The sequence below is a fragment of the Lepisosteus oculatus genome, chromosome 7 (assembly GCF_040954835.1).
Source record: "Lepisosteus oculatus isolate fLepOcu1 chromosome 7, fLepOcu1.hap2, whole genome shotgun sequence".
NCBI lineage: Eukaryota > Metazoa > Chordata > Actinopteri > Semionotiformes > Lepisosteidae > Lepisosteus > Lepisosteus oculatus.
The window spans coordinates 35,804,273-36,092,630 of record NC_090702.1 but is presented as its reverse complement, the minus strand read 5'-3'; the positions used below and the strand labels follow the sequence as shown (position 1 = coordinate 36,092,630).

The window sequence follows — 288,358 nt, the reverse complement described above, 5'->3', positions numbered from 1 at the left end:
ATTGTCACCCTTCTCACGTCAACTCCTGATAGCATTGCCTTCAAACCTAGATCTGACTGATGTCCTATGTGCCATTTCTTCTGTATTTTCTTGCTGTTAATGACTAGACTGTAGTCAAAGTCCAAAAGACCCTCCATTAACACATCTCTTTTAAAAATAAAGTTCCAAATAATTTGATCTACCGTTATCAGTGGTAGCTGTTCGATAACATGATTGTAGTACTCTTCAAGACTCATCAAAACAAAACTTGAAAAAAGTTAGAAAATTCACAGTTTCTTGGTCCACATTTCCAAAGTTCCTGGTCAGTCCTTCTCCCTCTGGTGGATAGTTCACACAGAGTATCAGAATTCTGGCTCCACATAGCAGATTCATCAACTGAGTGACTTTTTAACTGTCATCTGTCCAGTTGTCTTCCCACAACTGGCCAGACAACTGGGGCTGTAGCAACTCATCTATCAAAGGCTTTTGGGAAATGATACAAAATCACTCAGTATTACTCAGTTACCTTAACAGAGTACTGAACTGTCAAAATAATTACAGTATTGCATGCTTATGATTATTGGCCCATTTAAATTAGTACAGTATGTAATTCTATGAAGCATGGGAATGTAGGGGGAGCAAAGCTTCTCAGCAATGAAGCCTGTGTTGCTATGTGACCACAGCTGAAGGAAGTCTCTGTTCTAACAAGTCACAGCTGGGGGTGGTTCTATGAGAGCAGGTTGGATATTTCCCTTCTATGAGAGCGAGCCAGGCAGTGGGTTCTGAGCTTCCCTCAGTATTGAGAAGGAATAAGATTGAGAGTCTCCCAATTAACATGCACAGTAGTGAGCATTAGGCTTGTAACAGCAGGGTGAGGCAGAAGAGCTAGTGAATGGGTGTCAGCGTGCAGACATACCTATCCATCCAACTCATGTTTAGGCATAGTAGTGAGAGTGATCATGCCACAATTGAGAGAAAAAAAACTATAGGAGAAATAAGTCACTGTCTACCTGTACATTAGGAGTGGCCTTGAGATCTTGCTGTTGTCTTTACTGAGAGTGCAGGTTCGGTGCTGATAGGGAACCCAGAGAGACTGTGTGTCTGAATACAACAGTTGTTTGTGCATCAGTGGGCTGATGACTGTATATTGCAAGCCAGCTAATATATGCTGAAAGAAGTTAGCCTGTTCTAAAGGGCTGAATGAGAAATTGTGTTAGTGATATCTGCTGTATGAGAGATTTGCTTATGTGAGTTAAATATTTCAGTGTGTATGATCAGAGTACACTACATAGTGGAGAGATTTCACTTTATGTGTGGAGTATAGAGTGACTGAAAGGGATAGGGTCTGACTATTGGTCTCTGGTCTGACTCAAAGGAGGTAGCATCGTCCTATAGAGGGTGTGATAGGGTGCTACCACTGCTTGTGACATCTTGTGAGAAGTGTGAGATAGTGAGGCACACTCAAGAGAGAGATGTGCCAGGAGCTGTAAATGAAAAAGTGAGTGGAGGTTCTAGTGGCTGGACGCAAGAGGGAGGTATTCCAGCGCTAAAAAGAGAACAGTTTGAGCCATGAGGTTAAGATGGAAGAGATATGTGTTTTTGTTTTGAGTCTGAGTCATGAGGTGGAGTGTGAGACCCAGCCAGGTGGTGCAGGTGGAAATGTCAGCCTTGGACACAAAGTCTACGAACTGACTAACAGAAGAGTGAGCAGGCTAGTAGCTGTTGTTGAGAGTGAGAGAAATCAGGGAGCAGACGGCTCTAGGAGTAAGGGTTCGTGGGGGAGCTTGTTGACTGGGGCGTGGGACATCTGGAGCATGAGCAGGTTCCATATGTGAGAACCTTTAGCAGAACAGGCTCCAAATAAGAGAGAACTGGTAGGAGACTTCAGGAGCAAAGGGTTCCAAGGTGATCAGGACTGTATTGCATGTGTGTGGTGTTTGGGAGCAGGGAGGATCCCAGATGGGAAAAAAAGACATCAAGGTGCAGGGAAGACTCACAAAGAGTGTCAGCTTTGGTCATTTCTGTGTCAGCCCACTGGTAAGGTAAAAAAGGTGGTAGAGTGGGTTCAGCTAAACAGGAATGTTCAAGTCAAGGGTCTTACACTGCTACTTCCTGAAAGGGACTGATGAGAGAGGTGGCTGTTCGTGTTCCAACATATCTGAGTCTACAAGAGAGGACTAGAGACATCAACAAGCCTGTCATCAACAAGGAGTCTACTTGGTTCTTAAAGTGATCTCAGAAGAGTTCATAGAAGCATCAAGGTGCGCATGTGTAAAAAAGAAACAATTAACAATATGAGATGACACTGAGGGTGCTGGGTCAGGAGTACGAAACTCTGGGCCTGTGAGTCTGCAAGCCGAAGGCTCAGGAGTAATATAGAATGAGATAGTTCAAACAAGATGAGAAACAAACAAAATTATGGCTTGTGTGCTAGCTGTCCTGACAAGGGAGCCATCTAAGAACAAAAATCCTGGAAGAGATGCAAGTGAGAGGGGAAACGTTTTGCACTGTTTTACATTTCCCCAGCAAACTCTAAGAGCTTGTCAGCTTCTGTGGACATGCCTGTTCCATGCTCACAAGCAGTAGCCACACCCCTGTGACATCAAAAGTGGTTAACTTGAAAAATAAAATTTGAAAAAGCATCAGCAGCATGCACCTAAGCTTATGGTAATGGAAATGTCTTCTGACCTCCTTCCTATCCAATCCTCTCTATATCTCAGGGGGAATAATTTCATTATTTTCCTTGCTTTACTAACACATGAAGTACTTGCTATACAGTAGGTATTGCCAACATAATTTTCAACAATAACAATCACTAAGTAAACAAGATCATAAGGGAAGTGGCTGCAAAGGGAAGGTAGCATCATACAGTAAAATTTAATAAATTCCAGTGTTTATGTAGCAAGAAGTGGGTGTAAATTGCTGCATATTTTTTTCAGTAGCTGTTGAACAAGATGTCATGACAATATCCTTTTAACAAAATAGAGATTCATGTAGTGTACCCTAATTATAGTTAGTAATATAACAACCCAGGTTTTGTTAAATTAGCACATAGTGAAAACATGACTGCTAATTTCCCTTAAAAGGAGGTATGCTTTTGTAAAAATAAGTACAAAAAATCAAAACACTACTAATAAATAATACTGTGTGTATTATGCAATAGTATATTTATTGCAATAATACAGATAATATAATTAAAACAAATTATACTAGATAATGGTCATGTCTAGTATTTTGATCATTATGGTATGTTGGCCCACTTGAAGTATAGCACAACTCTCCTCTGATTACTGGAAGACATACTAGGATTACCACGGCAACGAACACAAACTCAACTACACCACTTACCGTGATTACACAATCTGGCAGAAGATCAATTCCACCTGCATGTAATTAACATCAGATACCTCATTTACCACATTATATCAGCATTCATGTCATGTAGTTTTAGAGCTTTTTTCTAGGGTCTTGGCATTCTCAGTGTTTTGGTCCTGCTCAGTTTTCTTTCAGCTTTTGACTATGCTTCATTTGACTTTGCTCTTTGGAATTCCCCTTTGCATCCTACAGTAATCTCTGACTACAAACTTTGGTTTTGACTGTACAGTTTTCCTTTCCTCTGTTACTGACATGTCCTCCTGGTTTTGATCTCACCTGGCTTTTGACTTTGCTTTCTGAAATTTCCTTAACTGTTTGCTGCTGCTATTCCTGGCTGATTGTCTGTCTTTGCTAGCTTCACCTTGCACCTAGAATCACCTCACAGTCACAGATCACTACTCCGAATCTGGTAAGGGCAGTGTCATCACAAAATACCATAAAAGCTCGGCCACTACAGCAAACTAATTTGACACCCCCAACCTAGATTATTAAAAACATACTGTAACATGGAATACAATTTCGAATTGATGTGCATGTTCATTTGTCTAATCTAATTCTTTTTAATATACATTAAGGTAGCAAAACTAAGAAAAAGAACAACCCCTGATTTATACTTTATTACTGATTGTACAGAGGATAAGCCATTTAAGTAAGAAAACCTCAGTTTAAGATTACTTTTCAAAGATACAGATAAATCCTTTTGCAGCCTCTGGTTTATTTTATGTTCTGCTATTGTGTTCCACTGTGTCTTATTATAAAATGTTTAAAATTTAAGGAGCATCTAACTTTTTAATCTGCATAAAAAAATACTCTTAAATAGTTTATTTAATTTTAAAAGAATATAAAATTTGAGAGATCAATACTATTTTCTCATTGGTAACAGTTAATGCTTTTCAAATTTGAGAAAGGTTTAATGCAATTTAAAAGTATTGGAATTTGTGATTTGTCTTTCGGAGAGTTGTATCATATGCTAATTGGCTAGTAATCGCATGCCTTCCTACAATTGAAATGCTACATTAATATGAATTGCTGCATTGTAAGCAAACACTTTTTTTTGATGTTGTGAATTAATGTTACAGTGTGAATAAGATATAATCAGTTTAATCTAAAATATACATTACATTAAAACTGATTTTACATAAAACTGATAACACTAAAATTAGAGTTATACCATATGGTCATTATGAAGAAGGCTAATAGGTATAAGTTGCACATTTGTAAGATTTGGAATTAAAGTAAACTTGCCTTGTTTTAAATGATATTGTTTACATTTTGCAACACTCTTCCAATACACAGTAAAAAACTGTTTTAAAATGTATATGAGAAGCAAGAATGGGTGAAACTCTAGGGGAAAAAGACTTAAAGGAAGAATTTCCCCAAAAGATAAGCCAAGAATATATCCGAGTGGTTGGTGTAATTAGGGATCTTAGTTCTCAGGTACAGTTTAGGGTTAGGGTTAGGGTAGCTAGATACTGAATACCAACCAACTACCCGAAGCTGTAACAGCTGTTTTTACATTTTATTTGCATCTTGTATGTTTGTTGTAAAAATGTCATTATTACATAAATACACACATTAAATGTTTGTTTTTTTATTTGGTAGTAGTGCCCCTTTTGTGCAAGTCTTTGTTATCAGTAGAATATAGTCTTCACAGATTACCAAACACCAGACAGGAAGTGTGCCTACTGTAGGTTTGTGAGTTTGGCGTTATCAACTTGGTGCTGTCCAGCTGCTGATAGGCAGTAGTTCCTTTTCTGTACACTGATAAATGTAGAGGAAAATGCTCAGTCTTTAAAACTGATTATAAATGTGGTTTACTCTTCACTGACTTATGTTGGAATGACAAGGGAGTATATAAAGGACCAGAATTTCACAATTCTACCTTGGGTTTCCCACAGATCAATATAATAAACTGAATGTCTCACACACTGTATGAATCCTAACTCAATCCGGATCCCCTTTATTAAAAATCGACAATAAAAGAGAAGTGAAACGTTTGTAGGATAAGAGTACAAAAAGCCTTAAAACAAGTTACTAGAAGTCAAAGTCCACTTAAAATGAATAAATGGGAAATATCCTAAAGTATGTCCTAACTGGTAGTACATAGAGCTACAGCTACAGAGTAAATATAATATCTATAGTTTTTTATTATAGGTCTTTTAGGACAGAATTTAAAAAAAAATAATGGCTTAATGCCCATTCACTTTAAACATGTCATGCTGATCAACTGTTCATAATATTTCTGCCTGTACCTGAAAGAGAGCAGAAACCAAGGCAGTGAGGATAATCCAGGCACAGGTGACACAGACAGGTGTAGCGAACAGAAGGGCAAACACAGTGCAGAGTTGTAACACAAGCAAGATTCGTAACCACAAGGACACATGGGCATAACACACAAAGAAATCCAAAAGTGAAGTCAAATATGCAAGCCAAGCTATAGGCAGAAGCAAAGCACAAGGGACAAAGGTCAAAGTTCACAAGAAAAACCAAACCATTAACACAGAGACTAGACAACTCCAAGACTGAGCAAGGATGTGCCACAAACATTGGTCTAAAACAGGGGTGTCAAACTCATTTTGAAGGGGCGCCAAACCAAAAACATGTAATCATGTTGCAGGCCACACATGCAGAGATAAATACTGATTACTTTTATCATAATTTTGCCCAATGCTTTTTAGTCTATACAAACAAACCATTGCTTCAGTATTCCTCTATTTAAGATTATGGTTGAGCATTTCATAAAAGAAAATGTATTCAAGATAAAAATAAGATCACACATTTTAGGTATTTTTTGGCAATGTACAGTAACTATATTGCACAAAATGAATTGAAATAAATACATGATTTGAAATAAAAACAAACAAAAACAAATAAGGATAGGTCTACATCACTAACTGTTAGCCTACTGTTGCTTTACCAAGCCAGAAACCTAGCTCTTTTCTTTGATGCAAATAAATGTCTAATCATGGCATAAAATCCTGGACTTTGGCTACTCGCAAGATAGAGTGGAGGTGTAAATCTGTCAGGCGGGACCTGTGGGATAACTTGTTAATCTTCATGATAGAGAATAGCTGCTCACACAGGTATGTGCTTCAAAGCATGCAGAGAACCAGTGCAACTTGTAGTTGGACTCTGGAATAAAGGGAGGAAAACTGCTCGCGCCAACAGTGTCAAATTTATGTTTCAGCACACTATTACACTGGAATTACTAATGGAATTAGTTCCATTTGTAAGTTCACTGGCACACTCTCCACACCAACACCAAATGGATTTTTAAAAAGGCTGAACTTAAATTCCTGGGACCAGAAGTCTGCAAAACCTGAGTTTCCCCTCTGCGCTGAGATGCACTTCCCCTACTGGCACTACAGCCTGGGAACCACAGGAATGTGCTCCGAAGCAAAAGAAACCAACACCAAAGTGGGCCTAGCTCCCAGGCTATGGTCGGCAGAATTTAGTGGACAGTTTCACTTTGGCCTGATGCTGTACTGTGAGGTGAAGTCAGCCTCTCGACTGTCACGCCTTTGCAGTTGGGCCTGTAACACCTAGAGCACAACCTTAATACCTGGGCAGAGGGCAGCACTGGTTATGACAAAATGTTTGCCAGTGAATCCAGAGAAATATGACAAGTATTTGACAAATATGTGTTCTGTACATAACATTAATTATGGCAGAATATGGTACTGCTCATATCAGGAAAGTTTATTTTGTGATGTAAATTGGTGGTTTTACACGTGACTGTGCACATTGTGCTTTGAAGTGTACTCATCAATGCCGATTCTTTCTAATCCCAAATTATAAAAATAGCTTTCCCCTTTAAGAAGCTTGAACCACCTGAGATGGGCGTGGTAGTAAGTTGTGTCCAGGTGGTACAAGACTTTCTGTCAGATTAGTATACACGACAACTGGTGCTGAATTACAGACGCTGTGTAAATTCAGCTGTTGCACTGCAGGGGGTAGCTAGTGACGAGCACGAAAATGACACTTTGAAGTAGCAATTAGTCTTTGTTCTATACACAACCTACTTGACATGTTCAAAGCAAAAGCAAATCAGCTAATAAATAAAAATGACTGCAGCTATTGGAAGTGGAAATTTAGGTCACAAGCTTTAAAGCAAATACTGTAAGTGGTTTTAGAGATAAGGTTTATCGTTCTTGTTAGTCCATTAGGGATTTTTAAGGATTTTGAATACTTGGTAGCAGCTTGTTTTTTTTGGTCACAATGAAGAGTAACCTATATGTTTTATGTTGTATTGTTTACTGTGTGATTATTGTCATTATTAATATTTGTCTATCTCAGTGTGTCTGATTTATTACTCTTTCACCAAAACTTTCAGTAAAACTGCACCACAGAACAAAGATCTCAAGTGCCTCTAATTATACCAACGGCTCGGGTATATTCTTGGCATACTGTATCTTTACAATTTGGGAGTTAAATTATTTATTTTACTTATTGATTATCCTGCTCAGTATTTTTGTTTAGTTTTTTTTTCTATTTTCTTAACCCCTATATAACACCTTCTTCCAGATGTTATTTTCCCACTTTTTTCCACTATTTATGCCACATTTAATAAACTCAGTTCTATTTGCTTGAGTTAATGAATGTGTTTTGAGCCTTTAAAATTGTTTTTGAGTTATAGCCATCTTTTTTATTTTGACTCTGAATCTGTACTTAGTTCTCCAGGCATCATTACTTTATAATCTAAATTATAAAGTTTGCATTTAGGTTCAAGGTTCAAAGTACAGTATAGGTGAATTGTTGACATATTGTTACATCCCACATGGTTGATAGGATTGTTTAGTGTATAGCCACTGAACAGACTGGTCACCACTAAGTATAGGTCTGTTTTTAATTAGGTCTGGACAAAAACTTTTAATTTTCAATGTATTCTAAAAATGTTCACTTTAAACTAAAAATATCCTTATTTTGCCTCATATCTCAAGGAAAACTAAAGACAAATGGTGTATTAAGGACACTCTGACCTTATTTTCACTTACAATTTCATGTTGAAGAAAATATTTCACCTTCAAATATTTCAGTATACTTTTTCATATAACAGCTATGAAACTCAATATTTTATCCAATTTATCTTTACTCTTATCAATCACTCAGACGATACCCTTCACAAAGAACTTGCACAGAAAGTGAAACTTGACTCAGAGATACTGATACTCACACAAACTATGCAACCAATGATGTCTATGGTCACAAGACTACCGGTCAGTGTTGTGACTGGCAATTCACTTTTGATTGATATGCAGACACATAGACACAACTGCTGGGATGAAAAGTAAAGGAAGAGTGAATGTGAACAATTTTTTTTAATTTTTTTTTTATTAAATCTGAAATGACAAGGTGATTCTAACTGAAAATAATTCCATAAAAATGTGTGGTACAGTCAACATTAAATTTTCTCCTGAATTTGTTTTTCAACTGAGTAGTATCCTATTCTTTTCAGATAATTGAAGTTTTAACAGAAACATGGATTGTTTCTAATTGTTTAAAACTCACTAGAAAGCTAAAATCAATAAAAATACTCACAGAGAACTAGATACCAATGCTAAACAGTGAGATGTTTTACGAAATGCTGACATTAATCTGCACTATACTGATAGGGGATGTTTATTCTCCCAAGCATCACTCAATAAGTCTCTCAGTAACAGATCTTTCCTTTAGCTGAATGTGATTAAAGTGGAATCTGCATTTTTTCTGTTACATTTGTTACAACTGAAAAGGCAATTCAAGGAACTTATCTTTGACCAAGTAAAACTGTTTTTTTCAAACCTAATAGAATTTGCCTAAGAAAGCATTTTTCTTTTCAGGATCAGTATGCCATTAAATGATTTTTTATTTGTAGCCTTCCTGGCTCCACACATTGCTAATTTCTGGTGGCATCCTGTGAAACGTATGGGACTATTTTGGTATTTACAAATTTAAATTACAATTAAACTATCAATAAGTCCTTATATGATCAATCTATTTTATTGTAGCGCAATTATGTCTTCATGCATTCTTAACTTTCATTACTACATTTTCACTAACCTTTTGTATCTGTTCAGAAAGAATATATGAGTTCTTCACCTCTAATTACCCTTAAGAATGAAGGGAAGAGAAGAATGGCTTGTATATCAATCCTACAGTCATGTAACCTAATGCATCGCTAATGATTCTTCTAGAGGAACACAAAAACATTTCCAGTGTGTCTCAAACATACAAACCCTCAAACCACATACTTTAACTTCAAGGATTAGTTAATATTTACAGGCATCTATAAAAAAATTTAGGGAGATATATAGATATGTTTATTTTTCCAAAGGCTTACATCTATTTATTCCCTTGTAATTGAATCAAATATCAGGGTTTGAGATTGTCACCACAGCACTGGCAAAACACAAAATATGCCAATAACTGCATTCAAAATATTAGTATAGCTGTCAGCTGTCCTCTAGTTGCCCATTTATCACTGCAACAGCTCCAGGCAGAAGAAAGCTATAAGAAGCAGGTTAGGCCATGGAATGAACTCTATTGAAAAATCATAGTTTTGAAAGTAATTTACTTTTCTGAAAATACTATCTAGTTTCCTCAGAATCTAAAAATAAAATATTTTGAATAGCAGTGTAAAATGTAATATAAAATATAGAGATGTCTAGTAGGTTTTTAATATGTCAGATGGAAGACCATCTGTACACTTAAGGTTATTACCAGGTGCTTAAGATGATTAGTCAAAATTCAAATAAGAGAAAAAGGAGACTCCTGCACACCATCACAATGTAATTCAATGCAAAAATCACATTTACAGTCATAGCTATGCTAACATTTCAGCTGAAGACCTTCAGGGCACTGAGTTTACAATAAACTAGTTTATTTTCATACATTAACACATATTACAGATTTGCTGTAAGCTTTATAAAGATATGAAGATTAATATTAGCAAATTATTTACTATTTCACTTAGTCAAATCAACCAAGTATTGAATGAAGGAATTTGGGTAGTGTTTAAAGAATGAAGCACATTTCAGTTTCCATAAAAAGTAATAGAATTATTCTTCATCAGATGGAGTAAATATTTACAGTAAAGGAACAAGTAATAGGTTTATTCCATGCTGAAAAGAGAAGAAAGAAAACACAACGTTTAGTCTGTGTAGCCTTCATAAGGTGTCAAACCATGTTTTGGTATATTTTGGCAGAGTACACCCCGACTGGACTCCAGTCCATTGCAGGGCAGACACAATGACATAGACAAACACATACACAATCACACCTAGGGACAATTTTCCAATTTCCAACTTTGCTCCAGAAACATACTGGTAAGTTAATTGACTTCTGTGAAAACTGGGCCTGGTGTAAGGGTGTGTGTGTGTGTGTGTGTGTGTGCGTGTGTGTGTGTGTGTGTGTGTGTGTGTGTGTGTATTTTTTCCAGGGAATATCCAGCTCCACGACCCTGTATTAGATAAAGCACTTAAAAAATAGATGGATGTAAGGAGTAAATCATGTTTTCTATATAAACTAGAACTTTAGAAAACCAGTAATTATTGAAATTGTAATATAATGTAATGATTTGGATAAAATGTTACCATTAGTAACCAAAAGAAGAAATCAGAATTTCCCAAAAACTTGCAGCTGCAGAATGAGGTAAACAAAGTTGCAAATACATTCATTGTTGATCAATTTTAATGATTGTTAAAATGTATAGGTGTAACATGCCTTACTTGAGACTGTTACAATGATGTAATCTCCTACAAACCTGGACAGCACTACATTTTCCCAAACTCTTTCATGCTATCCCCTTCATCAGGGCACTGAGTTTACAATAAACAATTTCTATTTATATACAGTATTACCACATATTACCACAGGGGACTCACTATATTGGCATAGAGCAATTCTCTGCTGTCTACTGTCTCTGAGTGGTGTGGTGTAGTTGTGAAGACAGAGTGCCCGTGGCCCCACTGGTCAAATATCAGCAGTGCCTCACCTATCACCATAAATCTTTCTTGTTGTGCCACGCACGTGATATCAATTTAAGCCTGCAATAGATTCATAATTTTTTTTCAACACATTTTAAAAATAAAGATTTCAGTGACTATGAAATAATAAAAATTAGTGCTGTCTGTTATTGTATTAGAAGTAAAACAAAATGATGCCACTGTTTCTCTAATTTCTTGTAACTATTTCTAAGTTACAAACAATATTATCACTTTAACAATAGCAACAGTTTATGTGCAATGTAGACTTTAGTTCCTTTATGTTAAAAACATACTGTAGGCAGCAACCTGTTATTTGACTTTGGTAGTGACTGAAGAAACTGTGACATTTGCAGACGCATGGACATCAGAATATTTATTCTGTTGGTGTTTTAAATATCCTTATACCATGTATGCCCTTTTACATTCTGAGTTTAGTAAATGTCCTGTCCAATGATGACATTTATGGTAACACAAGAGGTTTGCTAGGGTTGTGCTTTGATTATAAAAAGCACTTGAACATGATAGTATTTTAGAGCAGAGTGGACAATGAGTTTATTCTTCTCTCCAGATGGATGTCCAAATAATATTACTTCAAAACTACACTGAACTGCTCTGTGATTTCTACAGCAGTATTCTTTAGTGTTCTTACAAAAAGTGTAGGTACACTGACCTAACTAAATGGAATGCTCCCCAGAGCAGGTTGATCTGTCTCCAGCACCAAGTAATGTTAAAAAACCTAATAGCATAATTCCCACTAGGTGTTCTCAGATGTCCACAGAGAAATGGAACCACTAAATTGCTTATAAACTGTTTTAAAACTGCCTTAAAGTACCGTATATACTGTATTTATCCTCCCAACATTATAGTTTTTTTATGTAAAAATACAGCATTAAGGCAACCAATTACTAAATACTAAGTGCAAAGAAAATAAAAGGGCAACTCAAAAAGAACTAAAAAGAACTATGCACTAAAAAGAACAATAGCCCATAGAATATATATCATAGGCTGCTTTGCAGTGTTCTTAATACCTTAGCTTTTCAGATCTATTATATGGTTCTGAAACAGACAAAATGTTGTAACCTTATAAAATGGCCTTTTCTATTGTAGTGTCTTCTGTACTCTCCTTTGATGCTTAACATTCTCTTAACAACAGCTTTATCCATAGCTGCTGCCTTGGCCTTTTCTGTGGCACTTGTAATTGGATATATCACATGCTGGTGAAGACAGATAAACTTAAAGGTGAGTGAAAAAATAAAACAGCTATAATCAGCTTAGGGTTTCAGTGAGTTAAGTCTTATATTATACACAAGGAATGCATTTGTTTTCAAGCCTGAATTACAGGGATGTTGCTTTTAACTAATTTGTTTTTAACTGACTAACTTTAACTGATTTGATTTCTTGTTGTGGAATAATTAAGCTGATGTTTATTGAATTTCTTTAAAAAATAACAAATAGGGTGGGCAATTCTTGATCTTCCTGCATTACAACTGCGCCAGCTCCTGTAGCACTAGCATCTACCTTTAACTTAAACAGTAGTGCAAAGTCTGGAGCAGCAAACACGGGAGAATTAAACAGCAGATTAACTGTCCCAAAAATTTGCTGACACTCAGAAGTCTAGAGGAATGCTTGAGAGGGACTAAGCAGACTGATTAGAGGCGATACTACTGTAGATAATTTTTTACAAAAACTACAATAGTACCCAGCCATTCCCAGAAAACAAAGTTCACGTTTTGTGGTAGGCACAGGGAAGTCTGCTACTGCAGCAACTTTAGCATCAACAGGGCGAACTTCTACTCCCTTGCATTCCAGTTAAAATATTTCGAATTTCTCTGTAGAACCTTTCCAATACCCAGCTAGTGTCACTAGTTTTCCATACCCAGCTAGTGTTTCGACATTCAAATTTGATCTATCATACAGTATCTGCCACAAATATCCTTTTACAATAGAAAGCTTCATGTTGACAGCCATATGTTATTTTTATTTATTACCATTTTCAATTCTTAACTTTTTCCTGCTGTTGGTAGGATCCCAGATAAGATTACTTATTGAGTTCTCCACCTCATTTTGTTTCCTAGGTCTTTGAACGTATTTACACTATTATGGAAAGTGTGCTGAAACAGACAGCAAAAACTGTGTCTTCACTTCCCTTCACATTTTGTGATCCAGTTTCAAGAAAGGAAACTCCCATTTGTTTTTACTGTTGTCTATTTTTATAAACCTTTAAAGCAAATAATACATATATATATAATATAATAAAACATACAAAAATATATTTTAAACAAAAAATATATAAATCAATAATTGATCAATAATAAGTCAAATGCTAAGATCCAAATATGCAGTATGTACTGTGTATATATAATTCCCATAATTCCTATTAAACTATATACTGTATATATAAAATACAATTCTTAGAATAAGTCCCAGTGACTATTGAAATTGTATAGTTGCCAAACAAATGACTACTTCCACTTTCTCTTTAGCCTCAAAACATCTTCTTACCCACTATTAAAGTTCAATATTATTAGATTTAATTTTAAATTGCTCTTAGAACCTGTGATAGACCCTCATTTTAACTAAGAGGCTGCATACATAAAAACTCCATAATGGATATAAGGTCTTTATTTTATATATCTTTATAAAAAACACAACACACACGGGCACTGTGCACATCATCTGTGCACCTCTAATTACAGCCATGAAAGAATGTGTCTTTCTCCAACTTTCATCAGAACTTTAATAACAAATCCAGTCTGTATATTAGTAATAATCATAAGCCTAATTTAGGTATTTTGATATTAATAATGTCAATGAATATTGGAATTCATATTACAGCCAATACTTAATATTTCTATATACTGATGCAGCCATCCAGAATGTACGAGGTGACAAGCAGTAAACCGCAGTAAGTGAAGCATCACAGTGTTTTTTAATAATCTGATGCAAGACTGCACTACTCTGTAAAACTGTCAGGTGGTGCAGTGAATTTGTAAAGTACTGTAGCTACTTGTGGTTGTCAGACAAATTGTCACAGTATTAAATCTAGAACCTTAGTGCTTTTCTGTGCTAATGATACTGCAAGCACACTGTACAACAACAAACAATTTAATCAAATACAATGATTACATTGTTGAGATAGGATGTTGCTACCACGTTGTCATCACAACTCTATATATGATAATGTACTGTATACACTGTAATAGGTTTATTCCATGCTGAAAAGAGAAGAAAGAAAACACAGTGTTTCGGCCATGGAGCCTTCTTCAGGTGTGAGAGAGACAGGGCAGTAAGCAAAGGTAATGTAGCGGGAGAACAAAAGCTGGAAGAGAGGAGGAGCGGGAGGCGGGAGCAGGGGACACAAAGAGAGGCCAGTCAAGAGGTGTGAAGTCAGAATAGGTGTAGAGAGGTGAGAAATGAAACCTCCAATGAATAGAGTGAATTTAGAAGAAAATTAGTCTGTAGTTGAGAAAAGGGGTAAGGTGTGATCCTAGCTGCAGGATCATTTTAGTTTCTGTAGTCTTTCTCGTGTAGGAAATAGGAAAACCATCTTTGAGAACACAGACGGGCAATGTACTTCAGAATAAGGTTCTTGGGAAATTGTGACTATAATATAAAATGGCTGCTGCACATCACTGAGGTGCTGTAATTCAGTGGTGAATCAAGTGAGACTCCCTTAGAAATATAAATAATCTGTGACCTTTTGAGATGAAAAGCATACTAAAATTGCAATGAATTGTTAATTTACTATTCTTTATATTAGATACCATAAAGCCATACCCACAAAATTATTAAAAACAACTCAGCATTTTGCATTTCTCTTGTCTTACAGTATGTTTATGGTTGGCTCTGCATTAACTTGCAAGCACTCACACAAACCAAAAATTAATCTTTCAAACATTCAGAATCCAACACCCCAAGTAGAACAACACTCCACAACAAATTACTCACATCCTGGGCTCCTAACATGCTTGGATAGTACTTGTCTATAAGATCCCAGGAAGCAATCTTACCTTTTGCCTTGAGGAGCCAGTGGGCATTATAAGATACAGTAGTTATCCATTAGCAGCAGGCTATTTACTACTGTAGCCAATCTCACTAACATAAAACAAAACAGAAATACACCCTGGATAGGATGCAAGGCTCACATATAAAGACTCTTAATTAAGTTAGTCAGCAGGATTTTGGAAGCTGGTAGGAAACAAAAAGCACCACAAAAAAAAATCTATATGAATGGGAGTGGGAGGTTCACAGACTTCATACAGAAGCTGAACTTGTTTGAAATCGAATTGCTCCAGCCATAATTCCCCTGTTTCATCCATGTGTTCATGCGTCTGTGCTAATATTGCCTTTCAGCAATTCACCCACTCAAATGAATTCTGTTCACAGTTTCCATCACTGCATCACTTTTTTGATATCCTTCATTAATGCCAGCTTGGTACATTCTATGACACAGCAGGTTCACATTACTGCAATTGATGAAGAGTGTTTCTTTTTCATCTTCTACAGTCTGAGCAACTCATCTGCAAGCCAAGGCATCTGCCTTAGAGGAAGACTTACCAAAGTCTCACTTTAAAAGTATTATCTTGTTAGGTACATAAGAGTCAGGTTTATGTATTTTTAAAAGTAGTGAGAACAGATAAGCATGGTAAATATGACATTTTTTCCTATTGCCGTGGAGAAAACAATGGCTAGGGAGAAGGTTCATTACCTCAGGACATGCATAAAACAGATATGTACATTTATATCAATTGAGTTGTGTACCTACTATAGACATCAGGTTGGTTATATAAACAATTTCGGGTCATGTCTTTACAAGAGCACCCAGTAGAAAATATAATGCCAAATGCAGCCTTGTAGTAATCTTCACATTACAAAGTACCCCAGCAATCTAATTTTAATTACTTCCCATACCTGTTTTAAGGACTTACAAATCAATCTTTATATTCTTCTGATGCAATCTCATCCATACAATCCTGGATAGATGAAGACTACTACTGTAATATTGTAACTACTAAAAACATCACATTTATCAGATCATTTGGAACATTACAACAAACGGCCAATTAGATCACACAGTAGTGAGCCTAAGTGTGTGTGTGTGTGTGTGTGTGTGTGTGTGTGTGTGTGTGTTGCAGTTCTCCGGAGCTTCAGAACAAGAAAGGAACCAAGGTTTTTGTTGAGTGTAAGGGGGTCTGATACACATTGATCAAATGAATCATCTAGTACATCTTGGTTAGGTTCTTGGTAAAAGATTAAGAGTGATAAATAGTCAAGGAACAGAGGATAAAATAGGCAGGTAGACAGAAATAGAAGGAATACATGAGAAGAGACAGAAAGACACATAGAGAGAAGAAAAGGTTAGAGAGATCTTGTACAACTAATTGCAGAAGGATTATAGTGGGGTAATATTGGTAGTAGCCTCAGTTCTTTTCCGGGTCAGGACACCAATAAATAAGAAGGCGGTTAATGAGCGCACCTGCCCAACCAGAATTGACCAAGTGAAGTCCATGCCACGGCTATACAGGGAATATTATATACAGTGCCTTGCGAAAGTATTCGTCCCCCTTGAACTTTTCAACCTTTTGCCACATTTCAGGCTTCAAACATAAAGATATAAATTTTTTATTTTATGTGAAGAATCACCAACAAGTGGGACACAATTGTGAAGTGGAACGAAATCTATTGGATTTTTGAAACTTTTTTAACTAATAAAAAAATGAAAAGTGGGGCGTGCAAAATTATTCGGCCCCTTTACTTTCAGTTCAGCAAACTCACTCCAGAAGTTCAGCGAGGATCTCTGAATGATCCAATGTTGTCCTAAATGACTGATGGTGATAAATAGAATCCACCTGTGTGTAATCAAGTCTCTGTATAAATGCACCTGCTCTGTGATAGTCTCAAGGTTCTGTTGAAAGCGCAGAGAGCATCATGAAGACCAAGGAACACACCAGGCAGGTCCGTAATACTGTTGTGGAGAAGTTTAAAGCCGGATTTGGATACAAAAAGATTTCCCAAGCTTCAAACATCCCAAGGAGCACTGTGCAAGCGATCATCTTGAAATGGAAGGAGTATCAGACCACTGCAAATCTACCAAGACCTGGCCGTCCCTCTAAACTTTCAGCTCAGACAAGGAGAAGACTGATCAGAGATGCAGCCAAGAGGCCCATGATCACTCTGGATGAACTGCAGAGAACTACAGCTGAGGTGGGAGAGTCTGTCCATAGGACAACAATCAGTCTTACACTGCACAAATCTGGCCTTTATGGAAGAGTGGCAAGAAGAAAGCCATTTCTCAAAGATATCCATAAAAAGTCTCGTCTAAAGTTTGCCACAAGCCACCTGGGAGACACCCCAAACATGTGGAAGAAGGTGCTCTGGTCAGATGAAACCAAAATCGAACTTTTTGGCCACAATGCAAAACGATATGTTTGGCGTAAAAGCAACACAGCTCATCACCCTCAACACACCATCCCCACTGTCAAACATGGTGGTGGCAGCATCATGGTTTGGGCCTGCTTTTCTTCAGCAGGGACAGGGAAGATGGTTAAAATTGAGGGGAAGATGGATGCAGCCAAATACAGGACCATTCTGGATGAAAACCTGTTGGAGTCTGCAAAAGACCTGAAACTGGGACGGAGATTTATCTTCCAACAAGACAATGATCCCAAACATACAGCAAAATCTACAAAGGAATGGTTCACAAATAAACGTATCCAGGTGTTTGAATGGCCAAGTCAAAGTCCAGACCTGAATCCAATCGAGAATCTGTGGAAAGAGCTGAAAACTGCTGTTCACAAACGCTCTCCATCCAACCTCACTGAGCTCGAGCTGTTTTGCAAGGAAGAATGGGCAAGAATTTCAGTCTCTCGATGTGCAAAACTGATAGAGACATACCCCAAGCGACTTGCAGCTGTAATCGCAGCAAAAGGTGGCTCTACAAAGTATTAACAAAAGGGGGCCGAATAATTTTGCACGCCCCACTTTTCATTTTTTTATTAGTTAAAAAAGTTTCAAAAATCCAATAGATTTCGTTCCACTTCACAATTGTGTCCCACTTGTTGGTGATTCTTCACATAAAATAAAAAATTTATATCTTTATGTTTGAAGCCTGAAATGTGGCAAAAGGTTGAAAAGTTCAAGGGGGCCGAATACTTTCGCAAGGCACTGTAGTTACAGTTCATGTGTAAAACCCCATGCCATGCTATCAAAAAGGGGATTTCTCACAGTCTCCCACACACGAAATCCCACACATAAATTCCCACAGACCTCTGGGATGCCTTGTTTGTAAATAGAGAAACTTGTATGTTGTTTAGCATGTATCATTTTCTTTGTTAATATTTCTGAACTCACTGTGCCTGATGTAAATTATTTATTACTTTTTTCAGTTGAGCCACAGAATAAAGAACTCAGGTGTCTTTTATTTATACTGTTCCAATCATTCAGGGGTCTTCTTGACATTACTTTCTTGGGGTTATGATTATTTAATTTACTTATTTATTCATCTTATCAGTAATTCTCTTTATTTTAACCCCTTATGGGTAATAATATTATTCATATCTTTAATGGACAGTATTAAACCTGAGTTATTGCAGTTATACAGTATATTGAACTGGATTATGAATCAGAAGATTACTGTTATTATCTGCTGATATATATTTATTTATACAACTCTCTTTTTGATGCATATTCAAATATGACAGAAATTAGAAATTATGACTGGCATTTACAGTTGCAATACATTACTCTTTAAAAAAACCTTTTCACCAGAAATTGTTTCTGAGAACATGTAACCTGGATGTACTGGTTCTGGATTGCACATAAGTGTATATAGTTATATCACTACGCATAATTTGCACACAAGCTCACACACGCCTCAGAAATCTGACAATTTTATAGTTTTATAAAAAGCAATTAAATTACTTTGCCTATTGGAAGTACAATACATGGTGATGGCTAAAGGAAGATTTGCTAGATGAAAATGTTTTGAGGTGCATTTTGCATCTGGACAGCTTCTCAGCAAAAATAATTTCCCTTGGGGAACATTGCAATGAAAGGGGCACTGTAGCATCAGCCTAGTCAACTGCAGATGATGCACCAGTTGGTGGAACAATCAGAAGATTAAATTCTATAATGTATAAACAGGAAATGAGCACACAAGCTTACATCCAAACTGGCAGATAAGCTTGTAACCATCATTTATGTCAAAGATAACATTTAAAATGTCTAAATGAATTATTATAAGATCTGTGAGACTAATCAATATTTCACAAGTGGACATAGCAATGCATATTGCCAGAAGAAAAGGTAAGCTAATAGTTTCACAGAATATTTGAGGCTATTCTTTCATATTTATATATAATATATAAAGTATGCAAAAGTGGGTTGATCCTGGAATACGAAATAATTCCCTGTTCTTCCACTCATCTCGCAATTCTAATTCTTTAAGTGGCTAAGTGAGTGTTGGAAATGAAATCAAAATAAAGTGAAATACTATAACTACAAATTGAAAAAATATAAAACAATTATCTTTATTGATGAATGTATTAGAAATATAAAAATAGTGTACAGTGCAATATGGTTTCTTTATCTACAGAAGTGCATAGAGACCATGTTACCATTTAGAGTTTTGCCCATCTGGATTGGTATTTCAGACTCAGCAGTTAGTTTTCACCTAAGATTTAGGCACTTCAAATGGAGGATTCAAAGGATTCCCACTGTACTGTACTCAGTTATTTGAACTTGTGTGTTGTATGTTTTGTTGTGTGTAGTGTAGTCTCACACCAACGATTAGCATGGTAATGGAGGGGTAACAATTTGGGTCTGCTTTGAAGACAGCTAGATCTGAGTGCCTCACAATCAAGTCCACCAATGATGTCTCTCTATAGCAAAACATTCTAGGAGAAAATATGAGACCATCTGTCCAACAGCTAAAGCTTAGCCAAAATGGATAATGTAACAGAATAATGAACCAAAACATACCAGTAAATCTATTACTGAATGGTTGAAAAATCTGAATCAGTATTTTGGAATGGCTAACTCATACTCCACACCTCAATCTCATTGTGGTGGGACCTTAAGAGAGCTGTACATAAACAAATCCCTTAAAACATCACTGAGCTGAAGCTCAGCTCAGTTTACTAAGGAATAGAGGGACAGAATTCACCCCCAGATGATGTGAGAGACCAATAAACTCTTACAAGAAACATTTACTTTAAGTTATGTTCCACACATTACTGAATCACTGGGTGCACTTAATTTTCACACAAGGCTAATACATATTTTTATTAATAATGACAAAAGTGAAATTTGTATGTGTTATCTGTCATATGTCATAAAAAACCACAGAAATGTAAGGGGGTGTATGTTCTTTTTTACATACTGTATGTACAGTATGAGGGACAATTTGATTTGACAGAGACCAAACTCCAGAGACCATACTGTACATACAGACCATACATCCATGCCCTATCAACACCCAGCTGCCTACAGGGATTTCTTTTACATTTTCCTATAGTTGAACAAACGACATACTGTACAGTATACAGCAGGTAAAGATATTAGTTGAATTTTTAAAGTTTTTTTTTAAACAAAGATATTTTCCACATACTGTATAATTAAACAAATTGATTCAGGAGTGTTTAGAGGGCTCAATGTTAATCAGTCATTGATTGTAGTCAAATACTGTAAATGTGCAGTTTGGCAAGGTAATACTTAAAAACAGATTATACCATGATAACTATATTTTCATTAAACAGTGAAGATAAATGCCTGTCAGAAAATTCTAAAGCTGTGGTCCAGCATGTTGTTCAAAATAATTAAAGTAACAACATTTTAAAAATGTCTAATAATCTAAAATTGAGAAATATTAAGAAATTTCAGCTCCTCTGACTTGAAAGTCAAGAGTCTGTAATCAGGACATGGTACATTTAAAACCTTAATATCGCAACCTTATTGTAAAGTGCTACCAAACATTTTTTACAAAGCAGCCATGCATTACATGTAACTACTAAGTTTGGCCGAGTCTAGACATCCCTGTATAACCTTCAAGTCTCTAGAGTTATTTATTGGTCACTTTGTAAAATCTGTTTTGACAATTAGATTTATAGTGGGCATCATTATTCTTGAAAGGCTTCTGGTGTCTTTGGATTAATTGGTATTATTCAGAAGTGATCATGAAGCTGGAAGGCAAGGAGCTGAAAAGGGTGAGGCTGTATTGCTAACAGGCTGTGGAGACGAATCCTGGGAACAGTAAAGTCGAAGACCAGCAATACACAGCAGGACTGGTATCTCTCACAGTACTACTAACCATTGTCCAGGAAGCCACTTTCTTGTAAGGTCAAACAGGAACAGATTTCACAAGAACACGTGAAGATTAGGTGATCTGCCTAAATAAACAGAACAATTACTTTATTGACAAAATATTGTCATTGTCATAGCATGCAAATGGAATTATCTATTATTGCTAGTTTTGTACATAAGCTGCTTACAGTAATACTGATATATTTTAAAATAATTATTTTTTTTATTATGCCATGTTATAAAGTAATAAAAGCACTGGCTGTTTGATGTATCCGATAGAAATGAAGAACAAAAGTCCAGCAAGTCAGAAAAAAAAGATTGTGGGCCATTTGTATTGTCACTAAACAAGCTTTCCTTGTATTTACTTTGTCAAATATTATTATACATTATATAGATACACATTTACAAGTTTAGGGTTTCTGGCATATGCCATGCAATATTATCAGTGAAATTTACAGTGCAATCAGTATAATTAATCATCTTAAACTTGAAAGGAACCATCTGGAGTCTTAACGTCTTTAGGTCACACCCTGTTAATAAACTATCTGTGCTCAAATTTCTCACATAAAATACATATCTTAAATAGCTTTATTATTTCTGTCTCTTTACTGGTCTGATTGAAATACAACCTTGTAGCCCTAGAATATGCAATGGCACAGTCATCCGTGAAGAGGTGTATCAATGTTATTAAAAATCAAGTATCTGTACTGACTGTATTTTGTGATCATTTACTTAACATGAAATATCTAGACTCACCATTATAATGAGATAATCCATCATGAATCAGTGCTGACAGCAGTAGAAATTTAAATTACCAAAGAGAAAGACAGCATGCAAAATCAATTTGTCTGAAACCTATAATATTGTTACCCATGTAGTATAAATGATTTTATGTACAGTGCACACAAGAAAGGTATGTACATAATCCATTATTTGCTCCCATTTGTCTATAAACAGATATCAACATTGTATTCATCTTCATAAACATTTTCATATCAGTCACGTCAGAGTGGTGCTTCATTGTCTTGTGTGCTGGAAAACAATATCTATAGATGTACTGTATATAGCATACATGTATAATACTACATATTGTACATTCCTAGATACACTAAATGTTTTGTGCCTTTTATTTTATTCTTTTAGCTGTGTAACAGTGCAGTCAGATCTGGAGTGTCAAAACTGGGTTAAGTTGCCAAAGGGTGACATTAGGACACTCCAGAAACGGAGAGAAAAGGTCATTTTTGAATATGCAGGTTAGTAGGGGATTGATATCACCTGTTGGAAGACAGTTTTCTCTATATAAGTGTTTAATAAGTCTGCTCAGGTTTGGGTTAGACCCTGTCTGTCAATTTTGGCAGTGAGACACTCAGTATCACTCAGTAGGCACTCAGTCTCACAGAGAGTCTTTAGATTTAGAGTCTTGCAGTGATGTACTGTACAGTCTCATGTGAGACCGTGGATACTAGAGGCTTGTGGTGAATCTCTGGGTTCATGCTGGTTTTGCAATGAGCCTGCAGGTTACAAGTCTCTAGAAGAGATCTCAGGTTAAAGGTTTTTAGACTCTGTCATTGCCGTGTCTGGAGGCCAGTAAGTAATGAAGATGGTAGAGTGGACTGGCAAAACAGGAACAATTAGAGATGAGGAAGGTTTATACTCCCATTACTTGTAGGGACAAGAAAGTTATAGTCATACAAGCGATGGAGCAATTTCAGGTTACAAAGTTTATACAGAAACATTAGTCCAGGTCACCTCATAATTTAGGTTATACAAAGGGGGTTAATGCATATAGATCAATTTCCCTTCGGGATCAATAAAGTCTTATCTACAGTATGTATCTAGATTGCTCGTGCTCAACTACCAAATAAAGTAGATCTGTCACAAGCAGTATATCCTTAAAAAAACAATTTATGGTGGTATTTTCATATTCTGGTTTACTAACATATTTCATTTAGAGCACACTGGAACATATTTGTAACCCTCGGGTATTTGTATTCACTGAATAAAGTTTGAAATTGGACTTTGAAAACTTTTAAACTTTTCACCCTTAAGATCCATGTACCGTACAGTACTTTTTAATAGCATATTTATGTATTTATGATTTTTTTTCTTGGAATCAGAACACTGTACAGTTTACCGGATGTTCCCTTATTAACAATTCTAAGATATGAATGTGAAAGATCAAAAGGATAAACTGATATTTAATATTTTTATTCCAAACCTGAGCAAATTTAAACTATTGCTTAGGAGACAGAACCTGTGGCGAACCCAGCTGGGGCCATCACAAGTACTCCTGAAACACATTTCTCTCCCAATGGTGTACAAGCTAATTACATTACAGTGGGTCATTGTTACATTAGTAATAGACATCATTAATTGTGAACAGACTCAAAATAATGCCCTTGGGCCTCTGACACGAGTAAATCCAGTTATTGCTAGTAAGCGCATGCAGCCACAAGCTGTTGATTAATACTATTCACTTCATTTGGACACAATTCCACTTGTTGACAGATAAGACAATTTCAGACCCAATGACTTAGAATATTTTATTAATACAGCACTCCATACCTAGAATCCAAAAGAAAAACAATTCCATCCCATGTACTGTAGACGTTGAAATTATTTTATTTCAGTTTTACATGTCAGAATGTTGTGGAATGGATCATCAAAACAGAAAAATACCATTTACATTTTGTGAAGGGTACGGCAGAGGTTGAGGAGCACAGCCAGATCATAAAAATTAATTTGCACTGGCACATGTATTTGAATTAGTCCATTGAAATACATATGAAGTTCAATTTTCTAGGAGTCTGATCGTTTCTAGATGGTGTTTAAGTCTCTTTGTGCCTTGTCTGCTGCATCTAAATTGTTTTAAATCCATTTTTGTGTCATTGATGCATATAACATGTCTACTAACTACACCAGAATCTTAAGCAGTTATGTAAAGCAGAAAAACCATTGAGCTAAATCAGATCCCACTGGGTCTCCTCTAATCAGCTATTAGAGTTCTTTCTCTAATGTGACTGTTTTCTCATCATTAAAAACTTCCCATTCCATATGGACACTGTCTTGAATTCCTACATCTTTCCCTTTGAAAATTATTTTTAAATACAATCTTATCAATATTTTGATGAAGTTATTGTTATGTATCTTGAGTACTTGTGGAATTTGATCATTCTATAATATTCTATGATATTCAATGATATTCAATCATTGTGGAAACATGAATTGCTTGAGGAGGATGTTGGGATGTTTGCACAGCTTAAGTATCTGACTACTGTAGATAAGCATCCCACAATTCAGGAAAATCTCACTAGAATGCAGCCCTACAGTACTTCATGGACTAGATGGATCAATAAAAATTGGAAACAGAATATCCCAGAGATGACTAATCAGCTCGTACAATCTACAGTACATAAAAAGGAGATAAAAAGAGGCAGGAGAAAAGAAAAGATGACAGGAAAATCTACTTTTAGCACTGCACACATTATTTGCGATAATTTGGATTCATCATTGATGAACAAAGTTTGTGCAGGGACATAAATGTGTGTCCTTTTAGCATCAGTTTAGAGTATTGGTTAACTGTGAAGAATTATATATTTTAACAAAACCTGTATAAAGATTTTTGTTAACTTATAAGTGAATCTGTCACGCCCTCTGTAACCAGAGGGCACTCCTTTTCTGCCCTGTCCCTAGTTTCTGGTCTGCTGTCCTTCCGGTCACTCTCTTTCCCTTGGGCTATATATTTCTGGGTCTTGCACTCTGTCTTGGCTCAGCATTGACGTTCGGATGTCCTGAGACCCGCCTAGCACCAGGTCGCCCCACGTCCGCTACCTGAGGGCATAGGTTTCTATACGGCATTCCTGAACTCTTTGCACTACGAGCCCGGGCCTTTTTCCCGTCTCGCCGCTATGCATATGGGTCTTTTTCCGCTCTCCTGCTGCACTCCAGTAGTCCCTTTGGACGTCCGTGACAGAATCAATGCAAAGTGAATGTTGGAAGTTAAATGAGAGAGATAGTTTGGACACTGGAACACACTGCATTTATAGTGTGTAAATATAGCTTTTGTGTTTTGTGTCGTGTATGGATGCAGATGAATAAATCTGAACATCACAAATCACCAAAATGTTTTTAAAATAAACAACGCCATGTGACTTTGCTCAGCTTTACATGGTGTCTTGCAAAACTTTTCAATAATTTCCAATAATATCCCATTCTGATTAATGCATACATACTAAAATGTGTATGCATTATTTGTAAATAATTTATATATCTTTTTAAAGTGGCTCTTTTTTATTAAAACTGAACCCTTTTTTTCTGGGTGAAAGGCTTAACGATGTCAGAAAAAAATAAAAAAGTAAGCAAAACCTAAAATCTGTTGACTGCATAAGTATTCAATCCCCTGAGTTAATCCTGTACTTGTGGAAACACCTTTGGCAGCTGTGAATCTTTCACACTGGGATGGTTGAACTGGAGGGTAACTTCACACAAATTGATGTCTTACTGCTCCTGAGGCAACATTTTAGGAACTGTACCTACAGCAATGGCCTTTCTAAGATCTCATCGTCTTTCATGTAGAGAACATTCTTAATGTCACCTCTGTTGAACTTTTGCTTTGACAGCTTCTTATTAATTAATACTAGTTTCACATTCCACTATTGAAACATGGAGTCGGGCTACAATCTGTCACATGCAGTAGCTTTCACTAAATAAAATCTTGATTTCTACTCATTTTGATTTCTATAATTTTCAATATTCATTCAGCCTTTACAATAATATCAGTGTTTATATTTTCATAGTTTTTGCAAAACTTTCTAATTGCCTGCATGGCTAATCAACACTTATACTACGACTATATTAGTTTTACAACTAAGGTTAAATTTAATTCTAATTAATTATTATTATTCTAATTGTATTTTCTACTCAGTCATTTCTCTATTTCCACAATTACATCCCATACCATGTTGCAGGAAAACTATATCTGCTGTGCACCAGTTATATCTTATAGATTAAATATGGATCACAGGGTGTGTTAATAAATATTTGAGGTGTACATGATCCCATGTGGAAAGGAGTTCTATGGTCACTGAAGGATATTACAGTTCTAATGTGGTAAAGATTATTCTGCAGACAATAAAATCACTTCAATAGCATATTACTGCATACAAAACCAATAAAGCATGCCTATCACCAAATAACAAGCATAATTTGGAAATATGTAACTGAAATAGCACATACATTTCCCAGCTCACATTGCAGGAAGCAAACTTGTGTTTATCATAACTGCCTAGTTATAAACTGTTGGCAGCGAACACCTCAAAATGGCGAGAGTGTGTAGATTAATCCATATAAACAAGATAAACAAGAGCTGCAGTAGAAAGTTAAACTATGGTAATGGAGGAGAAACTGAATATCCAGACAACTATTTAAAAATATGTTTCAAATTTGCACAATGGCTCTGGTAAGCAGGAAACTGAAAAAAAAAACATATGCTGTTTGTAAAAATTACATTGTCCAATTAACACAATTGCACCTGACACAAAAACATTTTTAGAATTAATACATTACATTAAAATAGGAATGTAGATATTTATAACTTCCACTAAAATCTACAAGAAGATTTGTAGATTTTATTATTAATTTGTGTTGTTCGGGGAATGGTGATTTTTATTTGTGCAGTGCATTTAGATATGTTCAGAAAAATAAAAAAAATAAGTTGCTCACTATTAAAAAAGTGACCAACTAATCCCATAAAAGTAAATTTTAAATCAACCTAAAACACACTTAGAGTAAACATAGAGTGCCAAGTTTCTTTTGATGCTTAGTGTACTTTGTGGAAGTCCATTTCTACATCAACATCACCCTAGGCACTTAAGGTGCAGGTGTTGGTCAGGAACGCACTCCTCCCTTTTATTGATGCTGAACCTCCTGCAGGAGGTAACATGAGACCACATGGCCTGTCACATATTAAAAAGGGAGTGGCTTTCAATAACTGCTTATCCAATTTAGGGTCACAGACAAGACGCCAGTCCGACACAGGGAGCACACAGACACAAACGCACATACTCTCAGACCAGGGCCAATTTTCTCTGATGCCAATTAACCCACCAGTATGTCTTTCGACTTTGAAAGGATACCAGAGCACCTGCAAGAAACTGACACGAACACAGGGAGAAAATCTATGCATTCACTCTATGCAGATAGCACCCCAGTAATTGGATATAGGACCCTAGTATTGTGAGGCAACAATGCTTACCAAGTGTCACCAAGTCACTCTATCGTCATCATGATAATCAAATTTCAAAAAAAGGTTTCACACATGGTGAAAACTGGACAGATAATCAGTCCAGAGTAGATAATATATAGTAACATATTGGCCGATGACAGAATTCAGATAAATCTGGAGAATTATTAAAGAAACATGTCTTTAATGATGACATTTATAGTATGTGGGGGGAATCGCTATAGGAAATCTGGAGAGATGTTTATTTGAATGTGGCAGGGCTCTGTAAAAGCAAGAACCATTTAATGAAAAAAAAACAGAATACGATATACACATAGTGATTGTTTTATTCATCTTACCATTAAAATCATTTAAAAAGTCCCTAAGGATGAGGGAATAGATTATTTGGTGAGGTAAAATATGTTGAAATTATATCTTTCAAAGAATCCAGAATTACTGCATACAGAAGATTTGTATCTTAATTAAATTGTTTTGATGATTGAGAACAAAAATATCCAAACCATATACAGTATAAATGGCCAGATAAAAAGCACTGTGCATAACTTTTTCACACTACTCAAAGACTTAGGCTAGCTAATGTGAAGCATCATAATTATTCTAAGTTCAACCTGCAATGGATTGACACTAATCTAAATTACATCTAAATTCCTGTAAAATATGCCTAAAAGAAAGTTCCAGAAGAATATTGACAGCATAACATTCTAAAAAATGAACATTATTCTTAATGTCAGTTTCTATATAATGAACTATTTTTCAGGTCTTAACTTCACAAGCTATCAAGACTGCTGCTGGTTACTTTTCCATGAACTGACAGGCAGAGGTTGTGGAGTTGAGTTTAAATTGAACAACATAATTTACAGTATATACAGTATATGTATGAAACCGCAGGTCAATTGACTTTAATCATACTTTTTTAACTGAGGTTTCAGAGCTGTGAAGGGGCATTTGCAATAGCTCATTTTTAATTTTCATTTCATACCTTTTCTCTTCTCAATTTATAATTTTAAAAATATAAAAATAATTGTTTTCTATTAAAAAACATTAAATGGAATTTAAATAATTAATTAATAAAATAATTTAAATCAGTTTGAACAAGAAAACAATCAAACTCACCCTTATCTTGCATTTTTCACTTGTTAAAGGCTTTTTTTTCTTTTAATTTGGTGTCTACAGCAAGTGAACATCTCATAACTCTAAACTAGATACACTCAAACTTTCAACCCACCTGTCAATTTCATGTTATAAATATTAGATGGCAGAATTTCATTCATTAAAGAAGAGGCCCATGAGAAATTAAAAATGCCATTAAGTAACAGTTTTGTAACTAAGTAACAGGTCTGTAATTTGCAATTAGCAGGCTGGTCGAAGTCTTGATTCAGTTTGTGCATAAGTCCACATGTCAAAACATTCAAAAATCATACCTCATTAACCAAACTGCAGTGAATAACTGTAGGTTACTTTTCTATCTTCCAAGAGTCTAATTAAGATTAAATGTAATACTGTATAAATAGCAGAAAAAAATAAAAACAAACCCATACAAATACTGATAATTTGATCTGAATTTCACAAAATAAAATGAAATATCTTGAATGCCTCATCTAAATCTAAGATACTTAATGAACCAACCTACATTTTAACAAATAATGTAATTAGGCCTGGATTAAAACATTGATCTCTGGGCAGATGGTTCCTTGGTTGGTAACACATCTAAGAGAAGGAAAACACTGACTTCAAACCTCCACTGCGGCATACCCACTTATGGGAAAAAATCTGGAGTTAAGAGTCCCTACGGCAGACTGATGTTGACTTTAACGTCTTTCTGGCAACTCCTGTAATGCTTCTGGTGTCAAGTTGTATAGTGTCCTCTCACGAGGCACCAGTAATGTAGGGGTTGTGTTTAACTGGGACAATTATTAATTGTGGCAGTGAGTCACAAAGTGATTCTTTTGATGATATTAGCTCTCCAACCTTGAGGGATAATTCAAACAACGCACACACACAGGTACTAATATACAATAATACATTTATTAATACATAAAATGTGCATATAAACATAACAGATCTTATCGTGAGGGTTAGCAGAATACAACAGGTATATTTATTCAGTTACGAAGAGTTACAAATACCAAGAGAGACATACGTTCAGTATATCATTCATTTAGACCCTTTCGTAAATGAACTTGGTTACAACTTCTACACTAGATACTCAAAAGCAAGAACATCACTCTTAGAAATTAAATTGATATCAACTCTGGTTGAGGTAACAATTGAATTCTCGAGTGGTAATGCAGAAAGTTGAATACTCATCTAATCTGTGTGGGTTCAGATTTCCCGCGGACAAAGAAGCAGTGGCAGGCTTGTTGTTGTCCAATCGGCGCTCTCTGGCTTGGTGCAAAGCAGTGCTCTGTGCGGCTTGAGAGAAATTCCTGCGATGCGCTGCTGATGCTCTCTGAAGACTGGCTAGTTTGGATGAAACTAGGAAGAGTTTGTGCACAGGAGAAAAATGACTTCGGGTCCCAGCAGGTCAGGAAGAAGACTGGTTCGTTCCTGATGAAGCGCTAGTCCTGAATACTGATTCAGCTGTCCACAGTTCCGACCTGTTCACGAGGCTTGCTGCTGATGCTAACCTCGGGTGGATCCTTTGGTTACACGCTGGCAATCTCCGTCCTCAACTCTTAGAACAAGGGAAAGTTCTGCACTCGGACACACTGGCCGTTACGTGATGGTCTGGACTGAGTCTAAGGATGTTCAGGAGGAGCCCTGAGGCTGAATGTCCAGCATGCGCTCTGCGGGAATGTCCTGCTCCTGGGAACTGTTCTGCCCTTCGGAACTGTTCTACAGGCTCCCTGTGTTGCCTGTTTTTCCTGCAGGAAATGCAGGTCCTTCATTGGTTGAAAGTTTCATGGGCATCACAGACCCATGTGGGGTTAACCTGCCCTACCAGTTCCTGATTGGCTGATGATGAATAACCATGCCCTCTGACCTTAGAGTTGTAAACCAACTTTGAATAAGACTCTCCCTTGGAATCCCAGACTTTAAGGCGCCAGATAACCATTTGTTAGGGTTGCTGGCATTGGGGAGTTGTTCCTTATCAGGACACTCTATCAGCTAGAAAAACACCTTAATTGTGATCCAAATGGAATGGCCTCTCTGTATCAAGCACCACTGAGATGAAAGAGAAATGGATTGGCAAGGGAGCAGAAAACTTAATTCCTGTATTTTAATAAGCCTCGCCGCTACAGTTGTATCGGGTATTGCCAATCCTTTGGATCCATCGGTTGCTTGGAAAGAGGGGTCGTGCTGCGTGGGAAACGGCTGGTCCCCCACATCACCCTGCCCAGGCTTTGCATCCTGAAGAGGACACTTGAGCTTTGCCTTACAGCATCAAAACAACACGAGAAGCAGCAGTTTACTGGTTATAAGCCACACTGCTTGACTGGCGTAGACCACGGCACCAGGGGTTGCTTCCGACGGTGGGAGGGATCCTCAGATCCTACAGGACAGCTACCGCCTACCTTAAACTGGGCAGTCCCCAGTCAATAAAGTGGTGTCCCGCCACAGTCTGTTTTCCTCATTGGTTGCATGGAGATTAGGGATTACCCCAGTAGGCAGACTGTTAACACTGCACCAGGCAAGAAAAGTACCAATAGAAATCGAAAGAGACCAGCTCTAAAATTGGGATGTTGGAATGTCTGGACAGTGACGACTGGCCTCTCTGAAAATCTCTGCAACATCTGTGACATCCAGAAAACAGCCATGATCAATGATGAGCTGAAGAGACTCCATGTGGACATAGAGAAGCTTCAGGAAAGGTGTCTTTTAGGCTCTGGCAAGTTGAGAGAGAAGGACTACACCTTCTTCTGATAAAGAAAAGGCCCAGACAAACCCAGGGAATATGGAGTGGGTTTTGCAGTGAAGAACTCACTGCTGAAGATGTTTATATCAGGTGACAATGGTTCTGAACGATTGCTGACACTCCGTCTCCACACCACCGAAGGCCCAGTTACCCTTGTCAGCATGCCCCTACTCTGTGCTCCAAACCTGAGACCAAGAATGAGTTCTACGATAACCATGACACGCTCATCAGGAATATCCCCATTAAGGAACAGCTAATTCTCCTGGGAGACTTCAATGTCAGAGTGGGTGCAGATCATGACTCATGGTCTTGCTGTTTAGGTCATTATTGAATTGGTAAGATAAACAAGAATGGTCAGAGGCTATTGGAGCTCTGTTCCTATCATGACCTCTGCTTGACCAATTCCTATTTCCAGAGTAAACCCCAGCAAAAGGTTCATGGAGACATCCTCAATCAAAGCACTGGCACCAGCTGGACTTGATCATCATCAGAAGCAGATCCCTCAGGTTTGTGCTCCTTACTCGCACATACCATAGTGCTGACTGTGACACTGATCATTGGCTAGTATGCTGCAAGTTCAGGATGCACCCTAAGAAGATCCACCACTCCAAACTGGAGGGAAAACCATGCCTCGACATCAACAAAATGCAAGATCCTGAAAAAGTAGCCCAGTTTGCAAAATCTATGGATGAAGCTCTAAAACTCCCTCAAAACAGCGATTCTGTCACTGACACATGGGAAAAACTGTGAGAATCTACAGTATATACAGCATTGCTTTTGGTACATATGGGAAAAGGACCTCCAAGAACAGATACTGTTTTGAAGTGAAGTCTGACGAGATGAATCCCGTTATTGAAGCAAATGCTGAGAGCTGCCAGGAGGAATGTCCAGTAGACAGCCAGGTGGTGCTCAAATGAGTACTGGCAAGAACTCTGTGAAGACATCAAAACAGTAGCTGCAACAGGTAACATCAGAGGGATGTATGATCGCATTAATAAAGTCCATGGTCCTACTCAGAACAAAACAGTACCCCTCAAGTCCTCCAATGGGTAAATGATTACTGACAGAGGAAAACATATGGAGAGATGAGTAGAACACTACTCTGAGCTTTACTCTAGAGAGAATACTGCTGTCGGTTAGGGATTTGATGCCAGAGTGTCTGCCCATTATGAATGAACTAGATAGAGAGCCAAAGCTATAAGAACTCAGCAAGTCCGTTGACAGCTAGGCTTTTGGTAAAGCTCCAGGCAACGACAAGATTCTCCTAGATCTCATCAAGCACTGCAAAGGCACACTACTGCATCCCTTATATGATGTCCTATGTCAGTGCTAGAGTGTAGGACTGTACCTCAGGACAAGAGAGATGCAAAGATCATCACCCTTTACAAAAACAAGGAAGACAGTTGTTGTAAGCAACAATTACAGGGGCATCTTCCTCCTGAGAGTTGTTGGCAAGTTCTTTGCACGTGTCATCCTTGTCCGACTCCAAAAGCTGGCTGAGTGTGTCCACCTAGAGTCGCAATGTGGCTTTCGTGCTAAAATATCCACAGTGGACATGATCTTCTCCCTCCGTAAGCTTCAAGAGACGTGCAGGGAACAACACAAGCCCCTGTATGTCACCTTCATTGACCTTAACAAAGCATTTGATCTAGAAAGAGGAGACGGCTTCTTTCATTTCCTTTTGAAAGGATGCCCTCCGAAGCTACATAGCATGATTAAATCTTTCCATAAGAACATGAAGGGCACAGTCCAGTATGACGGCAGTTCATCTAAAAGCTTTGATACCCACAGCGGAGTCAAGGGTGCATTCTGGCCCCAGCACTCTTTGGGATCTTCCTTTCTGTGCTCTGGGCAAAAGCATGTGTTTAGGTCGTCAACTGAGGGCATACACCTCCACACCAGATCAGATGGTTGGCTATTTAATTTGGTACATCTCAGAGCGAGAACCAAAGTCCGTGAGACTCTCATTAGAGATATGCCCTATGCTGATGATGCTGCAGTTACCACCCATACAGAGCAACAACCCCAGAATCTTATGGTCCACTTCTCTCAGGCTTCTCTCGGGCCTGCACAGACTTCAGACTGACTATTAGCATAAAAAAGATGAAGGTGCTGTGTCAGGACATGGAAACATCTCCTGCCATCATAATAGACAACTACGAAGTGGAAGCTGTCCATCAGTTTATATACCTGGGATCCACCATCAGTGACAAACTCTCCTTGGATGCTAAAATCAGGAAATGCATCGGAAAAGCTGCCACCACTCTTACTCAACTTAGTACTTGTGTCTGGGAGAACACGAAGCTCATTGTCAAGACCAAGACATCAGTGTACAATGCATGCATCAACACGCTTCTCTATGGCAGCGAGACCTTGACAATATATGCAAAGCAAGAGAACAAACTGAATAGCTTCCATCTGCATTGCCTTTGCCGCATCTTAAGGATCTCTTGGAGGGACAATGTTCCACACAATGACGCCTTTTTGTGTGCTGACCTCCTCACCATGTAGACACTGCTCAGACATAGGAGACTACGCCGGCTCGGCCATGTGCACCAGATGGAGGATGGGCAAATACCAAAAGATATCCTTTATGCCGAAATTGCATCTGGTAAGAGGACTGTTGGGACCTGCAACTGTGCTTCAAGGATGTCTGCAAGCGAGACATGAGAGCGCTAGACACTGACATTACACTCTGGGAGGACATTGCAGGTGACCTCCTCAGCTGGAGAGGTGTTCTTCGGCATCAGCTCAAGACAGGAGAAGAAGAGATACTCAGGCAGTCCCATAAATGAAGTAATTGAAAGGAGTGCCGTACCACCAGGCACACGGAGACTGCCCACAGATCGGCCACTGCAACAGAGACTGAGGCATTGGCCTCATCAGCCACTCCCGATGCTGTTCCAGTCTCAGAGTGACCAATAACTAGGGTGCAACACCCACAATCGACCTCGACCAACAGAGGCCTGAAAATGTTGAGTCTTTCAGCAAACAAGACCATAAATTGGGAGATTTTTTGCATCTATACAATACTTCTATTGAATGAAAATTAACCATTAAGTACAATAATTTGTGGTGGACACACAGGTCAACGTTTGGATTTACTCTGGACTTAATACATACCACATCTTGTTAACTTCATTAAATTTGAATTTTTAAATTCAAATGTCTTTGTTTTATACTTTACCACCTTTATGTCTAATATGAAATTAATGTATTTACTTTATATTTAGAGATATTTCCAACACTACATCTTATGTGCTCAGAAAGAATAGATTTGAATACAATTATATGAGGAAATTTCAGCTTCAGTTCAGAACTGGTATCATCATTTGACAGAGCTCTATTTAAAATAACCTAGTTCTAACAGTTTGATTATTAAGCAATTTTACAGGTGGGTCCGAATGCCTCTGATGTGAGGTTTTGAAGGAACTGTGTCCAATTTGCCAAGGGTGAACTGCAACCCTCCCAACAGCACAGTTTTAGGGCTCCCTTGCACACTTGGTTAATGTAACTAGGAGGAGTGCCCATTATTTCTGTTATTTAGAAACACACTTATTTGGTTTTCATTAATAAATTCATGTGAATAAAAGCCTTAAAAAAACCATACCTATTTCTTCTACTTAAGTGTCACATTTTACACCATCTTAGATACTTAATATTAACATGCATATTTCCATAGTAGTTAAGATAGTTCTTGCAATGTTTCAGATCTTGGCAAAATTTATTAATTTATTCTTTTACAGGTTCTTAAAAACACCAGTCATTAAGAATACTGAATTACATTGCTGTTACAATCAAACCATCCACGCACACTCAATTTTAAATACATTAATTATAAAAGATCTACAGTACACACAAAAATCTAGACACATAATATCCAATTGCTTCAACCTCATGTATAGTGACCCAAGTCTAGATCCATTATCATTTTATAATCTACACATATAGGGGATTGGTGATTGCCTATATATCTCTGTCTGACATCTTGGGATAACCAATTTATTTGAGTTCCTCATATGGTGACCAGTAATCTTGTCCCTAAAAGGGGGGTAGCCAATCCCTAAAGTAAGATTTAATCAGTTTTCTAGCAAAATCCAAACAAAACCAAATGTGTCTCTCTGATAAAGTACACAATCCAAGAACACAAAGTGTGTCTGGATATACTGAATACTTCTGACCAAGTATGATTTTATAAACCCATTTCTGTATACATTCCAGCCTTTTAGTTTGATCATTAGTCAGAGAGCTGTGCCAAAAAGCATATTCCAACATAGGACGTACATAGGTTTTGAAAAAAGACACCAATTCAGAGTCACAGACACCAAATTTCTATTAGGTGAAGTTTGCATCTTAGGATATACAGTATTGCTTACACATCAGGGAAAGATTAAGAATTGATACTCTGCTCTGTCACCCTTCACAAATGTACAGACAAGCATTGTGACATATTAATTCTTAACTCAAATTCTTAACAAATTAACTCAAAGTTACCATCATAATTATCTTGAAGCATGTGCTAATTCAACTTTTTACAACATTAACAACAACACATCTTTAATTTAACTCAGTGGATAGAAGTTTTGCCTTGCTTTCAAATTTAGATAAAATGGAGATTCATTAATATCAAGAAAAAGATCACCTACACTTTGTCAAGTGTACTATAAATACTGAAAATTATATGAAAAATCTAATATTCTTTAAACACTTATAAGCACTCTAAATTACTGAAGTGAAAAACTTGTACTGTGATAAATCTGTAAATTAATGTAAGATTTCTAAATAATTCTTATTGTGAACTGCATTTTAGGTATGTCACCGGCCAAGTGACCAGGCTTGGCTCAATTTCTTCTTTTTTCCTCGTTTTAGGACTCCATTTCCAAAGTTTTGTTTAATGCATCCTATGTACCCGCAGAATTTCTTCTCAAGCCAAAATCCCACTCTGACACCATGTCACTGGCCAAGTGACCAGGCTTAGCTCAAAAGAAAAGAAACTCCCACAAGCAGTCTTCAAATGCAAATAAAACTAGATTTATTGCCAAAAAAAATATAGGTACACAAAAACACAAAAACACAAAAACACACAAAAAACACACAAAAAAGGAGTACTCTCCACACCTTTCCTCCAAGGCACCTTCCTCCATACTGAGCTCTCCCAGTCCCTTTTATAGCCCCTCCTCTTCTAAGGACCATCCTCTTAAAGGAACTCGCTCACATTTTCTTAACAGAGATGAGCAGTTTGCTCAAAATAAAGTATTCAACCATCCAAAAAAACCTTATTAATTTTAACAGAGTCATGCAACCGTGATATATTCGCTTAAACAAAACACCTAACCTTATATCGGTTATTTATAGATGGCTCACCAGTAACCTTTCCTTTTAAGATCATTTGTGTGATACTACAAACAGGAAAGGTGACTGGTAGCCATCTTGATCAACTCAAAACAATACAATACAATACTCCAAATGGGGAAAACACTGCAGTGCTTTTAGGGAAACAACAAAAAGGGTAAGTATCATTCAAACTTCATTCGTATCACATATACTCTCTCAAACATACCAGAAGGGTAGAGGGAAGTATTGTAGTATTTTACATTCAGAAAGAAAAAATAACAAGCACTCTGTCACAAGGTAATATTTTGATTTTTTTGGAATATACTAAAGACATGTATTACAATGTTAAACAATTTATATAGCATTTATATTTCAAAATATGAATTGCTTCATAATTAAATAATAATCATATACATAATGTAAACAGAAAACTAAACCATAAATGACATTATTTCTCATCTCATTTTCTAACCACTTATTCCTGGTGAGTATCAAGGTGGTAACAGACTGGAATCTGGATCTCCCCAGTGATCTCTTCCCAGTGTGTCATATCCAATATAATTCCAGTGAGAGGCACCTGGGAGGCACCGTCACCAGATGCCTGAACCACCTCAACTGGCTCCTTTGAAAGCATAGAACTGAAACTCTAATTAGTCCTTCCAGATTGCTAAACTCCCTACCATGTCATAGAGAGAAAGCCAAGCAGCTTAAAGAGAAACCTCAGTTCTGCCACTTGTACCCTCAATCTCGCTCTGTCGGTCATTACCCAAAGCTCATGACCATGGGTGTGAATAGGGACATACAGTAGATCAACCAAAAAGCCTGGCGCTTTTTCTGAAAACCCAGCTCCTACTTCGCCACTACGGTTTGATACAGCATCCAGATTACTGCAGCTGCTGCACCAATTCGCAGGTCAACCCCATGAACCCCTCTACTCTCACTCATAAAGAAGACCCTGGGGTTCTTAAATTCCTCTTCTTGAGGCAGTTGTTTCCCCCTCACTTGGAGAGCGCAATTGACTCTTTTCCAGCAGAGAATAATGACTTCAGATAGGTCAGAGTCAGAGTCAGAGTATAATGAGTCAGAGACCATAAACATATGAGGCAAAGAGGACAACATAGTCCATAAACAGCAGAGATGCAAACACCAGGTCCCCAAAAGAAGATACATTCCAAACCTTGGCTGTGCCTTTATATCCTTCCCAAGAATGTTACAAACAGGAGAGGAGATGAGATGCACTGTTGGTGTAGTACAGCATCCACCCTGAAAACAGGCTCGACTTAACGCCAAGAATGCAGACAACTGACCCCCATTTTTTGCAGGAACTGTGTCCAATTTGCCAAGGGTGAACTGCAACACTCCCAACAGCACAGGTTTAGGGCTCCCTTGGACACTTGGTTAATGTAACTAGGAGGAGTGCCCATTATTTCTGATATTTAGAACCACATTTATTTGGTTTTCATTAATAACTTATAAAAAAGAACACATGAGAGAGATCACTGCCTTGTATGGTTTAATGTAAAATCATGTGGATAAAAGCCTAAAAAAGCCATAGTTATTTCTTCTACTTAAGTGTCACATTTTACACCATCTTAGATACATAATATTAACATGCATATTTCCATAGTAGTTAACATAGTTCTTGCAGTGTTTCAGATCTTGGCAAAATGTATTCATTACCATGCAAATTGGTTTGGAAATCAGAGACTAAAGCATTGGACATACTTCATTTAAAGTCTATAAATGCAATTAATGGGACCATATTCACAAGAAAGTTAATTGCCTGCAGCAAATCTGGAGGCATTATCATTGTTTGGGTCCTATTAAAAGTTTCAAAATAAGGAATCTTTGGCTCAACTATACTAAATAGTACTTTTCTACGATTAGATCAAAATCACTTTTCTTGACTTCTTAAAATAAGCTAGTGTGTACTACAAAGCAGTAATAAATGTTTCTAAGATAAGGAAACTGATAATAAATTGTATTGTATTATTTTTAATGACTCTATGGGATGGTTAAAATATGTCAGTGAAAAACAAGAATAAAAATGCTTTTCTGTCTGCGAGTGCCATGAAGCACTAAACCAAGACTGCTTTTATTTACAGTTTGCTTCAGCATAAATGGCAAGTAAATGAAAATGTACCTGCAATAAAATATGGTAAGATTACTTATTTTCCTAGGTGTGCCCAGTCACGAGTTCCAGTTTAAAGTACTCTATATCTCATTTCACCCTTTAACCTTCAATAATGCTGCAATTTTGCTATCCGAAATCCAAGATGCACAGGTAGAATATGCTTTTCTGAGTCTTACCACAACAATCTTCTTCCAGCCCCATGTCAACCACGATAACAGATAACATGGTTCGCCAACACATACTGTACACTTAGCTTAAAATGGAACTAAGTACAATCATACTTTTGCAGCATCTCCACAACATTTTAGTGAACATACATTTTCACACATATATGTTCAAATAACTTTATAGAGACAATACTGTATGTCAAATGATATGATAAAACTGCACTATCAATTGCAATGATACTTCTGCATTATTAGTGTAGATTTACTTGTTACTGTGTTTCAGCAGTACAGAGTGTACAACACATACTGTATGATACATAGAATCCTTAAAAGATATCTTCCTTCTCCTACTGGTTTAAATAAATCATTTTCAGTGGAATTATCTGGTTAAATAATGCTCCATTCTAAACCATGTGAAATGGAAGAAAATATAATTTCATATTAGATGTCTATCATGTTATTCTCAATTATATCAAGTCATTTAAAATGATAAAAAGTAAATTCCAGTGTTATTTTCTTTTATTAATTTGAAGCTTTTGTAATACAATAATACACATTATTACATATTAGTGTACATTCTATTTACATTATTATATTTTTACAGTACTTCCATTCTGAATTATTTTAACTTAATGCAGCATTGTCACAAGTTAAAGATAATGTTCAAGTTTTTGTATTTTAACTGAACCTTAATTATTTGTCTTCTGATTGCTTTGTGAATTTAAAATTTGAGGGCAGATTTTTCTGCTGAAAATTCACCCCACTAACTTAAAATCCATCCTGGATTGTTATACAACTACAAATTTTGTATACTGTACATAATTAAAAAATAACTTTAGATTAATTAAGATACTGGAGACAGATTTAGTTTTACTATTCACTCAAATGCACAGAAAATACTGGTTTACCAATGCAAAATATCCACCACCTCACAAACACTGAGACAGCAAATTGGCAGCATTGTTATCCTTATTATTATCCTTATAATATACAGTTATTATATACATTAAGTATTCAGAGTGTGTTACAAACAGCAAAGTTTTTTTGTAAATAGTCATGTTTTGATTACTCAAAAAATAATGAGCCACCCACCTGAACTACAAAAAATGATGAGCTTATTTCTCAGGAACGAAAGCAGCTTGAAAACTACTTTCAGTGGCACAAACTGGCACTAATGAAGCACTAACCAATAAGATAATTCTGGTGATCCTGAGCTGCTCTTGGAGGGCTGAGTGAGGTCACGACCCCTCCTCCCCAAAAAGTATTTCTTTCAAAGAAAAAACTGTATTTATGTTCTAAAATGTCAGCCACGGGAACAAAAACACTAAAATTCCTGATGTTTATCACAAGAAGCATGTGAAATTATATCCACAGACATTCAAACAATACAGCACAACAACTACAGAATAGTACTGAGTGTTGTTCTTGCAGACTGGCTTCATCTAGATGTTATTACTGGCACCACTGGTTACACAGCAACCACTGTTTTGCAAGAGATCATTACAATTATATTGCATAACTGTTTTCAAGCATAGCATACTGTCCTATACCTGAAAAGCAATTGTGATATAAACAATTTAAATATATTGATCTAAATACAGTATAGTACAGACTTGTATGCACTATATGCAACTTACTGTATTGTACATTATTGACAAAGTCAAAGTCACATCAAAACTTATTTTAATCTGGCTTCTGTTTTGTTTTTTTGCTGTACATGTTTATTTGCTTTTAAATACATTATGATACTGTATGGTTTCAAGTCACAATGGTATGTGTAAAATATATTTTTAGAATCAAAATCTAAAACACACTTATGTTTCTAATTCATATTTATATGCAGTTACTAATAATTATGTATACTGTGTGTAATTATAAAAATAAGAGCTCTAGAAAAAAGAGAAGTGTGATATTAGTGTTTCATATGATATTGTGACATACTGTACAGTAGATTATCGCATTTAAAGTTGTGGTGAAATAGGGTAACAATATCCTGCCTCTACAATGCAATAAACATTTAATATTGTAATGATTGCCATGACACTCACACGAAGCTGTGGATTTTAAGGATTTAGGTAGTTGGTAGTTTTACAGAGTAAAACTGTATCAGATGTGGTGCTGTTCGTCATGAGGCAATGCTTACTGCAATATGCCACCTGACATCTCGCATATTCTGGATAGCTGCATCTGTAGCCTTGAAAGCTTTGATGGTGAGGGTTGCCATGAGCTAACAGCAGATACAAGCAGCAAGGTTAATATGTGACAAACATTTAATAAATGATACAAACCACCAGCAACAATGTACAAGCAGACTTGTGCCATGATAGAAAATTAGCTTAATCTCTACTCTCAACTCAAACTCACAACTTTCCTGTATTGGACAGACTGGCAAAAATCTATTCGCAAAAGCAGGCATGAATTTCATTCAGTGCCAGGCTAACCTGAAAATAGACTGATTAGAACATCTCATCTGTCTCTTTGACTCTCACTAATTGTAATGTGTCAGCAAATTCTGTATATTTTTTGGAGTATAATGTAGCTGCCTCTGCATACTATACATGTTTTTTCAGAGAAATAATGGAAGACACCTGACTTATTGATTACTTTATCTTTTGTTATTTAATGCTGTACATGAATACTTTTTTCAATTATAAAGTGTAGTATTTGTGGATCGGTTTTATTATATCCATTAAAATATTATTTATTGTTAACAGCATTGGTATTTCTATCAAAAACTGCACATCCCTACTGCAAACCCATTTCCTGCCTTTTAAATTATAGAACTTAACTGTATTTGTCCCTTAACTCTGCAGGTGTTTAAATGTCCGTTGCTTCACCCCACTGTTAAGGAAGCTAGAATACTTCATACTCAACAAAGAAAATAAATCTCTTTATTCCTTCCAGCAATGCATATCTCTTGCAATGAAGAATGCACTGTCATCAGGCCACTCACATTGCTCTTTATACACCATGTTCATGTCAGGTTTGCTGTGTAAAAAGTGAGCAGAGGATGCAAATTATATAAAAGTATTATATATAAAAATGGAAAATGTGGCTCTGTAAATAATAAATCCTTATTGTTTACATCTATAAGCCTGTCAGGGGATACATCCAGTTAAATAGAGAGAGCTCCAGAAACTCTTCATATTTTTCCTTTCCTCTACACTCATGTAGCACTTTTCCTCTTAACATAATTTGTGAACTATGCATATTCTAGGTGAAATTCTGATGATTTCACTTTACAAGCGGGGAAACACTTCCATTGACAAGCACACTGAAAATGTACAGTATGGATAGATGGATTATACTGTAAAGAAAAAATGTAAGATTTTTAATATAGCAATACATATAACAAGTTGGAAAATTAAGAGAAACAGAACACATTCTTATCCTTTTCATTAAAAAACAAGACAAAATATTTTCTGTACTATTTTATTCTCTTTATATCGCTTTCCTTTTGTTGTTTCTCTGGGGAGTTACAGAATATTTTAAATATTTGAAAGACTGACTGCCGTATTATATCATCTCAGTTGCAGTAGTTCCTCCACTGGAATTTCCCTACCTTTGTGAAAAATGTATCCTAAATCAAACATACTGTATCAAATTCAAACATCAAAGAATAAAGTGAGTTATTAAATGCTAACTGTTTAATGTCAAATGGTTAATGGTTGAACATATCACAGGTTACTAGCAAGAAACAATCAACCAATCATTGTAGTTCATTTGTTATTCTAAAAACATGGGCAGTTTGTTTCATAATGCCACAATTCTCTGTGTAAAGTAGGGATTCATTTTCGACAGTAACTTTTAGATGCACTCCCCATGCACTTCCCCATAGTTTTTACTTGTGTCCTACAGTTCATGGGTTGCTAGTGATTCTGAAGAAGGATTGACTATGTCAATGCCTTTGAGGACTTTGAATACCTATATTGAGTCCCTTTGTATTCTTCTCCATTTAACACTAACAAGATCTTTCTAATGTTCAGTCTATTAGTTTTGGACATTCCCATAAGCCTATGAATATATCTGGTTGCATTTCTCTTGATTGATTCCAGACAATTGTATACAAAAAAAAACTTTAAAAGTCTTTCTGAATTCTTTTGGAACATCCATGGTGTTTGCTAATCAACAAAATATGAGTATGTGAGAGGTAAAACTAATGAATGTGAGACCGTTTTGTGTGTGTATGTGACAGGAAAATGGTAATTGTGAGAGCATTTTATATGTGAGAGGTGAATTATGGCCCAATGTAGTCAGTCCGTCTAAATGGCACAATGTGATTGGCTGAGAAAATGTATCAACAAGCTTTCTCATTTTCACATTTTGAAATTAACCTCAACTGCAACAAGCACTAAGCCAAGTCGTAGCTTTAATTAATAACATCTTAGCCACACCAGAAGTATTGGCTTCATTGTCATCAGGTACTACGCCCACAATGAGTGTTCTTCCATCAACGCAGCATGCACATGGTGGGTACCAAGGGAAAAAGCTGTAGGGGGCAGTGAAGGGGGCAGTGATATTTCGGTTGAAACAGAGCTGTTGCAACTACCCAAGTAAAACTCACAACCACACCACTGATTAATGCTTCATGATAGAAGATAACGACGAGCATTCTGGTATTTAATGATGAAGTAGTTTCACATTCTTCAGAACTCTTGCAATTATAATTGCCTGGAGTGACAAAATACCATATGCCCTCATTTTTGCAGCTACATTGATGGTAATGAGGTTCTGAATCGTTAAGAAAAAAATAGTTGTAAAACCAACAGAAAGCACAAACTTCTATAACTAAAGTCTAAGTTATGTGGTAACGATTGTAAGTATAAGGATAAATGACTGCAAGGAATCAATCCACCTGAGCAAACTAGTAATAATTTTGACACCCAATAACGTAGATACTATGTAATATGTGCCGTTTCTGAATGGATAGCCCTCCTGCACATCAAACAGTTCAATGTACTGTGAATTCGGAGTTAGTGTAGTTATCTGACCATTGAAAAAGTACAACTATTTTTAGGGCGCAAGTAAGCGAAAGTGTTCAAAAATCCTTTTGTCCAAAACTGAGTTCAGTTCAGGGGGCGACACCCCCTTTTGCTCCCCCGTGGAGCCGGCTCTGACCATTCAACTACCGAAGCCAAAATAAGTACTTTATGACAATGAAGCTATTGCTTCTGGCGTGGCTAAGAGGTTATTAATTAAAGCTAAGACGGCTTAGTGCTTGTTGAAGTTGAGGTTGATTTCTTTCCTCCGTCTTAGAGTGCAGCAGAAAATGAGAAAGCTTGTTGATAAATTTTCTCTGCCAATCACATTGTGCCATTTAGATGGACTGCCTACAATTACAGTTACAATTTGTCAACCTTTCACCACAAGATTACTCTTTTATTAACCAAAACCAGGTAGCTGTTACTGAAATAACTGAAGCATTCACATTTTTCAAAATCTTAAAGTTTCCTTTTTAAAAAATAGAGTTTGTCCTCTTTGGTTATTTAGGTGTAAGTTACCACATCTATTTCCCTTCAGTTAAAGGTACAGTCACCTCTAAGGCCTTTATTTACTTTACAAAAGCTGTAATAATTTCTCCTATTAAAAATTGTATGCACGTCTGAGTACATTAGGGTGGTCAATGTTAAATATAGCAAGGACCATTTAAATGTAAGGTGTTAAACTCCATCCTTTAGTAAATTGTAGTTTGCAAATGCTACTTCTTTGTGCTTTGTGTTTTGGCTGTTAATTGTGAAATAAATAATTGTCTTTTAAGCTATTCCCATCAAATTCTTCACCACCAGATTGCTACGAGACTTCACTTGGTGTACCCTAACCAGTGGCAATGTTTTATTTAACTTTCATAAATTGCTTGGATTCAAGTAGGTGTCAGGATTGACTAAATATTTGAATCTCTATTATCCACTTTTATTTATACCACCTACATTTTATTACAGTATTGATTTCTCAAACAATGTAGATGCAGTAAGGAGAAAAGAGGTGAGAGGTGCTAAAGTCTATAATTTTAGAGAAGCTGACTATGGGGGAATGAGAATTCATAGTCAGCAGATTTGGACCAGACAGATTAGGAATCAGTTGAGAATTCAGTTATACTTTAAAAAAGTAATGCAAGAACTACAAGGCAAATAATCTCTCTAAAATGTAATCCTGTGGTTTATCTCTTTCAGATTAAGAAAGAACCTGTTTGGTCTAGGCAGTTTTTTTTCTATTTTCCCTAATAGAATTGACATGTAATACGCATAAACCCTTAACCTGGTTATTTTAACAGGCCTGTAAAACAGATCTTGGCCCTATTGAGTGTAAAATTGCAAATTCTATACTTATCTACAGTATAAGAAAAAGTAAATCAAGCAAATGCAAGCCAATTTGCTTTATTTCTGAAAAGTTACAGTGCCTCTCCAAAGTATTAAAAAGTAGATTGATCCATTTTGTTGAATTATAAATGACGGATACAGGGTGACAGAAATCAATATGACAGCAAAAGCTGCAAAGAAAATAAAAAAAATAAAAAATATATATTATTTGCATAACTATTCATCCCCCTACTGTACGTCAAAACTTTGTGGAAGCAAAATATGCCTGTAAGTCTTTTTTGAATAAATCTTATTTTTTGGATACATTTCCAACTTTGCATACTTGGAAGATGATACAATTTTTGCCCATTCCTCTTTACTAACTTGTTCAATCTCTGTTAAACTTGTTGAGAATGGCTTTTCCACACCTATACTGTATATATCATATATTCATATAATATATATTGAAATATGGCTTTCTCACTGTTATATACTGTCCAGCTTTATGGTGGAAATATTCTCCCAATTAAGCCATAAAACTCTTTAGCTCTTCCAGTCTCCCTATGCCTCCCTCAGTTTGTTCTCCTTGCCATACTGCTCATTTTGGAGGGAAAGCCTGATCTAGGCGGTGTCTAGGTGGTACGATACATATTTCACTTCCTAAAGACTGACTTCATTATGCTCTGATTTTTTGTACCCTTCTCCTCATCTATCCCTTTCTACACTTTTACCCCTGAGTTGGTCTCCATGGATGAATCTATGCTCAACATTCACTACCCATCGAGCATTCCGTTTGTGATTAAAATATTCACGTTAAGAAAACGTGTTAACAGTTTATAATTCAACAGAATGGAACACCTTTGAAAGGGGTACTGTCACAAACCGCATTCCTATGAGCAACTCTCACCGCCAACACCTGCGCACTAATCAATCAATTGTCATTCCTCACGCTCTTGCCTATTTATACCCTCTAACTGCACTCAGTCCCTGCTCACTACTGAGAATTACCCTTGGTTTTCTCTGGTGTGCGCTACTACTCTCGACCTGATTGTTGGCTACCAACCTTGTTTCCTCCTGCTTCGACTTCTTGTTTTGGATTTGTATACACTCGACCTGACTCTTTTGGCTACTGACCTAGTTCTTTCGCCTTGACTACGACTTTTGCCTTTTGCCTTTGGGATTTGGATGCCAATAAGTAACAATAACCTTCAGTCTCAGCACCGCACAGGGTCCAACCAGGTGCTCTTAACGCTTTCACTGACAGGTACGTTTGCAAGGCACAGTATAAATGGACTATTTATGCAATCATGCAATATCTTCATAGAAAAGCATTAAAAGGTAAATTACAAGACCAATGTAAAAGTGACATTAACAAAATAAGTCAACAAGGATTGAGAAAGTTTATATCTAATTTAAGAGACCTACTAGATTTCTCTGAACACAAAATTTTAGAAAGCTTTTGAAAAAGCTCCACATGAAAAGTTCATTCTCAGCTTGAAAACTTGAATTTGAGGTTCAAAAATTAGATTTAGGGACATAAATACAATTAGAGTAAAGAAATTGCAATAGTGGAAGTTACAATAACTGGATACAGTTCTGATTAGGTTGAAGTAATTAGTGGAACACCACAGGAATCCATTTTAGGCCCACTGACTTTCTGTGATTTACATAATCTTTCTTCAGGTATAGTGAATGAACTTCTCAAATTTGTCGAGAACAGAAAACTAGAGTATCAGACATATTAAATCAGCAAAGAACAAGTCTTAGACTCCCTCCCATGCTGGCAAGACACCTGGCACATGAAACACAATGTAGATATAACACATCAGCTAGAAAAAACAGAAATTATTCTGAGGAAATCACTTATTCTTAAGAAGTTCATTATTACCCAACAGCTGCATCTTGGCATTTTGTTGAAGCACAAGGAAAATAAAATACATTGTGAAAACTGAAGAATTGAAATTGACAGAATTTACCACAGACAGGGTAATGGAACTGAGTTTAGAACAGAAAAAAAATACAAGAGAACCTAATATATTATTTTAAAAAATACTGAACAAGTATTGACAACTCAAAATATCAGGTCCAAAAAGTGAAAAAAAGTGAAACTTTGTCTTAAAAGACAAATATCTATAGCAAAAACAAATAAGACATAAACCTTAAAAACTAATATTTGCATATTATTATTTACCATAGGAGTGAGGTCTAAGAATCTATACCACACATTCAAACATTCCAATGTTTCTTAAAACTGACGACCTATATGTGCTCAGTAATTTGTAGTATTTTGATTTCTTTATAGGATTTCTGTGTGTAAGATTTGCCCTATGTGCAAGACTTTCTTGTGTGAAGGACATGGTGTACAAACACCTGTTGTTACAACAAAAGAACCTGAACAAACATACTGTTGTGTTCCATATATGGAGGGCTGTAGGAAGGATCAAAGGTTAACCCCAAGTATATTGATCCTAAAATATGTGCTTCTCCAATACCATGTTAGGTACAGTACATAGAGGAGGTGTTCTAAGTATAAAAGGATGCTTGTGAACAATAGCAACCAGATCAGATAGGTAGATGATTACTCTGTCAGTCTGATCTCCGGGAGGCCTTTGTTATAAATAAACCTCTTTCAATCCTTCACTGAACTTCACATGACTCATTTCTCTACAAATTGAAATAATTCTCTGCATACACAGTAAGAAGGCTTTCATATAATAAAAGCAAACAGGCAGACATTAACCTATTGTATTTTGTCTGAGTTGAGAAGGATATTTGGCGGAGTGCCTGAGAGAAAATGTGTAATGACCACAGGAATGACACTAGAGGACACCCTGCAGAAAACCTGAAGGACTAAATTTTAAGTAGTTGCACATGTCTTTAATTGTTATACTTGTGTTGGAATGCCTGCATTTTCAAAGGGAGTTAACAGGATCTCTGCATATGAGGGGCTTTAGCATCAGTGAAAGGTAGCATAACTCAGAAGAATTAAGTTTACCACTTGGATCTTCAGAATTTAACGTGTGAATGTCATCTTAGCCACACTTTCACCAGACCCTTTTAAATATGGTGAAAGCTGTGGAATTATCACTGCCCGCCATTAACAGAAGAGCTGCTGCTCCCCATCCAAAAATGATTAATTATAAAAAATGAACAGTACCAGCCTGGATTCTTTTGGGATACCAGTTTAGGACCTGCAAGCGAATATCATCAGTCTGCAGGCTGCTTGTTCTCAACCCTTGCCAGTCCCAGAGCTGAGGGTCCCCAATGCTCTCATCCTGCCTATGGTGGCAACCAACTTGTGCAATATTGGCTCTAGAATCTATCCACAGAAAAAAAGCTTCGACGTGTGGCCTTTCAAGTGCACCAGTTCCCTGTTTGTCCTATGAGTCTTTAGTGATACTTAAAGAAACTACTATTACCCAAATAACTGTTGCAGAAGCAGAAGAGATGATCACAAAATAGTATTTAAATCTGGTCTTTTTTAATGCACAATTTAAAATTTTTTCAGCCACCTTCAATAACATAAGCTTGATATTACTCACAAATTCAATTTTTTCTCACTTTGTTTTTTAAACTCAAAATTAAATATTTACTAGCTTTAATCCCAAGTTGTGTGAAAGCACATACAGAATTTGTATTGTGGTGTCCAGGTACAGTATGAAATTTATAAATGGTGTTTAGTAAAACATAAGTTCAGGAGGAGGTCAAATTCTAATCTCACACTTCTCTAAGCATATGCACTTCCTGGCTGAACACAGAGCTCCATGCATATTTATCTCTGACCAGCACTGTCATTTCCTCAACCAGGAAAATTAAAGTATTAAGTACAGTACTCTAACCCTTCATATTCGCCGGCTCATTTCATCATTACAAATTGACCAGACTACTAAAGTGAATAATGGAAAAGCAAGAGAAGAACTGCTAATTAAATAAACCAAAAAGCAAAAAAGAGAAATAAAACAAAAGCCACACATCAGCATTGGCACTGAAGCAGCACTCCTACTGACATGTAAGTTGCTTCATGGTAGTTTTATTAAAGATGTGATTTTATTTTTTCCAGAAGGAAATTGAAAAAGCTTTCTAAATGCTTTTGTAAATGGACATTGATAGCATGATAACTCAATACAGCATATTGTGATAACCTATGCACTAATGTCATGAAATCTAAAATTGCTTATTATAGCCATTCCCTTACTCACTTTAGGCAAATAACCATCAGAAATCTAAATTCACATATACATGATATGAGCATATAATGCTCACTCTGATATGTACTGTAAGAAGTACAAAGGAGAAACTAAGCTCACATGCAAATTTTTATTACTGAAAAGAGATGAAATAGCAAGTATTTTAAATACATTTATCTGTATGTGACATTCAGCTAAATCTCTAAGTTTTATTGTCCTTTTTTTATTGTGTGACTAATACTTTTGTGACAAGAAAAAAAAATCAGAAAATGGTAAAACCAGGATTTACAGCAAAGGCTTAAAGCATTTCTCAACACAGCATATTATGCACTTTATTGAAACAAGCTCTCTGTTAAAAATGCAGTCATGACCCATGGATATTTGCTTTCAATTGTTTTTGGTCTTATACATGAACTTTCAGGATTATATTGAAAAAATAAATGTATACTCTCTTGGGTCTTATTTTGGCAAACACAGATATATTGAATTTCACAGCCTCTACTGCCTATGCAGATGAAATGCTATGGTATTTGACATTCATCCAACACATCTGGATAGTTTCCTAATTGATTCTGATCTTGCTTTCATCCTTTATTCTTTGGTTAGTGCAACCTACATTTCTTTTTATTGCATATGAAAAGTATTGTCCTTAGCACTCAATCTTTAAAAAGGAAATGCAACTCCTTTTCTACAAATGTATGTGCAGTGATAAGGTTAGTTACAATAAAAGCACTTCTGATCATTACATAATCATTTACAGGTAAAGTCTGTCATTGACATACACAACTAGATTTATTCACACTACAGTATTATTATTTTACATTTTTACATAGCAGTTTTAACCTTGATTGCCAATTTAAACATTTATTGAGCCGTTTGTTAAAAATCACTGATCAACAATAGTAGTCTTTAACACAAATCCATGTGGGACTTCTCTAATCTCAGTATTATATGTCACCTCGGTTTGACCTTTTACCGTTAGCAACATCCCAATCCATTTCTTTGACCCTCATACCAATATACAGTAGGAGGCATGCTTGATCTGATTTCAAAGCTCAAGTCTCAAGAACCATTTGAAAATGAATACACCATAAAATATTCTCTGTTCTTATCCTTTACTGTTAATGCTTGAGAAAACATCTAATACAATCCAAAGAATAAAAAGAAAGCTTCAAAAGAAATATATCTCCTATATCTGGCACACATGCTAATTACCATGAAATTATAAAATATTTTTTTATGTACCAGATACTGTGACATTTTATTTAAAAAAACATGACATACAGTCATTCAAAACTATTCACCCCCTGCAAAGTTTCCACATATTGTTGCTGCAAGAAAAATGCAATCATGACACTTTCAAACATGACTTTCTATACAAAACCTTCAAATGTTCACCCAATTAATAAAGTAAAAACATTGGTACAGGTACCTTTCTAATTTACGTACATAAATTATAAAAAGTTCGAGGAAAACTAGATTTTCATTTTCAGTTACAGAAGTATTCAGACTCTTTGCTGTGTCAACACTAAATCAATTTAGGTGCAAAAACATACCTTGAAAGGTCGCAAAATTAGTAATGATCTTGTGTCTGTGTGCAATCAGTGGTTTAATTGCATTTGTTTTTGTTAATGTGTCAGATTAAATCTGAGATATACTGCAGGTATGTGTCTTAAAAGTTAAGGATAAAATTTGAAAAAATTGAAAACCTTTCTTTAAATGTATAGCACTACATCTGGTGCAAGCACAACACAGTACTTTCACTTAGTCAGTATCATCCCAACTGAGAAGCACAATAGTATTAGTAGCATGTTATGAGGAAGCGTTTTATTAACATAAACTAGAAAGGTTGTCAGGATTGAGGAAAAATAGAAACCTAGAGGAAAATTTGCTCCATCAATGTCCTGACATAAATCCAATAGACTTTTTGGTTAGACTAAATGAGAGTAATCCATCAGCTAAAACAAATACACCATCCTTCTGTGCAAAACTGGTAGAAATCTTTCCAGAAATATTGACAGCAATATTTGCTGAAAAACGTGATTCCAGTAAGCATTGCTATGAGGCTGGACACTTATGCAATTAAATAATTTCACTTTGTATACAGTTTCAGATTCATATGTAGTTGTGTTCAATTTGATAATCACATTTTTAGAAAAAAACATCTTCATTTGAAAAATACTGTTTACATGAATTACATGTAATTCATCAAAATGTGTCATTATTGGTAAGGGGTGAATACATTTGCAAGGCCCTATGAGTAAATTAATTATGCTGACATACTGTAATAGATACAGTAGCTTAATATTTTTCATTGACAGAACTGTTCAATGGGAAGCCTAATATTACTGTCAGATGGCAGACGTTAACAATGCTGGTCCAGTACTCATTAGTACAGGGGAGATCTCCAAGGAACACAAAGTTGATACTTACAGAGGTGCTAGTGGACCAATAGGTGGCTTTCTTCCTTCTCAGCCAGAATTTTCAATATAATGCCGTGTATGGGGACAAGGTATGCTGGACAGTGTTTTATGACATGCTATTCATTGGAGACTCTAAACCATAACCTTGAGTGTTAATCTCAACATCCTGCATAGTTCCATTCTAGTCTTGAAAAAATGGTAACAAATAAGAGCAGAGAATTCTGCCCATCTAGCCTATTTGGTTGCTAGTAACATATTTATCTAAGGACCTAATCCAACAGTTTCTTGAAAGAAGCCAATTTATAAGCTTCAACAGTATGGCTTGGAAACATATTCGAGAACCCCACATCTTTGAGTAAAACAAACCACCTGTTTTCAGTTTAAAATGAACTTTCACATAGTTCATTTTTCAATTGTATACTGTAGCCTGGGTTTCATTATAGGTTCTGAATATGTCCTCTGGATTTACAGTATACTGTCAATGTCATGGAGAACTTTGAATATTTATAATCAGATACCCTCGTAGCTTTCTCTGTTCAAGATTACATACAGTAGAACATGTGAGTGAACAAGGAATAGATTTATTACATGCTGAAAAGAGAAGAAAGAAAACAACGTTTCGGCAGTGGAGCCTTCTTCAGGTGTGAGAAAGACAGGGCAGTAAGCAAAGGTAATGTAGCGGGAGAACAAAAGCTGGGAGAGAGGAGGAGCAGGAGGCAGGAGCAGGGGATAGAGAGTGGCCAGTCAGGTAGTGTGAAGTCAGGATAGGTGAAGAGGGGTGTGAAATGAAACCTGCAATGAATAGAGAAAATTTAGAAGAAAATCAGTCTGTTGTTGAGAGAAGGGGAAAGGTGTGATCCTAGATGCAGGATCATTTTAGTTTCTGTATTCTGATTTGGGAGTTAGGAAAGAGAACACAGACGGAGAGATTAATGTTATCATGGCAGTCAGAGGTGAAATGAAAAACAATAGGCTTGGAGAAATCTTTAATCTTCACAGCCCTGACGTGTTCTCTGAAGCGGTCTCCGAGCCTCCTTCCTGTTTCCCCAATGTAAATGGCTGGGCATTTACTGCAAGAGATACAGTAAATAAGGTTCCTGGAGGTACAGTACAAGATGTAATCTAAGTTATCCAGAATTGTCCTGAGGGGCCTTGAAAGAGTGTGGTGTTAGATGTGTACTTGCAGGTGATACAGTGAGCTCTGTTGCAAGGGAAAGTGCCTGGTGTGAATGGTTGCTGAGGGCTGTCAAGGGAGCTGTGAACAAGAAGGTTATGCAGATTAGGTGGTCAGCGATATGAGATGATGGGTGGTCATAAAAAAAGGGCCCCAATGGAGGGATCATCCTGTAGGATGGAAAAGTTGTTGTTAATAGATCTGCGGACAGAAAGTGTGTTGGGGTGGTGGGGAAGTACCAAAGGAATGTGCTATTATGGCGGGAGTTCCTGCTCGAGTTGATGGTCTGAGGGTGCATTTGAGTGCAACTGTGAGTTAACATATCTGTAGTGTCTAAATAAGTATTTATTTTTTGTTTATACATTATTTTCTTTACAATAAATGGGAATAGGAATATACAACAGATTGAAACTCATGAAACTAGATGGAAATCATACCTTTCTCACTTTAGTGATCTTTAAAGTAATAACTGAGCAGCTGCACTGTTTTTATGTTTGTGAGACATTCCTTGTCTCTCTTTCACTTCTGTGTGGCTAGTGAAGGTGGTACACTGGACTTATTTTTCTTTGTTTAGAACACACTTTAAAAATAACTCCCAAGAAAAAAAACAGTTTATTCTAATCATTTATGTTACAGTATTTTTTTATTTATTCTCACATATAAAGGGACTACTGTAGTTAGGCTAAATAAATTCCATAATTGTATTTCTTTGTTCATTACATTTTTCAAAAAATAATTCTACTGGAGTTGGAATTTAAATAAACAAAATATGATTGGACCTGGATTTTATACTGCATTATTTTGTATTGTTGCAAAGAACAAAAGAAGGATAATTTAAAGAATGTTCTTTTTGAGAAACATAAAATCTACAGTGTTGTGTGTTAACTGTATTTGGATATTTTTTCCTTCTGTTGCTCTCTCCTTCTCTCATAATACAGTGGTTAAGTAATTTAAGTGTCTACTGGTATCTCTATTCTGGTGGTAAGAGTTGGTGTGTTAATTTCAAATTACACTTATAGTACTTCTTTTTTTATTTCTATGTGGTTATACTAACTCTCTGTCTATATTACACCTCAGTTTAAACTATCTGAACAACTGTTTAGTTCACATACTTCATTACAACATAAAGGGAGAAAACTGAAGAACTTTAGTTTCCAACTCTTGTGTGTTAGAATAAACCTGTACAATCCCACAGGGGACTGTTACAAATCATCTACAGTACTTTAGCTCTCATTATTGTGTCCATTATAATGTTACACGTAACAGAGGTAAGAATTACTGTTGTGGAAATGTAAGGCTCAGATTTGTATCCCTTTTTGCAATTTCCCAATCAACAGGTACTACAGTATGTCACTCAACAGAGGGAGCTGAAAGAGTTATCACCTTCCCTTCAGTACAACTGGAAAAATAATTTATCATCAGGCAATGGCAATGCCTATGTGCTTCAGCCTCAGTTATGTTTAGTTTGCTTAATACTGGAGGTTTTTCCCTGAAGACCATGTTAGGTCCTTAGTGATCACCTCTGTATAAAGTTTATTAATTACAGTATATCTGCCATTTCCTTTTCATTTCTTCTCTTTAATGTAGTGATGGTACAGCAGGTTCAGTCAAGATGACAATTCTTGTCTGGACCACATTCCCCAGAAAAAGTGCTGAGTCTGAGGAGTCTGAGTGAGACAGTCTGGGGAACTGGTTAGCAGCTTAGCTGCAGAATTGCACGATATACAGTAGATACACTTTGGGAAGAAGTCTAGATATCAGGTAAAAAGGGGCAAGGTGTTTTCCTTCACATTGCACACATTTTTATCTTACAGCTGTGATTGTATTTTCCTCAGACTGTCTATTTTGAAAACCTACCCCTGGTGTCACTCGATATTTAAGTGCACTATATAATCTACCAGACAGTTTAGGTGAGCATTCGCTGCTACTGAAAAAAAATGTTTGCACAGTTTTCTAAGCTACATGAGTTACTGATGAGCTTGTCAAACAAAATGAGCACAAATAGAACCTGTAGTGTTACAATTTTTCCTGATATTTATTTTCATTAGTTTTCAGTTTTTGCTTAGCAGTTCAAAATACAGATCTTCATACTGAAAATATATTTATTTCCAGCCCAGCATGAGCCACATACAGTAGATTAGAGATCACTGAATGAGTCTCAAACATGTGCTTAACTTAATGTGACCAGGAATCCCCAGATAACAGTGTATACTGTAACTGGCAAGGCGTCACCAGATATGGGTGACTAACTCAATCAAAAGAAGATGTGCACTGTTTAAAAATGATCATTCTAAATAGGAAAGCTGGAAAATTATATATATATATTTACTAGATTAATGACATAAGAAAGGTTATAAATGAGAGGAGGCCGTTCATTTGATCTTACTGAATCAACATAAGATCAACTGATACGCCAGCAGCCATATCACCCTGCAACTCACAACTGGCAACCCACTAAAGCTAAGCAGGTATGAGCCTGGTCAGTACCTGGATGGGAGACTTCCTGGGAAAAACCAAGGTTGCTGCTGGAAGAGGTGTTAGTAGGGCCAGCAGGGGGTGCTCACCCTGTGGTCTGTGTGGGTCCTAATGCCCCAGTATAGTGATGGGAACACTATACTGTAAACAGGCGCCATCCTTCGGATGAGACATATAACTGAGGTCCTGACTCTCTGTGGTCATTAAAAATCCCAGGGTGTTTCTCGAAAAGAGTAGGGGTGTAACCCCGGCGTCCTGGCCAAGTTTCCCATTAGCCCTCATAATAATCCCCCTCTATGAATTGGCTACATTACTCTGCTCTCCTCCCCACTGAGCGTTCTGGTGCACTATGGCTGCCGTCGCATCATTCAGATGGATGCTGCACATTGGTGGTGGTAGAGGGGAGTCCCTATTACCTGTAAAGCGCTTTGAGTGGAGTGTCCAGAAAAAGCGCTTTTATTATTATTATTATTACCAGTTTAGTAGTTAGTAGCAGTTTTTTGAAAGATGCCAGGTTTTCAGCTTCAACAATGTGGCTGGATAGCTTGTCCTATACAGCCACAACTAGATAAGACCCACTGACAAGATGGAAACTTAAATCCTTAGCCCTGAAACCCTTAAACTGCCACAGGCCAGCAAAACTAGCCTGGAACACATACTTTTAATTTTGTCACTACTCCCTTGCTTGTAGGGAAAAGGCGGGTCTACAATCAAATCGAACCAAAGAAACTGGTTAAACTCCTCACCAAAAGGTCCAGATGTGTCCACTTAATGAAATGTTTACTTGTAAAACACAAATACTGCAATTCTCCACAATGCCATGGCCTTCTTTACTTTTTTTGGACATGATTTTCCTTAGTCTCTTGGGTCCTAAAGGCATATTTTTTTGACCATTTTATTACTTTTCAAAATATTTATGGTACCTGAAATTATTAAAGCAAAATCTATACATAATGCAAGGTACTGATTATACACTATGTGTAAAAACATTTTACTGATATGCTACAGGGTCATTATCAGGGAGTGCTATACCCCCTCAAAATCTACTGTATATGAGTATAGGAAACAGAATCATTCTAGAGTTTTAAATATACAGTAAATACTAAAGCTCCTGGGAAGGACATACCACATAATAAGTATTTGATTTCTTTCAAATAATAAAAGCAATTACATTTCAGCTGACCTAAACAGTAGTCAGAGAAGCTGAAAATTACTGAATATGTGCCTCTTCCCTTATCTATCCTAAGCAATGTAACTTTATGATGTAAACTGCTGAAAACTTGCCTTCTGTAGTTATCTCCTGCAGTGGCTCCAATGCGCTGTAAAATCCTTAAGTTTAAAGACAATTATTCTGGTTTTAATCTCTCCAATTGAAGCCTGGAGGACAAAATTCAGTTGAACTGTCTCTGAAACAGATGCTGTAAATAAAACTGAACATGTTCTATATTCCTGTTGTCCCGAGTCCTTTTTACCACTATGGTGGTATGGTGAATGAGTACATTTAAGAGGATCTAGAAGTGAAACTAAAAAACAAAATCAACTGCCTATCAATTCAGAACAGTTGAAGAACACAGTCCTCCATGCAGTATGTGGCAGAACATGGACCAATGTCTGCATGTAGCGATACAAATAAATACTAGTACAATTTATTTGTATTCAAAATCTAGCATTTAATTTAAAAAAATCATTTATACTGTCAATACTTCAGAGGCGTTCGTTTTATTCTGCCAGCACACTGAATATGCAGAATATGTGTTTTTCTAAGCCTTTTAGCTAAGGTGACAGGCTTCAGAAAATGATGTAAAAGAGAGAGCCATGCATCAATTTAGGAACTTAGGACAAGAAAAGGTGCTGTGTAATCAGCTGCTGATTCATTTACATGGAGAGCATGAAAGAAAGTAGAGGAGAAGTCTAGGGCGTGAAATACGTTGGCTGCAGAGAATAAAATGAAATATAATTATTGTATGCCCATAATTATCTTTTAAGGAGCAGTGTTCAGTGAGGAGCTGTGGAAGAAGTATTCGACTCGCATAAAGGAGTATAAAGAACACAATCAACAGATATGAGAATGTTGCCATTATGTTTTTATAACTATATACAGTGCATAACATTTTTTCTAGCAAAAACTATGTCGGCGTTTCATGATTTTTTAATTCAATAAAGCTTTACAAAGGTCAGTTATATGGAAGAAGAATATTAACAAACGAAGCCACCGTAGTTTTTGAAACGGTCACATACAGTATGATCTATGATTAGTTTCCCTTTGTAAAACACTATTATACTGGCTACATACATATCATGCATTGTTAAATCATTTGAACCAAACAATCAACCTTTTTATTATACATAATAACTGGTTTAATAATCGTCGTTTATGGCAATCCATTTAATCTGATTTTGGAAGCATCAGTGCTGTAAACGTCTCGTTTGAACACTGAGGCAATTATTCTTATAATAGTCTAACCTCTGCCCACTTGTATGTTGCAGAATGAGAAGAAAGGTGGTAACATCCGCTAGATAATTCGGTATTCTTAGTCTTCTGTGTAAATACCTTTTTTCCAATTCCCTGTTGTTTACTTGTGCTTTACAGGGTTCGCCAGCTGTCCCAATAAATGAAGAAACTCATAAGAGTTTGCAACGCAATCACAGTGACATAATTCTAAAATAGATTGCACTCTTGCCTCACTATGAAATGACTCAATAAAAACTACGATTTTTTTATTCCTTTTATGAAAAATTAAAAAGATTTCATAAAAACTAAGAAGATGCTCAAATGTAACGACAAAAACAAGACGGCTTAAAATGCATAGCACAATTAATCAACAAGTAGGAAAAAACAAATTTTGTCTATAACTCATGACAGCCCTTATTCCTAAATGGAACCTAAATTTACAAATGGTGTTACAGGGTTCTACAGATCTGTTATAGACATGAACATTAAATTGAAGCAAAACAACCATTCGCTTAACAAATACGGTATATGCAGAGACACACAAAACATATACGCGCCCACTCACCAGCTTTCTGTTTTACCTGTGGGCGTGATTAACTTTCCCTGCTTGTTGCCCAGTGAAGAAGCTGCGTCAGAGGACTCTAGAAAGCAGTTTTTATTTAGCGAGCCGTGCAATGTAGCAAAGAGAGAAGGATGCCGAAAACAAACTGAAAAGAACTTTTTTAATCACTGAATCCTTAAAGGAATGGTTTAGCGAATCCGAACCTAACTACTTGTTTATTTATTTTTTCAGCCTTAGTCTGATACAGTATCTACTACCAGTTCCTTTTCCACATTAGAAGGGATCTCACGTTGCTTAAGATCTCCATTTCGACTCTTTGTGTTTAAAGTCTGTCGCCATCCTCAGGCACTTCTTTGTCGATTTCCTACCGTCTATGGTTGGATTTTACAAGAACTCTCTGCTTGCTTTGCCCTTTTTTTTCAAGGAGTAACTATCCACTGTCATTCGCAGATCATCCATAGCCCCAGGTGTGATGGGGTGTTGCACGAGGTTGCGGTAAAAACGGTTTCATCCTAAAGCTGTACGAACACAGCTTTTTTTTTCATGGCTGGAAAACAGGAGCACAGTTTTGCATCTACTTTAGAAATCTCTAAGGAATCAGATGCATAGTTTTTTTTTTTTTACTTTTATTGATATATCCTCTGTGGAATTATTTCTTCTTTTAAAACATCTAGGATTCCATTGTATAAATACCTAAATAATTCCTGCTCTCATTCCATCACGGACATCCAAATTCCCAGTGCTAAAGAGGAATCTATTGTAGAGCTATGAGAAATATTTGCTTTTTTCTATTAAATATGACAATCCAATATTGAAAGGTTGCTGATGGACGACACATTTTCAAGATGTCTTTTTTAGGGATTACACGTGGAGGACGGCGATCTGTCAGGGGGAGAGTTGGCTGGTGAAATTGACTATATTTTTTCGTACAGGAAACTGGCTTCAATGGCTCCATCTCCCAGGCTAAGTAATCGAAAGGATGCCAACGCCTGGGCAAGCATGTCCTCAACTTTCTGGGCAATCATGATACTGACAAGCCTTCTGATAGTCTACTGCAGTAAGTATACATCATAAGACCTGAATTGATCCAACTGCCTTAGAAGTTGCTTTGTTTCATTCTAATGCTTTGCTTCTTAAAATGTATTTGACTGCAAGGAGTAATTTTTCTTTGAATTGAGCAATTTTCAATCTGAATTGTGTAAAGGGATGTTAGCACGTTTAAAAAGTGATAAAAGGCGATTCTCCATTACATTATTTCACAATTTCATATCTGATATAGCCTTTAGGTTGTTTATATGCGTTATTTACATTTTTCGACCAAATGTTTAAACATCTTGTTCAGAAGTTATAAAAGCTCATGTGAAAGCACTGCAAAGTGTATTGTAAAGAGTAATGAATGTGGAATTGTTTTAGACCCAACTGCACATTCACTTAAACACACTTTTCTTATGCCTTTCATGTTGTTAAGGGTCTTTTTGTAGAATGTATACAGTACTTCCTTTCTAGTTTGAATAATACTAAGATGCCAAGACTACTTTTTTAAAAACAAAAAAATACCTATTTTAGTGCTCTTTTGATTTCAACTTTAGTTAAATTACTGGTTTGACACAAAATTAATCCTTCATTTTGGCTAAAAGACTATCACTATCACTATCACTATCAAAAATCTTTAGAACGCCGGAAAAGCGGTGTTTTACTTTTCAATATAGCTTCTCAATATGACAAGTATGGTAAATGTTTTACCTGAAATATGCAGAATGCTACGTTTTTTTTTTAAATCTAAAATATGAGGTTTCTGTAGTCTAAAGTCTAATAGAAAATACCTTTTGTGAAATGTGGTATAAAGTAGGATGTTTGCAAAACCTTTCAACGTTCAGTGAAATCTGGGTGAATTCTTTAATAGTATACTCTTTTTTGAGAGCCTACAGCATTATTATACAACTAATTTTTTCTGAGTTATTTTTTCAATCCCATACTCAATCAGCATTCATTCAATTAAGATTGCAGTGGTCAGATGTTGAAGTCAATGTTAATGTACAGGTCCTTTATCTTTTGTTTACATTGCCCAGATGTTATGCAAAAGTTTGGTTGATCTTGTTATTTGTTTACTGAAATAAAGGTTTCTATAGAATTGGAATGATCACATGAAATTGGTTAAATCTGCTTTATCGTTAAGCAAAAGACACATTTTCATAATTCAGGTATTGATAGAACTGAAATGTAACAGTAAAAATTATGTACTTACAGTAAACTTTGGCACATGAATATTAATACCATATTCCAACATTTATCAAATTTTATGTCCAGTATTATTTCACGTTTTTTTGCACATAAAGCCTTATGCTTATTGCCATGTAGCTCTTCCATCAGCATGCACGAACGTTTTGTCATTGTAAAGTCTAATCAAGCAATTGTCTCTTTCTAAGCATTGATCTGTAAGGTCAGAAAGTAAATGTTGATTTGATTTATTATGTAATTTAGTGCTGTGTATGAAAATGCACTTAACTTTTCTGTGAAGCAAGGGAATACGTGCTAAAAATATGAAATATCTGATGCAACACTAGTTGCTGGATGATCCAAACATTTGTCAGTCTTTCAGTTTCCACAACATCCATTTCTTTCTATGTATAAAGTCCATAATACATATAATATTTGTTTTTATAGTTTATTTCTGTCTGATGGGCAGGGCTTACATATTTTGATTTTCCAACAGGTAAAATGCCTCTTACACAAAAGATAGCTGAAAATAATTAATTAGATTATACTCAAATCTCACAATATTATACTGTATTCAAGGTTTTAGCTGTAACATAATCACTTACAACTCAAAGTACATGAAATACATTGTACATGGACTACTAGCTTACAGAATTCATCCATTCACTCCCATGTTTCTAGTGTCAACTGTTATGCCTGAGGCATTGCTGAGTGCTCATGTTCCACAAAATATGAATTACAAAGGAATGACATGCTCTCAAAGAGACATGGAACATGACTTGACCATTTCCATGTACAAGGTATCAACAAATTTTGGGTTGTCACAGTTTCATAAAGCCACCAGCAAAATGTGTACAGAGAACTGAAGCATGACAACAACATTTGTTATAATTCTGTAGTCCTGCATAGGAATATCTGCAAAATGTTCAAATAACAGTGAACCACAAATCACTGCAAAATCAGATGAGAATTCAAATGTCATTGCTTTTGTAGAACCCTTACTTTGTCTGTGAATGTTTCCTTAGATGTTTTTGTAATGCTTGCTAAAACTGTACTCTTACCAGATAAAGAGTAAACTCCAGAGCTTTTCATGGAACATTCTCTCTCAGTAGTTAGAGATGTACCACTAATGCATCTCAATGTGCAATGGATCTCCCTTTTGGTCAGCAAATTAAGCAAAAAAGGAACTGTTTTTGCTGCTCTTTGCTAGTTATGTACAGTATGTAGCACCTGCACTGTTCAAAAAGCACAACTACAGTTATAATTGTAATAGTTAAAATACTCAATTTAAATAGAAAATACCAAGTATGATTACATTTGTTTTACTTTTAAAAGCCATATGTATTTGTATGATTACAGGGAGATGAGCACAAACACTTAAATGATCAGTTTTATAGTAGCAATACACCAGCATGTTTAGAACCTGTTTGCATCTGTTTTTGTATCCTGAGTTTCAGTATACACTATTCTACTTTTCATGTAATTTTATCATAGCAGACAGTTACTGCCCATATATGAAAAGAAACTAAATAAACATATATTTTGAAAACCAGGCTTGTACTTACCTTTCAACGCCCTCTTTTGTGACCCTATTACATTTGAATAGGGTCCTGTCAGGTAGGCATTCTCTGTTGAGTGCAAGATGCAGCTGCTTATTTGAATGAGCAGAGAATCTATTCTAGTGACTCATGGTATAATGCAACCTATTTGTACTTAATTTCAGACAGCTGTATATTTTTTCTGTGCCTCAGTCTTCAATATAACCCCTGAGTGAGCTAAGCATTGTTTAATTTATATCATTATTGTTTTCTTAAGTTGGTAAGTCCTTTCTGTGACTGGTCCATTTGTAATAATTGTAAGGGTGAAGTACTTGATATCTTTTTATTCCTTTTCATCATAATGACTATTGTTTAATGATATAAAATAATGATTCTGTGCTGCTTGCATCTGGGTTTTATTTTGTATGCTGGCTCCCTCCTCTGGATAAATGCAGGTCTACACTATTGTAGTAAGTGCTAAAGAAATACGAATAATCTTAAAAAGACTGCATACATGCAATACAATTTCACATTCCATGAATTATCTCAAATTTAAACTTTTTGGAAAATATACATAAAATGTAAAATTTTGTAGTTTGATTATACCTACTATAAAGTTCTAGACAAGACAATATATCTAGCTCATTTATGAATCACTATAGTTTTTTTTTAATTTATCATTAAGCCTTTTTAGTTTTAAAATGTATTTTATTACATAAGGCTTGTCATCTTTGTGTTCATGTGCATCATATTATTATCCATATGCAGTACATGTATAAATTCTATTTGGAATGTACAGTATGTTCATGTCCTTTGCTTGCTGATAGAAATTAAGCCTATCAGTGATTACATTCATTTATAAAATTAATAACTAACTTTAGTTTAGTTAGTTTAGTTTAGCTAACTTCTTGTTCAACTCTCCATTCACCAATGCATCTTCAATGCGTTTTCTGTATTCTAACCTCAGCTTCCTGAACTCTGAAAAAATATATAAAATTGGAGATGAGTTGCAATGCCCACTTTGTATCCTTTTTTTCTTTCCATATTCTGAAAGATGTTGTAATACAGTTGCAAGCAGAAGAAATGGCTTTTACAGCATGCTGTTTAAATTTTGGAGGATCAAAATTCAAAACATTGATAGTCAATTCACGTCTGTTGTACAGAAAATAAGTCACAGTATCACTGACTGCATCAAAATAGACTTTTTAATGTTCAGACCAACTAAATTTTATGTGGAAATCAACTCCGTAGTGCTTTTATGTAGATCCAATAGCTTAAACTTCCTTATATCAGGTTTTGGCATTTATAACACTTAATATAAAAGAGAAATGTCTTCCACACCAATGGGATATCCACAAGAGTTCCCAAGGCACAATGATCTGTCTAATCCACTGATGTGCCCAACATAAATGACAAAATTGAAAAAGACACAATAGAGCCGTTAAACATGTAGAGTTTTGTAACAGATACAATATTAATCCCTAGATTCACATGCAGAGGTCCTTAGTCAATAATCCATATACCAAGGACATATGATGTACAGTATGTTTTTTTTTTATTAATGACATAGTGTAGTTTCTGTTTAGTTTCGTGTTGATAGAAACATAACCCATTCATACACATAGGAGTTCAGTAGATGATAACATGATAAGTGAGTGTTCTTTCTGGTTATTTTCAACCCTGCCTTATAAACATGTAGCACCATCTTAGAATGTTATTGAACATCAAAGTCTGTCTCACAATCATGTGATTCAGATCAAGCATTAGCAGTTACATTGTTATTAGTGTACTCTTGAAAGGCCTTCTGATGTTGCTTTCATATATATTGCCTGTCATAATAATTTTCAAAGTTTCCATATTTAAAAAAATGAAATAATGATCTTTTTGTCTTTTTGTAACCACTTCATTCATACTATTGTGCAAATATGTATTAGAAAATTCAGCAACTACCATTCCTGTTGTAAAGTAATTGAGATCACTAAAATTTATGCTGAACAGTTGTATTTACTAATCATTCTGCTTCCAGACATTTTACAGATTACATGGTATTTTATGCTGCCTTGCTTGTTATGTACTGATGCAACACCACACTAAGGTTTAATGAGCCTAAACACGTTTTAAACATATTTATCAAAGTCACTGAAAGTTTAAACCAGCTGAAGATCAAATAATCAGAGAAGTGATCAATATGAAATGTGACAATGTCAAAAGTAAACATTTCAAAGTTATTTAGATTTAGCTAGTTTAGCTCCCTAAGTATTAAATTCTGAAGTATCCAGAATTCTGTTGATACTTGATGAGGCTGGAGAAAGCGTGCTGTGGGATGTTTGACCAGTCTTTCTGGCTCTACAGCTGCAGCCAATTGGTGAAGGTTGGTTGGATGTGGTTGTCTCTGGCTGACAGCACTTTGAATTATTTCCATAGTTGTCCACGTGACCCAGGTTTGAAGAAAAACCTGGCCGTGGTAAGACTTGTATTACAGTCATTCGACTGTAATCTAGCTCTGTGTGGTCTTGCACTCTCCTGTCGATTGTTGGAGAATCTGACTGGCTTTCTGGAAGAGAAAAAACATATCTCAAGGACTTTACCAATATACTGCTGATGAATAAAGATGCCTTCAGACTGGAGCGAGACTGCTGTGTTTCAGGATGTTGCTCCCCATGTCATCCTACTTCCATCTTCTTCCTGGCCAATGTAAGTAATGCTGCAATCAGCATAATGCTCAGTGTTCACATGCAGTTTGACAGACTTTTACTGCATCTTGATGGATAAAACACTATCCTACCCACATTGCCACCATCTCAGATGTTCTACTGGCCCACAGAAAACAGAAACCTCATTATCAAATGTCAGTATTATACAATACTCCTTACTCTAACCAGGCAGTTCATTTTCATGGAGACATTTAGGTACAGTCATTTGGCTGATGAGTAGGTTATTTCTCATTCTGTAGCCACTGTAGTCTGAAAACAAATTAGCAGATAGATCAAGCAAATGTGATGGTTCTAGGCCCATATGTTGAACCTTTACCTTCTATGACATAACCTATCCCTCACAGACATTTTCCTAGTTTCTCTGAAGTGGAAGATCTCATTCTATGTGGAAGTTGTCTCACAGAAAGACTGCCTTCAATCATGCTGATGACAGCTAGGTGTTAATCATTATTTAAAAGTGCATGGTTGTATTGTATCTTGCTATTCTGCCTTCTTTTTGAATGAGCTCATTCTGATAATTTTAACTTTATAACATCATGGGACTGAAGCTCAATACTTTGTTATCCTAAGAAACAATGCAAATCAAGCAAGATATATAATGTAAGTGCTCAATTGTTTATAAAACATTTAGTAAAACTTGCCTTATTTGTATTGTGTATGAGAAACCTAGTCTCTTTTATCATTATATCGGTTACCAGTCAGCTATACTGGCTGTGATATTTTAATGATATAATTTGTTGCCATTGTAGAGGTAGAAAAAAGGAAAACTACATTTGTTTTTGTAAAAATGATAAAAAAAATATTTAACGTTTTAAATTCACAGCATCTTGCTCTTTTTCTTTTTTCAAATAATCTGATGCAGGACGGCACTGCTCTGTGAAACTGCCAGGTGGTGCAGTAAATCCTTAAAGTAAAGTGTGGCTCTCACAGAAATTCTTACAATATTAAATGTTTATTATATTATTGATACAGGATGTTGTTACCATGTTGCCACCACAAACCTAAATGTGGTAATGTATTGTACAGTATGTCACAATACCACATAACACTAATATCCTCACAATCCCATTTGAAAAAAAAATATCATTTTTTAGTTACACAGAGTATAAAGAATTATAAGTCATTGTGTATAAATAGTAAGTAGAAAGTACCTTCCGGGTACTGGGGTGATCATGTGACTGTCTATAAGGAACTTTTGCATTTAGAACACATTCTGAATATTTAATGTACCTAATTACCGGATGTGAGGATAACTACTGTACATCTGCAATTTGCTTTCTCAGTTTGTCTGGGGGAGGGGTTGTATATCTTAAGAGTTATCATTTTCACCTTTATGAGGGCACAAAAATAGTATTATCTGTCTTTTTAAATTACATATAGTATACAGAAATACAGGGTTGAATCCAGTACTCACCCAAGATGCATTGTAAAATAGATTGTAGAATATTTTGAGTTTGTGGCATTCTTGTTTATACAGTATGGTCATATGTGGGTTTTTTGTATAAATACAGTACCTGTTGAACAGTAATTCTTACAGTATGAACTGATGATTGCGCATGAACAAAAAGCTACTGTAAGTACAGTAGGTTTGAATAGGTTTAAATCGAGAGAGGTGTGGTTTGTTGTAATTTTACATCCCAGAAATAACACTGGGGGAGGTTTCCTCTACTGCAAGACCACCTTAAAACTCTGATCTGGAAAAAACAGTCTACTTCTTCAATTTGATTCTATTTGGTTGAACTCATTTCTAGTGCCGGAGTCGACTCTTGGGATGTTGAGTTGGACAATTTCAGTTAATATTTTATGCATTAATAGTCCCTTTCTTTCCTTGTCTCCAACAGCATCAGACATACACTGTAGTCTTTCAACCAGCTAACATTTTATAGCCCTAGTTCTACTGACAGGAGCACAGTTTGTACTTGTTAAATTTTTAAATGCATCAAGTGGACTATTAAACTGCTTTCTATTGAAGCAACATGACTCTGATTCAAGTGACCCTCTGAGAGAGTGTAAGCTTCATAGTGTATAATTGATATTAGAATTTTTGGTTTGTTACAATTATTTATCCGCATTTCTGCCTTTTGCTGTCTAAATGACATTGTGATAATGTCTTGATTTTAAATGGAAACTTCCCTGAACATTTCAATATTACTGGGACACAGGAAATATACCGTATAGTTTACTAATGTATGTGTCATTAATTTTGACATTTTTAGGCACTCATAAATTTACTAATTACTACTTATGTCTGTCACATTATAAATAGAAAATCAATATACAGTAATTATTGATAGATGATAAATAATAGATAATTATTAATAATCAACAAAGTCCTAATTTATTTGTTGTATGAAGACTTTGTTAAACATAAGAGGATTATTGAATTAAGAACTTTATATAAGCTATAAATGCATGGATGGTGTTAATTGTCCACAGACAAATTGCATTCAAAATGGAGGATGAAGTATATACAAATATAAAATACATATTTTTCATTGCTTGGTTTCTATATACATACAGGATAGATTCAAATAGTTTATGTATATGCACGTCAATATTTGTTTCTTAATTGTATTGAAGCAAACATGTGATACAGCAGAATTTGTAGTATGCAAAGACATGTTAGAATCTGACGTGATGATGATTTTTCCTAGCAATAATATTTTCATGTTAAATTAACAAGATGGTTTATATCATAATGTTCTGATCTAAATGTCAAATAAAATACTTCAGACAATATGATGAGTATACTCAAACACTAGGTATGTGCTCTTCGAGTAGTCCATAATAATAAAGTAACATATTGTTATTAGATCTTAATGGCAGAGAGCACTTTACAGTTTCAGATTACAAATGTTGAAAGTGTACACCCCAGAAGAACAACAGCTTAAAAGTAGTGCAGTAAAACTCTTGAAGAAGACCCTTGTTTGAGATGTGAACGAGGGCAATGCAGAATTGCAGGGTAAGAGTTACAGAGGAGTCATTTGTGTGGTGTCAGTAGAAAAAAACATCTTGATAATCATTTGGGAATGAATTAGTTCTGATGAAGTTGCATGAAACCTTTACGAAGGCAGGCTGTGACATGTTTATGAAACTAATTATTACCCACAATAGGACTGAGATTTACTTTTGCAATTTCACAATTGCACTCAGCCAGCAATTTCATCATCAAAAAATAACAAGTCAGAGTGCTTTACTGGCAAGATCTTGTTCATAAGTTTTAGTGAAGCTAAAAGTATTGTACATACTCAATTCACACAGAATAATGAAGGTTCAGTGTGTTTTACAGATTCAGTTCATTATTATTGATGTAATTATTGAATTCTGTAAAAAAATGTGTCCTTGCTCGGTTTAATATGAGAGTGGCCCAGCACGTTCTGCAAGAATTGCAAAATCCCTCTCAAGAAAAGCTTCCTCAAGGAACGTCTGCATCTAGTCTACTCCCAGACATAGTCATTTAACTTTCACTTGTTTCCCATTTTTAGTCAGCCTTTGTCTAGAAAGCTTTCTGTGCAAGATAATAAGATGAAGGAGGTATAGTGGAATGTGGATCAACTAAAATAAAGTCTTTCTGGAGTTAATCAGAAGCATTCAGAAAAGAAGGTGGATACAGTATCTTTGAAAATATTTAGATTCTTGTTAATGTCTGTTTTATATATTTTAGTTTACTTTATGTACAGTATATATTATTTTCAGTACTGTTTGTTTTGTACCACCAATTAATTACTTATGAATGTCTTAAAACTGGTGGATAATTGACTTCACTGTGCAATTGCGCAAAGCCTGATGTGTTAAAACACCAAGTTGCCCACACTATATAGAGGACGAACAAACATTCAACATTCAGGAAGCACAAAGGGCAAAGTAAGAGCAGACTAGGCAGACATAGTCTAATCTGAACGCCTGCACCAGTAAGGTAAACTGTGCTCCATGTCCTGTCATGACCCCCTTAAGATTACAGTAATGAGAGGTACTTCCACATAGTGTTTCCTGGAAATGTCTCTGATAGCTAAGGGCTCTTAAAAATCAACAAAACCTGCAGAGAAAGGTTATAGTGACTGCTAGTAATATTAGTATGATACAATAGTACATTCAAGTAGTATTAAGAATCCAATAAATAGGTACTAGAAGCAATAGTATTTAGTAAGTTTTTTTTAAATATTTGTATTGTTTTTAGTTTGTGAGTGGTGAAGAGAAATTTGATTTTGACCATTTTATCATCACCCAGTTCTGTTATCGGTAATTACATTTAATGTGTGTCAATTACATTTATAAACAGACTTTACTTTTAGTACTAAATTCTGGCAATTTTCTAAAGTTAATGCACATGATTCTGATTATTCTTATTAAACTTGTTTGATATTAGAGTAAGGATGATTATTCATATCTTTCAAAAATGCTTAGAATCATGTATTATTACTTTATATTTTAATATATATATATATAATTTTATTTTTTATAATAATACAAATAGTAATTTGGAAGTGCATACTTATTTCTCCAATTTATGCTATTCAGATCAGACATGGATTTAAAATGAATAGTGTATATTGTTTTTTGTAGATTCAGATTATTGGCATTTGTCAGCAACATCATGAACATGGGTTTTTGTGTTCTGTTTTGGTATTACTCTGTTCCAAAGAGAGTTGTAGTCAGAAAGTTTTTTTTCTTAAATGTATTGGGAGAATATAAAATGTTTTATAGTAGCAGAATTCTTTGGATAGTGTGTGTCAGTCTGTTCTTTTTATATTATTTTTATTTGAAACATAGCTTTCAGCTTTCATTTAATGTGTGGTTTCCGTTGTTCACCATTTAAGTGTTACTTTTGATAATCTTTTCTTCATGTGCAAAAGTAGCTTGCATTCCATTTTAAGTAATCCTATTGTTTCATTCACATTACACAGTAATGCCAGCAATACATCCTTTTAATTCTGTGATTTTATCTTGGTGTTTCTGAGAAACAAAACTCTTGAGTTTTAATCTCTAAATACACTATTTATAGCTTTAATTCTGGCTATTGGCTGTCTGTGACATTTTACATAGTATTGAGGTTCTGCAAAGTGTACTCAGGCAGTTCATAAAAAAGCTACTTCATTTGATTAGAACAGGAGTTTTATTCTTACAGAAAATAGTGAAATTTGCTAGTGAAGGAAATGAAGGATACCAAATATCTGTAGAAAGAAAAACAATTTTTTATACACAAATTGTTAAACAACATTTTTAGATCAAGAAGATGAGGAGCTGGGTTGCGTTGCTGCAGTGGACCTCTAGAAGTTTGGATTCAGTTCTGGCCTTAGGCAGCTGATTGAGTAACACCTTCAGGTTCTTCCTTTTGTGAGATTTACTGGGTGCATCAGGTTCCTACCATCCCCCAAAGACATTCACTATTCTATATTTCATTCTAAATTGTCACTTGTCGCATGCCAGGATTAGTGACTTATAAGTAGTGGATGGGCTGATTTTTAGATAATAATTGACTGATTGAAAAGAAGGTGAAATTAATTCTGAACATTCAATTAAAAAATCCTTATGACGTGCAGGTTGATGCATCTGCCACAAGTCTACCATATATTTAGTGACCCCTCCAGACAGACTCCATCCTGCATTCTCTTTAAATGCTTTAACAAGCAGCAGAAACCAATACAGAACAAATAGATGCAGCTTTTGCAAGAATTGTAAGCATATTAATTTCAGCAAAGTGTATGCATGCATAATCATCATTACACAAAACATTCAAGGAAGGAATGAGAATAAAAGGACAATGATTTTGAGAACTTTTGCATGAAGATTAATTTGAAAGCTGCTAGAATTTCTGAACTTCTGAATGGAAAAATAAAATTGAAAACATTATTGTGTTAAAAACACAAACTTAAGTTCCTCAGCTTCTCAGGTTGCACTTGGATAAGTGAGGGTTTTTCATAAACCCTACCTTCTGTATTACCGTGGTGATAAAAGGCTGTTATCACATTCTGCCTTTTTCCTATTCATAAATAGGGTCTACTGGCACTGTAGTTACATTACCATGACACAAAGCAATGCCATAAAAACACCCCTTTTCACATTTGTATACACTGATTCAGAAAACGTTTATTAAGCATAAATAGATTTGACTAATATGGGCTTGTCATTTGGAATTTGGAATTTCATTTTAGCATTCTTGGGTTATTAAAGTATTCCAGTAAAATCTGTGAGCAATGTTTTATTTCTGATGGTCAAATAGGTGCAAGGCAACATAACTGAGTTAATGTTGTTGTCAGGAGGAAGGGGATTTATGAAGTTATTCAGCTTGATTTTTGTCTATACATTTAAACTACAGAATGAGGGCTTATCTGTTTTTAATCACAAGACAAAGACTTCCAAAGCAGACCAGCAGACCAAAGTATTTGTAATCTCAAAATTATAAATTTGTCTGCAGCCTGACAGAGCAACAAAGAGCCAAGCTGGAAAACCAACTCGCAGTCTGATCTTGTCAGCTACCAGTAACTAAGTACTGTAAATACTGGGTCTTACTTGTGACTTCTGTGATGAAATGTTTCAAAAGAAACCAGTTTGTTGCTGCAAATGGTATTGGTGGAAATATAGATGGCACGCTTCCCTCTTGACCAAAATTTTCAAAGAGTAAGAGTCCAATATAGTCATCTGGGACAGTTTTCTGTAGGACATCCTAATCAAAGATGATATCTTAAATTGAGGTCCAGATTATTTGTTCATTAAAGAGCCTGTGACTTTGAAAGAGAAGGGGTCTCCTGCCTAAATTATCTTTTGAGTTTCTAGAATTTTGCCTTTCTAACATTTTTAATAATTACTCACTTCTCCAGCTGATTTGCTTTCAGTTGATGCTGGTGATATACAGTATGAAGGTTGCAGTGCATCACTTAAATATGTGCCAACCTTCAGTGCAGATTAAGTGGGTTCCATTCACTATATATATTTAAGGAATTTGTATTAAGCCCAGTGGAATTGTGCAGCTCTTGTGCTAGAAAAATTGTTTTATATTTCTTTGCTATTAAATCATTACAGTAAAGTTCAGGATTACATTGGAACCTGGAATCTGAACCGCAAAAGGAAGTGGGGTAAGAGAAGCAGCACTTTAGCACGGCTCCAGCAGAGTGCCTGCTGGCCCCTGCTCCCCAATATGCAATCGCTGGATAGTAAGATTGACGAGCTTCACTGTTGCATCAACACTCAGTGCGACATGAGAGACTGCTGCATCTTCTGTTTCACTGAAACCTGACTGAAACCCAAAGTTCCCGAATCCATTGTAGAACCTGCTGGATTCAAGCTGTATAGAGGGGACTGCACAGCTGATTCTACCGGCAAGCCAAAAGGAGGTAGAGTGTGTTTGATGATTAATAATCTTTGGTACACTGATGTAGAAATTCTCTACAGATCTTCCTCATCTATTCTGGAATACCTCACTATTAAATGTCGCCCTTTCTACCTACCGAGGGAATGTATGGCTGTTAGTATGAGCGCTGTGTACGTTCACCCGCATGATAATTCTGAATTGGTACACAGTGAGCTCTAGAGCGTCATCAACAAATATAAAAACACGCACCCGGAAGCTGTTCCTATTGTGGCGGGGGACTGTAACCTTAAAAAAGTACTACCAAAGTACTTTCAGCACGTCTCTGTTCCCACTAGAAGGAATAACACACTGGATCACTGCTATACCACCATTAAAGGAGCATACCGCTCCATTTTACGACCGCATTTTGGGAACTCTGACCACGCGTCTGTGCTCCTTCTTCCTGTTTACAAGCAGAAGCTAAAGAGCGCGCCACCTGCAGTAAAGACCGTGCAGTGCTGGTCAGATGCTGCTGAGCAAGAACTCGCAGACTGTTTTATATATTCATACTGTAGATTCATCCACTGATCTAAATGAGGATACAGAGGTGGTCAAATCCTATGTCAACTACTTTGTGGATAGATGTTTTCCTACCAAGAAGATCTGGATATATCCAAATCAGAAGCCCTGGATGAACAAAGATGTTCGCTCTAAATTTAAAGCACGGTCTGCTGCCTTCCAATCGGGTGACAGAGAATCGTATAAAAACTCAAGGTAGGACCTGGAGAAAACAAATTGGAAGACAAATTAGAAAAACAGCTTGGTGGCGACTCAAGGCACATGTGGCAGGGGTTTCAGGCTATCATGAACTACAAAAGCAACACCATCAGTATTTCCTCAACTGAAGCATCTCTACCAGTTGAGCTGAACACCTTCTACTCCTGTTTTGAGGCTCAGAACACCAAGTCTGCTATCAAGGCTCCCAGTAAACCAGGGGACTTTGTCTTACAGCTCTCTAAACATGAGGTGCGTAGAGCCTTTAAGAGACTGAAAACCAACAAAGCAGCCAACCCAGATGGTGTCTCCTCTTGTGTCCTTAATAGCTGTGCAGACCAGCTATCTCCAGTGTATACAGACGTTTTTAACCTCTCTCTGTCCCTGTCAATTGTACCAGAGTGTTTTAAGAAAACCAGAGTGGTTTTTAAGAAAACCACAATTGTGCCACTGTCCAAGAAGACCAAGGTACTGTAACTTGCTTGAACAATTACCACCCAGTGGCACTCACTTCAGTTGCCATTAAGTGCCTGGAGAGACAAGTACTGTCCTACATAAATTGCTCTATCCTGGACTCCCTTGACCCAGTTCAGTTTGCTTACCACTCAAATAGGTAATTAGCACTTCACACTGCCCTAGAACATTTAGACAGACGAGGTACCTCTGCTAAGATGCTGTTTATTGATTGCAGTTTGTCCTTCAACACAATTGTTCCCGCCAAGCTGGTTCCAAAGCTCAGGAATCTGGGCTTATGCAACTATATCTGCAGCTCTATCTTTCTTGACAGGCAGACCTCAGGTGGTAAAAAATTGGCAACAATATCTCCCCTCCAGTAATCCTAAACACTGGAGCCACACAAGGATGCTGTCTCAGTCCTAGTTTATAACATTGTTCACCTATGGCTGTACAGCCATCTACAGCAGTAACCACTTCATTAAGTTTGCAGATGACACCACTATTGGGATGGTCAACAACATCGATGAGTCCACATACACGAGAGAGGTGGAGCATCTTACAAGATGGAGCCTTGACAACAATCTGGCCCTGAATGTCAACAAGACAAAAAAAAACTCATTGTGGACTTCAGGAGACCCAGAGGGGGCAACGCCCCAATCAACATGAATGGGAGACTCTGTCTCCCTCTTTTCCACAATATTTTTCCTGTTGTTTACATTGTGTAGAGTTGTCTGTTCTACTGTGTATGTCCCAAGAGATCAGCGCTATTAAGAATTCCAATGGACGTGTATATATGGCAATAAACTACTCTACTTTTCTCTCTGCTACCTAGATATAAGCAATATAGTGTTCTAGAGTAGATGTCTTGACCTGCAGAAGATATCTGATTATCCTGCTCATTTTAACATTTATTTGCTGTTTATGAATGTAATATTGAGTATTTACAAAAGGTTATTAAAAACACAATTTTAACTTCTTAATAATTAATTCAAATGGGTGTCCAGTGTTTCTATACCTTTCTTCTGATATTTTTTTATTTTCTTCAACTTTATCTCTGAGTTGTAATAAATGGCTCTTGGTCTTCACAATAAAATCTGAAGGGGATGAAAAACAGCTATTGAGAATTTCCATCCTGGGTCTAAAATGTTTTCCGTCGTACCTGCAGACACCATAGAATATCACTGTGTTCCCCAGGTGTCTCTGCACTCCATTTTAGAAACCTCTATCTCTTGCTTACCTCAATGGGCACATGTCCAGAAAGATTAACATTGTGCCCACAAATAATAGACAATTAAAACTCAATTTCTTTTTACTGATGTAAATTACAAAAGACTAAAAGGAATACCTAAACGTGCCAATTATTTTCATAAATGCAATATATACGTTATACTCATTTTCTTTCATAAAATATAAATTGTTATTATGTACTATATAATGACTGGAGAAGCTTAGTCTGTGCTATTTTACACATTAGAAATGACCGTCTACATATTTGAGAAGTGACCAAATATTTTTCTTACGCACAAAATTTAAAATGTAAGTTTACAGCTACTTACTTTATATCTATTTAATACTTTTATTTGATGGGTTTCTTCATTCCCTGCATATCTGTTGAATTCTGTGGGATTTGTTACATGTGCAAAGCCATATATTCATTGTATTTTCAAATGAATTTCTAGCAAAGAGATAAGGTTTTACTGCAGATCTATCTTCAATCTGTTTTTTAAGTGTTTTATGGTTCTTATTTCCACCGGTTCCGTATAAATATTTACAACCCTTAAATTCTTATTAAATATTACTCTATTGTATTGACACTTCATTTCAGACTGTCAGATAGGGAGGTCCTTTTTCTCTCAGCAGGGCAGGATTAGAATGTTGACCCCTCTGGACTAGTCTCATTTAGATTTCCAGACTTCTAAAATGGAATTATTTTGTGGCATTTGCAGATAAGACAGTTTTTGAAATAGGGCCTTAGAGATGAAATGCTTCTCTTCTTATCATACATTAAACCCCTACCCAACTGTGCAGGGTGTTAGGACTGAACATGGCACTTATACACTGAGATGAATCAAGGAGAAAACCTAATAAACACTTATTTTGATGGACCCAGTGGGAAATGAACACTAAAGATATTTCTTCAGCTCCAGATGTGTAATTCTAGCTGATAAATTTGTATATATGAAACATGGCTTCCTTAAGCTTACTTGGCAGCTTCAAGAAAGCTAAAGCCTCTTTTCACAAAAGCGGTGATAAAGTATTTTATTGTTACAATGACAGGCGAGTGTGAATTATCAGAAGGGCACTTCAGGGTTGAAATATTCATTACTACAGTACAACAAAACCCCCGTTAATACCCATTTTTTTAGTTTAACAAGAAAATTAATGCAATTTTAGGATATTAATGTAATTCATCTGGGGTGTTGCCAAACATTTGGCTTTGTGTTCCAACTTATTTAAAATTACCTGAAGCTCTGAGTCTTTGTGACTGAAAAGATGCATTATTTATAATTTAATCAAAATCAGGCATATTTTAAGATATCATAATATACAAAACAGAATTGATTTCTCACAGATTAAATAAATTAGGAAGACTACACTTTCTTGTTTCATTTAATGTTTCCATTATAATACATATACATAGCATTTTCTAAGACTGTTCTATTAGATTGTTTAATTGCATTGACACATTTTTTAATTGTCTTTGTATCTTTTTTTAGAAAGATGTTAAAGTTAACACTGTATATACAGTACATATCATATATCTCCTTAAAGCATAGCAGAGAGGTTTTCAAGAATGATGCTATTTATGAAGTGCAGAAACTGTGGAAAGTGAGTTGTTTGCTGTGGGAGTTGTTAGGGTGAGTGAAGGTATTGAACAGTAATGTGTCTGAGTGCTTGTGAAAACGGCACTAAAGTCTTTCTGCATACAGTAAATAAAAGTCAAGGGTCCCATCATGCTTAAGAGTATGGATTCTTTCTACCATGGTAAAAACTTCAATCCTAAATTCTCATTCTTATTCAGGTATTTCTAAGTTACAAAGTGTTATACATTTATTCAAATCCATAACACAAAAATGGACCTTGTAATTTATATATATTTTTTCTCAGTACATTTGCTTTTTTGCATCTCAGTGATTTTAGATAGGTGAAAAAAAGTAGCTGTAGCTGTTTAATTTTTACAGTCAGTGTAAATTTGTAAAACAAACTGAGATGCTATGTTACTGATTTTTCCGGAATTATATTTTCCCAAAACATACCTAACATTTTAACTCATTTTAATTACTTTTGTCAGATCCCCCAAGCTTTCAAATGCCATAGCAGCGATAATATGGAAAAAATCTAAAGTAGTATTAGTGATATTTCTGATATTTTTTAATGAAATTGTTATCTAAATTATCATCTCGAGGCAAAATAAAAGAATAGGAAAGTTAGCCAATTACATTTTGACAGTTGACAAGCATTTTGCTTCCTTTAAATTCTAGCATTTCAGGTCATGTCTGCATACAGTATAGTTAACTATATAGAAGTATGAAAATACTAGGTAATACAAAATATAGCGTACTATCTTTCTGCGGATACTGTATATTTTGTTTGTTATTATGTTAGTGTCGTTTTATCTAGTTACATTTCAGGTAAGATTAAGTTCCAAGAAGAGAAAGGAATTTTCCTTAATGTTGCACATTTTTTCTCTGGTTAAAAACACATCACTTTCAACCAAATTATTTGTTCAGATGTGCTGTCCTATTTCCCCAGTATGTAAAGAGAAGAATATATCAAAGATTCTATTGCTGTCATGCACTTTAAACACTGCTAGATAAGCAAAGGGTAGTTCAAAACATGTGATTAAGTATCTGCTGGGAATCAGAGTAGCATGTGATGTTAGATAAAATGCTTTGTAGCATCAGATGCAGGTTAGCAGTAAACATTATGCTTTCATGAAATGAACATGCCAACATTTAACATACCATAACACTTTCTATAAATGAGTGAACATAAAATGGCCTGTGTCAAAATATGAAAGCAAGATAAGATGTAAAAAAATATCTATGGCAGAATATTGTAAATCACTGACATTTTATCTGTGTAAGCATGCATTAGGACTTAAGATGAAAGTGTTTTATGTTACTCCTTTTAAATTTAATTGTGAACAAGCCAAACCTATTGTTACCCTATAATTAGTTGTTATTATAATGTTTATTTTATGATCAGTAAAGCAAACAATGAATTTGCACATTAATAAAATTGAAAGTCTAGTTGCTAAAATATTAGGAATTCTAAGTAATTTGGGCAAATAAAATAGTTTTGAGATATTAAACCATAATCCATGATTCTACAATCCTAAAATTGTGATTTGTATTGTAAACGCCAACATTTTCATTAGGTGGAAACAGAAAACCTCTGCCAAACAGAAAGGTGTCATCAATTCTTCAGGAGTATATACAGTAACAGTATGTTATTCAATCTAGACTTTTGGTTAGTATTTCCTCTAAACACTTTTGGATTACTTTTCCAAAGCTCTGGGAGGGGTACACCAATAAAACATATTTCAAATCCATCAGTAAATCCAGAACTTGGTCCTGCATACATCTGTTTTATAAAGACAAAAACTTAGCAAAACTGTTTTATGTTTTGTTCCTGTTTTCCAAGATGTGGTAAATATGCACAGTATTTATGTAGATTCAACACAGTTCTACAGTTACAATACATATTTACTTAGGTGGGTAGCTGTGTGTCAGCATGCATAGGCTGCAAAGGAACAGGTAGGTTTATTCCATGCTGAAAACAGAAGAAAGAAAACACGTTTCGGCTGTGGAGCCTTCTTCGGGTATAAGCATATTTTCTTAGTTTGCCAAAACTAAAACTATAGTTTTGCCAGGGTTTTCAGTAATTTGTTATCATGCTTTTTTAATTCTGAATGTTTCATACAGTATGTACACAGTAGATATGTTGAATAATATGTGTTGAGTTCTTTATTTAACTTTATACAAAGATAAATCAACTTGTACAGTATATAGGCTTGCTTTTAGGGAAAATAAACTGGCCTTTAGTTTGATAAACCCCAATAGTTTTCAGTGCTTAAATTACAGTACATGTGTTTTACTCTTGCATGTGCTATGTATCCTTAGTTGTTCCCAAAACTTATTAAATGTTTCATAGCAATCCCGGGACACATTCCAGGAAATTGCATTTTAAATCATAGAGAGTTCTGTTTTTGCAACATATGCAAGCATTTGAGTTGGTCAAGTCTCTGTACTAAATTGATCTAAAGAACATTACTTTTTATAACTAGCAATCATACAACATTCATTGCATGAGCAAGTACAGCTGCAAATATTTTAACATTATTTTATTTAAGGAAAACAGATTGGCAATCACAGCAATTATTCTTCCATTAAAAATGTAAGAAAAGAAAATTGGCATGAAGTCCTTAAGCTCAGAAACACTGTACAATTCACCCTAATTGCTGGAAAAAATCACTCACAACTTCATGTGAACAAAAGAACACAGGAAGTTTGCTAAGCCAGATATTCAGTTGTTAATGGCTACTCCACAATCATTATGGCCCTCATTCACAAAACATTTTTAAAAGTCATTGTACCATGCATGTAAACACTATACTTTAAGATGCACCTAATAAACATTAGTAAAGTTGTGTTCAAAAGAGTGACTGCTACTTATTAAGAAGCATTATTCAGAAATCATTAGCATACCAAGACGCACCTTATCAGAAAGCTGCATGTCAAAACGAAGCGCAGCTCTTACGATACAGAGTGTCTTAACACCAGGTGTACTTGAAGATAAAGCACGTCTCAGGAGGATAATGTTATACACAGGGGATCACTGACTATTAAAGAAGGACCAGCAACTGAGAAATGGTAGGAGAGATGTTAGGAAACACTTGTTTTTTTTAAACAATATATACAGTATGGAATGGTGAGTAGGTAGAATTTAAAGTCCCATACTACTATAATGAAAATAAATTATAGTGGTGCCAATGCTAATCAGCTAAGAATAATCTCTGTTGTTTTCCTTTCTGAATAGTGTTACAAGTTGTATACTATTACATTATATGGACAAAAACTCCATACAGAATCCTAATGTTCTATGATCTACAAAATATACAGTACAAGCGACATATTTTGAATATTGTCCATATTGTAGTGAGATTCCTTAACTAAAGAACTGAGTTGTAAGTAATAAAACTGGTCTGTAGGGTGAAAGCCAGCATATCTCTGATTCTCCCAGAGCAGAATAAATAAACCTACATTTTTGCTCAGTATAGTGTCCTCTGTAGACATTTCCCATTACCCATTAAAAAACATTTATAAGTAAAGTTTTTGCTAATATTGAGACTTATGAATGACACAGTCATTCATAAAAGAGTATGTTGTACATTTAAAGAAAGTAAACCAGCATTTATTGTATTTTTTGTGGCAAAAACATACCTTGAAGCCCATAATGAAATAACGAACCTCAAAAATTCCTGTTTTACTGTACTCTGAAATGTCAGAATCTTTTAAGTCTTCATAGAATAAAAGCACAAAGATCCAGTACACAAAGCTAATCCTGTATTTGTTCTCAATCGGTATCTATGATTCCATCTTGTGACAAACCCAATAAGATTTTACTTCTCCTTTAATTCCATGGTAACAATATCCTTTGGAGTCTGGAGTGTTCTTTGTTTCATTAACAGCTACACCTCTCCCTATTAGTAAGGAGAGAATTAATGATAAGATAAAACACCTGTGCTTGCTGGCTTTTTTTCTAAAAATTTTCTCCACTCATTACACCTGTTTTTCTTCAGTGAAAACATGCATGTGGGTTAAGGAGTGCTGTATGGTTAAGGAAATTTTGTGAACATCATGTGCATATCATTATCCTCATTTGTACTCTATTTCTGCATAATTTGAATACATTAGCATGCATTTGGCATAGTTAGCAGGTGTACATTTACACATAGTTTGGTTTTTAGATGGTCATATTCCTTTAAGTCTTATTCTTTGAGATGTTTCTTATCATGGCTTGTGATAGAATATGGTGTTTTATTGTGTGCTCCAAATACACTTCTTATTGCATTAGAACCTCTTGTGAATGACACCCTAACTTATGTTTCATGTTTAATTTTTATTTTATAGGACAGAAAATTGAGAAGACTACAACTACTTCACAATTTTCAAATTTATTTCACTTCAAATTACTGTATGTGAAGGTTGAAATTTTGGATCAAATGGCATCTACAGCCTATCAAATCTCTATCAGGACACTTTCAGACTTTTCCCTTTAAGCTCATAACATCAGTCCTTCAGATGTGAAATTAGTTGATGGAAAAAATCATTGTTTTGTATTTAAATACATAACTTTATTTAAATTAAATTCATTATATAATATTTTATTAAATAATAATAGCTTACACTTATATAGCCCTTTTCTGGAGACTGGAGACAGGTAATGGGGACTCCAATCCACCACCACCCCAATGTGCAGCACCCACCTGGCTGATGCGACTGCAGCCATAGTGCACCAGTATGCTCACCACACATCAGCTATCAGTGGGGAGGAGAACATAGAGTGATGAAGCCAATTCATAGATGGGAATTATTAGGCGGCCAGTGGGAAATTTGGCCAGGACACCAGGGTAACACCACTACTCTTTTTTTAGATTTTTAATGACCACAGAGAGTCAGGACCTCGGTTTTATGTCTCATCTAAAAGATAGTGCCTTTGTACAGTTTAGTGTCCCCGTCACTATTCTGTGGCATTAGGACCCACACAGACTGCAGAGTGAGCTCCCCCTACTGGCCCCACTAACAGTAACCATTCTACTAGATGTTCTAGCTGCAACCTTAGTTTTATCAGGAGGTTTCCCATCTAGGTACTGACCAGACTCACACCTGCTTAGCTTCAGTGGTATCTTAGTTGTGAACTATCGGATGATATGTCTGCTGGCTTTTCAATTTCATTTAAATTAAAATAATTTTAAATTTAGATGAAAAACTTTCATCTTTTTTTAGAAAAAAAAAGTTAAACTATAAAACCTTTATAAAGCACATTTTTTATTTCTTAAAAGGAAAGGTGTCAAAAATATTGGCACCCCTCAATATTTCTACAAATCAAATCAAACAAAATTAAATCTGCATGAACATTCCACTTTTTTATGTTGATCTCAGATTAAGGAACTACTGTATACTTGGCTGCCCATGGTTCTTGTTTCATTGGGATGTAAAAATAAGGTGATGCCTGTAAAATTCATTTGTCATCCATCATGATGGGGAAAGGCAAATAACTTCAATGGCTGTAGACAAATGGTTGTTGACCTTTATAAGTCAGGCAGTGGGTCCAAAAAAGTACCTCAAAATTAAATATTCCACTTACTAATATAAATGCAATAATTTAAAAGTCTAAATAACTCGACCAGTGGTAAACTTGCCTGGTAGTAGACTGAAGAGTATCTTGCACCCATCCACAATGAACAAGTTCAGGAGGCAAATAAAAACCCAAGGGCTACAGTTTGAGATTTACTGAACCTGTTTGCATCTTGGGGATATGAAGTTTCCAAATCTACTATTAGACACAACTGGCTGTTTGGAAGGGCTGTCAGAAAAAAAAACTTCATTGAGAGCGACCAACAAACTAAGCTCTTAGTGTTTCCTAAATTACATTGGCACTTGTACTAGAACCAGGTGCTATTGTCAGATGAGACAAAAATAGAGATCTTTAGACATGCTCACCAGTGATGGGTTTGGCATCAAAAGAAGAGTATGTGTGCAGAAAAGATCATTATTGCTACAGTAAAATATAGTAGTAGATCTTTCAAATTTGAACTGGCTCTTTTACTTCTATTTGTCCTGGGGCCCTTTGTTAAGGTCCTCAGTACCATGGCATTTTAGCCAAAAACCTGGTTGCTTCTACCAGGAGGCCAAAATGTGACAGCAAGTGGATCTTCTAGCAACATTTTGACCCAAAGCACACATCAAAATCCACAAAGAAATGGTTAACTGACCACAAAATCAACATTTTGCAATGGCCAACTCAGTCTCTGGACCCGTACCCCTTTGAGAACCTGTGGTCTGAATTGAGCACAGCAGTCCATAAGCATAGACATAGATATTAGGGATCTGGGAACATTCTGTATGGAAGAATAGTTAAATGTTCCTCCCAATGTTTTGTATTCTCCAATCTCATAAAACACAGCAGAGGATAGAGCAGAGGACTTTGGGCTATCGTATTTGCAAGGGGGTACACAACATATAGAAAACATGGGTGCCACTAACTGTGCCACTTAATATTTTTGGACATTTTATAAATTGAGAAATGTGTAATTTGGGTTGATTATATTGCATCCTTTTATAAAGTAAAATGTAATTTTTGGAGAATTACAGTATAGCTCATTACCTGTGTGGTTTAGTTTAGACAGCCTTTTGTTCATCCTTATGAATTGCCAACAATTTTGTAGGTGACTTTGTTTCTGAAGGAAATCCCTTTAATTTGCTGTTTGTATGATTAGTGTTTACAGTTATGGAGAACTTTAAATAGAAACATGTAACATGAGGAGAAATATATGTAGGAAACTCACAAGAATTAATTTGAAAAAAATCAGCCTGTTTAATTTAACAATCAATTAAATAAATAAGATGCAGTATATTCCACAGCAACATATTCATGATATTGCTCATATAATAATATAATAATAATAAACTTTATTTTATATAGCGCCTTTAAAGGTGGCTTCTCAAAGCGCTTTACAGGATGACAATAACAATAAATAAGAAAATTTCACAAGACAGGACACAATTATAATTACAACAATACAACAATAACAATAGAGGAGACCGTGGAAGATGGTATTAAGAAGAGCAGAGGGGTGAAGAATGGAACCAGTTAAGTAAAGGCTTTTCTGAAAAGGAGGGTTTTGAGTCTGGATTTGAAGGAGTTTAGAGAAGGTGACTCTCTAATATCCTTGGGCAAGGAGTTCCAGAGCTTGGGGGCATAGCAGGAGAAGGCCCTGTCGCCCATACAATGTAGACGGGCTTGGGGGACAGTAAGGAGGGCAGAATTTGAAGAGCGGAGGTTGCGAGGTGGGGAGTAGGGCGATAAAAGTTCAGACAGGTATTGAGGTGCCAAGCCATGTAAAGCCTTGTAGGTGAGCATGAGGATTTTAAAGTCTACGCGGAATTTGACCGGAAGCCAGTGCAAGGACTCCAGGATAGGAGTAATGTGAACACTTGCACTAGATCTGGTCAGGATTCTGGCTGCTGAATTTTGGACATACTGATCAAAACACACAATAGAAAAATTGAGTTAATGCATTCTAACCAGTGCTTTGAAACCATGATCTTATGCACATACAATAGGTCTAATAAAACCAGCTCACTGCAGTTATAAGATGAAGTGGCAAGAAAACTAGGTGGCAATAGTTGTTAACCAATAAATATGTGTACTGGACAGACTAAGAGGTTTGGTAAAATAAAAAGAAAGTCTTCAACATTTTTGGAGAGTGTAACAGATACAGTTTTCTCACTGCATTATGAAGAGATAAAAAAAGAAGTCTGCACACTTCGATTTTAAATGCTGTTTTGCACAGCTATATTTATCAAATAAATATTTGCTACTGTATATAGAGCAATTAAGTGCATACCATTTGTATATCTCAAAACTGCAAATTTTCATCTGTCATTTCATAGTCTGGAGTCTACAGTATGACAATGTGGTCATTGAGATAACAGTACGTGTTTAGTATTTTCTAGGTGTATCACTAAGGAGAAATAAATGCTGTGGTCTCTTGAGTGTCTAACCTGCTAAATGTGCATGCCTGAGTGCAGATTTAGCTCTGTGATCTGGAGATTGAGTCTGGTTCCTGTCTTTAGCTCACTGTGACTGGGATTCCCCTAGCAGCAGTGCAAAATTGGATGAACACCTCAGAGCATTTAGTTGTCAAGGACTATTTAGGCTCTTAGTGAGTTTGATATAGTCTTATACTAAATTGTAAACTTTAATTTCTATTTTTAAATCTGCTTTAATCAGGGTAGGGCAATTATTTTGTATATGTATATATTCCTTTCATCCAGCACAAAAAGTGAAATACTGGAAATGCTTTTACAAATCACCTCTCCTTTAAGCTGACTGATCCATAGGATGTGGTTATGTCTGGCCTTGTGTTGATAAATTAAATGTGGATCTCCCATGTCAAATAGCCAAAACAGAAAGGAGATGGTACTGAACAGGGAACATGTACTCACCTGGCCTTAACGAAGACTGTCATATCTAAAATACTTTATCATTAAACTTTGTAATGTTAGGAATGCATATATTTCCACAGTCAAAAACATTAATCTATTTCCAACTGCTTCATCCAGTTCAGGGTCACAAGAGAGCCATAGGCTATTCCAGAAAGCAAAAAGCACAAGGCAGGATGCACCCTGTACAGCACACACACACACACCCACACCAGGGACAATTTTACCAGTTTACCAGCCAATTAACCTGCCAATAAGTCTTTGGACTATGGGAGGAAACTGGAGCTCATGGAGAAAACCCACTCAAACACATTTCTGGAACTGAACCTACCACCCCAGCACTATGAGGCAGCTGTACAGTGTAAACTGTGTACTAATGAAAATTTCCCAGTCTTACAGTGAACGTCTAGGCCAATGCAGCAATATGAACATAAAACAAAAATGTGTTTATTGTTTTATGTATATAATATTTTAAAATATATTATTTGTGCAAGTTGTTGTATAACTTTTAAGCTCTAAACCTATACTGGATAAGCACACATTCATGCTCGTATTCTGCTAGGTTGATGCTTAATCAGACGCTGAGCATAATGACCTTTGTGTCCGTGAGGTACTACAAACAACCATGTCATTCAGCTAGCTAGTAGAACCCAAGCATTTTAAACAAATTGCATTTATAGTATATACAGTACATAACACTTAAACTGTATTTTCATCTTGGAAGTGGACAAGAGAGGTTTGTTTGCCACTCCACTTTAATGTAATGTCAGCATATTGAATGTCTTCCTAGTGACTTCTTGCACTTTGCTTCATGCATTATTTGCTAAATTTAGTACACTAAGTAGAGATGAAATTCATGAATCGTACCTTCTAATTTTCACTTTATTTTAATCAACCATTGATATGGATGTACACTATATTAACTTGAGCTCCAGATATTTGATATACATTTTAAAATTATACCTTTAAATTTGTTTTACAAAGAATATGTGTGCTTGCCCTGTAGTACCCTGAAGCAGAGCGAAGTCTTTTGATCAGTTGGAAATAGTCATGGTTCACTAGAGCTACACAGTCTCTGATTGAGTGGGGAATAAACAGTTGACTGGACTGGGATTCTTTTCCTGGACTCAATCCCCTGGGGCGCAGGAAACAATATGTTGATCATATTCAAATTCAACACGAAACACTAGACTCTATATAAATAATAGCACCTACTCAGTCTGAGTAGATGCATAAAAATGCCTTTAATAAAATTATTTTCTGCATTTATTTTGACTGATTTTCAAAGATATCAGTTAGAGATCTGGTTTTGAGCTTAGGTGCTTGTGGCTGAAACAGTATGCAGTAGGTTAGTACAAAGTTTTTTTTTTTATTCCTCAAGGCACTGCATAATTAATTTGAAGAAGTCTCAAATTCCTCTTGACTAATGGTATGTAATTGGCATAAGATTTCCACCAGGAGGCAAGGCTGCAGCACCCACCTGTCAGAGTCCATTGTCTACTGCACTGTGCCTTGACAGCACATGTTCTACTTGATGGTGCACTGATGGCACTGAGATGCTTGTGTTTTGTGTCCCGAGGTTGTGAGCCTTACTGTAAGTGATGTATTGTTAGCTCAGATGACAGTCATGGAGCATTGCCACACTTCCACTTTTCAAATTAGATTTTCCAGGATGAAGAGGCTTAGCGTGCTTGTCTAAAGTTGCTGCCAAACAACTGTGTTTAAACCACAGATGGAAGCTCTGCCATGTTTTTCCTGCAGTGCTCTCTGTTACTGGCAGCCAGTACAAGAAAATTACAGGGAGAAATCTGCATATAAATGTGATATTAAAAAGCCAATTTACACATTACTGTGATTTAATTTTTATGATATTTTATGTTAGTATAAATAATTAAACATAATATACAGCACACAATATACTATATACAGTTTTTAAGACAAAAAGTTCTGTGTGTAAAGATTTCAATATGTAAATTAATGGCGCTTTCTAAAAAACAAAACAGTAATCCAGACCTTTCTTCTTATGTTGTACAGTAATTGTGAAAACTTTAGTACAGTGTTTTAAGTGTTTTATTATTTGAAACATACACTACTGTGCTTCTCAAATGTTGCATACTTTTATATTGAGTAGTTTTATAATATAAAGTTAAAAATGAAAATATAAATAATCAAGAAATACATATTTAAGCTTTGACTTTATTCTTATGCTCATGTGTTTCATTCTCACCTGACACATCTTTTGGGTGTCCTACCATTTGTCTTAGAAGGTAGCAAATCTTCATTTGACTTTAATTTGACCCATCCTGTAGGCCAATCAACATATTTAAATCCTGAAGCCACTTTAGTCTCAGTTCAATCAGGTGTGTCATGTTGAAAAACCAGAATCAGTTATGCATCTTTGGAAGATAAAGTAACTCGAACAACTCAAGTGTCTATAATGCAGGGAAGAGATTTGGCTGGTAGGGAAAGAAACATGAATAAATAAATAAAACATATTTAACTAGTGAATTGTCTGTATAGATTAAAATGCTTATTGCACTAGAAGACTCAGTATTCTATTAAAGTTTGGTCATCCCCTTTACAAGCATCTTCTAAGAAAAACAGACAGCATCATACAATGCATTACCATTATACACATTGGAGCAGGAAAGGTATGTGACAAACTAATCTATAATATTTTCATACTACAGCATTATAATGTTACAGTACATTGTGTGATACTCCGATATCAATTACTAATATTAGTGTATAACTCAAGTGCTAGCGTTGGTATTAATTCTTTTGATGAATCTATGAAATGGAAATGGATTAGACGAATACCTGTCTACTGCAATAACTTGTGCTTGCTGGATATTTTAATCAAAAAAGGTACACTACTCTTATACTTTGCTTGAATACCCAGAGACCTTTAAAAGGTAAGATTTTCTAACATGGTACTCCTATGCCTTTCTTGTTGATATTTATTTCATTGCAATTTTCCAAGCCAGAGGAAGTTGTACAGCCCAGCTAGCTCATATGCTTATCTGTCATCCTGGGAATTCATCCAATTTTTGGGGGGATGAAGCCAGGTTATCAGATTTTAAAAAATGGCTGAGTACCTTGTTCCAGATTCTTACAACCTTAAGTGCTCTTCTCTGTAATTTTCACTTGTGTCCTCTGATTAGTATTTTACTGTAGATACTGAAAACATATACTGAGGTTTATTTTCCTTTGAGAATTTAAAAAAACTTTTGTTGATTCCCTTTCTAGTCTTCTCTGTTCAAGATTAAAAAGCTTTCGTTCCTTTATTCTTTTATGCGTAGAGAATGTATTTGGCTGCTCTTCTCTGTACAAATTCCAGAGTTGCAATTTCTTTTTGTAAGGCAGTGTCCAATATTGCATGCAATGTTTCACATGAAGATAACATTACAATTTAATAAAATGTTCATTTTTTAACTACTGCACACAGTGCTTTTCAAAAGTAACCAGTACTTCCTATGGTGTCCCATTTTGTGAAATAACCAAATGATGCAATAAAAGGTCTTTTAAACTTAATATTTCATTCAAAACTTTAATGCTGTAACTTCAACATGTAAGAGAAACACTTAAGGGTTACAGTAAATATCAATGAATAAATCAGTATTTTGGTATGAACATCTTTCGCAGCAATTACAGCCATGAGTCATTTTTTGGGTAAGTTTAAAGTCTTCAACTTTGTGGCTTGGTCCAATTATTTCCATTCTTCTTGGCAGATTATCTCAGTCTTTCTCAACCTGCTCACAGATCTATTTAGGACAGCAGTGATTAAATCGTTCCATAGATTCTCAATAAGATTCAAGTCTGTACTCTGTCTGCTAAATTAAAGTATTAGCCTCTAGTATTAGCCTTTACTTTGCTGTGTCCACATTCCCCTTAAGAAGCTTCCCAGCCCCTGCTGATGAGAACCAGCTCCATAACATAATGTTGCCACCACCATGTTTGATAGCAGGGATGTTCATAGGGTGATGCACTGTGTTTAGGTGTTTTGCAGACATAACACTTCACATATAGACCAGAATATTCCAATATTGTATCATCTGACCAGAAATCCTTTTTCTGCGTATTTGCTGTATCAACTGTGGTCTCATCATATTTGCAGTTTCATTAAATACTTTGATGCAATTGTTTTCAGTAGTAACTTCCTTTCTGCCATACAGGCTAGTTTTCTGAGGTGTGATTCCAGATCACTTTAACAAATGTAATGCAACTATTTGAATCTACATAACTTCTAGAAATTGAGAAGGGGCAGTGGTCGTATTACAGATCCCTGTGATACTCTACTAAATCCATTACCTTAATTTGAGTATTATCTGTTTGCTATCCATCAGTCAAAGACATGCATTACTTTGAATAGCTAATGCTTGCAATTTAAGAAATAATCTGTTTTCAAAATATAAAGTATACCATTGTACGTCCAGTATTTGTATGCATTACTACTGGTGCTTCTTCAAAAAACTCTAAAAAGTTAAGCAAGACACATCTTTTCTGAAATCTTAATAGTAGTTATTCCTATAATCCTGTTTTCATGCAGATGATGCTCTGCATTCTTTCTGGAACCATGCATTTAAGAGAAGTATAATTTATGAGTATATAATGGCTTAATTTTGCTTTGTTGACTTTTTATGGATGGGTGCTATACTGGCAATTTTCCATTTGTTGGTCATTAAGTGCAATTTGCAGAATACCATCAGGCCTTAGAGATTACTCTTAGAGATGCTTCTGGTATATGTAACACCCCTTTTTATTACTATTTAATATAGAACTTTGTTTTTGCTCAGTCTAAGACATGTTGTGAATTACTTCCTTGGTATACACCTACTGGAAATATTACTTTAATACATGAGCCATTTCCCATTCGTCATGTAATTCATCATGTAATTACTAGACCCAGAATAATTAACATCCTATTGTTCTCTGGCAGTTGTAATACTATTTATTCTAGCCTTCATTGCAATGTTCTTTTTATCTCTCTCTTGGCCTTTCTAATATTCATTTTTGCAAACTTATTGTACTTTCCTTATCTATATACAGTTATATTCTATTTCTGTCATAAAGTACTTTTTAAAATTGACTTAATCGATTTATTAACTCTTTAGGATCACTTTCTCCTAGAATTTCATTTATTTACTTTTGGGCTAAATCTGTTCTACATTTCAAGGTACTGAGTCAAGATATATTATGTCCTATTCTCTTTCTCTTAAACTCCATCTCATGCCTTCCATGGATTGTAAATTTAATTTTGGACTCTGTATGTACAGTTTCAAACTTTATTTTAAGCATGCCATATAAAATGTTTCCTAATAAGTCTGTTTGACTATTTAAAAAGACTGGATACACTCAGTACATCATTACAATAACCCTTAACAGGATAATCATCTTCCTAATAATGAATGAGTGATAGATATAAAATATTCTGTAGTAATATTTAAATATAATTTTATAGGTTTCTCTGGTGTGCTTCTCTTACTTTTTTATTTCTGCAAACATCAATGTGTTATCTCAAGAAATTATATTCTAGCACTTTATTACATTTTTAATGTGTATAATTTGATCTATAAAACTTAAAAATATGTAACATTATAATGTTAAATATAAAATGTTACTTAATAACAAACTGGTATTAAGTAAATATCACATTTTAAATAATTACTACAGAATAAAAAATATGTATCTATATAGAATTTTTTTTTACTATCTCAAAACTATACATTTAGGGACAAGGTAAAAAACACTGCATGATAAAGTGAGCAGATGCTGCATTAGATGAACAACATTATTCGTAACAAGTCTATTGCCCTCAGCTAGGAAGAACTGTACTGCAGTGCCTGATACATCTACAGTACAAAGAACAAGTGACTGAGCCTTTTCTTAGCCTGGGGATACAAATGAATCGGTCATCGTGTATAATGATAGTGTTGGACAGGTATACCTACGATAAATCTTTTCCTACACAATTCATATTTTCAAGCTTTTGCTTTGAGCTGACTAGTGGAATAGTTCCGATAGATTACTGATGAGTAGAATATGATGTACTGCAATTTCATCTACTTATCAGATGCCTTCAAATGCATCATCCTTTTTGCCCATATTATCACTAAAACTGTTTAAAACCTTGATTAAATCTAAACCTTAAATATAAAGCAGGTCATATAAGGCAACTTCTAAAACATTTGCTCATGGAGCAAGAGAGGTTCCAAATTCGAAAATGACAGAATATGGTCTTTTGAAGATAAACTCAGAAAAAGCTCAACAAATCAAGGTTTCCCTAGGTCATAAGTGTCATATGCCTGGTCATGTATTCTGCAACATTTAGACAGTCATTATCACTCTCGCACATATGCTGCCTGAGATTACATTTTTATCTGATCTATTTTAGGTGTGTTTTCAGTTTATTCTAAAAAGGCAACCAGACTTAGGAAGATATAGTTCACACGATTGCTTATCATTTTCAGTAAACGTGAAACAGGTTAAATTGTTTGCTATGTGTATATTAAGAAATTGAAACTGAAAGTTCCAATTAAAACTTCCATGCAGACTGACAGTCAAAGTATTGCAGTGATATACAGTATTCCCCAACACTATTATCATTAACTCAGAATAAATGAGTCGTAAACTAATTCTTTAAATTTGGATCTGAAATCCACTTATATTTTAACCAAAAAATTAAAACAGTACATGCTATCATATTTCTTTATCACATGTTGTGAGATATGTTAGTGTAATGTTTTGTTTGTATAAGAGAAAATTGAAAATTACTTGAAAATTGTCTGACTTGTTTTTCTGACTGTGTCCATATTCAAAATACTATAAATCCATGAGAAGGGCAATGAAGATTAATGAATCTAAGTATTTTCAATATAAGATTCAGTGTGTGTGATAACTGTTTCAAAGCAAACTTAGAAAAAAAAAACAGTTATTCCCTGCCCTGGTATTTGTAATCATTATAACATGACTCGATTTCTGTTGGTTTCATTTGATATGAATATTAAGGTGTTTAAGAAGTAAATGCAGCTACATGATATGAATTAAAATGGAATTATTTAGAAAAAACACAAGTAAAAATGATATTGTGTTAGCTTTATTATGATTTTGAAATGAATTAATGTAAATTAATGTTCAATATCAGTCTCAGTCCTGTTCCTAAAATTCTTTGCGTGTTTATATCACAAAAAAGTGTCTGAGGGTTATCATACTGTATGACTAGCTTTTTGTTTGGATAAGTTGCACATGTGAAGTTGCTGCAGAACAAATACAGGGAGTTAATGAACATTAGGAAGAAAGATAGGCCCACCTTTCCACTCGCCTCGTACCACATCACTATAAACCTGATTAAATCTTTGCGTTATTCCTCTACCTTTCTCATGGTAGAGTTATTGCAGCATAATCTTCAGGTATTGCAGCAGAACCTTGGTTCACCTGATTCATGGAGGACACCTCCTGGATTCAAGAATCGAGGTATCACCTTCTGGCCAAATTGGATAAAGCTCTCAGACAAGACCTAGGTTTGGGTCGTTCCTGTCGTTGCCTTTGTGCATTTTAAATTGATAGGCACCTATGTACTGCGTGTAACATTTTGGGAATAACTGAAAGGTGGGGATAACTTCAGTTATGTCATGTGTGGAAATAATTTGGAAAATAGTTCTAATGCATTTGCAATGATCACTTCTAAACACCCATTTATGGTAATAAAAGAGACTGAAGTGAGCTGTATTTAGACTGTAAATGGAGGATACAGTACGTTTTGAGTGTCTTCTTCGATGTTCTATGAAATATAGGCTTTTTCATAACAAATTAAAACTCATTTCAAACCTTCACTGAACTGCACTGTGACTTGTTACAGTACATCCTCCATATTGCCAAAGACATTGGAGTTGGGTTAACTTAATATAGGACTTGACTGTGCTACTGACGTTCTAATACTGTTTGAGGTATCTTTATTTTTCAACTTCTGTGTAGTTCAGTCAGCCTACTAAATTACAATAAGGACTGAATTACTAAATTCAAACCCACAGTTTATCTTATAAGAAAGTGTAAATAAAATTATATTGTGTAAGTTGTCCAATATAGCAATTTCTATCTATACAGTACCATTATAAAATATAGCTTAACAAAAACCATGCTATTGTACAATTGTGTGAATTTCTCTCATGGGCCCACCAAATATTTTTAGAGATAATATTAAGGCCTGTCAAATTTCAGTTTAATGTATTTTTTATGATCAGCTGAATTATTTGCTAGAGTAATTTGTGCTGTTCATGAAAATGTATTACTTTTTGCATTGCTGTATATGTGGTGGTGACATTTAATAAAACAAGATTTAGAGAATAATAGTATGTCAAAGCAATCTGATTTACTGAAGTAGTGATGATTAAAAGTGATTTTCTAATGATCAAAACGTTATTTCTTATTAGAAGACAATAAAAGAGGATGACTTACAATTTTTGAGGATAACTGTATTCAGTTGTGGCAGATTTCAGAAACTTACATGTAGCTATCTAAAATCATTAATGCTGTAGTGATTATGATGTTAAAATCTTTAAAAAATTGGGAATTGGCCATTCATCCCACTACTGTTTTTACTTTTGTACTAGCTAGGTCATTTGGTACTGAATTGGCAAGTAGTTCTGGGATCCTATAAGCCAGACAGACTCACAGTTCCCTAGAAACTAAATTTATCCCCTAAGCTCATGGGGTTAGACCCATCAGCTATGTTAGTACTGTAGTTACAGTATGAATGGTGAATATTATTGTCTTTTGCTTGAAGTAATTTGAAAAGTACTGCAGTTCCACACAAATTGTTTGAAACTTTGTTTGGGTTACATGGACAATGGTCATGCTAGAAGTGTAAGTGCAGTTGGAGACATTCAGAATGTATGGTAACAGTCTTTCCCCCTGGTAACCTCACCGCTGCTAAATGCAATATCATTCGGTAGACTGAACTCAAATTTTCATTGTCCAAAGATCAGAACCATTCCGGCCATTTTCACACCCTCAGAGACAATCATGTGCTGGGCAGTGTTGTCTGTATATTGACTGGAACCTTGATTCAGCAAAGTGTTGGCCTGGAGAATGCCCTAGTAAATCGCTAGCCAATGCCAACATGAACACTTCTCTTGATCACCAGAGTATATGTTTGGATTCTTGTAAACAATCTGAATAAGTTTTATTCAGCAGTAGTGCTACTCCAGAAGCAAACCAAGTTTCTTCCCCGAAAGAGTGACTTGCTCGGACCCACGGTCACCCTCTGTGCATAGAGACTCTCTACTAGCCACACAGAAGATATTCATGCAGTTTCTCCAATAAGGAGAAGCTCCCAAATGGGGATGCGCCCAGCCATTCTTGGTTATCATGATTAATGGCCATTCCTGGCACCTGTCTGTCTGTGAGATTCTGGGAACATCTGGACTGCAGTCCTAGATGTCAGAGGTCATTGTTACTCATCCCTAGAAGTGACCAACCAATCAGGAACCTGCAGGGTGTGGTAACCCCACGTGGGTCTAGCTAAATCGCAAGCCAGCGCCAATGTAGACACTTTGCTTGATCACCGGATAATACGTTTGGATTCTTGTCGACAATCTGAATAAGTTTTATTCAGCAATAGTGCTACGTTGGAAGCAAACCAAGTTTCCTCCCCTAAAGAGTGACTTGATCGGATCCGTGGTCACACTCAGTGCATAGAGACTCTCTACTAGTCAGCCAGACTGCTAGTAGGTCCCTGAGAGTAGGTCCCTGAGACTGTCTAGCTCGTTGCTGACAGCAGAAATCTATCCTCCTAATTTCTCTAACTCGGAACAGGACTCACACCAATTGGACAGAGCCTGCCTGCTGGTCTTTGGTGTACGTGCCGGGAAATATGAATCCATATCTGGATAAGTAAACCCCATTTTTTACATCGCATCTTGAGAATTCAGTTGTTACCTCAACAAAAGTTTATATCAATTTAATTCATATGAGTAAAGTATTTACTTTTGAGTATCTAATGTAGAAATGGTGTTAATGAGACTGATTAACAAACCGGTATAGTCGAATGGTATACTGAAGTACATTCTTTGTATCTTTGTGTTTTGCTTCTCTTCATGATCATATACCTTGCATTTTGATAACCCTCACAGTAAGATCTGCCATCTGTGTCCAGGCAGACTGTTATATGTTTTATATGCACAATGTATGTATTAATAAATGTATCTTGTGTATTGAATCTGTGTGTTTTTGATTTCTGAATAATAAATAATGAAAAATTATATATATAGCAGTTGTGGTAGATAAAAAATATATCATACACAACAGTATTCCACCTTCTTTATAAACATTTTCTACATCAACGTCTTTAACTCGACCACTTGCTGTGGTTATTTTGGAAAAGTGTTGAATGTACTCTATTAAAACACTCCCATTGGAGGCTCAGCGGTAGAATTCTGCACAATTGGGTCTGGGTCTGATCCCAGCCAAAACCAAACTTTTAACATTGAGCATAATAAAGACTTTTTCTAATAATAAAATATGTAAACTATATTCACATATTTCTGTTAATTGTATATATCACAGTCACAATGCATCTAATATTAAAATAATATTTATAATAAAGTAATAACATCCAGACCAACAATCTCAAAGTAGCTCGGAAAGAGAAAGGGAATTTAAAGATGCCCTTCAACAGAAATTGCAACTGTGGTTCTCTCGTGTATACAGTATTTAGTTTAAAAAACTAAATGTCAAAGTCATAGTCTTTATTTTTACATTTCAAACTGAAAAAATGTTCAATCTAAATTTTAGTTTTTTATGCATATGTTTTTTGCTGCCCTTAGTAATTTACATAATTATAGTTTTTATAATCATTTGGTTTACTCAAAGTTGTTAGAAATGCGCAAGACCAACAAAGTTGGAAGGAATGTTTCATCCCTTCATGGTGCATTACACCTTATAGTAGGGGGGAGAAAAAATGAGTTTGGGCTTCTTATTTTAACCTCCCCTTCTTGAAATTCACATTCTCAATAATCACTGACAGTGCTTAAGCTTAGGAACCCTAATTCCCATAACTTCCTGGCAGCATCTAAATCTCCTTAGACTAATGCACTTTAATCTTAGGCAAGTTATAGAATGCAACAAATTAATTAAAATAACTACTCAAACGTTCTAAAGGTTTTAAAGCTATTATGTCTAATATATTTGTTATAATTAAAATAATAACATCAAATTAATATGTATACTCTATTGACATTTTTTAGTAATTTTATATCTAACAGTATGTTAAATATTCACTTTACATTCACAATCTATCATACCCTTAGCAGCCACTAGGTTGTCGGGATATTTCATATATTAAACCAAGAAAACCAGTCATATTAAACCAGTCATCGCAAAGGTTGTAGTGTCGAAAAGATGCAAGGTTACAAACAGTTCGGAAGGCTTTTAGGCTGTGCAGCCACCAATTTTAGTGCAAAAAGGGAAAAACAATTTTCCTAATAAGAACATAGGAATAATTACTTTGATTAAAAATAATAACAGTAAAAAATTATTTCAAGTTTCATTGTCTCATGTAACTGTCATGATGTTTCCTAAAAATTAAGCTTCTTAATTTTTGAAGTGATCAATTTTACATTAAAATAAATTAGTTTTATTATATAATTGCGAGGCCGGCAATATATTCGATTTAAAGATCAAATCATAATTATAATATAGCATTCATAATATAATATAGCAATGTCATAGAGCAATATTTTTAACTACTTATGTAAACTTAATACATAGTACCTCTTTAAAGTCATGCCTCGACAGATGGGTTGAAACTTTAAGCATTCTTTGAATTACCTAGTTATTTAAAAACTATTCAATGAGAAACTGATTCGACTATGTCTTTGGTTTAGACTTTGGTGACTATTTTCTGGGAGTGGATGGTAAATTCCTCCATTTTCTACAGATTTCTTTATTTGTGGTTATGCTCATTCCATTAATTGTTATTGGTGAAATTCTTATGGATTATGCATATTTACTTGTACAGTAAAAACTGGACAGATTTATTATCATCAGGAATTTTTAAAAATGTCCATGTTGTAATACACACCACAGACATTTAATTTAGAAATTTAATGTTTACAATCAATAGGTTTATCTGCCCACAGAGGGTTTCTTTACTTAAATATAAAGCAATGATAACATTTGTTTGTGATGTATGACACTTTTCTGCATTTAATCCAATTATGTACAGTTTGGTTTTGTTATCTATGGCTTAAAGCTCCTACATCATATCTTTATCGTCTTTTTCACATGATATGATCTGTATTATATTATGATCACTTGCCCTAACTGCCCTGTTCCCACCACATAGACAGAATCATTCTTGCTTAGATATTAGTTAGAACCAAACTGAGAGAAGCTGAATGTATTCAGTTGTTATGGAAGCCACTTTTAATTTATATTGAGATTTAAGTGGCCTCAGTTCATTTTAGGAAATTTGAAGTTTCCCACAATTTTATTATATCAATCCTTTTACATTGTTTTTATAGAGCAATATGACTATAAACTAGTTATGAAATACAGTACATATTAGCTATATATGCCTTTGATATTTTTTTTGACTGTAACTTTTGCTGTTCTCTCCTGGATCTTTGTCATATGGTTCAATCTTATGACGTTGCAACAGGCAGCCAAATTTGGTATGTGAAAAGAGGGTGGAGCCAATGGAGGGCAGCAATGAGACATTCCAAATGCAGCATTCTCATGAGTAAATTAAGGGTGCACTGATGGACACCAAATACTATAAAAGACATGCAGTGTAGAAAGAGGGTTGTCTGAAATCAGTTGCAACAATGTGGAAAATGATTTAAAACTTATACAGTAGGTTAGGTTAAAACAATTATCTCTATGTATGTATTTGGAATAAAAGACTCGATCGTAGCCATGTCTGCCAGCGGAATGGAGAAACAGGTTAGGCTGATTGGGGAGATTTCCACTATTTGTTTAAAGGGGAAATTCCTTCCTTAGGAAGGGAATCTCTTCATTAGGACTAGCATTGGGTTGGAAAGGCATCTTCCCATCAGATGGTCCATTTTCCATCTAAACTAAAGTGATGACTTCTTGCTACAGTAGACTTCTTGCTACACTATGCTACCAATTAGAGGGGATCTGTTACAAAAACAGAACATAGATTTTTATCCTGTCTTGACTTCTTTTTGATATTTTGCTTTTTTTGTCTTTTAGGTCTTAAAGGCTTTTGTTTAGAAAAATACTCAGTGTGGTATTCTTTTAAGAAATAGTATTAAGTAGTTTTGCAATCTTGTTTCCACTACAAGTACAACTAGCAGTGCAATAAAAATATCTGACAGTATACAAAAGAAATATACAGTTTATACTTGAACAAAGTCAAATTTTCCTCTCATTATTCTCTGATTATATTTAAAGATTCAAATGATACCATCACATGAAAAACACATTATAAATTTTGGAATTTGTGCTTCAAGCAAAAATGCACAAGGTCTGTCATGCCTTGCTGGTTGCTAATATGCTGTACTTTGATACTATAATATACAAAAAAAATCTGTAATAACTACATCAGAATGGAAATAGATGCTCCGAAGATCTAAGAAACATATAGCACATGATCAAACATAAAGCAAAGTAAATCTAAAACACCTGCTGCTCAGGATAGAGCAAAAGTTGCCTTTGATCTCAAATGTATATCCTTTTTTTCTTTCTGGAGATCATTTTCTTTTATGGCTTTTCTCATGCTTAACTATATTTACCAGGTGTGTTCCTAAGTATAAATACATTTGCTGGATGTTTTTGAAGCAGCACCAGATTTTTAATAATCCTGCTCTAATGCTTAGTATGTATCTTTAATTTTCACATCCTCTGTGGTACAATGTTCATTCCTCAAAGCAATGTTTAAAATTCATATGAGTGTCATAGCCATATTTACTGGTCAGCATAAACATATTGCCATCATTATATGAATTGCCAATATCATATGCATAATGCTTTGTAGTGCCAAATTAGGATTATAATACAAAACTGGCATTGAAGAAGATTAAATATTTACAACCTTGGCAATAAATGTTTTGAACAGCGTTATACGTTTCTGCACAGTATTCTTTAAAAATATGTTTCATTATCTTTAGGGTAGGATTGTTTATTAAATCATATAACAATCCTAACCTCTCTGCAACAATAATTCTATCTATACTTAAACAAAATGTGCAAGAATTGTAGTAAAGTAATTGGTGCAGCAATTTCTTGTATTTCCATTTGCATTCCTGTATTTCCATTTGCATTCCTTAGAAATACAACTTTCCTTAAAATAAGGAAAATAGTTATATTCTGATAATAAAATATTATTATTATTATTATTATTATTATTATTTTAATATTATGTAAAAATGAAGTAGTAGGTTAAATGTTTTGTTAATTCACTTTTTTACAATTCACAATTATTGATTATAATAATCGACTGATTTTTTTGCAAACAAATGTGTGTTCTGTGTTGGCAATTGTTACAGCCTTCATGTTGAGATTTACTTCCTAAATATGAATAATTAGGGAATCAGGCTATAAAACATTTTCAGTACTCGAGAACACATATCTGTGTGTAGGAAAGACAACTCTGATGAACATGCAAATAGGTTTCATAACTCATACAGCTAAAAACAAAAGGCCTAACAAAAAGATGAAAAACCCATTTCAGTTTTTCAACAAACTTTATCCATAACCTAGGACAACCTAGAAAAGACCACCTGTTTCACAGAGTTTGCTAAAAAACATTACTTTAAATCAACTTTATTGCACTTATTAACTTATCTTTTATGAGCATTTGATTTTCTCATAAACATTCCTTAGAAATTATAAGAAGTAGTTAGGTAAATGATAAGCTGCTCTGAGCTCAGAACAACTTTAGAGCATGAGGCCTTGTGTCCTACTCCATTTTTTCACTTTAAGTCTAATTGGATGCATGTACATGTGTTAAGTGGAGCGTAAAAACACATACATTAATTACATAGTGCAATGCAGATTTTATTTTTTGCTTATAGCGTCCCAATACCATGTCTTATTGACCTGCTACCAACCAAAAATTATGGAATGCTTACAAATGTCCACACAAAACCAACTGCTACTAGTTTCCCTGAGCTGTGAGTTGAAACCCTATGGCTGAAGTGCTTGATCTGTTGATAAGGTTATGGACCAACTAAACAATGTGGTGTCAAATCCTGGATCCTGTTTACTTTCAGTGAAACGTTTACAGTAATTCAAATATAAATACAAAGATGGACCAAAAAATGTACTGCTGAAATGAAGAATCACAAAGAGCTCAATAACCTTAGCGGCTGTTGCAAAAAGATACAGTATGGTCTGGAATGTAATTTCATTAGCTGCAGTTGTATTTAATAAACTATGTGACAGTAAAATTATTAAAATAAAGAATTTGTTGCACATACGCTAAGGACATAAGTAACCCAGCTTTATATGATAATTAAGGTACTAAGGCCTTGACTTGGAGTTAATTTAAATAACACTGGTCAATAAAAAAACAATAGTAATTACAAACCTATAGTAATCAGCTGAAATATCCATGAATCGCCACTCTGCATCCAGCCTGCACTTTCTCTCTCTGCTTCAGCACTGTAATGAATCAGGGATCCTGTAAAATCATCTCAATCCTGTAATTCCCAATTCTGCCAACACAGAACTTGGAGCCGTTCATTACAATATAAAAATAAGACCCAGTTAAAATATAGATACTGAGTAGTCAGTACTTGGGCAGGTGTCACGGAGAGGCTCACTCACTAGCTTAAATTTGTCTCACAATACTAGTCTGTTGTGCTACTTATATTTGTGTTGAATATAGTGTTTAGAAAATAAATGTATAGATGGAAATTAAGTTGCCAAAAGGGTCACATGTTCCATGTCCTTGAACTTGATTTAAGGGTGGACTATGGATATTCAGGACTAGGGCTAGTCACCTCTGGTCTGTGATATATAATGGATTCTTCTATCCCATATGTATTTTATTCATGTTGCTTTGTTTTTAGATTGTTAGTTTCAGGCCTTTTCCAGCTAAGTTAATCTAAATGATTAAAATGACTCATTGAACATTTCAAAATGCTCATTTTAACCTTCTGTAAACCAGTACACCTAAGGGATACTCAAGGATTTATATTTCATATAAGTTTCTGCATATCGTATAACCTTGTGTAATCAAATCTCGGAAGCTAAATAAGGCTGGATCTGGCCATTACTGTGCCAGGAGACGCTTGCTTTTTTCAAATAGATGCAATATTTCCAGCCTTTATAAAGAGGTAAAAGGGAACCTCTAAGTGCCTAAAGAAGTGTTCAGAGTTTTATTTACAAACAAAAATCCAAAAAAAGTCAGGCTGCTACTTCTTGTGGTGTGTGTATTTTCCTCTTGAACAAAATTTACAAACTAATGTCGCAGTATGGTGACAGGGGACATAGTACACTCAATTTTATGGCATATGACAAAATAGCTGTATTAACCCTAACTTTCTGGTAAATTCTGCTCTGGATTTGTATAGTCTGGCCTTCCTAAATTTCCCTTTAAAGTCAATTGCTAAAGCAATTACAGTATTTGTGTTCCTGAAATGCTGTGCAGTTAGGCTAGTAACACATAGTGAATCAAGCACTTCAGAATCCTTCAGGATGAAACATATTATATAAATACAAGTATTTGATACAAGCTATAAATCATTAAAAAGTATTCTTAGGTTATTGTAATACAGTAATAAATATAAAACTTGGTTATCTTATCTTAATGGGAACTGTAATGCCTACAGTGAGAATACAAATGATCAAAGTTAAAGCTAATAGATGTAAACAAGAGTGAAACCTCCTCAGACATGTATGGCATCCTCCAAATTCATTTATACCTTGATCAGCTGTATCTACAATTCGATCTATTATGAGCATCCAGATGTACATTCAATGTTTTTCAATACTAATAAAGGAAAATCTAATAACTCAGATGACTTTCAATAAATGTGTGCATAAATAGAGCATCTGTCGAAATTAGTTTAATATATTTCTAAAAGCATGATGTTTATTGTTGGTGTATGAAAATAATTAAATCATTTCCAAGCCTCTGTTGGCTTTGATAACCAGGAGAAGGTGCTTCTTGTAGTTTTATAACAAGTCCTGGAATATTTAATGGATGATATTTGACCGCTTCTCCATGTTTCCAAAGACTGCACAGTTTGAGATTGTGACTTGCTTCCTACAGCTCATACAATCAGTGATTTAATGGAGTCTGTGATGGCCAATAAAGTGTAAGGTTTCTTTTTATTGGAAAGCAGTTGCCCAAGTTCTTATTTAGGGAAGTGGTAAAATTAATAACAAAATAAGGATTCTGACACCATCTTGTTATGCAAGCAAATGATAATGATATATAATTTTACCCCCAGAAGTCAGGAATTACCAAAAGTCACGTGGCAGGCTGTTCTTTTGTTTATCATGACACTCTGATGGAGTAATAATAAGGTCCAAACTTACATTAATGAACAATAAATATCACAACTATAGGACATACAGTACACAACAGTTACACTATAGATAGTTACAATTGTATATACAGTTGTCTTTATGTACAATTAGTAGGTTACAGGGTCCTACTAACAATTTACTAGCAAATTCCAGATTTCTATCCTTAGAAATGGAATGCCACAAGTAAAACACCTTAACAGGCCAAATAAAGAAAGAAAAAGTCTAAGAAACATGGACTTTACCCAGGACTATATACTGTATATACTCTTTAAAAGGATGTCCACAAAAGAAAGAAAACTAAGTTCCCTATCCTAACAATGCATTGCTAGTATTGAAAACATTTTTAGCCTAAGGATACCGAAATAGAGGATTTTTTTCCTATTTCCTAAAATACATAATACAGCAACCTCTGTTATGTTAATACTCAGAGTCTGGTACCGTTTTTAGGCCTCATATTACCTGAAGAGAATCAGGTTCTCAGTATGGTTATACAAAGGAACTCTCCCATAGTGCTACTTTGAAGGTGATGACAGTGTGTTCACTCTTCCTCTCTTCTTCCATTATATTTCTTGTATGTTTGCTTCCATATTTAAGAAGTCCATGCCTTTGGAAGATGGCGTAATGCTGTCCATAGAAATGGCCTTGTCAGTGTTTAATGTTGATTCTTGCATAGAGTGGACCTATGATTATAAATAATAATTTGCAGTAGTTTAACTGAGGTGTCGCTACATGTTGAAAAACATTATTGGAAAATTCTGTAGAACTGAAATGTGTTTCACACATTGTATTTTATACAAGGGCGATTCTTGAAAAGGGGAGGGGTGTTACCCCGGCGTCGTGTCCAAATTTCCCATTGGCATTTACCAATGCTGTGATTTGGCTTCATCACTCAGTTCTCTTCCCCATTGATTTCTGATGTGTGGTGAGCGCACTATGGCCACCGTTGCATAAAGCAAGTGGGTGCTGCACATAAATGACGGTGGAGGGGAGCCCCTATTATCTGTAAAGTGCTTTGATTGGAGTGTCATGAAAATTGCTGTAAAGATGTAAGGAATTATTATTATGATTATTATTGTTGTTGTTATTATTATTATAACTCATAAATACATGAGACAGCAGTTACCAAACTGGGCAATTGTTATAATCACAGAAACACGGGTAACCAAAATTGATGGAGATGAATGTAACGTTGGATGATACACACACTTCTGATAGGAAGGAGGGAATTTATTTAATAGTAAAATTAAATAAAATAGATATGGAATCAGAGAATGAACAGTTGAAACAGATTCTGCTTGAAGGACAAAACACATTTATCCTAAGAGTAAGTAAATATAAATCAAAAGCTAAAAACACCATCGCAATTTGTTCAACAAATCAATTAAGAAAAATATAAGGGAAAAGAAAGCAATTTATTTTAAGCAAAGTAGAATGAATTGCAAACAGTTAAAAAGGATGTTAGTAAGGCAAAAAATGAAAGCAATATTGCAGTGGATACTAAAATAAATAATAAAAAAGTTATTTCAGTACTATAACAAAAGAACCTTTAAGGGTGAAGTAAAATGTGGTATAACAATTGGAATGATCTTGACAGTGAAAGGAAAATGGTTGATATATTTAATGAGTATTTCACTCATTTAGTAATGAGTGTTCACCAAGAACAATTCGGAGGAAATAAATTGTGGTATAATTTGTGGTATACCACAGAGACCCATACTGGCACCACTATTCTTACTAATTTATATCAATGATTTGGACTTTGGTATAATTAGTAAACTGGTCAGGTTTGCAGATAGTACCAAAATGGTAGGATTAGCAGACACTGTAGATGCAGCATGTACCATTTTAAAGGATTTAAGATCAGGTACACATCCCAAATGTCTCTTGTTTATAATTGTCTGTCTCTTAAGTGTTTTTATGTAGTGAGTTCTCAAACCATAATATAGCAGCACTTCATATGACAATACACAAGGGGTTTCAAAGACATAGGTGCATTTGTGTACATGTGTGTCGTTCTAAAATATATTACATAAGAGGAACTGCAGAGTTAGTTTCTTATATCCAGATCTAGCACCAAGAGGCTCATGATTATCACCCATTACAATGTAAGGACATTTTCTGTAATATCACATTATGATTTCACATGTAAACATTTTAATTGTTATTATTCTATTTGTTTGATTAGTGCATGTTAGCATTTTATCTGACAACCTTTATTGACTTTTAAACCTTTATTAGGCTATTTCACTCCTGAGGTACAAGTCAACATTAGTCAACTAATACTGAGGTGCTGAAATGCATCTGTATGAAGCCTCTTTTGAAATACAACTTCTCTTTGCTCAGGAGAGGGGAATTGATTTGAGAACATTCAGGAAAAGAAAACAAAAACAAGATAAATTAATCTTGGTTCCTTTTCCATATATTGCTTTGTCAGAGCCCATGGGTGAAGATTTGGTATTAAAACAAATGTGGGGGTGGACACTGTCATAACTGCTTAAATTAAAGGCACTAATACCTTAGTATTTTTAACAGTTTTTCAATTTAAGATGTGGCAAAGAGAAAAATAAGTCACAATTGCTGCTAAATGTATTATTTTAAATATTACATTAAATACTCACAGCTTCAATTCCTCATGTCTTAAGTATATTTATAATACCCTGTAATAAACGTATCATAAATCCATAACATAAACAGTGATTCCGTAAAAGAAACTTATACAATCTGGACTAGGCAAAAAGAGTTATTTATTCATTAATTCTTTAATTAAATATACTATAACTATATTATTATCCTCCAAATCCTATTTTTAGCAACATGCAGCTCTTAAATTTTATTTTAGTACAATAATACATATTGGATTGTTCTTGGCATCATTTTAGTATTGCCAGTGAATGAAAAGCAGCAGTCAAAGGGCTTTTTCTTCAAAGCTTTGCTGCTTTTCATTTAATGCATTGTAACATTTCCCCTTGATATTTAAAGTCCACTTTGTTCTTGTTCCAAATGACTTTAAAAGTCTGCAGAAATCTACATGTGATTGGAGCCAAATACTAAATGTTCTTCAACCTGAGCATATTTAAAGTCACTAAGTAAATGTCAATTGATTAAACGACAACCCAAGGCTGGTATGTGGTATATTTATACTGTTATCTCAGTACTTTTCTAAGCAACTTCTACAGATTAATGAACAATTCACTGTGTAAGCAGAAAATTTTGTTTGATCTGACTGTTGTAAAGGGAAAAGAAACAAAGGCCGATATTGTGCATCTTTCTGCTGTCATTTACTATTAACAGTACAGACTTTTAAAAAACTTTTTTTACATACTGTATGTACAATACTGTATCTCCAAAACTAGTAAAATAATGCTTTTGACCAGTACATGAATTATGATGCCTGCATCAGGCTGGTTAATTAATGCATAAGCTACAAGAAATTACAAGTATAATTGAAATATAAATACCATAACAATATGGCACTCAAACAACAAAGATAAAATAATTTCAAAACAAAAATCAATTAATGTGTCTATAATGCTATGTGCTTCTTAACAGTTATATGGTATTTTTTTCTGGTACAGAAAAGCACAGTTAGAAAGTGTGCTGATTTTAATGTATATTAAAACATAAAATGTTTTTATTTTAAAAAATGAAATATGAAACTTGTTTCCAGATGTTTTTCCATATTGTTTTTCTCATTTAACATACAGTAGGATAGAAATCAACATGCTATAACAGTCAACAAATGATATCTTCATAAAGGGCTACTGCAAAAGCATGTTCATTTTAGGCATGAATGCAATGAGATGATAAGACATTGATGTACTTCAAGAAGTGCCTCAAGAAGGGGTTAGTATCCATGGACTGGAGAATAGCTAGTACCCCTTTCATAAGAAGGGCAACAAAACTGACCCAAGTAATTCTAGACCAATAAATCTGTCATCTATTTTATGTACAGTTATAGAAACACTTATGACAACTACTGTAAATTAGAAGATCACGGACATAAGGTTCTAGAGAATAGTCCAACTTGCTAGAGATTTTCAAACAGGTAACTATAGCATGGTGTATTTATATTTTCACAAGGCTTTAAAGTTCCTCATCAAGAGATTTATTCTCAAATTACAGGCAGGAGGCATTCAGGGATTCACTTGGATTGAGAATTAGTTAATTGAAACATAGAGTATTAAATAAGGGATGAATGTTCAAATTGGGATGATTTGATCAGTGGAGTAACACAGAGATCTGTGCTAGGAGCAGTGTTCTTCCTTATTTATATCAATATTATAGCTTCTGGTATAGTAAGTACTGTAAATGTATGATGTTTGCAGCTGATAAATAATAGGAGGATCAGCAAACTATAGACAAGTAAGTGAAATTCAAAAGTTTTTTTTAAAATCGAGACTGGGCAAACAGATGGCAGATTATGTGTATTGTAGACAAGTTCAGAATTTGCATGCAGGTAACAAAAACTATAAATGCAAATGGGAAACTCAGAAATAGAAGATGCAATGACAAAGATGTTTATGTGAATACATATTTTAAATCTACTAGACAAATTCTGAAAGCAACAAAAAAGGCAAACAAAATAGATATGTAGTCAGATGCAAAGAATTTAAATTGAAGAATGTTGTGTTAAATCTGTGTATTGCATTAGTAAGGCCACATTTAGAGTATTGTGTACAAATTGGTCACTACGTTACAGCACAGATATTGCTGCACTTGAATCATTCCAGAGAAGAGCATGCAGATACATTCTTAAAGGCTTATGGGATAGTCTGACACTGACAGGCTTAAGTAACTGCACATTTGTAGTGTTGAACAGAGAAGATTACAAGTGGACCTGATACAGTTATTCAGTCTACAAACGAATTGAAATGAGCTTCTTCAGAATGAAAACTAAAACATGAATCAGAGAACAGAGGTGGACAAGAAGGAAACTGCATTTAATACCAAAAACAAAAGGCACTTCTTTACCCCCACATATGTGGGAGAATGAAATAAACTTTCCAGCCATGTTATTGAAGCCAATGCACTGACTTCTTCTTTCCAGAACTGGCAAGATGACATTCTTGTTCCAATTAGTTATCAAATGGGTTAAGGAGGCCACATGGCTTCCTCCAGTTTTTAACAGTTCTTGTGTTTTGTCTGATGGTAAAAGGTTATTCTTTATGCAGCTTAAAAAATTAACAATGGATAAAAACATTTGAGGGTTTATTAGATGTATGCTTGGGCTTCTTGTGATGCAGTCACATGTAATTGTGGTCCTGGTAATCCACATACCTATGGTTATTGTTCCAGCCGAGCCCTAAGTTACATAATCAAATCCTTCATTGACTTAATAATGAAAAAATAAATTTGAAATGTTTGTTTCCAGATCTTAAATATGTAGGATCTTTAACTGTTGTATTTTGTAAGTGAAATAAACCCAAATTTCAAGTAAGGCTTCAATCATCTACTTAAACCGTCAGATGAATGGATCACCAGGACCAGGACTTGCAACTGCTGTTGTTGAGATTTTTAGGGCAGTATAGAACCACTAATAATACTGGTATGTACCACCAATACCAACTTTTCATTGAAAACTCCTTTTGGCATACGGACTATAGTGCCCTTGGAAATGTACTCAGGACCTACAATTCCACTGAATATCTTTACTTACACAAGCCTTTCCTTTCTCTCGTTCTCTGGCACATTTCTATTGTATGCAAGTATGAAGTCGAAGAACAACAAACGATTTGAGGGCAAATATGCTTCTATCAGCATTCTGGTAAAAGGAGGCAGCTGAGCTACTCAACCATTTCAGAGCTGAAAGTGTATAGCTAACTGCTATAACTGGAAATTCTGTGATATTTGAGATGCTACTGAAATATCCCAATTCTGTGGTGCAGCACTTTCAGTTAATTTGATGTAGAAATCTAAGAACTTTACATATATATGCTGGGTATTGTTTAAAGCTTCAGATTGGGACATATGCCAACCTTTCCATTGTGCCAAACTGAACAGTTAGCAGTTTCTGTTGCATGAGTAATATGTGTGAATTGTGGACTCACAATTCCCATGAAAAAGACAGGTGGATCAGAGCTTTCTACTGTAGTGTGCTCTCACGAGGCATCAGTTCTGTAGGGTTTGAGCATTTACGGGGACAATTATTAATTGTAGCCGTAAGTCACAAAATGATTCTTTTAATGGCTTTAGAATCCAACCTTGCGATATAACTCAAACAACGCACACACACGGGTACTAATACAGGAGGATACATTTATTAATACATAGAATGTGCATATAAACTTAACAGATCTTATCGTGAGGGTTATCAGAATACAAAAGGTGTATATTCAGTCAGTTATGAAGAGTTACATATATCAAGAGGACATACATTCAGTATATCATTCATTTAGACTGTTTCGTAAATGCACTTGGTTATAACTTCTACATTGGATACTCAAAACAAGTACATAACTCTTAGGAATTAAATTGATATCAACTGGTTGGGATAACAATTGAATTCTCGAGCTGTAATGCATTGAAGTTGAATACTCATCCAATCTCTGGGGATTCAGATCTCCTGCGGGCTCTCTGGCTCCGTGCCAGGCTGTGCTGTGCGGCTTGCAACGGTGCACTGCTGATGCTCACTGACCGGCTAGTTAGTGTTGGCTTTAACTAGCACAGTTTGTGCACAGGAGAAAAGATGACTGTGGGTCCCAGCAGGTCAGGAAGAGGACTGGTTCGTTCCTGATGAAGGGCTAGTTCTGAATAGTGATTCAGCTGTCCACAGTTCCGACCTGTTCACGAGGCTTGTTGCTGATGCTAACCTCAGGTGGATCCTCTGGTTACTCGTGGCAACCTCCGCTCTAGACTCTTAGAACAAAGGAAAGTTCTGGGACTCGGACACACTGGCCGTTCCGTGGTTGTCTCATCTCAGGATGGTAAGGAGGCGCGCTGTGAGAATGTCCTGCTCTTGGGAGCCGTCCTGCCCTGGAATTGTCTTGCGCCCCTGGAATTCTCCTTAGAACTCTGTGTTGCCTGTTTTTACCTGGAGGAACTTCAGCTCGTTCATTGGCTGAAAGTTTCCTGGGCATCAGAGTCTCACATGGGTTACTCGGCCCTACCAGTCCCTGATTGGTTGATCAAGGTGAGATATGAGTCACTTACTCCTGACACTTAGGAATGCAGTCCAGATGTCCATCTGGCACTCCCTAGACAGATATGTGCCAATGGATGACCATGATAGCCAGGCTTAGCTAAGTGCATCCCCCTTTGGGAGCTGTCCCTTATCAAAAGAAAACATCTTTAAATCAGCCTGCATGAATAGTTTCTCTGTGGCTGCACCACAGAGATGAACAGAGAGATGGGGCGTCATTTGGGAAAGCACAGCAACATTTAATTCTGTCTTATTAATAAGCCTCGCCGCTACACTACATTTGGAACCAGTGATTGATCCAGTTATCTTTTCCTTAACATTTAAAACATTTACTTGACACATCTTTTTTTTCTTGAGTGGTTGTCTTTGAATGGTTACTGATTACTATACTTTTGATATATAAAGATTCACATCTTTTCCAAACAGAACTCCTCCATCAAGTACCTCTATCAAAAAGGTACTTTAGGAGTGTACTACCAGACACTATTTTCACCTTATATTTTAGGGTAAAAATAACTTTCAAACGTTTGTCAATTTAAGTTACGAATCACATACAGAGAAATATATTTGTACACCAAATGAACAAAACATTTCTGAGGCACCTAGTAATGTGTGATTTTGTACATGAGGGCTCAGACCTGCATTGCATCCTACTTCCTTGTAAGAAACAGGGAAAGAGGTCTGCAAAATGCCACATGGTGGGGTGATGGTCAGTGGGTGCATGAACAGTCATCACTCCCCCCATACTCTTCAGGTGTTGTTGCAGTGAGCCAAGATAATAAGCAATTGGCCTTTCCTTAATGGGACAATTTAATAATACAAAAAATAAGTGATGATTCTGAGAGGACAAAGAAAAACTATAAAACTATAAAAAACTATAAAAAGTATAAATCTGCACACTCTGCATATTTAACAAAAGTGCTCAGACCGCATTAAATAAAGTATTGAAAAAAAATGAAATTTTTAGGAGGATGCTGTTTTTGACTTTTGCCATTTAACGACACATTACTGGTGATTAAAACAAGAATGCACACTTCTCGTCCTGGAAGTTTGGTATCTTGGTTTTATATATTTTTATATATCTCAAGCATCTTTAACTAGATGTTAAATTAATCTAGTTAAGACATTAACCAATTACATCCATTAAGTAGTTATGAGATCAGATGGAATGAAAACCAACAGACATTGCTCAGTTCAAGGATTGGAGATGTGTATCCCTGTAATAAAGAAGCCATAACAATGGTTTATTGCTGCAGAGTGTACTTAATTTAGTAATATACCTGCTTCAATAAATTTTCTGTCTGCTTCTATAAACCATTAAATGGCTTAAGAAATGTGAAATTTAACACACAATTATAATTATATCATTTAAAATGTAATTATGATTTTTAAATACTCTGTAATATTAATGAATAATGTATATAAGAGTATTATTATGGATGAAACTCTGAAAACAGAATATTCTTGACATGCTATAAAAATATCAAAATGTTGTGTAACATTGTCTGGGTCTTGAGCACGTAGAATGCTCTCTTATGCTATAATAGTCTTGCCTTGCATTTAAAGTAAATATTGTACTTTTATTTCTTTAGTTAGTAATGTATATAAAAGGCAGTCTACAATATAAAATACAGTATTTGTATTATATGCTGAGAAGTTAATAAGACAAGACTAAACATTAATCTGAAGGGTTTTACCTTGTCTAAGCCTCTTATGTTGCAGTCTTGATTCAGGTAAATTAATTAAAAAACAAAACAGCATTGTTGAATTTGCCAGATTGTAATCCAAAGATATCTCCCGTAAGATAAATTCTCTTTCTACTGTGTGTGTCTCACTCATTCTGATAATAATCTTTATAGTAATAATTGTTTACTTAAACTAAGAGGATAATGGCACTATACTGGAAACAGGTAATTTCACATTACTATTTTGCTGGTAAATGAATTGCATGTATTTTTCTTTGTAGACCTCACACAGGTCATTCTCACATTTCACACACCTGTCCACCTGCAAGCTACACTTCACTGGCAACACAGCCCTCTACTAGAGTTCAGCACTTAACAGTAGAGAGGAGGGTCCCTCACCGACAACAGTGCCTGCCTGCATGTGGCCAGGAGACCATAGGGCTCACTCTGTGTTGCTCGGTCAATTAATCTCATCCAAAAGTCTGTGACACTCAGCCAACAGTACGCCACTGCTTTAGGGATCTTGGTCACATGACCCAAACTTGAACCCAAGATTACAGAGCTCAACCTGTGCTTTTACCTGATTAGACACTCAAGAGGCCAGTAGTTAACACTTTTTTTTACAAAATTCTGTTTCTCTTGCAGTTATGATAGCATGCAGTGGGAAGATGCCGTAAAACTTGAAATACTGTCATTCTTCTGTATTTGAGAAGGTACATACAGTAGATATATTTATTTTTGCTTTATATTTATCTTTTTATCTATGTTAATCTTTTTGCAGCTTTATCCAGGTTTCTTATGTATAAACACATACATACGTCATACAGTATGAACACATGAAGTGTAGACTTTTAGTAGAACCAAAAGTTTCACAAAATAAGTAAGCTTATACAAATAAAAATAAATAGCTAGAAGGAATAGAGTGAGTACTAATTTATTACTGTTTAGAAGCTCATGATATGACTGACAAAGTGTTTTTTAAATCCTCAGGTTTGTTAATTTCATGCAAACAAGTTAAACAACATAAACCTCCAATTAAATATCAACTTAACAAACGTAATGAAACTCTGTCCAACATCTTAATAGTTCATCCATTATCTCTTAGTTTGGAATTATAGCCTAGTCAAGCATTCCATTAAACTGTTCATTATGTGATTTCATGTGAAAAATGTTTTTATCAGTAGGTAGAAGATGACAAAGCCATGAATGACAGGAAATTGTCAGGTAAGGCTGCCACAGTGACCCTATGTGACACAAGCTTTGAGAAGGCTTTGATGAATGTACATCAAGAACAAGTGGTAGATGGATCCAGACAGTGTGGAAACTGCAATGAGAAGATTAGTGGGCCACAAAGATTATTACATGTATAAATAGTTTCATAGAACCAAGATGAATTGAAAGGTTAGACCCAATTGTATATTTTTCAAACTTTTTAGGATTATGTCAACATGTATCCCTATTAAACAATTTAAACAATATATACAACAACTAATTAACGTATAAATATACGCATACTCTGGTATAAGAACATTTGGTATACACATTTTCGCTAATCCGAACATGAAGAACTTGTACCTTGTTATTTTTTATAAGAACAAACTTTTCGGTAATCCAAACTTTGAAGTTCGAAAGTGACCGACTTTGGCCAAGAACCTCCTGAGAACATTTGAATTCAGTGCCATGGAACAGCTTTTTGCGCAGGTGCAAGGCATTTATGGTTTAGGATGCTGTGAGGCAGTAGCCTTTTACGATCACAGTGAAAGCTTGAACTCTCATTTTCGAAGTGGTTTTTTTTTGTTTGTTTTGAAGGTTCTGTTTGTAATAGCCCTAAGGAAGAGTTTGCTTGTTTTTTTGCTTGTTTCATGTATTTTATTTGATTCTGACTAGGTTTTTTATTTTTCTTGTCAATTTCATTAGCATAATAGTCGACAACAGTATGCTCATCGTTCTAGCCAATTGCTTGGATAGCGATCTTTTACGAAAGAATGCAAACTGTAAATATGGTATTATTATTTCATAGCTATAGTTGTCTTATTTGAGTAGAACTGCATTGTTCACTAAGCTTGCTATAATGGTCTGTATGGTAATACATATTTAGGGTGGTTTTGGAGTGAACTTGTTTTCGGTTCGGAAACGGGGTGGAATATTTACGATCTCCTGCCTTCCAAACAGATTTCCTGGAACGAATTAGGTTTGGATACTGGGGTATGAGTATAAATATCCACCCATCACTTTTCTAGAATAGCCACTTTATCCAATACAGGGTTTACAATACAGCAAGCAAAAGGCACAAGACGCGATAACGACTGGACAGTAAATCAGTCCATCACAGTGAACACCCAGACAAAAACACACACACTCACAACAGTGCCAATTTTCCCAGAAGCCAATTAACCTACAGTACCAGTATGTCTTTGGACCATGGGAGGAAACCAGAGCACCAGAGGAACCCCACAGGAATACGGGGAGAACATGCACACTCCATGCAGAATTGAACCTGGGGCCGCAGCACTGTGAGGCACCACTGCTCCACAATGCTGATGGTTGTCAAAACCATAACTATGAGAAATATTTTTTTAGATTTCTTTATGAAGAGCACTGGCTGAATCTTTCCAGTTTCACATGTAATTTTCAAAATGTAATATTTTCATATTGTTTTCCTAAATATATACTTCTGTGATACAGTTTAAGATTAATAATGAATATCATGGTGTGCACTACATTGAAGCAAAATAAATGTAAGTGCCTAAGTGTTTTGACTATGGGTTCTAGTCTTTTTATACTTCCTTGCTTATCTAGCTCAATAAGAAACACCCTTCAGAATTTTAGTGCCTTTTAAGAGCAAGCAGCCGCTATAAATTATGGGATAGTAAGTACACATTAACTCTGTCTATTTTACAATATTAAGAAATCAGAATCCTGATCCAGATAAATCTGTTTTCTACGTGTATTGCAGTAGCAGCTGAAGACCTACGAGAGGGTGTTTATTTGGTCCGGTTAAGACAATAATTATTTATTTTTTAAGGGCTCACGTGAAAAGAAAACCTTCAAAAACACCAGCCCTCCAAGACCAGGATTAGACAGACATTCATGATTTAAACAAATCTCTTATTCAGTTTCGTATTTCTAGCGCTGTGAAACTGACAGAGCTAATTAGAAGGTCTATTCTCGTTCACATACTTCATTTCTATAAGGGTGCCGATTATTGTGCTACCAAACGTTTATTAATGTCTACATCATTACTTCTCAATTATGGAATACATTTCTATTAGATAAACTTGCTTTGCTTTATTTTGACATTACAATATGTTACTCCTTAAGGATTATTGATATTTAAAGGTTTTATGGGGTATTATGAAAATATTTATAATCAGAGAATAACTATTTCAGAAAGATTAACAAAACGTAACAGAGTTCCCCCGTTTTGATTTATTTTGGGCGGGTATGTCGGCATTGGGCTTTATTTCCAGACAGTGAGAGACTATCTAAGTGGTCTGCAGCAACTCTTAACAATAGTCAGCTGGCCAATTATGTAAATAACGCTGACAGCGGGAAACAAGGACTTTTCCTAAACATGGCTAGATGCCTTTATTTTACATTGGGTCATTCTTGACATTTCTCCTTTTCCATGCGAATATTTAGCTTTCTGATAAAATAATACCCCAGATTACCATAGATAATTATTCGCAAATCTAAAATAGTTACACACACGTATGGGGGAAAACTTCGACTTTTTTTATCTAGACTTGCTTCATGTGAATAAATCCATTGGAGGCGCTAAAGCTTTAGATTTGTTCAAACGCGAAGGACTATACCACATAGATTTTACCTACTTTTCAGTTGTCATGCTTTTTAAAATGATCAGAATAGTTTATTAAGTGGGAAATTACATTTTATTTTAGTTTTGTCTTAAGAATCTTGCGTACCGTGCATTTTTGTGTGAATTTAAATAAGATTTGAAGGGTATAATACAACCCATGACACTAAAAATAACTGGACAAAAACTTAAATCCTATGTTATTGATTGATAGTAATGTTTATATTGTATTAAAACATTTCACATTTGATCCCGGTATATCTGTAACTGTTATTTTAATAAACACCAGACTGGAAAGTTAGAAGCGTATTATAATACCTTGTATATAGAAGTGTTCACTAGTATGAAAATCTTATTCTATTTTGCGTTTTACAGTGATCTTAACGTTTTAAAATTAATTAAATATTTAACTTTAGATTAATAAAACCGCCGTCTTTTTTCCTTCGAGTTACCGAACGGGGTAGCACAGATAAAATAAATCTAGAGAATTAAAAAACAAATAAAAGACAAATATTAATTTATTACAGGTAATTTGGTGTCCTGAACTTCCAAAATCCAGTATAGGATAGTTTTTTTATTCCATTAGAAAATTGACAGTTTTCAGTTTATAATTTTTCCTACAGGCTAAGACAATTTAGTCAAGACATTTTCTCCAGTATCAGCATCTGCGAATATAAGCGAAGCCAAACGTCTCCAGTTACTTTGTCGATGATGTTCCAGTTGCCTGCAATGAGACTTTTCACCGTTATACATCAAGATAATTTCTTTCGAAATATTTTAGGGCCAAAACTGGTGGCTTGTAACCTTAAATTGCGATGTCTAAAAATGCTGAGAGAGACACACATATCAGTGCAGTGACGTCAACGGGAGAGCGGAGTGAAAGTAGCGCCTGGATCTACTACGGCGTTTAAATATCAGGGGCAAGACTGGAGAACTAGCAAAGAGCAAGAGATCAGGGATGATCAGTTTGATACAAATTGGGCATTAATTACAATTTATCTTAAGTCATAAAGCCAGCAGCCAAAAGGAAGGCTAATGGAAGAACTTGCAATTTACTTGTTTCTCATCTTAAAAGATTTGCACTACTTAATGTTTGGATTGATTTAACTGCTAAAAGCGTAAGGAGATCGAAAGAGGCATTTAATGACAAAGAATCTGCAAACAGGGTTTATTCGCTGCAATGTACAATGAAAGTAAAAGGAAGTGAAGATGCAGCTTGTTAAGAATACAGTTCGTACTAGAAGAGCAATTCCCGTGTGGAAAACAGCAAGACGAAATTCATTTTAGAATTTTCTGCAAATGGACACCGTGGTGCAAGTAGCAAATCTACACTCCAGTGATGAGATACATTCGAGATGTTTGGGTTCTGTACATTGAATCACTGAGACAAAGTGAAAATAACAAGGGAAGGAAATAGTAGAGCAGTAGCAGGTGACTGAAATACCCGAGAGAAATTCCACTACTTCGATGATGCGTTTTGTAGTCAGTATTTTAATTACGCTAAAATGCGAGTCTGAGAACTTTTTACTTTTTCTGGGGGCATTATTTGGACACGCTTGAGATTTTGGGGGAAATATTTTCGTAGAGACGACATTTATGGATTGCGTTTATTTTTATCGCTTTTTTTGCTTTCAAGCACATTGCGAGAAGGTGGATGGATTTTTGCATTAAGTTTTCTTTGAAGATGAAGCTGGGAGAAGAATGGATTTCTCATTAATCCTCTGAAGATCGCTGGCTCTGCTTTTGGGTTATTTGAGTTTCAGACCACGATGCAGCTCCTTAAAGCTGTGTGGGCTTTAGCTGGAGCGGCAATCTGCTGTTTTGTTATTTTTTTGATCCACTCACAGTTCCTGAAAGAAGGTAATTGTTTATCTAATTGATTTCTCATGCTTATGTAAGGATAGTCTTCTCACATGCTTTAAATATCTCTGAATGTGTAAGTTACTGTTAAATCTGTTTTTTTTTAATGAATAACTGTCTAGTATCAACTGGCAGGTTGAGCTGCCCCTTCAATGCAACATAAGCATCAAAGACATGTTATAATTTCATTACTACTGTCCCCAAATAAAATTCATATGAATTAATACGTATATATCGACTTATGGGGATAATTAACAGAAATGTAATGTTTCTTGGTAAATCACAACAGGTAAGACGAGTTTTATTAACAGCTGCATAACTCAAATGTATGTAACCTAGTCATAATATCGAGCTTCATGCCCACAAAGGTAAGTTCTGTTTAGTAGAAGTTCGCTCATAGAAACGAATCTGTGCTGGGTGTGAATAAAAAGTAATGAAGGATTAAAAACGAAAAACAATGGAACTAAGTAGATTAATTTTATTTATAAAGACATGCTTCAATAGATGGCACTAGAGGCTTGCTAAAGGGCGACACGGGTCAAAATGTAATTATTTCCTTCTTATTATACCTGCGTTTTCAATTGACCTGCTACTGAATGCACTCCGCTATTATTAAAGACGACAGAGCGTATCCGTTACTTTGGTGAAATACAGGCAAAGCGTTTGTGTAACTGAAGCCTAATAAATTTTATACAGTTCTTACCGGATGGTCTATTAAACCCAAAGGGTTTTTAATAATCAGATTTCGAAATTGATGCGATGATTAAAATGTTGATTGCAGTTTCACATTATTAAGTGAACCGTGCCTTTATATTTAAATTTCCGTCTTAGGTTTCCTACTTGAAACTCACGTCTTGCCAAACCAGAACGTGCATCATCTGCTCCGTGTTTTTTTTTTAATGTTGTTAAAGGGTTTGAGTGAGGACAAATCACACTTTCAACCATTACATTTTTGCATTTCAGGAATTTCAACCTTACATTTTCTCACAAAATAAGACGCGAAAAAACGTTTTAAAGTACCCTGTACAATTTACGCACATGCCTTAAACAACTACTTAATTTAAGCTTCCAGATTGCCTTTCTTCTGGGGCGGGAGACTAGTAGGGTAGCACTGTTACTGTTAAGAATAATAAAAAAAGATACAAAAACTAGTTCAAATGCCAGCACCTGCTCAGGTTAGTGTCCTTTGAAAGATTTGTACTTCAAAATGTAGAAGTAGAAAAAATGTATAATTTTTAAGTTCCAAACTTTAGACGTGAATTCCACGAATTCATTGTAGAAGTAAAACCCTAATTAGCCCCTTTTCATATCTTGCCTCGTTTAAACAAATACCTTTGTACAAATACATTTTATATAATAAAACGACCATTCAGTGTTACAGAAACATGTTAAGGATTTCACCTAACCTGGTTTCTGAAAAGTGCTGACTTTTGTTTGCATTGTATTTCCGATAATGTGTATATAGGTTACGAGAAAAAGAACTACCTAAATTGTGCGCATTTATACTTGCCAGAAAAAAAGTATTTTTAAACAAGACAAATGCAAAGAGAAGTCTAACAGTTACATTTCCTTTGATAACATTAAACCTTTACATTGGATAAAAATTAAAGTGTTTTAGGACCGAAATCAAGATCTGAATGTTTCCCTTTACTTTTTAGGAAAAAGGGTATTTCAAGTATGAAAGTAGGCCATATTGTTTTTTTTAATATTACGTTAAGTTAAAAGTCTTAAACTGAACATAGACATGAGAGTGAATTAAATTAAAGTAAATTGCACATGGTGTTATTTTCGTAACTATATTTGCGGTTGTCCTGGCAGCTTGCAAGACACGGGGAACAATCAAGACTTGTTCTTAGATGAGTGGGAAGGTTTTTAAAGGAAAGTTTTACGTTTTTGTGTTTTTGGTGGTCACAGAGAATGGGTGTTGTGGGGTGCTGTTTTTCCACACTTGGACCTTTGTGTGAAAATGCAGGTCATTCTTTGGCTAATCCTTTCCCCAGTGTCCATTCTGTCTTTCAGGCTTGAAAAGGAAGCTTGAGCTGTCAGGCAAGAAAGAACCATTGTGATCTGTAATTTGCAGTCCCATGCCTGTCTTAGGTTTGACAGAAAGATTTAGTGGAATTTCACAACTTTGTTAGAGTACCAGTACCACTAAGCATTTATGTATTTTATATCTGGAAGAAGGGTTAAGCATTGGCTTAAGTGGCTCTTGGAGTGATGAAAAACAGGTTAATTTTGAATGTACTTTAATTAATGTACATTTCCCACTTAGAATAGCAATTTGGCAAAAGTGTGAATATTGGTATGTGCTATTATCATTGTTCTTTTCCAATTTAAATATCCAGTTTTACATTTTAAAAACAAATTAAGCAAAAATGCAATTAAATCCTCATCTACCATTTCTGTACTACTGGGAATAGATTGTAAGGCAAGGTTTTATAGTTTCCTTTTTTGTGTTAAAGATTATAAAATGCTTTGATGATTAATATTTTTCTTAATAGATTAATAGATAAGCAGATAGACAAGCATAGCAACACAGCCTCAGTTTCACACTTTCCTAGAAGGCATTACTGTTGAAAATCAAGAGACTAAGTTCAAGATCCTGTTAAAAAGTAATTTGATAAAAAGTGCTGTTACTTAAGGACACTTGTTACTCTTTCACTTCTACCTGTTTTACATGAAAGATGCTCCATAGAAAACATTAGTATTATTATTATTGTGTAGCACTAACAGTACTGTTGTGTAGGATTTCAGAAAGCCTTTTAGGAAAGTTCACAGGTTTGATTAAATTTGGTGACTAACCATAGAACTTATAATTTATTACATTGATAGACAAAATATGTGATGACTTTTTAAAAAATTAATATGCTTTGCAAGTTCTAAAAGAAAATTGATTTACAAATAATGAAACACTAAAATAGGTTCAACATTCTACTTCTGCAGTACAGTATTTATGTTTTTAATGTAATTAATGAAGAGATAAATGTATTTTGGGCAGTCATTTGATATGAAATTATTGAAATGAAAAAGACATACAATACTGTACATATAATATTTTAGTGTTATTTTGCCTTTGATATTTTTTCTATACTAGGCAGTTTCTGTCTTAAATTTCTGTCTGTTTTGGAAATTTGCCTAGATCTCAGCTGAATATGTACTGCAAAGGGCACTGTTGTCTGTCTGCAGTTCATTGCTTCAAGTTCACGACCTGGCAGGGACCTTAACCATGTGACTGGAATTCATTGAGTTCCATCATGTTGATCCAGCAGGCCTGGGGGTTGTATTGCTTTGTACTGGAGAGGACGGCTGCTGCATGAGTGAAAGTCAGTTTGAATGGAATGAAATTGAGATATCCTAACCCAGTTAATCCAGGTCGTTTGAAACAGGGGCTGGCTTTCACAGGCTGTAGCACGGTGTGACCTTCTAGTTGCTTCAGCCAGTCTCTGTCAGAATCTGCCACAGTTTACCTTCGCTTGAGAAAATAAAACCATGCACAGTATTTGGGGCAGCTAGAGAGGCAGAAACTGTTTTTTTGTGATGTATATAATTAAATGCATCAGATAAACCTTTTGGTGAGGCAGATTCACTGCATTTCTCTCACACTAATAAATCTTAGCCAAAGTTTACCTATTGGTCGTGTAAGTTGGTTTACATTAAAAGCCATCCGCATACTTTTTCTCTCGAAAATAGCTTAATATATAAGTTATTATTTGACCTCACTGAATTTGCATAAACTACTTCCTCATTGCAGCCTTTTATATTAACTTTTGGAAAATACTGTAAAGAACCTCATTCAAACATTCTGGGATTTGCTACAAAGGAGGTACATAATAACTGTGTTGGTGTAAACAATTTGAACAAACCCTATTTCTAGTTGGACAAAACAGTTATTAAAGATTTGCTTTTGTTTGTATATGTATCATTCTGATAGCATAATTCTAGTAACAGCTGTAATAATATTGCTGAGAACTGGTATGTGTGATTCACAAATGGAGAGAGATTTTCACACTGAACCTGAATCAAAGCCTCTTCAGATAGTATTCTAAATCCTTTTTTGAAAGAGATGTAGCAATTTTTTCTCTTGAGTAGTGCTCTAAGATGAAGTGACATAGCACTTTGTGTTTAAAGTACTAGTAATGATCTGTGACTACATACAGTAAATGCAAATCATCTTTTTATTATTATATTTCAAAGTACTTTTTATTATACTCAACTAAAGTGTCTTCTTCTTGATTCTTGGAAGTCAAGTACCGTGTCACTTCAGGACAGCAAAAAGTGTTCTTAGAGTCTAAATGTTATTGTTACTGTGTTAAGGATGTAATGAATGCTATGTTTTACAATTTAAAAAAATGCAAAACTCATAATATCCTCAAAACTTTTAAAATGTTTGGAATTTGAGAAAGATAAGTACACTGCGTATTATTTTTGCTCTTGTTAGATTAATGTTGCCTCTAGGAGAGATGATTTTGTTAAAAAATGTAAAAATGTTTGCAAATATGCAATTAATTGTAACCTGCTTTTCCATTCTCTTCAAATGTAGCTTAACTTGAATAATAATAATATCTTTTGATACTTTTTTTCTGAAAATATTTTGGTGTTGTTTATTACATTTACAATACTGGCTATTACATTATTGAAATACACAGAGCAAACGTAATAAGAAAAAGAAACAAGAAGGTAAAGAATTTCCTATCCCAGATACTGTAATGGTCTTATTAATTAAAAACAAATAAACAATGAGTTTGTAATAGAGAGATGCTGAGTACAATTGATACCCCAAAATTAGAATTCTCTAGGGGATTCATTCATATTAGTGAAATGCAGTTCTAAATAAAAAATATAATAATTCCCAAAAGCTGTAGCTCGTATAACTTAGCACTTAGCCGTAGGTAATTGTTTTCTGCTGAGCTAGTTATTAATGCAGAGAAAATTGCAATTGGAATGGTGAGTGATGACTGCAACTTACACTATAAAAGAACTCTACTTGAAAGTAATTGCACAAACTGTGCTCACTCAACAGATATTTAATAAGTCTATATTACTTTGAACAATGGCCCAGGGCAGCATATGCGACATGTAAAAATGTTAATTGTACATGAAACAGACCCTCAGTAATGTTATAATAGTAATGCTTAGGAAATGAGACCAATAAAAGTAATTCATTGTGGGTAAATTAAAACCCTATTTCTCTTGTCTTCACAACAAATGGAAAGTTCTCTTTTCTTTGAAGAAAAAGAATACAGTATACAGTATGTACAGAATCCTAAAGAAATATTTCTGTGCCTACAGTTCTGTAAAGGTAAAGAAACTTAAAGGTGGCATTGTCTGTAATGATAGCGAGATTTTATATACATATAGAATACAATATAAGAGAGAAGATTTTTTCTGTAAAAAATTTAAATCTGTATTAAAAATGTGTTGCTCTTTGTCTCATAGTGAATTTAATAAAGCCACTTTTAATAGCACATACTGTAAACAGCCTAAAATAGAACTAAAACAGTAAAATCAGAGATACAAAGATGAATGTACAGATTAAACTTTACTGTACGTTACCAAATGTAGTATGGTAGCGAAAACCTTTTTACATTGGAAATGCCTTGAACCAAAGCCAGTATGCATACAAAGTTAAATCTACTGGGCTTTAGTAGAAATGTTTTATTTATTTAGTAAATATAAGAGTATCATACCTTAAATCATTGGTTTATTTATAGAATAAAACCATGCTTGACACTGGTTTTGGAAACTATTATGTATTTACATTAAGGATTCTATAGAGTTATATACATATAACTCTATAGGATTATATAGATTTATATAGAGTGCCCTCCAAAAATAATGAGACAGTAAAATCCTTTGGCATCTTCTAAAATTGTCTCATTCAACTAAATTAATGATCTAGCTAATGATGGCAACAGAATGGGTTCTGAAGTTTACAGAAATATTTAAGCTGTTTATGTACAAGAATATGCTTTCATACCTAGTGGGTGACACTTCATCATGCAGCATGCCAATGTCCAAAAATATATGACCAGTTCAGCTAAGATGTTCATCAGGAGGAAATGTAGAAAATCAATATTCAGATTTAAATTAAATTGAGTGTGCATTTTATATGCTGAAGACATTTTGTCAGGTGAGAGAGGTGAACACAATGCACACAATTTTTATTATCAATTGTATTAATGGAAATTCACACAAATAAAATAGATATAATGTACTTTCATATTAATTTCATAGTCATGGCATACTGTACATTTCTCAATGTGTTTGGATGGTATAGATTTCTCTTTAAAAAGATCAGAGATCATTGTATATGTACGTGTTGTTCAATAATTCAATAATTACCCTATTACAGTGGCTATCAAAATATTCACTCCCTTGGACTTTTTTACATTTAACTGTGTTACAATGTAGAATCATAAAGTATTTGGGATTTTTTGCCATGATCGATAGGAACCACTCTGTAATGTCAAAGTGAAAAAGAAATTACAGATCTTCCTAAATTTATAATAAATGTAAAGCAGAAAGTATGTGGTTGCATAAGGATTCACCCCACTTCACTAAATAGTCTCTGGTGCAACTAAATGTCTTTAGAAGACATATAATTTGTTGAATGGAGTCCACACTGGTGAAATAAGGGTGTTCCACATGAGTTCAGGATAAATATATCTACTGTATCTCTGGAAGGTCCCACAGTTGATTAGTACAGCTCCCAAAAAACTGCATTATGAAGACAAAAGAACTTTTGAAGTAAAACTTTGGGTCGAAAAAACAATCAGGAAAAGGGTATCGGAAAATTTCCAAGGCATTATATATCCCCAGAGCACAGTAAAGTCCATTATAAAGAAATGTAAAACTGACACAACTGTGAAACTGTGGCCTCAACAGTAAGCATTATATCTGACACAAGCCTAACAATGAAGATCATCCTGAGAACACACCATTCCTACTGTGAAGTATGGTGGTGGCAATACCATGCTATGGAGATGCTTCGCTGCATCAGGGACTGGAAGACTCTGAAGATAGAAGGAAAAATGGATGAAGCAAAGCACAGAGAAATCCTGGCAGTCCGCAAGAGACTTAAAAAGAAGTCAATATTCTGGAGTGGCACAGTCAAAACCCCGACCTCAATCCAATCAGTAATCTGTGGCAGAACTTGAAAATTGCTGTTCACTGACTTTTCCCCTCCAACCTCAGGGAACTTGAGGAATTTTACAAAGAAGAATAGGTGAAAACTGTAATGGTCAAATGTGCAAAGCTAGTAGAAACTTGGATCCAAGAAGACTCATGGATGTAATGTCTGCCCAGTGTGCCTCTACCGAATATTGACTCAAAGGGGGTAAATACTTATGCAATCATTTATTTTCCATTTATAATTAATTTAGGAGGATTTGCAGAATTTTGTTTTAATTTAATTTGGTTAATTTTATAGAGTGTTTTATGTCAATCAATGGCGAAAATCCCAGTTAAATACATTGATTCCATATTTAAACACAATAAAATATAAAAAAGTCCAAGAGAGTGGAATATTTTTGATAGGGGTTGATACATGTGATGTATGTATGTTTTTTTATGTACATCATATTAACATAAATCTGTCAGGAAACAATGGGTTTGATTTTAGGCTGTTAAATTAATGGATTTAGTATATTTCTGTATGGATTTTAAAGGGTTATTATTCTAAAACATAAAGTTAGGAAAAGTGGTATTTTCTCTGTGAATGTGTGCTCATTTAGGAAAATTACTGAGATATTTCCAGGCCCGTCTCTGACAAGAGGAAACTCCATTATGTCCTGAGAATTAAACATTAGAGCAGAACTGCATGATGTGGTCAGCAGTTGGTTTTGTCTCCCACGTGAGTTTCTCATCTTTTCGAGACTGAATAAAACTGAAGTAATTCTTAACTGAATATGTAACTGGTTAAAATTAATTAAGGTACTTTCTGCTTAAGCTTTTTTTATGTATATTTTAATCCAGAAACTATTTTAAATCATAATAATAGACTGCATGCAATAAATATAATTATAAAAAAATCCTAACCTAACCCTTGAAAAAGGGCATGCCTGTTACACTTTAATCCTTAGTGAATATGAAGAATAAAGCATCATGTGCCATAAAAAGAAAATATGATTCCTAAGCATGAACCCGCATTTATTCTATAAACTAATTATTCATAATAATGAATATATTTCATTGTCCCAAAGATGTTCATAGCATCACAATTTACATAAAAACTATAAATTGTGATTTAGTCTTATTTAGTACTATTTTATGCTCTTTTCCAAATAATGAATGAATAATCAGTGATTAGTAATTTTTTCCACATCAGTGGTTAAATATAAATTGCATTTAATTCTTTAATCCTAAATTTGAATTGGAGTTGGATTGGATAAATAGCCTACTGTGTGTGGTACTTCTATAGCACAACCAATAGCATCTTCCAGTACAGTACTATGCAAAACCCACAAAGAGACAGATTCTTAAACATTCTATACTGAAAGGCGTTAAAAATGCAGCTGATGGTACTGGTTCCAATACTCCTTTGATATATTTTTCATGCCTCATATATATATATACAGTATATATCGATCTGAATGATTCTTAACTAAATCAGTCAGAACTGGCTATTGCAATTGGAGATGCTTTGGTTTTCTGTTTAGTAAATGCCATAATGCACCAGAAATACAAATGGATTTTTCTGAGAAACACAAAAACTTTTCTTGGTTCTTTAGTATTCCTGACATACAGTATCATGAAACTACACCAAGTAATGTTTATCCTTGGAGAGCTATTATTTTTGGTTTCTATGAATTATGGGAATGTAAATATTACTTAGTTCTGGGCATTTTACAGGAGAACTGTCTAAGGAGACTACTAAGTCCACTTTGTGAATATAAAGACAAATTATGTAGCCATTGGCAGGGCTCATCAGCGTGATGTAGCATACTTTGATGAATGATATGTGTTTATGTTATAAGGAACAATTTTCAGGGTTATGGTGTCTTTTTTAAGAACAGATCACAACCAAATGAATGCCATACTTCTAGATTACTTCCATTTATTCTTACTGTGTATCACAATGACTGGGAATGTGGAGCTCTAAAGTGGAAGTCTCACTTTTTTATGTGGGGGATGCAGTTTTTTCTTTTAGTAAAACAAGTCAACAACAAACAAACAAATAATACATTTACGTGAGATACATTTACATTTACGAGATGTAAAATCTTATATGTGCAAGTCTCCAAATGAAAAATGATAAATGCAGATATGGAAAAATTCTGAATTTTTGGTAAGAAAATGAATTTCAGTTTCTAGACTGAATGTGTCAAACATCTGGGGCGTAATGAAAAGCACAGGTTCAGTCCCTGTTACTCTCTGGACAATATTGTTAAATGTGGATACTGTATCTCTGCACCTCTTCTGTTGAACCAATTAGAAGTACCTTCTGTCAGGTTAAGGCAATACATTTTTCAATTGATATATATTACTGCATGGTTTAAACACAATTAATACTCAGGTCTTTATGGCTGAGGGTTTTATGTAGGATTTATCTGAGTACTGAGCTTTGAGTTTGATTTAAATGACTGTGAACAACCTTGCATTAGGGTTTCAGTACAAATAGGTATAATTTAATAATTTTAAGCAGCCATTTACTGCTTTCATATATTTGCAGAAATTCATACCCCTCCATGTGCATTATTGTGCTATTTCATTATGTTGATACATTGATGCATTAACTTCTTTGGACAAAAATATTTTATATACAGTAACGCTTTTGTGTTCGATGTAATTAATGTAATCAGGAATTACATATTGTAAGTAGGTAGACTGATGTCAGCCGATGCCTTAGAATTATTGCATTATTCTTAAAGAGGAATGTGTGATATGCAGTCTTCTATAGTACAGTCTCATTGGGCAGGGGCACATGAGTGACTCAAAAAGTTTGATAGCATTGGCTTTCCTAAAAGTGAGTACCTGGACCTGTTATTGGGGGTTTGTGGTAATTGCAAGAAAAATATTATGGTTTCTTTTAAAAATAAAATATTGACAACTCAAAAAAAATTTAAGGATGTAACAGCGTTACAATTGTGTGTAATAAGCCTTTAGAAATAAAATAATAAACGAAAATAAGGTTTATATAGTATATGGATACAATATATATAATTTTATTATATGAACTCTGTGTAAAATGGTTTTTTAAATACATTGTAGTCCTTTTGGTACAATTAGTAAATCATTTGTACTTAAACTCCTTTCATATGTCTCTGTTGTATTTTCCAAAATGACCTTCATTGCACTGTAGGGAAAATGAGCTTTAGAAAGTAGAAAAATCTGCCTCACTGTCTTGATAAAAATGTAGTATAAAAACTTCATATTTTAATAATTACATTTATAGAACAAATGGAATATGCCAAGATTGCAAATTTGCTTTGCTGAATAGACAATAAATCATTCCTTGTATGCAGCAGAAGCCTTAGGATAATAGCATACCTAATAAAAATAAAGAAACAGACTTTTGAGATCCAGATATAAAATTGTCCATGGTACAGTAAAATACAAGAAGGATATATTCACATTTAATATCCCATTACAGCTGTTTTACAACACATCAGCAGGCCTCAGTCTGTACTATATTTTTAGCATTAGTTAAGCATGTCCATTGCTTTATCCAATTAAGTTTATTATATGTTGATTCATTTTCTCCTATTTCTTTGTACTGTGTGTAGAATAATTATCATAGCCCTGACCTACTTATATTTTCGTTTTGAGTATTTTTATTCCAGGAAAAACATCAATATTGATAAGAGGAGGCTAAGCAAAAGTGTTCTGATAGTCCGAGCTCAGGTCAGATCTGTGGACGTGGCGCATCATCACTCTGAAGACTGGAGAATTTTCAGTGCACATTCCACACAGGGTTGTCAGAGAACTCAAGAGCACCTATAGTGAGCCAATTTCTCTCACTATAAGAGATTACCAAACAAGGCAGAAAGCATCTGCTTCCATGGAGGTAGATAGGTAAAGTTTCAGTTGAGACATTTCAAAGCCTTACGAAGAGAGTTGTAACTTCTATTTGAATTACTAAGGGAAACTGTTTACATCATCGGTTATTGTGTCAGATTTTCGGAGACAGTGATTTAATCCCTGCACCTGATCCAACAGTAACCAACAGTAAATTTAAGAATAAAATTACTATCATAACTTAAAGGAAAGTGAAACAGAAAAATTGGGTTGCATCCAACCTAAGCTTAGTAGCTGTTTCCCTTATATGAGAGAAATTATGGATTTATAGAGAGGGATCCTTCAAGTCATACTAACCTCAAGAAGAATCTGTTACAATTTTTACTGAAACTAACTGAGTAGAATACTTTGCTCAATATCTAGCAACAGTGTTCTATGTATGATATGTCCAAGCCAACTAAACAGTGCTCCACATTACCGCTTTATTTTGATTTGTTGTCAGTGCATTGGTTGTAACATTTTAGGTTTGTCTGGTTGTGGGACGTTGTTTGATCAGTATGACTAGACTGTGTCAGAGACTTAAATTACACCTTATTGTGCTCTTTAATGATCAATTAATCCATTTTCTAAACTGATCTATTCTCTACGTTGTTAGAGGGGAACCTAGCCTAGCAAGCAACATGCACAAGTCAAGATACACCCTAGGGGAACTACCAATCTTTTACAGGCACACAGACACAAACATGCACACTCACATGGGCCCAGTTATATAGAAGACAATTAACCTACCAGTTATGTCTTTGGACTGTAGAAAGAAACCAAAGGATATCCATACGACTATAGTTAAAAGTGCAAACTCCAGGAACTCCAGAAATCCAAACTCATAGTACTTCAGGAATTGAACCCAGGGCTTGCTTCTGTTTATTGGGGCCTAAAAATAAAATTCCAGTATATCAAAGTAGTTTAAAAACAAGTAAATATTTTTTTCTCAACAACTTTAACCCAATTCTATCACTTTGAGGCTTTGCTGCTGGATTTTTGTTTCCATCAGGACCATCATGAATTCTAATAACATTTATAACATTTATTAGTATTTATACCTTGCACAGATTTTCACCCCCTCCTCCATTGTAGGCACGGTATAATGTACTGTATATAACAAATCATCAAATAATTGTGATAATTTAATCTAGTCCCTATGCGTTTTTACTACTTGTGTGGAATACAAAAAAGATTCAATTTAAAACTTCACTGCTATTTGAATTTTGCTAATTTCCTCCCCCCATTTTGCTTCCTTCTTTCAGTTTTGCATTTTTCTCATCTTGTCTTTCAAGAATTATTTGCTGAATTAAAAACTGGATGTCTGGTTTCTGAAAAAGTAAGGTTGGTAAGGTTATTTTTGTAGGGTTTGTGGTATCATTAAATAAGGTCAGGAAGGTCAGTATATTTACAATCTCTTGATTAGAGCTCCTGGTTAGGACCAATAGATCAGGGCTAAAATCAATCTCTCGTTTGTAGAGGTTAGATTTGATTTTTGACACAGTTGGTTAGAGTATAGACAAGCGAGGGAAGATGAAGTGTAAACTTTCTTTGTGGTTAGATCTAGCCACCAATCGGAGAACACTGTCTGAAGAGTCAGTTTACTTCATGGGTTATGGAAGGAGGTGCATGATTAGATCTCTCTAAGGATTACTCCTTTAACATTTAAGGCAGCAGTCATATCACTCTGCAACTCACAACTGGCAACCCACTGAAGCTAAGCAGGTGTGAGCCTGGTCAGTACCTAATGCCCCAGTATAGGGACAGGACACTATACCGTAAACAAGCGCTGTCCTTCGGATGAGTCGTAAAAACAGAGGTCCTGACTCTCTGTGGTCATTAATAAACCCAGGGCATTTCTTGAAAATGTAACCCCGGGTCCTGGCCTAATTTCCCATAATCCCCATCTATGAATTGGCTTCATCACTCTGTTCTCCTTCCCACTGATAGCTGAGGTGTGGTGAGCGTTCTGGGGCACTATGGCTGCTGTCGCATCATCCAGGTGGATTCTATTGGTGGTGGTGGAGGCGAGTCCCCATTACCTGCTTTGATTGGAGTGTCCAGAAAAGCACTATATAAACATAAGCTATTATTATTAATTATTATTAGTAAGGAGTTGATTCTTTCCAAAGGTAAGAAAGGAGGTAGAGCTCTCGAGTGAGAGGTTTGTCACCCTTCAGAGTAGACTGAGAAAGCAAATCCGACTTCTGCTGTGTCAAGGTCGCATGGGTTTGATTTTTAAGAAGCATCTCTGTCCAAACAGGATAAGCCAGGTAGGGTTAAGTTAATAACAGATTCTTCAACTTGTTAAAGTTAAATTACAGGTTAAATAAGAATGAGGGAGAGAAGAGAATGTAAGAGGTTTTTTTCCTGTCCCGAAATGGAGTTACAGTTCTAATATTTATGGTTGTATAAGTGCTGTAGTGGGTTTGGGGGATTCCATATCCTATGGCTCACCCTAGAAGGGTGACTGCATCTGTGTGCCATGTGTCTATTCTATTAATAGAGGCAGCTGAAAGGGATCCTGGTTCTGGATGTCTGTTGTTTTAGCATTGTGCATTGAGCAATCCTGATAATATTTTGCATACTGTAGGTGAAAAAGTCCCGTCACAGTGTAGTTACTGAGGGATTTCCGCAGAAGAGGAAATGTTGTTGTCAGTAATCCTAGAGGGATTTATGAAGAAAGAGAAAACAGAAACGTTAAACAGTAAATAACTGCTTTTGGTTTTGAAGAGAGAAAACAAAAGGCTATGGTGCAAGAAAGTGACCTTATTTGGTTAAGCTTTGTAGAAAACAGATAGAATGGAACACTGCCTGAGCTTCACTGGGTCCTAAGGGATGTTGTCACTGAAGACTGGAAGTTCAGTACCAGAGTTAGTATGGTTCTGTGCTTCTGTTATGAGACTTTGGGCTACAGATTCCAGAACCAGAGAAATACCAGGACTGTAGAAAAAACATCTAGTTGCAGGTCAGATATTGAGAGGTGGATGTCATCATGTTGCTCAAGCTGTGACCAGTGAGAGGCAGGATAACTGTTATATAATGTTTTAATTAACCATTAACCTCTATTATTTATACTATTTTTCCTTAAAATATAAAGATTTATATTTGGTAATATTTCATATACAATAATGCTAAATTGTTCATTTGGAATTAATATGTGGAATATACTGTGTATTGTCTTGGCTAGTAGGTTAGAAATTACTTTCTAGTGACAAATTGTGGTACCAAAGTCCTCCTGTTAAAATTTATTTTTTTAATAGGTCTTCTTATTTCCATTTAATTTCAGCAGCAGTTTATAGAAATGTATAATTACGTTACAAAAATACAGCATAAATACCACTTCATTTAAAAAAAAGATGTATGTACAGTACCTCACAATTACAAAGAAGAGTAGATAGGTATAATTATAGCAATAAACAGTTATGTCAATGAAACGTGAAATATCATTATAAAACCATATATCTATGTTTTTTCATAGTTTTAAAATTAATACTTCACTGAATTCTTATGGTAATTACAAAGGTGTAGGTAGAGATTTCAACAATCTCAATTAAATAAAAGTGAATTAAAATTTTTAGAAAGTTGTTGATATCTAAATTACTTTCACTCTTGACTATTATAGAAATAAGTATACACAGGGATATCATGATGAGAGTAAGCATAGACATATTTGTTTCATACTTGTCTTTTCAGTTGTGCTGCTAAAACAAATGGGAATAAAATACTTTATTTTAAGAAATACTACATCAGTGCTTCTCTGCTGTGTGCTTATAATTTAGAGTTTGAGAAACAGACTGTAGTGAATGCAGACTGATATGTACATTACTGATTAAATTTAGTTGTAGCAGTAAAGGTCACTAACCATATGACATCCAGTTCACATCTATCACATGTATAAAGGGTTATCTAACTTCTTGACTGACTGATCTAATGACAGTGCCAATAAATTAGTTAACGGCTATAGCTGAGCTGTGGCATCTTTAAAGAGAAGCAATAAAATTATGTGTGTTGTTATGGTCCTTTCAAGGAAGTTGTTAGAAAAGAGAAGTACATATGGTAAGGTTTCATGTATTACATGAAAAACATTTGTATAGTTTTTTTTATTTGAAGGCAAATGGTTGAGGTGAATTTTCTACATGGATGGAACACTTTTCTACGAACTGATTGGTTTAAGCATATTTTTTTATAAATATATGATGCAGGATTGCACTACTCTATAAAACTGCCAGATGATGGAGTGAATCTTTAAAGTACTGCAGCTGCATGTGGTTGTCAGATGTACATTATTAAATATTAACGCATTAGTGCTTTCCTGCAGTAATCATACTGTATCCATGATAGCTACAATTTCATTAAATACAATGATTACATTGTTAAAAGTAGATCACAATGTGTTAACTCTCTTCCTTAGTTGTTGTGGCCATTCCTTTATTTTCATATTGCTTTGCATGCAAGGTCCAACAGTGAGGACCCACACAGACAGGTGTATTTAACCTGACAAGGACAGATATGTTCAAGCTGAATGCGTAACCACTTTAGCTGCACACAGGTGGATTCCAATAGTGTGCAAATTCAGAAGGCAACTGAATAGCTTATTAAGGAGCGTTAATGCTAAGGAGGTGAATACTTTTCCAATAAAGATTTTTAGGGTTTTTATTTTCACCAGTTTATTTAGCTCCAAACTTTTAGATACATTGTAGAGGATGTTGTATAGATCAAAAGGGAAAACATATGTTACTCTATGAAATTTTTTAGTTGTAACACAATATAATGTGGTAAAATACAATATTTTTATCCACTGTATATCTTAAAATGTAATTACATTTAAAATGTAAAATTTAAAACTTAAATTGCTTTGTATTAGTAAACCAAACATTAAAACCAGAGAAACCTTTAATAGGAAGTATGCTAAAGCACAAAATGAGTTTAATAAAATAAATCTAATAATGAATATGTATACTATACTCTCCTTTATTAATTATATATATATATCAGAACATTTAGTATTTAATTAATATTAATAATAAATTTAGTAATAATTAACATAATAAACTGAATATCCATTTTCAAAATTACGATTGATTTGAATGACTGAATACAGTTATAACAAATGACAGATGCAAAGAAAGAAAAAGTAAAGTGGCAAAACAAGGAAGAAATATAAATGGAGAGAATTTAGAAAATAAGATTTTGCACGGGATGCTGCTTATTGACTTCTGAGTATGAAGAAGCTAATCAGCCGATAAAGGGGAATGGCAGTCAGCCAACTCTGACAGGACAGTTGCTGAATGAACATAGCATTTACCCAGAAGCATACTACAGAGCTACCAAATCTGTTTGATCTCTGTATTTGAAAGCAAAACATTTTAACTACTTTTGTGGTTTTAAGGTTTGTGTAAGAAATGTAAGATATAAGCTTGTAATTGTTCAATAGACTGTATTACTCTATAGAATTTCAAGTGGGTAACTGTGTCAGCATGTGTAGGCTGCAAATAAACAAATAAAGGTTTATTTCATACCATATCATTCCACTAGATGTAAGTTGCCTTTTTTAAAAATCTTTTGTTGCAGCAATTTTTAAATTCACTCATGGACAGATCTTCACAAAACCAGATATGCTACATTTCCTAAGTGGAATAATGAACAGAACTTCACTGTCACTGTCTTGCAGAGAGCATGTACAACAGCTTTCAGGCTTACTTTCATTTTTCACCTAAGCAATTACACTGGAAGCATTTAGTCCTCTAAAACTGACAACATCACATCAAGTTCTTAGAGCAGTGCTTGCCAATTCTTTAGTTGAAGCTATAGTTTGGCCCCGTGCTTTATGTATATAAATATATAATGTGCTAAGTATTTACAAACTGGCACCTACAGTATAAGTGTACATATTAACTGTTTCATCAGTGTGCACTATTGACAATTTAAAAGCCAGTATAGAAGAAACATTTGCATGGCCTTGGGTGCGGTTGACTACATTTTCAAAAGCAGCCTTCATCATAGGTGTACTTGTATTTTTCTGAAAATATAATCTGCGTAAATATCACATTCCTGATATTAATTTAATTTAATTTTGCTTATCTTTACACTTTTATTTGCATTTTTGCTCCTGCAGATTAAATGACAGGTTTGTGTTATGTATACATTACAAATACATTTTTTGGTTTTTATTCTTTCTTTTATACACACAAACCTAATTTCTAGAGTACCTCTTGGTTTCATCATTTGCTTGTCCTTAAGTTTAAATTTAGGGTTTGATTGATTGTTTTTATTCCCTACTGTATGGCTCAATCAATGTTGCAGATGAAGCAGCATGCAAAGGATTTGTAAAAGGGTTACAATGTGCATTTTACAACAAGCTGTGCTGACACATGAATTATTAGCATATAGTGCGTCCTGCTTGATGATATATACTATATAGTGCATTATATAATGCCTCTCGTAAGTGCAGCCCAGAAGTGGAATACATGTGAAATTTCAAAATGACCTAATTTGTTTACATGGTGTAAAAAGTGAATTCATGCAACATTCAGAGCAAACTCTTTTTTACACCTTGTAAAAGTATGCACCACCTTCCAATGATGTCCCATTTTGTTAAAATACAAATGATCTATACACATCTTTTTTAAGTGTATTTTTTAGTCAAAGTATGAATGATCAAAGTGATTACTTTTATAGGTGAAAGTTATCAGTTGTTATTTTTAGGAACTAATAATTCTAAAAGTCTGGAACATTGCATATACAGGTGCAGATTGTTACATGTAGTTAGTGGGATATAAAATGGGAAAACTGAGCTTGAAATTGTTATTTACTAACAGGATATACGTGTTTGTGTGGATACACCATTTGCATGTTTTAGACTGTGAGAAAATAATTAAAAAGGTAAGTAGAATGTAAAAATACTATTATAAGTAACATAGGGTTGAGATGTGTCAGTGGTGTTACAAGTTTGGAATAGATGTTACATAATAGTTAATAGTTAATTCTCACATCAGCTTCAGCACAGGCCAATTTCTAAAGGTTAAATATTAAAACATCTCCACTGTTCAGGAAATATTGTGTGAGGTAATATGGCTTCTTTCATGTTCTGCAAATGATTTGGTGGTGGAGAAATGAGAAAGCAGTAGACAGATACTTATGAACAAAAGTAGAGACAGAGAACATCAACTAATATTTACTACTAGAGCCCAGTATACATCGTATATACCATACCCATTATATCCCTAAAACTTACCACCCTAATGCTCTTAGAATAGGACGTAAATATTTGAAAGAACAGGTAAACATGGTCTGCCTTTAAACTTCTGCCTCCTAAAATGCAGACAACTTTTGGTCCCTAACAAAAATACATCCAGATAAAGTATGACAAAATGCTGCTAGGTGAATTTAAAATGGAAGCTTACATACAGTAATTTGACAATTATGAAGAGTACTCCATTCCCAAAATGCCTTTGGTGTCTAATATATGTTAGTCAAGAGGAATCAAAAGGTGGTTGTGAGTAGAAAAGCTGTAACTTGCTTTTAAAATGGAAATAATGTTTTACACAAAGGGTTGTATGAGTCTGGAGGAAGATACCCAACCATACTGATGATGCTGTACCCTGTCTTCTCTAAAAAAATGACTGAATGAGATCCTCAAATCTCTCAAATTAAGTTCTTCTCTCATTTGTCACATTTCTGATGTTCTTTGCTCAAAATTTAAGCATTTATTTTTGTCTACTTTTATTTTTTTTAATAATGAAAAATAGATCAGGCATTTTCCCACCTATCAGTTCATTTTCAATGTTTATAACTTTAAACATTAATATCTTGAATAACAAATGTTAAAAAAACAGCATGTTTAATCTCTTTTTATGTTTTTCATTGCTAGCTATTCATTCTTTTGAAAGTGTTCTTTTGATCTACGCATTCATTTAAAAGAACTGGAACTATTTTAAATGATCTCACAGCTTGAATTTTTATGTCTAATTTGGTGACCGTCCCGACAAGTGACACACCATGTAAGTAAAAGATGTTTACTACAATGTTAACTGACTAATGAACCATTAGCAACACCTGAGGGCATCTTAGACTGTAATGGCTACTTGGGGAAAGGAATAGGATTGACATCAGAATGGTTGGCAATTTACTGGAATCTTGCTGTGATACTTGCTGGTTACTATTGGTAACAGATAAGAGTGTTTCCTCTCTCTTATTCTTAAAAAAGAAAAAAAAGTTGGGTGGGTTTACATCAGCTTCATGTACTATGAATACCAATTAGAACAGTTTTCTGTGTATGGAGGTTAACAATTTCCTATATCTGAGACTCCTGAACAGAAATCACCAAAATGTAGAAAACCACTTGTCTATTTTTTTATATGAATTCAAAATTATAAATCCAAAATAACCACAAACATGTGAATATATAACTATTTTTTAACATTTAAAATTAGTCCTCCCCCGATCAATAATATATAGGGGACTGAACACTAAAACACCTGGATAATAGTACTTAGTGGGACAGAGTTTGGGGAAAATATTTCTAAAAGTTTAGCATACTAGTTGATCCATTTAGACTGACTCATAGAATGTATACAGCACCTTACAGGCATTTACAAAGGTGATTGCTCTTGACCCTTTATGTCAAAGATTTACACAAGGTCTGACTGGTGCCTGTTCGCACATGATGTAGACTACTTACATTATCATGCACTATATATGATATAGTATTTTTGGCTTTATGAAAATAGAATCTTATTGGATCTAACTAATGTGGCCATTCTAATGAGTCCCAGACAGCTTCCTGTCCAATAACAATTCCTATATTGCTGTCAATTTCTGTATATGACATATTTTGCTGGCAGGCTCACTGCAGTCATTAAATCTTTTTTGGAGAGCTGGTAGTTTATGCAAAAATATGGCTATCAAGCCAAAAGTATTTTTATTTTCAGATTTGTGTAATTAACCCCTTTACCTTTTTTTTGTTTTAACTCCCTTTTAAGCTGATGTGAATTGTACTTTTCAGTGTTTGTTATTTTCTAAAATGTTTAATTAAAAAAGCTTAAAAATACAAAGGAAGTATGTGATTAGTATTACATAATAACTTCCTTCACATTTACGTCTTTTAAAGTGTAACTTATTACATACAGTACTGTACTAGCTGCATCTACTAACAGTAATTACTATTTTATCATTAGAATTTAGTGAGTGCTCTTTTCAGTCAAATGGTTTTGTAGTCTATGCATTGCACTTTTCTATACAAGGAAAATTATGATATTTCAGTATCAAAATATTCAGTATATTTTTCTGAATGACAAGAAATCCCTGCATTTTGCAGAAAAAAAACAAACCATTGAAATTCATTTAAATCTGTAGTCCTCACTCCTGTTGTTGTGAGGATTCTAGAGGATTCTAGGGTCTTCAGGTTTATATTGTATTTCAGCTTGAGCTCCTAATGGCATAACTAAATCAATCATTGGCTCAGTTGGCCTTAATTACCACTGTTTTTGCCATAAAAGCTGTTGGGTTGCAGCTCTTCAGTACTAGGAGTAAGAATCACTGATTTAGATGAACCATTATATTTTTGTAATTTGCAATAAAGGATTGTAATTATTTTACAGTTTGTGATGTTATAAATGAAACACATACAGATGTCTTCTAGTTTTCAAAGCAAGGCCAAACAGTACACACACCCATCTTTTCAATGCATAATTCTTCAGTTTATGTTAATTATGATCTAGGATGGACATGTAGATATGCAATGTATGTAAATGATATAATTATCATTTAATCTGATTATACATCAGAAAGACCACTGAAACCAAATTATTCTGCAGCTAGGATCACACATTCTCCCTTCTCATAATGACAGACTACTGTTCTTTTAAATTTTCTCCATTCATTGGAAGTTTCATTTCACACCTCTCTGCACCCATTCTGACTTCACACCTCTTGATTGGCCTCTCTTTCTGTCCCCTGCTCCCGCCTCTCACTCCTCCTCCCTCCCAACCTTTGTTCTCCCGCTACTTTACCTTTGCCTACTGCCCTGTCTCTGTCACACCTGAAGAAGGCTCCACAGCCGAAACGTTGTGTTCTCTTTCTTCTTTTTTTCAGCATGGAATAAACCTATTACTTGTTCCTTTACATATACAAAAATTGAGCATCTTTCTTCTTTTTTCAGCATGGAATAAACCTATTACTTGTTCCTTTCCAGCCTACGCATGCTGACACAGCTACCCACCTGAAAGATATAATTATATCTTCAAGGGGTTAAAAAATGTAATTTGTTCCTTGAGTTTTGTGACAATGAGATTCTCTCTCCAAGAAGGGCTACCCAAGCATGACAGGTTTATGTGTAAGATCAGTCTAGTGGTGCTTAACTGTAGTAGGGTGCTGGAAACAGGTCAACAACCTATTCTGTAAAAATGTTGTTACAGAGACCTTCCATCTTTGACCCAGCTTAAGTATGCACAGAAGAGTGACAACACTGTGGATAGGTAAAACTTGTAAGGAAGCTACTCTGCTGACAAATGACAATACATATAAGGTAGTTAAAGTAAGTTCAGTAGCTGTGTCAGCATGAGTAAGCTGCAATGGAACAAGTAAAGGTTTATTCCATGCTGAAAAGAGAAGAAAGATGCTCACTTTTTCGACTGTGGAGCCTTCTTATGTTATGTTTCATTTCTTGTTTTCACACATACAGTATAAGGTAGACAGGTTTAAGAACAGTTAGAGGGCTGAGAAAAAGACTAATGTAAAGTATGGAATAAAGAGGTCTAAGATACTAATTAAAAGGCTGAGTATTAGAATTTTAAGTTATATGGAAAAAAGTAGTAAGTACTGTATGTGATATGTGAAGTTATGTTGTATGTTGCAAAAGGGTTGGGGAGGTACAGCGTACAGGTATTTAAGGTTCATATCAAAGCATTCCATCCTAAAAAGGTAAACAGTGGGTATGCTTGCTGTATGATCTTGTCTTATTTTGGCACTTGAGGCCTTCACCCCGGCCAGCCTCAACCTTGTTAAGAGGGTCAATACAGAAGCCAAGATAAAAGGAACATGAAAACAGAGGAGAAAGAAGACATAGGAGAGGACAGAGGAGAAGAAACTATGAGAGAGCTCTTTTGACAGATCACATATCCAGAACCCATCCTGGTGATTTGAGCAGTAAAAACATTTTGGAATCCAGGTCTTAATTAATGAGCTCTGAAAATATTTTATTTCTGTTTTATCATTGTGTCTTCTCCTGTATTTTGCTAACAGTGTAATGTAAACATGGAAACAAATATAGATATATCTCTACTTTACCCAGATCTTTTAATTTTTTTACAGTGGATATTGTCTTTACAGTATTACAGTGTGTGTCTCTATATATATTTAAATAAAGCAAAATGGCTACAACATGTCTGTGTCCACCCTGCGATGGACAGGCTTCACATCCAAGATGCATCTTGCTTTGCACCTGTTGCTTTCTGTGATTGGCTCTGGCTCCCCCTGTATTGGAAAAGCAGTTAGAAAATGGATGGATGGAGTATTGTTACATGAACAAGTGATTAGTCTATACAGTTTGCTGCAGTTAAGGCTAAGGGATATTTTCTCCAAAATGTGACACAATCCAGAGAGGATGTAGAAAATTACAAAAGTATTAAGTAGGAACTGTAGTTCAGGTGGGTAGCTGCGTCAGCATGCGTAGGCTGCAAAGAAACAAGTAATAATTTTATTCCATGCTGAAAAAAAGAAGAAAGAGAACACAACGTTCGGCTGTGGAGCCTTCTTCAGGTGTAAGGTGTGAGCTCACACCTGAAGAAGGCTTCACAGCCAAAACGTTGTGTTTTCTCTCTTCTCTTTTCAGCATGGAATAAACCTATTACTTGTTCCTTAAGTAGGAACTGTAGCCTTATTATCTCCAATCTGTGCGTACTGGCTACATTCTTGATGTGTCTTGCTCCTGTGCAGTTTTTTATCAATTTAATCAATTTCCCTTCGGGATCAATAAAGTCTTATCTTTTTAATATTTAGGGATTGTCATTCTTCTAGTTTAAATGTTAATGATAACTTGAAAAATACCTTGGGATATTGAAAAATTTGAAATGATGACAAGAGACTATTTAAGAAAGCAACTTTGAAAATATGATTGTTGTACAAAGACTATTGGCCAAACACATTTGTTTTTGCACCAATGTATTAGAAGAAATGTGAGTGGCAATTGGGAGTAAAACAGGAAGTGTTTACAGTTACATATAAAGACTGAAAGAATTTGTTAAGAAAGATAATTAAATAAAAACTTGAATTTATCTGTAAATCCTGCAGAATTGTTGTTTCTGTGGTTTCCAGGAAAACCTCCTATCTGACCTAGGAATCTATAAGCACATACATTTTAATCAATTTTTATTCATGTATATGATTTTATAAAGCCCTAAAAGCTCAGAAGTATATTTTCGAAATATGAAAGAGACCTGCTTGTGCATTATTTTTATTTGCAATCTTTTGATACTGTTGTGCATACAATCAATTTAATCATTGTAAGTGCCTCAAAGATTCCCCTTTTGTACAGTAGGTTTAAATCTTATCTGACAAAAACTAATTTGAGCTGGTTGTTTTTCATGAGCTGTTAGCTCTGTGCTATCTGAAGATTCTGTTTTTGTTTATTGTTGTAAATGTGATGAAAATCACATTGATTATTCTGACAGACGTGATTCTGCCTTGTCTATGTCTGTACTGTTGTAAATGTTGCGAACAGTGAACCTCTCCTTATTCTTAAGCTCCATAAAAATATTCATGCATTTCTTGAGGTTTAACTCATGTTACAACTTACACAAAGGTGACTCGTTTAACTTCTGTTAACATGTTAACATTGTAAGACTTAATATGAACGTGATGTTATCAGCTATGATCATCTATGAGCTGATCCATGCATTTGTTCATCTTGACTTTTGTTTTAAGAATACATTAGCATATTTAGAAATGAGTTATTAAGTATAAATTTATGAATAAAAATCCTTATCTTTAGTGCTATTATTTCCCTATACACTTGCACATCTTCACACAGCAGCCACCAGGTTCGCTATATGTACATCATGACAATTGCTGGTTCAACGCAGTGATTTATAATCCATATTTTTGTTAGTGTTCTGTGATAATACCCCAATGAAGAAGGTGTTTTTTTTATTTGGGGTTTTAATTTTCTATATACTCATGTATTTTGTTTTTGTCTTGCTGTCTCGGCAGTGACAGCATTATAGCACATGGAGAAAAAAGATAGGCAGACAAGTTTTTCTGACCAAGCTCCCATTGAGCCATTCATGTTTTGACATGCTGCAACCCCCACAGTACCTTACAGGATGGTTAGTGGGAAACGAAGAAGGGTTATGTCCCGCATTTACATCACTGCAAGCCTGCAGGAGGCTGAGAAACATGCAGGGGTTGCTGTTTTGCCTAGCCGAGACACCCCAGGCTGGCTAATCCCAACACTTCCCCCAGTGGCGCTTTGCCAATCATGAACTGCTGCTTGGGGAGTCCTGGTCACAGGAAGTTAGTGACCTGACTGACATTCCAACTCAGTGTCTAGGGCATAGAGTGCCTTTGTTGTTCGAACCTCTTGGGAGCTCCAGACAAGGTGTTTTTGTATTCTGCTTTTCATTCAAGTAATTTATATACATTAGTTTAAAATATTAAGTCTCTCAGCTCTGCGTCTGTAAGAACATAAGAAAGGACACAAACTAAACGAGCACATTTGAATCATGTATCCCGGTTGGTCATTTGTAGCTAATTGATCCAATCTCATTGAGACATTTCTTGAAAAACAGACTTCAAGAACATCACTGGGTAGGTTGTTACGCACACTCATAAGTATTTTAAATGGCACTTTGTCTTACAAACTTTCTTGCACTAACTCTCGAGGTAGCAGTGGCGGGGCATACTGTATTGTTAGATTTTGTATATTATTTTCATATAACCAGTCTTATTGTTTTCAACTTCCTATTAAACAACTACTAAAACATTCTGTTGAGGCAATCTTTCCATTTGTTGTAGTGGTTCATTTCTGTGAGCTGTAATGTCTGAATAGAATGAACATATATTTTATGGTTGGAAATTAAATCATTTTAATAACTGAATCATTTTAATCTCTTTGCTGCCCTTAGTGAATTTTAATTATGCTTAATTTACCCCATTCTATTAACCATTTATTCTACTCTTAATTACTTTCATTATGGTTATACTTCCTTTTCTTTATCTTACATCATGTTTATTCTGCTCATTTCTGTATAACATTTAATCTGTTATATATATTGTTTTCTCTGCAACGTATTATGCTTATTCTACACTTTATACCATTTCCTGTTTCCTTTGTTGTAAAACACTTTGGGTTCACTCATCAAGATGCTATGTACATTAAAGGTTTTTGTCTTTTTAAGGGTTAATTTGTTTTTATTTATTTTTCCTGTATCCTGGACTACAAGTTAAGATTCCATGGGGAATCTCATACTCCTGGATAACTCTGTGTTGATTTATTAGGACTTTACTGTCATTTTTTGCTTTCAGTTTCTCCTGAAATATTTCCAGCTTGATTTTTTTGCTTTAAAAATTGTATTTCTAAATTTTATTATACTTAATCTGGGGGGTGCAGAGGCATGCATCAATGTTATCTTCATGTGAATGGACTAGGCTCTTGACAGCAAGGGGATGATAACCTTATCTGCTTCCTCTCACAGATGTGTAGAAATGCTATAATTATTTGATGCATTAACTTTAATGCTGCCCCAGGGTAGGAACTTCACAGTGGAAAGTGATGGCTTCACCTATGTGCATTAGTGAATGTGAAATTATATCTATGGAATGCCTGGCATGGCAAATATAGAAGTCATCTAATTAAGTAGATGATTTCAATTAGTGCAAATTAAAATTGAAATAATTGAATATTTTAATCAGAAGAAGCAGATTTTTTTGTTGAATAATTCATTTTATGAATGAAACATTTTCATTAATTGTGGTAAAATGTTTGTATTTTTAATAATTATTTAATAATTATATACAGTTTATAAAATGAATCTTGTTGAATGAGCAATCTGTGGTAAATTCTAGCTCATGTACATGTATATATCTGTTAAATATATATGCTGCTGAACATCTGTTAAATTCATGCACTTGATTCTCTATGTGACTGTAATACTGGTCCTAACCAAGGAAATGTTTGATTGGATTACAAATTAATATTACTTGTTTCCTTCTTTTCCCTTTTTTCATGTCTTTTCTCATATCCTCAATATTTGACTTTGGAAATAGATTTGGGATGTAAATCCAAAAAGAATGAAACACTTAATCTGTATATAGCGATAACAGAATAAACATTCTATTTGCTCATCTTCTGTCAATTAACCTTCTGCCACATTTAGGAATTGATCATACATTTTCATGAATAGCTCACAAGAATTATATACATTCATACATAATATAAGTAAAAAGAAAATAATTTGAAAAGCAATTTCTCAACATAAATCCAAAGATTCATGAATTAAAAGTATTTATTATGAGCAGATGATTCACTAAGTAAAGAATACATATATGGTATCCATAATGCTCTCAATGACAACTGAAGAAGGCTCCATGGCCGAAACGTAGTGTTTTGTTTCTTCTTTTTTTCAGCATGGAATAAACCTATTCCTTATTCCATTAATTCTTTGTATGTTGTTTTAAATATACATTTCCACTATACTTATACCAAGATATGGATTTGGTTGCCATTGTCTGATGCTTCACAAATACAGTACATCACTCTGTCAGTCGAGTCATAAGGCTGCATTCAGCAAGATGACATAAGCTCGGATAACTATTTTACATTACGTTATAAACAGAATTGTACCTTCATTTAAAAATTCGAATACATCATTATATTAACATACTGTATTTGTCATTTGAATTGCACTGAGGATAAGCAAAAGTGAAAATAGTCATTAACGACGTAATTACTTCGATCCCTGCAATGTACAGTAGTTAAAGTCACAAATAATATGAGTTAGATTTTTTAAATGTTTATATTTTTATAGAACCCCAAGGAAACAAACCTGTTTCAATTTCAGTCAATAAAACCACAAAAAAAAATTAAAAATATGAGTTCATAGAACATATACTGTACATGGCTTTACTAAGGTTATCGATGCAATAAGTCAGCCATGGTCCACATTACTGTGGGCTGTGTTCTGGTACACTGAAGACTGCAGGGCATCGTCTATCGCACATGTCTTACAAATGCTTGTGGGAGTAACGGTCCAATGATTCGGCAAGGTCTGCGACAACTTAGTCTGTGGATGAGGAGGTTTTTGCCAAGTGTTTGCCAAGTGTTCAGCTTGGTTCATGTTGGACAGTCATGAAGGCCAGCTCAGCACTTAAAAAACCGTGTGTTCATAGGAATCCTTGAGCAACCCTGGTGCGTGTGATGTGGAACCCTGCCATGACCTGCAGATGGGACATTCACACAGGTCTAGGTAGAATTTTTTTAGGGAAACTAGAAAAGAAGACAGGCTCCAGACCATGGGGATAGTTCTCTTGCAGAGCTCACAGAGGTACACATTTTGTTGCTCTTCATCATACCTCAAAATAATCTTTCCTTGACACTGAGGAAACACTTTCCACTTAGACTTATTGTATGGTAATTTTGGATCCGTTTTGCCACTTCCTGTTGCACTAAAACCGATTGTTGTATTTCTTGTTTGAACCTTGTCCCTACACTGTAATCCTTCTATACTTATGGATTCTTCATCTGCTTGTCTTGAGGTTTTACTGCATGTTTTTAACTGAGAAACTGTCTTGTGTAAGTCTGTTCCTGATATGTACTGATTGGCACAGAAAGCCCCTGGATACCTGGTTGTTAGAAAAGTGATTCCTTGTGTGCCATGTTGTAGGAACAGTTGAAGGACAACAGGCTGTAAGATGTTGTTTATATGATACTGGCAATGAGACTAACCTTTACAACTAAAATATTTTAACTGGATCTCAGTATTAGATCACTCCAGACAGATCACTTACCCTGCAGGCACACCTATTGGTCACCTATTGGTAAAGATCATATTAAACTAGTTTCTTCAAAGAAAAGGTGGTGCCTTCCAATCTTTTGTTATTTTTTAACTACTTCTCATCTATGATATTTTAGTTTCTGTTTGGACTTAATGTTAAAGCTTTTCGCAAAATATTTTTGGACTTTCATTTTCAAATGTTGCCAGAGCTGATGTTCACAATTCTGTGTATCAGAGCACCCTCCATGGCTGAGCATGCATACTTACATTTTCTCTAAAAAAAGAAAGTAATTTGATCCAAAACATATCACCAAAATCATTTTATACATTTAAATGTTTAAAAACTAGATATGTGCCATAATGGTAGCAGCTTATACTGTATGTTTGGTTCTGCTTTCTTCATAACTCTACATAGTCATTGCATTGAATATTGCTCTTTTTTTTAATAAAATAAATAATTACTTCCAGAAGTTCTGAAACTGTAATATGGGTTAATATTCTACTCTGTTAATAATACTTTAATTTCAATAGAATGTTGCTTGTTCTGTCTGCATCTTTACAGGCTTTAATATTGAGTTATAGGTCAGTTTTAAAGCAGTGTGCTTGTGTTGATGGTACTAGGGGGTTAAGCAGTTTCATGCTATTACTTGCATGTTATTACTTGTATGTTTCAAAACATCCAAAGATGATGCACTGACTTTAAGGATTCTTTTGAATGCAAAGCTCAGATCCAGTATTTGTGAAATTGGACTGATGGGTGAATGAGAAAGGATGTCAGTGTGTTTATCATACAGCTGTGCCAAAGCAAAGGACGAATGAATGAGATGGAGATTAAAGCCAGTAGTTTGAGTCTGTATTCAATCACTGCAGTCACTCTGTTTGCCTCCTGCATGCTGATGAAGTACCATGAATGGTCTCATGTACTTTCATTCCAATATATTTCAGGCAGTAGTGATTATTGCTTATATGCAGCTAAGGTCGAAGATAAATTGCAAATACTTTGCTTAGCAACAGAAGACACACTCTTGTCTCCCTTGGGTCCATGAGGCTATAATGTTTTACGTTCAAAAAGGATTAGGTAGGAAAATCCTGTAACTTTAGATTTAGAATGAATTTCCTGAGGCCATAAATAATTATAAGGCACTCAAATAAGGTGAATATATTTGTGCAGTTTCACTATCAGCTCATATTTGTTTATTTACAGCAAACGTATGAAGTGATAATTAACAAATTCAAGATGTGCATGTTTTTATTTTTTGCCATTTAAAATACTTTTATTTCTAACCATATTGAAGAGTAAGTATACTACCACAGTTTTCATATCAAATGATTTTACTTGACCTTTGGCGACAGATACAGTATATCTATGCAGTAGTTTTCAGTCATCAATAAAAAAATAAAAACTTTTTTTTTATTCTAGGTGAAGTAAAACAAATGTTCAGAGAAAATTTATTTAGTCCTTGTAAATTCTGAGAGGTAAGGCTAAGAGTGGATAAGCTCCCTCAAAAACTCAAAAACTTTCTTAAGGTTACAGTGCTGTTACTTGGGTTTTGGACCAATTAACAAAATTGCACAAATATTCCCATACACAGTGTGAACCAATGAGCAGGTATGGGTCACTCTGTTATTTTTATGCCACTTTTGGTATAAGAAATAAAGAAAAGTTGATGAGAACAGGATACGATGGAGAGCTGTGTCAGCATGAAAGCAACAAAGGAACAAGTAAAGTTTAATTCCACACTAAAAAGTAAAAGAAAAAAACAGTGTTTTGGATGTGGAGCCTTCTTCTGAAGTCACACTCTGTAAATATATATTTTTGATAATATCTTATAAACTTTTAGCCAGTTTCTTGTTATATTCCCACATTCTGCCTTTGGAACTCAACTGGAAATAACTGTTGAGATTCCGCTTGTTGTTTCCTTTTAAATTTTAAAATCCTAAATGAAGATTCCCTGTCTCATATCTGGTATTGGTATCCTTCAGCCTGACCTCATAACTGATCTCCTTAAGACCTGGAGAATTTTGTTGCTCTACTGTGGACCTTCTAATATTTATAGTTCTGTCTGTGAACTGATTATGACAAAAGTTGTGGTCTAAAGTATGGGAGTCCTGTACACTCATGTTCCATACAGTACAGTATATACTTATATATACATGCTTACCGTATATACAGTAATGGGCTCATATGCTGTTATGGCATGTAGTACTTATTATGTAGATCAGCTTCTATTTTATCACCTTAACCCAGCTCTGCATTCTTATTATGCTGACTTTATCTTTTAAAATACTTAGTTCCTGTGTCCAAACACACCATATAAAAACCAGTATCATAAGACAACGAGTAAGTCATATTTAGGTATATATTTGTATTATATGGTTTTAGCACATCTGCAAGAGAGAACTCATTGTCAGAAGGAGGGTGATGGTTAGAACATATTTGAATTTCAGAGGTTGATAGACACTAAGCCACAGTGCCTACAGACTATACAGGCTGCATATGGTGGTGCAATACACTGTGAAGTGACTTTTAATTTGTGTGTTTCCTTTTTCATTCACTGCCTGTTTTTTGAAGAGTTAAGAATATGGAACGTGAATGTCTGTTGTTTTTAGCATAATTTTGATTAATTATTCTTAGTTTACTGTAACTGTAAAGACACTTGAGTGTCTAACTATTGCAAAACACTAAAGTAGCTAATTAGAGAGCTGATTGGGTGCAGGTGATGAGGTGATTTAGACAGTTGAATGTCCAGCCTGGTGAAAATCCTAGAAAGAATCCAAAATGCCCTACTTATCATACAAATTACACCTTTGTGTCATTTGTTTGTTGGAATTCCTTCTAAGGTGGACTTCCCAGCAGTGGAGCCATCCTGATGGATGTCAGTGTATGTGGCATGGATATGTGCTAATAGTTATGTACAACAGACCAATCAAATAGGAGGTCCAAATCGGATGGTTTGGGCAGGACTGTATGGTTATTACAAAACTCTAGTTCTAGTAATTGACTGTTACTGTATATTGAACTAGTTCTGGGATCTAGCTATCTTGCAAGATTAAGGTATGACAGTTATACCGTGGAACCCTACTTGACAGATTTATGGCAACTAGGCTCAGACACCAGCAACTAGGTCCTTAACATCCTGCATATTGAGGCTTTATAAGAAAAATGGGATAGAATCAAATTAAAGCATCCTGTAACCTGGTGTAAAGCATGCAATACTGATGTACAGTCTGTATTGTTTCTAGCGATTGCCGCATAATCTACTTGTCGGTGATTTTCAGAGTAAATGCAGTGTTATATATTCATATGTGTATAAGATGAGAGAAACAAGTTAGCAGTTTAAGTAATCTTCACAATTAAAAATGTATGCATGTAATAATAATAATTCCTAACGATTATGTAGTGCTTTTCTGGACACACCACTCAAATTCCTTTACTGGGGACTCCCCTCCACCACCAGTGTGTAGGCCCCCCTGGATGATGTGACAGCAGGCATAGTGCGCCAGTACACTCACCACACCTCAGCTATCAGTGGGAAGGAGAACAGAGTGATGAATCCCCATCTAGTTGAAATAGATGGGGATTATTATGAGGCTATGAATAGTAAAGGCCAATGGGAAATTTGGCCAAGACACCAGGGTAACACCCCTACACTTTTTGAGAAACACCCCGGGATTTTTAATGACCACAGAGAATCAGGACCTTGGTTTTACATCTCATCTGAAGGACAGCACCAGTCCCCATCACTATACTGGGGCATTAGGACCCATACAGGCTGCAGGGTGAGCACCTCCTATTGGCCCCACAAACACCACTTCCAGTAGCAACTTTAGTTGGATGGGAGAATTCCTTTCCCAGGAATTCTCCCATCCAGGTACTGACCAGGCTCACACCTGCTTAGCTTCAGTGGGTTGCCAGTTGTGAGTTGCAGAGTGATATAGCTGCTGGCAGAGATTGGTTTAGCTAGCCCTGCATTAGGCAGAAGTGACTGCATGTGTACTGTGTATACTGTATTTCCAGAGTGAAATGTAGTTACCATATTCTGAACATAATCATAGCAGTTTAACATGTAACTAGGAGTTGCATAGCTATTGAAAATAAAATACATTTTACGCTTTTAATGAAGTATAGTTTCATAATATACAAAGGATTTTATATGGAGACATACCCTGCACAACATTTGTCACTGAAACAAAATGTTTGTTTTAAAATTCACTATTGTGTTGCATTATGATCCAGATACTCTTTAGTTATTTATCTAATTTAATAAGATTGAAATTGATAACAGTAATACAAAAATACAAAAATGAACACTTGTGTCATGTCATCCACATCTAGAGGGAACTCCAGTGTGTCTGGTTGTCTGCGGCATTATATTTCCTCCTCGCTCGATATTGGGATCAGTTGTCGAGAGGCTCGCCTCACCAGGTCACCCCACGTCTGCTTCCTGAGGGCTTATGTCTCTTTCTGACCCCGCCCAATACCTTGAACCCGGACTGAACCTTCTTGTTTGCTCTGATCCTACCGCTACGCATAGGGTCCTCCTGTCTCGGAGGTCTCTCTCCACAGCTAGCCACAGGCTCCTGTGACACTTGTGGTAGTTGTAAAATAAATAAATCTCATTTGAGTTAAATAATTAAAAAATCAGAGCACCTTAAGTGTAAAAGGCATTAATATTTTAATAATAATAATTTAATACCTTACCAAATCCACTTATAGTGTACATATTTATAAAGAAAAAGTAAAAGTAAAAAGTCAGAAGAAAAAAGTACAATAAAATGTAAACTTATCTATTACCCATGACTTGTATACAGAAATGTATTACTGCTGTGACTGCTACAGTTATCTCTGCTATATTTCTTTTCCCTTGACTTAGGCAGGAAAGCATTACATGAGTATCTTCCATTTTAATTCTGCAGGATGAGGAGTGCAATACATCCTTCTACAAACCGAACTTTGGAAACTATCCAGCAGAATTTAATATATTTCATTATTGATTACAGAAACCACTGGACTTCTTAATTAAATAGAGATTCCAGCCTCTTCAGGAAGTCGGGATCTAAGCACAGCAGATCAGAAACACTGGGCAAATAGGTATATACTGTAACTTGAACATCTTTTCTTAATTTTTCTTAAGAATTTGAATGATGAGTTAAACATGATAGACTGGTGCCTCTCTGAGTGGGAGAGCAGTCATGTATTCGTAAACCCACCCCGTGCCCTGTGCTTTTGGGATAGGCTACGTCTGGCTGCAGCTCTCAGCAAGAGTTGTTCTTGTAAACTGCCACCTTCCAAAGTCATGATCACTAGGTTAATTGGTATCTCTAAATTGTGCCTAGGTGTGCGAACTCTATGAATGAATGCGTCTCATCGAGGGTGTCAACCCACCTTGAGTGGTATGCTTGTGGAATGGGCTCTGTGTTGCCATGACCCTTACAGATGGTGTTTGGACGGGTTATGTAAGAGGCAGCACAGCAGTATCAAGGGCATAAAAAGTTCTGAAAGAAAATGGGAAGACATTTTTTAGCATTTTTTACTGTATTGCTTTGATTGTTTTCAAGACGAAAAGCGATTGTGAGCAAGACAGCCTGCCAAATTGGGCCACTAAGATCTGGAAGGTGTATGGAGTGGATACACTACAGAGCAATGAAGCTTCTTGCAGTGTCTGGCTGTCACTACAAATAAATAATTGGTAATTTTTAGAGCTCTCTGTATCAGTTGTACTGCAACAATTTTCAGAAGATGCCATAATACAGCATTGCTATTCAGACATGCCTGATGTCTGTGTTTATGTAAAAAAAAACGAACAGAGATTAAATCTCTGAGTGTGCATTGTGGATTGTATTAGACCTTTCTAGTGTCCAAAATGGAAATGATCAAATGGCTGATTAAGAGTTTCAAGCTAATGGACTACAGTTTTTAAAAATAAATCTTCAGCAAACAAGCTTAAAAAGCTGTACTGTATTTATGAAGACAATAATATCAGATTAAATATAGCTATATTCTCTTGTAGTTTGTATATACCATTTTTTCACAGCTGAATATAGTTATAAATGTTAGATACTGAGAGGTATTATACATGGAACAATATTGTATTATATATATAGGATTCAGTATTAATGTATTGCATTTTTAATGCATCTTGAAAAGTTCATACATGAACTGTATGTACAGTACATAACCATATGACTTAGTGTTAACCAGGAAACTTTGAGACAGAATAGGATTTTAAAACTGACCTTAAACTGAAATAATTTAAATAGTAAATTCAGTGTTAATTGGTTGCTGGAGATTTATTTTTAAATTTATTTATTTATTTTTATTATTTTTATGTAGTCCAGTGAAATAATCAGCTGTTCACTATAAAGCATCCCTAGATGATGCTTTCAAAGAAATCACTGCCAAAGTTCTGTTGTTCACATGATTTAGTGATTGGCATTGGAGTTGTGATTAACAGACTAGTATTACAGTATTTACTGTGCACAAACATTAATCACAAATTTATCAGCAAAGCATAAATCTGAATATCACAGCATTTTCACAGCATCATCACATTCAGTCATGAAAGATCAATTAATCAAAATAATGCATAAATAATTAATATTCAAAATCATTATCCTTTATTTGTCTAGAAACATATGTACATACATACAGTACATATACTATATACTGCTAACCACCCTTATTTGATATATTATCTTTTTGCAGATTACTATAGTTAATGAATGCTGAAAATATGCTGTTCTGAAAATTACTTATTAGATATAGACTATAGACTATAATTAGCATTTGTTCACGACACTGAAGTAACTAAAAGTCAGACATTAAAGGATTCCTCAAAAATAAAAGTCTTATCAGTTGAAAGCCTTTGTCTGAAATTTGTTAAATTTATTTAAAATCTTATTCCCATATTAGCAGTGCAGAGAGATAGAGTTGACTTTATAATACCCTATAGCCTCTGGGCAAGAACACAAGGACATCAAGTAAAATTAGAAATCCCTTAGACTCAATTGTATGTAAATCTGTCATGAGACATGCCTTTCTAATTACTAGACCTAGATATGCTTTGCGATAATCATATACAGTTGTTCTGTTCCAATTAAATGAAGTCTGATAGATCTTATTGCATTTAAAGGGATATTTAAGTGGGTGTCCCTGAACATTTAAATGCTGTACATACTGCAGAAGACCATGGATGTTTGAATTCAAAGCAAAATAGAGCAGCCTTCTAATCCCTTTAGAAGGTTGTTTTACAAAGAAATAACACAGAGTTGGTTGGTTGAATTTGTGAAATATACTGTACCTGTAGGATACATATGCATATTTGAACATTAATCTGTTAGGTAGAATTTCACTTTCTTCTATCCTGTGTATCCAGTACCCTATCGTAAAGCTCTCTTTTTATCAATTCTGTTGCATTCATTTATGGCTGGAATTTTACTGAAAATAAATCTATTAGTGATTATTCTCTGAAACTTCTACCCTCAGTAGAAGTCGTTTCAGTAGTGTTGTATTTCCTTACATTGCATATTATTCAAGTATTATATATGCCAGCCTGAATGAAAATCTTTAGTTCTGGTAGAATGCAGATGTGTTACAGAAAGTGTGGTGGAAGATGAGGAGTAGTGAGAGAGAGGGAGGGTTTGCAGAGAGAGATAAAACTGAAGACAGGCAGAAGCAGAGTGGTTGAGACATGGCAGGTGAGAACTAGAGATCTGAATCAGACGCATGCAGCAATAAGGAGTCAATGGAGGTACTGGTGTAACAGAAAGTCAAGTAATGAAAAAAAAAGCTAATACAATAGCAATATGAGCATATGAATACAGGAAGTGTTGGACAGTTTCTTCCCCAAAATGAACTTTACTTTAGTATTATTCATTTATTTGCCAAATTGACTTCCCAAAGCAAGTGCATTTTTTTATATGTGATCATTTGATTGTCAATCTTAATGAAATGCTGTGCTTAAGGTTAAAAGAAGTGGTACTATTTTGGAAAGCTGTTGAAAGAACATTCCTTTTCTTTCTCATACTTACCTTCATTCCCTTCTATTTTATGTGTAAATGCTTCTTTATTTCCTTTGAAGTTGCAATTGAAGCCTTTTGGTTATTTTTATAATGGTATAGTAATGTTTAGAATCTAAATGATTAAGAATGCAAACTTTGTTTAAAAATACGTGATCACAAGTGAAGACTTTTTATTCAGATAAATGGTATGTATACTTTTATATTTAAAGTTTTTATTGTTTTATTGTTTTTTCACCATAGAAAAGTGAGACCATTTGCGCATTGAAAACACTCTTTTGTGTTTGTTTAGGAGCATTCATGTCATTTTTGCAATTGTCCATGGCCCCTGTTACAAAGGTATAGAATGATAGTGCCCCATTGTGTAGCAATAACCTTGTATGCCTGTGTGGTCCTGTGCAGAGAGATGAATAGTAGATTTGTTATAAAAGTATATTTCAGATTGCCCTTGTAATAACTGCAGATTCTAGCTATGAATTGTTTTTTAAAATATGATACAAACCTGTAGTAAAGACTACAGATTCATGTCAGGTTATGTCCTGATTTCCTTGTATTTTTAATGTATTGGCTATAGTGTGATTCATAATTTTGAAGCTTCTCGGTATTGTATAAAGACACTTTAATTTCAGATTCCATTAGATTAATCATCTGTATTTATAGTATATGCATTTAGTCAATGCAGAAGTGATTTGCATACCTCAAGAACTTTAGTTACCTTGTTTTTCAATAAACACTTAGGATTCAAGTTTTTGAGAGATACTGGGAGAGGTGGATTATTTCAAGAACCTAATAAGAATTATACCCTCTGTAAAGATGCAAAAGTATGATACATAACAGACTTTATACTCATTTATATTTGTAATACTTGAGGTTTTGAGATGTCTGGCAACTCTTTTTTTTCTGGTTACCTTTGTATGTTAATAAAAAACAATACAAAAACATAAGTAAAAAAATAGATTCATATCAAATCATTTTGTACTAGTAATTATCATAAATACAGCTAACCAGCACATCAAAATCGTCCAACCTTCCAAGGTTCCAAGGTTTAACTTTTGTTTATCCACCACACACTAGAAAAACACTTTGGTTGCTAAAAATGACAGATTTAAGTTTAAGATTAGGTGGTACATATTCAGCTACAGAGATGTAATGTTCCTCTTCATTCTTTGATTTTGGTCTCAGTGCTTAATCATGTGCATATTGCAGATTTTAGGTTTTAAGGAATGCACAAAACATGGCCTTTTTCATTATTCTTTTACTTGTTTCATTTTCTTGCTTTCTAAATTAACACATTATGCTGCCTGTTAATTTCGCAGGTTACAGGGGAATTCACTACTGTATTTAATGAGACAGGTTTAAGTTCATTCCTTGATGCTCAGAAGATTAATGCAGTGAAGTGCAGCACTGTGAAATGTAAACCAAATGAAATGATGACAACTCCAAACCCTTGACTCCCTTAGATGAAATAAACCAGGAGAATAGATAATAATCTTGTTCTTTGGGAGTCTCTCTGGCACTTTTACAAAGTAGGTTACTTCTTATCTAGAAATCATGCACTGTACAAACGGAGATGTTGTTTTATAGCAGGATTAAAGCAAATCTTTTACTTTTTTATTTACTATTAAATTAGTTGTATTTGTATTATTGATAACTTGTGTATTCTGGGTAAAAATATACTGTTTTCTTAATAATTTCCCTGAGATCTTTAGCCATTGCTTTATGATGGAAGTTTATGTGCAATTTTTCAAACTGTCAAGCGGGCTTAAAAAAGGTGATAAGATGTGCTTTAACCAATAATGTCAACAATTTGGAGAGCAAGTTTAGGAGTATATTGAGGCTCTGTCATTTTAAGCTTGAATGACAATATGCCGTAGGCTACTGAGCTTGGACTGTCCACAGTTCCTTGAATTTGGCTGCAGCAGTGATAGCAACCTTGAAGTTAGTTGGTGCTGACTCTCTTGTAAAGCACTGTGGGGTTTTCATCTTGCAAAACGAGGGATGGATCCAATAGGAGGGAGAATCAGAGGACAGTATACACATGCCCTCATTTTCACTGTGTGGTTCAAGTGTTGTATCTATAAGCAATAGTTGGCAATTTCAAGTCAAATTTCAAAAATATATATAGTATATACATATGCTGAATTCAGTAAAAAAGAAACTTAAAGCAATACAACCAGTAACTGATTCCTATCATTTTTAATTAGAAATTTGTATTTTACATCTAATTTTAATTTTTTCAAAAAGAGTAGGGGTTTTACACCGGTATCTTTGCAGAATTTTCCTCTGGCCTTTATCAAACTTGGCCTCCTAATAATCTCCTAATAATTGGCTTCATTTCTCTGTTCTCCTGTGTTACCTTATAATAATAATAATAATAATAATAATAATAATAATAATTATTATTATTATTATTATTATTATTATTATTATTATTATCGAAAGGCACTGGAAAAAAATACTGGAAAACAACACAGGTAATTTTGACACTCATGTTGCTTTGTGACATTTCCTTCTTACCTTCAATAATAAAGATTTTACATTAGTTAAGAACAATGGATCAAATCAATTTTATGCAGATGGTGGTGAAGGGGAAATGTACATACTGTAGTATACAGAAAAAGCTTGATTTTCAGTTGTCTGTAAGCGTTATTTCACCTATCTGCACAAAACATTTTGTGACCACTTTTTCTGAATTCCCAGACCAAACTTGCCGATTCACTGGGTGCGGAGTAGGAGAGAAAGCACAGGCACCCACTTGGATAGCATCTTCTTCCGCTCAACCTGCATTGGTTTCTGTAGGAAAGGCATAGCTTAGTTAACATATTTTTGAAAAAGTGCATGATGGGTTATTCTTTATTTAATTTCCTTCACAAAAAGGTTGGATGTGCATTGTGAGTAGGTCTGTTATCAAAATGATGCCTGTATGTGACTCAGTGTTGTGCTGTGAAATAAAAGAAATGTTAAATAAAAAATACTCCCTTGGTCCCCTAAGTTATCTCTGTTCTCGTGGAAAAGGATAAGAAAAGAAATTATAAAAAAGAAAATCACACAAACCGCAGGAGAATGAGTTGGTTGAGTGGAAAGTGAATGAGTGCACTTAATATACTTTTCTATTATTACTGTACTGTAATAGACTCTATTATAGTACAGTAGTGCTGCATTTATAATAGTAATAAAAACAAGATGGAAAAAGTAAAGAAAATGCTCTCTACTAAGAATGAAAAAAACAAACTCGGGGTAAGCTATAATACAATAACCACGATCTAATTTGTTTACATATGCATTTACTTTAATTATATGAGGAAAACAATCCTTTCCCAGTTTTCAGTACTCATTTTCATTAAAAAAACTAATTATCAATATTACTAACGCTATTTCTTTATAACAAAATTATAACCAAAACGTTCTACAGGAATGCGTGTTTCATAACCCACAGAAACACATCATATTTCCCCCTGAGATACTGTATTAAGTCCTGCATTTGGAGATTTGGGATTCACAGAAACTTCAAGGTACTGAGGTTTTACTGTTTTAATTGATTTTTACTGTAATGACGCCTTTAGTGTGAATGACATTGAAAGCATAGTGAGTGTCTAACACGAAATGAAATGGACGAAGCATTTTTACAGAAATGCTGTCTGTCGGGCATTCTTATCAAGTAAAGAAGGAATGACCCCAGTATGCATTTATAATTTTAAAGAAGAAAATATATAGTAAAGTATACACTTGGACTGTTTTCTCAGGTTTGACATGTCCTCCATATTCTGTATATACTATACATATATATTATATATCACATGTTGTCATTTCGTTTCTAATATATCCATCAGTCTCGTTTTCCATCTGTCACAGAGCACCTGCTGTGACATTTGGCCACGGCTCTTTTCTGCAATAATTGATTTCCTAGAACACATAATCTGACATTGTTACCTGTTGCTGTTTCCTTTTCCAGGTCAGCTGGCTGCTGGTACTTGTGAAATTGTCACTTTGGACAGGGATAGCAGTCAGCCTCGGAGGACTATAGCCAGGCAAACAGCACGATGTGCATGTAAAAAAGGGCAAATCGCAGGAACAACAAGAGCAAGACCTGCCTGTGTTGATGGTAAGAGGCAAATTAAGTTTATCTTCCAAGTATATCAAATCAGGGAAACACTGTAAAAAGTGAAGGATTTGGGTATCTCATTGAAATGCTTATCATTATGCACTGTAGTCTATAATGATAGTTTTCAGAGGTCTCTCCATATATTATATTCTGGCTGTTGTAAATATTTGAATGCTTATAAAAATTGAATCCTCTCCAATTAAATTAAGTGCCTTCGATACAAATAGAGCTAAGTAGGACACATATACACCTGTGATGGTGTAAATTTCTGTCACACTCATGATCAAATTAGGTCCAAATGTTTTTGCAGTCTTAAAGTTTCTTCACCTTTCTCTGCAATTTCCATTTCAGTTAAACTAATGTCCATGAAACACCTTCAAATCTGAGTATCCGAGGTTAGGGTAGCTTCAGAGCAACTCTTGAGTATGAAGTAATGAAATGTGCTAGCTGTATCACCAGCTGTATTTGAGTAAGACATTGCAGCCACCTATTTCCCATACCAGACACATCTTTGATTATGTTTAACAACATCTATTCATTTACCAGACATTTGTCAAAAGTATGTTGACACTTTTTATCCCGGAAATCTTATCATATGACAATTTAAATGTAACCATAGGTGTATCCTCTAAAGAGATTTCTGAACAATGAAAAATTATATCATTATATCATTAAGTTCTTATGTGACCTGTTTTTCCTTTTTTCTACAATATCCAAGTGTTTCATTGCTTGAAAAGGATTACATTTTGAAAAGACTATGCATTTTATATGTAGAGTATTCATTTGCTTGGTTAAAAGAGCCATTAATTATTGTTTATTGAATAAACCTTGAATAAGGAATAAAGATGTCATGGTTCTTTTGAAGTTTCTTGTTTAAATTGTTTTTGTCTATGTTGGGTCATTTCACGTACTCAGCTGTTTTCTTATTTTGGATATGATTGTCATGTACTATTTTAGCATAAATCAATTATTTCTGGTTCCAAGGTATTGTGTAACTTTCCCATTGCTCTGTCATTTGTTCATGGCAATCAGAGTAAAGAAAGAAGACTGAAAATGTTAGTTCCCTAGAGCAGGTGAACAAATGAGATTTCAATGATTTAAGTTCTAAAATCTCCTCCTTTCAATTAATATTAGAATGACACCCACACAAGTTGTAGGACTCTTGGCTTTCATTCATGTCGAAAAAACTGCTCTCTATCAGTATGTGAATTTATTCTGAAAGTGAATGTTTTGCATTTTTGCACTTTAATTATGCTTAATTTTAAAATGGTAAGTGTATTGTTGAACAACATTTTGAAGTGTTTTTTATGACAGTTTACGTCACTAAAAAGTAAAGTGATATGACACATAATACTCTAAGGGCAGAATCAATTTTATAATTCAGAATCATAATTGAAGACATTTTTTTCAGGACTAGTCAGGTGACACATTTTATAGCATTTAATATCTATGTTATCTTTTCCGTTGCTGTGATTTAAAAAGCCCCACGTATGTTTTATTAAATAGTACTCACAGTGTGTATTTCTTTATTTTCCAACCATAGGTTCAGGGTTACAGACCCAGTGAAAATGGCTGGGTGGCACAGATTACCTCCAACTGTACAAAATACGTTGCCTTGTTAACAAGATTGTAAAGGACAGTATACTATTTGTAGTCTGGAAACCGATATATCATTCAAAATAATTTAGAACAGAAAAATCAGTGAGTGACCTTTTAAACTTTCGTGATTTAAAGGCATTTTGTATTTCAGTGTTGTACAGAACAGGAAAGTTTATTTCATATAAAAATGAATGTTTGAATTGTCCATATAATTAAATACCTTTCACACATTTTAGAAAAGAGAGAACTAGATTAGAAGTAGATTTCTACCCAGGCTTGTTTCCCCATTATGACAGCACAGTTAGTGTTTTCCAGAGCCCGATGCAAAACTTAGCATCCAGAAAGCAGTGGTTTAGTGGCCTTTAAAGCTCTTCTCCAGCAGCTAGTTGAGAGCTGAAGGAAAGACATTTCTTTGGTTATCAGCCTCAGAATAATCTTTCACAGCAAATGCATCAAATGTAGATTGTAGTTATGGAGGCACCGACAAGAGTTCTGTCTCCCCTTATCATGAAGGTTAATATTAAAACCTGATAAACATTATAATTCTTCAAAACATAACTCCTCAGTTGGCCTCAGACATCAAGAGTTATAAGCAGTACTTCAGTATGGTTATTCTAAATGTGTCTGTTTAACTACTTTTACCACCGATTTCAATTTTTCAGTCTGAAATTACAGAAAAAAGCTGGTATTTGGCTGAATTTCTGTTACTATTTTCCTAAACTTATTGCATTTTAATGAATATTTTATATGTAACATAATGTTTTATTTTTAATATTACATACGTATTTGTGTTTTGAAAGAGAACAATCTTTGGTTTAAAATTTCTACAAGTAATTTGTTTAGAAAATTTGTAACATATGTATGTAAAGCAGATGTACATTTGGAACATTTACATCATTTTTGCACCATTGTGAATATTTTGTATATTGTTCCTAATCAATTTATATTCCTCAAAAAATGACCTTAAGACCATTGCCTTCATTTAATGTACAGTAAGTTAAATACAGGCTCCGTAATTTCATGCTTTCTGCCCTTTTCATCATTTGTGCCAATATGGCAGTGTACTGGTATTGATTTCTATTAAGTTGAAAGAAAGAGCTGGTGCCATAGTCAGGTAATCTTCAGTGGTGAAGCTGCAAGACTGATTAGAGTAGTTGTTGAAGTCTGTGCAGGATAAAAATTATATTGCTTCAGGTGATTGGGTGGCACAATGGAATAATATATTGTTTTCCACCGTGAGAGCTTGCATCTTAAATTGACACTGATTAAAATCCATGCAATAGCTAAGACTTGGTAATAGCTAAGGTGACTTGGAGACAAAGGGCAGGAAGACTGTACTGTAAGCTTTTTCTGCTTTATCTTGACATTGATTGCCGCTATCCGATATGAAGCGTTGTAATAATACAGCACAAATCTATATAGTTTGTTTGGCCACTTTTTGTAATAATTGAATGAATATATCAAAAACATAATATTATAAATAATATTATCTTTTTTGTGGATAGCTGACCTGTGTCATAAGAGGTACAGTAGAGTAAGGCCTTTCCAAATTAAGTTATTCCTGCTATTTTATTTCATTATGCAGCCCAGTGTAAGAAAGTAATTGAATTTTAATATACACTTCCAGTGCATTCAATTATCTTAGAGCTCAGCAGTAACATGAGATGTTGTGTTAAATGATAAAACACATTTTACAGATATTATTAATTCTAGTTGAAAAGGCTATATATAGTTTTCCCAAGGAAACGTTGTTCAGAGACATTTTAACACAATAAGGCACAAAGATAAAAAAAGGTGCATTGAACCTGAAGACGTTTGTGAAAGTTGATACCTCTATGCTATCCTGCCATGACCAGACTTAGTGATTTCTCCAGAATAAACCAGGCGTGATAATTCTTTGTTCTCTGGCACAAATTTGTTGAAAAGAGTAATAATCCAGACACGTTTGGTTAAACAAATATTTATTAGCAAAGATGAGACAAACACTATGCTACACAAACAGTATGCTGCATATAACTTAAACACACAACACACAGTATTTACAAACAAGGCGTTTCAGAGGCCTAAAATCCTAATCACCCAGAAAACCCCAGACTTCTACTAAATATTAAACTCTTAATGCCAACAGAGGCCAAATAAGAGACAATCTGTTTTCTTATTAATAAATGTAACCTGCAGTTTAATCTCTATCTCAAAATAAAACACAAAATATATGGGAGCCTATCTCCCTGTTCTAGAAATGCACCCACAAGCAGGAAAGACGTTTCTAACCAAGGTATCTTTTACCCTGGAAACCCAAGTTCCCTAAAAATACAGAATAGCAAGCTTTCCCTAACAAGGTTCAAATACATACAGTAGCTCCCTTCGCATTTTGTTTGGATGATCATGAAGTAGGGGCTCTCGCCTGGTGCAAGCTTCAAGTTCCAACTCCTCTCTCCTCTCTGTTCTTGTCCTGCTCTTCCCCCTTCTTGTTGTCTCCTTCCTTGTTCTTAATGTGATCGTAAATTGTGTGTTTCTGTACTGCTCATTGACAATCATTAACCCACAACTTACCTAGGTATGCCAAGGTAAACTTTATAATGATTTCTGATCAAGGGACCCCTACATCTCAACAATCATCCTCTCTGCTTTGAAGCTAGAAGTTTTTACTCTGCCAAGTGGCACAATTTTTTCTAAAATCTCAGTCACTAAAGCTGTAACAATATAGGACAATTTTTTTATGGGATTTTTCCTTGTGCTGTGTTTTGTGTTGGTACCGGTATTTGACATCACCTCCCTATTCCTGCAATTTTAAGTTCTAAGAAGAAGTCTAGGGTAACTTTAGAACTAACATGCAGTAAGTAATTCTTATGTAGTCCAGGAAAATGGTATTGCCCTATCATGGTGCATAATGGCTCCTTTGCATTGCTGCATATATACTGTACTACACTTGAGTGCTGGATAAAATGGGTCCTCTCCAATATATAAAGTTCTTTGGGATCTAAAGAATGAAAAGTGAATTATAAATGCACTAAATGATTATTATTTTTTCTTTTAATGTCCTTTAGAGAAATGTGTTAGGAACCAAAATTAACATGCAGTGTGTCCTGAAGATCTATAGTGAATAGTTGTGTACTGTGTCCATACAATACTGATCTCATCTCCTTTCCCCCATTCAGCTTAGGTTTCTTGACTGATGGAAAAAGTATCATATACAATAAAAACGATAATCACCAAAAACAAAAAATTAAAAATAGTACTCAATTGGAAACACTGGCCTTGAATTCTTGTAGTGTTTATGGAATAGTAGTTTATTACAATAAAGTTTGAAATCTAGATCTACAGTATTTGCTGTTTGTTATTATTATAAGCATTACGTTTGCTTATGTTATTACTGGCTTAAACATTAATGTATCTTTTTTGTGGATTTCTGAGCTGCTTCTTAAAATTGATATTTAATTCTGTTTGTTCTATTATATTGTGATTTAAAATCGTGTTTTCATTTATTGCAGCTTTGTAATTTTAGAAAAAAATAGCTTTTGCCCTTTTCTTCTTTCTTTTGTGAATAAATCAATTTTGTAAATAAAAACATAGTACCACAGTCAGTTCTCTAAGGGGAGGAATGATTAGAAAGTCTGCCTTTTGCCTCTAGCATTCAGAGACTGTACTAGCAAAAAATAAAAAGTTTTGAATCTATAAGAACTGATGTATCGTGAAACATCAGTTCAGTTCAGTTTATTTGTCATACACACAAGTGCAATTAAATGCTTATTTGCATGTATACTCCAATACAAAGACATTAAGGGAATCAACAAAAACATAAACACAAAACAGCAGCAGCAACAACAAGTTACATAACATACAGCTTAAAAGAAAAAAATGAGACAAGCAGTGTGAGAAAAAAAAAACATCAGTGTGAACTAGGGGTAGAGTTCAGTAATCTGACAGCTTCTGGGAAGAAACTGTCACTGAATCTGGATGTTTGTGCCTTTATGCTCCTAATACGCTTACCAGAGAGAAGGGGAGAAAAATGTGAGAAACCAGGATGATTGTTATTCTTAGCGATACCTTCAGCCTTCCTGAGACAGTGAGTTGTAAAAATGTCCACAATAGAGGGAAGCTGTACTCCAGTGATGGACTGGGCTGACCTGATCACCCCCTTGAACACCTTCCGGTCAGACAACAAGCTGCTGCCAAACCACACTGTCATACCACATGTGAGCACACTCTCAATATCACACCTGTAAAATGTGGTAAGGACAGTTGAAGTTGAAGACCAAATTTTGATGTATCATGTTAATTCTAAATGGCTGCTGTTACACTGCTGCTGAATTCTGCAGGCAGCAGTGGAGAGATACAGGATGGAACCCAAGTTACAGAGCTTGATGGTCGTCAGGCATTTTCGGAGTAGGTCGGAGATTGTTCAACTGGAGCTCGCAGAGGAAAGCCTGTGGCACTGCCAAGGACTATGATGGCTGATTTGAGATTTAGAAGGGTAATCTTTGGGAGCTGGCTGAGGTCTGGATGCCACTGAGATCCTGAGAGTGCTCCATAGTTCAGAAGCTCAGGGTGCAGATTCCTAGCCAGGAATTAAAAGGGAACCTGGCACTCAAAGATGAGAGTCAGGATTGCTAGAGACACTAGTCAGAAAGACATTTAGTGAACCGATCCTCCAAAGGAGCTTAATGTCAGGGCATATCCAGTGTGACATCTTTGGGTTAAATCGAGGATGATTTGATTAGTGGATTGCGTACCTGATTGGAAAGAGGAGGGCTGGACTAAGAGGTGTCCCGACCGAGCCCTCAGGCCCATGGGAGAACTACGATCACTTGTGTCATGGTATCCCAAGGCAACAGAGGGCTGCAAGCTGCCTTCTGCCTGGGCATGACAGCTACAGATGCAGCCATTCAAAATGCACGGTACAAACCCGTGGTACAGTAAACTACCCACAAGCCACCGCAGGGCACCGCGGTAAGTGATTGGCTGGCCAAAATGACCGACAGGGGCACTCATGGTGCATTGGTTGGTAGTGAAAAGATTTAATCATTTAATCTCTTTACTGTGCACATTTTAATCCACTTAGTTTTGAATATTTATATGGAATTTTACCACTAAAGAGAAATTTTAGTAGCTGAGCATAAAAAGAAGAGGAGCATAATGCATCTGAAGGTCATAAATGATATTAATTTAGGAACATAAACATTACTGTATGTACATAAACTACTGTGTATGGCTGGTCTTGGTAGTTTAAAGGAAAAATACACACCAGTCTTCCATTTCTCCCTAAACATTTTAAGCATGAAAGTTTTATGAAACGGTACCCAAATATGCGATTGCTGTATAGAATGAATTTTAATTTAAAAAAATTCTTTAACACGAAAATTAAGCTGTTTACATCTTCCGCCTGAGAACAGTCACCTGTTGCTACCCAACGCAGAAACACAGCCACTAACTTGCAAAGAGAGGACATAAGATAGCCAGTATGATAAAGAAATAAATGATTATTTTGTTTATTTCTTTTGCACATTTATTTGAACATTTCCATCGATTGTACAAGCACTTGGAAACTGTCCAATCTCTAGTTCATCAGGCATTTTCTTTCACGCTGCGGGCATTCTCCTGGTCTGGCGCTGGTCTGTGTCTTCTAGGATATAATGCCAGCGAACTCTTGTTTTTATGTCCACTATAACAGACAATCTCCTTTGCTTTTAACCGAGCATTTAATAATTTCCTAAAATGAAAATGATTTACTTTATTTCCCTCACGGGATCAATAAAAGTATCTATCATCTATCTACATAAACTATCAATTCTGGGGTCTCCCTATACCAGAGATTATGGTAGGGCTTCAGAATGGTGATTGGCTGACACCATGACACCCCTCTGATTGGGAAAAAAAAGACATGCTGGTTTGCTATACATACTGTACCAGGAAGAGGATTTCTTTCTATTCGAAACGTGTATTTTAAAAGTTTAATTAAGAAGTAAAAACCTTACAGCGTACACAGATTTCGAAACTGATCAGGATCGTTATCTTTGTCTTATGCATAATAATGTTCACCACTCTGTCCAGCAAATTAATAATAAACTTTATTTTATATAGCGTTTTAAATGAATACGTAATTATTTGCTCATCACTTATTCTACATAAACACAGTGTAATTGCTCTCTGAAAATGCTTTTTCTTTTTATTTAGGCTCAGATTTCAACTATAGATTGTATTATTAATAACCATAATAACGACCAACCAACAAAAACAACCATATAAACATAATACCAAACAAAAACATAGATAACAACCACAATACAAAATCGAATATATCAAGCCATTAAACTCTCTCAAATTCCTCCAATTATCATAATCCTGCCCCTTATGCAAAACCAAACCCTTCTCCCATCCCAGTTTATCCTCTTTATTATAAACAAAATCCACCTCAATTTTCAACATAAAGCATTACACAAAATCAATACCTCAACACTCCATACTCAACAACGATAATTCACAAAAAGCCAGAACATGTAACTCCACATTTCCAAATAGACCTCATTTCCATAGCACCGCCCCTTATGCAAAACCAACATCCCTCCCCTGTTCTCTCTCTCCGCTGGCGTTTGTAATCGTTTTTATTTTTAAATAAATTTTAGCAAAGTCATGTATTTTAAAAATCTTGAGATTTCTATAATTATGTCTTTATTTAGTGGTTTCATTAGTGACAAAGGCTAAACTTTCTTGGAAAAATGTATTATGTAAACCATGTTTGCTATTAATTCATTTAGGGCTAGAATATGTTCATTGTCTTCCAATGAAAGAAGGGTTACTTTTGCCGTAGTTGAGTTGACATTAGAAGCTTGCCACGCCCGGACTGTTACACCAACGCATTAGCATGTTAAAGCGATTTAATTGAGGAGCCTAGCTTTCTTAACTAGTAAGTACTGTACTTACTGGGTTTTTGAGGGGGAGGTGTCTTTCGCTAGAAATCTCGCCCCCTTCTACTTTGAAAATACCTGTGAAACCGGTTTAATTCGTCACAGCCAGCACTCCCGCAGAGAGGGGGGTTGTATTTGCTATGTATACAGTAGATGGGAAAGCCAGAGCCGACCGCTACGCCGCCCACGTGTTATGCTCTTCGTTAATGTCTAAGCCGGAACACATCATTATATCTCATTTTGTATTTCTTTTTAAAAAAATAGTTTGCCCAGCCTAACAGTATTGTTGTTATTGTTTTTAACCTGTAAAGCGCTTTGAGGAGCCACCTTTACAATAAAGTTCATTATTATTACTATTGTTAATTTGCTGGACGGAGAGGTGAACATTATTACACAGAAGACAAAGATAGCGATTTACGTTGCATTGTGGATTGTGCTGCTGTAATACAGTCTTAAATAATTAAAAGTCTAAACAGTATCAGCTTTATTTATGGGTTTTAAATAAAGGCGATTTAAACGCGATTTAAATCAATATCAGTTTATATTGTAACGCATAGGTGACTATTCATTGTTATTAAAATTACTTAAATTCGATCATGTTGTGATATTTAGAAATATACATTTGTTTGGTGCGAGTGAAGTTTTATTTAATCTCTGAGCCATACTGATTCTTATGGAAGCCAGTTTCTGCCAGGGAGTAAAAAAAAATCATGAGCATGTGAAAGGCATGGTGAATCGGAGAATTACTTTGTATGATTGGAAACGAATGCGTGATCGGATCAGCGAAATGCTGTGGTGTTACTTTTTGTCAATGAAAAAATAAACTCTTTTCGTTTACAAAGACGGTTACAAAGAATGTGGACCAGGGTAATACTTTGAGCTTACAGCTTGTCCAAGGTCATTCATTATTAATACTATTAGTAATATCTTCGATAAAGATTTTGATGCATAAAATATTCCTGCATAATTAAAATATTTATGATAAAGGTGGTAGGTTGTGTACTTTTGTCCAACAGAACAATCTTGCTTTTATAAAATATACCGCCTTTTTAATGTTTAATGATTAACATGCTGTAATACACTGTTTAAATGTAAAAGTCTAAAGAGTATACAACTTAAATTCTTAATTGAATAAAGATTATCCCTCAGCAGTGATCGGGATTCGAAACCGACATTTTCTGGTGACAGCTCAAATGCTGTACAGGAGAGGTTAACCTATTAGCTCCACCTGGCGGTTTTACAAGGTGATTCCGGATACTATTAACATAATCTAATTTGCATACAGTAAGATGCGGTATACTGCGACACGCCCACTGTGTTATACTGCAGCATACCCCGCTTGTTTTGAATGGCTGCATCTGTACCTTATACTTATGGCAGAGTTGGTAATTCATAGGATCATCTTCCAAGAAATAATCAGTAAGGAATAATGGATGCATAAATACATTTTCAGAAGAAAAGGGCATTTTTTTCTGATTCCATAACTCAAAACATAAACAGCTCAGCTGATTAATTGTATAACCAGGCAAAATCAAATACCATTAACAGATTAAAACAAGTTCTGAGCTTTTGTCAGTATGTTTCAGATTTCCATTTAACTTATACTTAATTTATGCAATGTATAAATTTAATTTTTTTTTTTTTTAATCTTGAAGATTTACTGTACATGGTGCAAAGTATCATCATGACAATGTTGGGTGGAAAAATATACTAAGGAATCTAAACTAAACCTACTGTAGTAAAATAGTTTGTTAACTGTCACTGTAATTGTGTTGGAACACATGCACACAGATGTAGTTTGTAACAGATACTGTATATGTAGCATGGCAAGTGTGTCCAGGATTTTTGTGACAAAATTTGTATTCTGTTTTGTAAGAGTGCAGATCAACAATTGAGACATCAATATGCTGTATTACCAAATTAGGTCTCTTTCTCAGCTATAAAAAAGATAAACAACTCAACTATCTTTCTTGAACTGATTTCCTTTTTTCGTTGTATTTTCTTGCCTTGCCTATTTGCATCATGAAGTGTAATTCAGTGTGGAGGAGGTTTAAAACATCTTGAAATCAATTCCATTTTCTCATTTTATTGCCCAGATCATATTAAACATAGTGCAATAATATTAGTAGAGGCTGACTTAATGTTTTCTGCTTTAATAAATGGAATGATCTGCATAGCTGATAGCAAGTGCCATTTTGTAATATTGCAATAAATCATTGAAACGTAGTGATGAAGTGCTTGCAGGTGTTCAGAAGGTTCTGATTTGTTGATAGCATTGATTATTACTGAATTCCCGCTGCTTGACTTTTTTGTTTGTACTCTTGCGATTTATCAGCCAATGACCATGGAAACTAACCTCCTTTCTGAAAAAAACCTTCATTGAAAATAATGTGCTTATTTTATTGCTAAGATTTTTTCTTTGTGCATTATTACAATTTTTAGTTGTCACAAATAATAGAAAGGGACACAATCCCTGACCAGCCCTCTCATGATTCTTCCTAGAATGAGCAAGATGAGAGAATTGTCCTGCACTTGTTTCCTATCTTTATGTATGTTCATACAGTATATTCTAATTTGTCATAGGAAAAAAATATCCTTTCTTTCTACTTTGAAGAATCCCTATTGTAAATACACTTGTATTTTATTTTAATTTTCCTTGACTTCAGTTCAGCAGATTTTAAAGCCAGTATTTTGGCTTGCTTTTTTATTGTGTTATCAATCTCTGGAAGTGGACCTAAACGTTTAGACAAAAACTCCTTTGATAAAATGTACATTTTGATATTTGAAGAATTGTTTTTCCATGATTTAATTAGCACAGATTTACTGATTTCTTATGTGTATGACACTCCCCAATCTGTAGTGTAAATTCAAACATAGTTTCTTCTCACAGTATTATGACAAACATTTCAAATCACCCCCTAGCTCACTTGTCATTCTGCCACTTTTTTCTGCTGCTTTAAAAAATAAATCCTGCTGACATCTGAAGTCATTGGTTTTCAGTTCCACATGGTTTGCTGCATTGCACATACACAAACATTTTTTCATGCTTATTTGCCTTTGTGACGTTCTGATTGAATCCAATAATTTCACAGTGAATGCATTTGAGAAAGTTAATGAATATGCAATAATAAGAATACTAGAGTCAAGGTATAGCAGACATTATAAAGAGGAAAAATGTGGTGCAGTAGGATGCACAGCCCTCATAAGTGGAATTTAGGATAACATCCCTATTCTTACAGTGTCTTGGGTTTTTTAATGACCAAATAGTCAGGATCTCAGTTTAATCTCTCATCCAAGGAACAGCACCACAAAAACAGCAGTGTCCCTCCTCACCATACTGAGGCATTGGATTGGCTATTCTGGTACACAGGGCAAAATGCAATTTACTGATCCACCAACAAGACTCACAGCAACATATAGATGTTCCATCCCAGCTGAACCTTGCTTAGTTTCGGAAAGCTGACACAATGCAGGATACCTGGTAGTAATACTCCTGTCAAAACATATGATAAATGATAATGCAAATATGCATATAATGCATATATAATGATAATGCATACGATATATGATAAATGCTTTGCAAAAGTCATAGACATCTTGGACAAATTCAGGATTACATTATACTGTATGTATACATGTTATGAGTCTCAGTAATTTTCCTCTGCTAGTGTTTTTTACTATTATAACAACAGTGATCGTTTTTAATACAGCTAAGTTTGGATAAGAAAACAAAACAACCTCAGCATTTATCAATTTATAATTCACATTAATCAGAATCTTCAAAACCTAATCAATGCTGTTCAAGGTAAACTACACATGAGTGGCCAATAAAAGTGTTTTAGTAGCTAATCCATTACATTTACTTTTCAAATTTAATTTTCTCTTTGTCAGGTGTTCCTCCTCCTTAAACAATTAATCAACAATTAACAATTAAGTTATTAATCTTTATCCGCACTTACAGCTAAAATGTTTATTTTTGTGTAACAAGACAAATCTATGAAGGGTGACAGTTATTAAAACCTTTCCTTACATTTCAGTAGAATATATTTCTACACATGAAGGAAAAATAAATGAATGAAGATAATATAACAATGAAGATTAGTAATATGTGAATATTGTCACGATCGCTACTCCTCCTCTTAAGGGCGCTCCAGCCCTTCCTCGTTCTTTCCCGTTCTGCACCTGTACCCTATTTCCATTCCACCTTAAAAGACAGACGCAGACGTCATCTGAAGTTCCTCATTGAATTCCGCTTCGTGAGAGGCCGGTGTCCTGCTGCGTCTGGCTCCGTTATGGTTTTAACCTTCTGTTCCTGATTCCCCTCCCTTCGCCGGTCCTGACCTGGTTCATTGTTTTAATCCCCTGGATGGATCTCCTGGCCTTGGATTTTGCGTCTGTCTTGGATTAACTGGATTTTTTCTAGGATTGTTCGCCCCGTACTCACTCCCCCTGGTCTTCTGCACCCCTTGGACACGCCCCCTGTCTCCATACCCTCTCCTGCATGACTTTTTCCCCAGTGTTTCCTCACAATTCCGGATCGTGTCGTCTGCATAGGGCCCGGAAAGAACTGTTTGTGACAAATATACACTGTGACCGTTATTTTAGGAACACCTAATAGTGAGTTGGTCCCTTGTTTGCCCTCAGAATGGCCTGAATTTGTCAGTTCATGGACTCAACAAGAGGTCAAAAGTGAAGCACAGGGATGCTGGCCAATGTCGACTCCAATGTGTCCAGTGTTGCAAATTAACTGGTGGTGGATCCCTAGTCTGAATAGCTTGATTGGATTGAGATCTGGTGACTGTGAAGGCCGCTGCATTGAGCTGAATTCACTGTCATGTTCCTGGAACCATTCCAAGACTTTCCTAGCCTTGTGGCATGGGGCATTATCCTGCTAAAAAAAACATTCGCCAATGGGTACACCAGATCAGCAGTGACTTTCAGCTAGTTTGTTGCATTCAAATCTGTACTGTGAAAACAAACCCCACACCATTACACCACAACCATCAACCTGCATTTGTGACACCCAGCAGGATGGATTGTGGACTCATTTGGTTTTTGCCATATCCTAGTCATCCCATCAGTGTGACACAGCAGGAACCAGGATTCATCAGACCAGGGGATGTTTTTCCAATCCTCCAATCTCTACTGTTTGTGTTTCTCAACCCACTGCAAACACATCTTCTTGTTTTCCACTGACAGAAGTGGAACTTGGTTGAGTTATCTGCTTCCAAACCTAATCTGTGAAAAGGTACAGTATGATGTGTTGTGCTTTCCGATGTGCCTCTTTAGGCACCACTGTTGTCCTCAGCTGTAAGTTGACTGATTGTTGACCATCTGTTACTCTTCACAAGGCGTGTCAGTCTCTGTCTGTCCCTTTCATCGATGGTCTGTTTCCAACAGCAGGAAAGCCATTTGCTGGATGTTATTTAAGCGGTGGTGCATTCTTCCATGACATTTTCATTCATGAAAACCCCAGCAGAGCTGCTTTACCTGATACACTTATGCTTTCAGTAGCACTGTCTGCACAAATGATGCTCTAGCTGATTGAGCAGTCGATTATATGGGAAGGCAAGGTATACCTAACAAAGTGGACACGCAGCATATAATTATTTATATATAAGTCTTAAATATTAAATATATATAGTAAGTACTTTGGTACAGTAATTTATTTATTTTACTCCTTTACAGTGAGTGTGGTACTGCATTTCTCTTTCACAATAGAACATATTTCAAACAATGTTTCAATGGTTGAGTGTGGTTATTCACTGTAAGATTGTGGTGCATTCCCACATACAGTACCTATTCCACTATTTCTAGAATTTAATATTTGTATTTGCTTTAGTAAAGAAGCACACAAGTTGAAAAGAAACACCTAATTTACAGTTTTCTGGCACAATATGTTTCACAAGAAAAATAGTGTTATAAATAGAGGGGTTACAAAAATAGAGAAATAAAATAATTAAAATAAATGTCTAAATAATCATAACTCCCAAATTGTAAAGATTATACCAGGATTATGCTCAAAATGTTGGTATTATTTGCAGCTAGTGTAATTAGAGGCACCTTAGATCTTGTTATGAGTTTACCTGAGCTCACATCATGCACACTTGGTTCAACAAATATTTATTAACAATGACAATGACTTAGTAAACAACATACAACATTAACAAACAATATACAGTTTACTTTATTTACAAACAAGATGTATTCGAGGCATATGTCCTGACTCACCAAAAAAAAAAAAAAAAAACCTTGGTTGCAAAAGACTGCTTTCAAGTATTCAAGTTCTATATATCCAAAAATAGAGATAAACCAGCTTTTTACACCAAACAGTATACAACCTAGAGTTAAATCACTATCTATAAATTGTGATGCTACAAAATGAATGGGAATATATTTTCCTATTTTAAAAATACATCCACTAACCAGGAGAGACTGTTTTTAACCTAGGGATTCTCAATACAGGAAGTCAGAGTTTCCCATAAACAACAGAATGATATGCTCTTTTAACAATGTTCAAATTTTTACCTTGAATCTGGTTTTAAAGGTTAATGAGAACGATCACTATCTCTTCTCCTCTCTCCTTTTGTCCTGCTATCTGTACTTCCACGTCCCTTCCTTATCTTTTCTCTACATTGCCCTTTTACCCTCAGTTCCTTGACTGTTAATGACCCTTAATCATGTATCAGGAACTTCATTTAACAAGGTAAACCAGATGATACATTTGATCAATGTATCCCAGATCCAGCAAAACTCAGTAAACACTTCATTTTCTTTCTTCCTTTTGAAGCTTGGAAGAGAACTGAAATTTTTTACACTTGCTAGGTGCTTGAATACCTACAGTAGCTATAATAATAATATGAATGGTGTGAGTATACTTTGTATTGTCCCTTTGACTTGTGTTAGGCAGTAATGTGAGTGTCAGTCATGTAGATGAGTTCACTTGGTCTTTGTTATGAAAACCCTGGAATTTTTTTTAACATAAAATCCCCTCAAAGAAGTCCCATGAAATCTTCTTTCCGAGACAATTTTGCAAGGGGGTGGTCAGGGAAACCCACTCATGATCGATGAGCTTCATTTACGGAGTAATTCCATGGTAAATTTGCAATATCTCAAGACATTTTGATTTGCACTTGTGTTAGGGGGAAGGTGGGGTGTGTGGTTTGTGGAAAATCTTAGCTTATGAAGTGTGAAGAGACTGTAGTTTGTTCTTGAAAAATAATGATTTTTCAAAAGATACTTGTTCTAGCTGTCTTAGTCAGTAATTCTTCCTCCAACAAGTTCCCTAAACCTAACCCATCTATGCTGTGCAGCTGTGGACACGGAAATGGGACACTGCACACACAAAGTTAGCTATCTTAAGATTTAGTTTTACATTTTAGAATTCTCATTATCCTTTAAAAAAGAGTCACTTATCAAACTTAACAAGATACTGTTCTGAATTGGAGTGATGAAGGGTTCTGAAAAATGCAAAATATGTTTCTTTTTGTTTGTATTACTTGCAAATATATATAGATATTTTTATTTTAAAGGCATGACTTTGATCTGCCATTAGGTAGAAGAAATTAATCTTGAGCCACTGTTAGTTTCAGTCTTTTTCTTAGGAGTACAGTTCTAAGTGCAATATTACATGTATCAGAACAACTGACATCAAAAGACAGTATTATCCGTGGCATTATACTGTCCTGTGAATGTGATTTTGTAAAAATGGATTGGAATGTGGTCATTTTCAAGATGAGTTGCTTTTATGATTATTGTGAGATACTACATAAGGAACCTGATGTTTATTGTAGAATGTTCACAATTGTATCTGTAGTTTAAACATTACAGCCAGGAGATGTCAGCAATGAAGGTAATTGGCAATCAACTGAACTAATTGTCTCATTATGTTATTTTCAATATTTCCACTATTTAGTTAATTTATTATCTCCTTACTTCCCATTATTATGGACTTCAACAGATTCATAAAAAATCCTTCAGATGGCTAATACAGTTACCAATCTTGTTTCAGAGAACTTAATGTCCATCCATTTTCTAACCGCTTCATCCAATTCAGGGTCATGTGAAGCCAGAGCCTTGGCAAGCAATAGGTACATTTTTAAGCAATTTTATATGTCCTTTAATTCATTGTGTGCCTGTAGTATGGAAGCATCCAAAATATGCCACATATAATATATCATCAGTACTGTGATGAATTGTTTGGTTCGGTTATCATTCTTTTAGAGATGGACATTTACTCATCAGGATGTCATATTAATCAGTAATCATTTCTTAATAGTGTATGTATCATACAATTGTGTTATGTACAATATTGAAGCTGCAAATATGAGACATTTGTTGACCACATGACCTCTCTGCAGTGGCACTAGTAGTGGATCTCTCAAGATGACTGCTCCACACTAACTGCTGTTATGCACTCTTATGATGCAGGGAAACCAAGTGTTTGTTTAGTCAAAAAAGAGAATCATGGGGAATCATATGAGAATGACTAAACAAAATAGTTTCTTTGTTGTGGAACATGATGTGGATGGTTTTGATAAGTTAGGATGAGTGTGTGTGCTGAATAATGACCACAGAAGACCAGGAGATCACTGTCGCCAACAGCAAAACAAGTTCTAGTCAAGTCATGATGACAATATGCTTGACATGACTTATTAGGCAATATAACAATACATGCTCATACTGTACATGGTGAGGACTATAGTGCAGTGCATCAAGCAGTTTGATTTTGAAAGGTTACCACAACTTACTATCATCACACTGTCAGATTTTTATCTCTTTGCCCTGATAACGGAAACTCTTTGAGGCCAGAAATTCAGTGATGATAACATGGAGAAATCAATATAATTTATAACAAGGGCATCCATATGGTTTGATAGGAGTGGTAGTAAATTGTCTGAATATAAAAAGGCTACAGTATATGTGCATAAGTGGATGACTCAAAAATTAATTCTACCTTGGTGTGTATAAACAAATATGTGTCCTAAAACATAAATATCATACAACATAGAGACAATACAGACCTTTTATTATACAGTGTATGAATATTACAGCTTCCCAACCACTGAATTAGATCTATAGGTTCATTCATCATCCATTAAAGACATGAATTATTCCATCAAGAGAAAATTACACTTATAAACCATTATGGAATATAATATTCAATAATTTTGGACTATATGACAACCTTGTTTTTGTTAAACTTTAACTGATATATTTTTCCAAGAAAGTCTATAATGAGATTTTTAACAGATGTCATTACTAATAGTTTTTTTTAAGCAACGTAAATATTTAAGGATCAACTCTACTATTATACTGTAAATATGTAAGAATATGAACTTTATTTCAGTTTCCCAGAGCATAGATGTGTTCAAGATCTAATGAATACACAACATTACTGGATGCAATATTGATTTTCCCATACCCCACAATGTATAGAAGAAATAGGAACATTGCAATGTAATTGCTCCTTCAATAAACCACTAAAACGGTGTGTGAATCAGACTGAAATACATAAAATCTATCAGATCAAAGTACAAATTTACACATACAAAGGCTGAAGCATGGATAGTTTAATTCTCTAAATTTATAGTATTACTTTGATGAGGTATTGTTTCAGAAGTAGGTTGCACAATGGCTCTTCTGAATATTCAAATAAATTAAGCTAATTTCTGTCCTTACTTTTATTAATATCCTATGCATAGTAATTTGCTAATTGTGTCTCCTTATACTGAATATAATACAATATAATTGTAGAAGGCTGTAGTAGTAGCTGTCAGGAATGTTTCAGTGCAGAGAAACATCAGTATAAATGTGAAGAATTAACTATACCGTGAAAGGAATTTATTCTCAGCAGATATTAAGGCATACATGAACAAATTTTAGAAGTCTGTGCTGTGAGTAGATCAGATAGCCCTTTAATTTTATAATAGTATGCACATACATAACAGAAAGCATTTGCCATTTGTGAAAATATTGTTTGTTCACTTTGATTATTGATTTCCTTCCAAAATGTTATTCTAACATATTATTCATACAGGTTGACAATTATTTATAACCTAGTTTTATAATTTTTTCAGTTTTATGTAGACATTTACTATTGATTTCCACATTGTGTTATTACATTCTGTACGGATTTCAATATGGATAATGTTGCAGTCATAGTGGATAAATAAATATATTTGAGATATATGTAATGTGGTGGCACAATGGTCTTGCAGATCCACCTTGACATCAATGCCGAGCAAAACATGTGAACGGATGGTGTATGAAGGGATAAACCGATTAAGTTGGGACAGTGTTGAAATGATCCAATGTCTGTGAGGCCGAATGTAGCAGTGAACACTGAGCATATTGGCTGGATAATTCATACTGACAGAAGAGTCTGACAAGATAATTCATGAACAGTTGCAGAACAGGAATGTTGGTGCATATTGCTGTGCTGGAGAAGATAACTCTCTTGACACAGGAATTTGGAAAATCTTCATCTTTATTCACTGCAGCTGTTGCAGTGAGAGCTTAACTGGCTTTCACTCCCAAAGCTGCAATTGGAGTGATTTCTACTCAGAAACTACCTCCAAACCTGACAGCTCTACAACTTTTACCACAGCAGAATAGCTACTGAATATAAGTTTTCTGGGGCTTTTAGATTTCTTCTTATTCCTGCTAAATCTGTGTATCTTAAAGTGGGTAAGGTACTGAGGCCTGTATTTATTAATCATACAGCTTCTCTGAGCTGACCTCTGACCTTATTTGGCTAATATTTTGACACCCAGGAATGATTCCTTCTCCTATGATATGAAATGACCATTTAAATATGATACAGAAATCCATTATGTGGTTCAGTATGAACTTCATAGGGGGAGCAAGGGATGTTATTATTGTGCCTATTCTTAACATGAAGTAGTTTAATTAAAGTTTAATAATAATTCCATACATTAACAGAAAAAACACTTTTCCTAGTAAGGGTCACAACAAACTAGAGCCTATTATAGAAGGATTGGGTGCAAGGTAAAACCGAGAGTACAAAACTGCTGTCACCATGGACAGAATGCCACTCTGTTACAGGGTCATGGACAGAAACAATTTAGAATAGCTAAACATACCAAAAAGCACGTCTTGTGGAGGTGGCAGGAAATTAGAGCACTCCACATAACACAAGGATAACACAAACAATTTACACAAAGTGCATAGCCTTAAATTAACTACAGGTACTGTGTTTTGAATCAGATGACAAAATAGTAGTTTTCCATTTAATATGATTTTAATAGTTACTTTTTTAGTTCTACAATATCTTCAGCATGTCAAGTCAGGCATATTATAACCACACATGTAATACAGATGCAGCCATTCAAAGTTCGCGGTACAAACCCGTACCGCACGCAAATACGCACGAACCACCACGCTGTACTGCGGAACATGATTGACTGGCCAAAATGACCCACAGGGGCACTCGTGGTGCATTGGTCGGTAGTGAAAAGATTTAATCATTTAATCTCTTTACTGTGCACATTTTAATCCGCTTAGTATTGAATATTTTTATGGAATTTTACAACTAAGGGGAATCTTTAGTAGCTGAGCATAAAAAGAAGAGGAGCATAATGCATCTGAAGGTCATAAACAATATGAATTTAGGAACATAAACATATTATGTAAACTGTATATTGCTGGTATTGGTAGTTTAAAGAAAAAATACACGCCAGTATTCCATTTCTCCCCAAACATTTTAAGCATCAAAGTCTTACAAAGTCTGTTTCAGTGGTTGTCACATGACTGGATCGGTAGAGTGATTGCTTAAGCGACTGACTTATACGCATGAGGTCAGCTGTTCAAATCCAGCAATCGCTATGAGTTTTCTTTTTACAAATAAACATTTCTTTGAAAAACTAAAATAGCAAATATTATGGACACTACAGTATATTGACATTTTTTATATTTCTAAATATCACAACATGTCCGTACTGTATGTACACAGCGGTACCGCAGGGTGTCATGCCACCGATCCAGTCATGTGACAAGCACTTACACAGCAATACACATATCAATGGAAAGTTTTATACTACTGTTTGTGCTACAGTATCTGAATATAATTATATCGTTTTTAATTTCTTTAGATACGTGATTCCATATTATATTCCCTGTTAATCAAATTCTAAAAGTATGCTTTTGTTTACTCTGATAACGAGAAATGGTTAAAACAATCAATGTTCACAAAGTATATAAACGTACAGTAATATGGTCAGAAGGTGCACATAAAAACATTTCTGAAATATCCACATGTAAGACTTTGATGCTTAAAATGTTTAGGGAGAAATGGAATACTTGTGTGTATTTTTTCTTTAAACTACCAAGATCAGCCGTATAGAGTACAGTTTACATACAGTAATATGTTTATGTTCCTAAATTAATATCTTTAATGAGCATGTGAAAGGCATACTTTGTATGATTGGAAACAAATGTGTGATCGGATCAGCGAAATGCTGTGGTGTTACTTTTTGTCAATGAAAAGATAAAGTATTTTCGTTTAAAAAGATGGTTACAAAGAATGTGGACCAGGGTAATACTTTGAGTTTACAGCTTGTCCAAGGTCATTCATTATTAATACTATTAGTAATATCTTTGGTAAAGACTTTGATGCATAAAATATTTCTGCATAATTAAAATATTTATGATAAAGGTGGTAGGTTGTGTATTTTTGTCCAACTGAGCACTCTTGCTTTCATAAAATATACCAACTTTTTAATGTAAAATGATTAACATGCTGTAATACACAGTTTAAATTTAAAAGTAAAGAGTATACAATTTAAATTCTTAATTGAATCAAGATTGTCCCTCAGCAGTGATCGGGATTCGAAATCGGGGGTTTTCTGTTGACAGCTCAAGTGCTGTACAGGAGAGGTTAAGCTTTATTAGCTCCACCTGCTGGTTTTACAAGGTGATTCCAGATTCTATTAACATAATCTAATTTGCATACGGAACATTGCGGTATATTGTGACACGCCCACCGTGTTTTACCCCAGCGTAACCCGCTCGTTTTGAATGACTGCATCTGTATATGATCTAGAGAGCTCATCAACCCTTTTATTGATAGAAGTCATAGTATCAGCTTCAACAGCATAGCTGGGTAGCTTGTCCTATATTCCCACATCTCTGTAGTTAAAGATGTGCTTCCAGTTTTGTGTTTTAAATGTTTTTCTACAAAGTTTCAGCCTTTCTGTTATATCTAGAAATTGAGTAATTCCAATCTTCTGTGTGGCAAGTAAAATAAATCGCCTTACTAAGTAAACCATCTCTCAAAAAATGCTGTAGAAGGCATGAAAAATTGAGCAAATTAAAATTAGTCTTCTTTTTTACCAGGTCTTAGGAAGAGCAGCATGCTATACACCTGGTCTCCATTGTTTGGCTCATCGGTAGTCATTTTGGCTCAAAGCCGATTCATAGCTTAGATTTCAGCCAAGATGGCTTAAGCCTTCCAGGGACAGTCAGAGTGAATTTTTCATGCAGAGTTGTAGATCCATCACAGAGACCAATAAAGAACCCTGAGGTGCACAGCTGTTGTGGTACAAATGCAATGGTCAATTGACAAAAACTGTGTTCTATTGCACAAATAAACGATCTCCCCTCTGTTGTAATCATTACATTAGTAATCTGTAAATTACAGAGTGGATTTTGATAGATCCTGCTGTTAACTTAAAAAACGTGAGTTAACCTTGCTCCTGTGTGTTTTAGGCATTTTTGCAAACTTGTGCGGCCCCTTTTTGTGCCTTATGCTCAAAAGATTTGTTTGCTATTTGTGCCATAAGCCGAATTGAAAATTATGTGACATGGAGCTTTTTCTGATTACATAACTAAGCTCTGGAATTCCATTAGAAATCCTTTATTCTTTACAATTAATAAAAAAAACATAGTAATTTTACACGTTTTAGAAATAAAATCTGATCAATTGATTTTGTATTGTTCTACTCTTTTCATTATATAGAAATACAGTTCTATGTCAGTGTTCTTCTGAAGTATTAACCATTTGGTTTCAGATAACAGCTGAGTTTTTGCAATTATGTTTTTGAATGTTCTGGTCAATGTGAATTAAACATTACTAAATCACAAAGCTTGGATTTTTCTTGCTCAAAGCTGACATAATAATTGACTGTTATATTGTTATGGAGGCTTTCAGGTTTTTTTTAACATTTTATAATGTTCAGACTCATAACATACTGTACATATGCCATTAATCCTGATTGCATCTAAGACTTATGATCATGTGTGTATTTTGTTTATTATTGTGGAGTTTATTCCTATTCATGTAACAAGAACAGATTGAACCAGTATATGGAAGAAGACTGAAATCAAGGATTTTGATTAATAGTGCTGTATAAACACAACACTGTATTACACAACACAGACTATTTTCAAAGTAAATATAATTTATATAATAATATTAAATAGTTCAGATAATAGTCTTGTATAATATGAAAATCCTGCACTACAGTGAAGTAGTTGGTTGACATACTATTAAAGACTCAAGCATGGGGGTATTGTTCCAGGGGTACCATATCACCCTGCAACTCACAACTGGCAACTCACTAAAGCTAAGCAGGTGTGAGCCTGGTCAGTACCTGGATGGGAGACCTCTTGGGAAAAACCAAGGTTGCTGCTGGAAGAGGTGTTAATGGGGCCAGCAGGGGGCGCTCACCCTGTGGTCTGTGTGGGTCCTAATGCCCCAGTATAGTGACGGGGACACTATACTGTAAACAGGTGCCGTCCTTCGGATGAGACGTAAAACCGAGGTCCTGACTCTCTGTGGTCATTAAAAATCCCAGGGCGCTTCTCGAAAAGAGTAGGGGTGTAACCCCGGCATCCTGGCCAAATTTCTCATTGGCCCTCCTAATAATTACCCTCTATGAATTGGCTACATTACTCTGCTCTCCTCCCCACTGATAGGTGATGTGTTGTGAGCGTTCTGGCGCACTATGGCTGCTGTCGCATCATCCAGGTGGATGCTGCACATTGGTTGGTGGTGGAGGGGAGTATCCCCACTGATAGGTGATGTGTTGTGAGCGTTCTGGCGCACTATGGCTGCTGTCGCATCATCCAGGTGGATGCTGCACATTGGTTGGTGGTGGAGGGGAGTCCCCATTACCTGTAAAGCGCTTTGAGTGGAGTGTCCAGAAAAGTGTATATATATAAGTGTAAGCAGTTATTATTATTACCATAGTAACAAGTAGAGGTAAATTTCATGCTGAAAAGCAAAAAGAAGAAAAAATACAATGGTGTGGCTGTGGGACCTTCTTCAGGGGAATTAGAGGGATGCAAAATTATGTGAGCAAGAGGAAGAATTGTGAAAATGAAATAAGTGGGAAAGTGAATGGAAAAGGGGGTCTTTAAAGGATTTGATAGATTTCGGGGAAGGTATGAACCTAATTTAAGGACAAGTTTGGCTTCTAAATAGGAGCTAAAATAATTTAAAATCTAAATTTGTCTTCCTGGAATAGGAGTCTCTGTGAAGGGACACAGACAGTAAGTTCAGTGTATTCATGACTAGGAGAGCTAAAATGAGGAACTATTGACTCATTGTTCCTCCTTATCCATCCATAAAGATAAATACTATTTTTATACTTCAAAATAAAAACAGAATAAATAAATAACTGATAGCTTAAAATAAAATGGCTAATATTTCAATAAAATATTGTCTGAGAATTGTGTCTGAATTAAGAAGGAAAAACCGAAAAAAATAGAACAACACAAAATATCTAAGACACACACAATATTCAATAATATACATGTACACAAATACAGTAATACAATAAATGATGACTTTACACTTATATGATACCCAGTGCCATATCTTCCCCAAAAAGTAAGCATAGAAACAAAAAAAGTTGAAGTGCAAAATTGGATTTTTTTACATCTTTATGACATGCATGGGAAAATTAATGTGATATTTTTACTGTTGTATTCTGTAGTTAAATTACAGGGGAAAAAGCAAGGAATATTAAATCACTATAGTGGTAAAGCCTCAATAATTAATCATGAACTTTTATTATCTTTGTGCATTTGTAGTAGAATACAGAGTTTTCAACATAATGAAATGGAAGAAACCTTGTTTTAATGAATACCAATATTAGGGTACTAATTTATTTTCTGTGCAAGTCTTGAACAAGTATTTATTTTGTTATATGTTATTGTAGTATAAAGTATATTGATGTAATTCACTGCACTTGTAGACCTCCCAGGTTGCACGTGTTGGAGTGTGTGCATTGATTTATGTTGTGGGTTTTAAAAATTCCAATACAAGTTGACTGCAACTCTGAATGTATTTATTGTTTTATGTAGTTTTATTTAAGGGTAAAAACACAACTGTTATTATTGTTAGTGTTGGGTTTGTTTAGTACTTGAATTCATGCCAATTAGTGTTTTTATTATTGTTGTTTGTATATTATTTCAAATATATTTTATTTAAACCTAAAATCAAAAAGAATATTCAAATAATTGTATACTTTCCCCCTTTCTCTAACTGCATTTTGGTATCACCACTATAATGTGCTGGCCTTGGATGAGGCATTGTATCCCTGTCATAATGATATAAAGCACCATTATTATTTTTAATTTAGAAATTAATTGAAAACCTTTGTATTCAAAAACTAGGATTACTGTCTGTGAATGGCATAATGAAATTTACTCACTAAATTACTGTCATTGAAAAGTTTTGTATTTCCTTTGGGAAATATCAATGCACTATTTTAATAATTGGAAGATTTCAGTAACAGGAATTTGCAATTTTAATATGGGCTATATCCTCCAGGCAGTGTTCCAAAAATATAGAAAAACCTCTGATGGAACTAAAGGCAAGGATCTAGATTCTTGTTTTAGTATTGTAGTATGACAATAATCCTCAATTTAGACCTGCACATTATTTGCTTGTGACCAGAATTTCTGTATCTGTATCTCCTGTATCTTCAGAAATCATAATCATCTTCAGAAATCATATGTATCTTCAGAAATCAGTATACAGGTTCTGATAGGCATGTATTTCAAACTATTTTTTTAATTTACCAATAACGTTCTCATACAAATACTTGCCAATACTAATACCATGTTTTTTAGCAATATCTCTAATACAGAATCCTATTTTGATCAACACAATAGTTGCAAAGTTAAAAGCCAGCCCTCTCTGTGTTGAGAATATGATGTAAATGAGACAAGCTAACCTTGTTAACATTGGGAATTGACATTCTTTGCACTTGTTCTGTATTCAGTATCCTGTATCCTATAACAGTATCCTAATCTTTGTTTGTCCATGCCCAAGAAGGAACCATAGAAAGGTGATCTTAATTGAGGCTAAATTTAATGTGATATCCTACTGTGCTGTAAATACACTGCCAGAATGAAAGAAGATGGTGAAATTATATTATATGTGAAAACAGCAAACAAATGGAAAGCAAGTTGCTCTGAAAAAAATATTTATGGAATCTGTAAATACATGGACCTGATGTAGTATTGTATTTACAGTAAGTATATTCATTCAGTTAATCGTAATAGATTTATGTTTCCTGGTACAAAATGTATCCATTTATCTTTATGGATGGATAGAAGACAACAAATTATATTAATGTTAAAGAACAACTGACAATGAGTCAATTAGAATTAAATGCAAAATGGAATGTATTAAGTACTAAATCACTGCATATTTACGGTACAGTTGTACGGTTCACCTTGAGTTGTTGTGATCAGGTTTTTGAATATTCTGAGTAATGTGAATTATAGATTGCAAAATGACAAGACTGGTTTCTTCTCAAAAAGGATGAGCTGTACTATTACCTGTCAAATGTATTACAATGGTAAAAATCATTATTGGGTGTTTTGATTAAAATATAAAAACTCTTCATCTAAATATAATAAAAGTCCCAATTTTGTCTAAAATGCAGCATATTTCTGCACAGCAGTGTATGTGTTTGTTTTGCATACCTTAACAAAAAAATAAATAAAATAAATGTAAAGAGAAACTAAATAGTTTTTCAAAACAAAGGTAATTAATCAAATTACTGAGTTTAAGAGCTGTTTTTGCCATATCAAATGGATCTCCCCTTGTTTTGAACATACAGTTGGCTCATGAATTGTTTGCATCCTTGATAAAGACAAACAAAAAAAGCTGTATAAAATAATACATATTATAATACATAATGTTCTTTTGGTAATTAAGCTAATATTTTACTTCTGTTTTTCTAGCTTCTCAAATATTATGCTGTTACTGTTTTAACTGCTGGGAATATTAGGGAAGTGTACAGTACTTTTTCAAAGTTGGAAAAACAGAAAAATAAAATAAGTAATTATTTGGCAGTTTTTCATTTGTTTTGGATCTGCGTTTTATATACCTGAAGTATGATATGAAACTTGGAAAGGTTAGGCCTTGATAATAGCTGAAGATTATTCCCTGATGTGTCATTTACTTTCTAGACTCTTGATTATTGAGATGGTGGCAAATATTAATTTTAACTACACTGCCCGAATATACAATAAATATTACAAATACCAATATAAAGAAGCAATAACTTTCCACAAAAAGATGCAAACGACTATAGGTAAGTGGAATATAAATTATTGCAAACTCTATGAAATCCCTTATAAATACTTCCATACTTTATAAGTGAGTTCAGAAATAAGTGTTGGCTATCAAAGGGTAAAATCAATTATCTCAAGAATAAATTGAAGACATATTCAAAATTGGATTGACCTAGAGTAAATCAGGTTAGAACTTTTAACAGATAATCAAGGGCTAGTTTTGAATACTCTTTCTTTGGCTTTAATATTGAGGACTTGACTCATGTATATTCAAAACTGCAATCTTTATCTTTTACCCTAATGTAAATGGAGAGGTTTCCAAATGCCAGCTGTGGGAGAGAGATATTTTCAATATTTAAAATCTAGAAACGTTTGTACTATTAATTTTCATTTTTTCCATTGTGGTTAGTCTGCTCATATCATACTGTCTTTACAACAAGTAGCCCATATTTTGTCCATAAAAAGATCTGTTGACAAAGGTGGTGCAACAATCATACAATAACATATAAAGATGAGTAGTCCTATTGAGTATAATAATAATAACCATCATCATCATCATCATCTTGTTTATTCATAATTAGAATGAGAACTGGCTTTACAATTAAAATGTATGTTTCTTGGGGAAAGGGGTGAGAACTGGAATTCCAGTGTTGTATAATACAATATACTAGTATTACACAATGTACTTACAGTCTGCCAAAGAGTACAAATCATTATCTGATCAACGCAGTGACCCACAGTGACTTATACAATTTAATTAAATAATGACTGTTTTTTGTTTCATTTACGTAAAAGTCAATAGATCAATAAATAGTTTTATTAATGCTAGTTTGATAAATGTTTTTTTTGTGGTATCACACATAACACTATTACTAATGGATTTTAATCAAATAGAAAGTTTGTAAGCAAGCTTATTGCTTGGTCCCCTTGTGTATTGATATCAAAATAACTATGTTGCGTTGTCTTATTGTATTATTGGACAGGATGTTGCATGTTGCCTGTATGATTGGACAGGAGATTTAGCACCTTTGCTAATCCCCTTTTTTCTTATACATTGCAGTAAATATTTGACTTCATAACAACTGCCAATTTTCATTGGTTTGGGATGTGCTGGCAGTTTTGCATGTACACCAATATTTTTGCCTAGATATTTGGAAATCAAGCCGAATATATTAATGATATTTTGATTATTTGGATTGGTATTGCAATTTAAAAACAATGAATTGTGTTCCATCTTCAAAATTGACAGTGATTTAATGCCGATAAAATGTATTGTTTAAAAAACTTTACTATCTGTAAGAAGTTTAACAGCAACTGCATTAATACAATTGACAGATTAAAACATTTTATTGATAGCTGATAGTTATCATCCTGCTCACTCTATGAAAGGTCTTGCAGTGTGACACAGCTATATGGGATAAAACCAATCCAAGATTCAGAGGAGGATTACCCAGTAAATGCAGAGAGCATGTTAGAATAATACAGGGTTCAAGGTTATCTAGATAACTGGCTGACTGGTGCTACTCTTAAAGCTATTCACACTGAAACGGATGTTGCATTAAAAAAGTCATGAAAAAGCCAAAAATAAGTTTCCTCTGTATTTTAAGGAGAGGTACATAACTTTGTAAATAAACCCTTTATCGTATTTTAGTATGGCTCCATTATTTTCAAACAAGAGGAAATTCTTTTTATAAGACAAGTTACATAGACCAGAAAACTAACCCTTCACTAGTCTCAACTCCTTAAACGCTGGATAATGTTTAAGGTTATAAAATAGAACATACCTAGATTCTTACGAGAGGATGTGAGAATTTTCTTGACGCTCCAAACCTTTTTAGATCAATGAACTTTCGAATTTAGCACGCAGCTGCGTAGTAAATTGCGGACTAGTTAATATGGTAACATCTGGAAATCATCTCCAGCTTCGAGCTGATTTACATTGAAAAAATGTACAGAACAAAGTTGAAAACCAGGCGAATTTATGATTGGTACGGCGCTAAGGGCTCAGTATTGTTGTTGTTCTAAGTAGCACTTACTGCAGCGAGCTCTAATTCAGAACATTTCAATTAATATCATTAGTAAATCAGAACATAGTCCAGGTTAATATATTATTATTACTTTGTCTCGTGATTATATAAAACTGAATGACACATACAAATTAAAGTTAGTTTTTAATTTCAGAATGACATTTATGCGAAAATATATCAGATAAGGTTAAGCAACTACTAATGTGATACTCAACTGCAATTAGTCACGAAACAAAAGAGAACAGCAGCTGTGGGTTTGAGTTTGAACTTGTAGCGTATCATAGCGACTTTATTTCCATTGATAAATGATGTAGATTCATACGGAGATCCTTCAGACAAATAAGCGAGCACAGTACTATCTTGGTTTTAAGAATAGGGTATTGTTTCTGCAATTATAAATATTATAAATGTAAGGCTGCATTTGTTGCACTTTATGTCTTATGCACTCTAAGTATTAAATATTACAATTTTACAAGCAACGTATGCATAGCAGATTCATGAAGTAGCAACTTTATTATTTGCACTATTTTTTAATATGGTCCAGTGACCCACTTAGTATGCTAATTAGTTGCTTAAACCATATGAAGAGGAGGTTTACTTTAATCCCCTACTTCAGTAACCTCTTCAGTAACAGCAACTGTTAAAGTGGGTTCGTGCAGTTGAGCACAGGTTTAGTACGGAACTGGGCGGTCAATTTCAGCAGTCAAATTAGTTGAAATTGGTTTTAATTTAGAAATTAATTTATTTTAATTTAGCAATTGCACTAATGTAGCAAGATGCTGGATGCTAACCACGGCTTCAACTCCAGTGAGTACGCTGCTTTCAGCTCATTGCAATTGACACCTTAAGTTTATAAACATTTTATTATTATTTGTTTCGGTATTACAAAAAGAAACAGAAAAAAAATCAGTTCAAAATCATATTAACTAATTATAAGAATAATTATGTTGAAAATTATTGAAATGTTATAGTTATGAAATATGCTACAAGAAAGCCTACAATAATGCTTACAAAATAGGACATTGATGGGTAGATTGTAGTCTACCAGAAGTACAGAAGTTGAGGCCAACTAACCTAAATCCTTATTGCAAAGTACTAAATCAGATGGGAACGGATCTTGTCCAAGTTAATTAATTTGGAACTGTGTAATATAAGACTTTACTAAAATGTGCACGTCAAAACAATTTACCATTAATTTCTTTCTCATTTTCAATTGAACTAGAATTATTGATACACCAAAAAAAACGTAACGTAAATGTAAAGTTCTGTTTAGATCAAAATAAAACTGGATACAGTAGATAAAAATAAAGTGGAATAATTGTGAGTATATATACATTGCCTGCCAAAACTATTGAGACAGCAAAAATAAACTATGTGAATATTAAGTGACCTTTTATATTGGGAAACTCACTAAAACAATTTGTTCACAGAAAGTAAAGCTCAGAGTGTAAATGTCAGTATTATTTGTATATGCCCTCGAGGCCACATGTAGTCTCCAACCCATTGAATTTAACGCCAGTTGTCCCTTGTTACAAAATTAAAGTCATAGCCTACATAGCACTATTGATTCTGGATAATGCATTAGTTTACTAAAACACAGGCAAACAAGTGCAAAAACTAATTTAAGAAATAATTATCTAAATAATCCTAGATGGACAAATGACCAACACCTTCTACAGTTTTAATTTTATTTACATTTTAAACTTTTTAAGCAATTTAATTGCTTCTGGCATTAACTTTTAATTATTTCCACTCAGTAAGCTTGCGGACGCTCAAAAACTGTATCATTCAAAATGTATGCATTGCTTTGTAAGATATTTTACACAGTATAAATATTTGACAGTATTGTGCAAAATATCTTTGCAGTATTATTTTAAATCTTTCTCTGTAACAAATATGATATTTCCATGTTTTAATTTTGATAATTTAGCAGTTTGCTAAATATAATAAATGCCAAATAAGTAACATTATTCAAAACTGTAAAATAGTAAAGGAATGTAAATACATTGAGATAAATGATTGGATAAAGCTGTTGGTAAATATTATTTTGTTCATTTATGAAAAATAATAAGGTAATTACTTTTACCTTTTACACAGTGATTACACGGATGAAGTGATTATTAATTTGTATTATTTCACAACCGTACTAATCTTGTACAGATTAGGTACAGTATTATTTTTATAATATTTGACATGTCAGTCAAACAAATCTCATTTACAATAATGACCTTTGAAACTTGAAGTGTGATAAAAAAACAAGATCAGTTTAAATGAAATAATGTTACGTTTAAATGGAAATAATGTTAAGTTATTAGAAGGATTAATCAAGTGAAGGCAATCTCAAACTTTTGTCATCTTTAAAAATGTTAAATATCTGTTATCATGCTCACTTGGTTTTGTTAGACATTAGTTTTAATAGTAATTAAAAAGTATAATTTTAAGAGCGACAGAGATTACATCCAATAATAAAAGAGATTCTCAGATACAAAGCTACAGTAGATAGCTTTAGTTTACTGTGTGATTCATTCCAGCTGTTTGATTTCAAGTATATCAGTGTGATGCTCCTTGTGATAAGCACTTCTTCTTTTTATTACTGTGATTTACGATGCCTACTGACATTTGTTTCTTGCTTCCATTGCACTGTCTATGAAGTTTCTTGGATCTTACAGTTTTGTTGTGCCTGGGGCACTGTTGTCTTGTTCATGCTTGTGCTGGCCTTATGTTTCCATTTTGTTAGCTTCTTGTATTTACCGGTACTGTGTATATACCGTTGTTGCTAATTTAATATATTTAGTAAAAGAAGAAATCAATTGCATATACGTATTCCAAGTCACCTGGATAAAGATTATAATTCTTATTATGTCTTATAATTAAATAATAATAATTATTATTTAAAATGTGTTTTTCTAAGACCTGTTTAATAAATTAAAGTACATTATTTCCTATTATATTATATATTTGGACAGGATTTTAACTTTGAAACTTTTTTTTATTTAGTAGGTACTTTTTTAAAATCAGGTAATAAATAAATAGTCTAGGTACATTATATGAGCATTTTTGCTTCTGATTTCTTTGAAGATAAGCCCCCCTGCATTACTTTCTAAAATATCAGCTTAAACTCTTCCAGTTGTTCTACTTCTACCAGTTCCTGTACTTTGCTTGTTAGAAAGCAATCAGGATTATGTTAATGCAGGTCTGCAGAATTTTGCATCAATTCTGCCAGTCATATTTTTTTCTTTTGTTGTTGTTTTGTTTTAAGCATAGAATGTGTAGATGAGAACAGAAAGAAATATGTGGTTTCGGTAGAAATAGACAAAAATGCCTGCAGTAGAAATCTTCTCAATGAATGGAAGTATTGTGCATTGTCTTGTTTTAAAAATATACAGTTTTCACCTTTATAATAAAAAAATAGAAATGGGATTGGACTGTGCATATCAGTTTCATCATCACAGAATTGTTAAAATATTTTTTAAACAAAACAAATGGGGCTTTTGTGTCCCTGCCTTTCTTTTATTATTGTATGAAGCAGCATAAAAAGTAGAAGTCATATCAGTGATTGTCCTTGGGATCTTGTGGTATTCCAGTAATAAAAATGCTTGTATATGGTCCCAGAGTGAATAAGGACATACATCATTATCTCTCCCCTTCCATCTAGTTGCAAAGCTTATTTAAACATGTAAAAAGTGTACATCCTATCTTGTTGCTTTAGAGGGCATATTTTATAAGTAGGTATGATAGGACAGCAGCATAGGAATGGAATTGTTTTTAACATGGTAACAGCATGTTCTAGAAACTTGTTAATTCTAATTCTGTTAAGACTAATTGCTTTTAATCAGACAAGAAATAAATATTGCAATGTAATTTATTGGTGTGTACTACATATATACTGTACAGTGGATATCAAAAGTCTACACACCTTTATTGAAATGTCATCTTTTGTTGATGTAAAGCCTGAAATCAAGACAAATCATCATACCTTTTTTCATCTTTAAAAAGATCTTGTAACCAACAAAATTTAAGTGAAATACAAATGGATCATTAAATAACAAATGGATTAAAAAATAATAAAAAAATAGAAACATTCAATGAACTGGTTGCATAAGTGTGCACACCTTTTATAAAGGGGGTTGTAACTGTGTTCCAGATCATGTACAAAAGTAATTTGCCTTCACCTGACATCAACTGAAGTGATTCTGATTAGCCCTAAATAAAATCAGCTGTAGGATTTCCCTGAAGGTTTCTGGGTTGCATGGTGCAGAGATAACCATGGTCCACAAGGTACTATCAGAAGATCTTATTGTTGAAAGGTGCAGATCAGGAGAGGAATATAAAAGGATTTTGAATACATGACATATATCATAGAACACTGTGAAGACCATCATTAAGAAGTGGGGGAAATATGACACCACCAGTACATTGCAAAGATCAGGACGTCCGTCCAAAATTGATGATCAGACAAGGTGAAAGCCCATCAGAAAGGCTACCAAGATGACAATGGCAGCCTTAAAAGAGCTACATGGCAGAAATTGGCCACTCCCTGCATACAACAACCATTTCGCCTATTCTCCACAAGTCTGAGTTTTGGGGTAGGGTGGCAAGACAGAAGTCTTTTCTCACAAAAAGAACATCCAAGCCAATAAACATTTTGCAAGAAGACATATTCAGTCTCCCAAAACCATGTGGGAAAATGTCTTATGGTCTGATGAGACCAACATAGAGTTTTGTGGCCTTAATTCCAAAAGATATATTTTAGTATTAGTTAAAGGGTTTGCACACTAATGCAACCAAGGCATTGATTTTTTTTTATTTTTAATTAATTTTCATAAAAATTATCCATTTGTTTTTCCCTTAAATATTGTTGGTTACAAGATCTTATTAAAGATGACATGATTTTAATGTCTGACATGATTTGTCTTGATTACATCAATAAAAGATGAAATTTTAATAAGGGTGTAGACCTAAACTTAAACTTTACAACTCCAGTAGGTAGGACTGAGGGACCTCATATAGTAAGGAAACCTACATAAGATCCCTGCAATTTTGGTAAATGTTAAACATCTTGCCTAGCAGTTTGTGACACTTCAACCGTCTAAGGTTAAAGTTAATTTAATCATTTGCATACAGATCTACAGAAGCACAGACTGTCACAGAAGCATATTAATTTTAGGCTTAGTATGAAAACATTTTTAGACATGCAGTAAATTACAATTTGATGAGTAAAGGTTTTTTCAAAATGAACCTCTGGATTTAACCATGTATTTTGTTTCCTTGCACAATTTCTATTTTCTTGCAAAAAATTAAAATATGCGTGTTAATGTACATTATTGTTTAATGCTGTTATTGTAACACTATCTTTTTGCCTTCGATATTTGACAGGGTATTAATATGTGCTTCTGCTATGTAGATATTCTTAAAAGTCATTGACACATTTGCAATATGGGCACTGAGCTTTGTCTCCTTTACTCCCCATTTCCTTGTTTCTCTAACATAGTTGATATTTTACAATGAGAGTGATATCTGCCACACAGTATTAGCAATACTGGAAAGTCTTAAAGCCACAAGGAGTACAGCCTTGGTGAGTGCAGTTGAAGAAGCAAATTAGAAATATGCTTCATTTTGGAGAATGTACAAAGAAAAGGCTTACTCTATACAAGGAAAGTTCAATACCAGAATTCCTAAAAAAATGAATATGTTCCAGATGAGTAAATGTATCTGTTCACTGTAAGTAAGCTAGCTAGTCTTTGAACATTGTTTTTTCCCTTGATTTTAAATGTAATGCAGTAGGGAAATACCTCTTTAGTTCTATTTTACCATACCAAGTTTACAGACATTTATTTATCAATTATCATCTCAATCTATCATGAAAAGCATCACTTTTTATATATTTTTCAAACCCTGCACATACTAAATTATAATGAAAATGCTACTGATAATCTATGTATGATGATAGAAGTTTGGATTTTATCTCAGAATTCCCCTGTTTGTGCCCTTCTTGGTAGTCAATTGATATCCTGTTCAGGATCCAGTCTCACCTTGTGTAGTGCTAAAAATGACTCTCAGAACAAAACTTCATATTGAAAATGTTCAAATTTTACTGTAGCTGTTTTAGAGACAGTCTTTCACTACCCAGAAGAACCTTCAGACTTTAAACATTAACAGTGAGTTGGAGGTACATCAGAAATGTGCAAAGCAGAAAGCAAGTCTTCAGCATCTTAAATACAAGGAGATAAGGCATATATTCAGTAATTGTCCAATTTCTCTGACCTTGGTACTCTGACTAATACAGTATTTTGATTCCCAAGAACTTGTGTTCCTGATGTCTGTGTTCTCACAGTACACTTTTATTCTTTATCAAACAAGTTATTCATTTTATATCACATGGTCAAATTTAAATCTCTGACTCTCCTACCTTTCTGAAACCCTTCACCTATGTGTTTTTTTTTTTATATGTTCTGAGTTGGTGCTACCTTTATTGGGAAAATTAGGCCTTTCTTTAATGGATTGATGGTAGTTTGAATTTCATGACTTGACTGGGCATGCATTATTTTTTCTTTTGATAAAATACCTTATCCTCAAGTTTATTTAATGTTTTACAAGTTTAGAAGTGTGTTTTAAATTGACAGGTATTTTCTCATGTAATGCTAGATATATATTATATTTTGAAATGCCATTTCCACAAATGTTTAGTTGATTTTTTGGTAGACATTTGTTCTGGCAGAAGTTTGGAAGTTTTATGACACATGTTGGTCTAGACTGTTTACAGCACAGTGAAAGTGACAACAGAAATAAGGACATAGTACACAACCTTTTTGTGTAGTATATCACTGATTGCTATTAATCAATATAGCAGTGTTCTACCAGCCAGAAACTGGCATTTTGCAGACATTCAGAAAGGTTAGTGAAAGATGAAAATTATGATGAGGTGAGCCATGTGTTTCACAAGTATGATAAAATAATACAGTGAATTAGATCATTTGCATACTAAAGAAATTAGATTGTCGACACTGCCAGCTGTTGTTAATCTACCAACATAACAAGAATTAAAAAAATAAATTAACTCTTACGTCCATGATTGAACGTAACAACCATCACACTGCTATACAACAGCACGAGGAAACCCGACAGCACAAAACACTAATCCAATGACCACCACTAGAAATGTTCTTGAAATATGATGTATCCACAACACAATATTTAACAAACTGTTGAAGTTAATAAAACATTGCCTTGTTTGCAGGTCAGAATCACAACAATCTTCCAACAAATCATAGAAAAGCCTGACAGCACAAAGCACTAACATGGAATACTCATTTGATAGTATTCAATATGTGCTAATCTGCATCGGTAATTGAGAAGTTTATGGTTTCCATACTTTTATGATGAATGCCACACTGTTGAAGAAGGTGATGTAGATGTGCAGCTGTGTTTGTTGTGTTTGTTGTGTTTGTTGTTGACTCCTCAATTTCATTTATGTGAAAAATCCTTATTTGTTTATTGTTTGTGAATACTATTAAAACAGATTTGAAAAGTTAAAAAAAAAACAGAAAAGATGTAGCTCCTGTTTTATTTCTGAGCCGCAGATGCATTGCATATGTTGCCAGTGTAGATTGTCAGGAATTGAATGAAATTGACAGGGGATGGATAAGAGAAAACTGTTTAAAAGACAGTGTGTTGTGCTCCTAATATCTGACTAAAGTTAGATGAGACTACTGTTATGAAAATAATGGAAAACGAATGTAACCATTGGATTAAAATTATGGGGGTGCTCACTGCACTGAGCTCTGTCATGTGCAGTATACAACTTACAGTAGGCTGTATAGCAAGTACATACAGTTTGTATATCATAAAGATATGGTTGATATTTGTGAATGTGAGATTTTTTCCCAGTGCACGAGACATGAGGTCTCTGTAAAAAGATTAGCAGTCCACTTTAAAAACTATAATGTTTTCTCGTGCTTGTGTACTCTACAATAAGTGATACCATGTTTTTTACAGTGCTCCTGGGTCCAGTGCTTCACAAGTTATAGTACAACTGTCAACAGTTTGAAGATAATGTGATTTCAGACAGTGGAAGAGGAATGAGTTATTGAGTTCATGGGTGTTTGATTATTCAGCATTGTTGCTGATAGTACATGTTTTTGCCTGTGTTGAGGAGATAGATAGTGTGACCAAGTTAATGGCGCAGTCATATGGTGATGCTGTAATGATGGCTGGATGTCAGGCTATGGTTCTGTTTCTATGTTGAATTTTCATTCACAGGTCCTGATACAAACTTGAAAAATTCAGGTTGTGAAATTATTTTTTGACTCTGAATTGCCATGCTTATTTATTTACATAATCTAAGTGGGCAAAAACAAGAGATGGCATTGTGCAGGTGTTTATTGATATGATAAAGCTATATTGTGATTTTGTAAATAAAAAATATATTGAAATATTTATAATAGAACATGAAACATATTGTATAACAACTGTTGGGTGTTCACAAAATATACAGTAGGTAGCTCTTTTGGTCTATTATTATTTTCTAACTGCATACCTCCTTTTAAACTCATTACAGTACCTGTTAATCATCTAGTATACTTGTTTGCCTTTATTAATATTGACATTGCAGGTAATGTGTGCCTGTCTTTCTTTATTTGGCTTCTGATTTGTTATTGAACACTTTTATTCAATTTTGATACCAATGCTATTTCTGGTATTTTATTTTGGTCAAGCAGAGTATTCCATTAATAAAAATGTTTGAGAGGTTACTGATTGACCAATCATATTAATGAAATACAAAATGTTTTATCCAGAATTTCATTTATGTGACATATTACAGTATTTATACATTAGTCTATTGTATTTCAAAACCTTATTGGATACTGTACATGCCATGCCTTGTTTAAGTTGTCCATGCTTCTCACAGAGATCCAACCACTGATCAGTTGCATCTACGTGTACACAGGTTTACCACACTCAATTTATGCATAATATCTACATACAGTACATATAGACCTATTACTTGTTCCTTTACAGTATATATATGTATTACATTTTACATTATCCAGTTCCACATCCATCCATTTTCCATAATCCAGTGCAGGGTTGTGGTGAGCTGGAGCCTAACCCAGAAAACAATGGGCACAAGATGTGATACACCATCTATCACATGGTACACACACATGCACTTACAGTACATACATGTTTACAGAAAACATAAACAACCTAGACATATAAAATAACCTAGACAGCACATCCAAGATTCACATTAAAATTATCCCAGCTAGAAGCAAACTGGGTTCCAAAACCTGTGAGGCAGCAATGCTTACAACCAATTCACCACTCCAACTCTCTATTAGAGTACGTATATGTTACTTATGATTAAAGGTGTGATGAGATCTACTTACGATGAACAGCTGTAGTTCCATTCCCAAAGGGAAGATGACAATTTATTCATGTAGCACAAGTAAACAGTGTATTAAAACAACACTTTATTATGTAACACATATATTTTCAAGTCAAATACCCACTAATGTATCCACCCTGTATTCAGCTATCATGTGTATGTTGATATATATTATAAAATAAAGGACATATCATTTACTGTCATGTAAATGTTATCTTCATGACATTGGCATTACTTTTAATAGCATAACACCTACTCTAATATACTTACACTAAGTTTGTATTTACTGTTCATATATACATAATGTATGATTTATGTCTGAAGTTTATCCAGTAAGCTCTAGTGATCATGATTTGTATAGTGGATATATTTATAAACAAACACACTTATACACCATACTTAATGGGAATATTTTGTCATGTGTCTCTGTGCATCACAGTTCATAAAATGATTTAACTTATGCTTAATGAATCTAAAACAAATGCTTACAAGTGGAAAGACTTGCTACATTCCTTGTTCAGTAAACTGTTGCAAACAAAAACTGCACAACAAGAGTGGAGTGAGGTCAGTTTGGTAAGACGGCCAATAGCAATCATCTAGTGACTTCGATCCCTGCTGTAGCCTCATTGTCTAGTTCACTATCCAATTTTAAAAATCAGTGGGTCCATGAGGCAGATCCACCTAAGCCAGTAGCATCTCTTGGGGGACCTATATACATAAACTTCATTTATAGGGTCCTTGTGCCATACTTGCTGTAACCTTTAATATTAAATCTATGGGGAATCATGAAAGCAAGGTGAGGCCAAAACAACCCTGGTGTAAATAACACTGAAGTAAATGGTAACCTTAATGTGCTCACCCTTAGCTTCTGAAAAGTCTAACCTTTTTTCCCTTTTAACCATTAACCATAAGAGAAAGCTTAAACTGTTTTCCATTTAATCTATAGGAGAACAAAGTATTGTCCCTTCTATCCTACAAGACATGTAACCCCTGTTTCCCTAGTATGTTGATACAGTAACCCTCAGACTGTTTTTATCCAGCTCCATGATTAGATGACAAGACCTGTGTTTGTTCCTTGTTTCAGGTGGAGACCTTATTCCCACTGTCTTGTGCAGATGACTGCACCCTGATCTCTCTGACTTCTCTCTGAGCCGCACACCCACCCACTCTGATAACTCAGGGAAACAGCTGTTCGTTTATAGCTCAGCACATTATTTTTGGTGAAAGATACCCAGATTTATATTTGGCCTGTAAATGTACGTTATGTGTTTAAATACTTACCTGACAATAATATTGCTTAACTATTTATTGAACACTCTTTGATCTTTGTTAGTGGTGATTCAGTTAATTCTCCAAAAACATTTGCTACAACATGCATATTCTTTGAGATTGTGACACAAGACTCCAGGACAACACTCTTTGATCTTTGTTAGTGGTGATTCAGTTAATTCTCCAAAAACATTTGCTACAACATGCATATTCTTTGAGATTGTGACACGAGACTCCAGGACAACAGTTTCACTGGCATTCAATTTGTAATGATCAGTTTTTATGTAAGGGTATTTAATAAATTATATATTTGATTGAAACAGCTATTTGGTGAAACTATACTTCTGTATCTTGCAGTTAACGAATTAGATGAAAGCTGTATCTTGTTTTTTTCTTGTGCTCTTTTTGAAGTAGATTAGTGTGAATAAATTGTGTGACATTCCTACTATTTGGTGGAGAGTCAGGAACAAGTGTATAAAGTGATAAATGGATTATATTTAAATTAGATTGTAGCATACAGTTGTGGATGTACATTTGGACAGTTTAAGTTTCTATCTTTTCAAAACAGTACTTTAACTTGTATATATATATATGATGTCAGCAAGAAACTGTGGATTTAAATATTATATTAATTAAATAAAAATACCAAATAGTATATTAAATAGTAATTCCGTACTATTTGGTATTTTTGTTATTAACATACCAATTTCACAAATTAAATACTTCCACAAAAGTTCAGATATTTATATATTTCATAATCATTGCAAATTGAGATCTAAATGATTATAAGACCAATAAGGAGCACAGGACATTAATATGAAAAAAGAAAGAAATAGGTTATGTTTAAAGTCATATGATACTGTGCTGAATGACTCTTTCATCATATGTTCATTTTCAAATACATTAAGTGCAAATTTCACGGCTCTCATACACATTCAAATCCAAACAGATTCTACTGACTATTATTATGGCATAGAAAAAGAGGCAGTTATTAACAGTAATTATATAAATAAAGCAATATGATTATGTTTTTGCATAATCTAGGTCCTTATACAGTAGACAGATAAACTGAGAGTTATTGAAAATACAACCATGTTACTAAAGATGCAGAAAATACAGATTGATTTATGTCTCAGGCCAAATAGACTGCCCGTAGTGCTGGGGCACTTATGACACATTAACATTCAAACCCATTAGCAAATCAAAGGAGGTTAAATTCCAAGGGGGGTTCATTCAATTTTTTCAATGAACAAGCACAATCTCATGTGTGTCATCCATTCCTATTAGCGATGCTCACAGGCAATGTGGCATCAACATTACAAGAACATTTATATCTCTAGAGGAAATCATATTCTGCTTAGCAAGAAGTGCTGCATGCAACTCAGAAAGTGTACACAGTCATGGATCCAAACAGGCTTTTTCAGTGCATGTTAGTGGTGCTTCCATTCCCCCAAGGTTCATGTCAGGCGAATATGATGACCAGTCTATCACAAGTAGATTGTACTGTGCCAGTTGAGGCTTACAAAATTGTGTAACATTTGGCCATGCCTTGTCATATGTAATGTCTCTAGAAGAGGTTTTTCTATGCAATGGTAGCAAATGCAATAGTACTGCTCTCTGCTCTTTCTTACTCAAGCACATCACTTGAGTGCTTGAGTGTTAACATTGTACTATTTACAGAACACAGCTATCTATAGAGCCTAGGCTCTTTTTGTGTTCTGGTCTCCATATCCATTACATTATTATCTTCAATTAACTAAATAGTTACCTTTTATGTACTGTCCTTTTGCATTTTCCAGCAAAATAATTGGTTGCTTTGGTCTGTTCTGTACTGCCAAAGAAAATATTTCTCACTTTATGATGATATGTTATTTTACAAAAGGACAGAGGACTTAGCAATTAATTTATCTGACATTATACAGAAGTGTTATATCCTCAAAGCTCAGCACCAAAGGTCTGACATTTTTATTTGTTTCTGTAACATTCCCACATGGATCTTGAAACAAAATATGGCTTTCAAAGTCTATAATTCTGCAAGATTATTACATTCAGTTTTACTTATTTATATAACCACAAATTTTGCTGAAAGTTGAGAAAACTCAAAGCTCAAAATTCCCATTTTAATAAGTATTATAACTGTTCTGTGCTAAATCACTGAAACATTGCAGTTTAAATATTTAAATGTATGTCCTTTGATTAAAAAAAAACATTTTCTAAGCACAGTATATTATAGTTACAAAACCCTTGAGACTTTAAACCTGAAAAGATGTTGTAATAACAGGAACATTTATTTCTCTGTTATCGAGGGCAGGAGCAAGTAGTTTGTAGTGGAATACTGCTGATAGTTTGCCCATATGAAAGGTTTTGCATTTGATCAGGGACAATGGAGTTTCAAGAATAATACACCTGTCAGCTCAGGAGAGCTTCAGTCTTTGACAAGAACATTCTGCTATCCGTTTTAACACAAAATGCCATCACAGTGCAGCGGGAATACTCAAGCTCTGTTCTCTTTTATGTATTGTTCAGACTACCTTTGGAGAAGCAAAAATCTTTTCTTTTGAATGATCACTTTATCCAAATTGTAGGAGTCTACTGGGATTGTAGATTTGAAGTTGATCAATTCAGGCAATCATGAATAAAAATAGTAATTTTACCTTTGCAGTCTCATAGTAAATTAAGCAGTAATTCTGTGTCTTCAAGAGTTATTTTACACTAAGAATTAAGTGCTCAAAAAGATTTTGAATAATCTTTCTGTTGTCTTGAATAGACAATAACCCTAGTGCAACTTAGCTCCTCTGGTCAAATTATTTACTTTAGAAATGCATCCGAGATGTGTCTCTTAACACAAACCAGGACACCCAACACTCAGTGCCTCTTTTTCTGCAACCCCAAGGTGGAAGGAGGGCCTATCTGGAGGTCATCTGTCAATTATCAGCAACACGAGAAGTCTTGTGACTAAGCTGTGATTTCACATGATCAAAAAAGTAATACAGTTGGACTTTTGTTGACATGCCTGAATGAAAACGTATATTCAGTAGTAGCAGCTACAACCTGGGTAAGCAAACTGTGTTCCTCACCATCTCCGTTGTTCTCATAGATGAAGCCAAGTCAGACCTTGTGTGAAAGCTGTTGAAAAGCCAGTTGAGATAATGTTTAAGTCAGATTCATTCCTATATTGAGGAACCATGTTCAGCGCAATACTAAGCAGATCTTCTCATTCCTGATGTATACATTTGTGACAAATCCAGCTTCAGTCATCTCACAGAATGTCCAGGCCAGCATTTGGATTTGGATGAATATAAATTCAATGTTTACATTCTGAATCTTGAGAATTAAACTTTTATACCAAACACAATTTTGATACAGTTCAGAACGGTAATTGTCTTTGGGTATATAAATATTATTTAATTATGTGAGACTTATTTAAATTAAAGATTGACAATAACAAGTGTTACTGTTAAATCATTCATCCCTGTTAAATCAACCTTGTTGATATTAGTATCTTTGTAATCCCTGAGTGATAAAACAGGGATTATGTTTGTATTAAAGCAGGTAGATTCACATACATTATATTTTAGTCTTGTTGGTTTGTTATGCATGTTTTGTTGTTGTATTAAGAAATTCATTATATTGGGTGGAATACCAAAGGTAATGGCAAATATCATTGATCTCCATGACTCCCATCTCTTTTACTGAAAGACAAACACAATGTACAGTATTGTGAGGTGAGTGGAAACATAGAATGAAGAGGGCATTACAGACTTGTTAAGAAGGAAGTACAGAATTGTGTATCTACTTATTTGAATACTTCTGCCAAAGGAAAGTCACACAAAGATTTTACTGATTCAGTACTGGGTATGTGCTTTCTTTGTAACACTCACCATGTTGCATCATTGCCTCATTGACCTAATAAGATTTTGATATTAAACTAGAATGGACTATCTGATGAGTTCCTGCTCAGTTCTGCTGGGCCAAGGAGTTGCCTTTGAAGAGTATGAACTCAAAAATCAATGATGTCACATAAATGCTTGATTCACCGAATGCTTGAAATACTCTAATTCACCAAATAAAAGTGCATCAGCCCATTAAATCGAATTCTAGCAGATGTGTTTTTAAGTCTTTTTAAATTAAACATACATGTTTTTGCAGCAAGTTGCTGCTGTTGCACTAGTCAATAAGCATAGATTTCTCTGTCATTTTAATACAGCAAAATAGTAGTGTCAATAAAGTCTCAATATCACGATTTATGGTGCACTTTGGAAGCAACTGTAATTAAGTGTGTTCTAACACTCAACTATCTTGTATGGTGCTGGGTATTTGCTAGTATCATAGTCAATGTACATTAAAACGTTTCATAATATGCTAAGCATAGGATCCTGGAATTAATGTCCTAGAATTTGATTCTGCCTAACTTGTGACAACTACAGCATAAAATGACAGATATAGGGAGTAGTTTATAATATAGTCCTTTTCTCCCACATTATGTTGCTGTATTTTTAATCAAACCATGAATACTCAAACTGAATGTATCTAATAAAAGAGCAATAGCTAGCCTCAAAGTTGGAGGCAAACTCAGTTGACATATTCTACACTGTCTTCACAACTCCCCTTTGTGTTTCATTTGTCCATGACACTATTATTTGTGAGCAATTGTTATTGAGTGCCCTCTTATTTTAAGCCAGTTTTCTTGTCTGAACAAAAGGTTTCAAGTTCATACTGTTCCCATTCTGCTAGCTTCTCAGTGCAAATTCTTGACTGGTTTCTTTGCTTTTTTAAATTATATTTGATGTAGAAATGAAGACCACTTTGAGGGCTTCCTGGGAAAAAATATTAATGTTTTTTGACAGTTTGTTTTATTCTACAGTTGATTTCCTCTTTTGGCTTTGTCTGTGTATACCAACCAATTTTTCTGCATCTGTTAAAACAACCAATGCTACTTTAAAGAAGTTCAAGAATTTCCCTCTTTTAAACATGTTCTAAACCTTCAGATCATTATTTAACATGAGATAAACATTATAAAATGTCACTGCAAGACATGATTCAATCTAATTACTTTATTTTAGTACTACTCTATGACAACTTGACAAATATATTTTTCAAATATTGAAAAGCTGATTGAAAAAGGTTTTTAAAGCCAGGAATTCTTTCTTGCAAGGAACTTCTCTTGCTAAAATGTTATTTTTACCAACATCCCAGGTGAAGTGGATGATGATTTAAAAAGTTTAAATTGACAAAAGTTCCTTTAAGTAATATTAGGCTCACAAGCTACTAATGATCCCAATATATACTTCTATGAAAAGGGTAATTATGGATACCCAATCATTATATTCATATCTCCTTTCTTTTAGCCAGTGCCTGAACTGGGCTGCTATACACCATACTGACACTTCTCAATATGCCAGATATTTATCATGTTGTGGAAGATTCCTGCTTTAGGTAATGTGACCCAGAGGGCGTTGGCTGATAAATTACCTTGAAACCTGTGATGATTTAATACGGGAGGTTTTTGTGATTTGCTTTCAGTTTTGAAAAATAAAACAAAATACATTAAAAACCTGTTCCAAGCTAAAGCTATTAATCTCCTCTCCATCATACTTGTCTCCAAACTGTTGCAAAGATTGGGCTGACAAAGCTTAAATTCTCCTCAGTGACACAAAGTTTTTTACACATTTGTAATTTTTCCAAACTCAAAGTATATTAAGATAGGCTAGGGTGGGCTCTGATCCAAAATTTAAACTACACTGACTTCGGCCATCAAACTCCAATAGGCTGATGAAATTGATCTTCAGACAAGTACCAACATACTTACTGGGGCAGATGAGAAGATGGGACTTAGACTTAACATTCAGAAGTTCAATATCCTCCATCAATCCAAATGAACAAGCCCCAAAGCTACTGATTCAGATCCATTATGAGTGTTTAAATACTAAGGCCACTTCCCATATCCGGGGCATTATCTTTAACTGAAGACTGATATTGATGGAGAAATTCTTTGGATGGCTGATGAAGGGAATATGATGTCAAAAATGGAATTAAATTGACAAGCCACCATGTTTTCTTAAGTATTCTTAGTTTACGGGAAATCAGACTCAAGGTTCCCAGGCTTTTCTTCTGTTTTTCAAGTAAATCAATGATGTGGCATTACGCTGTTTACACAAAGTGTGTACATTACTTTTTAAAAAAAAATAGGGGCAGACCTTTAGTATTAACACTTCTAAAAACACTTTCCTCAGCTGGGATCACAAAATCATGTAAATTCAGAAGGGATGCTCCCAGTGCCAGTATGCTTCATCACAACATTTAATCTAAAGTAATTACATGCACTAACTGTTTTACTTTAAAAATATAATTAAGATATATAACTTTAGTGATATTTTTTAGGTAAACCTTTCACATAGTGAAAAGTTCATGAAATCATCTCAAAGTACATGTACTGTAATTAAAAGTTAAATATTCTTGCTATTAATAAGTTGATTTAATAAAGAATTTCTTGAATGGAAACAAATGTTTCCCAGTCCTTGTGCTGCAGTAATGTTCTGTCTTATGGTTTTAATTCCAACTGAACTTTGTTAGTTTGGCTCATCAAGCTCTTAAACTGAACATATGACTTGTGTATTTAAAGTTTCAGTTCTTAAATAGTGCTACAAGGTTGGAAATTAGTGCCAGATGCTGGATTTCTGTTCTCTTTTCACTTATGCTTATTGTTTTTGGGAGTGTTTGAAATTGCCCTTCCTATCTGTGTTTATATAACTGATAAACAAGAGCTGTAGTGGGAAGCTAAAGGGTAGCAACAGCTTAAACGAAATTGATAGAATTCTGTGTGTGATGTTTCCTGGCAGAGACACATATAGGACACTATGTAAGCCATCCTAAGTTCAGATATAGTTCTGAGTGCAAAATCAATCAATTTGTTCAATCATGAGATCAATAAGCTTAATTGTTTTTAGGAAGAGAAACAGTATTTGTTAATGCAAATTATCCACTTAATGCAAATATATGGGACGGCAGGAAGAGATATTAAATGTCTGAGATAAAAACAACTGTTTAATATTGCAAGGAGCACTTCATGCTTTTCTATAACCATAATTTATTAGTTGTCTCTTCACATTCCTAATTAACATGAATTTGTTTTCCATAGTGCTACACTCACTGTGTAACACACATGTAGCCAAGTGATTATGTAAACCTTTTGAATACGTACTTTGCCCCATCCTTCTGTTTTTTTTTTTTGTTTATAAATGTGGATTTCTGATATAATAAATCCTGAGATTCAGATTCTTTATTATTTCATCCCTGGTATGTTATGTCTGTTATAGCTGTTATGTTGGAAAGTAGTGTGAGTTTACATCAGACAAGTGCTGATCTCTCCTGAGTTTCAGAGCTGATTCCACCTCTGGTCAAGTTGGTGATTCCATGTTGAGATTATGTGTTTTAAGAGGTGGCATGTAAATGTGATGTTTCTCTTTTTGGAAGAAGAATGCGCTATATCACAAAGATCTTCCTGTAGTTCTGAGTAACTGTAGTTTACTTAAGAATACTAGTAAGGTTTGCATCTGATAATTTTGACTTGGGAAAGTGCCATTTTGCAGGTAATATAAAGTGTGATACTTTTAATAGAGTATTGTAGTTGGGGTATTGAAATACTGTTTTTTTCAATGCAAACACCTAACCATCCTTTGATCAGTCTAATATTATTTTTTACTTTTTAATATATTTTTTTTTCTGCAATTATATATTTTATGGTTTTAGACTTTTTGTTTCTTTTTTATACCTCTTTCACCTTTTATGATGTCATGTCATGACATTGTTCTTGAATGGTTTCTACTTGCCAGTAAGCCTGTTTCTTCTGAATTGTTCCTTGCAATTAAAAAAAAAAAAAAAGTTAAGCAATAATAATAGTCATTTCTGTTAATAAAATAAAAATTGAAGCACATGTCAAACCCAAGATTGGGTATGCTGTTTTGAGTAATTTAAAACTTTCTTGTTTCCCTTATAACAGCTTTTTATAACAGTAAAGCCTCATTAGAAAACATTTGTCTTTCAAGACTATTAAAGATGATTGTTTTTTGCTTATCTCAATCATTTAAAATGAGTATTTATGAATAATTTCTTTATAAAGTAGTATCTAAATGTAGACAGATGAAAACACAATGAAGACGCTTTGAAACATAAATTGAGATTTCAGTCACAAAATAAATGTTATAACAATTTTGTGTTTAAATATTTAAGTAATCTCTAGATTGATAACATGATCTGAACAATTTTATTTTGAACAACAACATTTAGACCAAGTATTTCCATTTCTAATACTCTCCCTGAAAATACACAATATATGTTGACTTATAACAATAAAATAGTGGACCACTAACACACAAATCTAATAGACATATTCTGAGACTTCCTCAAATATCTTGTCCTTGAACATCTGTATAAATAACATACATTAAGATCTCTCCCAATTATTAATATGAATGTGAAACCCTTTTCTTCTCATCTGTAGTTTTGATTACTTATGGTGTCAGGATAGTCCTAGCCTGATAGGCATTCCTGAAGCTTCTAGAACATTATCAGAGAACCAAAGTTTGGAAGGCTGTCTCCAAGACTCAATTCAAAATGTGCACATACATGTATTTCTCACATTAAGTGTCACATTTGACTTGCTTCATTGAATCTTCCTGAATGTTACACCATGCAATAAATTGAAAGGTACTGTAATGCTTTATGTTCATTTTTATAGTATTTCATTTTATAGAAGAAAACTGTGCAGTAATATACAATATTTTTTTACCATGTCCTTTTGTTATTTAGCATATTTGTGTTGATTTGTACAGTGTATTAAGTGCATACAGTTCAGGTATATATCCCCTGCACATAAGAAGAACAATACATTATATTCCCACTGAGCTGCAAATATTAGTGTTCAATAGATAGCAATTTTCCTTTTACAGAAAATCCCAAGGAAAAATACTGTAATGGAAAATGGAAAAATACTGTATGTCAAATCTAGTCCTTTACTTGCTATTAGTTTTATTGTACATTACATTATCTGCAACAAACAAGATATTCTGTTGAACCATTATGTAATTTACTACATTGACACTATAAACTGTAGTTAACTGATTAATGATTCTTCTTAAACAGAGTATATGAGCTGTGTAGCAGTGGAGCTCACAAGTAGTTCACCCCGTAAAGCTCAGCCCTGTTGTCCTGACATAATGGAGGCTTCACAATGGTAGCAGTGAAGTAAACATTGTGTCGCAAACTTGCATGTGAGTTTCCACGAATTGCGATGAGAGGTGGCCCTTTTTTTCACTAGTCTTCATAGTGACTAATGTGATTCTGTGTATGAGAAAATAAATACAGGTTGTGCAGCAGACATTTCAACACATAAACATTCCAACGTAATTTCCATTCAGAATTAACAAGTAAATAGTATTTGTTGTCAAAACTGTCTCAAAATTTCTATTGGATTAAAAGACATGTATTCACAAGCCTGCTTATTACAAATTCATAGGGCTGCACACATCACCAGACGTTCTGTTGCCTTCTACGCATACCTGCAAATTGTAGTCTTCTTTGTGATGTAAATTGGAGGTTTTACAAGTTACTCTCTACATTTCACTTCTATGCACGCATTCCTCTATGCACTTGCAGTTCCCATTAATATTATTTCCTACGTTTTCATAAAAATCATCCAATCTACACTTTCTGCATTCTTATGAAGTACTGTTACATCATGTCATATTAGCAAAAGCATTTAACATTATTTAGCATTTGCTTTTCTCAAAATACTAGTGCCCTTGGGAAATGGCATTTGTTACCTGTCCATATTATATTGACAATATTTGACATTGTGCTTTGAATTGTAATATTTATTAGCATCTCCTAAAAATTACCATCAATAGGTGTCATAAACATACCAGTCATATCAATATAAATAAGAAATGTTGGAGTCTGTGCTATCTCTTAAAAACAGAGAAACCCTGACATTTTTCTTCCACCTGCACAGCTAAAGGAGGTAAATGTCAACTGTGACAGGAGTAATTTCATTAAAATTATTGAATTAAAAAATCATAAGAACTCTACTTATCAATTTCTATCATGTGGATTTTTCTGTATGAAACCTCTACATTTTTAATTGATACAGGTTGAATATGTTACCCGCTGACAAGTAATAGATATTACTCTAGATATTATTTTCTTAAGAAATTATTGAAAATCTTATAATGAACTAATTAACGCAGTTTGTTTTGAGCCTCGGTTACTCATTAGATGGATTTCTAAACACATTTGTGTAATTTACAATATGCGGCACTATGTTACAAACGAAGTCATATAATGCAACCCTGGTATCATGACCAGTTACATTAATATGTCTGCATTCAGAATTATATGCCTTAGTACTGGCATCCAGACCCAACAATTTTGCTAACTTAAATGATGTAATAAATATTGTCAGTTAATCTTTATTTATTTAATAAAGTCAGAGTTGACTGATGATATGTCATAGGCATAAACTGGGTATCTTCTTGCTGTTTTTCTAACTCAGAGCACCCAGCTTGTCTGTGTACTCTCAGAGCATGAAGCTCCACTACGTAAAAGCAAGCAGACACTGTCTCAACTTGTGTTCCACTAGGTTGCCCTCCGACTCTGTGTCAACATATAGCCGTTAGCACCTTGACTTTACACCGTCAGATTGCATCTGTTTATTTATATGGTGGAATTGTGACTTGGAGCACCTGGCACATCGGTTTACAACTACTGAACTAGCAGCTACTGGTTCACCGGGTGTTCCACAAAGCCTACTTTTCGACTTCCTGTTGGCATGCAGCTAAGGGCACCTCCACCCTGCACCATAAGGCTGCATCTCACATAAACACATCAACTTTACTAATCATTCAAGCAGGATTGACCCCGCTCAGGTTCCCCAGTCTGCCTTCAAAGGCTAGCAACACTGTCCTCCACATACTGTAGTTTCCACCAATCTGCTTCTCAAACAATCTGTAAACACAAATAGCACGGAAACAGTCTGCTTTTTGACGTGGCATCAGTGGCATAGACATCACGTCAGACTTTAAACAAAAATACATACTAATAAAGCAGTGCTCCTAGCGCCCAGCCAGTTGGCTCTTCAGCTTTCTGTCATCATATACAGTAGCCGCTTGTGCCTTCATCTTGATCCACCAGGGAGTGTTAACTGGCAGCTACTAGTGCAGTTCCCATGCCCCATCAATCAATATCAAAATCAACAGAAAACATTCAACTCAGAGCTACTGGTGCATCTTGAATCCCACCACCCTGTGCTCTTCACATATGATCCAGGGAGAAGTAACACCCTTCTCAAACACTGCCAAAGGCAAGAATCTAGTCATACCCTTCCTTCACTCAATTCTTTCTGTGTCGAGTAAGCGTCTTCCTTGCCACACCTGTGCTCTCTGGACTTCACTCACCAATTCACTTACACATAATATTTTAACTGTTATACACTCACACATATTATATTTACTCAAATAAGTTATTTTAGCTGACACATACTTTTTACTTAAATGTTTAACTTTCATTCAAATGGGCATAACATGTGGCTCATCAGCCTTGCAGCTTCCACAGTCCTGTTCCTTTGGCACAGCCCCAGAATAGGCTGTTTTTAAAGTCTTGTGGATGGATCACCACCCACTTTCTAGATCCTGCTCACTCCCCAGTGGAAAGCTGCAGCCTGCTTCACTTGTTGGCTTCCACTATCATACAACTCATACACACAGCCATCAGCCTTCTGCTGAATATGTGACTACTTTTAACACTCACACATCTTTCAGTCTTCTGGTGAATAAGTGTCTACTTTTAGAAGTAAATAAATTAGTGATTTATTTGTATTCTAATTCTGATTAAAACTGCATATTTGTTTAGGAATTATCTTACTACTGTGTCATGCAAAAGTACTACCCTGCAAAGTGTCCATATTTTATTAGTATCAGATCTTGCAATTATGATACTGATATTCCAAATCGGCCTTTATATTTAGAGACAATACAATCTACTCCAAACTGAAAAAGATCAAATGGATTGTACCATGTTTATTACTTTAAATAAGAAAATTAGAATGTTCTCAGTATTTGCTCCCTTTTCTACAGCAGCACTAAATCTATTCAGATGTAAAAGAACAGCTTGAGCTGCTATGACTACAACAAAACATTTCCTGTAACTGTTGATCTGTCTCTCCCATTTTGTGACTGGCTCCCCTGAAGCATAGTTCAGGACCCTATGCAGATGGTATAATCAGGAAGTAAGTGAAGAAGGACATCAGGGGAAGGTACAGCAGAATTAGGGGGGGTTGACAGACAGGGGGCGGAGACAGCGGTGATCCGGTGCTCGGTGGGGGGAAAAAAGGCAAACAATCCAGATAGTCCAAAGGGGGAAACCAGGGCGCAGTCCAGAGTCCAGGAACCGGGGGATCCATCCAAGACAGACAAAGCTAAAATCCGGAATGGGATCCAGAACAAGGAGTTAAAACAGAGTAAGGAAGCTAGGCACTCTGAGCCCTGGACTCAGATAGTCAGGACGTCGGGGAATAAGGCCTGCCCTCAAGCTTCCCGTGAGCCTGGGGAATAGGCAAGCCTTGTGGCGCCCGTTTTCCAATGCTGAGCCAGGAATAGCGAGAGCTCCAGGCTTAAATGATGAGAAACAGGGGGCAGGTGCACATAATCAACTATAATAAGAAAGGGTTGGGGCGCCTTTAAGAGGAGGGATGACGATCGTGACACATTGGTTGTGAAGAATTTTGACCAGTTATAGAACTCCTTCAACTCTGTTACATCTGAAAGCTGTCTTGTGTGGTCAGCTTTCTTCAGATCCTGCCACAACATTTTTATAAGGTTTGGGTCCGGACTTAGACAAGGTCTTTTTCTGAAACCTATCTTTTATAGATTTGCTTGTATGTTTAGGATAATTGTCATGAATAGTCACATTAGCCAAGCCTGCAGCTTCTTACTGTATATGTTATCTGGGGTTTTATGTAACTTCCTTGAAGATTTTTGAGTATGTTCTTGGAGAGATTTTGGTTGGAGAACTGCACCTGGGCAGAGTGGCTGTGTTCTTGAACTTTCTCCATTTGTGGACTGTCTACAAATGTTTTAGAGGGGATTGGTGGAGCCCAATATCCTTGGGAATGGTTTTGTAGCCCTTTGTGGGTAAGCATCATTAATTCTTTTTCTGAGTTCCTTGTCTTGTTTCCACACAATAGCATGATGAAGACCAGTGTCACAATATTTCTTATTTCCAAACTTCAAGATCAACCTATTTAATTATATTTTTTCACTTACATGTTCACATCCCTTACTGAAATGTAACCATTTAAAAATTGTGTTGGAAATAGTGGAGAATGTTAAAATTGTAAAACCTTTACCAAACACATTTAAAATAGTAAGTATTCAAATAGCTCCCAGCTATACCTCATATAAGTACAATGTTACATGCCAAATACCCATATAGAGAATAAGGAACATGTTAAAAAATCAATATCAGATGACAATCAGTGTTTATGTTTTTGCCCCAAAATGAAATAAATGGTAATTCCTCTATCAGCTTTGAAGATGAGCGGTGAAATCCCTTTCCCCAAATTCCATGGCTTATGTAGTATTAAGTTAAATTTATTGAGTTTGGCTCACAACTGTTGACATGATTGTGATATACTATTTCATAGAGATAGTGTCCTACTGAGGATGTAATGATGTTATTTCTGTCTTATCTCCTGAAGATGAACTGTGTGGTGATATGTTTTTTTAAGGTAGATAAGATCCAGGTTGTTTTTATTTTGTAATAGAAATTGCTTTGGATTTGTTCCATCTGTTTTATTGAGCAGTGTGACAGAAATGACTAGATAATGAAGGACACAACTGTTCATTTTTGAAATTGATTAAAATGTTATCTTTGGCTTATTTTGTCTCCAAAGGCTTATGTATTGGTGATATATAACATCACTACAAACCCCATCAGATAAGGCTTGTGAAATGTAGGACTTTAATTTAATCCAATTTCTAAGATGTAAGTAGGTCTTTTCTCCTTGTTTTATAGTAAATTGGATTAATAATTGGGGCTAACAGGCTATCACAATCAAATTGCTAGTTGCAAAACACTTCGGAACGCATTACCGTATTAAACAGCTAAGTGACACCTAATTTCCTTTCATCATGCTCTACCCCACAAAACTGTAATTTAACCAATGACATTAAAAGGCCTATTGCAATGGGTAAATTGTTTGATCTTTAGTTTCTTTTTAAATATTTTGATAGCTCTTTATCTTTTTTTAAATGTAAATACTTTATAAAGTGTTTATTGCAGGAATCATTGGTATTGTAAGTTACTCCTTAGATTAGAGGTTGCAATTTCCAGTTATAAATATTGTATAACCTATAAAATATTATATACCTTAAATGTAGAGTTAATGAAACAGTAGTAACTGATCCTACCATTGATCCTAATCATTAATAATATTTATAAAAATAAATCAGATAATTCTGATATATTTTAAAATAATAACATTTTATTGATAATAGTTTGTTTCTAATATATTTATAGAGGTGTTTAAAACTGTGTCACCACATCAACTGTACAATTAAATATATTTAACTAAATTGTAGATTTAATCATAAATCATGTAATTATTACAATACACGGAAGTGATACAGAATGATCAAAGTATATTGTGTCTGACCGTAAGACAGATGCTGTTGTACATTGAAATGTATCTCCCAACACATCAGATATATTTTCCAAATAATCTCATGCAGGACTGCACTATTCTGTAAAACTGCTGGGTGGTACAGTAAATGTTTAATATGCCATTTTAAGTTAATGATAAAAATTAAGTGTATTTAGTGCATTAGTGGTTTCCTATGCTAGTCACGGTATGCTGTACAGTAACACTAACGTAATGTTACATTTTTTCATTTCAAACAGCACACAGAATTATTAGTAATTGCATAGAAATATATAATTATAAAACATATTCTTTTAGATTTTGATTGTAAACTATATTATACATAGTGGTTTTAATTGACATATTGCTTTTAAAAGTGTATTTTATTTTGATTTAATAGGTTGTTCAGTGGAAGAATTCTCGTGTGCTACGCAAAACACCTGGGTACAAATCCTGGCCAATGCCTAGCCCTGTGGATATAATATTTCTCCAATAATTATGACTTTTATTAGTTTTATATATCACAGTATGTTAGATATTAAATTTATATTTAAATGAAATTAAGGCTGTTTCACAAAGCAAAATTAATCAGTCAGATAGATAAAAAATAGTTATTATAGCCTGTTGTGAACATAATGTGTTTTTCAGGTTTACATATGATTGAAGTAATCTCTATTTTTGCTAATTTAAGTAATTATCACAGTATGCAAGTAGCAATTGTGTTTGTATGTGAAATACTACTGGAAAGTAACACTTAGACTGAACGTATGTTCACCCTCAACAACCGCATCACTGGTACAAGACGTGTAAACAGATATAAATTTTAAAACAAATCAATTAAAACAAAAGTTATCAACACTACTTCTCACCTGCTTGTGAGAGCGAGGTGTGCCCAGTATGTGTTGTGTTTAGCTTACTGAGGGAGAAATGATTCAATGAGTACTGGTTTATGCCCTTAAAATTAGTGTTTGTCCTGCTTTCATTCTGACATATCAACAAAAACATGTACCCCCCACAACCATCTTCCACTCGTCTTCCACAAGGCTTCTTCAACTCCGTGTAGCTCTGCTTGAACCTCATGCGGTACAAGGTGATCTGCTCCTCGCTGGTGATCTCCTTCCAGGATCCTCTCTCCTTCAGCTTCAGGCTCTCCTGTGGCCTGCTCAGCTCTCGCTGGTAGGGATGTCCAGCAGTGGTGTTTCCAGGTGGTCCCAGTACATGGGCAGAGACATGTCCGCCTGCTTCGTTACTCCATGCCTGTGACTAAGGAGGGGTGGGGACATGGATAGGTCAATAGCAGTATTATTCTCTTTTGTAGTTCAAGTAGGTAGCTGCATCAGCATGCATAGCCTGCAAAGGAACAAGTAAAAGGTTTATTCCATGCTGAAGAGAGAAGAGAGGTTTTTCCTCACATCAGAAGAAGGTTCTACAGCCGAAACGTTGTGTTTCCTTTCTTCTCTTTTCAACATGGAATAAACCTTTTACTTGTTCCTTTGAATTCTCTTTTGTGGTTTATATTCCACTCAAAACAGAGACTGTGACATCTTTCAGGTTCAGCTTCTTCTCAGGGTGTAGCAGACATGGAGAGATTAAAGAAAACTAGTTATACCGGTTATTTGACCACCATAGAATAAGCCACCTGCTTTATTACCCCTTCAATTTACAATTGGCAACCCATCAAAGATAAGCAGGTGTGAGCCTGGTGAGTACCTGGATGGCAGGCCCTTTGGGAAAGCTAAGGTTGCTGCTGGAAGAAAGCTTCAACAGAGAGTACACCTCACCTGTGAAGACCTCTAAAAGCCCTCCTGTTTTTTTAATTAAATATGTGTGAATTCCTTCTGCATGTGTGCTGGTGACAATAGACAACTATACAACTCCTCCAGGGTCAGTAATTAAATCCAGGTGTTCAGATCCACTGCTGCTGCTGCTCCACAGTGTTAGGCATAGTAATCATCATTATCTACAGTATGATGTCTAAAATCTTCATCTACACGTGTGTTGTTTCCATTTTCTACTTTTATATGACTACATCCTATGGGTGATGTGCATGATACTTAATTTAAAAAGTCTTAAATTTCATATTCTGTGTGACTTTGGAGATTGAGATGTTGGTTTTTGCATAAAACTTATTAATAAGACATAAATATTTCATTTTATGCATTTAATTTTGTTTGCATTTGCAGACCTGAGTAGGAATATGCATATGAAGGGAGTGAGACCACAGGTGTGGATAATGGGACATGGCCTCTGTTTCTATAGCCCAACTTTCTTCCAATTGATGTTAACACATATGCTCTAGCAGGCAAAGCGAACTAGTACACACCATGAATACATGAAACCATGGATGAGGAAGTGTCAGGGAAGCACCCAAGTTATTTTATTATTTTCATTACTTATTGTGTATTTTATTTTGTGTTTAGTTAATGAATTTAAAGTTAATGAACTTTATAAATTATTAAAAGTAAATTCTTATTTACAATACTATGTATTTTTAAGCTCAATCTATATTCTTCTTCTGGGATCCCTCGAGTCAAATATGCTTTCCCTAGGAATTTACAAACCTGTATACAAACTCAAGGCAGTCTGGTCATGGATGCAAAAATGACTGAAGACACCTATTCTTGATCTACAAATCTTATTTCAATGAAAGCAAGGATTTTCTTTGCCAGTGGTGGTGGAGCAGAAGGCTTTTCATGTTAACTGTAGGCATAATTGTCACTGAGTCTCTTCTGTTGCCTCAAATAGCTGAACTCCCTTTGAGATTGAGGACTTCCAAACTGTTCTATTTAGGGTAAGTTCTTACCAGCTGTTTTGAGCCCAGAGAACTCTGTTTGAAGCAGAATTTTAGGGAGTCATAGAACCACTTTTTCTGACCGCCTGGTGCCTGAGTTTCTTTCGCTAGTTAGGAGTAAAAGATTTGCTTAGGCATCCTTGAGAAATTACATGCCAAGTCCTTGAGCAACTGGCTACTGGTGAAGAGGGAAGGCCTATGCTGCTGGAAGCTACTAGTCACTAAGTTTGCAGCTACAAAAAGGTCAGATTTGCTTGGAATAAGTAGAAGCACATCCCAGCAGCTGTAGCTGTGACTGAGCAGTCCCATTTGGAACCACCATGCTAACTCCAAACAGGGAAGAGGCTAGAAAAGGTGCCCTAAAAATAGTCTAACAATATCCTGTCTGACTCACTGCAACCAGAGAGAGCACATCTTTAGCGGTTGAAAAAATATTGCCAAAATAAAATGTTGGCTCTTGGAACGTCAGGATCCTGATTGATAATACAAACTCTAAGTGCCGCCTAGAGTCACACCACAATTGTAACTCGTGAACTGAGTCAGTTTGACAACCAAATTGCTGCCCTCAGTGAAACCTGCCTCGCTGATGAAGGACAACTACCAGAAATTAGAAGAGGCTATATGTTATTATGGAAAGGGGACCCATCTTATGAAGCACATGTACAGTACATGGAGTAGGTTTTTCCATTCATAACAACTTGGTTAATAGCCTAAGTGATCTAGGCATAAATTAATACTTCATGACACTGCATCTAAAACTTGCCAAAAAAAAAACATGCTACCTTTATCCAGCATACGTGTCAATGCTGGATCAGAGAATGATTTCAAAGAAGCCTACTATAGTTCACTCCATCCGTTGCTTCTCAATACATAAAAACCTTCTTTTAACAATCTTCACTGAGTATAACCTAGCTATCACCAACAACTTACTTTGTCAAAGGAATAGGTTTAAGACCTCTTGATGCCACCCTTAATCCCATCAATGGCTCCTCCTTGACTATGTTATTGTCAGAAGGTGTGAAAGTAAAGAAATGAGCATAACACATGATCAATGTAGATTGGTGCTAAACAGATCACATTTGTGCAGTATTGACCCTGTAACTACTTCTTAAACATATCAATCAACAGAAATTCCACTGGAAAAAAATCTGTGTTTATAGACCAAAGGACTGCAATAAAAATACAATTAAAAGAACAACAGCTAAGAAAACTTAACATCCTGCAAAAGCCCATAAATGCCCAAGATTACTGGACAAACTGCAGCCTTAGCCATATGTAAAACCAAACTTGGCTTCACCAAGAGGAAAAGCCATGACTGGTTTTATGAAAATGATCTTTCTTCTTCTTCTTCTTCGCATTTTCCCACTTATGTGGGGTCTGCTTGTTTGCACCAATTTTTCCACTTCGTATGGTCTGCGGCATCTCGGCAGGTGACTTGTGCGAGGCGCATGTTGTCTTTCAGCCGATCCAGCTAGCGCGTAAATAGTTGTCCATGGGGCCGGAGGCCTTCCACATTCAATTCGGGGGCAGTCTCCATGTCCATACCATCACAGGCGCGATTCCCTAATTTTCTCAGTGATTGGGGTGACTTTGAGTGTTTTTCGCACCTCTTCATTCATGACATGGTCTAGTCTTGTCAAGCCAAGGGTCCATCACAGCATCTTCATTTCCATCGTAAGGAGTGCCTGTTCATGTTTCTTTGTCGTTGGCCAGCATTCAGTTCCATACATGGCCACTGGTCTGACCACTAAGCGGTAGACTTTGGATTTTAGGTGCAAAGGGATCTTCTTGTCGTACGGTACTCCAGTGACCTGCCGCCATTTCATCCCAGTGGCGCTGACTCGCGTCTTGGCATCTTGGAGGGTAGTGCAGTCGGAGTTGACACATGAGCCTAGGTACTTGAACTGGGTCACTTTGTTCAGTTGGACCCCACCAGCTGCAATTGTGCCATTGGTTTGATCACCGCATTCCAGGTACTCCGTCTTCTTGATATTCAGTTTCATCCCAAATCGTTCAAGGCGTGTCTTCCACTCCTGTTGCTGTTCAAGGCGGTGTCGCGTTTCACTTCCTATCATAACATTGTCTCCATACAATATCGTCCATGGATGCCTCGATTGGATATCTTTGGTCACCGTATCCATGCAAAGTTTTATGAAAATGATCAAGTAATTAAAGATTTTATTTACAAAAAGAGAAAGTTTTTTATAGCTTGATAGCAAAACAAATACTCCATATAAAAAAGTAAATCTAATATTGTCTGCGTTCTTCATGATGGTTATGATGGGTGTCATCCTCTTTAGCAAAGTAACCCTACAAATTAGAACTGGCGGGAAACAGGAATGCATCATTGCATCAATGCTATTTTCTATCTTTTTATGCATGCTTCATCTCACTGAGTCAGGACTCCCTAGAGGAATCTATATCAACTACAGGACTGATAGGAAGATTTTTAACATCAACTATTTCCACGCTAAATTCAAAATGATAAGATCATCTGTAGTGGAGTTCCAGTATACTGATGATGTCCAAGTGAGCACCTCAGAAGCAGAACTCCTAGTCGTCATCTTACTCTCTGAGGCATACATTAGGATGGGTCTCACACTAAACCCCCAGAATCCAAGTTATTTTTCCAACCAGTAAATGGCATATGCACACCTTCCCCCTCTATCACAGTTAATGGTGCCACTTTGGAAAAACATTCCCAGTGTCCGAAATCTTCGCAGTCATCTCTAGTAATAGCAGCCTAAAAGATGAAGTCTAATATCTGATCTCTAGAGCCAGATTTGCCATAGCCCAATTCAAGACCAGAGTCTTTGAGGACCACATCATCACTTTTAATATAAAAAAGTTGATGTGTACAACATGGCTGTCATTACTACCCTAATATAAGGGGCAGAGACATGGACAATAAACAGGAAACACCTCAAGGTCCAGGGAAAATTTCAGCACCACTGCTTAATAGGAATTCTGCATTTCAGCTGGCAAGATAAGAAGCTAATAACTTGCTTTATTGAAGCAACTATCATGAAACATCAACTTCAATGGGCTGGGCATCTTGTTTGAATAGTCTGGAAGCATAGTCTGGATGGTAGGGCAAAAAACTCAGACAGTTGGAAGACACACCCTGCAGCACTTTAAGTATTCGGTATTCAGTATTCAGTGGCTCTTCAGCCAATTTCCTTTGAGCATCTGGACCACAGCTCGTTGACCCCACCAGTGTGGGCAGCTGGCCACTTAATTTCCACACAAGATTTTCTGCCAGGGTTTTCTCCCTTAGCCTTCTTCCTTCCTGATGTCACAAGGCAGGTGGCCTGTGACATCAGGAAGGTACAAGGTAACTTCAAGCTACCACAAGGTAGCTTCACTATTGCCCTATTAGCCAGCATATTTCCAGGTGATTCCAGACTGGCCTTTATGGTAACTGTAATGGTCTGGGTGGGAAAAGTCTCCCACTTTTCATAACCTGCCCGTGGAGAGGATGAGGGGTTGGAATTTGGGAGGCTTTAAAAGGGGATTTAAAATGTTTTTTTTAAGTATAATTTGTTTAATTTCTCTCATCCAATATAATCAGGGAAAATTTATTCTCTACAACATGGACTGCTACCTACTGCTATATTCTTGCTCTTGGTGTCTATCCCCCTCCATTATCAGCACACCCAATTGATAATCAATGAAAAACAATAGTTGGTCTGCAGTTGTGCTTTTCTGTCCCTTCTTCTTGCAGTCATGTCAAGGACAAATAAAGGGTAATCCCTACAGCACAATAAATGTTAGTTATCTATTACCCAAGGTTCAGTTATAGATGTATTTTGTAAAAACTAGTAGTGTCTATGGGTCACCTACTGTAGGAAACTAAAGCTAGCTGGAGCCTTTTTGATTTAAACAATGTTTAAGTGACTGAAGATAAAGAACCCGAGAGCTTACAGGTGCCTGAACATAGGCAAATAGGGACCGTAGAAACTTCCTCACACACAATGAGCCTACAAAGGGGCACTGCCCTTTGTAGATTCTCTGGGAGGTGAGATAGACTGAGAGTTTTTTTTCACTTTCTGAGATAAGGCCTTTATTTCTACATAGACACATGATCCATGCCATCATGTAAATGTTAAGACCTATATAATGTGCTCAAGCCCAACATCTCTGCATCACACATATTCTGACATGAGTTGATTTGTAAATGTGTTTGAATCAGTTTTTTTTGTTGATAAAATATAGGCCTAACTAAATAACTGTTTTTCCAGAAATAGTAGAGAGAACATTTTTCAGATTACTATTTCAAAACACAGGATTTTTAAATTAATGTAAAATATTTGGTCCAGTTAGCTTATTATATATCCTGATCTATTGACATAGTTTCATATCATGGGTATTAGTTGCATTTAGCTTGGATAAAATTGGTTTAAGATACATCTGTTGAGTGCACAGAATGTCATACTAGCACTGACATCTTGAACACATGTAAGAATTAATGTGTTTCAGAATAGGGAGCAAGTGTTTTCCTTGAAATATTTATGAAAAATAGGAATATACTTAACAATATACTGTATGTCTTGTGTGTAGTAAATTTTTAAAAGGTCTAATTTACAAGTAAAGACAAGGTGAAAAGCATTTTCTTGTTTCCTAGTATAAGCTATATTTTCCCCAGTCTTTTTTTCACAGAAATGAGATGTGTTTGAAAATAAATGTGCATTTCCCCCTCTCTCTAAGGGCTAATTCAGGTGGCATCATATGTAAATGTAAGTAGATGAGTGGCCTACTTTTTAAAAATAGATATTTAAATATGTTAAGATACAAAAATATAATCTTTTTATTTTGTGCTTGATAAAAATGCCCTTTATTATTTGGAATGTAAGATTGTAAGGATGGAAGTACTGGGATTTTAAGCTTTTGGTGTTTTGCTAATTTTGTATAGATCATAGAAATTTTGTTTCAAGTATTTTGCTGCGATATAAATGATGAGATAAATTATGCTCTTTTAGATAAATTAAAGATGTTGAAAGTGACTGTTTAAGGAAACCTGGCTTGTTACTACAATAGTATGACTTCCATACTATGTCTGCTTGACCATTTGCCAAAATGTCCTCATATGCACATACAGTAAGACTGACCAGTTAGGAATTCAGCAACTATTTAAGAGCAGAAGCTGAGGCATTTGGTTGATTTCTAATTACCTAAGTTCTAATAAAAACGTTTAAGTGGGGTATTAAAGAAATAACAGATTGTGTTCAAATCAGCATCTGTTTCATTCTCATTTTCCAAGTTGTTCAGGAATGGCATTATTCAACCTGACAAATACCCTCAAACCACACACCAGCTTGTTAGAGCTGAAGACAACACATACGTTCTGAGGCACTTTCATGGCAAAGCCATCTGCTTTATTTTTCCACTACAATCCTGGAATTCAAAGAACAAAGCTTTAGGGCAAACTTGGTGTTATCAGTAAGGCCCCCAGTCTTTCAAGCATCTAGCCAACAGCAGCTGGTGGAAAATAGACTGAAGATCCCACAGTTAAACCCACCTGACCCGAACTTGAATGCTCAAATGTACTCTGCTACTGAGAATAACCTGTTCACAGTTAAGAAGTGACATTTTCTTTCTTTCAGTTATTGAATCCCAAGACTATGTGATTTGCCCTGAATGGAAAATTTATCTTTAGAGAAACTTTAGCGAGAATTAGAATATACCACTGGAAATATTAATCTATAAATCTTGAAGAGGTTACCTAAATGTAATGTAACTATATTTTTTAAAAATATGATAATTGTATCATGTGACATTTTAACATGTATTGTCTCCTGCCTAGTCAGCTTCAAGAATTATAAAGATAGTTAATATGCATTATGTATATTTTATTTATTTATTTTACTTCATTTTAAATCATGTTCTTTATTCTTTCAAAAAGTGCTCCTTATTTAAGTCTTAACTACATTTTTATTGTAGATTTTAAGTTAATTTGTGTTGTAGACATGGAACTTTTATCTCCTATTGTTTCATAATTTGTGTCCTCATTCTTATAATGGCAATTCTAGAATTGTTTATTCTGTTTTTTAGTTTGAATATGTCTTTGTCTCATAGTTTCCTATGCATGTATTGTAAACAGCTGCTAATAATTATATTATTTGATTGTACTTACAAATGTCAATTTTACTCAAATCATGCATAGACAACCTCTGAAATATGAGCCTGGACCTTCAGAATACAATTATAAATCATAGCTTTCATAACAAAATGTTAAAAATGTAAAATGTGTTTCTGTATTTAATAGCAAACGTTAATACACATTAAAATTGTTTTATGTATGTATTATTATATTTTCAGTGTGTCTTTGGCATCTTATCAAACATATTTATATTTATCTGAAAGAAATAACCACTACTTAAGTACAGTTTACCTCAGTGCAAAATTAATATTGTTGTTTTTTTTTCCTTTTGCAGCACGAATTGTAAAGACAAAGCAATGGTGTGAAATGCTACCCTGTTTGGAAGGTGAAGGCTGTAATTTGTTAGTAAATAAATCAGGCTGGACTTGTACGCAACCTGGAGGCCGAGTTAAAACAACAACAGTAAGTTACACAATGTTTCCATTTGCCCGGGTCCCATACAGTATGTCCTTAATATCTCCCAGAACTAAACTTCTCCTTCTCCTCCTGTAAACAAGAGAGGTCTTTTAAAAAATAATGCATCTCTCAGCGGTAACAAACTAGTTGGGAAAAATAAATGCAATTTGGCAGATATCTGCATGAAAGCATTCCAGAACATTTACATATTTATGAGTTCATGTATACCTGGAGAGCTCCAAAATAACTTATTAAATCTTTTGTCAAAGTGTAATTGTTAACCTATTTGCTTCATGCAATGAAGCAAAGATTGTAATACCCATGTTTCTCCTAAATGGAAAACAATAGTAATTTTTAAAGTGTTCATTCATACTCTTTGTCTGTTGGTGTTCTTTCACAAGGGAATTGGGACACTAATATATTGTTAAAAAATGAGAATTAGGTTTCAAAATGATTATTAAAGCCTAACTTGGAAATCAATATATTTAACTTTTAATGTTTGATAGTACCACATTGTGTATAACCCTCCCCCCAGCAAAAAAAAAAACAAACTGAGCAGATACTCGAAATTGATTTTTAAATCAATTCTTATTTTTCCTTTCATTAATGAGCCATTAATGTCAGTAAATATGTATTTATTTTATTGTACTTTATTTGAGCATCACACTGGGTTTACTGTAGTCTGTAATTAAGAAATTATTTTTTTTTGTAATCAAAAAGTACCTTAAACATTATGAGAATGAGAATTGTTCTAGTGACATCTGTTTTGCTGATGTAAAAGTATCAGAATGGTGACCACAAAATAAAATAAACTCATGGAAACTTGTTTTCTGATCACAGTGGCTTATAAAATAGTGAGATGATTTCATATTATATGTACTTTGCTAAATTAATATAAAGTTTTAGATATTTTTTTCTTTATTACTCTTTGATCCTGAATGACAATAATATTTAATGAAATCTTAAATGTTTAATTTACCAAAACATTTTATACACTTTAGTTTTCTTAAACAAAGGTGATATTGGTTTGATATCTAACAGCCCAAATCCTTTAAAGGAATTGTTCTGAAGTATGCAAATGTTTTTAAAAAAAGGAAATATTTTTTATGTATGTATAAAAAAAACATTGTCAGCCTTAAAAGAGTGAAATATGTACTGTTTATGAAGATAAAAAAGCTTCAAAGAAATAACCCATTCTGTATCACACAGTGAATTTCAGGGGTGGATTAATAAAAAATCCGGGGCTTTGTCAACAGCCAAGGCACAGATTAACTTGATTTAATAGAACACATGCTGTGATCAGTCAGGATATTTTTTAAGCACCACATTTCATTCAGTTACACAGCTATTAGGGGCTAGTTATATTTTACAACGCAACAGTAACTCCATAAATTACTATATCAAGCCGTGTGCTTTTTAAAAAGAACTTTGTTATCATACGTTATATTCCTCAGATACTGATACTTTTATGGAAGAAAGACAAGAGAAATAAATGCCCCAATGATAAAAATATCCTAAATCGTGTTAAAAAATTGACAGACTAGACAAGGTTCTTTAAACAGGTTGAACAATGTAAGCTCATTTGAAGCCATACTTGATAAAAAGGGCATTCAAGTTGTCATTAATAAAAACAGTCATCTTAATATATAATATATAATATATAATATATAATATATAATATATAATATATAATATATAATATATAATATACTGTACATATAATATGTACAGTATATGTTTTCTGTTTTTTTCACAGAATATATCAGATTACTAGAGCTGTATTGCATTTCCTCACAATAAATCCTTATTCCTCATTCACAATTAATGAATGAATTACATTATTTCAAATAAAGGATGCTAGTAAGTTTGTCTGCAGTTGTATAAGGACTATTCAAATTCAGACACAATTCTGATATAATCACATAACATAATAATTCAGTTGCTGATTGGGTTTGCGTGTGCAGCTCAGTTCTTGAAACTTTGTGAGAAGGAAACTATGGTGAGAGAATTGCCTCTTTCTTGAAACTATTCCATTGCTTTTATGTTACTTTGTTAGTATTATTATTCTTGTATTTGAGGCTCAAATTATATTCAGGCAAGATTTGTCATCATCCTGATCATCACATCTGTTTTCTCTCTGATGAGATCTATTTCAATGTGTTTCAGAAGTGCAAAACAAAACTGACAAAAACTGAGTCTTTCTTAAAGGACCATCATTCCAAATGGATATTTTTGTTGACATGCTTTCCTTTAGCTATATATATTCATTTAAATATAATACTATAAAAATAGAAATACTAATACAATAAGGGCATTTGATTACATTTATTTTAGATCATAGATTTACACAGAACATGTATGTAAAACACAAAATGTTTCTTTACTGAGATGAAAAAGAAACAGTGAGTTGTCACAGAGAAAAGCAAAAACGGAAAAATCTAATATTAGTTAGCTACATTTATTCACAGTTGTGATTGTGATGCACAAGTGATCTACCAGGGATCAATGTAATGTCTAAAGATCAGAAAATTTGATCTGTAGCTTTTGTATTTTTAAGGTAAAAATTGTATTAAAACTTTGGCTTTTTGCTTGAAGCTCAATATAAAACATGCAACTTACAGATACTTGAGTCAAATACAGTAAGTGCTTTTGACTGTGATCTCGAATTCCACGAATTGGGATACAATTGGCTAAGTGCCTCTGGGCACTGATAGGCTGCAGTTGAATGGGGAGTCCTTAGATTATTGCATACTAGTGAGTGCTGGGGAAGTGCCTGTGAATTTGTGATATTTATCAGTAAGAGGTGTGTCAGTCCTCTTTCTGACATGATAACACAGTTGTTTGCACTCTGGGATGGGATGCAAAAAGAAGCCCACATTTCAAAGGTCTTCATCTTTCCTGAGTTGTAGCTTTGACCGTGGATGTGAGCAAATTACTTTATTTAATGACAATTGAAAAACAGTTGGTATATAATTAAGAAATTACTGTAACTGCCGATTCAAAAAGTGTTTAAAGTCCAAATAAACTATACGACATCATATTTATGCATATTTATGTTTTATTTTTATCTGTTCTCATCTCTCAAAGCCATATTACAGATAGAACACTTGTCCAGTATTTCAGAAAAAGTGCAATAAAAAGGAAGATAATTGCTATACAATGTCTTAAAATCTTTAAATTCCATAAGCCTTATCACACTGACTGTGATCTGGTTAATATGTGCTAAATTTCATTTGTCTGATAATTGTATCATTATAAAGTTTAAATCTGACATTATTATTGTCTGTAACATAAAAGTATCAGCGGATAATGGCACTTAAATTAGAAAAAAAGTAGTTACATTACTTTATCTTCATAAGATCCTTCTACCAACTAATTTGGGGTTGGCTTTGTAGCAGAGCTACTCTTGTCAGGGCAGATTAATGAGGAGGGTGCCCCATTCCCATTCCTCATGGAATGGGCAATTTAGCATAGCCATGCGCCTAATATAGAACTGAAGATTCATAAAAACAATTCTCTTAAGATATTTGTCAAAGTTTTATCTGTTTCCTGTTCATATCAAAAACAGGAAACAGCATATTCATATTGGCAACCATCTTTAATTTCCACGTGTTTAGAAAATGAAAGAATAGTTATATACTGAATTTGCCCAATTAAGCTCCCATTGGGAAAGAAATTGGAGGAAACTCAAGGTGGGGGATGGGATTGATTCACTTGTTTAAGTTAAATGCAATATTACTGCAGGGTTTTTCAGAGACAGTGAAATTGAGTGCTACTGACAGAGAAGAAAAAGGAACTCAGATTTGCTCTTTACACTCACATTATTGCTCAAAACATCCTTTATTTACTAACATGTTTTTAATAAACATTTGTCAAGAAAGTATAGAAGACGACAAAATCATTAATAGAAAAAATGATCCCACAAATGTACCTAAGACATCCATAAAGCCTATACATGTACTCAATGGACAATAAACAACTTTATGTAACAGGGAAATAACAAAGTTCAGTGCAAATCATCTTACTTAAATATAAATATTTCAGCAGTGTTACTTAAAAAGATCCATATCACTGGTTTCGTGTAATGTTATTTTAGGTAAGGACATTTGCAAATATCACTTATCTTGGTCTGTTAAATTAGCCTGTAATTAGTTTTAATTGAGTCCCTTATTATTAATTTAGCTTATATGTTTATCTAAAGTGTGTTAAAATAGTAATAATAATTGCTTACACTTATATAGCACTTTTCTAGACACTCCACTCAAAGCGCTTTACAGGTAATGGGGACTCCCCTCCACTCCCCTCCACCACCACCACCAATGTGCAGATGATGTGACGGCAGCCATAGTGCGCCAGAACGCTCACCACACATCAGCTATCAGTGGGGAGGAGAGCAGAGTAATGTAGCTAATTCATAGAGGGGAATTATTAGGCCATGATTGGTAAGGGCCAGTGGGAAATTTGGCCAGGATGCCGGGATTACACCCCTACTCTTTTCAAGAAGCGCCCTGGGATTTTTAATGACCACAGAGAGTCAGGATTACGTCTAATCCGAAGGACGGCGCCTGTTTACAGTATAGTGTCCCCATGACTATACTGGGGCATTAGGACCCACACAGACCACAGGGTGAGCACCCCCTGCTGGCTGCACTAACACCTCTTCAAGCAGCAACCTTGGTTTTACCCAGGAGGTCTCCCACCCAGGTACTGACCAGGCTCACACCTGCTTAGCTTCAGGGGGTTGCTAGTTGCTAGTTGTGAGTTGCAGGGTGATATGGCTGCTGGCCATATTATACATGTATTCATACCCAATTGTACAGATGGGTATTTTACCGAGGAAATCTGAGTGAAGTACCTTGCTTAAGGGTACAACAGCAATGCCTCACCTGGGATTTCACTCCACAATCTTTCAGTGAGTTCAGAGCACAGACTACTTGTCATTGCTACATAGACCTTTGCTGCATTTTCAGCAGAAAGCATGTATTAGGCAACAAATGCAGTGTAACTTGCATTCCTAACCTGTACAGCTTCTGTTCACTGTGAAATTCACTCTATGATGTTATCTCCGAGGCATTATGTTTGTAATTTTACTAAAATAAATCAAAAATAATTAAAAATGAAAACATTGAATTCTGCAGATTGAAGAATACTATGTTGATGCAATGTAAATGACTCTAATCTGCCTACATGTTACATATTCCTAAACTTTCTAGGCATAAGAATATTCAGGTTAGGTCTTATCAGTGAAATAAAATTGAAAAATAAAAGTATACACTATGGCATAAAGGTAATCAAAACAGAGCCATTATATTTCCCCTTAGGCACTGGTTTTTATATACCTTTAAAAAGCAGGAAATGCATGAAGAAAATATTACCTTTAATTCAAATTTATGAGTGGGTGATTGCTTTAACATGGGATCTGATTTTTTATAAGATGGTATACTAAGATGGTATAAGTTGCTTTCAAAGCAAATGAAAAAGTCATTTTGCCATATCAATTAAGAAAGTCAAATTATTTTTCAGTAGCACTAGTGAATATGTGCATCGCCACTGAGCACTGCGCTGAGACAAAGGTCTTGGAAAGCATATCCAATACAATAGTGTATATGATGTTAATTTTGTTTACAAAGACAATTTCAAAGAAAGTCTGGTTTGAACTTAAACTTCTGGTTTAAACTTCAGGTACTAACCCATTGTCAGCCTAGGAGTATCTGTTTTAGACATAAAACAATACTGATATTGGGATTTTAATGTAAATTTTTTGAGTCCTTATTTGAAGAAAACAAAATCAAGATTTAGCTGATCATGACTTTTATTTGATTTAGACTTCATTTTTATAAGAAATTAACTTCATGTTTTAATTTATTGAAATATGTCTCTTGGCTAATTTTGTTTAATAAAATTAGGCATCTACTCATCTCCAGATACTTGGCCACAGTTTTGATGATGTAAGTTCCATAGCATAAATTATTTATCTTGTTTTTGTTAACAGTAATTGGTGACTTCTTTGTATTAGGCTCCTAAGCAAAAACCTGTATGTATTATTTAAGCTTCATCAGCAAAAGCGTTGCTATGAATTACAAAATGAATTGCGCTTTAATCAGTTTTTTTTTTAAACAAAGTGTGTTTAAAGACACTAGTCTACAAGTACTAATTTGTCAAAATTATACACTTTGAGCACAGGTTTATAAATGACAAAAACAGTTCATGTTCATGAGGCAAGGTACGTTTGCGCACACACACACACCAACCACAGCACCCAGCAAAAATCTACATGAACGTGAAAAGAACCTGTAAACTCCATGCAGGATGTGTAAATCCAGATTCAACACAAGAACCTAAGAGCCGTGAGGTTGCAGTGCAAACACCACTGGGCTGCCCAAGGTCACATCCAAAGTTTAGCTGAAAACATTTTTATCCAGTTCTAATTAAATCTAAGATTAGTACTGCCTGTCACCTGTACCCAACAGATACTACCATGCATAAATAGGGACTTTCAAAAGAGTTGTATGCTTAAGTATTTTCATGAAAACAAAACTCATTAATGCAAAACCTCTTAAAACGTCAAGACAAGTATGCAGTATCTATATAAAACTCCATTCATGTAATTCTTTAGTGTAATAAATGTGCATTACTGTAAGGTAAGAGCACGATGCACTGCATTAGAGCTCTTATAAAGGATAAATGTTATTGTTCAGGGAACTGCTTTCATAATTACATTGATATGTCCTTTGAAAACAGCCATTCTGGATTATGTTATGATGTCCATAATTCTGTCATTTGTTGGTGTTTATTAATTTGGCTTATTAAATAGACAATATAAGATTTTTGTTTGATGAAGGAATTTGTCATTCTTCACCTACATAGACAGGCTCACTTTTTCATGAAAAAAGTAAGTGTTGCCATTGACATTATAAAATTAAATGTAAATTTTGTTTTTAATAAATTAGGATACTCTATCACAAACCATTGCTGGTGCTTTGTTGTACTATGGAATTCACACTGGAATTGTATTTTTGTAAATCCAGAAAAATGGAAAAACGTATTATGAATTATGTTTTCTTTTAATTCTTTTTATGGCAAAGCATTTTTTGACAGAACCAATGTTTCCATCTATTAATTATGCACATTCACTCAACCAAAGATGTTTCTGTGATTCTGTTATAAAAAAACTGTTTATTTTGTAACATAAAAAACAGCTTCTTCAAAATGACAGAACTTATAAAATAGGAATTACTGTAAATGCAAAGGGAATGTGTATATTACTAATCATTCTAACTCATTCCATCATTGCATTTTGACACTAACATTCTCACTACAGAGAATGCAGCACCCCCTTTGTTATCTTCTAACATCTAAATAAAAAAATGTTTTATACTGTGTGATAATAATCTGTTATGGGCTGAGTTTTCTGTAAGGACTTTAATACATCTCCATACAGATACCTGTGTATAGAACATACAGAAATCTAGATAATTAGCTAAGAAAACAACACCATTTGTGCTGTGTTGGGGTCATTGTGTTCTGCATTGTAATCTTAAAACAGGCATGTAGTTGTTCACCTTGATAATGATGTTTCTTACTAATAATAATTAGAAAAAAATATATTTAAAGCTACTCTACATTGTTATAAATATCTGCCAATACATTTCTCTCTGGAAAATTTTTAGGAGTTTTTTAGTTCTATTTTTAGATCTGAGGTAGGAAAATAAATGAAGATGTAAGATCATTTCTGATTAGGTCTGATCCTGAGGGATTTTCTATATTTTAAAATTGAAACATCATCAAAATCTCATCAGAAGCATGTACGGAAGTGTTTTTTTATTATTCTTTTATTTCTTTTTTAGAATTATGTCTTTTTAATTTTTAAGAATTGTATTTTTGAATTTTGTCTTCCTGAAAAAAACAAACCTTTTAACAGTTTGGTAGTTCATGATATTAAAATGTAACTATTTTATGCTAATTTTCAGGATACCTCAGCTTATATCAGAAGCATCAGTTATTTTGACTTCTAAATGTTTGGAAGTTAACTATGTCTTGCTAATCAAATAATGCAAGAGCAAAACTGCAAATCCATACGACCTGAAAAAGACCCAAAACCAAATGTAGTAAAGTTTATAACTATTTTAGGTATTGTATAACTATTATAACTATTTTAGGTATTGTACGGTATATATATTTGAATACGGAAATAAATCTTATTATGGTAGCTTGTTTTAAAAAATCTAATATATGACTTGTGTAAAGAAATGGTACAGGATAAGGCATATTTTTGGTAAGACCAAATTTTGTGTAATCTACATTTTACACTTAATTTAGATTTTGCAGGGCTCTGCTACAGAGTTGACCAAATTTTACTCATTATCAGTTGTAAATGCTTGTCATGGTTCTCACTGTGAAGATATGTACAAAACAATGATTACTGAATTCACTTTCAGGCATTGGGTCTTTATTATTCATGTGCTCTTTTGCAGCTAAAGTAGTAGGTTTGATCTTTAATATCAAAAGTAATAGATTAACTTCAATAGAAAGAAAAATCACGATTTGCTCTTCTAAAACATTTAAATGTTTATATTTACATTATGTCCGCACTTCAGTCATGACTTACAGGTATTTATGAATTAAATGTGCTCTACCCTGAACTACTGAGAAAACAACTAAACTACATGACATAAACTATATGATATTATAGCTTTACTATAAATTATGGATACTAAAGTATGTGAGCCCAGGTATAAAAAATGTATATTTTGTTGTGTTTATTTTTGTAAATTAAAAATCAGATGTTAAAGATTATATCTTATCTCTAAGTAACAGTGACAGCTACTAATAATTATCCAAAGTTTATGAATTATTAAAAATAAAAGGAAGGAGTTCACTTATGTTTTGAATTAAAAGAGAATCAATCCACTACATCATAAGAAATGACTTAATGTACGATTTCTTTTAGGTGTTCTTCAAAACTTTAACATTTTTCACAGCGCTCTGTTTCTAAAGATGAGAAAGTCAATGTAAAAACATTCATTAATCTGAACCTGTTTGTATGTATTTGGTGGTGTCAAAATAGAGAGGGCTTAAAATAAAAAAGAACATATTGTAAGAAAAGCTAAAACCGATAGGAGGCCTTTCAGTCCATAGATGCTCATGCTGTTACAACTTTCTAATTGATCCCATTGGGTGGCTGGCACAACAGGGCACATTAAGATGAAGGTTTCATAGAATCACAAAATTTAGGACAGCTGGTATTATGTGCAAAGAGGAAGTGTTCATAATATTAATGCTCGGGACTCTTTTTTCAAAGTTGTCTGCATTGGCTTCAAACAGCACATACAGTGTGGTTATAAAGTCTTGCAGTCACCATGGGTATACAAAAGGCAGTGGACGGAAAATTAATCTCTGTTTACTAAAAAGAGTATCTCACTTATTGAGTTATTCTTTTCAAATGTAATTGCAAGATTCTAAACAACCATGTATATTTGAAGCACATACAGGTTTGTGCTTGCTGTTTGGGAGTCAAATTAAATCCAAATGCAACACATGGACATCACCTTCAGGAAACGAAGTTCTAAGTATAACATTTTTAGATTTGTTATGGAAGACATATATTCTAAAAATTATTTTTATGTGCTGGTTTTTGTTCTTAATTCATTCAGGATATGGATAATTCTGGAAAGCACTATCTGCTCAGTCGACATATAGCTTCTTCTTGTAACAAAACTGGAACCATAAAATAAAAATCAGAATGAAAAAAGGAATTGGCAAAAATGCTACTCATTTAGTTTTGCAATTACAATGTGTAAAAAAATGGCATGTAAACACATGTAAAATGATTTGTAGATCACATTGAATGTGATCATTTATATAATACTGATAAAAGAAAAAAGAAATTGACAAATTCTCCAAAAATATTTAAATATCTAAATATTTAAAATAATTATATTAACCATATCTTCAGTGCCTGCAATAGAGCAACAACACATTAGTAATAATAATGAACTGGAATAATAATGAACAGGAAGAAGATGTATATGTAGGCTACAGCCCCATAATATTCCCTTTCAAGTGGGAATTGCAATAATCAGAACTTTTGGGTATTTCAAATTAAATAATCATAGCATCACATATATCAGACATCTTATAAAGCACAGTGTATTGTTATTTAAAAGGTACTTTGTAAGATAAAACATAGTAGTTATATTCAGGAACACTGTGAAAATGGATTGCTAGTTCTTTGCTGAGTTTCTAGCAAGATATAATCAGCATTGATAATAGTTAATGGGAAAGTTACCAACTGTAGAAGACAATGAAAAATAAACAATCTCTCTTGTTCCATAAGTGCCATTGACAGTAACACCAGCTCTCGTACTATGGTTTTGTGACACTCTGACTTTTAATCTATTGTACTGTTTTAATGGTGAAGCTTTTATTGTAACATCATAATTTAGGCATGTGGCATGTCTAGAAAAATCATCTACATTTTGTCTTAGGAGAGTAGTATTTGTTTGTTTGTTTGTTTGTTTGTTTGTTTGTTTGTTTGTTTAAAGGACCTGACAACCAATGGCATATATGACATACATCATATTCTATATGATGGAGGGTGGCCTTTGATACATCTATAATATATTACATTTATAGTATATAGTACGTTTAGAATTGCTATTTTATATTCAACATTAGAACTGCTGATTACAATTCATCTCAAATATCCATAACACTCCTCCATTAATCTAGGCCAAATGAAGACTCTCAAGTTTTGAAATGTATCATCAGGTTAGTCACTCTTTTTCTCCTAATGAACCTGAAAGGAGGACTGATTAGTCCATGGTTAACACATGTGGCTCCCACAGGTACCATCTTGTCCTAGAAGTTCCCTGTTCTCTGCATCAATCATGCACACTAGACATAATCACACACAGTAACTGGCACAGAACTGATTAAAATGTGCAGACTTGAAGAACTCATCATACCTGTACATTTTATGTTTAGCTTTCTTTTACATGAGGCACCTGCCCATTAGTACAGTTACTTTAATTTTTGTAAACAAAAATATACTACAAGAATTTCAGTTTTAATATGTCATTAATGTACAGTACTGTACATCTAACACTAAGGAAACCTGGCTAAAATATATTTTGAGTAGGTAGCTGCATCAGCATGGTAGGCTGCAAAGAACCAAGTAAAGGTTCATTCCATGCTGAAGAGAATAGAAGAAACACAATGTTTTAGCTGTGGAGCCTTCTTCAGGTGTGTTAAGACATACCTGACATACGTGAAGAAGGCTCCACAGCTGAAACATTGTGTTTCTTCTCTTCTCTTTTCAGCATGGAATAAACCTTTACTTATTCCTAAAATACATTTTAGATGAACAATTAGACTCAATGAAGCACAAATATAACAAAACGTTCAAATGCTTTAAAAAGTATATAATATAATTTTTTTTATATCAATGCACCATTAACTTTCGGTCAATATACCCTTCATCAATGAAAATGGAGCATTTCAAAATAACATTCATAATTAGAGCAGTAACTCAAAGTTCTAACTGTCTTGTGAATATTCATCTATTGTATTTAAAAATAAACCTTTTTATATTCTTTTTTATATATTTCTATTTTAATATCATTTCAAAATTTTACTTTGCAGTATATTTATTTTGTGATTACTCCATATTGTACAGTAAATATGAAATAATTTACATTGCTTTTAAAATGGGAAAAAATATAAATAACCTTAGACAAAACGTCAGAACTGTTACAGAAATTCTTTAGAATTGCTAATCATTCAAAGCATTATCACTTTTCAATGGTAAAATATTTTTGCAAAATTATCTCAGTTTATTTAAAAACCACAGACCATCTGAAACTGAACCCATTAGCGACATCCATATTTTCTATAATGTCACTACTTAAATATATTTGTTATTTGCTCATAGTGTTATTCTTGATACAGATATGCTATTTTTGATTATTAACTCAGAAATAGCTTAGTGATGAATAGCTCAGAGTCTACCCCAGTGGGGTTGACTAATGACACTGTCACCATTGTGTCCTGGTCCTTGTCATCAGCCAAGCTTGTTCGCTTCTCAGGTTCATTTCATTTCATCAGTGTCGCTGCCTCACAGCCCAGTAAGGTCAGCCATTACCTTTCTGTAAAAACAAGCTTTGAATTCATTACAAACATTTCTGATTACAGTCACATCCATTTAATTTATTCTATGGTTAGGATAGTAAAATATAGTAATGCCATTCTTTTTTTTTAAAAAAAAAGAAGAGGATATAGTATTCAAGGAAAGAAATAGCATTTAGATTTTTTCATGTCTTGTGTTCTAAAATGTCTGGGTTTTGGGCTATAGCCGATGCATTTGTCGTATAATAAGAACCTTGTTTGATTTATATTCAGACAAGGATCCAATAATTTAGCATAAAGAGATTAAATAGGTATTAAATAACAAAGTTTTCAGATATTGCTATTGCATGCCGTTACAATTTGTACCCCAATTACTGAATTTACCTCCTATGCCTGACCCTAAAACGACCAAAATCATACCTGTAATTTCAGGCACTATGACGTGATGGAATTCCCTTTCAAAACTTAAACAAACATGGCGGAACGCTTTGCGAACCCGACTGACAGAGAAAAACATCTACTTGTCAAGAGCAGACTTGAAAAAAACAACAAAACAGCAAACCAATATGGGCCTTAACAACATTAAAAAGGTACAGATGAATCTATTTCAAGTCAAACTAACCTGCATGTTGAATGGTTGAGTTTGCATTTGTTGAAGAAAGAGATTGATACCATATCTGCCATTCGAATTTTCTTTACTGTGAAATAGTTCTGCATGTGGAAAGAATAACATAAAAATGGTTATGACTTAATTTAAACTTTCCCAACGTTTGTAACTAACTATATTGTTTAAGATGATTATTTCCCCTACTTTTACATATATTCTGATGATTCTAAAAATACACTTCTAAAGTCAATGTTAAGTTGACATTTTTTACTAACACATCTGAAGTGTGATGCTTAGTGTAATAGAGATGCACAATAGTCCTATTAAGTATGAATCATTTTCATTTTATTTTAATGTTAATTTTTTTCTACATCCACAGACATGTCCTCTGATTACTTAGTCTTTTAAGATCCTATTGCACTGCTCATAAGAGGAGGGATGTTAATATCTTTTTCATGGCTAAATTTTACTATGGGCCTGCTTAGTCTGTCCTCCCTAAATTCCCTCCTTAATTTAATGGGTGAAGTAATTTCTCACTTCTCCACCTGATCTGCTGTGGTGGGGCTCCTGGTACAAGGTACCTCTTGTTTGTCACCCAGGTGAGTCCTGCACCACAGTGGTGGTTTGGGTGGATCCTCCAGCTATTTTTTGATGTGCTTTGGAATGGAATGAGATTAAAAGGCCCATGAAAAGGCAAGCAGTTTATAATTCTAGTTGTAATTGAATACTATTAGTTGTCTCATAGTCTTCTCAATCTTCAGACAGTCCCCCTACACTTAATGGGTTCAATTAATAAAACATTAAAAAGCACATGAAATAATGTTGCAATAAATTGATATTTTTGAGTCTGTGCCTTTATGATTTTAGTCTGCCTCAGGCAAAACTATCTCTTTACTGATTCAGGATATTAAGGGATTCATATTCTACATATACAAATAAAATGCACTGTGATCCAGTTTTAAAGAATTGTCAATATTGCAAGTTATTTTGTCAATTATAGAAAACTGCTTATTTGATGGATTCCTGCCAAGGTCAATATTTGATTTACAAAAATAATACTTAGCAACTTACATTAATATAATGCAGTAAAATGCATAGATTCACACACAAATTTATGTATATAATTTTTAATATACAGAATTTAAAGTAAATGATTTTCAAGCAAGAATTCCACTAGTTTCTAATCAATATGCATCACATTGATCTTCATGCAAGATTTTTACTATAAATTAACAGTATTCTTCAGACTAGGATTACAAAACTACCAGTTATGTTTAGTTGTAATGTTTCAGTAGAGTACAGTATAAAAACACAAACTCCATACAACCTATTAAGAACTCAAATAATGTTAATGCATAATGGCTGGAGGTGCTTGTATCATAATGATACATAACTCTGATAGAAAACTATCGTCATACTATCCAACATGACTGTAAAAGAAACTATAGTTATGAGTATAATTTCTGTGCCTTAATCTGAAGAAAGTGTTTGCATTCTAAAAAAAGGAAAACACAAAGTTTCATTATATTTTGGAGGACTTTATACATATAGTTTCCTTGGAATTGCCACCGTCGTACACTGAAGAATCCAAATTGAACTTCAGTCTTTCTAGGTTTGTGTTACATGCAAACAGTAAAAATACCTAGCTCTTCTACTGAATTCATCTTGAATTTAAATTACATTTACTGTTCTCACAGTAGTCAATAAATCTCAGCTTCCATTCTGCCTGTACAAACTGTACACACAAGCACATAAAAAGACAAAGTATAAACTATTGTTATTATGTCTTATGTTTTGTGTTTGTTTTAATTTTTTTCTAATTATGCATGCTTACATGACTTGTGTGAATTACTTTTACAATACCAAAATGCAGAATTCAGAGAGGTTATGAAAGAATTGCTTGGATTGGCATTCTTTTGAGGGAAATGGTTTTAGATAATAATAAACCAGCAGGAGTAAGTAGCTCACTTTGCCTTAGGAGCACTTCACTTAATTTGCATTTTAATTCCACTGAGATATGTCTAAGATGTCTTGCTACGCATTGCCATTTTTTTATTTGTACTAATTCAAACATAACTACTATATCGCTAGAGGGCACTGTAGATCAAATTATTTCATACAATAAAAAGCATGAAATTTTAGAGTAGTAGCGTTTGTAATGTACTTGATAGCCCTAAACAGATACATTTGTGTTTAATAAGGATTTTAACATGGTTTTTAACCTCAGTAATCCAGGTTCATCTGAAGCTGTTCTAAAGTGGAAGCATGTTATTTCAATTTTATTGGAATTTATATAAAACATGTTTGTCTGATCCTTGTTCTTTCAACCTCTTTTTTTTAATTACAGACTACAGTATTAAAACTGTGATTCATCAGTCTGAGAAATACCCATAAATACTAATAATCAAACAGTATTTAGAAAAAAAGATTTGGGAGATACCATAAGTTCACAGCAGGTATTACAATATTCAGTCACTTTCACTGATTTATCTTTTGTAATTAAAGTGCTATGAAAAAATTTATTGTATATTATTATTCAGAATAATTGTAATTTTCATACAATGGTAAGTTCAATATACTAGATGTAGCATAATGTTTACTTTTCAAAGGAACATTTCAACATGTTTAAATTAAGGAGTGGGTAAGATACTGTTTGTTTCTTTTGTTTGATGTTGTATTGAATATTTACTGCTTACACTCAAAATAACAATTACTGTAATGCGAAATGTTTACTTATGTGTTCTTATTGATTCACAGGTCTCCTGACAAATGTAGCAACAGAGAATCCTCAGAGGAGCGGTTTAGACTCTGTGTGAGCTACTTACCTTAGTCAAGTTTCACTGCTGTGGATCATCTGTTGTATCATCAGCTCAACTGTCTCTCTACATTGTATAGGACAACATAATTCCTTATACCATGAGCTTAAGTCTGTTCAACACCACACTGGAGTACGGGATTGAAGAATGTAGATATCAGAGATATGACTGAGCAATACTACAGTCCATTGTGAAATCTACACTGGATTTAATTCTGCTATTGGATTTTATGTTGCCCATAACCGATGCAGAAGAAGCTGGTTTTCAAAGGAATGAACCTGGGGTTCCCGCGGACTAAACAAAAGAGCAAGGGAGAGATACTCTTAAGAACAGTATCTGGACAGAACTTATTTTGTCACTCTCACAGCATTTTTGCCAACCAAAGAACAACAACAATAAAACAACTGAAGTGGACAAGGTTAACAGGTGTGAATAGCAAAGGTCCATGGAATGTTACAAAATTAGCTTTCACACCACAAACTCAAGTCCCTAATGTTTTGTGGAGCAACTGTTCTGAATTGACCAGCTCTAATGGAGCACAGCAACAAGATGGCAGTTAATGCCTTGTGACATTAAATATGTGGTTTAAAAGGAGCACCTTTAAATCTTTGCTGACTTTTATTCTTGGACTTAACACATTGCTGTTTCAAAATTATAGAACAACTACACATGCGCACACATGTGTATATATGTGTGTATAAATACACATATATATATAATTATTGTGTGTACTTTCCAATTGCATTTTTTCAATCTCTGCATATGGACAATTTGCAATAAGCATGGATGGTGACAGTAATAGAACAAATCATTTATTATTGAAGGAAAACATAGTAAAGAGTAACAGTTTGGGAAAATTCATTAAATGTATTTTGAAAAGCCTAAAGCTATATATTTAACAGTTTTATATGTTGTATCTTTGTAGAAAACCTTATTTAACACAAATAATGTGGTCACTATGCCAGTCATATAAAGTGGATTCAAGAAAAGCTATCATTTTGCTTTTTTTTCCATTTGATTGTTGAATTATATTTTTTTACCCATTGGAATATTTTGAATTTAAAACATGTCCAGTAAGAACACTGTAGAAATGAAAATCAACAATAATAGTCTTTATACCCCATTGATATTAATATATTGAACTACTGTACTGTTTAAAGGCTTATTTGTCCTATTGTACTGTATAATAGCGTGGGGGACGTTACTCATTGTTTCTTTTGACTTTTTGTTGTGTTGCACAGCACAGACCTCAGAGTGATGATACTTGACTGGATAAATGAAAAAAATAGAAAATTTACATAAAGCTACTTTTTTATTCTGAAAATATTTTAAGAAAGAAATAAATACATGAAAAAAATATTATTTTCTAAACTGAGATCTTCAGTCTCAAGAAAGAAAAAAGGAACATAAACAGTTGAAAAATAATCACAGTGGATTTCGTAAGGTTATTATTTTATGTTAATACTTTCTGTGGCTTTCTTTATTATTTGTATTCCACAATATACACTATAATGAAATAAAATATCCAATGAGTAGAATCAGTATCACAACCAAGGTAATTTATTTTTTAGGGTAATTTTAGGGCATATTTTTTCAAATCAATTATGGCATTTCCAAATTGTATAACACTGCAACTTTTGTATTAAATCTAAAAAGTATTTTAGATTTAAAATGAATAGGCAAGAACATATCTACTTAAACAATATTTTAACTGAAATTAATTAAATGACATAATAAATTAAGGATTTGAGATTCTATGAAAGGGATACATTTATAGCGTTAGTTGAAGTGCTAATGACAAAATGAATTACTTTTCACTGGAAAGAAAACCTTGGAGAGCACTCATAAAATACATTTACTGTAGGTTTATACTGTTTCATTATAGTAATACTTATAGTGATTGGGTTTACATGCTTCATAGACACATTTCATTGGTCTTCTCAAATTCTAATTTGGAGTTCTATAACATTGCAAACAATAAAAGCTTTTAACTAAAGTGGTTTATTAAAATGTCACAGGACTCCAACATAGTGTTCTCACAACTAATACATCTATTATTTTTAATCAATACATGTAAATCACTGCTTTTACTTAGAATGTTATAGATATTCTTTGGTTTGGACACATTTCACCCTATTTTTTTTACTTAAAGCAAACAATGTGATGAAATTAGGAACTGGGTTTAGCTGAACAGAGTAGAACCTGACCTATCTCTTTGTTTTAGAACCAGATCCAGTTGCTCCCTATACCCCCTACTGCCAGCTTCTCATAGTAAAATTACTCATTTCAGCCCAAACCCCCTTAGCAGGAATGGTGCACTTTCTAAGACAGCACATGCTTTTCAGATGACCAGAATTAACTTCCTACACATTATGTTGTTACCACTGTTACCACCGTTAAGTGTCCCACTCAACTATATTTTCAACTTTTGCACACATCATTCCCATTGTCAACTGGTGTATTTCTAAATTCACAAAAAAAAAGAAGATGAATCAAAAGAAATGAGTCTACAAAAAAAGTAATTACCTATGGCTGACACTACAAAGTGTCCATAACAGAATTGCACTACACACATAAGGATGTTTTAAGTAGCTGGTTCTGATCACTCATAGGGTGATCTTTATGATGAAAATCTGGTCAGTTTCTCTGAGGTAAGAATTTACCAGGGCTAAATTCAATTTTGTTTTCATTGAAGTATTTACTTTTTTTTCTTAATAAACATTTTGGTGTTGACTGGTGGTTGAAAATGATATTTTCTCTATGTGAAAAGTTGTTTGTGGAAACGGTAAGAGTGTAAAAGTTAGTACTTCTTTATGTGGAGACCAAAGATCGATTTAGTCATGCAGTGAACAAGAAATTTCTAACTTAAATTGATTATGTTTTTGTTATGAGTCAGGATACAGTTACAGCTTTCATATACTGTATACAGGTAGAGACTTGCACACTGACATACATTTATATGTATCTAAGAACCTATAATGGAATATCTTTGAAGCACAGTATTAAATGGATAATTTAAATCTCAGAGATGTTTCCATTGTCTTTTTCAGTAATTACAAAGATAAACAAGTAGCCTAGATAAAGCTACTAAAGCTCATCAGTGTTTAACTCTCCTTCTTAAAATCATTCCATTATTGTCTTATCTTACACTTGGTTAATGTTAAAACATTTAAAGGTGTGCTCTACTGTCTTTGTGGAGCAAAGCCTTTATTATAACTTTGTTTAGCATTCATTTACATTCCTTTTGGGTACCTTTGGGCTTCAATACTGGAGCCTCCAGGTGAGAGAAAGAATAAAATAATAATGAGATAAAAATTAAGACATGGCTAAACTACACTGATGAGCTGCAAATAAGGTAAACCTGGTCTTAGTTGCTAAATGTCTTCACTGCTTGTTTATTGGTGGGGCTACAGAAAAAGGTAATGGAATCAACTTTATATTAAGTTTTATAAATGCCAACAGCAGTAAGTACACAAGTCTTCTTGCATAATTTCAGAAACATTTTCATATATAGCCACCATGCTGATTAGTTTTACAGAGCTTTATAGTTCATTTTCTTATGTTTCCTTCTGGAAACTTCCTGTAATAGTGAATGAGTAGGATGAAAAAGTGATCTCTGTAAATAATCTATAATCGTAAAAGGGCTGTAATTGCAATAGTGATGATGTTTGGTGGCATGGTAAAAGACACCATTTAACATTAATTTAAATTTAAAATGAGTAATGCCAAACAATATTTAAAACTCTCTACAAATATATTGCCTGCCGAGCACCCTTGTGCTACTTTTCCTGCCCCCTTACATCCCATCTTCACCCTGGCCTGGCAGCTTATACGGTATACAGTCAGTATAGAAAGTCTGTACATTTTGTGGCCTAAAAGCCTGAAATAGACACACATGAAATTCCAATTTACCTTTATTACACATTGTAACACAATCTCCAAGTGAAAATCAAATGCTCAAACATGAAAAGTAATTGCAAATGTTTCACATTGATAGACAATGCATGTGCTTTACTTAGCGCCTTGTCCAGATGCTCCCACGTGTGTTCTGTCGGGCTTGTATGTGGTTGTTTGATGCCTTTTTTCATTTCCACATTGTCAAATGGCAGTGTGGCAAGTGACACCATCATTATGAAGCACACGAATGTGACAATATAAGGCACTGAGATAAAACAGTAGTAGTAGGTGGTTTATTGGAACACAGACATAACCTCCAGCAAAACAGCCATCAACAAAAACAAGTTCATTTTTCCCACTATGCCAAACAGCAGCCTACACCATGACACTGACACCACCATGTGTTATTATTCTCTGCAAAACGGACTGGACCCATAAATTAATTCACTGTTATGTAGTTAAGTCAATTGATTCATTAAGATATTCTAAATCTTTAACCAGGAATCCTTATGATAAAGTATACTTGCACAATAAAGTAAAATATGTACTGTACATGTATTTTATATACAGTACATACAGTAACTGAGTCCAACAACAATATTTTAATTATACACTAATAAACAATGCTACTTAAACCATATTTAGCAATAAATGTTTTTAAGACATTATAACATTTAAGTGTCAGTGGGTTTTCATAATATAATGTTGTAAAATGCTAGGTGAATAAATCTGTTATTTTTTCATTTTGATACAAAAAAGGTATAGTAACCTACTCAGTTAATTAGAAGTATGGCTACTATTGTGTGTAATATGAAATATAGCAAAGACCCAGTCATCCCTTAGCATCATTAAAACACTTTTACTCAATTTTAGATGTTAAGACATGTTCCCCATTATTAGTGAGTGGTGCTAAAATAATGCAACCATTGAATATTAATATGAAATATCTTTTAACACCTACCTTCCAATTTTAATTAAATTCATTCAGAAATACTTTATCCTTAGGAGGGCAATTTAAAGCAATTTATTATAAGAGATTTAAAACAATTCCAAAATATTTATGAAGCTGGTATTATTTTTGAATTGATGTTTACCCCACCTACTGTAGGAGCCAATCAGATCCCTTGACTTAATATAAGTGATATTGAATAATATAAGAAACATTGCTACTTTTATGCCTTAAGGTGAAAATTCCAAAGCACACGGTTTGTCTAACTACTAACCAGTACTATAGCTGTATTACTAAGTTACAACTCAACTAGGCCAAATATTGTGTTATTATTTCTTTTCTTCATCATATTATGAGACTGGAATATTTTTGTTGCTCTTATTCTTTGGTAATACACATAGATGTACAGTATGAATCAAATATATCAAGTATGGTACGTACATACCTATACCTCTGCAGTTCCTTTTCAAAAGTCAGTTTGGCTAAATTGGACAGACATTTACTGGTGTTGTATGTGTGTGTGTTTTTATGCAATTTAAAATTCAAAAAGATTATTAACTTTCCCATCATTGACGTTGAAAACAGTAGTCAGAATTATGAATAAAACACTTGTCAGCATGAAAAAAGCAAGTGTGTAAATCAGGGCATCAGTTTTACACAGGTCAGAGACATGGTTTCCTTGGAACTGATATGAATTGTACATAATTTAATTGAACAAGTTTCAAGCTTGAAGTTGACTACTGTCAAAACATTTGGGTACAATGTTCCCAGAGACTCCATCTGAAATATTCTTTGTATTAGACAAACTGACACTTCCCTACTCTTTCAAATCTTATTGTCAGATGTTCACAGATGTTGTCAGTGAACTCAAAGAAACAATGCTAAGAGGTGGTTTAGTCTTGGGAACTTTCTTCTCATATTCTTTTATGTCTAGGTTTGTTTACACTCAGCCACAACCCATTTTCTAAAATTGATGTTTGTCAGTTTCTGAGAAATCTGCTGAAATATGGCAGCAGTGTTCCACATCTTGTCCCCTGATCTTATCATATCTCAGAAGCTAAGCAGGTTTGCACCAGAACTGAATTGGGGGAATTCTAAGTAAAAACGTATTGCTGCTGTAAGCACTGTAGTGTTGTTGGGCCAGTGACTGGTACTTCTCTCTGTAAACAAGGATTTCCAAGATAATACCCCATTATAGTAACAAGTGATACTGTGCCATAAAAGCTGGTGTCTTGACAATGCAACAATGACATTTTAAATCAATGTCCTCACTGTTTGAAAATTAAGGATTCTAAGACTCACTGTGAAAGAGCAGGAGTGTTAAGATCCTTTCTAATTCAACTGGTGAAGTACTGTTTCCTTTCTCCACCTGATTAGCTGTGTAGAGGGCTGCAAGCACATATTGGCTGCACATATCACCAAGGTCACTGCCACAGCTGCAAAAGGCTTGATAATCTGGTTATTCATGGTTGCATTTTCTTCAGGAAAATATTTATACAGATTGGCACTGATGGAAGTCAGGTGGTTTTAATTGGCTCCACAACCCAGAGCAATTCAGTTCTGTTTCCTTGATAGTGTTATTTAACAATTGGAATGGGATGATTGTATCCATTCCAATCTTTATTTTTCAGAGAGCTAGCTTCTGTTAAATTGCAAAATGTTGTTGTTTTGGTCACACACAGTACTTTCTGCTTCTTGTAATGAGACACTAAGAGAATTCAGTTTGTCAGACATGTCAGCTAGATCGGCCAAAAGCACAAGCCAGTGGGGATCAACAGTGTCTCTGCCCTGATAAAATTTGAATCTAACAGAAAAACTCAAATTTTCTTTCTCAGTTCATGAACACTTTGCATCACTTTCTCTGTGGACAAACAGTTGTCCTCTTTGTAACAACAGAGCATTATGCTCTACTCCTATGGCTGCACAAATAAGAGCAGAGACATGCTTTTGTGCACGTTTTTTAATAAGATTTGCATTTTTAGTAGCAGAACTTAGAACCACAGAATGTTCCTGAACCATGTTTCTAGTTGCAAGGGCTTCACAGTGTATAATAAGTCCATAATATATGTAAATCAGTTTCAAGCACTTTTTAAACTGGCCCTCTCTAAAGGGCTTCCTTAATGTTAGATTAATGCAGACATTAAAAAGTCATTTAAAATGTTAAATTACAAGAATATTTCCCCTGAACTCAGTCATGTTTGGCAGTGTCGAGCACATACAAGACAGAGTATGTGATAGGGTTACTTCTAGGTTACATCTGCATACTTCCACTGGACCATCCTAATCCTATGAGTTGCACTCTGGGGAGCTCTTACATCTCTTACTGTATCCAAGCTCATGTTCTGTAACTGACTGGCACTCTTCAAACCTCTGATGCTCCCAGAAGGGCATGAAATGGATCTCCCACCCACCTGCCCAGTGTAACTCTACTGACCCAGACATGGAGTCCCCTCTACTGGGGGATATCCTATTATCTTGGACCACCTGCACTGATACTTACTGGTACACTGGAAACCTCTGACCACCTTTCCAACTCCAGAACAAACTCCCCGTCACCTATCAGTGTGCACACTAGTCCAGGCTGAGGCTGGGGTGTCAGAGCACTTGCTTGGTCTCCAATGCGCTTTTTAATATGTTGCCCTAATATGATGTTGTCCCTTGGCCACACAGCTTACTCTCTATCTAATGCACCAGGTGGTAAACCTAGCTTCACACACCACCATCCCCATAACAATATGTACCTTAAGCTGAGATCCCCCAGATCCAGATAACAGTAGGGCATCCAGAACCTGAATCAGGCATCCTGCACTGAATCCTCTGCCTGATGCTCCTGTTCTAGACCATTATCAAGATGTCTCTTCTCTTGGCATGTCTGAAAGCCATTATCTATTTTTCTCTACAGAAGAAATCCATCTCTACAACAACTGGAGTTCTTATAGGTGGAAAATCTGCATCTATGTTTCTCCCCTGCCAAGGGTGGTGATGCCAGGAGAAATGGAGCTTGAAAGAGACATGGGAAGGACACATGTACTCCAAAGCTCCACCAGTGATCCGTCCACTCTCTCACCCTCTCCTCCATTGGAGCTGTATGTCTTCATCTCACAGCAACCACCTGCATCTAAATCAGGACATCACAGGGAAATACATTCTGTGTTCAGAAGAAGAGTATCCCATCATAACATTACATATTATGAAAAAAGCATTAAGTTTGTATCTTTTGTTAATTGTAAGGTATGCAATGCAGGTATTCCATATACAGATGGTTTACCAGTGACCATTTTATTTTTATTTTTTAAATAGTTTTTAATGCTTATGAGTGTGTACAATTTTTAATAGGTGTTGTTTCTTTTTCTCACAAGAATAACAGTAAACCTTTTTAATAGTATACACAAGGTTGAACTCGTTTAAGGGCTGGTTAATCATGATTGTGTCCAAAATAAGAAAAAAAATATTATTGGGACATTTCTTTAAATTACAAAAAAATACATACCTTTATATGCACTTCTAAAAACAATGGCATTCCAAATTCCAAAATACATTTAATGTTTTCATTGAACTTCTGTATTTTTTTCATTAAAACCAACATGCTTTTAATTATGCATGTATGCTAGATATGTTTTAGGTTTTGTTTCTTTGTCACAGAAAGTCGGGAATGACACAAAATAACTGGATGACCTCTTTGGATCAATTAGTTGTTTAAACAAATTACCTAGGTTTGAATACCCTTCTCTTGTTTGTAACTATTCTTATGTTTTATAATATATATACTGTATACAGTATATTTAAGCATGCATGCAATTTCTTTGACCCTGTAAAACCAGTATACAGACATTTCTTTTAAATATTCAGGTTTGAAGTTTATGGAATACAGTAATGTAAGCATACACTATAGAAATCAATGTTTGAAGACAGAATCATTGGCTTAATACTAGTACAGTAATAGGTAAAGTTATATTAATTTCGTGAACAGGGTAACATTCAGTTATCAATGGTTTAATGCTGCAAATCAAAGTTGTTTACAATATAAATCTAGTGTAAAATCCATACAGACATTTGAAGAGATCAATATCTCATGTTTTTCACAGTTGCTAATCTTAGGAAAACTAACACAGCAAAAAGAAAGCTAATATTAGCAACCAATGACATGCTTTTTTCATGTATCCAATGTTATACAAGGTCATTGTATATTATAAGAATAAAAACACAAACAACTTCATTAACAACTGACAATCAACTAAAGAAATATACATAGTTACTCAAAATAAAAATTATCTAAAATATACAAAGCTAGAAGAACAATACTTGTGCATTAAATATCCAGTAATTGCTTTCAAGGCCTGTATTTCAAATGTTCTGGATAATGCCATTGTACAAGCACATCATCACGAACAGATTGTGTAATGGTTTATAGAATAGCAGGAATGTTATTTCAACTGAAGGTAAACACAGATGTATATGCAGTTTTTTTTAAGAGGCTTGTTTAACAAAACAAAATCCAGTACCACAACCTTGTTGATATCAGTGCGACTTCTATTTCCAGCCTTAAGCCCAAGACCGTTGTGAATTTCACTATGGTATAAGTATGGCTTCCTAACCCAGGACATTTCAATACCTTTGGAGATCCTAGGGGATTACATTTACTTAACTATCACTATGATGAAGTACAGTTTCCTCTTCTAAATGATCCACATCACAACACATTCTTTCCCTTTAATTTTCCCAGACATATAAAAACATATATTTGGCGTTTGGAATCTGTTAATTGAATTGTCTTCACTTGGTTTCCTACTGTACTCTGCATAAGTTATAAAATGTTTCAGCATACTTTTAATGCTTATTACATCAATAAACCACAAAAGATTTAGGAATGGCTTCCCCTGAGAAATAACATTGAATGCTACTAGTTGTGCAGTGGTGCACGGTGCAGATTTTTCCAGGCTTCCCAAGGGAGCACTTTTGTTTAGAACCTAAGAAAGCTTGCAAATGAGAGGAGGCCATCATGCTCATCTAGTCGGGTTTGTAGTAGGTTGATTACAGGAACTCATCTAGTCATTTCTTGAAAGAAGTAATGGTATCATTTTCAATAACATGGCTGGATAGCTTATTTCAGACTTCACCCATCTCTTTGTGTAAAGTAGTACATTCTGATCTCCATTAAACACTGAGAAATGTGTATATTTTTATTTTTCAGGCAAATGTGAATATTTTAATGAAAATTCAAACGTGCAAACTAAACACTATAATGAGTGAAAGAATTTAATTCTCCCTCCTTTTGCTATGAAGAATCTAAATTAGACCAGGTGCACAACATTACTTTGACAAGTTACACCATTGAATGGCCTCTGAGCACAATAATAGTTCACATGATTTCAGAAAATATATCTACAACATTAGAAAGGTTAGAAATGAAAGAAGGCCATTTAGCTCGTTTTGTCTATGTACTAATAGTTAATTGATCCAAGTATCTTATCCAGGCGTTTCATGAAAGAAGTCACCATGTCAGCTTTCAATACCGTGGCAGGTATCCTGTTCCATGCTATTGTCTTTGCAAGGTTTGGGAATGAAATAATCAATACTGAGTTTGAATCCATTCACAAGCAGCAATTCACAAACAATTTAACTTCACTGATATATTCATCTCCACACATTACATTTTTTTTTCTGAACATGCAGTTTTTTTTTTAATATTGTCTAGTATGTGAAGGAGTTAATTTGAACAATTTGTGCTTGACTTCATGAAAAGTTGCAGGATTGCAGTTGTACATAGATATTGTGAAGCTGAAGGTTAAATCATTTATAAAAGGTGATTACCAGTCTCTACAGAATCTCACGCAGTGCACCAGTGCAAAGATGGAGCCCCGGCCTGAAATCTCTGCACTTTCAAGGAAAGGGGATATTTGTCTTTGTCATCTGGCCTTTCAGGTTCATTTAGCATCTTTAAGAGACTGCATATATTAAATCTTTTTATTAATTGCTGCTTTTCACAATACAAACAGATGACATATGTAACAAGACTGGCTTTATTTATTTATTTTATTCCTTAAATTAAAATAATGATTCAAATTACCCCTATTTATTCAATATACTTTAAATTTGGTAAATTTTAATACATTAGTTAGTACATCCCACTTGATGTTTAGTTTTTTTTTAGAAATTCTGATCAAGGCTATACTTTTTTTGTTGTCTCTCCCATGCCTTCATATCTTTGTAAACTGGAAACACTTCATGTTAAAAATCAAATGAAAAGGATTATATTAGAACAAATAATGGATTTCAAATAGCAACTGTTGCAAACTTTATAGAACACTGTTTATTATATTATAATTATATTTTTCCAAATTTTGATAGAATTATACTGTAATTCTATAGATCATATATATAGATACAGTACTTTTCATTGGTAATGCAAACATTGGTGCACAAGACATCCTGACAAAGGAAGGCAAAACTGCTGTGAAGTAATTTAGATAATATGAGACAAAGTATTACATATTTTAAAGAAAGTATATACTGCATATGTTTATTGTATGAAAAATTATCCTCTTAGTTTTGTTGTTCTTAGTTGTTGGCATTGGATTACTGCTGAACACTTCAGGATGGAGATGTAACAATAGTATGTATTAAAACTTGGCTAACCATATTTTAAGACTAAATCTTTATATTTTCTGCACACAAATGAACTTGTGTGCACACATTTTAGTAAAGAAAAGCACAAAATGAAGTACATTTTAAAAAAGCTGGATGTTGAGACTTGTCGCCTTGCTTGGCAAGGTGCTCCAAGCCCTGGACTCAGAGGTCAGCATACCGTGTTAAAGCCTATGACCTCAGGCTACTCCTGAGCCCAGTGATAGGCGGGCTTTCGGGCGTCCATCTTCCAAAGCTGAGCCTGGAACTGCGGAGACACCGTGTTTAAATAAGACAAAGGGGATGAGACACGGGTGAAACTACTAAACTAAGAACAATACAGAAAAAGTCAGTATTAAGTTGTACTTTTCAGTTCAAAGATTGTAGATTGACTTTTAGATTAATGTCTCTTAATACCAAATGTGGGTGTTTAAACATAAAAAAATAAAGAAAAATAAAAATTACATGCAGTAAATATCTACATTATGCCACTACTTTCTTTAATTAAAATATTTTAATGTTTATGTTATACTACCTTGGAATAGATTTAAGTCTATGAGCATGTACTGTATATCTTGTTTTTACAAATCAAGCAAAAGGTGCACTTTAACACTATCATGTGCTATTTTCAAATTATTGCTTCAGTGGACATTCAGCATTACTATAAAATGTTTGTTACCACCTCTGAACGCAGTACATATTTATGGACCTTCATTTGCAGGGGACCTTTTTACAATGGCAAAAAAGGATCTTACAATCAAATTAGGTTATGGCCCTATTTTATTCACAGCTTACTCCATCTTACTGTCTCTTTAGAGATAACAAACAGTCTCAAGTCAGGGCAAATGACGAGGGTTGGGCATAGTTCAGTTCAGTTTCAGTTCAGTTTATTTTCATATGCACAAGTGCAATTAAATGCTTATTTGCATGTATGCTCCAATACAAAGACATTAAAAGATCACCAAAAACAAACACAGATAAGCAGTAGCAACATTAACAAGTTAAATAACATACAACTTAAAAAAAAACATCAGTGTGAGCCAGTGGTAGGAGTTCAGTAATCTAACAACTTCTATGAAGAAACTTTCCCTGAATCTGGAAGTTCATGCCAGAGGGCCAGCACCCTTACCATGTAGACATGTCACTGCTACAGAAACAGAAGTAAAGGATACCAACACTAGGATGGTGATGGAAGTGAAATGGACAAGGTAACTGGACTTAAGATGAGCATGGATGAAAGCCAGAAAGAAGTCTCCAACCCAATTGTGGATTTTCTGTCCCAAGAATTGTTTTATATATTGGAAGCTGGAACGTAAGGACCCTCTACCAGACAGGGAAATTATGGCCTAGTAGCACTTCAGGGATAAAGATGGTCAGGTAGTGGGAAAAGGAAACTTGATTCGGGAGAGACAATCATCTATTCTGGTAGGTATGATGACAACCACCAAGCAGGCATGGCACCCATGGTCATATTTAAATAATATTTAAGATCATATTTAAATAGAAAAAAATAAGTAAAAAACTATTGTATGCAAGATTCAGCTCCAAATTCTCAAAGTGTTCAGTGGTAATATGCTACACATTTATTGAAGATGCAGAAGAGGAAAAAGACAGCTTCTGTGACAGTTTATAATGCATCATGGAAGGCAAAACATGCTAGGATGTCACTCTAGCACTTGGAGACTTCAGTTTCAGAGTGAGAAGTGAAAATCATGAGCAGACAAGGCCTAGGAACTATCAATGGTAATTTTGTGAAGGAAAAAGGTTAGTGATGGGTGGAACATTGTTCATGCAAAAATATATTCATAAGGTGACATGGAGATTGCCAGATTGTAGAACTGTTAGCTAGATAGAGCATGTACTTAGTAACATGAAGTGGTGCAGCTCATTACAAGATGTTAGGGTCAAACGCGGAACGGCAGTTTTCACAGTCTTCTCATAACAAGACTGAAGTTGAAACTGAGAGAGGTCAGAAAAGGCACTGTAAGGAAGGAGTGTTTTTATGTGGACAAACTAAAAGTGATGCAGGACTTTTGTACAGTCCTCAGGAACAAGGTAAGTATTTTACAGGAAGAGGTAGAGATTATGATCCAGAGCTTCGACAGAGCCATGGAAGAGGCAGGGAAAGAGGTGTTGGGCTACAGACAGAAGGATAAGGTAGAATGGATCAGCAGTGAAACTTGGATGAAGACTGAGGAGGGAAAGAACTTGAAGCAGCAATTACTGGCCACCAAAAGACCTCAGCTGAAGGAGTGGGTCACTCAGGAATGTTCAGCAAAGAACAAGAAGATCAAGAAATCTGCACAATGAGACAAAAGGAGCTTCACTGATGCTCTAGTGGCAGAAGCAGAAGAAGCTCATCTGAAGAATGCAAACCAGGTCTTCACCATGCTCCATGCAGTGTAGAAATCTATAAAAGCAGGACTAAAATCTAATTGCTGGGTCTTCAGAAGTAACATACTCTGTGTTTGCTCTTGCTGGGACATGTTTTAGGAATGTCCCCTACTTTCTCATTACGAATAGTACTTCATTGGACACCACATGTAAAAGGAAAAAGAGGCGGAGCCTCTTGGATGCATGCACATTGGAGTGGGAACTCAAGTCCAAGAAATTAACCTCGGAAACAGCACTAAAAACAGCAGTAGATGGACAGAAGTGGAGGCTTCTTGCATGTACCTCATGGTCAGTTGTGGCACAACAGAACCTGAGAGATTCACAGGAGCATCTTCTGTTGTGTTTCTCTGTTGGTGAAGTGGTATTAATTTTGAAGATTTATGAATCTTAATTATAGACATAAAAATGAGTATTTCCAGCACAGAATATGAGCTATAAAGTAGGGCTTAACAATGGTGTATCTTGTTATTAAAAGGACAATTTCTGATAGATTTCTTGTAGCAGGGAAACAGAGTGATTAAAACATTAAATGTATTACATTCTAAGTTTGGTTAGTAACAGTTATAAATACTGCTACTGTATATGTAGTTATGCATCTATCTATAAAACACCATAAGAATCCATTATACTAATTGGGTATTATTGGGTATTAATTAAATCATATTACTGAGTTTATTGGAATTTGTGTGCACACACTAGACAGTAGATGACTAGCTGTAGCACGTAAAAAGTATTTGGAATCAGCACCAGAATTTAACTTGAGGTGGAATACTGTTTTTCTTTTTTTTATAAATAATTGCATTCTGAATAATATGATATTTTTTAAAACTTGTGTGAAATAATAGCATGTTCCGTTGACAGGTTAAATATGTGCCTTAAGCTTTTAAATATCCATGAGTTCAAATCAACAATTAAACTAATACTTCAATTTAATACTTTTGATAGTAGGAGCAAAACAAACATAGAATTCAGGTTTATTTAATAATTCAAAATGTATTTCAAATACAATACCTGTATAAATGTTGAATCACAAACAAAAAATACTTTTATCTCATCAAATAAAATCTGTTCCAAATTACTGTATAAAGAAAAGATCTTAAAGCATTTTATTAAGGTGACATTCTGAATACAGGGAGGTAGGGAAGTTGAATGAAATATACCTTAGTATTTTATTCATGTCTCTCCATAAACATTACACTTGAAAATATCATAGTTAACTTTATAAAACTGACAGAGACTGACCAAATCTACTAAAATGTTGCAAATGCCTAGATCAGAGGTACCCCACTTTAATTTAGTCTTCAAGCTTTACTGAACCAAGCTGTAGAAGAGATTGACAATATGTGCCAACAATAAGACCTATCTGGGACTTTGCATAAACAACTATGGATAATGATCCTCCATTTAGAGTAGTTTTATGCCTCTTTTACTTTTACACAGACACTCTGTATAGCAGAGAATTCCTGAATGTAAGCCAAAAGGGAAACTCAAGACTTCAGAGTAAAAGCACAGATTGCTCTAGATGTTGCCAGGAGCTTTTTTATTGAGCAAACCTGTGATACAGTGTTTTTCAACTTTGACAACCTCCCTTCCTACCACTGCAATAATAATAAAAAATCTCACTCAAGTTCATAATCATGTCTTGATATGTGGAATTTAGTTTTAGAATTCTAATGAAGCTCAGCAGCTGGGAGACAAGCAGCTCATCTGAAGATTAAATGAGAAAAATTACCACCTTTGCCAGTTCCTTTAAAAACTCATTTACATTCTGTCAGCTTCCATTAGGAATGGGGACAGTGAATACAGAAGGAAATATGCATGAATACAGCCATAGTCTGGCCAATCACAGTAATTCTCTCCCTGCTTACAAAGCTGCCAGGAGATTTTATGGTGTTGAGCCTTCTCAAAACATTGGATGATAATCTGTCCATTTGAAATCCTACTTTAACAGCATTATACAATTATATTCACCTACAAATATTGCCACAGGATTGTGATTGTTAAATGCTGAGCTATGAATAAATATTTTTTGTATAAGAGGGCTTATGCACAGAATATTTGTTAAAAAAACAATACAGTAATTTATTTATTGGTCAGCTAGATCTTACATCATGCTGTACCTTCATTGAGAAAAATAAATTTCTTGTTTAGTATATATACAGTAGATTTATATATACATACACAGCATTGTAATTTTACAATTATTAACATTCATTTTTAAACACATCAGAGTCCTTCCAAAGACTAAGTTCAATGTTTGCTGTTGTCTTCAGTCATAATCACACACAATTTGTAAATAGGGCAACTAGCAAAGTGCTGCATGTATTCTGTCTGATTATTTAGTAATAGAAGATAATGAGCATGATATTCAATAATCTATATTTCAAATTGTAATTGAAAATTGAAAAATCAAAATTGAGAAACTCATTGCCATGTCTTAACAGTGTATTGATTTTCTAAAAACAAATAACAGACCTATTGACATATTTACTTTTTTACACTGGTGTGCAGTTGTGAGTCATATATTTGCACTATATTCATATTTAGTGTATGCAAAAGTCCCTCTCCAGATGTCACTAGGAACAAGAGTTTTGAAATAAGCAGCACATGGACAAAAATGGATCACCTGTGCCCCCAAACAACACTTTGTTGCTGCAGAGCAGACAAGAGGCATACAAACTCAAGTACTGTTTAACATACAAGTATTTCTAGGCCTCTTTAGGATGGAGATTCATTTGCATACTCATCAATTATTCAACATTGATGTTCAGATCAGAATACTGTATCAGCAAGATAGAACACAGTATGCCAATGAGATGTAAGTAAAGATATTTTAGTTCATATTTAGGCATTCATTAAGTAGATTGATCTTCTGTTAGGTTCAAGATAACTGTGAATACTAAGACTATGGTGAAGAGCAGACAACCTTTCTCAAGAATACCACAATTAATGTTGCATTGGTTTTTATTTTAGAAAATACATGTATACCTGATATGAGTGTAAACTAATTAATTGTATTTATTTAACTTTTCTGATAACTGTTCAGCTTTTTGTAAAAACCTCTTCAACTTGAAATACAGAAATAAACATTGTATGCAAGATCATATAAAAATTACAGACAAGTTTATTTGCTATGAAATGTACCACCATCAGTTATTCTGCAGCTCTTTTCCACTTTTGACTTTGGACTGGCTGGTATCTTGTTTACAAGGTTCTTTCTTCTGTTTTTAACTTTACACAGTATTCATGACCTTACATTCTTATTTATTTTTTAAGAAGGTTGTTTTTACAAGCATCCAAACAAGGCCATTCTTCTTATATTTGAATTCTTAATATGAGGGTGTTAATTTAAAACCATATTAACTTGAGAATAATGCTGCACATCATTGATTTCACACTTTATTGCACCTGCTTTTAATTTGAAAAGTTATTTTTAAAAGTATGAGAGAAGAAAATGGTTGAAATCCATCAACTACTTTAGCTATCTTGACAGTGTTATGTTTGGAATGCGTAATGAGCTGTTTCAAAAGTTAAAAATGGACAGATATTGTAAATGAAAAATGCCAAACTTCTACTAAAATGGCAAAAATCAAGTCTGCAGAGGTGAAACCTTCAAAAGTTTGTATAAGAGTAATGCGAAGTTTGTATGCTTGTTTTTTTCTTTTAAATTTGAAGTGCCAACATATTGCCAAGAGTTGAGTTCCTCACAAATATAAAAATAAAAAAAATATGTGTACATATGTATGGGTCCACTCCATCTTATGATGGAGTGTTGAACTTCCAAATAAAATGAGTACACACATTTATTTCAAATAAGAGGTTTACATAATCATGCCAAAAGTTAGTAGTGAACAGTGTGGAAAATGCATTGAGTCAGTTTATTGTGCCTGTACTATAGACATGTCTGGAGCACGCAGTTATTTACTTTTTTACTTTTTTTTACTTTTATTTACTTTTACTTTCAGGGAGCTTTTTAAATGCCATTTATTTTATTTATAAAAGTAACATTATAAATCACTTTTTCCTCATTTAGGAGGCATTGTCACGTTCGTAAACCCCTCCTCTTAAGGACACTCCAGCCCTTCCTTGTTTTCTACTCATCCATCTCACCTGCTCCCTGTTCCAACCCCCTTTTCAGCTCTCCTTAAAAGCCAGGCACTCACTCTATTCCGGGCTCTGCTCTGGTTTCCGTACCAGGCGAGTCCGGGACCTGGAAGCGCCTGGCCCCATCAAGGTTTTAGTTTCTGTTCCAGTGCCGGTCCCGACCCGGTTCCTGCTTTTAACCTCGTTTGTCTTGAATGTATTTTCCCCACTCTACCCTAGATCGTGTTGTCTGTATAGGGTCCTAAAAGAATGCTTTCGTGATAGGCATTCTGTCAGATCCCATTCAAAAACAAGGAAGCGTAGGCTTTCAGAGGGAGAAGAGAACAAAGAAACAAAAGATGGATGGGCCCCTGGACACATCTGCGTCCATGAAGAATGTTTCATATTGTTGTGGCTGAGATACAGCTTAGAGTTTTGTTTCCATGGATTGCTTTTTTTACCTTTACAGCTGTGTTTTGTGTGCCTGACTCACCTGTAACCTACGGTCATTAAAGGGCTACTGAGTACTTTATCTTAAAATTTAAATATTAGCATTTCTCATTTTGCTCACATTAGTATCTATATTTCCTTTATTTCCTATACTGTATTATATTTTAGAACTTATTCTGTAATCATTAAAAATAATGAATACTGTAAATTAAATTAACTGGGGGACCTTAAATATGTTTTTGTCTATTGAAACTTTTTTTGGATCTTGCGCTTGTCATATCAATTAAATACTAAATTATGTTTACTGAAATAAGCTATATTTTTGTTGATTTTTGCTTTTCATATTTTCTTTATGAAAATGAGTGTAGAGACATTACCTTACTTGCTTGCTTTTTAAAATATCATAGACTTTCTTTATTACATATTTCTAACATCTAATTTCTCTTTAGAAATTAGAGCTGTGATTGATTTGCAACTAATATAGAAATGCATTATATAATATTTTGGCAATATTTGTAATGTGTTTAAGTGTAGACAACACTGCTAGAAAGGGTTTTTGCTGTTGTTGTTCTTTTATTTGCTGTGTTAGGAGCTTACATACTATAAAACTATAGCAGGTGATTTTATCTGAATGATATTACTACTGGTCAAAACCAAATTAGAATTGATGATTTGTTAGCCACAGCTGTGTGATCTGTAGTTATACCTATGGCAATGAAGTATCATATTATGCTAATGTATTATACTAATGAATGAGGTTAATTGTAGAATTTCTTAAGCTTTCTGGTGCTTCACAAACTTATTTTGAATGATACTAATTAAACACTAATGCTAATGCCACAGCTCAGTGCTAAACACGAAATATCTCACTGAGCAGACTGAGAAAAAGTAAAGAATCAGAATATCTAAAGCTTGATCTAAAATCAAAGTAAAGCTACTCAGAGTGCCCAATTCAACCTGATTAATTCTACCCTTTAAGGTAAAGTTATATTATAATATTATAACTGCTCTCATACCAAATACAGTAAAAACTGTTTGGCAGGTTTATGATGCTGACAGAAATGTGCAGCAACTCCAGGGTGACTCTGTGGCTTAGTTTTTACGAAGCATAACTTCACCATCCAAGATCCAGTATGATATTATTTTCTTTGACCAGAATGCTAGGTAATCTGCATGACACTAGTGATCTACAGTATATTACAATATCTAAAATCATCTTTAATGTGAACAAAATAAGAATCAGTTAATACAGAAAACATATTTTTAGATTAAACAGTATATTTACCAGTACATATATTATATAATTATATTTTCTACAGTATATACATATTAAATGCTGGTTTACTGATCTGTTATTTAAATGTCTTCTTGAATATTATCCAAATTTCTCCTTGAAGGTCAGTGCCAAAGTTAAAAGCATGTTCTGCTTCAAGGATTTCTTCTTATCAGGCCAGGAAAAATAACAATGACGTCAAAGAAATGTACAAAGACAGTTAATATCCTCAGAAGTTGAGTGCTGAGTTTCCAAGGATAATGAGATATTTTTTTAGCAGAGCAACAAGTATTGCTTTTCGTTTGTTAAATTTCCTTTTTTTCTAAATCTGAAAAACCAAGGAACTTTAGGAATGTATTAAATTTGCAAAATATCCATGGTAATAAGGAAAAGTGTTAAATTTCAAGAAAAAACAAGGATAAAAATGTGCATGAAAATAGAATTTCTTATTTAGACCGGTACTTAAATATCATAAATATCCAAAAATACAACCAATTAATTTGTATTGAAGACAAAATCAGATAATATTGTCATTTGATATTTTCTCATGTTGTCTGGTTGGTTTGTTGACAGAATTTAACAGTTCTTCTGTGTTGCAGCAAATAAAATAGAAGCATACAATGAAAATGTTTGTTCAGCACTGTCACTCACAGATTTATCTTGCGGTAAAGGCTCATTTACTATAATACAAACATGCTGATATAACAACGAATATTCACTAAGCAGTCCATTAAAAGGCACAATAAAAATAAGAGTGCAAATGAACTAGAATTGTGCAGTCTTTTCCCCTATCACAGATTGAGATTGCTTACTACTTTAATGCATTATCTAATTGTGCTAATTTGAGATCAATGTCTGAGGCACAACAAGGCATATCACTTATAAACCGTAGGAGATATTTTAAAAGGCACTTCATTTCTTTGGGTTATTAACTCCAATATTAGTTTAATGTTGTCTAACAAATTAAAAGGATAACAAATAAGTCTCAATCAAATATATTTTGTAAAGGCTTTATCCTCCTACCAACAAGCTTGCAAAATGCTTCCGAGATGACTATGCAAAGTTATATGAAAACAGTTACATGTATTTTGCTTGACTTGCTTGTATTAAACCATTTTGTTGTGTAAGCAAATTTTGCATTTCCTATCTAAAAGGCATTGCATTTTTAGCCATGAACATTTAATGTCATATCAAATAAGATGTATATGTGATTTATGATTGTTCTTTAACCAGCTTGATCTTCTTGAGTCAGCAACTTAGAGAGGATCCTTGATACAAAATAAAGATAAATTTAGCAAAACAGGAAAAAGAAGTATTAACAATTAAAATTACACTGAAGGAACAACCACCTCATCTCAAAGACAGTGAAACACTTTACAAGAATGTCAATATAAATTCAATTTATCAATGCAATACTTTTATAAATGTTTGAAAGCTGCAAGAAAGATGCATATCAGGTCATATAAATGTACCACTTAAAAAAATCAGTATTTTTTTTAATTTTGCATTGTTTTCTTATTTGCAGACCCAATTTTAATTTCAAAACACTAAATTACAGCCAGTTAGTTTTCAATTGGTGGGTCACATATCCATTAAAACAGTTCTTTGATTGCTGAACTCTTTTGAAAGGCATGACATGATTTGCAATGCAAACAAGAAAGAATTAGAAGACTAGCAAATGCACAGCAATTATCGGCTCGTATTGTCCGATCCTTAAAATGTCAAAGTAAATTGCTGGGTCTCAGCTGTACATAGAAACAACACCATATTAACATCAACAAATATGTTTTTCCAGAAAAAAACAACAACAAATGGTTTCACACATTACGGTAATAATATATCCAAGCTTCTACGGTTTTATAGTGCAAATTTCTATTATGGAACATGCAAATATTAAATGAAGTATTTCCATTTCTAGTCACTGTGTTTTAGCTATTGTGTATTACCATAATAAAACCTTTGTTACAGCAAGAGTAGCAACTTTGTTCCTGGAATTAAACGAAGTATATGGCAGCCATGCTTTGCTCTGTACTTTTAGAATTCAAAAAGAAAAATGCAGAATATCCTGCACGTGGGTTACTTGATGGCAATCTCAACTTGGCTGTATAATGTATTAACATCCCATCTTCTTTTCTGCAGCTTATTAAGTTATGGCTGTATTGTGCCATGTTTGTAGGGCTATCTCTAGAAATAATTTCTGCCAAATAACCATATACCTATTTTAGGTATTGTCACTGTGCAATACTTAAATACAGTACATGTTTGACTAATGTAGATGCATGTGTCATATACTGTAGCTTGTGCAGTTTTGGAGTTTTCTATGTGTGAGCATGGGTGCTAATTTGTTAACTGAAATAACTGTTTATTCTGGTTCATGTTCATCTCTTACTACAACTGTGTAACTGGGAGAAAGGTATTTTAAACATTAAAATTGTAGTATCTTTAGTACTCATTACATTGTAGTCTTCTTTGAACACAAAGAAAGCACACAAACACCATATATCTTCACAATTTGGAAGATGCTAATAAGCACAGAAAACTTAAAATACACTCACTCTGCATAATTGCATAGTGTTAAGGCCAATGATCATTCAACAAAAGAACATAAGGGCAGTTTCTAAATGAGTGGAAGTCAATCAGCCCATCTAGTTTATTTGGTCGCTAGTAGTTAAATGATCCAAAAATCTCATCCTGCTGCTTCTTGAAATTAAGCCAGGGAGTCAGCTTTGAGAATATGGCTGTGTAGCTTCTTACAAACTCCCACAAACATTTGTGTGAAAAGAGCCTCCATATGTCAGTTCTAAATGGTCTTCACTTCCAAATTTTAATTTTCTGTCTTCTGATTCAAACTTCACTGGTGATTCTGAAGAAGTCCACTGAGTGACCTTTGAGAATTTTGAATGCTTGAATCAGGTGCTCTGGCTTAAAGTGTTATTTTTCCAAGGTTCAAAATATTTAGTTATTTTACTCAATCAAAGTATGACACCCCTTTAAGCCTGGGAATGCATCTTATTGTTTTTATCAGTACTGATTACAGAGAAACAATATATTTTTATATTGTATATACAGTAGGTACATATGTAGAGTTATAACCAGTCACTGCTCATTTGCCCTCGCCTCCATCGTAAGTCTTTCCTCCTGTTCCAAAACCAGCCTGAGGATTTCTCCATGGCCTCCCCCCAACCTTCAAACTCCTATTAACTTAAAAATACCATGTAAGTGTACACTGTGATTGGTGATGTAATATAGCAATCAGGATTACATTTGGCTGTGTTCCAGTCTTGTAATATTGAAAATGCAATTTAACTATGTCTGCAATTAACAAGCTTTAAAAACAAATGGATTTAGTCTGTATGCATTTAACCATTTTATGCAACCAGTTGAAAAGGTATATTTAATACAACTGTATGCTATGCAAGTATTTTATGTACTTGTACAATATACAAAGAAAAGTAACACTGTGCTCATGATCACTTTCAGTATAAAAAGTACAAAATTTCAGTTTTATAAAATTTAAATCACATTTTATAAAGACTTTAGAAATTATAAATATATATTTCAATATGTCTGTTGGCAATCTAAGCCACAATATACAGTTAAATATGTGCTATGCTTTACAACAGCCATTATGCCATGATAAATCTTATTTAATTGGACTACTTGTCTGGTTTAATTTATAAAATTGTAACTGCCACTGTGTTCTTCAGAGGACTTCCATTGTAAACTTAGTTATTATGGTTTTGAGTCCAGAAATTACAAAGACTTTTATCTATTCTACAATGTGTACATCTGATCTTTTATATCCATATGGTATTGTATCCCCTCTGGCTTTGTAGAGTTGCATTTGAATGAGAACTCGACGTGTTCTCTGTGAATGACATTCTCCTATACTAAAACCCACTATGGGATCCAAAATCAGGTGATATAATGCAAACTAACACAAACTGGTGGCTATTCTAAGATAATAAAAGTATGTCAATGCTGTAATTCTGCCCACACTAAAGTGTCCATAGAAATGTATGGGTACCACTGAAACATAAATACACTTATACTGACATATTACTATAAAGAGAAAATAGATTTTTGTTAAGTTATTTAGCTAGTACAGAACCTATATTCTAACCGATTGTAAGCCAACAGAAATCAGAAAACTTTTTTTCAGATTCTAATGGCAAAAAATACCCTTGGGAAAGCTGAAGACTCACCATTAAGTCACATGATCTACATGAATCACATGGTCTTGTGGTGTTAACTGTGCACAATAGGGATTCTTATTGCAAAACAGCAAGGACTAAATGATGTTTGGAATGCTTTAATTTAATCCTATCTCTTCATTCATTTAACAGTGTAATACAAGAGCTTGCACTCGGCAGTAATGCATCTTATGAGTCCTCAGGGAACATTTTGATGGGGTTAATGGCAACTGCTTGGAAAATGATTTGAAATCACTAGGGTTCTATACATTCAAATAGACTAATAAGGGAAGGGTCTTTTTCCAAAATGTATTGGGTCCAATACACATAGGTTGTATTTTAGTGCCTCTCAGCATCTCTGTTTCTTAAAAAAAAAGCCATATTAAATATACTTTTTTAGTTTTTGTTTTATTATTTAAACAGAACATACCACAAGGGTATACATAAGACAGGGCACTATGTAATGTATATTTTTAAAATTGCTGGATGCACTTACAATCTGATCAAAAACAGTAAAAAGACATAGAGTTTAAATAAAGTAACCATATCAAAGTATAGAAAACAATTTCAAAATTTAAGATTCAAAAATTGCAAATTGTAAATGTATCAATCCATTATCACTATCAATCTATTGTTACAAACTCTTAAGTATATAGCATTTGGTGTAACTTAGTCCTCCCAACATATTACTGTAGCTTGTAATTTCTACTGCTATGAATAAGGATTCAGGTACATTGGAATAAAATATGTTTCTTTGCTTGCTGAATTACAAGTGGATTTTACCTTAAATAGGTACAACATAGGAAGACACTATTCGGTCAGTCATGCACACTTTTGAGAAATTACCCCAATTAAGTAACTGATCTTGGTCGTTTAAGTTAGGCATTAAAAATAATTCTACTCTTTAAAGGTCATCTTCAAAAAAATATATTAACTAGCTTCAGACTAGTCTCTCAGGCAAATCCTTCCATGGTCATGGCCTTATGACTGTGTACCCTGGGCTATCTTGTAGGAGGTACTGCAGGCATATGGTGTGCTGGGGCTCCTTATTCGTGGCTTCCAGTCCCTGTATTTGAGGAGCAAGAGTTCACATTCTTAGTATTATGTCAAGCCATTAAAGGTGGGCATCAGACTCAAAGGTGCTTCTTGTCTCCGTTCCTGATTGTGATGTTTATGGATAGGATATAAAGGCACACCTCAGGTATGGAGTGTATCCAGTTTAGGGACCTGAGGATTGCATCCTCATCTGACTGTAATTTCCAGTGTGCATTGGAGAGGTTTGCACCTGAGTGTGACTGAATCTGGATAAGGGTTAGCACCTCCAAATTGGTCTTCATTGTTCTGTCCCAGAAAATAGTGGATTGTTCTCTCTAGGTGAGGAGGGAACAGCTGCTCCAACTAGAGGAGTTTCTGTACCTCAGAAACATGTTTATGAGTGAGAGTAGAGGGGATCATGAGATTTACCAGTTTTACCTTTTCTTTTCTATGCATCAGAAAGATATTACATTCTTAATTATGATTGGTTGGTTTTTGATTGGGTTTTCGTTAGGATAATCCACAGCAGCTACAGAAAGAGCAATTGTAGAGAATTTTTTTATCACATTTGAAAATGCTAATCAAAAATATGTTGTGGGCAGCTACCCACCTGAAAAAATATGTTGTGTTGTGCATTGAGAGAGCCTTTGGTGGCATCAGGGCCGAGCCTGTCCTATTAAATGGAATATCCCAGGAAAATAGTACAAAAACAGTGGATAGAGGCATGAGTTAATTATGTGGAATGCTGAAATAAGGATCATTATCTGTAAGTATACATAGTAACAATTAATAGGTTTATTCCATGCTGAAAAAAAAAAACAAAAACACAACATTTCAGCTGTGGAGCCTTCTTTGGATGTGAAGGACCAGCCAGCTGAAGAAGGTTCCACAGCCAAAACATTGTGTTATCTTTCTTCTCTTTTCAGCATGGAATAAACCTATTGCTTGTTCCTTCGCAGCCTAGGCATGCTAACGCAGCTACCCACCTGTAGAGCTTTTCTAGCTTCTTTCACTTCACCTGTGGTTTTACTCTCATGGATCACAACAAGGTTCACTCTCTGAATCTCCACTACTTTCAATTCTTCCAGCTAAGTCTGTTTTCTCTCATCTCATCAAAATGGATACAGTACTGCCTTTACAGGAGATGGACAAGTCAGTAATTTAAAAAAATTAAATATAGTGTACTTTTGTATGGGAGGCATTGTCTTTGTTTATAGTTGCTGGTGATGAATTGTGAGCTGGTACACTATAGCTTTTTCTGCTTTATTATTAGTTCTAGAACTCCATTCAATGAACCAGAAATGCCCGTGGCTCTGTCTGTGCACACATTTATATAAATGCTACCAATGTCCTCGTTCATTGTAAGGGGGAATAGTAGCTTACACAAAAGTAAATCCTTGTTAACTTCACCATCTTGCAGATAGTGAACAAATGCTAAAAATATAGCAAGATCTGCTACAATTGTTGTTTCATCAAGTTGAAAACAAAATAAGTCACAGTTTTCAGGTATATAACACTGTTTTTATATTTTTACTGTAACAACAATTCAAAGGCTAACTGTGCTGTTAGATGAATCTCAACCTTTTTGCAGCTGCTCTTTTCAACATTACACTCACAACATCCAATATGCAGTGCTTGATAAAAGTTCCTACAATGTTGTGCACTTATCCTGCAATTGCTATTCTCTTACTTACTAGATAGGATGCTTCCAATAACTTTTCATTTATGGTACCTCTTAATTGCACAAATCCTTGCATTTTGTCAGCCCATCAATACAATTTCTTTGCCAACTAAATCGATACTGTATGTTGACTTTGAAGATATCTCTTTATTTTGGCTGGCACAAGCAAGCTGCTATGCCAATTTTCTTGCACACAACACAAAGAAAATGAGACAAATCCTTGGACCCTGTAAATATAAAGCCAAAAGACAAAATTGACAGTTTTTGAACACAAAAGCAGGCTGACATTAAGATAATAGAAAAACACACTAAAGAAACTTACAGCTCAAACTGAATCTGAAATTGAACAAATAAGATTGCAGCATATTTAAATTAATCAAAAGTTTTTTTTTATGTGATACAATTCAAAATGTACATGTCAAAAATGGAAAACAGCATTATTAGATTTCAGTGGTAGAACAACTCAGTCCAGTTAACTTTCCACTGGAAAAATAATTTGAGAATCACTGGTGTGTGATAACAATAGTATAACAACAAAAGATCAAGAGTGTATAATAAAATGGAACCTATAGACCTGGAAAGACCTGAAGGTGGAAAAAGTCTGCTCAGTCTTCCTCAAAAGGGAAAAATGTAGGAGACAGAGGATTCTGAATATTGTCCAACAAAGAAATAGGTCATAGCTGAACCAATGCCAAAACATAAGGTGATAGTGCAGACAGGGAATGTAAGAAGTCAAGGGCTAGGGCTGTTAGAGGCACATACTGAGGTAACTGGCCAGTTAAAATAGGTAACTGTTTCTTAATAGGACCAATTTGTTTTATAGTAAATATATCAACGGCACTTGATATAGATGAGTGATTGTAAATAAATACATTATTGCAGCAGGTTGTGAGGAGCAAATGTGAAGCACATTCGAGTTTTGACAAACTCAAATCGGTGTTTCAGTTCCCAAGAAGATTTTGAGGGGGTATTTGAAGATTTGGTATGCTATGCTTCTCTTGGTTGATGCAGTACCACAGTTTGTATAACTGTAATTTCTAATACCAGCATTACACCTGACAAGTCTAGAGTTAAATTGCTGCTTTCTGTTTGACTGGAGCTAATTTGAAATTTGGATAAACATCCTTACAATCAGCTTCCATGCTTACAAGGCAAAAACAATGTATATACAGTATACTGTATGTATACAGTATATACATACTGTATGTGTGTTTGTTCTTGTAGGAATAATTACTGTAGATAACAAAAGACAAATGAATGCATGTAGAATAGGGAAAATAGATAAAAAATAATACCGTAGGATACAGTATTCAGAGTAGTGGACTTTTACTTTAAACATTATTAAGCATTAAAATATTAATTTTAAGCATCACCTATCCTCATAAGCCCTGCAAAATGTGATCTTACTTATTTAATATGTTTTCTCTGCTCCTTATATAATAGACATATTTTATTATGTAAAGGTATGCTAAAATAATTATTTTTTATTAATTTAATAATAATGTTAAACCTTCTGGGCTATGATGTCAGGTCTACCCATTGTCCTTAAACAAACACTAAATTGATTTAGTGCACTACCAATTTTATTTCCCGGTGTCAAAACCAAAAATTAAAGAATTATAGCATTTTAGAAACCTACATTTCTTATAACTAGAAAATAATCTGTTGTAAAAATCAGCATTCATTTTTCCAAATATTTTTCTCTGCAATACATCTAAATTTTAGTGGCAAAATATGGTTATACAGTATATCTCAGTGACGGTATCTAAATCCAGCAGGAGGCAGACCTTTCATCTGATATATAATTCTCTGACAAGTATAATGAGAAAGTGACCCTCTTTTGCTGCACAGTTTGTGCTCTTGTTATTTGTCATTCCTGCCATCATGTCAGTGTTTTCAAATTTGAAAGTTAAATTGTTTCAAATCATGACTGTGATAGTTCACAAAGCCAAAAGAATATACTTGTATGATTGTTTTTATAAATGGCTCATCTGGAAAAGCATTTTCTGCTCAGTAGAGAATTTCACCGCAGGGCTCACCATATTAATTTAGAGAAATAACTGAGATGATGTGTGTATAAAGATTGCTCTTGCCATATAAATATTTATGTGAGAGGGTACCTCCAAGTCACTTATACAATGTGAATCATAAAAATATCACATTTAATTCAGATATAATGCTAAGATTAAATCAAAATAAAATGTCCATTAATTTGGTGTATAAAAATAGTGACAGTATATGACTATCCACATAATTCCAAGAAGGACAAATATGACAATTTCCTCTCTGATTCAAAAAGGGCAAATTGGACTTAAAGTTTTGAAAACTGTTCAGCATTTCTTTTTTAAATATAATGTGTCCTCTACTTTTTCTAGTACATACAGATGTAGCCATCTAGAATGTGCATCATAACTCAGCATAGCAGAAAGCATACTGCAGTACAACCATGGGCCTCTCCAGTGTACCTCACTGGACCTTCACAGCCTAAAACAGATCACTAAAGGGCACTTGTGTTCTGTTAGGTGTTATTGAAATGGTACAGTAGATTCATTTCATCTGTCTTTTTCTCTGTCTAATAATCTGTCTAAGAGGGTGTCTGCGGTGAAGGCCTGTGAGGTGAATGGTCAGTGGACCCTGTATCGAATCTGTTAAAGAAAAGATCCAGCTCATTTGCCTTCTCCAGGCCTCCCTCACTCTGTTGGCCACCAGACAACTTGTATCCGGAGATCTTCCTCATGCCATTCCACACTTCTCTCACATTGCTCTCCCTCAGCCTGTCCTCCATTTTCCTCCCTTAAGCCACCTTGCTCTCCCTAACTCTCACCTTTAGCTCTTCCTGCACTCGCCTCAGCTCCTCCTTGTCACCTGCCCCAAAAGCCCTCTTTTTCCTATTTAGGACGGCCTTCAGATCACTGGTGATCCAGGGTTTATTATTGGAGAAGCAGCGCACGTTACTGGTGGGCACTGCACTGCCAACACAGAAGTTTATGTAGTCAGTGATGCAGTGGGTAAGACCATCAATGTAATCTCCATAAGGCTCACAGAGTATCTCCCAGTCCGTTGTTTCAAAACAGTCCATCATTAGCCTCAGCTGACCACCTCCTTACTGTCCTGGTGTTCACTGGTTGCTGTAGGACAATAGGCTTGTACAGAGATAGGAGATGAACAAGGTTGTGGTCAGATCTGCCAAGGTGGGGGAGTGATGAGGAGCTGTAGGCATTCTTGACATTAGACAAACATTTAACAAACTGACAAAAAGTAGGCAGAGTAGAGGAGAGTGAAACATGATTAAAATAGCCAGTTATCAAGAACATGGCTTGTGGGTAACGAGTCTGTAGTCCAGCTGTAACAGTGTGTATGACGTCACATGCTGAGGCTGCATCGACAGAGGGCTGAACATACACCAACACAACAATAACCTGTGAGAACTCCCTAGGTAGGTAATATGGCCGCAGCCTAACTGCTAGGAGCACAATGTCCGGGGTGCATAGCTGTTCTTTTACAGTAGTATGATTAAAGTTACACCATTATTTACAAACACCGCCAGCCCTCCTCCTCTCTTTTTAACGCTCTCCTTGATTTTCTGATCCACATGCATCATCTGAAAACTCTCTATTGTAGCATTATCGTCAGGAACAAGTTAATTCAACCAAGTCTCTGTGAAGTACATAATAGAGGACTCCTATGGCTCCTCGTCAGTGTGCTATCTCCTCCATTTTGTTGGCAAGAGATCTTACATTCCCCATTATGATGGAGGGTAAAGAAGGTTTATACCTTCTTTTTTAGCCTGACACGTTGCTCCAGATCTACAGCCTCGGCTCCGTTGTATTAGTTCTCTGGGGATCTCCAATCGCTCACCTGAGAATACTGACGACTTCTGTAACATGAAGAGCTGGTCTCTGGTGTACACAAAAAAGCCTGGTTTGCCTGCCAGTTTAAAACGTTGCTCAGAGACTGTCATAACTCCGAGAGAAAAAAAAGAAACAGAAACAAAAACGAAAGTAAACGATATTTCAAACTAAAACTAATGTAACTACTGGTAGTAACAAAAAAAAAGACACAAATATCAAAGTAAACAGGCTGCCGCACTCATGGCTCCATATTGGTCATCAATCAGCTTCTTGGTGTCACGGATATCGGAAAGGACGAACCGTAGAATGGCAGGAGAGCATAGAAGACCCTATGCGTAGCGTCGAGACGGGGGTTAGTCCGGGCTCAGCTGTTCTGGGAATGCCGTATAGAAACCTATGCCCTCAGGTAGCGGACGTGGGGCGACCTGATACTAGGCGAGTTTCAGGACATCCGAACGTCAATGCTGAGCAAAGGCAGAATGAAAGACACGGAAATATATAGCCCCAGAGAGAGAGAAATACCGGAAGGACAGCAAAGAACCGGAAATGAGAGGCAGGACATAGAAGGAGCGCCCTCTGGTTGCAGAGGGTGTGACACTTGGCCAATCAGAGTGTAGCTTATTCAGTATATAACTTGAAGGTTATCAGAATGAAGGGGCCTCTTGTTTGACTTCGGTCCCGCTTGGCTTAGCTTCGTTTTAGTTTCGCTTTTGGTTTTGCTTGGGCTTCGCTTCTTAGTTTTCGTTCGTTTCACTTTGTGTGTGTAATCGTATAGCTTTGGCTTTGTTGGTCTGTTGGTTCATGTTCATCTCCTCGTACTTTTGTTTGTTTGTGTGTTTATCCTTATTTAACCATTACCTTGCCCAGATGTATTGTATCAACCTCTGTGTTCTTTTGTACCCTGTTACTTGTGTCTGCTCCCTTATTGGTATTCGTAGTTCACTTGTGTGTGTGAACTTTTGTGTATAGGGTTAGTTTTGGTTTTTGGGTACAGTTTGCACATGTAGTTGATCTCTGTATTAGTAACTTTAACGAACATTTCTTTCCGGACCCTATGCGGACGACACAATCCGATGGAGTGGGGAAACACTGGGGAAACGTCATGCAGGAATACGGGGCTGAAGACAGGGGGGCGTGTCCAAGGTGCGCTGGTGCATGGGGAAGATGTGGCCGAGGCGAACAATCCAAAAGAGTAGTCCTTAGAGAGAATCCAAACAAATGGGTAAGTCCAAAACCAGGAGATCCATCAGAACAAAGAATTAAAAACCACGAAGGCCGGGTCGGAACCGGCGGACGGGGAACAGGAACGGGAACCGAGGTTAAAACCTTAACGGGACCAGGCGCTTCCTGATGGAAATCAGATGCAGAGCCCGGAAGAGCGTCAGCGCCTGGCTTTTAAGGTGGGCAGGGAAAGGGAAACAGGTGCAGGGAATGAAGTCTTTAGTGAAAGGGCTGGAGCACCCTTAAGGAGGGGGGACTATAGTCGTGACAGTAACACTAGTTTAGGATGGGTGAGTGCCATTTTGTCTTATATGGTTTTCGGTAGTCAGTGAAGGTTAGCTAGGGTGTTTGAAGATGCCGAAGACCGATTGTTTCGGGTTTTCTTTTGTAGTCAGGTTAGCTTTCCCTCACTTTCTTAGCCAGCTCCTTTTCATTTTTTGTTTTCTTTTCTTTGGCAACGCTCTAGTTCCCTCTCCCTGTGTGTTATTGTGTCCTATTATGTACCAGTCACTTATTCACCTTAAAATAATCCCTTTTGCACCAACACTTGTTACAAGTCAATTAATTCAATACTCAAAACTTTTTATTTTAATCTCACCTTGTTTTTGTTTTTATGTACTTTTAAATTTATGGTTTTAAAGACACTATATATAATACTTTTATGACTGAAGACCTAAAATAAAATATATATTTTTTAAATTGCTGTTTATACACAATTACTAATAATTCAATATAGTTCTACAATTATCATACACTATCAGTCTCATACAGTATTGTGAAATATCTCATTTGGTATTGTGGTAGCACAAACCGGCAAAAACACAGCATTAACAAATGGGACCGGTTCAGTTCGCCCTTATTGGGAGGAAAGTAACTGCTGAAGAGTAATTCACGTAGTACGAACTGATGATTGTCCAAAAACAAAAAGCTTAACTTTCTAAAACTGCATTTAGGTCAAAGATATTTCCGTATTTAAAATTAAATTTGTGAAACAGCACAAATAGCAGTCTCTTTAGTAGTCTTTTGTTTGAAAGCAAATACAACTGCAGGAGCAATGATAAAGAGAGTTCAGTGCACACACACATAACTTTTAATTTTAATGGTTTATTTTACCAAACTGAAAACAAACATGAGATGTGATACAGCACCAAGATTCTGTTTTCCTGAGGTTTTAATTTTGTGACAAAGAACAAAAGGACAATGAAGCAGCTATTCATGACAAATCAACTCAGAGATGTTTTCAAAGGACCAGAGAATCATTACTGTATACAGTATAATCTGATCAATTTGATTAGAAAAGCAGCATAATTGAAAGTAAAATTAGCATGTCTTGTGATAATCTTCTGCTAGTAACCAGTTTACATGATAAAGACACCTCTAATGATAGTAGTTCAGGTGGGTAGCTGCGTCAGCATGCGTAGGCTGCAAAGGAACAAGTAATAGGTTTATTCCATGCTGAAAAAAAGAAGAAAGAGAACACAATGTTTCGGCCGTGGAGCCTTCTTCAGGTGTGGCTCCACCTGAAGAAGGCTCCACGGCCGAAACGTTGTGTTCTCTTTCTTCTTTTTTTCAGCATGGAATAAACCTATTACTTGTTCCTTTGCACCTCTAATGATATTTGAGTGGGGGGGCAGTTTATATGTTTCATATTTAAATCAGTCCATCCATGATATTGTATTATTTATTATTTTAATATGTAACATAAAATTATTAAAAATGTCAATATAGTTCACAACAGTATATTATTTATTGTATTTAATTATTAGAGCAACAGACCTAAGGTCACTACAGTGGCAGGCAAGAACACTACCACTAAGCTAAAGAGTTAGCCTAAATTAAACACTACTACCGCTACATTACACTGCAGCAAAGTATTATATATGATATATAAATATATACGTATATGCTGTATAAACAACACCCAATTAAAATTATTGATGTTATATTTGCTTACAGAGAAACTGAAACCAAAGGGATGTGTTTCGAAATGAAACGATCCAAGTAAAAATTGCTCAACTTAAACCCGCACAGAATTACTGAGAAACACACTAGGAAAACAAAAGCATATTATAAATTAAAAACATTATAGTATAGTAAGACATTCAAGTCACTACTAACTTATTTTCTTTTTTATGTGCTTATTTGATTTTAAATCTCATGTGTTTTTAAAGCCACTATGTATAAAACATTTTAGCAATCAAAATCTGAAATAAAATTGTATTTTCTTAATACTATTTATACACAATTACTATTGGTTTTATATATTGTATGTAATTTAAAATGAAAATAAAAATCTGTTAGTGTTATTGTACAAGATGCTGTGTGCAGGAAAACATTAATGGGTTAATGCACATTTTATATTTAGTATTAAAATAAGATTTACTGACACAGCTGATATAAGGTGCAGAATTGAATCATTGCGACACTTGAAAGTTTTAAAGAGTAGTGCAGTCCTGCCTCAGATTATTTGAAAAAATAAAAAAGTTGTTTGGTAGTGCATTTTGTCATACTGTGATAGTTGTCATGGCATGGCGCATTGCACCTCGAGCATTCTGATTTGTTGTCTCTGTACAGCTTGTGAAAGAAATTCAAGTTAATCACTCAATGATTAGGAAAGTGAAAGTGTATTCATCTTTGACATTCAAGGCCCTGTTTCGGATATTAACCATTGCTAAGTCATTGCTGTTCAGAAGCCATATTTCCATTCATTGACCTCTGAAGCCCTTCATCACTCTCTCAGAACACTATTCACCAAAACATTGCATTGAATATTGTTCTGCCTGGAAAATTGTTTCCATAAATTCCACCTTATCTTCAGTGTTCTCTTTCCCATGTTCTACCTTCTAACATTAAACTCCTTAATATTATTCTCTCACAATAACAATATGAATTGAAATCCCTGAACTACCATATCTTGTCCACAAATCAGCTTGCTACAGTAAAATAACTCCAAAAACAAAACAGCTTCTATCCAAACACTCTATTACTGTGGAAATATCTGCTGTATTTCCTTGCTCTGAGATTGCTACAAATCTTCTGTTGCCAACTTTGTGCCAAGATTTGTGTAGCATCTTCTGCTGTCATTGAGAGGCATGAATTACTGTGATCAAAAACCCTAGATCAGCACTGGTCTGATGCCTTACATATTAGAATTGGGTTATCCACTTAAGGCTTACATACCACAAGGTCTGCCATTAAACAACGTTGCATCAGGGTTCCTTTACTCTCTTCTTGGGTTCTGTCAAACTTTGCCCCATGACCAGGATGCTGTTTCTGCAAGCAGGCTAGTTAAGCCAAATAAATGTTGAGCACTTCCATCTCTATGGATTATTAATAAACATTTGACAAAAAAGTGAAACTGAGTTTTTTTTAAATAGACTTTATTAACAGATTAAATTCACCCCTGTCTGCTCTCCTGCTCATAAATATTTTGCCAGTTGATGTCTTTGTATATCTCTCTTGCATTTCTCCTTCCAACCCATCTTCACCCTTGCAGGAGCTCCATCGCTCATTCCTCATTAATGTCTGAAGGAGTTTATGTCAATTATATCCCTTCAGCCATGCTTCTTTTTCCTCAGTCACACAAGTTACCCCAAATAAACTTCTACTACGTCTGCCTCTAAATTGCATAAATTAGGATTTCGCTGAATTACTGATTTTATCTCTTTGGAGTTAGTCATGTATCCCCAAAAGATTTTCTAATATGAAATTAGCAGAGAAATGTTACCTGGAGTATTACATAGCATACAAATATAATCACCTTAACATTAAACAAAAAAAACTTCTTCCAATCCCATTCACCAGCTTTTGTGCTCCATTAATTAAATAAAAAGCTGACTGAAAGAGGATGGATGCTTTTGGGCTATGGTGCCGGAGAAGACTGTTACGGATACCATGGACAGCAAGGGTCACCAATAAAGATGTTCTGGAGCGCATCAAGCCAGAAATTTCGCTTGAGGGAAAGATCACCAGACTTCGGCTCACTTATTTTGGTCACGTGATGCAATCAGATTCATTGGAGAAAGCAATGATGCTTGGAATTGTCAGTGGAACAAGAAGACGAGGCCGCCAAAGAAAGCGGTGGCTCGATGCCATCAAAACAGACACTGGCTTAGGCAAAGAACAGCTGAAAGAAAATTTCAGCTTGGAAAGAAAGTCCAAGACCAGAAAGCGTGGTGATTGATGGCCTATAGAATCGCCGAGAGTTGGATCCGACTGACTGGATAACATCATCATCAATTTAAGTACCCATGACACTTGCAATTTCAACTTCAGTGGGTATATACTAAAAAATATTTGGCAAATAATTTTTAAAAGATTGAAGTAATGAAGACGGCAATTTTAATTTGTGGGCACACATTCTGTTTCTCTGACAAGTTCTTTGTTTTGCTATCGGCAAGAAAAATCTCATGAGGCCTTATTTGTTCAGAACCCGGAAATAATTGGACATATCAAGAGACTGCCAGACTCATACCACAAATACAGTCAATCTGTTTTCCTTTTTAAATAACATCCTTTAGGCCTTTGTCTCACCTCTAATTGAATTCCAAGTGGTGTATACTTTGTAATCTCAAGGCCACGTAGATCTTCGGGTAATAACTAAATAATTTGAATATGACTAATGCCCCTTTAAAGTTTTGATAATGTACAGTTGTTCTTCCACATGTCATAGTGATTCTGCCTGACTTTTATTTTACACCTTATGGAGCAGAAATATATAAAAGACAGGCCAAAACACATTTCAGCAATGAAACATTTCATTTGCTTTTAAACTAAGATGAGTTTAGACTGTATGTCTGTATATTCAGATTAAATATAATTTAATGATAATAAAATATTTTTAAGAATCTAGGGTATTTATATAAACAAGAAAGATCAGAAGTTCTTACAGTGATTCTTGTGGTAATGGGAAATTCACTGTGTAATTCCTTTTAAAACTTCAAAGGAGTTAAGAACATAACAAGATGTGTGCATGCATTCCCTTTATGTTTTCAGTTGTTTCAGCCTGATGTGGTATTTCTAAAATTGCTTTGATCTTCAACGTACCTCATTAACACTGTGGCATCATCCATGTAATGGATCAAAACGATCTCATATGCAACACAATATGAATGTTTCTAAAAGATTAGATAAACATGTTTAAAACATTTTATGGCAAAAAGTGTTTTCTTTTGTATAACTCCAATCCAACAACAAAAATATTTCTTCTCAAATATCCTTCTTGAATATTTCTTTTGCAATCTCAAATATTGAAAAAAAAAAACTATTTGGCTGCTTTAGGACCCCTGTATCATGATAATAGAAACAGGTAATCTATTCAGGTTTCAGATCTTCAATATTAATAATTTAGTGGCATTACACCATTAGTGTGATTATTTTTATTATTGTTTGTGCATGCACATTCCTTATAATTATCTGCATCATAAATTGTCTTATGCTTGTTTTTAAATAATTCATGATTTATTTAAACAAGAGCACACAAAAACAACATTTATGTATATTAATGCGATATTAACATTTGAAATTCTCTGTGTTTGAGTTATAAATACAAATTGAAATGTGTTTGTATAAAGCATGCAGCTAGTTGAGAAAATAGAAAATATGTTAATATTTTGTAATAAATCAAACACTCCAGTTAATAAATAGAAATAATTCACCAATAATAAAGAATAATAAAGAAATTAAATGCAAAAGTAGAATGGTGAACCTTTTAAGTAACACTTCAATAAATTGTAGCTATGTATTGAAATGTACTGCAAGTATCTGAGGAAGAGTATCTGAAGAAGGAAGAGCCTTATCTTCCATCCAATTTTTCAACTGCTTTATCCAATACAGGGTCATGAGGGAAGCCAGCAAGAAATGGGAACTAGGTAGGATACACTCTGGATGGGATGCAAACGCATCACAGGACACATACATACACAAACACTCACAGAAGGGCCAGTATTACAGAAGCCAATAAACCTACTAATGCACCACTATTCTGCCCTACTGTATCATTACTTACAAAACCATTTCGATTGAGTTTTGGTTATGAAGAAGTAGAGTTTTCAGTTTGAAAGGATATTTTGTTTAATAAATGTCAGTAGAACACCATATGTCGAAAAAGTGCATTTATGAATTGATGCCTTTGTTTTGACAAATACATATCTAGCTGATAACTGATACACTAGGTGAACCAGATTTTTGTTTATTTGCAATATGGATTTTATAGGCATTATTCTATAGAAAAAAATAAAAGGTCTCAGAATGCTTCTGTCTTACTTGAATGAACATATGTTTTGGAACAAGTAATAGGTTTATTCCATGCTGAAAAAAAGAAGAAAGAGAACCCAACGTTGCGGCCGTGGAGCCTTCTTCACCTGAAGAAGGCTCCACGGCCGAAACGTTGGGTTCTCTTTCTTCTTTTTTTCAGCATGGAATAAACCTATTACTTGTTCCTTTGCAGCCTACGCATGCTGACGCAGCTACCCACCTGAATATATGTTTTGTTTGTTTAGATATTTGTTTAGATTGTTTTCAGCTTCTGAATTTCCAACTGTTTAAAACATAAAAAAAGTTGTGGAAAATGTGCACTGACAATGTTATGCATTTTATCACGATATCAATGCTCTGTTTAGTAAAGATGTAAAAGAGATATTTTATTCAAATATACTACCATATAATAAGAAAAGCAACATTTTGGACGAATCTGGTACTCTGTGATTTTTTTTTTGTGAAGTCAAAACATACAGTATACTTTAAGTCAGTAAAATACAGTCTAAGCCTCCAGGTGGATGCTGCACATTGGTGGTGGTGGAGGGGAGTCCCTATTACCTGTAAAGCGCTTTGAGTGGTGTGTCCAGAAAAGCGCTATATAAGTGTAAGCAATTATTATTATTAATTAAGCCTGTTTTTAAATTATAACCTACCCTTCAGGTAGTGTATTTCTCTGGTTATTAATCATCTTCTGGTAGGGTAACACTCCTTCAGGAACACATAAAGAACCCTTCGAAATGTCAAAATATGTCCTTTAATATCCAGTGGAGCAATGCAAAAAAAATGCAAGACTGTCGTACGCTTTTTTGGAAATATAGATCCAACAGAAATGCACAGCTGGTACAGCAACAACTACGTAAATGTATCAGATAGACAGAATGTAACAGCTCAAATACTTTTCAGAATGAGCAGTTTAGCAATTTTTGCAGCCCTGAGGTAGCTGAGCAAAGGGATGATCTGTGAAAGCTGGAGAACTTGGGTGCAGGGAACCATAGAATATAAAGTTATTTCATGCAACAAACAGAACAAACAAGTGGCGCAAAATAAAACACCCCCTGATTACTTGGAAATTTATATTTAATTTTTTTTAAAATATTCTGAGTAGGTAGCGCACAGTTTTTCACAATATCATTAAAATTAATTAGGATATTGGATTAAGGTATTAATACTGGCATGCACTTTGCTAAAAAAAACTATTGTTATAGCTATTGGAAGTGGCTATTAAGGTGTCGTAAGAATTTAGAGACAATGGTCAAGATTTAGCCAGTGTCAACATTTGCAGGTCTCTGGAGCTGTGAAGCAATAAAGGAACTGAGGTGTTTGCTGAATTGTAGGGGGTCTAAAGGCACAAGGGGATTGTCTGATTTGCCTTGGTTAATAACATTTTTGGTAAATCATTAAGAGTCATCACCAGCCACATAAATAGGGAGATGGTGAAGGAGGGAATGACAAGAGAGGATGGACAGTGAAACAGGGAGAGAGAAGAGACAGTGCCAGGTGGGAGGTCCTTACTCTGTTGAGCCTTTAAGACCAGATCTTAGTTATGTATTTAAATAATATTTAGAGAGCTTGCTATTCTGTTTTTAGGAAACTCTGATTTCCTGTATAGAGAATCCCTAGGTTAAAAGTGGTCTCTCCTGGTTACAAAGAGAATTAGTTTTGTAAAAAAAAGTTTTAGAATAGGGAAATAAATATCCCATTCACTTTGTTGCATCCAGATTTATATAGAGAGATTTACTGTAACTGTAGGCCGCATTCTGATTAGTTTAGAAGGCAGGTTTATCTCTCTTGTTGGTCTGTGTAGGCTTTATACAGGATTTGAATACTTGGTATCACTATGAGTTTTTTTTAGTTGGTCAGGAAAAAGGAAACCATGTGTATGTTGTATTTTGTATTGGGTGTGCTTAGTGTGTTATTGATTCATTCTTAAATATCTGTTTAACCCAGTGTACCTTATTTATTACTCTTTTCACCAAAGCTGTACCAGAGAACAAAGAACTCAGGTGCCTCTCCTCTGTGCCATTTATGCCAACCTCTCCTGTGTATTCTTTACACATTGGGGGTTATGATTATTTATTTTACTTATAGATTATCCACTCTGTATTTTTTGTTATTCTGTATTTTAATCATACCATATTTCTAACACTTCAGGTTTAGCATTGGTTGTTCACTTGTAGGTCTGATACTGATTCTGATTTTTCATTGGATGGTAATTTGTCATAATGTGGACATCAGAAAGTGTATAAATATGTATTTACATCATACCTAAATGTGTTTAAAAACAATTCCATAACCTCTTGATGAACACTAAATAAGATGAAAAAAATAAAAATTCACATAAACAAGCCAGGGCCATTATTACTAGCTGAAACTGCAGAAAATACTTGTCAGCTCTCAATTGCTTAATGGTGTCTTCCATCATTTTCACTTTACTTCTCCCTACTTGGAATTCTGCTCTTAGGATGGAACTATGAACTGTTTTGAATTAATGCATGCCTATAATAACACTTGCCCAGATAGGTATAAAGGATTATGCATGTTGTTCTGTCATGTTATGTAGTGTTTATGAAGTGATTATGGCAGTGTTTATTAGCTAAACTCAATAAGCTTAAAAATTCTATGGAAGTGGGATTTATCAGATGAATAAGTAAAGATCGTTTTAAGTTGTATCACACTCTTGAATCCAGGTATTGAACTTGAACTTGAATAAATTAAAAGCTTAGTATTTTGCTCATTTACGCAAGCCTCCTGTTTGTCTTTTATTTGGTCTCTTACCATTAATGAACAAATGTAATGTTATATTTCAAATTATTTTTTTAACCCTTTAGTAGTATTCAATTAATTCAAACGTAATACTGATGTTTTGTCATATTTGAATGTATTTTTAGGTGGGTTTGACTGTTCCTAGAAACATTTTAAAACAAAGCACAGTTTCAGGCAGCAATATATGAGCTCAAGTAATAATTTCCAATTTTATCATATGTGGCTGTTATCTTTCATTACCATGGATCATTATATAATTTGTGATTATTAAAATGTTTTGCTTCTACACAGCAAATTTGTGGTGTTAGGAGATGCACATGCATATTACAAAAATATATGTAATTCAGAAGGTAATAACAAAACACAGGTAATCAAAACCAACAAACAAATGAAGCCTAAGCTTCGCCGAAGCAAATGGAAACATGAGCCGAAGCTAACCGAAGTTGAGCCGAAAAGCTGACTGAAGTTGAACTGAAAGCTCTTGAGGTCAGAACTTCGTAGGTATTTGAACTTGAGGTCTGGTTGCTGATTGGTCGGGAGTTGATTGATGATGATTTCACTGCGGTGATGGTGTAGTGGACCAATGGGGGGGGGGGTAGGAAGGTGAATAAACAAAACAAAAACACGGACACACATGGACACGTAACAATTACATGGAGGTGCTGTAGCAAAAAATATTTAAAAATGAGAAACAACAGTAGAAAAAGCTTATGAAAATATAAATACCTTTTTTATTTATTTTGACATTTTATATCTTCTAGACATTGTGAGAAGTCTGTTTTATTCAATCCTTGGAGTCAATTAAAAGAAACAATATGTCTCAATTATAGTTCCTAGATCCACTCTGTTCATCTAATTTGGAAGAAAGCTCATTGATAGATATAGTTTTTATTTCACGGGGCAGCATTTTTTTACTGCTTTTTTCTGAGTGTTAGTCAAAGTAGAGAGTCCTGATCTGTGTTTTAGGACAAAAAATAAATATAACAATACCTACCTATTGAAACATTCAGAAGGGTCATTTTTATACTGTAATTAAGCTTACAAGTCAGGTTTTACTCACTCTGAAAACCATGGGGAATGCAATGTTTTACTTTATGATTAATGACAAGACAGGCTAGGGCGGCCCATGCAGACTTGTGGGCATTGTTTGTGTTACACAGGGCAGAAGCTGGAATTGCTCAATGTCCTGGGTCAATGTCTTTATCTTCCCTACCTTTTCTTATAAAGGAACTGTTGCATTCTTATACTCTTACTACTGAATTTATAACAACATGGACACAGTTCAAATTATTTGGTAACATGTTTGCAATAAAGTAAATATTCAGTTATAAAATATATTGTTGCTAAAGATTATGTGGTAGTAGGCTAATTGAGCTCTAGTCAATAGTTTGGTTTACAGGAATTAAAGCTATGAAGAACAATATGCAGATTTAAAGCTCTAGGATGCAGACTTCATTTTTACTTTTCATATTAATCTTTCGGCTTTTAAAAACTGTGTTGCTTCAAATAAATTGTAAAAGGACATTGATATGGATATACAGTTTTGTGAGGAAGGAGTTAAAGTTATTGTTTTTCAAAGTCTGTCACTTCAAATGTTTCTATCTAAATTATATATGCACTATACGAAGCCTAATGCGTTTTTATTCATTTCAGTATAATAACTTTTCAAGCTTTTCTTAAATGCCATCTAATTATACACTGTCCCACAAAGTAATTAATATGACAGAAGAGCTTAGTTGTAGTTTTTTAAGCACTTTGATTGGAAAGGAATCTTTTAAAATTTTCAGGCTCTATCCATCATCATCCAGCAACAATCTGGTGTAGTAATTGACTCTTCCTTTTCTCAAAAAAAAAAATGATTCCTGGATGCTCTATTAAAAAGCTAAAGTTATTACAAAATAATATATTTATGTGAACAAATTTAAGCTTCTTAGATTGTAATCAATCCAAATTCAGGTATTGATGGATTGTATACTCTAAGTGATCAATTGTAGTGCACAAATGTCCTCTTCTGTGTACGGGTTGTAAAGGGTGTATGAAAAGGGTAAAAAGCAACCAATTTATATATCCCCAGGCCACATGCACAATGATAATGGAGCTGAAATTATTATTGCACTAGCAGCATCCAGAATGAGAAGGAGGAATTCCTTAAAGAGAAAAAAATAAGCAGCTGCTGAGATATATAGCAGACTACCCACTAGCACAAATTTACAGCGCACATCAAATGTCATTTGCCTGACCTTCTTCAAGAACAGTATGTCCTTATGTGAAGTCTGCCCTCCCAGGCTTCTGCTGAATTGTGTGATACACTAGTTCATGTCTGTAACATTTTTGAAACACAAACCATGAAAAGTCCTGTAATAGTTACTCTTTGCCATTGAGTGTACAGTTTGTTTCATCCTAAATACCATTTAGAAGCTGCTGTACAACTGGATCTGTTACCGGAACATCAATTGCATTGTCTTGGATTTTTTTTATACTTCTCCTGCATTGCAGTAACAAAGTTTCTTAAACATTATTCTATATTTACGATTCTATAGTGTTTTGGCTATAACTAATTCATTATTTTTTTCTGTGTGGTGGTGCAATAATAGCAGAAGAGTGAATATAATCAGTCCAGTTGCCATTAAATGAAATCAGTTGTATGCAAAAGAAATGCAGTATCTAGAGTGCATTATTTTTATCATTGTGTCAATTCAGAGTACAGGTTTTTAATTATTAAAGTCAATGATAAAGATACAGTTACAGATTTTAATTAATTTTGTTTTTTTTAAAGTTATTATATTTAGTTAAATCGTATCTGAGTTATTTTTGTAATTAAAATTTGTAACACTCGAGGAAATGAGGATTGCATTGACGATTTTTATTAACTCGTTGTGTCATGTCATTTACCAAACCACTTTATACCATAAGGTGTCACGGGAATCTGGAGCCTACCCAGCAAGCAACGAGTGCAAGGCAGGGTACACCCTGGATGGGACACCAGTCCATCGCAGGGTAAGTGCATGCCAGTCATACATGGGGACAATTTGGAGGCCATGGTAAAGGCCGAGGAGGGAAATTTGGCCCAGACACCGGGATAACTCCTTACTCTTATCGAGAAATGCCTGGGGATCTTTAATGACCATGAGAGTCAGGACCCCGGTTTAACATCTCATCCGAAAGATGACGCCCACTACAGTATAGTGTCCCTGCCACTATACCGGGGCATCTTGTATAACCTCTAATATCCCTCAGAGGGAATATTTGGTTCAAATATTAAGTGTCTGGACCCTCACCCACTGTGTGAGAGTAGGAACCAGTATGCTTACTAGTGGTGTGTAGCATCTTGGGGCTCTTACTGAAGGGAGCTACTGTACCTGTATTTGGAAATTCTGGGGTACTCTAGCTTAATACAAATCTTGTCTTCCATTTTACTTTCTTGTCCTAAAATATAAATGCTAACTACAAATAAAAAGATGTCTTTTATTATTTATTGCTTTTCATAAAACATGATTATTGTTACTTAAATAAAAGTTAAATGAAAAACTGAATCAATGAAATTTGAGTACAATGTCCCAGGATATTTGAAGAAATAACTGCTTCCAAATTGCTACCCATGTAAGATGTTGCAGCTGCTTGGACATGCACCGAGAAGGCGCCACCTTTTTTGATGATGTGTAAAATGGCAAGATTATTAGAATGCTGGTTTGCAGACTTTTGCCTTTTTTTAAATTATTTTTTTAAAGAGATGCAACAGTAGCTCAAACAGTATGGAGGTGTAGCCAGGAGAGCCTATCGGGCCAAGGAGCAACGAACTATTTCACACTGTAGTAGCCATCAAACACCACTGAGGGATCAGCACCCTAGGGATTCAGTAGGCAATGATTGGAAAAGAAGGTGACATCACTTAAATGCTGGAGAGCAAGTTGAGGGAAAGATTTCAGCTTTGCAACTAGTCAGAGAGAAGTGGTGGTGCAAGGAAGGAGTGCAAGAGGCAAAGTCGAATAAATAACTTAAACTACAGTGTTGTGGATAGTAGAGATAACCAACAAAGAAAAAACTTCCTTTTTAGTGTAAGAAAGCAGACAGAAAAAGAGAAACACACTCCAACCTTTACTAGGGAAAAGGGAAGCCTAGCAGGGGTCAGTTTTAAAGACAGCACCAAACTGGTGAAAGGCCCAGTTTTCTGGGCCTTTTACAGGTAAATGCATTCTGAGGCATGCAGATATTTCAGTTACTTAAAGAAATAAATGTGAGACATAAACCAAAATAGAACCTATTACACCAAAGTACTGCAAACAGGTGTCAGAAGACTGGATCAAATGGAAAAATCATAGTCTTGGAGATATCAGTTTTAGTGTTTAGAGTTAAGAAATTTTAACACTTTATTCACAAGAATAATATGCAAAATACATATACCAATTTACATTTTTATAATTCTTTTTCCCATGAGCAAATACCCGCATAAAACTGTAGATGTATAATATTTGTCTAGAATACGGCAGATTGCATGTAAAGCGTGTTATGTGTGCCATTCATAGATTACTTTGCAGCATCTCAGAACTGTAATTTGTATATTACTCAAGTTTAATATGGAAAAACAAGTGCCTCCTATATTGGCAAAAAAAAATCAGAGCTTTTAAACAATAGAATACTATACAATACAATAATGTACAATACTGTACAATATGGCTGTGTAACATCTCTTTCTGCAGTCTTATTGGGGAAATGGCATGATCTATCATGGCTTATTGAGGATTGGGAATCAGGCTATTATTACTTGGAGTGGAGGACTAAAAGGGAGCAGAACAATCAATAATCGGGTGTGACTTCCAGAATATTGCCAGAATACTTGACTGGCAACACCCAGGGGAATGTTAAGGTAAATAAAAAGAAGCATTTCAAAGGCATTTCACCGATCGTATATTCTAGGAATCAACATTGTAACTTTCAAATGAACCTTAATATTCATATCAGCTTGTATGTAAACTATTGCAGTAATCACAACCACCAATAAAAATATGTTTGTATTCCTAGTATCTATTGTAATATTTTTCCCATTTGAACAGGTTTTTAACCTTTTCTAAGCCCTGCACCACTTAGTTTTGCAGTAAAATTAAAAAATAATAAAAATGAGAATTTTGGGAACTTTTTAGAGTGGTAAAACTAAAAGTACATATAAAATCTAAAAATATCTGGCGTGTCTTGCATCTACAGAAAGAACCACTGCCTTAGAGTGATGTACAAATGTGTTGATAATGATTTTGCTATTACTTTAAAATAAAGAAGCTGCTTATTTTTTTAAATCTTTGCACCCATACAAACTCTGATTATTTTTGTTTCCTTTAAATATCAGAATGAAAGCTAAAATCAACACAGTAAAGTAACCTATAATGTTCTAAAATGTTATAAAACTTCAAATTTTCAAAAGTTTAAAATTTTCAAATTTTAAAAAGCTTCAAAAAGATTTAGCTATAGTGTTACTTTATGGGTGTCTGGCAGCCTGTAATGACTTACATATAATCATTTTTGTCTTAAAAAAATAATGTTACACATGTACTTTTCTTCAGTTTCAGTAATGTTTCTCCAGACTAATGGTTAACAAGGCTAACATTTCAATCTTTTTGTGATATTCTTAGCTGTGAAAATGACCTTATTATTGCCACCTCAATTTTTTTCCAGAGTCTTTCTTGCATTTACAATGCCCCCCCCCCCCCAAAAAAAAAACCCCAAAGTAAAATAATGCATGTGTTAATATATTGGTTAAAAGAATTAAAAGGTTTTGGGGGTGGATTCATTGACAATCCTACTTTAAAACATTGAAGACTTCCACTACCTGAAGAGCTCTTTCTGGTTATTTAGCATTGTAATTATCACTAACCCACTTCACTCATAAGTAAAAGACTTACAGTATTCTTCAGATTTTACTCTATTGTGAATGAAAGATGAAAGATATTATAGAAGACAAGTAAATCTGGATTAATATAACACAAAATGCAAGAGATTGAGTAATGTAGAGTATCCTTGGAAATAGGGTAAAATCTATAATTATGTAACACTTTATTTTTTTTTCAAGTAAATCCAAAGGTTTACTAGTAAAGTGTCATAACCAATTACCCATGTTAAAATACATGCAGATAAACTACATGACACGTACAGTTAAAAGATGAATAAGCAGTGAATTAAACTGAAATCTGTGTTCATGCCTGCTAGCCTTCAGCTAAGCACCAATGAACTGAATATATAATCTTATTTAGATTCTATCTTAACCTGCATATGAACTCACAGGATATCATTTCAGCACATTTAAAAAATACTATAAATCGTGAGCTCAGCCATCTACCGTACTTGACTGAAGCAAGTCAGGTAAAGCTGCTTCAGAAGAAGAAATGTTTGGTGACAATAGGAGTTTATTTTGTACAACTGAAGGCAGGCTGATTTGTTATATATATATTTATATTAGACAATATATTCCATTTAATATAGTCCAGATTAAATTGACTATAAAACATAGAAATTGAAAATAGCCCCATGCAACAATTGATCTTGTTCTCACATTGTGCAGTGTTCACTTACAGTATATGAACACTGCACAATGTGAGAACAAGATCAATTGTTGCATGGGGCTAATTTCAATTTCTACATTTTGTTGTTAATAATGTAATGTGAATTCCTCTATCTCCCGGACAACAAAATGTAAACCTTTAACTGCCAAAAGATGTTGATTATATATGTATAATCTGTGGACACTGCTTTGAATCTGTGGACTAGGCCACATTTTATTAAGAAATGTGTGGATGACAGTGTGCCTATAAAGACAGTTCGGTTTTTCCTAACCACAAACCAAGTTTAATAGCGATTTCTGTAACAAATTGTGGGCATGATCAAAGGCCTTTAAATCTGGTGATCTGGACCTTTATAAGAAGGTAAGGTATGACCTGTGGAGATCATAACAAACTAGAAATACAAGCGGCTTCTTATGATGTGTGCCGAATGTGGTAGGGAATTCAGACAATGACAAACCATAATGCTAAAATAAGCAGTGTTACATCCGCTGAATTCTCTCTCCCAGATGAGCTGAATGCCTATTATGCTCGGACTGAGAAGGTAATCACAGAACCTCTGATGGCAGAGTTCACAGTCGTTGATATCATGACCGTGCCTGTCATGGAGGCCGATTTGAAGGAAAGGTATTGTGCCACAACTCCTTTAAAATCTATTAAATATTGTAGGGAAAATGTTTTTGTGTAAGTATACCTGGAAAGGAAAAGGTGTGATTTATTTATTTTTATGTGACTAAAAGTTTAAAACTTTTGTTTTACCATTATATTGGAGGTTCATTTAAAAACCTGTAAATATTAACATGAATTTTCCTGAAATACTAGTCTGTGGATCTCAATTTCAGTATTGCTCCTTTTAAACTTCAAACAAAAGCAGAATAGAGCATCTGAAATGCATTGAGGCCCACAAGTAGATCTAATATTGTTAGCTACACAGTTTCTGCTGTATTTATATGGTTTGGAGACATATTTATGTACATCTATATTTTATACAGAGAATACTAGATATTTTCTTTACTTTTTCTTTATCAGATCCTTTGAAGCATTACTTTAAAAATAACAGCTTTCATAACAAATGTGCATTAGTTAGATACTAAACTACTGTCAAGGCAAAAATATATACAATATTAAATTTTATAAAATAAAATATGTCCGTGATACTGCTTAAATGCATGCTTATTGACCACAAAAATGTTTAGAAATTTAGTTTAAACATAATGATAATATGTTTATATTGGTAATTCTTTCAGCTAATATAAAATATTATCTTGTTATATAATAAGAAAGAAAATTAAAACATTTCCTATTTAAATAGAATGTTATTAGTATTAAGGCTGTGTACTGTTGTCTAGTTTATTTCATGAGTTTAACTATAATATGTAGCTCTTTTTTCAGTAAATCTGTGCTTAAGTATATAATGTACCATTATAAGCAAGGAAGTGTACTTTTGCTTGTAGATGGCAGCCTAACATTTTCATTAAGTGTCTCCAGACAGCTTAATGTTAATCCCCTGTTGAATGCTTACAGAATGTTAGAGAGAAAAAGATGATATGCTTAAAAAAACAGAATCAAAGCTTTACTTTATAAGCCTCTTAGTGACTTGCCAGTTTTGTAACAGCAAAGTATTATGTAGCAAAGAGGTAATGAAGACATATTTTAAAGTAGGAAAGAAAAATAACATGTTGTAGGGTATCAGAAAGTGACAGATATACAGTAAGTAACTCTGCCTTTTCTTTTATGAACACTGAATTGCAGTAGGTCAGATGGTGTTGAATGTGTAGCGAGGGCAAAAAAACATTAATTTGCTTGTACTTTTAGAACCTATTTGATAAAGTGCAGACAAAATTCTGTACTTAATGGTCAATTTTATGGCCAATATAGAATAAAAAGAATAATACAGTACAGGTTCCTGAGTGATTTACAAGGTCCAATATGAAAAGCAGATGCCATGTTCTATCCAACATATTAACAAGGAAATATGTTAAAAGGTAAATAAGATAAAATAATAATAAAAGACACAATAGTGAAACAGAATGGAAAGCACCCACAAAAACAAAACAATACAACAGGAAGTACGTATATCCTACATTAAAAAACTGTGGTAATTCTACATCACATTTTCACTTCTAATAATCATGTTAAATGTACAAAGACATTATCCCCATTCACCTACAATAGGTAATCTTCCTTTTTGTATTATATCATGTGTGGTTATCTGAAATTATTTAAATAATTATTTAAATAACATCTTCATAGATATAAGCTTATGTTCTTTATAACAATACATCACATCACTTTCAAATACCTGTTTATCTAATTCATGGTTTTAATTGAATATTTTAAGTAACTACTTATAAACTTAAAGTGCAGATGAGAATGAGAATTAAGATGCTTCTAAAAACATAGGAGTCACATTAGGATATTTAGAAAGGTAACACATCAGCTACAGAAATAGCTGACATTATCCCATCCATCCTGGCCATCCCGATATTGAAGAACAGTAAGTTTTCTGGATATGGCTCCAGAAGCAGAGCTAGTAGAAAAGGAAATTACATTACATTGTTACATTAAAAAATGAAATTAAGGGAAGCCAGGGTTGAACTAAAATTGTGTGAAGTGAAAGACTTTGGTATGTGGAAAACTAGCAGGAGTCAATGATTTTGGAGAGATGTCCCAATTATTTTGAGAGAAAGTTGCAAATTGAATGACTGAAGTTACTCAGAATGGCTGGATGGCAAATTAAAGAGTACAATCATGGATTCAAAAAGAAAAAGAATGCTTTCACTGTGAAATTTTGTCCACTTTGAGAAATACTAATGTTATCTAAATAATACTGTTCACTCTACACAAAGGCTTGCAAATACAAAACTACTGTATTTCTGTAAGTCATTATTGAACACAATACAAACCATTGTTCTGCTCTACAAAGAGCGAGCATCTTGAAAGTGCTCAGAATGTAAACTGTAAACAGATATCACTTAGAACCAAGTTGTCTTCAATTAGTGGAGTTGAAAAAACTGCTTGGCAGTTGCTGAGCAGAGATGAAAAATGCTGGAAGATCCCGATTTCATCTACTACATAGAGCGGAGAGTAACAGAACTTACACAGGCCAGGGCCAGATTTCAACATACACATATGATGTCTGTTATTCAATAGACTTATTATAATTAATGGATAATGTGATATGTTAAAAAGCTGTATATTTTACTTTTCCTACGTTTTATATGAAAGATCTAGAAAATAAATTCTGTGTTTTACAGTGCTCCCACTAAGTATTGGGATAGTGAAATAAAAATGGTGATTTGTGGTGTATACTCAAGCAATTCAGATTTAAGGTAAAGAGATGAATGTGAGGCAAAGATTTAGGTAATCTTTTATTTCTGGGTGTTTCTGCACATACTGTATATGCTTTAATGCTTTACAATAATACAAAAATGTTGTTTTACACACCCCATTTTAAGTGAACATATTTAAAGTTAAATTCAATTTAAGCTTAAAAATTAGTTCAAGGGGAGAAGCAGGGGTTAGTAAAGTAGAGAAAAGAGTACCCGGACCGCATGGGGAAACCCAGGTGACTGACTGGGTTGGCTGACTCGGCAGCCTCAGGGGCATAAAAACATGAACACCCCTGACTCGCGGAGACTTGCTTGAGAGGTGCTGCCTCACGACTGGGAGCTAAGCCCTCAGGGGTTGGGAAGGAAGAGGAAGACTCCCCAGGCTGACTGAGAGTCACTATGAGAGGTGCTGCCCTCAGGGGAAAGCCAACCTTGTGGGATAACTCAGCAATGCACACACACGGAAACTAATACATGACAATACATTTATTAATACATAAAATGTGCATATAAACATAACAGATCTTATAGTGAGGGTTAGAAGAATACAAAAGGTATATATTCAGTAACAAAGAGTTACAAATACCAAGAGGGACATACATTCAGTATATCATTCATTTATATTGTTTCATTAATGAGCTTTGATTACAACTTCTACACTAGATACTCGCAACCAAGTACATCACTCAAAGGAATTAAACTTATATAAACTCAGGTTGAGGTAACAATTGAATTCTCGAGCTGTAATGCAGAATGTTGAATACTGTGTGGATCTGTGTGGATTCAGATCTCCCGCGGACACAAAGGAACAGTGGCAGGAGAAGGAGGGAGAGATTTCTGCTGCAGCGCGCTAGCAGTGGGCTCTCTGACACTAGTCAGTGTTGGCTTAACTAGCGAGAGTTTGCGCATATGGAAAGTGACTGTGGGTCCAAGCACTGTGGGTCACACTCTTTAGATGGGAAGGAGGCCGGGTCATTCCCAATGTAGCACTAGTCCTGAATCCTGAGATTCAGCTGTCCACAGTTCCGACCCCAGTTCACTCATTGATCAGGTGAGCGTTCGCGGTGGGTTCACAAGGTTTGCTGCTGGGCTAACCTTGGGCAGATCTTTTGGTTACGCATGGCAACCTCCGTTCTCGACTCTTAGAACAAAGTAAAGTCCCGGCACTTGGACACACTGGCCGTTATGTGATTGTCCTAGATGAGTCTGAGAATGTCCTGGAGGAGCCCC

The 288,358-nt window shown here is 34.8% G+C and overlaps 1 protein-coding gene across 5 annotated transcripts; it reads left to right on the top strand.

Annotated features, from left to right (window-relative positions):
* Positions 1-58,749: 58,749 nt before the first annotated feature.
* Positions 58,750-239,312, top strand: tafa5 (TAFA chemokine like family member 5). Of its 5 annotated transcripts, none has more exons than XR_001478998.2 (5): positions 58,750-59,975; positions 157,099-157,248; positions 220,909-221,036; positions 233,589-233,746; positions 236,521-239,312. XR_001478998.2 is itself a non-coding variant. In XM_015352543.2 (4 exons), the coding sequence occupies exons 1-4, from the start codon at positions 59,864-59,866 to the stop codon at positions 236,527-236,529; spliced, it is 399 nt and encodes a 132-aa protein (XP_015208029.1). In that variant the 5' UTR covers positions 58,750-59,863; the 3' UTR covers positions 236,530-239,312. The 5 variants fall into 5 exon arrangements, 1 of the variants encoding a protein (XP_015208029.1); XR_011190088.1 differs by lacking the exon at positions 236,521-239,312 and adding an exon at positions 236,111-236,213; XR_011190089.1 differs by lacking the exon at positions 58,750-59,975 and adding an exon at positions 65,175-65,367.
* Positions 239,313-288,358: the final 49,046 nt, after the last annotated feature.

What these genes read in the sequence shown, in the direction of transcription:
- tafa5 (XM_015352543.2), top strand. Translation starts at nt 59,864, where the DNA reads ATGGCTCCATCTCCCAGGCTAAGTAATCGAAAGGATGCCAACGCCTGG. An exon ending in CCTTCTGATAGTCTACTGCA is followed by an intron (nt 59,976 to 157,098) that starts GTAAGTATACAT and finishes TTCCTTTTCCAG; the next exon opens with GTCAGCTGGCTGCTGGTACT. An exon ending in AAGACCTGCCTGTGTTGATG is followed by an intron (nt 157,249 to 220,908) that starts GTAAGAGGCAAA and finishes TTCCTTTTGCAG; the next exon opens with CACGAATTGTAAAGACAAAG.